Source organism: Pipistrellus kuhlii, unplaced genomic scaffold (assembly GCF_014108245.1).
Source record: "Pipistrellus kuhlii isolate mPipKuh1 unplaced genomic scaffold, mPipKuh1.p scaffold_m20_p_4, whole genome shotgun sequence".
Lineage (NCBI taxonomy): Eukaryota > Metazoa > Chordata > Mammalia > Chiroptera > Vespertilionidae > Pipistrellus > Pipistrellus kuhlii.
The window spans coordinates 27,744,810-28,029,218 of NW_023425540.1; the positions used below are offsets into that span (position 1 = coordinate 27,744,810).

General features: G+C 38.9%; 3 protein-coding genes, 1 long non-coding RNA gene and 2 pseudogenes across 18 annotated transcripts; 3 read left to right on the plus strand and 3 right to left on the minus strand.

Annotated features, from left to right (window-relative positions):
* The first annotated feature begins 10,320 nt into the window (after positions 1-10,320).
* On the plus strand, positions 10,321-10,678 carry LOC118703077 (annotated as a pseudogene).
* A 1,592-nt stretch (positions 10,679-12,270) lies between these two features.
* Positions 12,271-44,760, minus strand: ERCC8 (ERCC excision repair 8, CSA ubiquitin ligase complex subunit). 7 transcript variants are annotated; one of them, XM_036409690.1, is made up of 13 exons: positions 44,646-44,760; positions 44,325-44,609; positions 41,019-41,114; positions 35,054-35,155; positions 30,916-31,039; positions 28,740-28,821; positions 27,596-27,664; positions 25,844-25,910; positions 22,694-22,794; positions 21,331-21,455; positions 18,966-19,163; positions 16,986-17,066; positions 12,271-12,388 (listed from the first exon to the last, which is right to left on the minus strand). In XM_036409690.1, the coding sequence occupies exons 2-13, from the start codon at positions 44,501-44,503 to the stop codon at positions 12,320-12,322; spliced, it is 1,293 nt and encodes a 430-aa protein (XP_036265583.1). In that variant the 5' UTR covers positions 44,504-44,609; positions 44,646-44,760; the 3' UTR covers positions 12,271-12,319. The 7 variants fall into 7 exon arrangements, with proteins under 7 accessions (XP_036265583.1, XP_036265584.1, XP_036265585.1 ...); XM_036409691.1 differs by lacking the exon at positions 41,019-41,114; XM_036409692.1 differs by lacking the exon at positions 18,966-19,163.
* On the plus strand, positions 44,669-138,219 carry NDUFAF2 (NADH:ubiquinone oxidoreductase complex assembly factor 2). Its single transcript, XM_036409703.2, has 4 exons — positions 44,669-44,797; positions 111,471-111,560; positions 120,242-120,282; positions 137,898-138,219. Exons 1-4 carry the CDS (start codon positions 44,671-44,673, stop codon positions 138,147-138,149), a joined length of 510 nt encoding a protein of 169 aa, XP_036265596.1. The 5' UTR covers positions 44,669-44,670; the 3' UTR covers positions 138,150-138,219.
* A 3,646-nt stretch (positions 138,220-141,865) lies between these two features.
* Positions 141,866-147,287, minus strand: SMIM15 (small integral membrane protein 15). Of its 2 annotated transcripts, none has more exons than XM_045571569.1 (4): positions 147,141-147,287; positions 145,580-145,709; positions 142,931-144,679; positions 141,866-142,700 (listed from the first exon to the last, which is right to left on the minus strand). In XM_045571569.1, the coding sequence occupies exon 3, from the start codon at positions 144,650-144,652 to the stop codon at positions 144,428-144,430; it is 225 nt and encodes a 74-aa protein (XP_045427525.1). In that variant the 5' UTR covers positions 144,653-144,679; positions 145,580-145,709; positions 147,141-147,287; the 3' UTR covers positions 141,866-142,700; positions 142,931-144,427. The 2 variants fall into 2 exon arrangements, with proteins under 2 accessions (XP_045427525.1, XP_045427524.1); XM_045571568.1 differs by lacking the exon at positions 147,141-147,287 and adding an exon at positions 146,940-147,129 and having other exon boundaries at positions 145,580-145,718.
* A 126-nt stretch (positions 147,288-147,413) lies between these two features.
* Positions 147,414-198,829, plus strand: LOC123651164. 8 transcript variants are annotated; one of them, XR_006739680.1, is made up of 5 exons: positions 147,414-147,579; positions 148,171-148,315; positions 149,742-149,929; positions 164,841-164,931; positions 196,458-198,829. It is a non-coding gene; the product is annotated as an uncharacterized LOC123651164 (long non-coding RNA). The 8 variants fall into 8 exon arrangements; XR_006739678.1 differs by having other exon boundaries at positions 147,415-147,579; positions 148,174-148,315; XR_006739684.1 differs by lacking the exon at positions 147,414-147,579 and adding an exon at positions 147,617-147,653.
* A 42,573-nt stretch (positions 198,830-241,402) lies between these two features.
* On the minus strand, positions 241,403-242,318 carry LOC118703056 (annotated as a pseudogene).
* Positions 242,319-284,409: the final 42,091 nt, after the last annotated feature.

Genomic DNA, 284,409 nt, shown 5'->3' on the forward strand with positions numbered 1-284,409 from the left:
AATCACGAGGAGGAAGCTAATAGAGGGTATGAGAGTAGGAATATAGAAAGCTCCTAGCTTCTTGATGGTCTTTAAACCAACATACCAACTGAGGACTGCCTTCTGGGCTTTTATTTAAAAAGATGCATTTAGTCTGGCAGATGTGGCTCAGTGATTGAGCACCAGCCTATGCACCAGGAGGGTACGTGCTGGGATTGTGGGCTCGATCCCTAGTAGGGGGCATGCAGAAGGTAGCTGACCAATGGTTCTCTCTCATCACTGATGTTTCTATTTCTCTCTCCCTCTCCCTTCCTCTTTCTGAAACAATAAAAACTTATTTTAAAAAATAAATACATTTATGTTTAAACTATCATGGATTATCAGGTAAACCTAATCCTAATTTATAAAAACTGCTGCCTTTGGACAGGTGTTTCAGGCTCATCATAATTCCCACCATTATTTAATGTCTTCCTTAGTACTGACTGGGCGCTACCAGGTATGGACACATCACACTACTTTTCTTTCCACGAAAAAAAAAAAAACACAACAAAACAAAACAAAACAAAAAATGAATAAATGAAAGCCAGCCAGCCCTGTGTTTCATGAGAAGTGGGAGAGTGCATGTCATTGTGGAAGAAGAGGCTCTTCCTACGTGACTAATACGGCACAGCCACTGCTGGCGCACATCATCCTAAATGTACTTAAGAAGCTGTTATGAAAGTAGCCACAGTAAGAACTATGACCAGAATAGCAAAGACACGAAATGACAAATTAGCTTAATAATAAACTTAATGGACTGAAAATCACAGTTGTGACAATGGTGTAATAAGCACTAAGTAAAAAATTTTTCTTGGCACGAAAACCTGTTGCCAATGATGGGATTACAAAAAGGTTGATTGCGGCATGTACTAGTATTGCTTCCTGAACAGAAACTAACACTTGCAAATCTGAGTTTAGACTGGTAGAACATTTCCTAGCATGTTGAAGCTGTGGTGAAGGGGCTTGTAGTACAAAATTGCATGAAATGGTTAAATTGTTTATATTCTCCCCTCCCCCTGCCAATGAGAGTACAGATATGAAATATATAAACTCCACTCCATTAACCATAGTGATTTGTGATCTCCAAAGGTTTTAACAGTTTGCATAACTTTTGAACATTGTGTGAATAATGGGTTTATCAGGAAATTATTTTTGTGTAATGAGTCAAGTGGGTAAACAGGATTGCAAGAGGTGATCCAGCAAGTCTGAACTGACCCTGGACTTGTTTAATAAAACTTAAATCCATGGTGGCAGTTTGCACAACATCTTTATTTCATAATTAAATGGGAATCATATTTAATTTTAGAAAAAGAGAGTGTCACAAATGCAGTAATTAATACTATGAAACAGATATACTACCATGGTTTGCACCACATCGATGATGTGAGAGACCAAAGAGATTTTTTGGATAGATATAAGAAACTGGTTTTTGTTATCTAAAGAAAGGGTCAGCTGATCCATTAGTGAAGATTTAGTCAAAGATTGGGACTTGGGTTGACATTCTATACACTCCATTTCTCTATAAGTGTGTTCACAACCAGTTAAACAAATTATCCATTTATTCATCACATATCTAATCAAATTGTACCTTTATGAAACTAACTTGACCAGAAAAAATACGGCCTATTTTTTTTCTCACCTGAGGAAATGTTTTCCCATTGATTTCTAGAGAGTGGAAGGGAGAGAAGAAGGGGAGAAATATCAATGTGAGAGAGACACATCAAGTGGGTGCCTCCCACACTTGTCCCTACCTGAGCTGGGGAATCTGCAACTGAGGTATGTGCCCTTGACCAGGAATCAAACCTATGACTCTTCCGTCTATAGGCCAACACTCAAGCCAAGCTAGCCAGGGCTGGCCTATTTTCATATGCAGAAATCATTTTCCAGTAATCTAAGTGATGATTACCCCTTATGGAGCTAAGAGCTGAATTCTAAAAAAAAGTTATTTGATTTCAAATAAACATTTGTAAAATTGAACAAACTTGCCTTTTCTCAGCTAATATTGATAATATGAATAAAGAGTTAATGTAAGTTAGCATACTGTAGTGGAGGTATGAAAACTAACCATGAATTGAATGATATAAACAACTCAGATATGTTAAATATACAAAAAATTTACTGAGAGATCTATATTTTGGAAAAACCATATCTGTGAAAAACTGTTATATTATTCACTTTAATAAAATTAATATTGCTCTCAAATAACAGGAAAAATGTCACATTTCCCTAGTTCAAGATAAAAAAAAATCTAATAAAAGAGTAACATAATTGACCATACTTTCGTGGCACCCACCAGCCAATCAGGAGTGAGTATGCAAATTAATCCAACAAATATGGTAGGTTAATTTGCATATACAGGTGCTGAGCAGCTGGAGATTGTGCAGTATGCAGGCATTCCGCACCACTGCAGCCTCTCTGAGCCTCTGTGCAGCATGAGAAGGTGGAAAGGCTACTCCGGCCAGAGCAAAGGCAATGCCAGCAGCCAGGGGAATGAAGGCCCATTCTTACACAAATCTTCATTTGTACATTGGGCCACTAGTAATAAATAATAACCAAAATACATACTTTTAATTGGGTATTTGATTTTACATCAGAAAATCTAATCTCTATTATCATGTATTTACTATGTTATATGCTGATATCAAAATGTAATAAAAATGAAGGGTATGACTATAATTCTTACATTTGATTCTTGTTATCCCTATTCCTTCACTTATTTACCATGTTCTCCTGCCTTTTGTAAGCATCTGAGATTGTGAGCCCTTATCTTTCCTTTCCTACATTCTTTCTGGGTACAAAGCTACTCAATGTCTTAAAATATATAAAATTTCCAGAACTATCTGTCATATTTCCATGATTTGGCGGGAGGGGGGGAGGGAGAGAGAGAGGGAAAGACACTAGAAAAGAAACTTTAGAGCCTAAGACAATAGAGAAATTCAGAAATTCAGTCCAACCATAATATTACCAGGTAGGAATGGGCTAGTTTGAGAAGACTATATTAAGAAATCTAAACTCAAGGTTTCAAAGTTCCCCTAATTTTGTTTAGCTATTGAGAATCACAAAGCTAGTCTCCAGTATTACAGCAGCCCTCTAAGGATTCAGGGAACATCTATGTTCGTATACAGGTTTGTAGCAGCTTGAGAATAGGACCCTTTGCCATTTTGCAAGAAAAAGGCTACATTATTAAAGTAATACCCAGTTATTAACTAATATTTAATACACTTAAAATGTTACACATAGTAAATTACAAAAATAACACAATTAAGCACTTTATTATTTGCAAATTGTGAGTGGAGTTGCTTTGCAGTTAAGTGCCTGTTAATGGTGTGGTTTCACTGATTAATTCAATAAATAAATACATATTTTTGCATCTGCTATTTTCCAAGCAGTGTTCCAGGTGCTGAAGATAAGCAATAAACAAAACAGACAAAATCTCTGCTCTAAGAGTGTATATTCTAGAAAGGAGAGGAAGACAAAATAAATATGCAGACAATGTGCTGTGGAGTTGAAATTTTAGGAAATCTTGGTAAGAGCTCAGACCACAATAATCCTGAGATTTTTAAATAAAAGTTCTATTAGTTGAACAATTCTTATATGTCAGAACTTTATTTCAACTTTGTAAAGTGTATTTTATTATCTCTCCTCAAATAAATAAAGAAATTAGCTCAGGGAGGCTAAGTAACTTGCTAAATAAAACAGCTTAAATGTGATGGCTCCATAATAACTTAGATGGTAATTTTAAAAGATTTAGTTTAAAAGAGCATGCTCCTTCCATTAGAATTTGAATGGTCATTCAGTGTAATTCATGAAACTTTTATAAAGACACTTCACCTTTGCCTTCAATGAATGTTAATTAATCTTGACTATATGCCTCTATGTATTTCACATAGTGGTTGCCACTTAAAATATGCTTTCTAAATATTTCAATGTGTGATTCTGGAGCGAAATGAATTTAACAATTTTCTATTCCAGTTTTCCGTCCCCTTCCTTCCTTTTTTAACTAATGAGGAAAAGAAAGTAAAAATACATTATTCAAATTCGTATGTTTACTTGTTGATTTGGTAGTAAAAACTAAGATTAAGGCTCAGGTCTACTGATTTCCAGTCCATTGTTTATTATTTCTTTCTTTGTGAAGCCATTACAGTTACTTTGCATAATGTTACCATCTTCAATGTTCATAGTGATTGTCGCTCAGTTATTTTAAATCTTTTTTCCCACAGTATTTGCTGAAACTGACCAAGGTTTGCATAAATATACTAGTATATTAAAACAATAAAATTGAAATAGATAACTGAACTCTCAAAGACTTATTCAAGAATATTATTTCCTCGTTTTAGCATGACTTAAAACAGTGTATTTATATAGAGACGCACAACAATGGATGGCGCTGGGGTGGCAGAAGCTGGGGAGTGCGAGCCCCTGGAAGCTGCAGCTCTCCTGCTCCTGCGGTTGTTTAAACAGGAAGGTGTTATCAGGCTCTAATTTAGTGCTGCCGCTAATTCCAGCCACAAACAATGAGAAGAACAAAAGAGAAGCCACTTGAGCCAGTCATTTTTTGCCTTCAAGAGTGACCACCACTGCCAAGGAAACAAAGCCACTGGCCAGGCCTACGGTTACAGCCCTATTAAATAACCACTGGCAGAATGCCAAGGCATTAAGAGGAGCTTGGTCTTAAACACTGCCTCACTTGTATTTTTAGTGACAAATAACAAACCAGGTTAGAATCCTAGCATTCATTTCTTTGCAAGCCCCAAGAAAGCATAGCCTGGGAGAGCCACATTAACCGTGGAAAAGTGTGTGAGTACCTGCATGAGTTTAAACAGGAGTGGTTAGTCCGGAGGATACAGGGCATTTGTAGATTCCCTACAGAGAATTAAGAGAGGTCGCAACAGGGTTATTATTTCCTTGTTTGTTTGTTTTTCTATTTTTCAATGAACCACTTAAAAAAAAAGTAGAAAATAAAGAACTGTACTTCCTATATTTGAGATTTTTAATTAATTGTAAAGAACAAGCTTAATAGAAGTTTAGGTTCAATTGGGTCCCCTATTACCAAGATGAGCAGCTATCTGGTCCATGGACAATTTGGTTAATGGATCTCAGGAGAGTATGTGTCCTTTATCTGACCTCCAGCCTTTCTGGGATGTAGAAATGATTAAAAGAATTAAAGATAGGTAAAGAGCCAAAACCAGTTTGGCTCAGCCAATAGTGTCGGCCTGCAGACTGAAAGGTCCCAGGTTCAATTCCAGTCAAGGGCATGTACCTTGGTTGTGGGCACATCCCCCGTGGGGGATGTGCAGGAGGCAGCTGATGGATGTTTCTCTCTCTTCGATGTTTCTAACTCTCTATCCTTTTCCCTTCCTCTCTGTAAAAAAATCAATAAAATAAAAAAGATAGGTGAAGACATTCTATAAAGGGTCTCATATATGTCTATGTATATGAAGGTAATGTGCATTCCCCCTTTTTCCTATTAAGTCCCAAAAATAGCTATTTGGGACTTATTAGGAAAATGAAAGGTCTATGAATACCTTTTCTGAGAGACTAGCATTGTTTATTTTGAGAAGTAAAATGTGTCTTGATAATTTTCAGTCATGTCTGTAACCCCAAAAGTAGTAGAGTGTCCTGGTAAGGCTTTGTATTGTGGCCTTAATACATTGAAGATGTGTGATTTCTTTTATACTTTGGATATCTGGAAGGCAAAGAGTCCCATAGTTGGTCTGGGCATATCTTGGTAATTATCAGTCATGTCTGTAACCCCAAAAGTAGTAGAATGTCCTGGAAGTCTAATTGAAAGGGGCAATTTTAGGCGATGGCCCAATTGTTTATAATAAATATGAAGGTGAGACATGTTTGTTGACCAGGGCATCCAGCACTCAGATAACTGCCTAAAGTTTGGCCAAGTGTGTTTTGTCTAGGTTCCCATCTTTATTAAGAACATCCTGGCTAAGATAAAAATCTGCATTCCACTGAGCTCCATCCTTATGACTGTTAGCTATGCTGTGTGCATAGTCTATGGACTCCCATTGCTATTCATTCAGTGAATCCCAAGTAGCCTTGTAGACTAGGGGTGGCATCCTTTAGTACCATGGCATGTAGCAAGAAACAGAGGACAGGGAAAACCAAGTCCTCATGCTGGTGGAATATGCTAGAGAGCACATGTTTGGCTCCACCCTGTCTTAAAGAAGCTTTAGTAGCTGTGCTGTCTTTCTGATGTGCTGTTCCCATGACCCATAACTAATAGGCAGCTGGTTATGAAAGGTCACAGCAAGAGCCTCTGTTTTCCAGAGAGCCCAGCATGTATTTCATTTGTTGTTTTAACAGATGAACAGAATAGCTAAGAAGGGCAGTTTCTTACATCAGAAGCCCTTGGGTAACTTATAGCCATCCTAAGTTGTTCAGAGATTCCAGGAGGCAACAAGAGGTAGCCAGTCTCTTGAGGGAACTAGCAGGAGTGCTGTTGATTTTAATTTGGAAGTAAAAATTATAAATGTAATATCATCAGAACCCTGAAGTACTAAAAGATGTTGGACCTGTAGATCCTATATGATTGCATTAAAAGAATCTCCTTGGGGACTGGAGGATCCAAGATGGCTGCTCGGGTAGACACCTAACTGCAGCAGCACACAACAATTTCAATGGAATACAACTAAAATGTAGAGTGGACATTGCCCAGAGCTACAGGTAGTCGACTGACTGAAAATTCTACAACAAGAAGGAAAGAGAAAACCAGAAGGAAAATGAGAGGAGCTGAAAAAAAGCCTAAGGTACGGAGACATGCTGCGCGCTCGTACGCACGTGCGCGCAGAGATGTCGCAGCCGGAGAGGAGGAGAGGGCTGGGTGCTGCCTGGCGTTCCCTACAGGAAGGAAATAAAACCCCCAGCCTGGGCTAAACCCCCGAACCAGCAGCACTGACCCCCAGTTATGAGCCAGACCCTGGGGACCCAGGCTCCGGCAGGGGGAGACGGGGCTGGGAGGCGGAATCCCAAGCGAGCAGCGAAAAGCAGGGCTCCCGGAGTCGCGCGCACATTGTGCGCAGAGGACTGAATGTTGACTTTGATGCTGGATTACCCTAACGTGAAGAAACAAAGCCTCCGGCGGCGCTGTGCCTCAGTCCGGACTGCTCTGAACCCCAGTCCTGGACCAGACCCTGGGGACCCAGGTCGGGTAGGGGGAGACGGGACTGTGAGGCAGAATCCCAGGGGAGTGGCGAAAAGCGGAGCCCCCAGAGTCGCGCGCACTGCGCGCAGAGGACAGTCTGTTGACTCTGATCCTGGACTCCCCTAGCGGGAAGGAGAAAAAAAAAAGCTCCAGACTGGAGGAATGCGACAGGGAGCAGGAGCCCCTGCCGGACACCAGCCAGCCGGGCGCCAGCAGGGAGCCGGGCGACGGGGCCTCCAGGGGTGGGGGGTGCCCCTGAGCCATCGACCTCTGAGCACGGGCAACAGAGCCAAAGCCGGGGGCTGCTTCCTGGGCGGCGCCGACCCCAGCAACAGGCTGGAGCAGCGCGGGAGCCCGCGGAGAACAAAGGGGTGCCACAGGCCAACCTGCTGAGCTCCCAGGACAAGAGGAAGAAACCAAAGTTCTCAATGTGAAGACATCAAGTGAGAGCAAAAGATAGTAAAATTACTTAAGAAAGAATACAAAGAAGATCTTGAAAATTCAAAGACTAAGTCAGAACTCAACTCACCAGCCAACATTGCAACATAAATGCGTTTAAAAAAAAAAAAAAAAGGACAGAATGTTGGAACAGCGGCGGCCAGGCCTAGAGTGCCCAGGCACAAAGCAATGGCAACCGGGCCCGGAGCAGCAACGGCCAGGCCCCAGAGCAGCAGCAGCCAGCACTGGAGCAGCCAGACCTGGGGCAGTGGCAGCCAGGCCTGAGGCGGAGGCAGCCAAGCCCAGGGAGGCCAGTCCAGGAACACCCAGACCTGGAGTGGCTGGGCCCTGAGAAGCCGGGCCCAGAGCAGCCGGGTTGGGAGCATCCAGGTCCAGAAGAGCAGTAGCCAAGCCTGGAGCATCCAGGCTGGGAGCGGCCAGACTCGGAGCGGCCGGGCCCGGGGCAGCGGCTGCCTGGCTGGGAGCGGCCAGGCCCGGAGCAGCCGGGTCAGGTGCGGCCAGGCCCGGAGCAGCAGCAGCCAGGTCCAGGGCAACTAGGTAGGGAGCGGCGGTCACCAGACCCGGAGCAGCTGGTTGTGGAACGAACCAGAGCAACGGAGGCCAGGCCCGGAACAGCCAGGCCCGGAACAGCTCGCTCTTCGCCTGCCCCTGCCCCACGGCTGCCTCTCAGACATGGCTGGAAACTTTTGTGGGAATCTGAGGGTCTGCTGAATCAAGTGATGAAGGCTTAGATCTGGATGTGTTGAGTTAGTATAGGGCTGGGGTGTTGATCTGAGTGCCTTGGGTGGGGCCTGGATGAGGCTGGTTGACCTATTTGGAAATGTCTTTTGGGTGAAGTGTATCATTGGGCATGTGGAGGTATTATTGATATGAGAAAATGCTAAGTAACTGATTTACTATCTGAAAAGGGATTTACTATCGGGGAAAGGGAGGGAGGAAGAGACTGAACATAAACTGTGCACCTATGGATGAGGACAATGGGGGAGGGGGAGGGGGCGGAGGGTGGGATGGGAACCTGGTGGAGGGGGGAAGAGATGAGGAACCTTTATAACAATATGAACAATAAAGATTGATTTTAAAAAAAAAAAAAAGAATCTCCTTGGAGGAGAATGCCACCATGTAATGTCACCTGTTTCTGGAAGAAGGTGGATAGAGTGGAGATCCTATCTGCAAAGAACGTGTGCCAAGCTGTTGAAATACCCAATGGGGAGCTTGGTAAAGGTGCATTGTGTCACTTGAGGTGAAGGCAGACTGCAGCCAAGAGGCTATTGAAATAAGCACTGAACAGCCAAATCTACAAGAGCAAAATATGTGCCAGTTGATTGAACAGAATCAGTAATTTTAATAATATTGAATACTGGGTATGAGGGCCACAATGGATATTAACATCATAGTGATCCCTCATAAAGGCCCTTTTTATCTTTTTGTTATGTACATTATTTTGTTTGTTAATCTATAATAATAAAAGTGTAATATGCTAATTAGATCAGGTGTCATTCCGGATGAAGCCAGGGCTGCAAGGGAAGCCGGTGCTGGCAGCCAGGGGAAGGCAGGCCTACTCTTGCACGAATTTCATGCATCGGGTCTTCAGTTTAGTATAAACATTTTGGGGTTTTAATTGGATCAAATTATAAAACTTTGTTATTATTTATGTATTTATTACTTACCTTTTATTTTCTCCCCTTGTATTTTGTTTGTTTTTAAATAAGTAAGTAATCTAGGACTAGAATTATGTTTGCTCAGCTGACATTTGCTTATTGCCTAAGATTTAGTTTCTGTTTTTCTCTTTGGGCTTAGAGCCATCCAAAGTAGCCATCTTTTTTCATTTTCTTCCTTTTTCAGGCTTTTGCTCCTGCAAGTGTAGTACATCTTTACTTTATCTGGCTAAGAGGGGAAGGGGATGTTTCCTTTTGGATGTTTACCTGATAAGCTCCTGGTGGTGCCAAGTGGCCTTTGCTGTGAGCTGTGGCCCCTTCCATAGGGTGTCCCAATCAACCATTGCTAGGAAAGCAATGGTGGCATCAGTTCTATTTGTGCATGAGACCCTTTGCATACTGACAAGCAGCATCTCTCAGGAGAGCCCATGCACACGTGGCAGAAGAAGGAAGGAAGGAGAGGGAGGAGAGAGGTTTCCATGATGATAACATGTTGAACATCCTGTTATGTGTAACAAAGAGATGTTTGTAAGAATGTCACTAAAATGTCAGTGGTGGTTATCTCTGGTAGTATAATTCTGCATGACCATCACGTGTTTTTTGTTGTTGTAAATTTTCTATATTGCATGAATTTTTTTACGATGAACATGTATACAGCATCCCTCGGTATTTGCAGGGAATTGGTTTCAGGACCCTCCATGAAAACTAAAATCTCAGGACGCTCAAGTCCCTTATATAAAATGGTATAGTACACACATCTTCCCATCACTTTAAATCATCTCTAGATTACTTCTAATACTAAATACAATGTAAATAGTTGTTATAATGTATTATTAGGAGATAATGACAAGAAAAAAACTCTGTGTTCAGTACAGACACAGCCATCACGGGCCTAATTAGTAACAATGTTAGTAACAATGTAACTTTTTTGGGAAATATTTTTGATTCACAGTTGGCTGAATCTGCTGATGAAAAAACCCAGAGATGTGGAGAACGGACTGAATTTATATAACTAGGAAGAAGTAATACACTCTCTTAGGTACTGGCCTAGTTTGCAGAGACATTGCTAAATGCATCAAAAAGGTTGGAGTTGTTGGTAAATATGGGACCTGTTATGGTGCCTCCCTCAGGAAAATGGTGGAGAAAATTGAAATCAGCCAGCACACTAAGTACACTTGCTCCTTCTGCGCAAAACCAGAATGAAGAGGTGAGCTGTGGGGATCTGGCATGAGAACAGTAGATGGTAGTGCCTAGACTTATAACACCTTTTCTGCTGGCACAGAGAAGTCTACCATCAGAAGACTGAAGGAATAGAAAGACCAATAGAAGCTGCACAATTTGAAACACTGCTACCCTAAAATAAAAGGGTTAATTTATGTTAAAAAAAAAACAACCAAAAACAATATAGTTATTTGCAATTTAAAGGAAGTTTTATTTTTCCTTAAAAGTAAAAAAAAAATAAAAAAAATTCCAATTTCAATAGCATTCTTTAAAGTCATAAGCATCCTATCCTCACCAAGAGGAGCAGGGAAGTGAGAATAAAATTGTAATAGCTTGAGAAAATCAACAATAAAGTAAATTTATATAAAACATCTGTCCAGAAAGGTCTGATATGAGGTCTAGCACTTACACACTTAAAAATTTGACAACTGTATACTTGATATTCAAGCTCATAAAAATTTCTTTTACACATTTCTTGCTGATAAGAATCAGGAAGAAAGGAAATATAAGATTAGCTTTATGATAATAACTTATGGGTTGACACAAAAAAGAGAAGACAGTAAACTAGAAATTTTATGACATTTCATGTTTAAGGCAGGCTCCCTGTCAGGAAATTTTCTGTCTTGATGAATGAAGTAGAATTTGATCACATCTTAACAAGATTCAGAGAAAGGAAGTTCAAATATGAGTACAAGCTGCCATCTGCTGTGTTAAAATAAAGGCAACATGGGATTTTTCCCAAGTTAAAAAAATTCCTGTGGTGCACTTCTTGAATTCTGGGAAAAACTGAATTAAAAAATATTTAACATAAAGCTAGACAACAGTCAACTAACTGAAATCACTACAAAAACCAAATGCGTGAATAAGAAAAAAACATTTTTATGCTAACTTTTCAACTATTATTTTTGATACGAAAGTGAATGTGAACAGATGGATGGTGTAGCCAGTAGAAAGTCAGTGCTGTTGCCGAAGCTTGTTTGGCTCAGTGGTAGAGCATCGGTCTGCGGACTGAAGGGTCCCAGGTTCGATTCCGGTCAAGGGCATGTACATTGGTTGCAGGCACATCCCCAGTAGGGGGTGTGCAAGAGGCAGCTGGTCGATGTTTCTCTCTCGTCGACGTTTCTAGCTCTCTATCTCTCTCCCTTCCTCTCTATAAAAAATCAATAAAATATATTAAAAAAAAAAAAAAAGTCAGTGCTGTTAACCACCACTTGCTCACCCTCAGAGACAGCATCTTATAGCTCACACAGTTCACTCAAGATCCCACATGGGGTGCCATGACTTATCTCCTTATACTATAGCAATAGCCCGCCCTAGGCCACAGCAATTGGGATCAAGAAATATGTTTTGATTAAATATACTACACAGAAGCCTGTTTTAGGATTTCATGCAAATACCAACCACATTTTTTGGTTGTTGTTAATCCTCATATGAGGATATTTTTTCCATTTAATTTTAGAGAGAGTGGAAGGTAGGGGCAGAGACACAGAGAGAGAAATATCAAAGTGAGAGAGACACATCAATTGGTGGCTTCCTACCCACACCCGGACCAGGGCTGGGGATCAAGCCTGCCACCAAGGTACATGCACCTGACTGGAATTAAACCCAGGATTCTTCAGTCCAAGGGCTGACGTTCTATCTACTGAGCCACACTAGCTAGGACATATTTTAATCACACTTTAAAACATGAGGAGAAAAATCATCCAGATTCAGAGCTAATTTAGCTATCACTGAACAATTTTAAAAAATAATGTAACAGTCCCATTAAAATTTTTTCATTAACAGAGACACAAAGGTACAAAGGTGACATTCATCCTTCCTCATCACTGCTGCTCCAGGCATCTTCAAATGCTGGATTTAAATGTGATCTGGTTGAGGTCTAAAAAGAGAGGGAAAAGAAATATTTGATTAATCTATCTCATGATTTTAGGTTCACAATATAGTTATTAATATATCAGATAAAAACAATTAGGTATTTTGAAAGAAACAATATAATTGTTAATTATAAAACAGGTAATGTGAGAAACACCCCACATACTATATAAGATAATGTAATTTCATTTTAAATAGACATACCAGACTTTATCCAAATTATCTATGTTTCCCACAAAGCAGTTACCTCACAACACATACATACATATGTGTGAGCTCATGAGAGTGTACATGCACATACCATGATGCTATTGCTTAATATATTTCTGCAACTCTTTGGAATTATCTGGAGAAAGTGACAAATTACCATCCTTATAGCTAAGATTGGAGCCAGGTCTACAGTCTGACTAGACAACTTTTTATTGTTTGGATGGACCTGACTTTTATAAATAAGCAAATATCGGAAAATGAAGAATAAGGTATTCATTAACCTAAGTAATACAATTTTTGGTTCAAAAAGTAATTTGGGTTATTAAGTTGTGAGATTTATTTATTTTTTATGGTTGGTAAAGGGGTTCAGAAGCAATGCAAAAATGTGTCAGAAATGGTAACACGTTTGTCATTAGCACTAGGTTTCCCTGGGAGATTTCTTGAAAAGATAACATGCATTTACTGATGTTTATTTAAAACAATAAAAGATCATAGTATTCTTTTTTTTTTCTTTTTTAAAAAAATGTTTTATTGATTTTTTTTTCGCCCCCTCCCTCCCTCCCATACATACCCTCCCTCCCCAGAGTTTTATGTCCATTGGTTGTACTTATATGCATGTATGCAAATCCTTTGGTTGATCTATTATCTCTCCCCGATCTTCCTCCCCTCCCCACTGTAATTTGACAGTCTGCCTATTGCTTTACTTTCTCTATATCTGTCTCTTGGTTCATCAGTTTATAATGTTCTTTATCATCCACAAATGAGTGAGGTCATGTGGTGTTTCTCTTTCATTGATTGGCTTATTTCACTCAGCATAATGTTCTCCAATTCTATCCAGGTTGCTGCAAATGATGAGAATTCCTTCTTTTTTATGGCAGCATAAGGATCATAGTATTCTGATGGCTTTAGAGTTATTCCTAATAAAGGTAATCAGCAACTAGAGGAATTTTAATTATCTGTGGTATTTTAAAGCAACTCACTTTTTTGGGAAATATTTTAAATGGTTACCTTCTTATTCTCTGGCAAATGACTAAAGGGCTTTAAGATGGTCTCATTTTTTTTTGAGTGTCTGGGCATTATAAGTCAGGTTTACTTCTCATTCTGCTGCTTTAACATTTGCTATAAGACTTCAAATTATCACCAAGACTACTCAAATTATCTTACATGTATTGCTTTTACAACGTACAGCAATATGCTTTTACAACATATAGCAACATACAGCAATATTCTCAGATATACACTAGGTAATCCCTAGGATGACATAATTTTATAGTTCAAATAATGATGATGGTAGAACAAGTAGACATCCAGTAAATACCCAAAGTATCAGCCAGGATGGTTGTAAAACAATATATTAATTTAGGTATTCTTTATAGCTGTCCTATAGTCTATTACTAATCTAATGTTGGCTATTGCCACTACCGTGTTTCCCCGAAAATTAAGACATCCTCCGAAAATAAGACCTAGTGCAACTTTGGGAGAAAAAATTAATATAAGACACTGTCTTATTTTCGGGGAAACAGGGTATTACTAAACCTAATGTTGACTATCATCACTTAGTTGTACAACAAAATTCAATTGTACCCCAAATGTCCAGATACCAAACAATTTCCAAATTTCAGCTAACCATTTATTTCTAGCAGCAGTCTATGCATTTGCAAGAGTAGTGTACTAAATTATATTCATTTATTCTTTCATCCAAATGTTTACCGGGTTTATAACTTAACTACTAAGTTATCTAGTGAGAGTTTACTCAAAGATGCATTGTCCTTAGGGCAAGGTGATATTTCTCTTTCCTACTCTATCTTTGGAAGTCTTTAACTTTACCAAAAACATCCCTGGATAAACCATATAATGGTCATGCCTCCAAATTCTACTATGGAAGGCCATTATGTAACTTATTAAATATTTAAATTTCATTTGGAGAGTCAACAGAGAAGTAAAATTATATTTTACTGTATATTATTTTTGAGCAAAGAAACAAAAATCAAGTGAAAATTAAAATGTAGTTGTATATAAATGTTACTGTTTGTAGTAGTAATATACTACTAACATTACTTCTTATACTGTAATGTATTATAGGAAGTATATTTTATTGCTAAAAATCACAAATGAAGCATCATACTTAAATTAGAAGCTGCAGTAAAAATATGTATGGATGTATACACATATTATTGCTTGAGACCCACTGTAGCTACCGACAGTTTTCTCTACAACATCTCCTCCTAGTGGACATCCTTTCTATGCTTGAACATCTGTACCTTACCAGGCTGCCTGTTCTATTGACAGATAATTGCAAAAGTCACGAAAATAGGAAAGCATGAGTTTAGAGGGGATCTAATCCAAGTCCAAAAACTGGGAAAGAAGGACAGAAACAAACATCTACCGCATATACATCTTGATAAATCCTAAATTTCTTAATGGTCATTATTGGAAAGTCTCCATAGGTAGAATATAAAGTAATTATACACTTGCACAAATGATAAATAAAAGTTCTATATTGTGTGACTAAAAAAGAAGTAATATTCTTGATGAGAGGTCAAATTTAGACTGTAATGTAACTGACCTATAGGTCTCAGAAAGGAAAAATTAAGAGCTATATAGGCTTGCTTTGACCACAACTATTTTAGAAAGAGGGGGAAAAGAAGGCAGATTACTGATATAATAAAACAGCCTGTCAATTAAATACCAGGATTTATATTTCAAGACCATAAAATTTGTTCCTACTGCCCAATATCCATCAGTTTCTAATGCAGAACTAAATTCCTCCACTATCTAGGATTTTAGAAAAAACACCCATAATGGATTATATCTTGGTTGATGGGAAAGTAAAGCTCACCTAAGGGTGGATCTGAAAGGGATCCTAAAAACAACTTTTCTTTGATGATATAAACTTAGGGATATAAACTTGTCCCAGACAACTAATAAATGGCAAAATTGGGATTCAAATCCAGTTGCCTACCAGTTTTATTATTACTTAATTTCCTGAAACTAAAGACTGAGTGTGTGTATGTGTGTTTTGTTCTGAACTGTAGGTAGTTGCCTCTCTAGGAAACTGCAGGAGTTTTTTATAGTTGAGATGAAAAACATTTAAATATGAGTTAAAAAGTAATTATAAATGTCAGGAACAGAGTCTTGTATAGATGAACTTCTCCACTGGGTATCTGTAAAATGATCACATTCATGTTGTACCTACATTCACAGAAAACTTTCAAACTAAAGTTTTGTGAAAATAATCTTAGCAGAGACCATTTTATGTTGATACTAGGGGCCCATTGCAGGATGGGCTGCCGCCTCCCGCCCCGCCCATGCTTTCCCTCTGGCAGCTGCCTTGCTTTTCCTTTCCCCCCTCTTCCTTCTATGCTGTCTTCAGTCTTCACTCCTCCCTTCCTCAGCCTATGCAAATTAACCACCATCTTTGTTGGGTTAATTTGCATACTTACTCTGACTGGCTGGGTGTGTAAGGAAGGTATAGTCAATTAGCATTTTTCTCTTTTATTAATGTAGACTAGTAGCCTTGTGCACAAATCCGTGCCCCAGTAGGTTCCTGCTGCCCACACATAGCTTGCTTGCTGCCCTGCCCTGTCCTGTAGCTTTCTGCTGCCCACTTGTAGTTTGATGTCCCACCCTCCTGCAGATCCAGGATCTGTTCTTTATGGCTTTGGTCATAGGCCTCAGGGCTTAACGGGTAATTAGCATATTCCTCTTTTATTGTATAGGACTATTATATAGGATGAGAATTATTGCTATCTTAACCTAAAACAGTATATTTTGAAAGATAAGGATTTATAGCTCTAAAACAAAAATAAAGCTAACTTGTGTAACTCTATTTGATTTTCTCTTCATTCAGGTTAATTTTTCATATACAAAATTTTTTCTAGATGAGGAGTTCAAATTATGACTACATAATAAGGAAATAAATAATCATAATCACATGTTAGCTTTATAAATTAAGCATTTCAGTTTTCTTCTAATGTTCTTTTTCCAAACATATATCATAATAGATTAACTTTTATTTGGTAAATAATTGTTATACTTCCTAACAGGATCTATACTGTTTTAACTTGGATTTAATGTATATAGGGATTCCCAAACAGCAGGACACAGTAATTAAATAATAATGCAAAATAAATGGCTGGATCAAATTACTTCACCACATTAAGCTTTCTACAGAAGAATATTCAGTCACTTAAAGCTGCTGTGTACTAAAACTAATCAGGGCCATAATAAACCAATTAGACATGTGATGAAATCTGGAGGTATTCATACAATGTTTGACCAGCCACTTAAAGATTTGTCAGTGTCTTTTTAAAAAAAAAAAAACATTTTATAAAAAAAAAACATTTTCTTTATGATTTAGAAGTCACTAAAAAATTTGTACAAACAATATTTACCCCATCATCATCAGGCACTGGTTCATTTAAGGATGGTATCCAAGCAAGTATATTGCAGTCTCTGCTACCACTGTAAAGTTCCTATAACACAGAAAGCAAATATGTGAATGAGAGTTAATTAACTTAAAGCTGGTACTAATTTGAAACACTTTCATCACTTATATTCAATATAGTACTGGAAGTCTTAGTCAAGCAATTACATGAGAAGAAAAAAAATAAAAGACATCCAAATTGGAAAAGAAGTAAAACTGTCAATATTTGCAGATGACATGATACTGTAGAGAATCCTAAAAATTCCACCAACTATAGACCTGGTGCACAAAATTCATGCATGGGGTGGGGGAGAGGATCTCCTCAGCCCAGTCCGCACCCTCTCCAATCCAGGACCCCTCAGAGGATGTCTGACTGCTGGGATAGGGCCTAAACTGGCAGTCAAACATCCCTCTCACAGTACTGGACCGCTGGCTCCTGACCGCTCACCTGCCTGCCTGATTCGCCCCTAACTGCCCCTCCCCCGGCCAGCCTGATCACCCCTAACCGCCTCTGCCTGTCAGCCTGATTGCCCCTCACTCCCCCCCCCCCCCCACCAACCTAGTTGTCCCTAACTGCCCCCCTTCCAATATGATCACCCCTAACTGCCTCTGCCTGCCAGCCTGATCGCCACCAACCCCACACCCCCACCCCCACTGGCCTGGTTGCCCACACAGCCTGCTGTTCAGTCGTTTGGTTGTCCCTCACTAATCCCTCTGCCAAGCTTTCCACCTGCCCTGGCCGGCCTAGGCCTCCAGGCTACAAAGTTTCAATTATAAAAGGTACATAAATTCCAACAGAAATGGCTGTGGCCACAGAGGGAGCAGGAGGCTTGCTCCAGGCTACAAAGTTTCAATTATAGAAGACAAATATATCCCAGATACCAGGGCCTCCACTTGGGTGGCCAGGGGGCACGGTGGCCTGTAAACCACCAGAAGCCCCTCGCCTAGGCTGCCCCATGGGCCCAAGGGAACCCCCACCCTGATCTGGGACACCCTTCATGGCAAACCAGCTGGCCCTCACCCATGCACCAGCCTCTATTCTGTCTAATAAAAGAGTAATATGCAGATTGACTATCACTCCAACACACAAGATCAAGATAGCTGCCCCCATGTAGTCAAAGATCCTGCCCCCATGTGGACACAAGATGGCCACCACAAGATGGCCAACAGGGAAGGGCAGTTGGGAGGGACCAGGCCTGCAAGGGAGAGAAGTTGGGGGCGATTAAGCCTGTAGGAGAGAGCAGTTAGGGATGACCAGGCTGGCAGAGGAGGGTAGTTGGGGGTAAACAGGCTGGCAGGGGAGCAGTTAGACATCAATCAGACTGGCATGGGAGTGGTTAGGGGGTGATTAGGCTGGCAGCAGAAGCAGTTAGGGGCAATCAGGAAGGCAGGCAGGTGAGCAGTTGGGAGCCAGCAGTCCTGGATTGTAAGAGGGATCCCAGATTGGACAGGGTGCAGGCTGGGCTGAGGGGAACCCCAGCACCGCCCCCCCACCCTGCGTGAATTTTGTGCACCGGGCCTCTAGTAAGGAATAAACAAAATTTACATAGCTCATACATACTTAAATCAAGATACACAAACTGTATTTTGAGATTAGACACATATATTCTATTTTTCCAAAAAGACTGTTTGCAAGAATTTATTTTAATTTGCCCCAAATTTTCTAATGGAGCCCATATGCAAAAAAAAGTTTATCTCAATGAAGATGTTGAGTATTAAATATTGATTCATATATATTTACATCCTATACTATCTAAAAATATATTCTATATTAGCCTTTATTAATGAACCCAAACTCAAATGTGAATTAAAAATATAATTCCTCATAATTAAGTTATAACTAATTCTGATACACACACACACACACACACACGTGCATATATATATACAACTAGTCTGGCAAACTACCTACCTAAATATTTTAAATTCCCATTGGTATCATTCTTACCTGGAAATTAGACTGAAATACACAGCAGTCAACACTTTTATAATGTCCCTTAAGCATAGTTATCTGTTCTCCTGAGTAAATTGTATAAACAGCAATGGTGCTACCATATGGTACAAAAACAAATTCTGAACTGCAGCCACAGGAGACAGCGAATTTCAATCCTTTTCTACTGTCATTATAAACTTTTCCGTAATTCACCTGCAGGATATAAAAATCAAGAAGTTATTTCTTAAATCTGAATTAAAAAGATAAAGACTAGAAGTATTTACTAAAATATTAGACTATATTATAAAAGGGTTCTTATATATCTAAAGGAAATGACCAATGCTCTAATATAAAGAAGTGCCAATGACATAAATATACATTTCAAAGGAGGAAATACAAATAGTAAAAAATTCCACACACAAAAAAATGTTCAGATTTCAACCTTGATAGAAAGAAAAAAGCAATTAAGGCATCCTTAAAGAATAATTCTCAACCTAGCTGGTTTTGCTCAGTGGATAGAGCATCAGCTTGTGGACTGAAGGTTCCTGGGTTTGATTCTAGTTAAGGGCATGTACCTTGGTTGTAGGCTCCCAGCCCTGGTCAGGAGCATGCGGGAGGCAACCAATCGATTTGTCTCTCTCATGTTGGTGTTTCTCTCTGTCTCTCCCTCTCCCTTCCACTCTCTCTAAAAATCAATGTGAAAAAATATCCTTGTGTGAGGATTAAAAAAAAAGAAGAAGAATTCTCAACAATTTAGCAAACATTTTAAGAAACCATAAAATACTCAATATGGGCATAAGGGAAATAAACATGGAGGCCCTTAATTTGGTCATTTCTTCTAAAGGCCAAAAGGTTTATTATGCAACAAAAATACAAAGATACTGTACTTGGTGGGAAATAACCTTTTATTTTAAAACATTTTCAATTATGGTAAAATATACATAAAATTTGCCATTTTAATCCCATTTAAGTGTGCAGTTCATTGACATTAAGCACATTAACAATTGTACAACCATCACCATCAGTGTTCACAAATCTTTTCATCTTTATTTATTTTATTTTATTTTTTTACTTTATTGATTTTTTACAGAGGAAGAGAGAGAGATAGAGAGTTAGAAACATCGATGAGAGAGAAACATCGATCAGCTGCCTCTTGCACACCCCCTATTGGGGATGTGCCCGCAACAAAGGTACATGCCCTTGACCAGAATTGAACACGGGACCCTTCAGTCCGCAGGCCGATGCTCTATCCACTGAGCCAAACCGGTTTCAGCTCATCTTAAAAAACTGAAACTCTATACCCATTAAACAACAATGATATTCTTATTCCTTGACCTAGTAACTACTAGGAATTTATCTTAGGAAAATAATTTAACAGCAGAAAGCTCTATGTCAAGAGGAATTCAATGCATTAATTCAAATAGCAAAATAACTGAGATTATATGTAAATTTCTAGTAATGTTACATTAATTCTGTAGTTTACATAGAAATTAAAAATGATAACTATGAAAATTATGCAGACAATAGAAATTCATAATTCTCGGCCCTATCCTTTATTTTAACAAGATCCCTATGTGATTTGCCACAGCATAGATGGACCCAGAGGATATTATGCTAAGAGAAATAAGTCAGAGAAAGACAAATACCATGTGATTTTATCTAAAGAACAATATGAATGGATAAATAGAAAGGATATATGCACCCCTATGTTCATAGCACCACAATTTACAATAGCTAAGATTTGGAAAGAGCCTAAGTGCCCATCAGCAAATGAGTGGATAAGAAAACTGTGGTACATCTACACAATGGAATACTACCCTGATATAAAAAAGAAGGAATTCTTACCATTTGCAACAGCATGGATGGAATTGGAAAGCATTATGCTAAGTGAAATAAGCCAGCCAGAGAAAGAAAAATATCACATGATCTCACTCATTTGTGGAATATAATGAACAACATAACTGATGAAAACAAATAGAACCAGAGTCATAGAGGCATCAAACAAACTGTCCAACCTATGAGGGAAGGCAATGGGTGAGGGGGTAAGAGATCAACCAAAGGACTTGTATGCATGCATATGAGCATAAACAATGGGGGGGGGGGGCTGCAGGTGTGGGGGTGAGGGTATGTGTTGGGGGTTGGGGGCAGCCGGGGAGAGGCCAATGCAGAGAAAAAGAGACTTATCTAGTAATACATTAAACAATAAAGGAAAAAAAGCTGATTCAGAGTTAAGAAATAGAGTTAGACAAGAAACGGAGTTAAATCTATACGAAAAAAAAGTCAAATGGTGTATGACACATCCATTTCTTTAATTTATATTCAAAAGGTTTTTAATATAAAAATATTAATTTATATTCAAAAGGTTTTAAAAATTTCTTACTAGTGTGTTTTCTCCATTGGAACTATTCCAGAGCCTCATTCGATTATCAGTACCAATAGTCAGCAGGTGAAGCCCATCGCTTGTAAAACATAAGCCATTAACTTTCCCATTATGAGCAGTGTTTGCTGCAATGAAAAATACAACTCAGTTTATCTGTTCTTGCATTCAGTACATATTTAATGCCTGATGATCTATTTATTTAAACACATTCAAGGACAACTATCTGAATATATAAGTTGATTATATTTAACATTCATCAACCTTTTGATTATTTGAATATGATAATCTATATAAATTAGAACCATTAAACTGAGGAAAACTAAAAAGTCAAAGGAAAAAAATTCTTGCCAAATATATTTGTCTTCAAAGAGTAAGCTGTGTGCCTCGCTGCTGTGGCTTCATGGTTGAGTGTTAACCTATGAACCAGAAGGTCATGGTTGGAGCATGTGCACAGCTTATAGGCTCAATCCCTAGTAGGGGTCGTGAAGGAGGCAGCTGATCAATGATTCTCTCTCATCATAGATGTTTCTTTCTCTCTCTCCTCTTTTCCTCTCTAAAATTAATTTAAAAAAAATACAAAAAGTATTTAAACTGTATTATAAAACTCAAATACATAATCTAACACAAAAAATTTAAACACATTTCAAAATTCTTATATACTATTTCCATTTTTAGTCTAAAAATCATCCCGAGGACTATTAAAAGTCATTAGTAGTAGTATTTCCTATTTTAAAAACATTATCAGAAGATAATGTTCTAGTCTCGCAATCAAAATTCCTATTACTTTCAAAATAAACAACTTTGAGAAAGCATAATTCTCAATAGCCTGATTAAGTAAAAAGATTATTAAAACAATTAAGATTTTTATATAGTTCATCCTAATTATTTCTGATCCAGAATTAATTCTGAATCAGAATTTTAACCTACACAAAAATGAAATTCTATTGTAAAAATGCAATTGAGGTACTTTATCACCTGACACATTTAACACAACTTGCAAATTTTGTTCTGACATAATGGCCACTAACTGTTATTACTTCTTTAATTTAATTAAAACTTCCTAAGTGGCACTGAATTTGTATTAGTTAGTATAATTAGAAAGAAAAAAAAGGTAACATTAATCCAGAAAAGTTTTTACACTTGAAAATTCAGGGACAGAAGAAATGCCATATTAACTTGTATTTTGAAGAAAGACAACAATAATTTATTTTAATTAAGAAATTGACTTAATATGAATGCCTTTTAAAAATAAATCACAAAATTTGCCATTTGTCAATATATATTTAGTATTGGTTTTATTCAAAATTTTCAATATAAGAATGCTATCATTATCATATTTCATATTTAGTGCATTCCCCATTACCTGATTCAGCAGCTTGTGACTTTTCCCCATTATGCTGATCAAGAGTAATCAAACATCCTGATGCTTTCCTCACATCCCATAATTTTACTCTACTGTCAGCACTGAGAAGAGATAAATGTTACAGTGACATAAATAACTAGAATAGTGACTGTACTCTTCACTTATATTTTCAGTATTATGGCGTATTTCTACATTTGGGTTATTGTACTTTTGTCTTATAAGCAAACATTCAATAGTCAACAGGATCACAAAGAAGTAAAAAATAAGAGAAAAAATATTTTTTTTAGATCACAAGGATAGAATTCTGCTACATTTCATTTTTTTATTATTATGTAGTTTTTATTTTCTTTATTTTTTTAATAACAGGAACATCTTTCTCAAGGAGTAGGTAGGCTTAGAGCTTGTTGCTTAAGCAAATTTGTCACTACAGCCTTACTATTGTTTATTATTCAAAATGTTGTCTACACAATCAAGCAGTTAACTAATTTCACTTTGCTTAAGAATTCATTTAGCATGGATTTGGTGGGCTTTTAATTTAATTAATTGATTAATTTTAAATATATTTTTATTGATTTCTGAGAGGAAGGGAGAGGGAGAGAAACATCAATGATGAGAATCATTGATCAGCTGCCTCCTGCAGCCCCCCTAAACGGGGATCGTGCTCGCAACCCAGGCATGTGCCCTTGAACAGAACTGAACCCAGGACTCTTCAGTCTGCAGGCTGACACTCTATCCACTGAGCCAAAGCAGCTAGGGCTGAGCTTTTAATTTTATATGATAAAAATAAGAACAAAATTAATAAGAGCAAAATATTTTTATTTGGTTTCCTATACTCAAATCAATCTTTGCCCAATATACAATAACTAAATTTAATGTCTTCTAGAAATTAGATATTTATTTTTCATTTTACTTCAAGGAAAAGAAAGGCAAAACCATGGTTTATTAATTTCAGTTTTTATTTATTTATTTTTCTCATTAATTTCAGCTTTTAGGTCATGGGTTCCATTCCTGGTCAAGGGCATGTACCTTGGTTGCAAGTTCCCCATTCCAAGAAGGGGCGTGGGGGAGGCAACCAATCGATATGTCCATCTCATCTCACATCAATATTGCTTTCTCTTCCTCTCCCTGTCTTCCCTCCCTTCCACTATCTCTAGAAATCAATGGAAAAAATGTCCTCCAGTGAGGATTAATATATATATATATATATATATATATATATATATATATATAATTATAATTAATTATAATTATATAATTAATATAATATATATATAATCAGTTCAACACCTACTTTCAGTCATCACAAAGATTCAACAATATTCCATTGGGTTTATCCAGGCCATTTTAATTAGAAAGACCACTGCATTGCATTTTATAAATCTGTGACTCATTTCACAGACCACTATCAAACCTAGCCAATCAGAAGTCAGCAAAAAACTAGGTTTCCATTCTCAAGTTGGTTTTATTTCTTTCCAGCTGGAGAAAACATTTGCAATGAGAGAGTGCGAGGATTTAAATCTCTTCAAAAAAACAGATTAGCTTTAGAGATATCTGACATGGATTACTAAATCCATTCTAGTACTGATTCAAATTCCGAGGGTACTCTGAGAACTGATCACCTATTAGCCTCCCTGTTATTTGAGGAAAAGCTAGCATGTACCCACAAAAAGCACCTAGCTCCTCACCTTCACACTTCTTTAGTCACCTTCTTAAGAATTCAACTTCAGAAATTGTAAATTTCAACATTACATTCTGCAAATCAGTAACAAATAGTCTTTTGGGACTAATCTGTGACAGAGAGGGAGGGCTAGCAGCTTTATAAAAATCCAGGCACATATTTTTATAAAAATTATATGAATAGCTTTTGTAATAATTCTTCTGCAAACATTTATTAAAATGTCTATATCAAAATCTTTGACTACTATTTCCTATACTTTCAGTTTTTTGATTTTCTTACTCTGATACACATACTTCTTCTATCTCATTATGTCTTTGATTCACTCCAATAAGCTTTTCTGTGATTTTATTTCCTTCCTTATACGCATGACTTTCACATTTTTTCACACAATTGTTAAATCTGTGTCATTTAATATTTTGATTTCTGTGGCTTAGTAGATCTGTGGTCTAAACATTCAACTAAGCACACAACACTGCCCACCCTGCATTCTTATGTGGCCCGTACCAGACTGCTAGCCCAATTGTTAAAATTGTTAATCTAAATCTTAAAATTGCATCCCCATTCTGGTATTTTCAATGGATGACATGAAGTTCTATTCCACTAAAAAAACACTATGCTCGCTTTCTTGAGCTCTCTGCAAACTCATGTACTTAACTGTATTCCTTCTTCATTTAGTCTCACAGTGCCCTTCATGTGTCAAATTAAGTGTCCTCCTTCTACTTGGACCCTTGATACAGCTCCCTTAAATATCTGTTTAAGGTCTTGATGTAACAACTTTCCCTCCATTTCTTATCTTCACCAATTCCCCTCTACTGGTACTTTCTCTCACCATTTAAATACATTAGACTATTCCCTCCAACAAACAAAACCCCCAAATGCTTTGGTCCACTCAAGTTAAGTGCTTCTGCTATCTTATCCCATATTACACCTCTCAGAGACTTAACTTTATGAAAGCATTTTTTCAGGCTGTAATATAATTGATTTTTCTGTTAGCTTCTTGAGGGGAATATACCTTAGTTGACTCTATATCCCTTACAGAATGCTTGGCACATGGTAGGCAGTCTTTAAATATTAGTAAATTGAATCAATGAATGGATGGATATGTTGAATCAGTCAAAATAAATCTGCATTAAAAAAATGAATAAAAATGCTATTTTTAAATTAACAGCGCTAATACTTTTTTATACAAAAATGACACAACACAGTTGTTTTTCTATATTTCCAGCAGTACTAGATTTGCACTGCTACACTGATTCTCTTTATTTTCTCTTATTTTAAAAGGTGAGCACTTTCAAAATGATTAGACAAGATTAGAGCTTTTATGCAAAGAAAAATTCTTTCGGTGATATGAATTAAAATCTGTAACTAAATAATTTTATTTTTAAGGACCTAATAACTAAACACACATCTTACATAGTCTTCTAGAAATGCTTTTTATTATTAACTTCAAAACCAAATAATTTACAATTTACCTTGCAGTTGCCAAGATATAATCATAACGTGGTGACCAGGAAACTGCCAAAATTTCTTGTCTGTGACCTGCAAATACAAACTGTATGAAAAGTCTTACAAAGTACTTAAAAATCAAAAGATACAGTGCAATTAATTTTGATTCTGAAGAAAGTGAAGACTAAGTATTAAAGGTAAATTGATATAATCATTTTTTCACTTTTTAAATAATGGTTTAAGTATAGGGTGCTCCAAAATATGTATACATACACTTTGAGTAATTATGAAGGCGGCATTAAAATATATTTCATTTTCAAAATTGAGCTATAAGCTGTTATAGTGTATAGATATTTGTGGGGGGACATTCTGTATTAATAGGAAGTCTAAGGGGCATTTCTTACATATGGTATTCTATATAATAAAGAGGTAACTTGCAAATGGTCGTTACGCCATGATGCATAACAGCCAGCAGAGGGCTACAGGAGGGCAGGGCAGTGAGCTACCTGTGGCAGAGAGCTACAGGAGGGCGGGGCGGCCAGCTGAGGCAAACAGCAGAAAGCTACTGCATAGGGCTACTAGTTTTAATATAAAAGGCCTGATTTTGCTTTGGAAAAATAGGCAGAGCAAGTGAGTCTTTCTTTTTAAATACAGGTCTTGGCCTAACAACTCAATCTATCATTTACTTATCTCTATAGGAAAAGCCACTAAAATAACCAAAGATAAACATTCTAAACAATAAAAATATTTTCTAACTTTTTAGGAAGATATAAGACAGGAAAGTAACTTTTAATTCATGATTATGAAAAGACATTTGTATAAAAGTTTTATCCAGAAAGCAAAAGTGGTAAAGTTCATAAGATAAGTGATTTCAGCATTTTAATGCATTTTTACCTAACTGAATTATTCAAATCAGTTATTTTAATCTACTTAGCTTATGTTAAAAAGAAACTAATAGCGCCGAAACCGGTTTGGTTCAATGGATAGAGCGTCGGCTTGGGAACTGAAGGGTCCTGGGTTCGATTCCGGTCAAGGGCATGCACCTTGGTTGCGGGCATATCCCCAGTAGGGGGTGTGCAAGAGGCAGCTGATCGATGACTCTCTCTCATTGATGTTTCTGACTCTCTATCTCTCTCCCTTTCTCTCTGTACAAAATCAATAAAATATATTAAAAAAAGAAAGAAACTAATAATATAAAACAAATGTTATCTATTTCACCAAGTTTTTCTTACATATTTATGTGTTTCTCAGAGATGAATAAAGATGTATATTTCTGAATTACACCCCATATTTTCATTGTTTAAAATTAAATTATATAATGCTGACTTTTAAAAGTAGCAAAAATAATTTCATATACCTGTACCAAAGTATTATGTCAATATCTTTTTCTAACATATTTTTATTGAGGAATTAAAAAAGCACCTAAATTTTAAGAATCTTTACTCAGCCAGAACAATATTAGACTATGTTCATGAGACAAATGTACTCATGTAAGTTTCACAAGCAGTTTATTTTTCCACAGGTAGAAATAGCACAAGGTTTTGAGTTAGACCTTCCATAACCTTTGAGCTCCCCTATGGCCATTGTTCATATAAATGTCTCTTCAATAGTTCAGTTTTATAAGAATAATGCACAGAAGGATCTTTATTTCCCTGTTGACTTTTAACAACTAGCACAAAACACATCAGTCATGTCACTTACAAAGCATACATTGTTAGTAATGTTTCTTTTTATTGAATGGTTTACTCAGAGTAGTAGTTGTTACAAATAAAAAATACCCTGTAGAATGTGGCAACAGGATCCAGACTTCAAGTCACAAAGTTGTACTTTGGGCGCTCTAGTACCAACTGTAAAACAAAAACAGAAATGGTTTAAGATAATTTTCTTATAAATCATCATCAAAAAGAAATAAGAAACTACTATTATGAATTAATGTCATTTTCACTATATCCATACAGAAATATGAAAATGTATATTAAAATATATTTCAAATAATTTTAATGTCTATAATTAGAAAACTTATTTTAATGGTAGTTATATTTTAGTACTAAGACAATTTTATTATTGCATTATTATTTAACATTTAATATAGAAATAATTGTTTTTTTTTCACAAGAAGTTGCAAAGATAGTACAGAGAGGCCCTTGTGTACCCTTCAATCAGGTTCCTCCAATGGTTACATTTCAGGTAACTATAGTACAATATCAAATCCAGGAAATATGTATTGGTACCATGTGGTATATAATTCTATATTATTTTATCACCTCAAATTATTTTAAAAGCTCAGTTTTTTTGTGATAATGAAATATTTCCAAACGCTAGTAATAGATTCCAGAAACTCTGGACTCAGATTGAGTGGACCTCAAACACAAATTAATGCCCAACTCTTCTCTTTAGATGAAGCAGCTAACTGATGTCCAGAGATTCGTGTAGTGCCAGAGAATAATTAAATCACAGGGAACTGACCCCTGATAACAGAAAAACATTTTTTTCTTCCACATACATGGAAATTGTTGTTGCAGGTACTTCCATAAAAATGAATGTTTAATTTGAATCACACAATTTTAGAGAAAAGGAAATAATTTCCTTATTTTCTTGTGTTGAATTGGATAAGTTGCCAAATTTTGCTCATGTACAATCTTTAAAACTTGGTGTTTTAAAAGAAATTCTTTGGGAACATTTAATTAATCTTTGAATCCTACCCACTAGCAGTGCCTGACCTGCACAATATCTGTTAAGCTGAATATAACTAGTAGCATACACCTGTCCTTTTGTGTGTGTGTGTGTGTGTGTGTGTGTATGTGTGTGTTTTAAAGAATTGTAATCTCCATTTGAGTTAAAATGTCTATGTCAAAACTAACTAGAAATGAAAAGAGAGAAAGTTTTCAAAATGTTACAAAATAAATGAGTAAATGTACAAACCTGCTACCAAGCAGTGCTGAGTGGCAACTGGAGACATATGATGACTATAAACTGTTTCTTCAAAATTAAAAATATCTGCAGCCTGATAATCAAAAAACATCTTAAAAGTGTATTCTAATTACAGTCAGAAAAGCAACAAATTCCTTATTTACTTATTTTCACATTGCTAGGAGTTTTTAAACTGACTTATTAATTTATTTGACTTAAATATAGGAATCTTAATACCCTAAAAAACCTGATACTTTTAAATCCTGTTATTTGTAACACTTTTTCCCCCCTTATGTGAGAAACAGCTTTTCTCTCACAAATCCCAGAGATTAAGACTAAAGACAGCCTGGCTCATCATCTTTCTCTCTTCTATCCTGGGGACGTCAGCATCTACACAGATGATCTAGCCAGCACTCTGCTTCTCAGTTCCATGCAAGCATGGCTATCATACTCTCATCACCTAGAACTCCTCCTCCTTTAAAACTATACATTTCAGCCTAGTCAGTGTTGCTCAGTGGTTGAGCGTTGACCCATGAACTGAGAGGTCGCCAGTTCGATTCAAGGTCAGGGTACATGTCCAGGTTTCCGCTAGATCCCTGCTGCTTAGGGATGTTGAACATCTTTTCGTGTGTAAATCCCTAAGCAACAGGGAAATGCAAACCAAGACCACAATGAGGTGTCATCTCATACCTTTTAGATAAACTATTATCAAAAACAAGAAGTAACAATGTTGGCAAGGATGTGGAGAAAAGAGAACCCTTGTACACTTTTAGTGCAGCCATTATGGAACAGTATGGAAGTTCCTCAAAAAGTTAAAAATAGATCAACCATATGATCTGGCAATTCTACTCCTGGATATTCATCTAAAGAAAACAAAAACACCAATTTGAAAAGACATATGCACCCCATGTGTATTGCAGCTTTATTTAATAGACATAGAGAAATATTCAGCCACAAGAAAGAAGGAAAATCTGACATTTGTGACAAGATGGATGGACCTTGAGGGCGTTATGCTAAGTGAAATAAGTCAGAGTAAAAGAAATACCAGTTGATTTCTTTTATATGTGGAACCTAAGAAAGCCAAACCAATAGAAACAGAATAAAATAGTGTTTACCAGGGGTTAGGAAGTGGGAAAAATGGGAAGATGTTGGTCTTAGGGGATAAATTTCCAGTTGTAAGACATGAGAAGTAAAAAGTTGCCTAGGGAAAAGGACTTGAGACAGAGAGTACAACACAGTCAAGATATGATCAGAAGGCAAAAGAAGATCAATTTAGTGGCAGCAAATCATTTATGGAAAAAGAGGTAGAAGCTAAGTTTGAGGGAGTTGGGTGAGGTTACGGAAAATTTAGAATGTCAGGCTGAATTTAAACAATGGGAGACAGTAGTGGGTTTGGGTGAAGACCGGATGACTGTTTTATAATATGATTAATTCTGGGGTAGAACTTACCATAGAAAATGTGGAAAGAAAAATGCAGGGAAACCATTTAGCAGTTTTTAGTAGTAGTCTAGATATACAGTGATGGTAAGGGAAAGAGAAATATGAGAATTAGAAGAAAGATTGCTAAGATTTGAGGACTAAATGGATCTGAGAAGTGATCAGCATGTAACATGTTAAATTTGAGCAGAGGTTCTATAAAGAGGTAGAGAAATTTGGACTAGAGCTCAGGGAAAAGATTAACACTAGAAATATAAATTTGACCAAATATCATAAAAACTATTATCTACTGTTGGACATTTACTAAACTATAATATTAACAGCTTTCTTTTCCTTTACGTTTTTAGGTCAATAAGAGATAAGTCCAATTTCCTTCTTTATACCACAAGACCACAGTAGTTTTAAATAATAAAGATAATAGCTAATGGCTTTTAACCACTTACTATATGTTAGGCACTGATCCAGTTTCTTTACAATATTGACCTATTTAAATTTAATAACCATTCTATAAGTAACAATCATGGTCCACATTAACAGATGAGAAAATGCAACACAAATAGGTTCAGATAATTGTCCAATGTTATATGTCTAGTCACCAACATATGACCTCAGGTAACCTAACTTTCCTTAACCATTATAGTGCTTTCACATCTATTACATGACATCTTAGAAAATAATCACACCAAAAAGGTTTAGAACTAAATTCCTCCTCATCCTACAGATCCATTTGGAAAGATTTTAATTTACTTACTTGTAATGTGTTTGTATCCCATACTTTCAGAGTTTTATCAAATGAGCTGGATGTGAACATGCCAGTGTCATGAGGATACCACTGTACAGTTTCCACACTATATTTGTGAACATCAGGATGGTATCTACAAAACAGCAACCAAAATTTAGAGATAACTGACTTATGTGAGTTTGAATTGATACTACATTAACAAATAGTAGTCTTAGGAAGGATGATATGAATGGCCAAATCTAGGTCACATGACTGTGTCCTAGCTGTCCAGGGAAAGAGTATGTTCAGACATCTCTAGTTTTAGGCTTCCCTAATGTGATATGGAGTCTGCTCCCTACTAAAACTCTTAAAATGAGAGGCTTCCTATATAAGTACTGTAGCCTGGAGGGATCAGCCAGTTACACTGGACCTGTTCATGCAGGGGACGTGATTTTTCCTTACTGAAAGAGATACTTATTCTAGTTTTGGATTTGCTCTTCCCAATATCATTTTATCAGCACTATCATTCTTAGATTGTTGAATTCCTCACATACTTCCAGCATACCCACACAATATTATTTCTGATCAAGGAACTTACTCTATAGCAAAAAATGCAACTGTGATGCCCATGGGATCCACCACTCTTATATAATCCATCACCCATAGAAGCATGGTCAGGCGATGACTCAGTTATGGTATCAGCTACAATACACCTTGTGAGGGTAAAGTGTAGTCCTAAACGATACAGTATATGCTCTGAGGGAGTGCTCAATACAGTATACGAGTCACTTTACTGAATCTTAATTAAAAAAAAAAAAACCTGGGTGTTAAGAAACACAAGATAATGCAGGGACATAAGTCTTTATCTTCTAGAGATATAAATAATTATGAATAAAATTATGACTCGATTTGCTTCAAAACAGTTCTCAGAGTGTGTGGGTGGAGATGAAATAATTAGTTATAATTGACTAGAGGTCTGGTGCACAAAATTCATCTATTGTACTTGGGGGTGGGGTCCTCAAGCCTGGCAGTCCAAGAGCCCTCAGGGGATATCCAACTGCTGGCTTAGACCCATTCCCTGCAGTCAGACATCCTTAGCGCTGCAGCGGAGGCAAGAGAAGCTTCCGCCACTGCTGCTGTGCTTGCCAGCCATGAGCTCTCCCTGTGGGAGCACACTAATCACCAGGGGGCAACTCCTGTGTTGAGCGTCTGCCCCCTAGTGGCCAGTGTGCGACCAGTTGTTCCACTGTTTGGTCTGTTTACAAATTAGCCTTTTATTAAATAGGATAGTTGTTAAGCTGGGCGATGGGTATGCAGCTCATTATATTACTCTCTACTTTTGTATATGTTAGAAAATTTCCATAAGATAAAAGTTAACAGAAAATGAATGCAACTGTGTGAAGAAAGGACCAGCATGAGTTCTGATTCCTTAAGGTGAAGGTTTGGATCGCAATACCAGCTTAAGGATCTTGAACATTTGTGCTGCTACCTGAAGAATGAGAACATGAAGAAAGAAAGTCTCAAATGCCAGTTCTGGCCTTGAGACAGCTACAAAAATAAAAAGGATATAGTGCCTATCCATATTTTCTTTATTTCTATGTCATATGTGGATATACTTATATATGCTTTAATTAATTTCATTTCCCTTCTTTCCTCTCTCTTAACTCCATTAATTTATAGAGGTTAACTACATAATTGATCCCAGAGGTTGCATAATATTGATACAAGATCATGTAAAACAAGTATTGAAAAATAAACATTATCTTGAACTGGAGTTGGATGTGTTAACTAACTAGACTTAGGTCATCACCCTTTTGGGGAAGGGGATGATACATTTTGGTCATATAATGAATATGTGCATTAGGTTAGTCTGGAACTTTTTGTCGCCCTCTCCCAACCCCCCCCCCCCCCAAAAAAAAAAAAAGAAAGGGTAACCATGGGAAGAAAGATGTATATGGATATTAAACAGCCAAATGGGTAGATTGTAATGGGCACGTGCTCTTTTCTTGGCTGCTGTGTATGAGTATGAAACTCCACCTGTTTGGGGGAAATCCCCTTTGTTTTATTGAATGGCAGGACCCTGCCTCTTATTACAGAAAGCAAGGGGCTCCATTCTCGTTTCCTTCCCCTTGGCAGCAGGGGCATGGGCATGTGTCTCAAACTTCATCAATCCTGCCTGGGACTCTAAAACTCTAGCCAGTAATAAACAAATTCCAAGGATAGTGGGCAATTATTCATAGCTGTGGAGTTTAGACTCTGTGTTGGTGACATGTAGCAGAAACTAAATTGTTCCTGTGGAATAGCCTTGATGGTATTCCCTATCCTAGTTTCTCCTGCTTTTGCTCATTTTCTACATTTAATTCTTCCAACTTCCTGCCAAGTATGTAAGAAACTAATTATATTTCCAATAACTTTCTTTTTTAACCAATATCACAATAAATTTCTGCTTAAAATAAGAATTAAGTTCTATTTACTTCTAAGAATCTTGATCTACAAGGAGATATTCTAGTTTTAAACAAATCAAATCTTTAATGTGGTGATCACAAACGCTCATTTATATTTTAAGTAGAAAATGTTTTTAATTTAAAATAGGACAAAATATTATGTTATTCCCTTACTATGTATAATCTGTTATTCTCATTCACATTAATAAGAATATTCGTAGAGAAAAAAAGCCTTTTTGTTGCCCAAGAACAAATACATTAAGTATAGCCCAAATAAATATCAGGAAACCATCTAAGCCACATTAACCCAACAAAAATTTTAACTGAAATTATTTTTTAAAGTTTGTTTATAAAGTCTTTGAATATAAATATGCTAATTTAAATCATTTTGTAAAGATGCTCACTATAAGCCCATGTTATACTTTAAAAGACAGTGAACTCAAAAGTAAAGCAAAAGGCTGATACACTAAGCATTTACCTGACTTTACACACCAGAAATATTATTTTGCTATAACAAATTAAACAATGTTAAATGTTATCTAAGATAAAATAAGATAAAAATGAATTTAATTAATATGACTTTCCTACACTTAAGAATTTAGATTTTATTTTTATTTTTGGTAGTGAAGACTATAAAATGATATAAGTTTTATAAGAAACCACATTTCAGATTATTTTAGATGGTAGCTTGATTTGTACTAAGTTTCCCTATAACTGTATATTACTTTACATTCACATAGTGGCTTTATAGTTTCCAGTGTGCTTTTTGAAAGATAGTATTTCACTTAAATAACATTTCATTTCTCACAGATACCTTGTAAGAACAATCTGAGGCACAGAGAAATATTTCATAAATCTATATTTCCCAAAATGAAGCACCAGAGCCAAGAAACAATCATCAATCTCTTAAACATTTCATGGACTCACACACCTCTTCAAACACCTTGGGAACAAATTTAATACAGAATGGTTGTTATATTAATGTTCATGACTTTTTCTCCTTAAAAACATTTTCTCAACACCTATTCCTTCTGTAAATTTAAAGGTCTTTTCAACATCAGATCAGAAATAAGTGACAAGAAGTGTCCATTATGAACAAATAAAACATTATATTAAAACCACAAAACATTTTGGTAAAGCCTTAAAAATAATTCTCACAAGCCTGAAAAGACAGTAAAGAATAGTCAGAAAATTCAAGACAAAGAGAGGTATGTTTTTACTAGTAAGTTAGGAAGCTTTAAGTAAGTAGAGAGGTAAGAGGGCTGTGTGCACATGTGCATGTCTATCTGGTGAGGGACTGCCAGTATATTCACTGCTTCTAGCCATTTATCTTTTTGTTCTATTAATATCAACTAAAAAAAAATCTAATTTGTGTTTATAATTAGCTGAAAGACTCATAAATGACTCTCACTCTAAGTGGTAGTAAAAGCTAATAGCTCGCTGAGGTGTGCTACATAGTAAGTAGAGAATAAAAAGCACATAATCAAAAATTTTTAAATAAAATCCTTTTGAGAAATGATGTTTTGAGAAAGTCTCATTAAAAACATCTACATCTAAACTTGCTATTATTTTTTAAAGAAAATGTCAAGGAATACCCCAGTAAATACATCATGTGAACAAGTTGATTGAGACATTTAATCATATGACTATTTTCATAGTTTGCATTTAATGCAAAAAAAACACTCAACTTTTTATAAATTAATGAATTCATTTTTAATACACACCTGTCAACAGAACACACTGCTTTACATGTGTAACAAGGTTGTCTGCTGGAGTTCTCAAGATCATAAAGTACAATCACACCATCTGAACCACCTGATAACATGCTAATAATAAAAAAGTTAACATCATTTTATGTATTTCAATTATTTATGTTTATGTATTTCTGAAAATTATGATCTTTAAAAACCCACATATTTTATGCCCACAAATATCAAGTAAAAATTAATCAAGACTTCAATAAACTAAATTTTCTTAATCTATTATTTACAGGATGAATATGAAAAGATTCACTGTGATCATTTAAAATTTACTTTTATGATACCCAAAAAAAGGACAGTAAAACACGATACTTAAAGAAAGGACAGCAGAAAGTAATATATTACAAAGTAATTTTAAATGTCCTAATTATAATTGTGCTAAATAGAAGTGGAATCAGATAGGCTAGCTGATTATTACTGATGCCAGCTAGCTATATGATCCTGGGCAAGTTACTTTACCTGTTTCAGACTTCAAACATTTTAGAAAAGGGAGACAGTTTCATCTAAATCATAAAGTTGATATAAATATAAAAGTAATATGCAAAGTGCCTTATATATTGCCTGGCAAAAAAAATAGTGATCAATAAATATTAGATTCTTTCCATTATGAACATTTTTACTCAATTCATTCAACTTTGAGACCTGTAATATGCTAGGCACTCTGCTAATACAACTGTGAACAAGGTAGGTATGATTCCTGTCTTCGCAGAGTTTAAAATCTAGTAGGGAAGAGATACAGATCTATGAAGTTATAGATCTACATAAAGTATTGCTATTTGCTACTATTATTGTTCACTATCAATCCTCATGTTGCGGACTATTCATTCTGGTTCTCTGATTTTATTCTCTGGTAGATTCCCAAGAGCCATATTCCCTGAATTCTTGCATGTTACTGACAATTTGTCCTTAAAGATCTGACTGGATATAAAATCTTTGACTCATTTTATTTCCTGAATACCTTAGATAAGAAACTTCATTTCTTTGGACAAGTCCAAAATATGTAAATATTTGATATCCCAGTGCACAACATTCATTTACTGGGGGAAGGGAGGAGTCCCTCAGTCTGGCCTGCATCCTCTCATAGTCTGGGACCCTTCAGGGGATGTCTGATCGCTGGCTTAGCCCTGCTTCCCTGACTGCTGGGTATGTTAGAGCAGGCCCAAGCCAGCAGCCGGACATTCCCCAAGGGATCCTTGGCACTGCTGTGGAGGTGGGAGAGGCTCCCACCACTTCTGCTGCATTTGCAAGCCATGAGCCCAGCTTTTAACTGAGTTGTGCTCCCCCTATGGGAGCACACTGACCACCGGGGGCAGCTCCTGCATTGAGCATCTGCCTCATGGTGGTCAGTGCACATCACAATGACAGGTAGTTCCGCCATTAGGTTGATTGGCATATTAGGATTTTATTATTTAGGATTTCTCCTTAGTTTCAACTTCACCTAAGGCATTATATCTTATATGTATTTGCTTGTGTTCCCTATGGTTTAGTCTTCATTTCTGAAACATTTTTATTTCTAATTGTTTCTTGAATCTGATCATCTCATTTCTGAGTTTTTCTAATTACAACTTATGTTATCCTTTCATATCTTTTTAAAATGACTTTTAGTTTTGAAATATTAGGTTAAAGTTCTCATTACTTTATTAGCATATCTTTCTGACACAACTGTGTGATCTATCGGTGCATAACTTTTGCTTATTCTCTTCATTCTTATAATAATTTTGTATGTAATTTGACTTTAATCTGTTCTTTTGCTCATTTTTACATAAAATTAATTTTCTTAAAATTTTTAGAAGGGAGACTTGGTTTAGAATATTTATGTTTTCTACCTCTAGAGCATTTTCTTCTCTTTTGAAAGATGCTCAAACTATGGCAGCTTACTTTCAGAGATTTCCTGGTTATTACCTCTCCCACATTTATCTGGGCCATCTTTTTCCTTTGTTCTAGTGTCACTATATTACTTAATTTGGATTCTATTCCAAGTAGTTCTCCTCAGTATAGGGTTCCGTCCTACAGGGGATCTGTAGTTGATTAGCTAAAGAGATAGAAGAAGCTCTAGCTCCACAGGTCTGTGAACCCCTTGAACATTCAGAATATGCCATCCTCTCCCACTTTCAGCTGCTGTAGTCAAACTAGCTTGCTGAGTTTTCAACTGACTGCTGATTATGTTAGGTATCAGGTCTCTCTGATACCCCAATGCTTTTAATTGCCTTCCCTAGTATACGTGCTGATACCATATAGATCTTGCAGTTACATATCAGTTTATTCCCACTCATTCACACCTTGTGGCTTGTGAGGAAGTATCCTCACTTGTATTTATTATTAAGTGTTATACATTAGTTTTGATCTTGCCATCTTTAATTTCTTTGCTATTTATCTTACTTGTCCATAAAGAGCTTGTGCCAGAAATGAACATTCTTCACTGAGGAAGTCTTGCTACAAAAAAAAATTTCAGCTCATCTAATCTGTGTGCTTAGTGATGTAGTAGATTTACATTCTGGTACAAGCTCCTTATCTTGTGGTGAACTAGTTACAAAGGGTTCATTAATAGCAGCATGTCTTAAGTAGCACCAATTTACAGACTTGTTTTAAGAAAAATTCAATACCAATTTGTAGAACAATTAGGTTAATTTAAAAGCAGTAATTCGAAGTTCTTTGATCAAGGAGTTCTAAAATCCAATTGGTTGTGGGCAATAGTTGTTGTTTTTTTATTCATTAGCTTCATTACATTTGTAGTTTTTACTCTAATCATGTCTATTCAGAAATATTTATAAATTTTAACAACTACAACTTTTAGTTTGGTTGATAAAGTGTTGTAGCTTTTTTGGATACATGTGAGTTACATGTGTTCCACAACCAATTTCAAAAACCTTTATGCTTTATATTTGAGCTTTGTGAAATGCATTTTTTTAAAATCACAGCACTACATGTATTATAACAACAAAAACAAACAAATATTTTTAAAGCTGAACTCTTAAACTAAATTTAAATGGTATTTACAATGCCAAATGTTTCATCTTTGCTAGAATGACTTCTAAAAGCTTGATTCCAGCAACTGGATGAAAAAACCTGAATTATTATTGGAATTGACTGTACTTGAACTACATGATGGCCTGGACATTATTTAACAGTAAGATTATTATTATGTAATAGAGTAAATCCAATAAGAGCTACAGCTTCATGTTTTTATATGGAAAAGATAATCTGGTGTTAAAGAGGAATAAAATTAATTATAAGAATTGAGAAGTTATAAAAGAAAAATTGAGATTTACAGAATGATATGCAAATATATTCTAGGCAGTTGTACCTATTAAAATGTTATTTTCAGGTTAATGTCTTAAAATAACGCCTAACTTTGGAAATATATACTTCTTTACCAGATTTGTATATCCTGGTTTTATCCTAGTTTTCAGTGAATTCACTATAGCTCTCGTGGTGGTTGGTAAATATTAAGTATTTTAGAGCAAGTTTCATGTACATTGGTTTTCTTAAGAAAAAGGATATCAATATTTAATTTTCCAGTAAATATACAATTTGCTTTTTATTTCTCTCTTTGCTGCCAAAGGGTTTGATGCAAAATACAAGTCTTAGCAAACAATGAAATAAATAGTTGTAGATTTTTACCACGCAATGAAGGGAAAAACGATTACAGCGAGAATCCTGACTTCTCTTTATATGCTCTGCAAAAAATTCCTCAGCTTATATTTCTCACACATATAATCTAGAATTTCTTACATTTCTCAATGACTCTGTCAGCTGGTAGCCTACTGGCTCCATGTATTTCACAGATCAAACAACTGATCATTATCCCACATGGCTGACTGGAGAATCTGTACTAAATATTCTTCCGCCAGAATCCAGGACCAAAAGAAATTAGCTGTTCATATTTGCATTATTTTATAAGCAAATGCCCCACAGCTGTCCTTGAATGGGATGTGTTATATTAAGCCTTAAAAAGGTCAGGAAAAAGACAAACGAGTTATTACTGGTCATCTTTCAGATTTAACATGTGCTTAAGTGAGGACTTGTTCACTCTTCATATTTCTCATTTACAGTACTACCATGTGAGGCCAGGACAGAAGATGGAAATAAAAAATAAAATTTTATCAAAACTTTCTTGGCTTATTTTAATGTTAATAATAGTAATAATACTTCATCATATATATGCTACACATAAGACATGATAAACTTTTCTTCAGTTACTTCTACACTTGTTAAATTAACTAGAGGCCCGGTGCATGAATTCATGCACCAGTAGGGTCTCTTGGCCTGGCCTGTGGCATTGGGCTGAAACCAGCTCTCTGACATCCCCTGAGAGGTCCGGGATTGCAAGAGGGTGCAGGCTAGGCCGAGGGACCCCACTGGTGCATGATCAGGGCCAGGCAGGAACACGGGAGGTTGGCCAGCTGGGGAGGGACCGCAGGAGAGCTCCAGGGTGTGTTCAGCCTGTCTCACTCAGTCCTGATCCGCCAGACCCCAACAGCAAGCCAACCAGACTGTCAGCAGCCTGGTGGTCAGTGCACATCATAACTAGTGGTTGAGCAGCCTTAGCATATTATGGTTTCATTGAAACAGATGACCAGACACTTAGCATATTATACTTTTATTATATAGGACAGACTACATGAAGGGTTTTGAACTTTCTTGTAGTCATGTGGGGATCAAGATGAATTTTAAGTAAGGTAATAACATGTTATGATTTGCATTTTTCCAAGCACTTCAGCTGTTGTGTGGGAAATGAACCACACAGTATAATGCTTTGGGTTGATAAGAGTAATGGCAACCATAATGATATGCCAGTTCCTATGCTAATCATTCTATATAATAAAAGCCTAATATGATAAATATCCCGTCAGCCATTCAACCAATTAAAGCATAATATGCTAATGATATGCAAGGCCGCTCAACCACTCAGTATGATGTGCACTGGCCACTAGGGGGCAGAGAGTCAACTGGTTGACCAATAGCTATGACATGCACTGACCACCAGGGGGCAGATGCTCCAACCCATAGGTTAGCTTGCTGCTGGGGTCTGGCCAATCAGAACTGAGCAAGATGGGCCGGACACACCCTGGAACCTTCCCACAGTCCCTCCCTGGCCCCGATCGTACACCAGTGGGGTCACTTGGCTTGGCCTGTACCCTCGTGCAAACTGGGACTCCTCAGGGGATGTCCAAGTGTTGGTTTCAGCCCAATGGCAGAACGACCGGTTGGTATGATACACACTGACTACCAGGGAGCAGATGCTTAATGCAGGAGCTGCCCCATGGTGGTCAGTGCGCTCCCACAGAGGGAGCACTGCTCAGCCAGAAACTGGGCTCATGGCTGGCAAGTACAGCAGCAGTGGTGGGAGCCTCTCCTCGCCCTGAGGGCTCCCAGACTGCAAGAGGGTGCAGGCCAGGCTGAGGAAGCCACCCAAGGGCACGAACTTCGTTGATTGAGTCTCTACTGTTATATATATAATCTCAATGAATCTTCACAATAAACTTGTTGGTATTATTGTTCCCATTGTATAGCTAAGGCTATTAAGAATTAGAAAAGTTAGATAAATTGCTCATGGTCACCCAGCTGACAGGTGGTCACACAGTTAATAAGTGATAAAGCCAAATAAAACTCTGTTTTGCTTAAAACTTAATGTTTTAAAATATACTTTTACTTTTTAATATTTCCCCCCATTAGTCTCTTTGAGAGTAGCGACTATAGTTACATATCCCAACACTTAAATACTTTCTGAGTTAAAAATGAATATATTTATATTAAAGTAGTTAGGAAATGTCTATCTGGCAAAATTTTGTAGGTATGAAGCTCTAGTAATCCCAGATTAAAACTTTACAACTTAAAATTTTTACTAATATTTATAAACCTTTACATAATTAACCTGAAAGCAAGATTTTACTGCTTCTCACTTAGAAAGAAAAATGTATAAACTTACTATCTCCCTTCAATAGGTTCAATGTCCAGGCTGTTAACTCCATTGCTGTGAATCCTTTCAACATCTCTGTCTTTGTTTAACTCCAGTCCCAAAACCCTTTAAAAAAAATTTTAAAATTAAACAAGGTGGGGGGGAGGGGAGATAAAATAAAACAATAAGAAAATAATTCAAACATAAAAAAAAATGTCCTTACTCTTACTAAGATTAGATACAGTACAAAAAGCCCTGGCCAGATGGCTCAGTTGATTGGATCATCCCATATGCCAAAAAGGTTACAGGTTCACTCTGATCAGGGCACATACCTAGGTTGTGGGTTCAATCCAGTGTTTCTCACATACATATTTCTTTCTTTCTCTCTCCCTGTTATCCTATCTCTCTAAAATCAATAAAGACATCTTTGGGGGAAAGGGGGACTTAAAAAATGCAAATAATGTTTAAGTCTCTTTCTTAAGTTTTTATGGATTTTTAAATTTTAAAATTTCAAAATATAAAAATATTAACAATCCTGTAAATAATTTTTCCTGAAGTACTCTCTTAAACTTAATTTATATAGGTTCCAGATGTGGGTTTCTATGTTACAAGAACTGTATATTATACCATGTGCTAATGTCTTAAAATAACTCCTAACTTTGGAAATATATACTTCTTTACCAGATTTGCATATTCTGGTTTTCAGTGAATTTACTATAGCTCTCGTGGTGGTTGGTAAATATCATGTATTTAGAGCAAGTTTCATGTACATTGGTTTTCTTAAGAAAAAGGATATCAATATTTAATTTTACACTAATATACAATTTGCTTTTATTTCTCTTTTTGCTGCCAAAAGGGTTTGATGCAAAATACAAGTCTTAGCAAACAATGAAATAAATAGGTCAAATCTTCTACTGTCACTATATATTAGGACCCCCCTCCCCCTCCCTTAACCCCTAATCCTTTCCCGCTGGCAACCACCACACTACTGTTTGTGTTCATAAGTTTGTTTTATACCCCACATATGAATGAAATCATATGGTTCTTAGCATTTTCTGAATGACTTATTTCACTTAGCAAAAAATTCTCAAGGTCTATCCATGTTGTTGCAAATGATGCTATTTCATCCTTCCTTATGCCTGAGTAGTGGTCCATTGTGCCACATCTTCTTTAGCCAGTCCTTTAAACTTAATTTAAAAAGTGTATTTTATTAATTTTTTATTCAGATATTTAGAGACAAATTTTCATGGAAATTTAAACTGATAAATTCAGCTGAAGACACCTAGTGGACAAAAACTTAAATTACCGTATGTTAAATAAATTCCAGGAGCATTTCCTATGCCTTAGGTGTAAATATAAAATGAGAATGTTTAACTCAACAATTAGGCACATTTAAATAAAGCCAATTAAATATTTATAAATAAATTAATAATATCATAAATTAAGATGAATGAAATTTTTGATATTCCATAGCTGTAAACCATCATTATTCTGGTCAGGCTATTAAAATTAAATGAGCCGAAACCGGCTTGGCTCAGTGGATAGAGCTTCGGCCTGCGGACTGAAAGGTCCCAGGTTCGATTCCAGTCAAGGGCATGTACCTTGGCTGCAGGCACATCCCAGGTAGGGGGTGTGCAAGAGGCAGCTGATCGATGATTCTCTCTCATTGATATTTCTAACTCTTTATCCCTCTCTCTTCCTCTCTGAAAAAATCAATAAAACATATTTAAAAGAAAGACTAAATGAGTTAATACATAAAAAGTGCTCATTACAATGCCTAGACATAGTAAATGCCTAGTGAATGTTAACTATTAAAATTGTCTCAATCTCTAGCATGTTAAAAATAATTTACAATAATTTAACCAGAATGATTTCTAAATTCGTTATTGATGAATGATATTAATTTATATGAAATGTTTACCCCACTAAATTAATCAGTTTAAAAAAAAACAAAAACAATGTAGTGCTAGAAAAGTTTCAAACTGATATTTTTATAGCAGCACTGATAATTTAAACCATTTTGGATATCATTTTAGCACTAGGAAGTTGATATAAAGATATACATGGCCCTTTGTCTTCTGGAAGACAGTTTAGCCTTAGGTTCACTTACTATTTCTCTGACCTTGCCCAACAACAATAACAGTTAATAATAAAAGTCAGCTATTTAATGACATTGTAATCAGTGGTAATAGTAAGCATAATAAGTGGTAATCCTAACTCGTAGAATTCCTAGATAGTAGATTATATTATTAAATGCTTTTCCCGAATTTTAAACTACGGTAAGATATCAGTAATTTGCCCAAGGTCATTCATCTAATAATTAACTGAACTGCATCTGAACTCTGACTTTTTCTTTCTCCAGATCACCATGCTGTCCTGGCATTTCTAAATTTCCACCTAAAAATAGTTTTTTTTCCCACTGAAATTCCATTTCTTCTTAAAATATTTTTTCCATTTAATGATTAGTATTCAAATTATGACAGAAATATGTGTTTCCTGTAACAAGTAAAATATTAAACAATCATATACAAAGGTAATCCATCATCCCTTCCTTGAGTTCTCTTCTAACAATGAGAAACATGGCATTCATTATCATTAATGTATTAATTTATCTGGTCAGTCCCCCTATATATAACTAATCTCCTATCACTACCATCCCCTTCGCCAATAAGGATGCTACTCAGGAGGCTTGAGCTTCGATTTCTGCAACTCCAAACTCCCTTATCACCTTGAGATTGTGAGTTCCCACACTCAGACTACCTCCTCAGGCTCTGAGATATCACTCTGGGCCAACCTAATTCCTGTTTGGAAGCCTACCTCTGCCCAACCTCAAGACTTTAGGACTGAATTGTTTGGGAACTATGAGAAATCAAAATGAAGGGAAAGTGGGAGGGTAATATTGTAAGATAGGGAAACAGGGGTAAGGTGTGTGTGGAAGGAGGCAAAGTGTTAATAGTAAAAAAGAGTTAATATCGCAGGTCTGAAACTGCTACCCTTAGAAAGGCTTACTTGCAAGATTGGCCCTTGCCTGGTTTCTGGGATGAGAATGGCTCACGGGATGAGGATGGTTCACTGTGCCTGAAGTATTTGGAGCAAACAATATGCTTTATGTGGAATGCGTGCTTTCCTTCTGGGAGGCTGGGATTTGTATACATTCTAGCTACGTGCGTGTCCATACACAGAATTTTAATAGATGCTCCAAAAGAGGAGTAGAGCCGAGTTTGGTAAGAGGAAAGTGATAGAGAATAAGGCCAGAAAGTATGAGGCAAGGCCAACATAGCTATTGATCCAATTTTTAACTGGCCTATTAGAAAGAAAGGGTAATGTTTTCTATACCTGCGTGTGGACTCCGCTCTTTGTAGGTGAAGAGGGTCGTCCAATCCGGCTTGTCGCGCCGACAAAAAACCTAGCATCCCGTTCTTGCGCGCAAACAGGTACACTGGCGGCGTCCATGACAGAGCTCGGGGGCGGGGCTCTAACAACGCCACCTCCCATTGGGAGAGCCAGGAAGCCATCTGACCAATGGTGAGCGCCGTTACTGGGAGGGCGCGAGGCCAGTGGGCGTTCCCGGGCTGGTGGGCGGGGCGTGCTTGTTGATGTCGCGGCGGACCCCGCAGCAGCAGCAGCAGCAGCAGCAGCAGCAGCAGCAGCAGCAGCTCACGCTGGGACCCGGGGGGCCGCCATGGGCTGGTCTCAGGCTCTGGTCCGCGCCGTGTGGAGAGCGCTGTCCAAGGAGGTGAAGGAGCTGGTGGGCACGGACCAGTACGGGAACAAATACTACTACATCCCGGCGTACAAGAACTGGAGAGGTGAGGTGCCAGCGGGGGCGCGATCTGTGCACGGGAGGGGACAAGAAGGGCGCCCCGTAAACTAAAGCCACGTGCGACGCGTGTGATGTCACCTAAGGGGACAATCCGAGTTCGTTCGCCCCGCCACTCCTTCACGTTGGTGATTTTCACGGACCGCTTCGTGCCGCGGCTCGGCCCGGCCCGGCCCGGCCCGGCCCGGTGCTGCACCGCAGCCCTTGGTCTGTGCGTCCGGCCCAACCTCCGCGAGCTCGGCACACCCCCATCTCTCCCCGCGCGGGCATCTGACGCCCCAGGGTGGGTCCTTGACTTTGGGCAGCGTAGACGGGGACAAGTCCGCCGAGATCTTATAGCCGAGGTCCTCCGAGGGGCCAAAAAGTTGCCTTTCCTCCTCCCGGGTCCCGCTGGGACCGGCCGGAGTGGTGTAATGGAAGGGGACTATCTTCAGCGCCTCTGCTTTCACCTCCTCTTCGCGCTGACCTTTTTTCCCAGTGGTTCGGGACTGTCTCCAAGCCGCACCTTCCTTCCCATCAAAACCTGTGAGAGTAAGTCAGTGTACCCTAAGCCAGTGGAAAAGTGATCCCCACGAGGCTCCACGTTACCTTTCCTGCCAGTTTTCAGACCAAGGCCCTGTGGAGCTTACTTGACAGTACGTGGCTCTAAATCGTGAGATTTCTATGTAGAATTCGTGCGAAGTACTTAGTGAGATTTGAGGAATGAGGGGCGTTCCTGTCCGCTGAAATCGCATCACCTAGCGGTAGTCGTCAGAACCTCTGTGGGGGCCCCACACCGCGATGCAAAAGGTTTTAGGCTTTGGGGTTAAAAAAAAAAAAAAGGCTTGGTTTAGAATTGTCAACTTTTAAGATCTAAGCGTTGAGGGATCGTGGAGTATTTGTCCTCCATAAGTATCAGCCTCTTCGCTTCAAAGTTAGAAATGATAATAATAATAACCATTATATTAAGAAGCGGTAAAACTTACCCAAAGTTGTGTTCCATTCATTTCTCATAACTCTTGACAAAGGGAACTGCTTTCTCCTTCCTCACACAGCACATACAAAGTGCATTCTGTGATTTATCACTCAAAATTGTTGGCCTAGCCTTTTTCTGTAACTTAGTTTAATATTTTAGATGTTTCCTTAATGAGCTGCTAAACTCTTTCAGGGCAAGGAATAGCTCTTTAAAAAAAAAAAGTCCACGAAGAAGCTAGCATAGGGAATTCTATGGCAGATTTTAAGCAGAGAGAAAGATATTTCTTTTCTATAAGTTATCAGTAACGTTTAAAAATACACAAAACATCAAATTGACTTGTAATTGAAGTGTAATTTACATTCAGTAAATTCTATACTTTTTGGTGTATGGTTTTATGATTCTTGAAAAATGTTTAGAGTCCTGTAACTATCGTTGCCACAATCAGGATACAGAACAGTTCCTTCACCCCACCCCACCCGCACCTGGAGATTCCCTCCTACCCCTTCATGCTTCATTCCCTCACCCCACACCCAGAGCTTGGCAACCGTTGATCTGTTTTATGTCCTCGTGGTTTTGTCTTTTCTAGAATACCATATAAATGGAATTTTATGGGTGTAGTCTTTTGAATCTAGTTTATTTCACATAGCACAATGCAATTGAATTTCATCTTGTGTCAGTTGTTCCTTTTTATTGCTAAATAGTATTCTATTCTTAACTTTTCCTAATACTGAGCTAAAGCTGATGTTCCAAAAATGGAATTGGTTGGCTGGAAAGGCAGAGATAGCAATGGATAGAAGGTAACAGGGATGCTGCTATTTATTTATTTATTTATTTACTTTACATTTTATTTTTTTATCTTCACCTGAGAACATGTTTCCTTGGTTGTCCCATAATGCTGTTATTTATTGATTGATTTGTTTACTTATTGTTGCAGTTTGTATAAATTGAGCTTTACATTTTGATTGCTAATATGTTTTTAAGCCTATTGTAATTTATGGATTCTTTCTTTATGTTGATTCCCTTCCTTGCCCAACACACAAACCTCTGTTTTTTATTAGTGGATGTTGGGAAAAGAGCTACTATTTTAAGGATATTTTAAATATATTTTTATTGATTTCAGAGACGGGGAGAGAGAGATAGAAACATCGATGAGAGAGAATAATGGATTGGCTACCCACCTACCACTGGGGATCAAGCCTGCAACCCAGGCATGTGCTCTTGACCGAAATCGAACTCAGGACCCTTAGTCCCCAGGTTGACTCTATCCACTGAGCCAAACTGGCTAGGGCAAAAGCTATTTCTTTTTTAAAAAAAAGTTTATTGATTGATCTTAGAGAGGAAAGAAAAGAGTGAAACATCAGTTTGATGTTTCACTTATTTATGTATTCATTGCTTAATTCTTATACGTCCCCTGATGGGGGATCTGCAATCTTGGTATATCAGGGATAATGCTCTAACCAACTGAGCTACCAGAATGGGATGCTATTTCTTTTTTTTTTTTTTTTTTTTTTTTAATAATAATAATGCCATTAACCCATTCATATTTGTTGTAATAAGTGGTAAACTTAGTCTTACTTTAGTAATCTTGATTTTTATTTTTTTTGTTAATTATGTTCTCTTATTCTTCAGTACCCTCCTTAGATGTGTTTTGCAGCACAGCCTCCATTTTACTTGAAACTGGCTATTTTTATTAAGTGAGGTCTGAGTGAATGCTACACCCTGTGTCTTCCTACAGGGCACTGATAGAATTTCTCTGGGAAAACTGTACTCAGTACTTAGGATGCCTTCACTTTCAGCCTCTGCAAATGGGAATCTTAAGTGTCAGTATCAAGTCAGAGTTATAGTAGCCTTTGAGAAAGGGGGACAGAGCTCATTGGGATACTCAGCACATGCTGTTGTTAAGAGTCTTTTGTTTTTCTTTTAACTTTTGTGACAGCTTACAAGCAGTTCTTATTAGTGATAGCTAAAACTCCCTGTGGGGGCACTGGTGGCATTTTTAAATTCCTTTGACTTGACTCTTACCACTTGTTTGCCCCTTGCTCTCAGTCCTGCTGCTCTAAGCTTAGGATTTTCTCAATACTTCTTTTTGAGAAACCCATATAGATTCTTTCCAGACTGTAGCCCATATGTCTGTGCTGATTCACAGGCTAGTCAGCACTGCTGTGTTTGCCTTCCATCTCATCCTGTATCATTTATTGTTTTTCTCATGTGACAAATATTTATTTAGCACTGCTTTATGCAAAACATATTCATTTTATGTATTTTAGATTTATTTGCCTCAGTTTCTGACTTATTAGTACCTTTTTATAAAATAAAAAAAAAATCTTTATTGTTCAGATTATTACAATTGTTCCTCTTCTTTTCCCCCCATAGCTCCCCTCCACCTGGATCCCACTCTACCCCATACCCTTACCACTCCCTCCCCACTGTCCTTATCCATAGGTGTACGATTTTTGTCCAGTCTTTTCCAGCACCCCCACACCTTTTCCCCCCAGAGAATTGTCAGTCCACTCTCTTTCTATGCCCCTGATTCTATTATATTCACCAGTTTTTTCTGTTCATCAGATTTTTTATTCACTTGATTTTTAGATTCAATTGTTGATAGATATGTATTTGTTCATAATTTTTATCTTTACCTTTTTCTCCTTTTTCCTCTTCTTAAAGAATACCCTTCAGCATTTCATATAACACTGGTTTGGTGGTGATGAACTCCTTTAGCTTTGTCTTATCTATGAAGCTCTTTGTCTGATCTTCAATCTTGAATGATAGCTTTGCTGGGTAGAGTAATCTTAGTTGTAGGTTCTTGCTATTCATCATTTCGAATATTTCTTGCCACTCCCTTCTGGCCTGCATAGTTTCTGTTGAGAAATCAGTTGACATTCCTATGGCTACTCCCTGATAGGTAACTAACTGTTTTTCTCTTGCTTCTTTTAATATTCTCTCTTTGTCTTTTGCTCTTGGCTCAAGACATATGATGTGTCTTGGTGTGGTCCTCTTTGGATTCCTTTTGTTTGGGGTTCTGTGCACTTCCTGGACTTGTAAGTATATTTCTTTCACCAGGTAGGGGAAGTTTTCTATCATTATTTTTTCAAATAGGTTTTCAGTATTTTGTTTTCTCTCTTCTTCTGGCACCCCCATAATTTGGATGTTGGTATGCTTAAAGTTGTCCCACAGACTCCTTACACTATCTTCATATTTTTGGATTCTATTTTCTTTTCCGGTTGGGTGTTATTTGCTTCTTCGATTTATCAAATCTTTGACTTGATTCTTGTGATCCTCTAGTCTGCTGTTGGATCTCTGTATAGTATTCTTTATTTCAGTCAGTGTATGCTTAATTTCTAGTTGGTCCTTTTTCATATCCTTGAGGGTCTCATTAAATTTATCAGCCTTTTCTAGAAAATTCTTGAAAACCCTTATAACAGTAATTTTGAACTCTATATCCAGTAGTTTGCTTTCCTCCATTTCTGTCATTTGTGACCACATTTTGGCTGCTTCCCTGTGTTGATAGAGTAGCTTTGTGTGCCAGGTGTCCTATAGGGCCCAGTGGTTCAGCCACCCCAGTTACCTGAGGTGGACACTCTTGGCACACCCCTTTGTGGGCTGTGTGCACAATCTTGTTGCAGTTAAGCCTTAATTGTTGTTGGTATCACTGGGAGGAATTGACCTCCAGGCCAATTGGCTGTGAGGATCAGCTGTGTCTACGATGGGACACTTCTGTGCTGGAGCCACCCTTATGAGGCAAGACTTGCTTCAGTGGGGCTTTGGTGCTGAGTCTACCCCCTGAGTGTGTCCCTTATGAATCTGAGGAGTTGAAATCTAGATGATCCTACTCTGACCCCTGGGTAGACTGGCTCTTAGATCTCCAAGGAGGTGCAAATTTAGCCTCTGCCTGAGTCCACCCAGCAGGAGCTAGAGAGAGATCTGCAGATTCCTCTTCTTTGTTTGGGGTTTGGAGGTGCCCAGATGAGGCCCAGCTGTGAAGCAATGTAAGCTGCTGTGGGGCCTTGGGCCTTCTTTTGGATGTTCTGGGTCTCTCTGACTCAGTTGCAGTTTGTTAGGTAATTTTAGATTTCAAAGGATCAGGCCATCATATGCAAAAGCCTCTGTGCACAGCTTGTGTGGGGCGTGGTCATAAGATGGAGCAAACAGCAATGGCTGCCTGTAAGCCCTGCCATTGCTGTAAGAGGCCCCTGGGTCTCAGTGTCCCTTGGTAATCTCTGCAAGCACCTCTAAGAGAAAGCCACCCTCGAGTATTGCCCACTGCCAGACAATCCAGTTTCTCCCCGTATGAGTCTGGGGCCCCAGAGTCTCACCCAGAACGGGAGTTCAGAGAAGTTAGGAGCTTGTGTCTCTCTCCCAATTAAAAAAGACAACCACATCCTCTGTTGCCAGCACCTTTCAGCATGTATATGCATTCGTACCTCTGCACTTTACTTCTGCAGCTTCTCTGAGTCTCAGTGTGCTTTTCTCTTTCCTTCTAGTTGTAGAATTTCCACTCCGCCAGCCTTCCTGTGGTTCTAGATGATGTTTGTTTTGTCTTTTAGTTGTAGTTTTGTGGTTGTGCAAGGCAGCAATTTCAGATGTTTATGCCACCAACTTGGTTTCTCTGACCTATTAGTACCTTTATTTGTTTTACAGTTTGGCTATAATACCCCCTTATATAGTACTAAAGGCCTGGTGCATGGATTTGTGCATTGTTCAGGGCTGTGGCCTGCAGTGATTGGCCCACTGTGGGAGCACCATTCATCACGGTCAGCCAATGTGGGAGTGCACTGAGCACCAGGAGTGCACATCATAGCGACTGGTCATCCTGGTCATTCCGCCATTTGGTCATTGGGCATTTATATATATAGATAGATTCTTTAGTAAACTCAATAAGATTTAGGAAGATAAATAACAAACATCAACCAGTGGCTATTTTAGACTGAAGTTGCGTATTTAATTTGAAACAAATTAGACATATGTTTTCTTCTCCATTTTGTTCTCAAGTTAACATAACGTCTAATCTTTTTAGTAATGCTTACATTAATGAAAGATAGCATACATCTGGTGTGAACTCTGATTGTTTCATTTATCTACAACAACCATATAACTAGTTATTATTGTCCTCATCTTAAACATGGGTGATTGTTTCGTTCTGAATGCTTAAATGAGAGTCATATATACATACCTGGGGACAGAGTAGGTACTCAAAAAACAGCTGTTAAATGAATTGAGATATTTATGGACCCAGAATTATAAAAATAAAAACAAAAATATTTTAAAACCATCGGAAATGATAAAGTTGCTTCAGAAAATCTTAAAACATGTGATTAAGATAAATAGATATTTTAAATTCTTACCTGAGGATGATTATTGCATTTTTTTTTTTTTTTTATAGAGAGAGAGGAAGGCGGGGAGAGAAAGAGAATCATCAATGTGAGAAAGAAACATTGATCGGTTGCCTCCTATGTGTTTCTGGAATGGGAATGGAGCACACAGCCTTGGTATGTGCCCTGACCTGGTATTGAACCACAACCTTTTGGTGTACAGGACCACACTCCAACCAATTGAGCACCTGGCCAAGGCAAGATATATTTTTATTTATAATAAATAGGCCAAATTATTCTTCCGACACTAAAATACTCTCATTAGAAATTAATGTCTTTTCTGTAACTTTTCTAGAGTAGTTCCTGTTTGGACTTAACTTAGTGACCTTCTAAGTTTAGTTTTATTACTAGCATCAAACTTCTGTTAAGATATTCAATCTGGTTTTTTTGTTGTTTTGTATTTTTTTTCTTTTAGGATGAACATATCATCTAATAATTCAAAACCTGTATCATCCACTGTTATATGTACTTATAGAGCTGTTTTTGATTATGTCACCTAAACCTATTTGTTTTTACTATTTAAATATAGTAAAACTTTAATAATTTAATGTTCAATTAAGACATAGTTATTAAGGCCTTAGCTGGTATTACTCAGTGGATAGAGCATTGGCCACAGGCTGAAGGATCCCTGGTTAGATACCTCAGTTGCAGGTTTGATCCCTGGTCCTGGTCCAAGGGTGTGTAGCAAGCAACCAATTGATGTGCCTCTCTCACATCGATGTTTCTATCCCTCTCCCTCCCACTCTCCCTCAAAATCAATGGGAAAATATACTTGGATGAGCAAAAAACAAAAAAAGACATAGTTATTAAGAATTAGACAAATGGGCCGAAACCGGTTTGGCTCAATGGATAGAGCGTCGGTTTGGGGACGGAAAGGTCCTGGGTTCGATTCCGGTCAAGGGCATGTACCTTGGTTGCGGGCATATCCCCAGTAGGGGGTGTTCAAGAGGCAGCTGATCTATGACTCTCTCATCGATGTTTCTAACTCTCTATATTCTCCCTTCCTCTCTGTACAAAATCAATAAAATATATTTAAAAAAAAGAATTAGACAAATGGTAAAAATTATTAAGGTGTGTCTTGTTTCAGGTGTAATTGGAAGATCATGATACAGCTCCATTGAATGTGATAATCTTAACATTTAAGAAATAATGAAGACATACTCGATTTTTCCAGCAGGTGGCAGAATTGTTTAAAAAATGAAGGTTGTCAGATTATTAAATATTGTTCTTTAAGCTGATTTCAGAGAATAATCTTTTTTCTAAAATAATTGGATTTATACATATATATATTTCCTCCAAAATAAACCCTGCATTACTGCTTTATAACCTGCTAAATTTTAAAACAAGAATTTTATTTTATTTTTTATTTTTTATTTTTTTTAAGACAAGAATTTTAAAATGACACTGAATTATTCCTACTAGTCAATAATGCACAATGATGTAAGTGGCAATTGTATTTTGAAGAACTGAACAAAAAATTAAAAAGCATGCATATAATTTTACCAACAGTAAGTAATATATTATCTTAAGCTTTTAGTGAACATATAATCACCACTATGGACATCATCAAATTGATAAATTATCTTAAAATATCTTATTATTTTAGGTAAAACATGCCTTCTATTCAGGGGTATCTAGAAAAAGTTGAACTTGCTTTAAAAATTTGTGCAATTTAAAATAAAAATTATAAAATCTATAAAAAGTTGAACTTGCTTTAAAAAATATATTTTTTATTGATTTCAGAGAGGAACGATGAGGGAAAGAGAGATAAACACATCAATGATGAAAGAGAAGCATTGACCGGCTGCGTCCTATACATTCCACACTGGGGATCGAACCCACAACCCCGGCATGTGCCCTCACCAAGAATTGAACTGTGACCTCCTGGTTCATAGGTTGATGCTCAGTCACTGAATCATGCAGGCTGGGTTAAACTTTTTATATAGATTGTGTCAGGGTTATCAGAAGGTTGTACTTTTTTCTTTTTTTTTTTTTTTTTTTTAATATATTTTATTGATTTTATACAGAGAGGAAGAGAGAGAGATAGAGTCAGAAACATCGATGAGAGAAGTCATCGATCAACTGCCTCTTGTACACCCCCTACTGGGGATATGCCCGCAACCAAGTTGCTTCAGAAAATCTTAAAACATGTGATTAAGATAAATAGATATTTTAAATTCTTGACCGGAATCGTACCTGGGTCCCTTCAGTCCCCAAGCCGATGCTCTATCCATTGAGCCAAACCGGTTTCGGCGGTTGTACTTTTTTCTGATCTTCATTTTAAAAATTACATTTTTTTAAATAGTGTTTTCCTCTGAGACCATTTCGGTTGCTTATTGAATTCCCTTAGATTTTGTGTGTATGCATTGCATGTACTTCAACAGTTGTATTTTGGTGAAGGATAAATACCAACAAATCTCTGGAGTTTTTTATTGTACTCCTATCTCACACTAGTAGAACCACATTTGTGTCATACCTTCAACCAAGAGAAAAACAGAAGGATGAAATGTGTTCACAGTCAAGCATGTCAATTCTTTATACTAGCTTTAAAATGAGTTTAAGGAACCTTAATCTTGAATTCTGCCTTTCCCTATCAAGGAAATATCAAACTTTTAGAGAAGAAATGTAAACTATTAATGAATTGGTGACCAAGCTATGTAATATCTATTTCTAAGTGAGGCTGAAACTACTTTATGTAAGAGAAAAATGGTACTTGTCCTCTTTTACTTTGAGGATTTCATAATTGAGTTACATTGAGAATAGTAATGTCAATGATAATAATTATTATTAAATTCTGTAAATTAGACACCTTTCCTTGGACTTGTCATATTTACTGTATCAGTGGAAGAATTATAACTAATGAGAAAAATAGTTTATCTAGTGTTGGTTTATCAAGGTCATTTAGTGACCTACTCCATTTGTATTATGTTTGCCTATTTGTATTTCTTTGCATGGAACCCAGTTTCTCCCCACAATGTAAATCATGTGAAACTGTTACTCAGCCCTCTTACTTTTCAATGTACTGCTCAGTTCAATTCATTTCTGTTGCCATTTGAAGACTTTTAGTGTTAGTCACGCTGCAAAAATTACAAAATTGGGTTGACATGCTTGCTTTTGAGATTTGACAATTGAATGGCTTAGGTAGAGAATTATCACAGAACCTTATTGCAGACTTCACTGTTTGATTGTTAGAATTCATTTTCAATTTTACAAAATTACTGAGGAATGTACTACTATACATTTTTAAAAAAAAATATATTTTTTGTTGGTTTTGAAGAGGAAGAGAGAGGTAGAAACATCAATGATGAGAGAGGATCATGGACCAGCTGTCTCCTGCACACCCCTTACTGGGGATGAGTCCCCAATCCAGGCATGTGCCCCTGACCAGAATCAAACCTGGGACCCTTCAGTCCGCAGGCCAAAGCTCTATCCACTGAGCCAAACTGAGTAGGGCTTTAAAAAAAAAAAAAATAGTCTTGTAATTTTAATGCTGAAGAAGCTCTTTCCTTTTGTTTTTATTGCCTTCAAGGTCACTGGTGCCTTCATCTTGTGGTCCAAGTGACCAATTGCACTTTTTGCCAGAGATTCTGATTAAGCTTTTCTTTCTCAGCTGAATATATCATATAAAGTTATTTATTTTCTTTTGTTTGTTTATTAAAAAGCATAATTCTTTTTAAAAAATTTTCACCCAAAGATATATTTTTATTAATGTTTTTAGAGAGAGTGAAAGAGAAACATCCATTGGTTGCCGCCCATATGCACCCTGACTGGGGATCAAACCTACAACCTAGGCATGTGCCCAACCAGGAATCAAACCCAAAACCTCTTGTTGTACCAGCGGCACTCCAGCCAACTGAGCCACCCAAACAGGACTAAAAAAACATAACTCTTAATAAACAAAAACTGATCCAGACTTTCTAGCAGGGCTTTGTATGAAAATCATCTTTTGTCTTTTCTATTTATTTTTTATCTTTCCCTCTTTATTGTCTGCTCATTCTCAAAGAACAAAATGTGCTCAAAAGAGACCATTTAAAGTGACCTGTTTAAAGATAAAGTATCTAGAAAAATAGCTAGTTTGATGGTGATAGTGGTGGTGGTAGTAGTAGTGTGTGTGGGTGAGTATGAGAGAGAGGGAGGAGTTTGATTAGCCCTTTATGTTGAAACCTGAAACCTGAGATCTTAAAAAAAGTTATTGTATAATTTCAACTATAAGCTTATTAATAAACTTGAAAATTAAATAATGATCTTTACATGGTTTTTTGACAAAATTATAACACAATATGACATCCTTTATTTCATATTTCTTTCTTTCAGTGGGATTAAGAAAAGTATTCTTTTTGCAAAATTTGAGGGCTCAATCAAATTTCCTAAGGATTTTTATTAATCTTTGCCAAATATTCTATTCATTATCCTTTGAATCTTCTTTCATGTTCTAATCCTTATTGGTCTTATGCTGGCCACCTCAATTAGAAATTATTTTCTTATAAATTTATGTTATTTTCATAGATTTCATGAAACCATATTTTGCAGCATTTGCAACTTCACATTTGTGTTCACTAATGCTACAATATATTTGTAAAATATACCCCCATTGTGTTATAGGCAATTGCTTTTGTAGCTGTTTCTCTAACTGTTCTTCTGGACAATATCTAGATTGAACAGGTGTTTAAGAAAGCTTATCTATTTATCTGACTAATAGTTGTTTAATGCTGGATGTTGGGTGACATTTAACGTCGGTGGGTCTTGATCCAGCATCTAGAAGGGTCCTGGAATCTGGAGAAGGCTGTTTGTAGATTAAGTAAGAGTCCAAAGATGAAAGATAATTTTGAAAGGTATTGGGAGGTCAAAGGAGCTTTAGCTAACAGAGCTAAGTTGTTCTTGTCTCAGGACCCCTTGCTTTTTATTAATACAAATTGTCCTAAGGCAGTGGTCTGCAAACTCCTTAGTCCAGCGTTTTTCAACCGCTGTTCCGCGGCACACTAGTGTTCCGCGAGATGTTGCCTGGTGTGCCGTAGGTGCAGACAAGACAAGAATTTTATAATTTTTCACTATTTTGTTTACCTAATATTTCATAATAAAGTAATTATAAAATACTTTCTTTGTGTTTATTTGATTCCTATTCAAGAGAATTACTTTATATATAGTCAATATAGGCACAGAGTTAAATTTTTTAACATTTTCTAATGGTGGTGCGCCTCGTGATTTTTTTCATGAAACAAGTGTGCCTTTGCCCAAAAAAGGTTGAAAAACACTGCCTTAGTCAACAGAGCCAAGTATCAACAGTACAACGATTGAAATTTCTTTTGAGAATCCAATTTTTTAAACTTCTTCTAACGCCACTTCTTCAAAATAGACTCACCCAGGCCATGGTATTTTGTGGAAGAGCCACACTCAAGAGGCCAAAGAGCCACATGTGGCTCGAGAGCTGCAGTTTGCCAACCATGGTCCTAAGGCAAGGTGGAGATAAACTTCAAAGGGTAGGGTTTCTGTACAGAAGCCTTGTCAGAATGGGGAATAGCCTATAGCTGTTCAGGTGTTTGGCCAACGGGAGACAATAACAGCTCAGATGCCCTGAGTTGTCTGGTAGCAAATGATCAATTTAATGTATCCCTTTCAGGTTTGGGGAAATGTTTTCAGCCCTTTTTGAGTCCCCAAGTTCTGTCCACCTTTTGATGAAACTCTTGGAATTATGACATGCTGGAACTAGCTTCCGGCAGTTGTTGAATACCCACTGTGTGCCAGGTATAGTTCCAGGCGTTACATATACCAATAAATAGAATATGCAAAAACCCATGCCCTTTTTGAGTTTGTATTGAAACTAAGGGAGTCAGATGATAATACACACACACACACACACACATACACACACACACATATAATAAAAAGAAAAGTACATAATTGTCAAAGTATGGTAAATGCTAAGGAAAAAAGAAAATTAAATCAAAGTAAGGAATTCGGAATACTAGAAGTAGGGGCTGAGGTAAAAATTTTAATGGAATGGTTAGGGTAGTTTGGTTTAGATGCTAACATTTTGAACAAACCTAGGGGAAATGAGGAAGTTAGTCAACTGGATATCTGGAGCAAGAGTGCCCCAGTCAAAAGCAGTGCAAGTGAGCATTTACTCTGAATGAAATGGGAATAATCCTGAGCACTTATATTAGTGCCTACCATATACTAGATATTTAGTTAGTGTTTATTAAATTGAAAGAAAGAGACTCCACAGGGGTAGACTTTGGCTTACCTTACCTCATTTCCTTCCTTTCAGTGCTTCTGCTGCTTCTCTCTCTCTTTAAGCAGCAGAAGAAGGAAAAGTAGTCCCTGCAGAATATGAAAGCCTTTGGGGTGGTTTCATATTAAACCTAAAAGATTTCCTTGTAATTTTACCTCTAAAATTTGATTTTCTAAATGTTTCTGAAGCCTTTGAAATGAACTTACATTTAGTGACTGGTCCAACTAGTATCTTTTAAAAAAGCAGATACATTGTTTTATGCCTATGTGTTATCTAAGGAGGCAGTCCACCAAAACTAGGACCATCTTCTGTCATTTTCACTCAACTCTTTAATAGTTCTTGAATATCATATATGTACCAGGCACACAAGAAGTTTGTGCATGTGTATATTTAAGATTATTTTTTAGATATGTCATTTCCACAAATTACTCTCCTTTAGATACTAAGGTCTAGTTTGTAATAAAATATTTCAAGTACTTTAGTAAATACACTTAACCGTATAATTCAGTAAACCATTTTAAAATGGAAAATACTTTTCCTCAAAATTTGGAAACTAGTATATATTATCATTGAAGGTAAAAAAAAATACTTGATCTTCAATACAAGAATATCAAGGCACTCTTGCCCTCAAGACTTCTTTTGACCACTCTACCATCTGTACCAAAGAAAAGTGATTGCTGGTAAGACAGCATCCTCTTTTCTAAATCCATTTTGTTGTTGTTGTTAACCCTCACCTGAGGATATTTTTTCCATTGATTTTTAGACAGTTTGGCTGGGGGGGGGGGCAGAGGGAGGGAGGGAGGAAGGGAGGAAGGAAGGAAAGGAAGGAAGGAAGGAAGGAAGGAAGGAAGGAAGGAAGGAAGGAAGGAAGGAAGGAAGGAAGGAAAAGGAAAGGAGGGAGAGAAAAAGAGAGAAAGGAACATCCATGTGAGAGAGACACATCAATTGGTGGCTTCCTGCACATGCCCAGGGGCCAGGGATTAAACCTGCAATCCAGGTACACACCCTTGATGGGGAATTGAACCCTTAATCCTTTGGTCCAAGGGTCAATGCTCTATGACTGAGCCACACTCTTTAGGCTCTAAATCCATTTTTAATAGAGCCATCTTTTTCCTTCATAATTCTTACAAAGGAATCTTCCCCTTCTGAGTCTTAAATTTACTTGCTTGACCTTTAAGTTTTCCATGTGAGAGCACTGACTTTGCATTTGTAGTTTTCCAATGAGCAACATAATTTATATTGAAAAGTATTCTAATTAAAGTAATTCCTGATTTTTCCTCTTTGTTAAACACTAAAAGTTACTCTGCTAGAAAATTAAAATGTTTTTTCTTTGATTTTTTAAAAATTATATCAGAAACAACATGACCAGCTTGAAGAAGATAAAGAAATCATTAAATCATTTAAATTTTTAACCTCATTTGTCTATGCATATGTACATATATGTGTATCTTTAAGTTATTTTTCTCCCAAATATGAATTATAAATGGAGGGTCTTTTGAATGATTACTTTTTCAATTATGGATGAGACAACTGAGATTGTTACTGCCTCAAATCTCCTAAAAATTCAAAGCTATACTTTCTCAGTTTAGTTTAACAAAAATGATCTTTAAAGTGATTTGTTAGTATGCTACTTTTTATTAGTATGCACTACATAATAAATACCTTGCTCTTCTTTTACACCAATTGAACTTTCTTTAGTACTGTACTAGAGGCCCAGTGCACAACTCGTGTCGGGGAGGGGGTGGTCCTCAGCCCAGCCTGCACACTTTAGCAGTCAGGAGCCCTCAGGGGATGTCGTCAGCCAGGCTTGTGGCTGAGCAGCACTCCCCCTGTGGAAGCACACTTACCACCAATAGGGGGCATCTCCTGCATTGAGCATCTGCCCCCTGGTGGTCAGTGTGCATCATAGCGAGTGGTCATTCCTCCAGTCAATTTGCATATTACCCTTTTATTTATTTATATTTTATTTTATTGAATTTTTACAGGGAGGGTTAGAGTTAGAAACATCGATGAGAGAGAATCATCAATCAGCTGCCTCCTGCACACCCCCCACTAGGGATGTGCCCGCAACCAATGTACATGCCCTTGACCGAAATCGAACCCAGGACCCTTCAGTCCGCAGGCCGACGCTCTATCCACTAAGCCAAACCAGTTTCGGCATACCCTTTTATTATATAGGCCTTCTTTCCCTTCGCTTCTGATACCCAGGACCCAGGCTTTCACTTCGTCTTTGCTGCAGACTCCGGAGTCTGCAGTCTTGTCTTTGCTATGGCACTCCACTCCTGTTGATCCCTTTATGTCCCCCACCCCACCCCGCCATCCCTATCAAAGCAGGCGTCCTGCCCTGCCTGGCCACTTCGTGCCTGGAGCAGCTGGGCGGCTGCCATCTTGGCCTTCGATTTGCACACTCATTCTGATTGGCTGTGAGTGTAGTGGAGGTACGGTCAATTTACATATTTGTCTATTATTAAGATTACTTTATTTAGATATGTCTGCTACATTACAGCTTTGTTTTTCTTTTGAAAGTAATCTTCTATTTGTCAGATTAAATCAAGCTCTATAGCTAGTACACAAAACTAGCAGCAACATTCATAATGGAAGCATTGACACATACCCACAGTAGTATACTTTGTGGCACTCCAAACCCAATAATAACCTAATACTGTGTTATAACTGACACATTTCATCAACACAAAGTTTTGGTGAGTCTCTTTTGAAACTCATAAATAAAAAAAAGTCTGTCTGACCATGTTGTGCAATATTCTTATAATTGTGTATGACTTCACTAAGATGTTTTCATTTAAGCAGGATGTCCAAATGAGGAAAATAACTGAATCAGAAATACTGATTGTCAAAACAATTGGTTAAATTATAAAGAAAGGTAAGTGGATCAAAGCCAATGTCAGAAATTAGTCAGCTGTTTAACCATTTGTATAGTTCAAATTATGGTGAAAAGACTGCTAACATTGGAGTTAAACACTTAATTGAACTCTATTTGGATGACTTACTTTTGAATTATAAATTGGAAGATAACTTTTGTAAACTGTTGGTGACATTACAGTGTAATTAAAAAACTAAAGAATTAAGCACATTATTTACAACTAATAAAATTTCCTTTTTCTTCTTGAATTTTCTTTTTTTAAAATATATTTTATTGATTTTTGTACAGAGAGGAAGGGAGAGAGATAGAGAGTTAGAAACATCGATGAGAGAGAGTCATCGATCAGCTGCCTCTTGCACACCCCCTACTGGGATATGCCTGCAACCAAGGCACATGACCTTGACCAGAATCGAACACGGGACCCTTCAGTCCCCAAGCCGACGCTCTATCCATTGATCCAAACCGATCTTGGCTTGAATTTTCTTAATGTCTATCATTTTACATCCATTAGCAAATAAAATCTTTTAGGATTTCTCTTTCTTTTTTTACTTTTATTGTCCTTGGATTCCCTCCTCTTTATATTTTTAAGTTATACACTGAGCAAGAACAAAAAATTTTAAATATCTAAAACAGAAGCCTCTAAATGAGGTATTAGCATCTTGGAGAACAGCTTATTTATGGGCCACTGTGAAATGTCCTGCTAAATTATAGGCAGCCAAGTACTTAATGTGATTCTCAGCCAATAAGTGATAATCATCTATTTCTTTTTTGGGAATAGAAAATAGTCAAAAGTTTAAATCTGAGAGTCTCAGAAATGAGTCTGGGTCAAGTTTGGATCCAGCAAAATTAAATTTGTAGTAAATGCTTAAATTGTTGAATAGGTAGCAAATTCAGGAACATTTGGGGCAATTATAGTTTTATATGAATGAATAAAAAACCTACAAATCTAAAGCTTTACTTTCAATAAGGACAATTATAATCGTTAACATTTACTGTGTCCTTTAAGAAACTAATACAGCCGAAACCGGTTTGGCTTAATGGATAGAGCGTCGGCTTGGGGACTGAAGGGTCCTGGGTTCGATTCTGGTCAAGGACATGTACCTTGGTTGCTGGCATATCCCCAGTAGGGGGTGTGCAAGAGGCAGCTGATCGATGACTCTCTCTCTCATCGATGTTTCTAACTCTATCTCTCTTCCTTCCTCTCTGTACAAAATCAATAATATATATATATATATTTTTAAAAGAAACTAATACTGAAGGAATAAAAAATGTAATGATCACTTTCTTTTCTTTTTAGAATGTATAATTTGGGAGGATAATTGTTTTATATCTATTTCTGAAAATTATGAAAGAAGATGTGAAAACTCCAAATAAATTGTTTCAGCAATAAGAAATTATTGCTGTTTTGGAACTATAGTTGCTTGACCTTTAAAAAGTGTTCCTTTTGTTTAATAAATATGTGAAATAGACTTATAAAATTTTATTTGCTCTTAAGATGCTGAAAACATATTTTTTCCTATGAATAAGCATGAATGTTGGAATCAGACTTTGCAAAGGCTTTGGCTATTGAGTAAACCATAAAAATATGATGGAGGTTTGAGTCATGTGCTCCCTCCAAAGTGAAAAAATGTTGTTACTTAACCCTAATCTATGTGATCATACTTGCTTTCTGCAAAAATCCAATTTTTCTCTCCTAATAGTATTTCACACAGTAGGTGATACCTTTCTCTGGCTTCCTTCCCATAGTATAACCTAACTGGAAAATTCCTTACCAAACCTTCATAAGCCACTTACCATATTTTTCGGACCATAAGACGCACTTTTTTCCCCCCAGAAGTGGGGGGAAAAAGTCCCTGCGTCTTATGGTCCAAATATAGCCTACACATATACTTTTAAAAAAAAGTTTTTTTACTTGCCCGGCTCTGTGTGGTCTCTGTGTGCTTGCCCGGCTCTAAAATGGTTCTAAATGCTGCTGTTTACTCTACAGCACATGTGTCAAACACAAGGCCCGCGGGCCAAATCCGTCCCGCCAGGCCTTGCAATGTGGCCCGCACCGTGCTGTCATCACTGCACTCCGCTGCGTTTCCATCACAATGACAGTTTATGACTGTTCAGTAAACCATTCGGCCCGCGATTTAGGCTGGATTTTAGATTTTGGCCCCTTCTCTGATTGAGTTCGACACCCCTACTCTACAGGGTTGATTACATGTGTTTATGACTGTGATGTTGGGTTTTAATGCACATAAAATATTTTAGGACACTATTTGTTTCAGAATCTTTTTTTCTTCATTTCCCTTCTCTAAAAACTGGTGCGTCTTATGGTCCGGAGTGTCTTATGGTCCGAAAAATACGGTAATTTTTTGGCTAGATAATTTATTGTTAAATTTAAAAATATATATATTTTATTCATTTTTTACAGGGAGGAAGGGAGAGGAATAGAGTTAGAAACATTGATGAGAGAGAATCATCCATCAGCTGCCTCTTGCACAGCCCCTACTGGGGATGTGCCTGCACCCAAGGTACATGCTCTTGACCGGAATCAAATCCGGGACCTTTCAGTCCACAGGCCAACGCTCTATCCACTTAGCCAAACCGGTTTTGGCTATTGTTAAATTTTTAAGTATAGGGGATTTTTAAGTATAGGAGACCCCTATTGTAGTCAGATTTATGATTTAAAAATTTGAATAATTGAGTGCACTGTATCAACTCATGTTTTCAGCATAAAAGAAATACAAAGCCACTTATCCATGGTAGAGCAAGTAAAAATGAAGGCTTTGAATCTACATGTTTTTAATATAGATCCTTTGTATTTAAAACCCTATCAGACCAATTAAAGTTCAGTGGAATTAATGGCATGTTACCCCAGATGGGTAAGGAGCTGAGAGTCTCAAATTTTTTCTATATAGCAGTTACCCCCTTAGACATTAATGTAGGATGATAATATAATCTTTTAAAATATAAGTGCCCCTTTTGGAGGAGTAAAGCTATCATTAATTCTCCCTCTGGATTGCTTTGACCATTAAGAATAACAAAATCAAATTGGATTAAAGGGCACTTAAGACAGAATAGTTTTAGAAGTTTAAGGAGGGAGAATATCTTCCTCTCTCTTACTTGGGAGGCTTACATCTCTGCATGGAAGACTTTTTAGATATAGAAAGAATGAGGACCAGAAAGTGGGGGAGACATTTGATAAAGGAAGTAGAATGCTCAAGGTAAACTTTGTAGTTTTGTTAGAAGTCCCTAAAAAATCACCTTTCCCTTTGACATATATAATCTGGGCATTCTTGCAGAATCTCTGGCCCCATCTCAGGCCTACTGAGTCAGCATCTTCATTTTTATAAGACCCACAGATTATTCACATGCACGTTAAAGTTTGAGAAGCCCTGCTCCAAGTGGCTGATTTCTGAGTTAAGCAAGTGTGGTTAGTTTAGAAAGCAGCCTTTCCACCCACTCTTCCTCCACTCCCTTCCTCTGTCTCTTTAATTTGATCTTCCTAGTCAGGCTACTCTAAGCTCTTATTTTTCATCTCAGTGTTATATATCCTTGGGAATTCCCTGTGGAGGCAGGGAAAGGAAGAAGAGCAGATGTGCTAAGAAATATACCACCTAAAAGAGGGTGGAGAAATAAGTCAAATGAAGTGACCCTCATCACCTACCTTATGATTTCAGGTAGTAGAAACTTTTCTTATATACAACCCTTCAGTAGATATTCCCTGTAAACTCAGACCTTTCATGTAAGGAAGTGGGATTATTACATGCTGAGGCACTCTAGGGCTGACAGCTTCCTGCCAGGTAAATAATTCTGTTGCTGCTCTTAAGTGTTCTGTTTCTCTGGATGATCTTAGAAAGAAGCAGACTCCTGATTTCTTATGAGTAAATTTCAAGCAGCATCTAATTCTAATGGCATCTTTGGCACCAAAGGCTACATCCTTCTTTCATAAAAGTAAAAATGATAGACATGATCATACCACACTTTAAAAATTTATGGATTCTCTGTCTACCTTTTAATGTCATTGTATTATGAGTTGTAAATAAATCTCTTAACAGTGGTCATTGTTGAAAACAGTGGACTTTATAGATCAAGGCCAACTAGATTATATTCTTTTTTTTTTTAATTTAAAAAATATTTTTATTGACTTCAGAGAGGCAAGGAGAGGAAGAGTTATATAAAAATATCCTTTATGAGAGAGAATAATTGATTGGATGCCTCCTGCACGTCCCTGCTGGGGATTGAGCTCATAACCCCTGTGTGTATCCTTGACTGGAATCTAGCCCTGGACCTTTGGTCCAATGCTCTATTCACTGAGCCAAACCAGCTAGGGCAAGGTTATATTTTTAGATACTAGAAGATGAGTGAGAATGAACTACAAGAAAAAAGAAAGAAAGGAAGAGAGAGAGAGAAAGAAAAGAAAGAAGTAAGGAAGGAAGAAAGGAAGGAAGGAAGGAAGGAAGGAAGGAAGGAAGGAAGGAAGGAAGGAAATTTCCTATATTTTTATAATAGAGATTAAAAGAAAATAATTTCTAAGACTTTTCTTCCTCAAAACTATCTTAAAAATGAACCTTGAAAGTAGCTTCAAAATTTGAGCTAACATAAGATAGTATTTTACCCCTTCACTTTTTTCCAAGAAATGAGTCTGGGTCAAGTTTGGAGCCAGCAAAATTAAACTTGTAGTTTAATTCTTAAGTTGTTGAAAAGGTAGCAAATTCAGGAACATTTTGGGCAATTATAGTTTTATATGAATGAATAAAAAACCTCAAAAATAAAGCTTTACTTTCAATAAGGACAATTATAATCGTTAACATTTACTGTGTCCTTTAAATGTACTGGTGGGGTCCCTCAGCCTGGCCTGCAGGTATCAAGTTGAAACTGGAAGTTCAGCATCCCACAAGGAGTCCCGGATTGCAAAAGGGCACAGGCCAAGCGAAGGGAACAAATCCGTGCACTGGGCCTCTAGTATTAATACAAGAATTATTACAGAATGACAGTAAGATATGTGGCTAATAGAGAATGGGTGATAGAGTGGCTAGAAACCAGAGAGCAACTTCTGTTTAATAAGAGAGAGTGTCAGAATGAGTCAGAAGAATAAAATACAATTTCTGGTTCACATCTTATTCTGTGAATCATTACCATATTATACCGTGTTTTTTTTCTAGCAACAGATTCTGTTTGGGTGTCCAGCCACCACATGATACTATGCGTAAAGATTTTATTCTTATTCTCTTTCTCCACAGAAACACCCCAGGGAGGGAACCAACTCCAGTTCCCTTTCCCAATTACCTTCTAACTATTTCTCCTATCCCATATTCCCAGCTATTCCCCTCAAGGCTTTTCTCTGTATAATAAGTTCAGATGGGCCCAACCTCCTTATACTTTTACTTTTAGGTTATATTTGTCTATTTCTTTTTAATGAGCTCTGTTTCACATTTGCCTGACTTTAAAAATGATTGGGAGAATGCAAAGAATGACTTCCTTGTGCAACTTTATTTCCAAGGGGAATACCATCAGGAAGACTATGCACCAATATAAACTCATAATTCATTGTGCCCATATCAGCTCTCCACTAATATTTTGTAGGGTTGCACTGAACATATTTTTCTCACCCATGCTCTTCTAATAATCCTGGGAGACATAATTCATTTGGTCTTCAAAATAGTGAATCCTTATTAAACACAGTTTGATTGGCAGTCATGTCTGATAAAATGTTATACATATCACATTACATATTGAGTAAAATCTTACTATACTGTGGTGATTGCCTTAAATAAAAAGATAGAATTTCTATTTTTAAACTATAAAAATAGAGACATTATATTTAGAGACATTTTTCCTTTTGACTCTTTCTCAGAATTGATTCTGTTGGCATCCTCAATCATCATCTACATTACCTGATCAGACTTTCTTATATGATCTCCTTATAACATAGGAGTGTTGCTGGCCCAATGGCAACCAAGATTATACCTTAAAAACAAAACAAAATAATAAAACCTGCTTAATCAATGCATTCTTACCAACCCTCTAAAACTGGTATACTCATATTTCCTCTGCAGCTGGACTAAAGTTTTAATAAGTTGGGAAAGAGTGGAAAGGATTGATAAGAGGACTGAGGTGGAAGTGTAGGGTGGTGTAAGCTGCCTGCTTGGATCAGCTCTAGAATGAGCAAGAAGTGCAAAGTATTAACTAGGACAGTGTTGTCAGAAAGTGGAATTAGAACTTCTAAAAGAAGTTCATCTTAAAAATGTTTAACTCATAGGGTCAATTATTAACTTTAAATTATTAAATAGGTCTTCTTTGGTTACTTATTCTGAGTCCAGTCTAATTAAGGAATGTAGTTTTAGTTTGATATATCACTCCTCTTTCAGACTAAGCAAGGAGGGTATTCAATGCTAACTCCTTTAGTCTTAAGTTAGTCACACATTTCTTATTTGTTCTGATTTAAGATTATAAAAATCTTAAAATGTGGTTTTATATTTCAAAATCTACCACATTTAAGTCAATGAATAAGTTCCAGGGCATTGGAGTCAGTATAATTTATAGTTCTTTTTTCCTCTCAGCATGAATAACTTGAAATTCAGTCAGGTGTTGTTTGGCTTTTCTTACCTAAATAGTATACTTATCTGATTCACTTCAATAGTTGCCTATTTTCTCTTTCAGAAATGTCTGTTCTCTCACCAGGAGACTAAAACACTGTGCAGATGTACAGTTGGATACAATGATACCAATATAATATATGCACTCTTCAATAATTTATTTTGTATCTGGAGTGATGCATCTGTTTCCTTCTTATGGGAGGGGGTTTGCGCTTCATTTCAATGTCATTTTAGGTACTGGTCCAATTCTTCCATCAGTTAACCAAAAATGAAAATTTCCATCTGTTCAATTGCCATTCAGAGGAATGTTTTATCTCTAAAGTACATTATGACAACTAAAATTGACGGCATAATCTGTCTGACTTTTTTATTTCCTTTCCAGATTCTCTTGAGCTTTAACAAGAGAGTATTTTTTTTTTTTTGGTATAGCTGCCTAAGATTATAGGATTTACTCTTTCTTCTCTCTAGTAACTATAGACCAATAGAGCATGAATGCTTGTCCACTATTCACTACTCCATTGTGTATTTATTTCTGTCCATTAGTGACCCTACAAGAAACATACTTGTTAGCATGCTATTAACAGGACAATACAAACATAGTAAATGTCTGCCAGTGCTGTTTGGCATTCCATTTAATTCAGACTCTTTCCAATCAAACTTTTTGGAAGGTACAGTTATAGGCTGATTTTTATTGATCATTCTGTACTTTAGAAAATTGGCTGAGGAGGCCTTTGGAATATACTATCTCTAAAGTTTTTATCTCTTTACTTAAAAAACTAAGACTATTGACTCAAATAAGTTTTGTTGCTGAAACAGCAGAAAGATTTCTACTATTAATATTCCAATATACATTAACAAAAAAAACAAACAAACAAGAAAACCTCTTTCTATTTATGGACCAAGTAAAAATTTTGAGTGCAGTGAATTAATCAAGGTCCTGACTTTCAAATGAAGGATTATGTCATTGGAGCAGCACAATCATGTTAAAATAACTAATTTTTGCAATCTGGTATTTGAGGGCTCTGGGATCTCATAATTCTTGAAATACTCTTGTTAAACTGTTACTGGTATCTCAACTTCTTTGGAGATGCTTTAATTTGTCAGTCTTTCCTTACGGACCATTTTCTTGGGGAAATGTAACTAGGTAGCATTTAAGATATAGTCACATCATTTAAAGGATTATAATCATATATTAAAAAGCCTAATATGCTAAGTGTTTTCATCCAGTCAGCTGTTCAACCAATCAGCATAATATGCTAATGAATGCTAAGGTTGCTCAACCATTTGCTATGATATGCGCTGACCACTAGGGGGCAGATGCTCCAACTGGTAGGTTAGCTTGCTGCTGGGTTCTTCTGGCTGATTGGGACTGAGCGAGATAGGCCGGACACACCCTGGAGTCCTCCCATGGTTCCTCCCCAGATGGCCAACCTCCCGTGTCCCTCCTTCGTCCCAGTTGTACACCCATGGAATCCCTTGGCCTGGCCTGCGCCCTCTCACAATATATTGGGTCGGCAAGTAAGTAATTGCGGGTTTCACACATATATGGCTTCAGTTGAATTTTTAGGTTTGCAGACGTAGTAAAAATGTAAAACACATTTTGTTATTTGATAGTTGGCTATTCAGCTGTTAATCAGTAAAAAAAGTTTTTTGATCTGTTTTGTAGTTTTCGTTTGGCGTTCGTTGAAAAATGGAAAATCAAAAGGAACATTTTCGTCATATTTTGATTTTTTATTTCCACAAAGGGAAAAAGCATCGCAAGCTCATAAAAAGTTATGTGCTGTTTATGGTGACGAAGCCTTAAAAGAACGGCAGTGTCAAAATTGGTTTGCCAAATTTCGTTCTGGTGATTTTTCACTCAAAGATGAAAAACGCTCTGGTTGTCCAGTTGAAGTTGATGACGCCCTAATCAAAGCAATAATCAATTCGGACTGTCACAGTACAACACGTGAGATTGCAGAGAAGCTTCATGTATCACATACATGCATTGAAAATCACTTAAAACAACTTGGCTATGTTCAAAAACTCGATACATGGGTTCCTCACGAACTGAAAGAATCACAGTTAACGCAACGCATTAGCAGCTGCGATTTGCTAAAGAAACGTAATGAAAATGATCCATTTTTAAAACGACTGATAACTGGCGATGAAAAATGGGTTGTTTACAACAATATCAAGCGGAAAAGATCGTGGAGCAGGCCAGGTGAACCAACTCAAACAACATCAAAAGCTGATATTCATCAAAAGAAGGTTTTGTTATCAGTTTGGTGGGATTACAAAGGAATTGTCTACTTTGAACTCTTACCACCCAACCGAACGATCAATTCTGATGTCTACATTGAACAACTAATGAAATTAAACAATGCAGTTGAAGAAAAGCGGCCCAAATTGACAAATCGAAAAGGTGTTGTATTCCATCATGACAATGCAAGGCCACACACATCTTTGGTCACTCGGCAAAAATTAATGGAGCTTGGTTGGGATGTTTTGCCACATCCACCATATAGTCCTGACCTTGCACCATCTGATTACTTTTTGTTTCGATCTTTACAAAACTCCTTGAATGGTAAAAATTTCAATAATGATGATGATGTCAAATCGTACCTGATTCAGTTTTTTGCTAATAAATACCAGAAGTTTTTTGAACGTGGGATTATGATGCTGCCTGAAAGATGGTAAAAGGTCATTGATCAAAATGGGCAATACATTACAGAATAAAGTTATTTAGTTCCATGAAAAAATTGTCTTTGATTTTCTTTAAAAAATCCGCAATTACTTACCTGCCGACCCAATAGTACCCCTTGGGGGATGTTGGAGAGCTGGTTTCTGCCCTATGGCAGTATGACTGGTCGCAATGACACACACTGACCACCAGGGGCAGACGCTGCTCAGCCAGAAGCGGGGCTTACTGCTCTTGATAATTATTTATATTGGTGGGGAATCACTGGAAAAATCCAGTGGACACTTTTCACTCTTAATTCGATTAACTTCTTTAAAAGTTTGATTACACTATTTTTTCCTGGTTCTCATTTTACCCTTTTGACTATTTTCTTTCAGGTTCTGAGGCTATTCCTCATTATCTGCTAGCTCTTATGTCTTAGTGTTCCCCCAGAAGTCTTCATTCAGCTCACCCACTCCTATGACATCAGGATTTATATATGATGATGACTCCTAAATGTTATCTTCCACCCAGGCTTCTCTCTTGAGCTTCAAACCACTGTATCCAACTACCTATTCAATATCTCCAGAGATCTGGACATCCTACAAACCTCTCAAACTCAGTATGTCCAATATGTCTAAAATTAAACAAGTTTTGTTGTCCCTCCCCAGCAGATAGATATTGTAGATATGGCTATTATCTAAATCATTTGCTTAATCTGAGTCTCAGAAGATTAGCTAAAATTGTTAATATACATGTGTAAATTCAGTTAAAATTTACCCACAGATATTTTTTTTTACTTTAGTACTTTCTATTTTTCTAATCTTGTACAATTAAGACTTTATAATTTCCAAACTTCTGTTTTGCAGCAGGACCTTGCTATTGAATTAGGCATGAATAATAATACGTATTAGTATTTCATATTGACCTAAATTGTAGAACATATTGGCATTTATCTATATTTATTTACTTTAAGAAATAATTTTAATTACATTTTAAATAATTTTAATTTAACACTGTTGTTTAATGGTAACTTACTTTTCAGAAAAATATGACATAAAACAAAGAAAATGGGACATAGTAATTGAAAAGATAGTCAAAGTAAGTCACATTTATTTCTCACATAAAAATTTCACCTATAATCTTACTTATTCACTTTGGAATTTTCAGTTAAGAATTTTGAAAATTATAGCAATAATTTTTTTAACAAAATTTATATCTTGCCTGAATTCTCTAAGTAGCAATCATGTAGGTAGTATGATAGGACAATTTCAGTTAGAAACCTCTTTAATAGTTTGGTTTTCAACAGTGTCTATGTTGGGGATTTATTAAACCACATAAACAAATAAAAATTGGTTGTTAATATTCCAAACATTTAAACTGAAACATTGAGAAAATTATTGAAATTTTCAGAGTAGTATTTATTTTATCACCCCCAGGAAACAGCTGATGCATAAAAATATGTTACTGCAATTTTGTTCATTTGAAATCCTTAAGTTTAATTAGATTTTTTTAAAACACTTAATTTATTAAAGTTTCTTTTGGATTTTAATTTTGTTTAATGTCTTTTGTTCAAAGGCACATAAAAAGAAATGTTTCCCTTTATAATAATTTCTTCCAACTCTCTTAAAATAAGGTATTTTAAAGTTCCCTTTGTTGATCTACTGATCTACTGATAATGCTTTATGCCTTGTATACTGGCTTATAGTAAAGCTAATGGATTTATTTCAACTAGCTATTCTTTTCTGTTAGAATGTACTTGAATGTTTGAAGATTCTGAATAAAGCCAGTTTTTAAAGTCATTGCTGTGAATCATATGACATGGTCTATACTTACGTAGTCATAAATTCTGTGGACTGTTTTTTGTGCATCACTTGGGCCTAGGCAAAATATCTTTGGTCTTGATTGTTCCCAAGTTTATCTTTTCTTTTTGTAGAGTTAAGAATTCCTGTGAGTAAAATTCAGCATACAAAAGAATAGTTTAGAGAAAACAAAGCTAGAAATTTGAAATGTACTGAGAAGTTTCTGTGACATTTGTATAAGCTATGTCATGTATAATGTATGCAATGTACAAAGCATTTTTAAAGTTATTCTGTTTTATTCTGACCTTGGGACATTTCTTATTGGAAACTGTTAACTTTGATTATAGGCCATCATTATTAATATTCCTACTATTGTTAATTATCCATATAACAGACCTTGGGTTTTATAAGTTTTAGGATAATGTTAAACTCTAACCATCAAGAGAACTTCTTTTTGCACGTTTAATATTTATTGAACACCCATAATATAGACATTTAATAAGAGTGCAGATTCTTTGTTTTTCCTGAAGTTTCTTGTTTGTTATCTATGGAGACCAAATTGAAGTAAAAGAACTACCACAAGCAAAGTTTACTTTTAAAGCTTTTTCTGACTTTGTTCTAAATAGGACTGATTGCTTAGGTATGAACTTCTACAGTAAGTGTGAAAGTATGTCATTATTAATTAAAAGTATTTTCTGTGTGACTAAACTAATATATACACATCTGATACACTATTTTTAATTATTTAAAATGTTAGTTACTCAAGTTCTTGTATTTTCATATTTAGTAGACTAGTCCTAGAAGCAAGATGATTGTTTAACTATTTCTTGGATTTCTCCAGTACTCAAAAATCTTTCCATACTACTGCACAGAAAATTCTATATGTTGGAAATCAATCAGTGGTATAAATTTCCAAGTTCCTATTTAAAGGATGATTTAAATTCTGAAGGAAAGAGCTTAAACAACAATAATCATGCATTATATTTTAATTAAATACATTACTAACAAATTTTAAAAAATTATTCATACAGATGTAAAAATGATTCATCTTTGGGATTCACTAAAGAGCCCTTTTTACATTAAAGCAGAAAAAGACAAAAGGCAGCAGAGGCTGGAAGTGAGATACTATGTAAGTTGGAGAAGCAAAAGGCTGAAATCGCATAACTGTAGGTTGGGGGAAATAGGATTAATTTTAGCAAAGTCCTGTTGATGATTGCTGTGGTTGCATGCATGTTGAAATTTTAATAATAACATTTCTGGTAGGTGGCAGCTAAGTAGCATGAAAGTTGAGAGCAAATAACTATGTAGTGGGGAAACTATGGATTAACTGTCAGGAGGGAATTTGAAGCTTTGTTCTTTTTTGACTCGTTTTGCATTCTACCACTCTAATATATTCTGTCTTAAAGTGGTGCACTTCTGAAGGTGGAGGTAAATGCAGGAGCAGTTACCATGGTTTCTCCTGCTACCATGGTAGAAATCTCTGGGACAATTCTGTCCCCAAAGCAGAGGATTCCAGAACAAATGCTACATTATTTCATAATCACCTAAATGTTGCCTAGAGTGGCTGATGCTTGGAGTTTTAGATATGAACCTGGCTTATGAGTCTAGGTTATAATAAGGGTGTATGAATACAGGGACCGATGCCATGTTGAAAGGCTAAAGAATGACATTAGCTCTAAGCTGTGTGTATCTGAAGGAGTGGTCGGTTGCTTGTGCATTAGTAGCTGTACCTCTCATACACCTCTGATGTATCTGGGATGTCTAGCCTTTGAGTGCCTGGCCAGCCTTGATAAGAGTCAGGACTATCATGAAGAAAGTACTTATTTTCTCCTCTCTGTCCCTCTTTTGTAATTTAGGGATTCAGTGCCTCAGATTATATGTATCTTCTTTTCTCTATTTTTATCTCTTTTTTATTCCTACTCTAATAAGGTGGGATTAGGCATGAGACAGTTTACAATAGTTTTCATAAGAATTAATTCTATTCTAATAAAATTATTTTGGAATTGCACAAATTCATATTAATGTTATGTTGACAAAGTATATTAGAGCAAAATAAAAACCACAAACCCAGGATGTTTAAATATGGGAGTCCTTTCTATATAAACTTATAACCTAAATTAAAAATCTTTGTAGAGCCGAAGCCGGTTTGGCTCAGTGGTAGAGCGTCGATCTGCGGACTGAAAGGTCCCAGGTTCGATTCCGGTCAAGGGCATGTACATTGGTTGCAGGCACATCCCCAGTAGGGGGTGTGCAAGAGGCAGCTGATGGATGTTTCTCTCTCATCGACGTTTCTGGCTCTCTGTCTCTCTCCCTTCCTCTCTGTAAAAAATCAATAAAATATACTTAAAAAAAATTTTTTGTAGAAACTTTGAACTAAAATGTAATCAAATAGATTATTGATTTGGGTTTTCTTTGGGCTTACTGGAAATTCGTCATGAATTGACTTTTGCTAAATCAGATAACTATAGTTTTTTGGACTAAAATTATGTTTTTATGTGCAATTTCAGAAACAGCAATAGTATTTATAGGTTTTTGGAGCCAGTTTGCACTGACTTGTGAAAGCTGATTGGAGTCAACTTGTACTGGCTTGTGAAAGCTGATGGTTAACTTTTCGGAAATTTTGTGTGTTGGTTATTCAATGTAGACATTATTGAAAATTAAATAATATAAACTTAAAATATAAAAAATATATAATAAATATTCAAAATTTAGTACTTTGTAATAAATTGAGTACATTTTATTATTATCCAGGCTCTTGAGGTTATGCCTGTCATATATATATATATATATATATATATGGAAGAAATAGATATAATGGTGGGCTTCTGTGCATCTGTCTCTTCCTAACTCCATGTTCCATGACATCACGTGAGTAGCTTGAAGTTGGCCATCAGTGGAGTATTCATATTATACCAATAGACAAGTGCAAATTGTAAGTGATTTCCTATGATAGCAGGGGAAACCATGGTAACTGCTTCTGCATTTACCTCTTCCTTCAGAAATACACCACTTTAAGCTACAAGTCAGAGCTTGATATGTTGTGTTGATTGTCTACATTTTAAAGTGGTGGAAAGTGTTTACAATACATATTGTATCTACATCTATTATATTACAAATAGCACAAAAATCAAGGAAATATTTAAAACTATAAACTAATCAATATTCATATAATTACACTCAGAGAGCCAGTTTTTGAGCATTTAACAGCATACTGGTTTAAATTTATTAAACTTTATAAATTTTTACTAATAAGTACATCAAATTTAAACTATCCAAATGTTAATAAAATAAATTTTTATTCACCCATTATCAATTACTACCCAGGACATGAGATGTATTTGTGCATCTATATAAATATAAAAGGCTAACTGACCTATCGTCCATCTGTTCAACCCATCCAACTGACCAACTGGACGTTACATATGATGCTCACTGGCAATTTAAAAGTAAATGCTGGCTCACGCATGTGCAATACATATAAAGCTCTGAAGTATTACCAGGATCTGTGAAAGGAGAGGTTGTTCTGATTCCAAGAATTGATCTGACACTGGCCTCCCATTTAAATTATTTCAAAGACAGTTTCCCATGATGCCAGAATTTGTGATGACTGTTAATAAATCACAAAGACAAACTCTAGACAGAGTAAAATATTCCTACTTGAACCTGTTTTTGGACATTGTCAGTTATATGTTGTTTTCTCTGTAATTTGAAGAGCATATGACATTAAAGTTAGAGTTGTAAATACTTCATCACAAGGGAAATTAGTCAAACACTCTGAAAGTGTTTTTACTCTTAATATGGTATACAGGGAGATATTAGAATAAGTTTAATTATCAGTTATTGTTTTTTATCAATGTTTTTATATTATGTTTTTGTTGTTTTTATATCATGTTTTTATTGTTTTTATATCCTGTCTTAGTTTATTTATTAATCAATTTATATATTATTTTCATATACATTTTACTAATTTTCTTTCATCTCTGACACTTCTATTATAGAGAAATGGTAAATAGTGATATTAAAATATTTCTTCTAATTTCCTTTCAATGAGCACAAATTCATGCACTGAGCCACTAGTTTTTTAATAAAAGCTAGCTTATAGTTTTCTTAAATTTTAATATCCTCAATAGTCTTCATATTAGAAGTTCCCTAAGTGACTGACTAGTCTGAGTAACAGAAACTTTAAACAATGACAGCAAAAACATAACTTGTATTCTAGAGATTCTGATCCCATAGTTTTATGGATTGTCTAAGAATCTACATTTACAAACCTCCTCTATTGCTACCAATCATCAGTCAGGTTAGGAATCACTGTACTTCCAAAAATAATTTCCAGTGCCTTTTTGAATATTTGAAGACCTTTACTTGGAACAAGTAAAATAAAAAAGAGGGAACTTCAGCAAGCTCAATGCTGTTCATTTATTGAGTTTAAGGAAACTATTGAATATATTACGTTAGTGCTATTTTACTTTATTTTATTTATTTTTTTTAAATATATTTTATTGATTTTTTACAGAGAGGAAGGAAAAGAGATAGAGAGTTAGAAACATCGATGAGAGTCAGTCATTGATCAGCTGCCTCCTCCACATCTCCTACTGGGGATGTGCCTGCAACCAGTGTACATGCCCTTGACTGGAATCGAACCCGGGACCCTTCAGTCTGCAGGCCGATGCTCTATCCACTGAGCCAAACCGGCTAAAGCTATAGGGATTATTATTATTATTTTTTTTTTAGCAATGTATTATTTTTTAAGAATTTTATCTATTATTTCTGTATGTTTGTAATAGGAAGTCCCTGTTCATCAGGTTAAACTAACATATTAGGAGAATAGAGCATATTTTAAAATAGTGATGGAATTTGATTGAATTTTAATGTCCATATTTTTAAGATGATTGATTACATTAGTAGCTTTTAAAAACATCTATTTTGAGATTTTTTTAACTTTTCAGTTTTCTCCAGTGGGTTTTTTAAAACCTTTTTTTTTTTTTTTTTTTTTTTGCATGTTCCTATGCATAGTGAGTATTCAGTAAATGTTTTCTAAGTGAAAATAAGCTGAATGTGTAGCTTGTGCCAAACAGTGTTCTAGCTGATTATAATTAGATTATCTGCTTTAGTATTCATGTATATTAAAGTTAGACCTAATGAACCTACCAAACTATAAAATAATGATGATGTTGATGATGATAATGATAATAATAATAATAGTAGTTTCAAATACTTAGATGGCACTTCATTCTCATACTAATTCTGCAGTACAAAGTATTATTATTACTGTTTTACTGGTGCGGTAATTGAGACATAGAGAAAGTAACTTGTCCCAAATCACATGGCTAACAAGTGGCAGAACTGAATTTGAACTGAGTCCGTCTTCTGAATCATTATACTTTAAGTTATATTTTCCGTTGAGAGATATTACACCTCTTTGTCTTTTGCATAATGTTTAAATAAAGATTTTAACATGGCACTCATACCTCTTCATGACTTTATTCTAGCTATCTATTGTACCACGTCACTGTCAGTCTTGTTCTTCATCTCCAATTACTGACAATTTTCCAAAGGCACTATGATACTTCATGCTTCCATCTTTTTTATTATATTCTGCCTTCTGGCCGAAATGTGTCCTCTTTACTCACTTGGCTGACTCCCGCATGTCCTTAGAAACTATGACTTTTTCTGAAAGCTTCCATAACTGCTCATGAGATAGTTATCTGTCTCCTCGGTGCTCTCCTAAATTTGTCCTCTCTTAATGTACCCATTTATAGCACTTATTTCACTGAGCTTTAATAAATCATTTCCTCTCTCTCAACTACTCTGCTTTCTTGAAGTAAAGGACTGTGTTTTGCACATCTCTGTGTCCCCATGGCCTGCTAAAAATTACCAGGCACATAGGCGATGTTCCATAAACATTTGTTGAATGAATGATCGTCATTTCTTTACTTGTTTTATAGACCATTCATAAGGTTTTCTTATTGTAGTATCATTTTGAATTTTAAAAAGGGCTATGAATTATTTTGTTAGTAGTATTAATGAAAAGATGTTTGTAAGAACAAGAAGTTACCTTGGAATGCAAATCACCTCATGAGTGTTTCAAGATACCTTTTAAAACATAAATGTTTTTGCATATTTAGTTGCAAAATAACATAGGCCCGATAATAGGGTATTATTAAAAATCAAATCTTTTTAGCTATTCAGTTGAAGATGATTCCTTAGTGAAAAAAATAACACAGTTGTAAGTATGTGTTAAGAAGAATGATTGCTCTAGCTGTTATAATTCTTTGTTTTAATATTTTTACTCAATAATTAAAATATATATCATTAAAATTAAAGTTACTAGTAATTATTTTTTGAATACATATCTTGACATTGTATATAGAAATATTAATTTCATCAAGACTCATAGCAATTTTCGCCACCAAATATAGTAAAAGTAAATAAATAAAGACAGACAACTATATAGAACAACTAAGCCTCTTGGGGGAAAATCTCTTTTTAAAACATATCAAAATATGTTAATGGTTTTTATATCCTCATTTTTTAATAACTGTAATGAAAAATTTAATTATTTAGTTTGAGGGGGAAATATTTTTTTTCCTTAAAAAGAATTTAACTCTTTAAATGGCATGAAAGAATAAGGAGAAAAAATTACTTGTTTCAGCCCGATAGGCAGTGGTTCAGGCTAGCACTATTTTGCTGCAGCTGAAATGCAAACATGAGAAAATTGCAGAAATTTACAATTCAATGTGTGTTTCATCAGAGAGAAATCCACAGATTGTTTTGACACTCAGTTAGAAATTCAGCATGAAGATGGACGTCTCATGAAATTTGCAGCTGCTGATTGAATTTATATTTCCATAAAGGCCATCAACAGTAGCAGCCTGCAGGGGAAGAGGGGGGAGAAATGACAAAAATTGTGAGGCTAGCATTTTTCCTCAGCGTTATAGTGGCAAATTACTGGTAATAAGGGTTTACACTGACCAGGATTAAAGAAAAATATAGACAGCCAGAAGCGAAGGACTTCTCAGTTTAATTGATTTTAACTAAATTTGTCTACATTTGATATCTAAATATGTGTTTAGTCATATGTAGAAAAGGTAATATGTACCTAAAGGTCAGTTTATTCGTCTTTAGTATTTACAGAGGAAAAAAATAAGGTAGTTCTTTTAAGTTATAGGAGGCTTTATTATATAGGTTATTTTCTTAAGAGCATTTCAGTATAGAAGATGAGTATTGTACACAGTACAAGCTTGTTTTTTTATGAGATTGAAAAATCATTTCATGTTCTTACAAGTAACCTACAATTCACTTAAAAAACTTTAATTTTTTTAATTGCTGACAGTATTACAGATATCTCCCATTTCCCCTCCCCACACACCCAGCCCCTTACAATTCACTTTTTGAGACTACCAACTCATTTTAAATATTAAGATTTTTTTTTAATTGACAGCCAACAGATAACAGCTATAACAAGTTGTCTTTTCAAAGACTTTATTTCATTCTTATTTTAAAGTTAATTTTTAGCAAAATTGATTAAACGTTATTTCTTTTGTTTAATGCTTGTCTTGTAGAGATTTCATTTTGTACATGACTTTAAAATATTCATGGATTGTCCATGAACTACAGGAATTAAGAATGTTTGTTGTTCCTGTAGAGTTCTTTGTCTCTGTGAAAATGTGTGTTTTTTTAACCATAAAAGGATATACTCAGGTGGGTTTATTTGAAAATTAGTATTTGCACAACTATATGTAAAAAATGGTATCCTTCCTGAGAAAACAAAATTCATTTTGTTTAAAATTATATACTCTAAATATAGAAAGACATGTAGAACTACTGTAGTTCTAACTACTGTATCCAGAAAACATACATGATTGTTAGCCTTTATTTTTTAATGTACTAGATTATTTAAGAGAATAAAAACATAGAAACTGATTTCATTAGTTTTTTATTTAGTATATCTAATATGTCTATATTGTAAACTGTTTTAATTGACATCAGTACACATTTCTGGTATTTGTACTTAAAATATATGTGGACATTTTTCAGAGTTTCAGAATTTGCTTTTGTTGTTAAATAAGCATCTTCAGCTTAGATGACAAGGGTGTGCTTATTCTGTTGGGAGTCTATGAAGGCTTGCTTTTTTCAACATCACTTATTATTTTACTCTCTGTATTAATCCTGGAATCTACCATTTAGATTTGTTTTTATTTATTGTGTATTAGTTTTTATACCAAAGCAAAACTGTCTTATGAGAGAAGTGCCATGTGTTCATTGTATACAGTTTAAAGGTATTTGGACAAACTTTTCTCATGTGTGCTTTTTCTTCATAGCGTTACTCAGGCATGCACATTTAGTGTCATTCATTCATCTAGGCTTCCCCTCTTTCTTTCTACTTCTCTCTTCCTGCCTACCCCATTCGAGGATTTACTATTTTCCAAAGTCTATTAGCTTAACTAATTTAATTTACTGCATGTTAAGAGTCACCTTTTTCTTTGTTTTAAGTTGCTATCAGTTGAACCACCTAATCACATTAATATCTTTATTTGCTATTTTGGTTCCTGTCCCTGCCCATGTGCATTTTTAGTTTTGTTACATGAGATATAATTCATTCTTTATTCAACAAATATTTATTTACTGATGTTTATGTATCAGAGACATATATCATAAATAATAAATAATTGAATAGGTAATATAATGTTATGTAGAAATATGAAAAACAAAAGCATGGTAAAGGGGCTAAAATGTGACAGAATGGGGATTCGGTAACTATTTATGAAGAAAGTTCCAAAAGAATCTTTGAGGATATGCGATTGAAAAAGAAACCCAGGTGAAGTGAAGGAGTGTACAGTAGTTCTACATATTCCCCTTGGTTTTATACAGTATGATCATTTCCCCCTGATTTTGCTGAGTGTCTGCTTCCACTTATCCCCATCCTCTAGTCACATTCAATATTAGTAGTCTAGAATTGTGCTTTCACAGCTCCAATAGCTTTTGCAGGTTAATATAATTTGTATATTTATGTACAAATACACACAAATACCATTTTTGGAGGTGGTATTGTTTACTTATTTATTTATTTATTTTTTACCAAAAAATGGAATTATATTTACCTTTCCTTGGCACTTGAGGTTCTTACTCAGCAACAAATCATGACCATCACTTCTGTCAGAAGATACAGACCTAAAGCAATTATTTTAATAGCTGCATATATTTTCATAATAAGGATATACCACAGTTTATTTAACCTTTGATTAATACATTAATGGACATTTGAGTTGCAACCTTTTTGCTACTAAAAATGGTCCGGTAAATGTCCTGTACAAATAGCTTTTTATACTCATGCTTTTACAACTGTAAGATAAATTCCCAGAAATGGCATTGCCATGTCAAAGGATATGTGCATGTTTCATTAATAAATGTTACCTGAGTATTTTCCAAAAAGGACTTAGCAATTCATATTCTAGCCAGCAGTGTCGGTGAGTGTCCTTTTCTCTGCAACCTTACTAGCACTAAGTAACTTTTTATTATGTTTTGTGACTCTCTTTAACCCATCTGTTACATCTCTATCAGGTGCTCAGTTTATGTGTACTCTACCTATGTATTTAGAACAATGGGACAATGTGCCTTTAAAGAACTCTACAGCCCACTTTCTAGCAATCTTACTATGTTGTATTTTAATACATGTTTAGTATATTTGTTCACCAGCTCTGAACCCTGACACTTTTAGTAACACGTGGCTGGGCACACTATACAAGAATGGTCTGGGTCAATGCTTATTTCAAAACTAAATGTGTAAGATTTTTTTGTTGCCAAGTCTGTTAGATTATCTGTGCTGTTGATTTCTCTTTGTCAATGCAGGGAGGAATTCACTAAAAGTGTTTCTCTTTCTTTCTTTCCCTTCCTTCCTTCCTTCCTTCCTTCCTTCCTTCCTTCCTTCCTTCCTTCCTTCCTTCCTTCCTTCCTTCCTTTCTTTCTTTCTTTCTTTCGACACTTTCTTTTTGAGGTTTAATCAAGCATTTTTCTTACATTGCACATTGCTGTGATCAGGACACAACTATTATATTTGTCAGATTGTTGCTGGCTACTAATACAGTTTTTTTTCTGGGTCTGAAATCACATGCATATTCTAGGTTAGTCTTCTCAATATTTTTGAATATTGTATACAGTTTACTGGGTGTCTTCACCCCAGTATGTGATATATACCAATTAACAGAGGTCAGACAAAGGGAAAAGCTGTTTATCATTTCTAAGCTGTTTGTTATAACCAGATAAAAGTATATTCCCATTTCAGATTTAAAGTGTAAGTAAAGTTCATCCCTAGTAGCAAACCAGTCTCTTCATTTTAGAATCTTAATGTTGAAATGTCCCTATGCTGTTAGTTAGCCCAACCCCCTTTTCATAGGCACTTATTCCAGAAGGTTATGGTTCTAGTGTATTTTAATTTCTGCCTTTATTTATTCTTCATGAGAACTGAGAGCTATAGTGACCCAGCAAGAGCCTGAGTGACCAATGAAGTAGTCTGTATTAGTATTGAAATACCTCGACTCTAGAGAAAAGGGAAAATGTGATTCCGATTACACGCTGGTTGACAGATCATGCCTTTAAATGGTGGGCATCAAAGATTATTCAGCCTTCACAAGTGTAAAGACCAGATGGTATTTCAAGCTTTTACTGTAAGAGGAGTGTGAGAGTCTTTGAAGTTAGTTTTAGTAATATGTCACATATAGAAATCTTAGGGAATCTTCCATACCATCTTATATAGACAGGGCGGGCATTTTGGTTAATCCAAGAGACTACTAACAAATATAGTGTTGAGAATATAGGCCGAATGGGCATGACAAGGAGGGAAACATATCATCTCTTCAGACTGCTTCTGGAGTTGCATTATACAGAGTAGCCAATTCTATTTTGCCTTCCCTTTTCTTGTTTTCCCATTCCATGACTTATTCATTCTTATCATTTTGATGTGATCGAGCATATATTTCTCTTCTACTATGTATTAGAAATTCATGGGATAATTCAGACACTGAAACTTAGAATAATATTCTTCTAAGCTCTGACATCAACAGCAGACCTCAGCTCTTAGATCCTTTCTTGAATCTTACTATTTAGTTTGGACCACTTTTTATTTTTTTTGAGGCAGCAACTTTTTAATCTAGATTTTTTTCATGTATAAAATCATTGATTATTTTTTCTAATTCTTTTTTTTTTTTTGCATTAAGTAGCCCAATCTTCTTTTTTGCCTTAACTGTTTTTTCTTTCTTAGCATTTTTAAAAATGTGAAGTGTTTTTTTAAAATCTATTTTATTAAAAGTACAACAAAGTACAGAAGAAATAGGTAAGTACAAAAGTAAGAGATGATGGTACCTAGATAATTAAACAGTTATTTCCTCTTCTTTCTTTCCATTCTCTTTTCATTTTTCCTTCAGTATTTATAAGCATATTTGAAGATTTCTTCTAATTCTCTGCATAACTAATGAGGTCTCTTGTAATAAAAGACCAAGCAGTTTATACAGAACTAGTTGTATTATTTTAAATGCTAAATTGTTATAAGTAGGGGTCAGTAGGACTATATTAGGTAAATCTGTCTATATAAAAGCCTAAGTGACGACCAACTGACTGAATGGCTGTGACGCACAATGACCACCAGGTGGCAGATGCTCAACACAGGAGTGGAAACCACAAGCATGGAAACATGGAACAAATTGATGAATCTTAAGAGGGAAGGGGATTATAATATATTCATAGCCAACTCAACTATCTATTGATTAGTCATACCTGTACATTTAAGGGTTTTGTTAAACCCAAAAAAACAATTTTGGCACAGAACCGTTTAGAGTAAGAACCAAATGTGAGCCAAATATATCTTGTTTATTTGGCATTCTATTAACAGTAATAACCTAAGAACATTGCAGATTTTCATAGCATGTTTCTTAACACCTTTCAAACCAAAATCATGTTAGGAACAGCTGCTGGCCTAAAGTTTGTAGAGCCACATATTAAAAGAAACATGTTGGACAAAGAGAGAAATATTGTATTATATAGGTCTTTTAAAAAATATTTGGTAGTAAGTCATAATCATTCAAAAAGGGGGAAAACCAGAAACAACTCTGTAATATCAATTTTGGGAGTCATAGTTCTTAATTGATGCTCTCTTTGTAGCTGTTTTTCTTTTCATTTCATAGCCTGCTGTCATTTGCCTATTTCTTCTGTGCATGAATGCTTTTTTTTTTTTTTTTAATCTTTCTTATATTGTGCTTTTATTTATAGAAGACAAAGTACAATGTGATGTTTCTTATTACTTGGTAAATTTCTTGTTTATGTGCTAAATTCTTTATTTTAATGTAGTTTTGGGATAAATTTACTGAAAATATTCAGTGCTTATATTTTCAGTTTTGAATTTATTCATATTGTGACAGTAATTGGTAGAAAACTGTTTCTCACAGCTGACAGGGAAAAAAAAAGGCTTGGGGGACAAAGCTACCACATGCCAGAGTGCTGAGGACCCATCAGATATTTAAAGAAGTGGCATTTGTACTTGCATTATTTAAGCTACTGTTGAAAAGAGAGATGGGAACAGACTATATTTGTAGCATGCATTTTATAGAATTTATTTTCTAAAGAGTCATGCTTTTGAAGAAGGTAAAACATCTATCAGACATTTTTGTAAAGCACACAAAGCCAATAGATAATAGTTCTTCTAAAAAAGAACTGCAAACCATTAAATGCTTTCACATAAATCTTTTTTATAAATCCAAAAACTCAAACATATTTATCTCCTAGAAAATAGTAATTAAAAGCAAATTTCAAACCAAATGTTAATGAATAATTTTATTATCTTCTACCATAGAAATACTATTTGGTAAATAGTATAATGAAAGATATAATGTATTTAACCTGTTTTGCCAATTAACTTTGATCATTAATTGTCAAAGTGTGATTAGATGGACCTCTGGTGTCTTTAAGAATCCCTCAACTGATGGGATAGTTAGCCAATCTTTTTGTTTTATTGATTATGGCTGTATTTCTGTTCTTTCTGGCAAGTATGAATAACTATATTTAATAAAAATTAAACAGTATGTTATTGATGTCTCATCAAAAAGAAAACCAACCTTACTCTTAATTCTGATAAGATATGCTCTGTAAGCAGGAATGGATGAAACAGTAATGACATTTATTTTGTTCTTTTTAATAGTATATAGGTGAAATTTTGAAGAGCCTTTGAAATACATCAAGACACAATAGCTCTTTTGGACTTTGAAGATATTCTATTAAATCATCTCAGATCCAGTGTTGAAATGAACATGTGTACAATCCCTAACTTAATAATTTAAGAACTTTTAAGAAGTTGCTAAGTTGTCCTCTTTCTCTGACTTTAACCATGATACACAAAGTATAGAACACTTTAACCTTAAGAGAGGGTATTTTGTGTGTTGTGAGTGTGTGTGTGTGTGTGTGTGTGTGTGTGTGTGTGTGTGTGTGTTTTAAACTCAAGTTTTTATAGTCTGATAAATTTGTTTGTTTTGCTTTTTTCCTTCATATGTAGTCAGTGTAGTGAGTTGAATAGTGTCCCCCAAAAGTTTGTGTTTTCCTGAAATCTCAAAATGTAGCCTTTTGCTCAGTGGATAGAGCGTCAGCCTGCAGACTGAAAGGTCCCAGATTCGATTTCGGTCAAGGGCATGTACCTTGGTCGCAGGCACATCCCTAATAGGAGTGTGCAGGAGGCAGCTAATCAATGTTTCTCTCTCGTTGTTTCTAACTATCTCTGTTCCTTCCCCCTCTAAAAAAATAATATATATATCATATTAAGAATGTAGCCTTTTGGAAATAGGATTTTGCATATGTAATTCATTAAAATGGGGGTCCCAGCCAAAACTGGTTTGGCTCAGTGGATAGAACATTGGCCTGTGGACTTAAAGGTTCCAGGTTCGATTCCAGTCAAGGGCATGTACCTTGGTTGCAGGGACATCCCCAGTGGAGGGTGTGCAGGAGTCAGCTGATTGATGTTTCTCTCTCATCGATGTTTCTAACTCTCTATCCCTCTGTCCTCTCTGTAAAAAAATAAATAAATAAAATAAAAAAATGGGGGTCCCATTGGATTAGAGTAGACCCTATATTCAATGACTAGTGTCTTTGTAGGAGTGTGCACGCAGAAACAAACACAAGGATGAAGACCAGGTAAAGATGGAGGCAGAGAGTGGGGTGATACAGCCACAAGCCAAGGAATGCCAGTACTATTAGAAGAAGCAATAATAGAGTCCCCTGTGGAGTTTTCAGAGGGAGCCATGATCCCATCTGCACCTGATTTCAGATTTCTAGCCTACAGTGAGATAATAAATTTCTATTGTTTAAAGCTACCAAGTTTGAGGTCTTTGTTATGGCAACCCAGGAAACCAAGGCAGTCATTATTCTTAAGCATTCTCCTATATGCCTGCATTTTACAGCTCATCCTATATAATAAAACCCTAATATGCAAATCGACTGAACAGTGGAACAAGTGGCAGAACTACTGATTGCTATGATTTGCACTGACCACCAGAGGACAGATGTTCCATGCAGGAGCTGCCCCCTGGTGGTCAGTGTGCTCTCACAGGGGGAGCACTGCTCAGCCAGAAGCCAGGCTCATGGCTGGTGAGCACAGCAGCGGTGGCAGGAGCCTCTGCTGCAGGCGGGTGGTAAGGAGCCCAGGGTCCCAGACTGCAAGAGCCATGGGGGATTGGGCCTAAGCCAGCTGGCGGACATCCTCCGAGTGGTCCCAGACTGCAAGAGGATGCAGGCCAGGCTGAGGGAACTCTCCCCCGCCCCCCTTACACCCAGTGCATGAATTACATATTTGTTTTATCCTAGTAAATGATAAAGTCCTTGAGGACAAGACAGTGAGGACTCGTTCATAGAAGACACATATAATTCAGATCACCCCAAATATTTATTATTATACTAGAGGCCCAGTGGATGAAATTTGTGCACTGGGAGGGGGGTGCTCCCTCAGCCTTGCCTGCATCCTCGCACAGTCTGGGACCCCTCACTCCTTATTGCTCGCTGCTGCTCCTTACCACTTCACTCACTGCTCCTTAGCACTGCCTCAGAGGCAGGAGATGTTCCTGCCACCACTGTTGTGCTCGCCAACTGTAAGCCCAGCTTCTGGCTGAGTGGCACACCCTCTGTGGGAGCACACGGACCACCAGGGGGCAGCTCTTGTATTGAGCGCCTGCCTCCTGGTGATCAGCGCGCATCATAGCAATTGGTCATTCTGCCTCAATGGTCGCATAGGCCATTATATAGATAACTATGTGTACGCTCTTTTTTCTTTTTTCCCCCTACACTTCCCAAATGTATTCTTCATGAATAACCGTGTTAATTTTTATTATATTTGCATATTTGGGGAAGACTAGCATATAAATAATTATAAGAAAATGGTTATAGATAGTTATCAGGCTTAGGTTCCTATAGTTAGCAAAGATATGCTATTATCACTTTTATATCCCATTCATATGAAAGATAAGATCTGAAGTGAGTTCTAAAGTAAGTGAAATTTCTAAAGGGCTTTTAATCTAAATTTCCCAAGAATATTCATTTTGTTACAATTTTGCTCTAACATGATAGAACACAGCTGAAAATAAACAATTGCTTAACTATCAAAATTCTACCCGAAGCACAGATCATTTATTCACAAAGATTAATGTTTTAGTTTAAAAAAAAAAAAAAGCACTAGAAAATGTAATTGAAAGTAATATTTTATTGAGAGCTGATATAAAAAATAACATCTAAATAGATATGTAAATATTTAATTTTTTTAATCTTAAGGGATTGGTTTATAGTCTAAATTTCTAAGATTTTAAAAATGGTTATTAAATAATATTATGTCTGAATTTGGACATACTCTACATATACTAGTCTCATTTTTATCTCTCTTTATTTAGAAGTAGGTTTAAATTGTCTCTTTGAGTATTTTTAGCCAAGAGTTGAAATATTGCCAGTAAAAACACTAATGACTATTTGAGGTGGTTGTAGATTATTTTCACTATTCCCAATTTTTTAATGAAGTTTAATATATAAAGACTCTCAGTTTTTGTTTATCAAATTCTCACTCTTCTTAGAGACTGTAAGAAATATTGCTTAACTCATTACAGGGAAAGGACCAGTACTGGAATAAGAATGCCAAGTTTAAAGCTTGGAAAAGACTTAAGTGTATGTTTCCTTTAGTTACATAAATTAATGAATTATATGTAGAGCTTAGTTTATCCAACTAGGGGAATAAATATCACTTGTAATGGTTAAATCTTTATATATCCATTGGCAAACACAAATTATCTCCTAATAAGGAGGAAAGAGTCATTGTTTTTAGTTAGTAGAGGAGATTCTGTGCAGACATTTGTTCACCAGGTTTCCTAGAGGAAAGTGACGGTCTTTAAGGGCCACTTGGTAATTATTTTCTTTCTGCTTTTCAATGATACTTTCATGTGTCATGAATCAAAATAAAAATCCCTGTGGCAGCCATGGGCAAACCAGATATGCTTCTTGAAGCCTGACAGTTTCCCTGGCATATCATATGAGGGAATCATATGGGTAAAATTATTCATAATAAACTCTAATTAAAAACCCAGCATGAGCTAGTATATTTGTAACTAATATAATGGAGTATTTTTTAGAAATATTTTTGGACTTAGAACTGTTCTTCTGTATATCCAGATGAGCCCAGTAACCTTGATAGCACTGTTTTAGCCATAGGGGATTTTTTAATCTTTTGTTTCAACTTTGTAGATTCTTTATAAACAAATAATTCTATGATTGTAATTTAAATTTTTCTTAAACCCAAGTGCTTATTATTAGATCAGTTGCATAAATTATGGCTCACATACACAATAGATGCAGCTGCAAAAACAATGAGGTTATGTTTTATGTATTAATATGGAAAAAATTTCCAATATATATTGCTAAGTAAAAAGGGAAAGTGCAAAAAACTTGATAGAGCAAGTCATTTGTAGAAAATCTAAAAGGGGGAAATTATGTATATATGTTAGGCAACATGGTGGTCTTCTCCATTTTGTTTTGTACTTTACTACTAATTGTACTCCAGATAAGGAAGAAACTTCACATCTAGGGAAGATAATAATGCTGGCAAAGATGCTTAGCCCTAAATTGCATTTGTTTACCGCTTCCTTCTTCCACAATTTTTTCCCCTTTGACCTTTCTACAAACTTTTCTGAGATGCTCTTTGATCCTCAAGTCAATATAGAGCTTTCCGGGCATAAGTATAACTGCCCTACAGGATGCCAGGCTAGTCTGAACTTGAAGAATATCAGAACTTCCCCTAGCCCATCCCTCCCCTTCAGCAGCAAAACTGCTGGTTTAAACATCATCTAACACTCCATGGTCAAAGCTTGACTTATGATGGCCCTTCTCCTCCCACCAGCCCCACAGCACCATAGAGAGAGCACTGTTAAAAATGTCTGTTGCTTTTGTTTTGATGCCTCATGTGATATTTGATTGTTATTTAAGTTCAATATTAAAAAAAAAAAAAACCACACACACAAAACTTTTGTTTAGTTTGTAGTGTGACTTTTAAATTGTAACAACCAACAGAATGATTTATATCATAGTAATAGCTAATACCCATACTAGTGCCAGGCATTATTCTTACCACTTTATATATTATAGAACAACTAATTTTTTTATTATGATCATGTTTTATCTTATTGTTCCTATTTTATAGATAAGGGAACTAGGGAAAAGGGAAGTTAAATAACACTAAAGAATATAAACTGGTGCCCTAACTGGTTTAGCTCAGTGGATAGAGCGTCGGCCTGCGGACTAAGGGGTCCCAGGTTCAATTCCGATAGGGGCATGTACCTTGGTGTGGGCACATCCCCAGTGGGGGCTGGGCAGGAGCCAGATGATTGATGTTTCTCTCTCATCGATGTTTCTAACTCTCCCTCTCCCTTCTTTTCTGTAAAAAATCAATAGAATATATAGTATATACTTTTTAAAAGACTAGAAACTGGTAAATATTAGAACCAGGTAGTCTGGCTCCAGAGTCAGTGTTCTTAACTAGTTGCCTATGCATTAGGGCAAAAAATAAAAATAAAAATCTAAGTTTATTCAGCTTTTGTTTTCTCATCTTAGTTGATGTCAAGACATTCCAGAATAATCTTAGTTACTTGTAGAAACCTATGAAGTAAACACTTCCATAACTGTGATGAGGTTTGACCTCAGAAATTTCTGAACCAACTCCTGGTTCTCCTCTACTAACTAGGTATATACTACCTGTGTTGTAACAATCTTTTCCTCTCTTCTCTCTGATTTTTCATGTTCTTTAAACTGTGGTGAGAATCTTATCTTTGTCAGGTAGGATTATAACCTGGCATAGAGCCCACAACCTTAAAAAAGAATCAACCCAACTATTCCCAGAATAATATCTTACCCTGGAAAAGTTTCTTGAGATATTAAAGTCAGGAAAAGTAAAAGGTATAAAATGGAGTCTTTGATGATGCTGGGATGCCTAGAGTTAGCTTAAATGGCATGATGTTTAAACCAGCAGTTTTGCTGCTGAAGGGGAGGGATGGGCTAGGGGAAGTTCTGATATTCTTCAAGTTCAGACTAGCCTGGCATCCTGTAGGGCAGTTATACTTATGCCCGGAAAGCTCTATATTGACTTGAGGATCAAAGAGCAAGTGTCTACTGACACTGAAAGGAAAGCCTTTTTTTTTTTTTTTTTTAATATATTTTATTGATTTTCCACAGAGAGGAAGGGAGAGAGAGAGAGAGCTAGAAACGTCGATGAGAGAGAAACATCAACCAGCTGCCTCCTGCACACCCCCCACCGAGGATGTGCCCGCAATCAATGTACATGTCCCTGACCGGAATTGAACCCGGGACCTTTCAGTCCGCAGACCGACGCTCTACCACTGAGCCAAACCGGTTCCGGCAAAGCCTTCTTTTTAAAAATGATTTTCTAGTCCTCATTTCATGGTGTTGGAAGCTGCCCATTGCCTTCACTAGCATAAAGGGTGGACAAGGGGTTCAGAAGGCTGGTCACTGTCTGGTTGAGACTAAGGGAGCTGAAGCAACTTCCACCTTTTAGTCTTATGTCAATCCTTGCTGCTAGGCTATCACTGTACTATTACTGGAATTGCCTGCCTAAGGACTATGGGTGTATCCCAAAACCTGAATAAAAGGGATGGCAAGGCCAGAGCAAAACAGAGTCCTCCCTTGGGCTTCCACCTGGCCCCAATTCCCAAATTAGCATTTCTTGTCTCTTTCATTTGTGTGTGACCTCCTCCAGAACCCAAACCCTGAACCTGAACCCTGAACCATGCAAGACATGTGACACTCGCATCATGGCAGATGGAATGAAAGAGCAAAGAAAGTTTACTTTCAAAGCAATTTATTAAACATGAAGTGAAAAAAATTCTAGACTTGTTTCTTTTCATATTTTCCCCTTCAAAATTGGTTTATTATTGACAAATGAATTCATTTCTCTTTCAGATCATAAATTTAAATGTCTCTGAATAAGAGCCTGTGTCTAATATTTTTTAAAGTTCTAAAATGTTCAGGATCTAAGTTTAAAAATTGATTTCCTTCATTGTTTCTTCCCTTTACAATTGGGAGAGTTTTGAAATTACGTTTGGATGGCTTTTACTGAGGAGCTATGTTTGCTTGTTTATCCATTTTAAATCAAGAATAAGCATAAATATTTATATCATTTCTTGCCAAATAACTCAGTTTTCAAATTGTTTTTGTAACTTAGTGCTTACTCAGTTAAACTTTTTGAAAAGGAGATTGAGTTTAAAATGTGAGGGTTTTTTTTTTTTAATCAGATAGGATACCTTGCATTGTTTCAAAGGCATGGACAGTTTGTTTATATATGAAGTGAAGAATTAAGCATTGGGTTATAAAATTAAGATTCCTGTTGGATAGCACATTTGCCTAGGAATATTGGGTAATGGAAATGTTTAATAATTAGCATAGAGAGTTTAGTGTTGTCCAAAGCTATCTCCCAGGCAACTCTCTTCAAGCTGGCATACCTGGGCTAGTCATTTTATTTCCCAATCTCAGCAAAGATGATGTTAATCCTAACACTTGAATAAGAATTCTTCCTATAATTCTTGTGTTTTTTTCTTCAGGTATAGTAGAGAAGTGTCAACTCATTTTTCTTTGCAATTTAGATGTTTCTCATCCCTTTTCTAGCAGTCAAGCAGTGCAAAGTATCATCTTTGAGGCAGTGAGAACACCAAAGTTCTGACCAATGGATTAAAATGAGTGATTTGAGAGAAGAGAGGTGACTGGAGAACATTCACAATTGGGTTCACCTTTCCAGGATATGTGGTTGTGTCTTGAGTTTCTTTTACTCAACATGCAAGGTAAAACAATGCATCCTTATGATCTCTCTGTAGGAGCCACAGCATATTAAAAAACCAATATATATTAATCTCTAAAATTAAGCACTTTGAATTTATATCAGAGTTCTGTATTTTTTTGGTAATATATAGAATGTGTTTTAATTTGGCAATTTTAAAGATCAAATATATCCCTTTGCATTACTGCTTCTAATTATATACTACTTGAGTTAATATATTCTGTAACCTTTTATTTAAAATGATATAAATAGATCACAAGAGAACGTAGTAATATTTTATAAGTTCAGTCTTAATTGGTGCAAAGAGTATCTTTTATTAGATTTTTAAAAATCACTTCCAGGTAAAAGTTGTTTTTAGTTCATGTAATTTAGGATCTCTAAAAAGTTATTTAAGGAATGAGACCTGGATTTTTATCCTCTCTCAGGGCTAACTGTGCTGTTGACAAAAATATTCAATATTCCCAAACTTACATTTTTTTGTTATATAAAGCAATTTAACTATTTTGGTTGATACCACAGTAGAAGAAAGTGTAGATACATTCACATTTTCTCTAACAACTAATTGTATGACCTTGACCCAAATTTATTTTTATCTATAAAATGGGAATGATATAAAGTTGCAAAAGTGAGATTAAAAGAAATAGCTTAAGAAAAGCACCTATACTATTCTTTATACTCTATATCCAATTGATCCCAGTGTTTAACCTATTCTACCTTCTAAACTTCTCTCTAGAATATTGTGATAGTTTAGTATTCTAATCCTGTCTCTTCTAAATGTCCTCATTGAAGCTACCAAAGTGATTCTTTTTCTTTTTTCTTTATTGATTAAGGTATTACATATGTTTCCTTATCCTGCCATTGCTCTTCCTCTCCCCACCCACTCACTGGAGCCCTCATGCTCCTGTGTCTGTGTGCATTGGGAAACAAAAAAATTCATGTAACTAGCTTTATTATGATATTTGCTTTATTGCAGTGGTCTGGAACTGAAACTGCACTATCTTTGAGGTATTCCTCTATAGTGGCATTTAGTACATTCGCATCATTGTGCAACCATCACCTCATTCTACTTCCACATTTTATGAGGACTTTTTAAAATTAATGTATAGTCACTTTGAATAGAGTTTCCATCCCTTGGTTTTTTAAAAGCCTTTACAAATGGCTTGATGGCTAACTATTTTACTATGATCTCCCAAGTTTTTTTTCTGTTCTGATATTCTTATTTTAATGTTTTATATGGGTTACATGTAAATATGGTAACATGCTACCTAAATATTCTCATGTCATCAAAAATTAATTGCTTTCTGTTTGTGTAGTATAGAATATTATCTAAAACAAGCAGAAGACACTGTGTTTATGTATAAAGAGTTTGTAATTCACTTGGAGAACAAGATATAGATAAAATATACAGAATAACACATTTATTTTAACTTTCTGTGGTAAGCTCTAGGACATTTAAATGTCCACCCGTGCCAGGCTGTAATGGCTCAGGGCTTGAACGTGCACCTGTGAACCAGGAACTCACAGTTTCAGGTTCCATCCCCAGTAGGGGCCGTGAATGAGGCAACCAATCAATGACTCTCTCATCATTGATGTTTCTCTTTCTCTCTCTCTCTCTCTCTCTCTCTCTCTCTCTCTCTCTCTCTCTCCTTTTCTCGCTTCTTCCCTTCCTCCCTCCCTCTCTCCCTTCCTCCCTCTCTTCTTCTTTGATATCAATAAAAAAAAAAATTTTTAAACTGCAGATAGAAAAATAAGAGATATAATATAAATAAAATAATTTTTAAAATAAAAGGCAATGTTCACTCCCTTAGAGGAGGCTGCTCGCTAATTACCAAAAGTTGAAAAATCTGTACATTATATATATACATATATGTGAGTGTGTGTGTGGTAAAGTACACTTCACAAAAAATTTACCAGTTGAGCCATTTTAAACATTCTCATTATTGTTCAATGTCCAAACATCTTTTCATCTTAGAAAACTGAAACTCTAATTATGCAACAACTCTCCATTTCCCTTCTCTCCCCTCACCCCCTGGCAACACCATTCTGTTTTCTATTTCCATGAATTTGACTTCTATAGGTACATCATATAAGTGGAAATCATACAATATTTGTTCTTTGATGATTGGCTTATTTTACTTAAAATGTCATCAAAATTCTTTCATGTTGCAGCATGTGTTAGAATTGCCTTTTTTTTTTAAGGTCAAATAATATTCTTTTGTATCTATATATCACATATTATTTATCCATTAATCTGTTGGGCTATTTCTACTTTTTTATTGCAGTGAGTAATGCTACTATGAACATGGGTATAAAATAGCTCTTCAAGGCCCTGCTTTCAATTGTTTTGAATATACATATATATATAATTCCAGAAGTGGAGTTGCTGTATCATATGATAATTCTGTTTTTTTTTTTGTTTTTTTTTGAGGATCATCCTACTGCAGTTTTACCATTTTATATTCCCACTAACAGTATACAAGGGTTACAGTTTCTTTATATCCTTGTCAATACTTGTTATTTTCTGCTTATTTGGGAGGGATAGGAGAGTTCAATTGTAGCTATCCTAGTAAATATGTGGTATAGCAGTAAATTTTAAATCAATTTTTAATAGAGAAAATTATGATGGAATGCACAATCTCATTTAAAGATTATAGCAAAAGTCTAAGTTTGAATACTGTGCCAACTGACCCTTTTCTATTCCAGTACTCCAAATGACAGTCATTGTGTGAGGCTTATGACACCTTGATAGATTTGATGCAGTCTTTTTCTTTTTTTTCTGGAGCATTACTTTATAAATGCGCTGTAAAGACAGCTTTTCTGGGGGGTGAGCAATGTGATATGGTTTGATATTCAGGCTCTTGGTTGATTTGGATACATCCAAGAATATATTTGTAGACCAGTAGCTTTCCACCAAAATCCATGTTCTTCACCACTTAGCTAGACCACATTTACCAGCTTTCTTTGAAATTAGGTGTGGTTATATGACTAAGTTTTCTCTAGTGCATTGTAAGTAGAAGTGATTTGAGTCACTTCCTGGCATATCCAATAAAAACCTCCATATGTGTTTTCAGTGCTTTTGCTTTTTCCTGGCTGAATGAAATGGCAGTGTTCAAGGAAACCTTGGCAGGTTTGAAGATGGCTGAACAGCCATCAGCTTGGATCCTTAAATGACTGTGTGGAAAGAGCTGGCCTGCCTGAACATCCATTCATCCAGGACTGTTACATAAGAAATAAATATATATTTTTAAAAAATCATTTTTAGCCAAAACTGGTTTGGCTCAGAGTAGAGCGTCGGTCTGCGGACTGAAAGGTCCCAGGTTCGATTCCGGTCAAGGGCATGTACGTTGGTTGCGGGCACATCCCAGGTAGGGGGTGTGCAGGAGGCAGCTGGTCAATGTTTCCCTCTCATCGACGTTTCTAGCTCTCTATCTCTCTCCTTTCCTCTCTGTAAAAAATCAATAAAATATATTTAAAAAAATCATTTTTAGAGTCTATTTGCTACTACAGCTTAGTCCACATACACTGATACAACATTTTAGGAAATACAACTGAACAGAAATTGAACTATTATAGATTCAAGTGTTTAATATCATCATGATATCTTCTTCCAATGGCATGACTCTACTTTCCTCCAAATTGGTTTCATCATAGGCAGGTTTTCTCCAGAGGGTAGGATAGATGGCCCCAGCAGTTCTAGGTTTATATGGTCTTTCTAGCTCATGATCACAGCGGTTAAGAGTCTTGGAAAATGTATTAACTCTACAGGTTATTATAGGAGAGATGAAGGAGAAGAAAAGAGAGTATTACTTATAATAGCATTGAAATATTGGGACCGTTGAACCAGATGTGAGCAACATGAGCCTTCTTTCTCATTCTCCCATATATATTATGGTTTTTTTACCCAGGGCACACTGAATATGTGTGTGTATATATATTTATATAAATAATGTATTGTATATGACAGTTTAACATTTATATTTGCATATATTTTTAAGTGAATAAACACTAAGGTAAAGAAATTTTTCTCTTTAAGAAAAATATTTGCCTTGTAGGATGTTACAGTTTGTATAGGAAGAGTGATAGAGTTTATGATACAATAAAACTACCGTATTTTTCGGACCATAAGACGCTCCGGACCATAAGACGCACCAGTTTTTAGAGAAGGGAAATGAAGAAAAAAAGATTCTGAAACAAATAGTGTCCTAAAATATTTTATGTGCATTAAAACCCAACATCCCAGTCATAAACACATGTAATCAACCCTATAAAGTAAACAGCAGCATTTAGAACCATTTTAGAGCTGGGCAAGCACACAGAGACCACACAGAGCCGGGCAAGAAAAAAACTTTTTTTTTTAAAGTATATGTGTACGCTATATTTGGACCATAAGACGCAGGGACTTTTCCCCCCCACTTCTGGGGGGAAAAAAGTGCGTCTTATGGTCCGAAAATTACAGTATGTTATAAGGTCATTCTCTTCCTTCTTCCAGAAGAAACATGAGATTGATGTCTAAAAGATAGAGGTATATTCTGTGGAAGGGGAAAGTAAATCAAAGTGAGAGATATGTGGAGCCAGATATGAGGCTCTATTATAAACTCTAATTATTATACCTGACCACTTTCTAAGAGTGGGCCACAAATGCAACTCTTATCAAGATTTTAGCATTCAGTTTAAAAAGGACAACCTTCTTATCAGAGATTCACAATGGCTATGTTATCAATTATCTAAACAACTGTTTTGGAGGAGTAAGACTAATTGCTTACAAAAATAAAAATACCCTCTTTTATTTTTTGCTTTTATTCTTAAAGCAGATGTTTTTCTTTTTTTTATATATACTTTTTAAAAAAAAATATATATACATATATATATATTTCATTTATTTTTTACAGAGAGGAAAAGAGAGATATAGACAGCTAGAAACATCGATAAGAGAAACATCGATCAGCTGTCCCCTGCATGCCCCCACTGTGGACATGCCTGCAATCAAGGCACATGCCCTTGACTGGAATCGAACCTGGGACTTTTCAGTTCACAGGCTGACGCTCTATCCACTGAGCCAAACCGGTTTTGGTAGATGTTTTTATTTTTTTTTAAATCAACCAATAAAGAAAATATAAAATCTCATGTAATTAACCCACTAGACTCTTGCGACTAGAGGCGACTTGTGGCCACACTCCCTATTTTTTTGGTAGTCCAGAAAAAGAAACAGATGGTTTTATAATTTATACTGTCTAATTTACATTCCCAACAGTATAACAGCCTGTTAATTTTCATGCATCCTCAATAACACTGTTATTGTTGTTTAATCTTTCCTAGTCATATATAAGAAAATTGATATTTGCTATTTTTCTATTACCCTTAATACTGATATCTGACATGACTTTCTCCCACTGTTAGTATAAGCAGACATTATACAATCTAATAAACAAGTATCTTTGACAAAATCTTTTGATAGAGCAACCAGTCATTGTGATACACACTGACCACCAGGGGGCAGATACTCAACGCAGGAAGCAGGCAGGCAGGCAGTAAGGAATGAGGGCTCCAGCGAGAGGGATGTCTGCCAAAGGCTCCTGGACTATGAGAGGATACAGGTGAGTTGAGGGACCCTCCCTCAGTGCATGAATTTCATGCACTGGGCCTCTAATCTAGATATATTGATATAAGAGGATAAGCAACCGAATGACCAACTGGCTGATACATATGATGTGCACTGGCAATTTAAAAATAAACGTTGACTTGTGCATGTACAATACATATAAAGCTCTCACTGGCACCAATCACATGCATGTGTTTCAATCTCTCATTGTCAATTTTGAATTTGGTTGACACTTCTATTATAGAGAAAGGACAAATAGTGATATTAAAATATTTCTTCTAATTAATTTTCTTTCCATGTGCATGAATCTGTGCACCGGACCACTAGTTACTTATAATAGCACTGAAATATGGATAATGGTATTTCACTAGATTTTTAGTTCGGTAAAAATAGTTTTTCCTGGGGGAGGGGGGAGTGGGCAATGTGATATAGTCCTGTACTCACGTTCTTTGTTGATTTGGATATATTCAGTGATATATTTGTAGATCAGAAGCTTTCCACCAAAATCTTCCTGGATCCATAGGTAAACCATATTTACTAGCTTTTTTTTGAAAATAGATGTGGTTACTAAGTTTTCTCTAGTGCATTGTAAGAGGAAGTGGATTTAACTCAGCTGAAAATATTTTCAAGTGGGTTTAATAAAGGCAGAAGAAAAGAAGTGTCCAAATGATGTATTAGTCTTCTTGATCAGAAAGGAAGTATGTGCTAATATTTTGGATAACTTGATTCCCTTTGCCAGCCAATAGGTGGTGCTATTGCAACACAATAGTTAGGTTGCTTAATGGTGCTAAGCAAAAGGAAGGTGGAAATATATGCAAAGTGGTTTTAAAATGGGTTGTTAGAGGCAAAAAAAAAAAAAAAAGTTGTGGGAGTCCATGCATAACTGATTATATGTGGATGATTTAGCACATCAGGTTTTGTAGCTTAGGAGGTGACTGCTAGAACATTTTCTTAAATTTCTATGTGAAAATACAAAATACAGGTGATATATTATAGAATTGTATACTACCTGAATCCTATATAATTTTATTAACCAATGTCACAACAATAAATTCAATTTAAAAATAAATAAATACATAAAAATAAAACTTATTTTGAGGGAGAAAAACACATTTACTTTGCTTAAAAGTAATTAAATTTGTTAGTTATACTTATGCAAAAGTAACAGCTAAATCACACAGTAGATGTGTAGAAAACACTTTTACAACATAATAAACTTTTTCAGAAAAGAAAATTAGATATACTGTATTTTTCGGACCATAAGACGCACTTTTTCCCCCCAGAAGTGGGGGGAAAAAGTCCCTGCATCTTATGGTCCAAATATAGCCTACACATATACTTAAAAAAAAGTTTTTTTACTTGCCCGGCTCTGTGTGGTCTCTGTGTGCTTGCCCGGCTCTAAAATGGTTCTAAATGCTGCTGTTTACTTTACAGGGTTGATTACATGTGTTTATGACTGTGATGTTGGGTTTTAATGCACATAAAATATTTTAGGACATTATTTGTTTCAGAATCTTTTTTTCTTCATTTCCCTTCCCTAAAAACTGGTGCGTCTTATGGTCCGGAGTGTCTTATGGTCTGAAAAATACGGTAATTCAAAGCACACTTTTCCACATCTATAACATTTTCTTTGAGCTTTAGTTTACTCTCTTATAAAGATGAAGATTGTTGTGAGAATTAAACAAGAAAATAAAAATAAAAGTGCCTAGTAAGTACCATATACATAATTGTTGCTTAATAATATGATTCTGCTCATCTTCAAAATAGATCAGATAACATTGATTAGTAAACTATATTAACATAATTGATATGTTGCTAAATTGGACTAAATGATGATCTCTGGAACCTTAACCTTTATCGTTTATTACTAAGAAAAAGTGATTTTTTTAAAGTCTATTTATTAGATTCTTTTATAGGTAAACTAGAGGCCCAGTGCATGAATTTGTGCATTTTGTGCATGGGTGGGGTCTCTAGGCTGGGCTGGTGATCAGGGCCGATCAGGGCAGTCTCGTCCAGTCCCAATCGGGGCCAGGCCAATTGGCCAATCGGGGACTGCTGGCTGGGAGGGGGGGCACAGGGAGACTGATTATGGGAAGTGGGCAGCCTGGGGGAGGGAACACGGGAAGTTGGCTGGCCAGGGTGAGGTTGGTTGAGGGAGTGCACTGACCACAAGGGGCAGATCCTGTATTGAGCGTCTGCCCCCTGGTGGTCAGTGCACATCATAGTGACTGATCAACTGGTCATTCAGTTGTTCTGTCATGACAGTTACTTAGGCTTTCATATATATATAGATATCCTGATATGCATTATCAATACACCCGTGAGTACAGGCCATTTTCACTTGTATGTGTGTGGTATTTCTGGAGACATCCATTTTAAAGTAATACCATTTTACAGATCTTTACTATTTATAACTATGGTCTTTACCTTTTTCAACATCAATGGAAAACAAGGAATAAATAGATAAAATTAGCAAGAAGAATGATCTTTATTGCAACCTTGACAAGCAAAATGGGAACAGCCTTTCCCTTTCATGCCTTCCTTTTGGTGAACTCACAATTTATTAGCATGTCTTTCTATCAGTGAACTGGGATAGAGAGTGAAAAGAAAATTTATGTCATCCAATTTTATTAATTATTAGCCAAAGTAAAGTTTTGTCATAAGGAAAGTTTAAATTAATGACTAAAATAATGGGAAGCTATCAATAAATTGCTCTTGCTAGAATTTTCTTTTTTATCTTTTTTTCACTGTTGGTGTTGGCCTTAGGCTACCTCAATCTATTCCCCTTCAAGGGAGCCTCCAGGTCTAGTGAAGGCTTGCTTCCTTGAAGACCTGAAGTTTTTCCTCTTTGTTATTCCTAAGGACTTCTTGTTTCAGAGAGATAATGATTTCTAACTGAACTCATCCTTTCTAAACACTGTAAGCAAAGCCTTAAGTCAGATTCCAGCCTTAAACCATAGCTCCACAATTGAAACAGGACTTATAACTCTTAGGGGTATGGAACTGCAGGAAAAATCCTATATTATTTTATACCGTATTACTCAGAAGTTTGTGACAATTACTTGATTAACTACATGAAAGGTAAGGTAGGGAAAGAAGTAAATGTAAGATGGTCTTTATGCTATTCACAAGATCTCAGTTTTCTCTGAGAAACAGTATATGTTCATGAATGGATTTTTTTTTGCCTCAGAAGTGCAGTAACTGGTCTGAATTAATGATTTTCATAGGCCTTCTTAGAGCTCTAGGAGTGTGAGGAAGTTAGCTCTAAGAGGAAGGGAGAAAAGGTGAGTGGTACTATGGACCCCTCTGCCTCCACCAGATAATCTCTGCTTTAAACACTTTCATAAATTCAACCTGTTGAAGATATTTTGAAAGAAAAGAGCTTGAAAATTATTGATGACTCAACTTCTTACCAACTGAGCTCAAGTTTTATATTCAGGAATCTGGTCCACAAATACAAGTTGATGTTTAATTGTTGATGTGATATTGATGAATATCACATTTCATTAGATGATTATGTAGTCTCTATATCAGAATAGATTTCTGTTCATTAATGATAAGTAGTGCCTGATGTAACTAAATTAGGTAGATTAATGAAGGATATTAGTAATTTCATGGTTTAATCAATAATATATATTTAAAAATTAAGACTAATATGCCACAAAATGTACTCTATTTTCATTATTTATATTTGAAATATATATTCTGTAAATTAGTAACTGTAACTAATAGTGCAGTCCTTGACTTTTATTTTATGATCTTTGATAAATGACCAGGTATTAACTTGATTTCTATGAAACTATTTGTATCTAGAAGGCAATCAAATAATTAGCCATATCTTCTTCATTTCAAGTTTGAAAATAAAATTTGGGCTAGGCCCATGCTTTACAGGTAGCATAATTTTACCATCCTCTAAATTCTAGTAACAGTTGTTTTTTAAATGAATTCCTTCAGTTTCACTCTTTACCTCTCTATTTGCAACACCAGTGTTCAAGTTAAAATCTCAAAGTGAAAATCAAATATTTAATTGGTTTATACCAGTCTGAGTGTGTGCTAATTTTGACAGTAGGAAACATGATTCCTTTTTATATTAAGGGTGTACCTGATTAGAATTTGCTTGCTTTAGTTAGCAACTATGACTATAAAATGAAGATTTTTCCATCAGTCATAAATATCCTCATTGTAAAACAGTCTTTTTAAAACCTGAAATTTCCATATGGTATATCTTAAAACCTTTGATTTAGCTAAAAAGAATTTTACACCCCCCACCCCCCTTTACTAGTATGTCTTTCCATTTTTATTTGTATTTAAAGACATTTTAACTCATCTGTCATGATTTAGACATAGTCATACTAGAATCACTTAATGTCAGTTTCTTGTGTTATTTTTGTCAAATGCTCAAATTCTCTATTTTAGATGCATTTTTTAAATTGGAGAGAATTTAGTTTATAAAGAATTGTATAATGTTTCTGATTTTAACATTGGACTAAAGGTCTGTGTTTATTTATTTATTTATTTATTTTTAGTTTATTTTTACTGATTTCAGAGAGGAAAGAAGAAAAGGAGAGAGAGAGAGAGAAAAACACCTCCTGCACACCCCTACACTGGAGATCAAGCCCACAACCCAGGCATGGGCCCTGACTGGAAAACATACAATGACCTCCAAAGTCATAGGTCTCTGCTCAACCTCTGAGCAACACTGGCCAGAGAAATTCTGTGTTTTATTATTAAAGAAAGATTTGTAGAATAATTTAGATGAGTAAAATATTTCTAAATATAGATTTCCTACACATCAAAACGTGAAATGCTGCTTCTCTTTCAGTCTGTCAGAGTGAACACATTATTAGGTGGACTAAATAGTCATGAATTCGTCCCAGCCTGTTTGGCTCAGAGGATAGAGTGTTGACTGCAGACTAAAGGTCTGGGGTTTGATTCCTGTCAGAGGCACATGCCTGCATTGCAAGCTCAGTCCCTAGTAGGGAGCATGCAGGAGGCAGCCAATCAATGATTTTATCATTGATGTTTCTATTTCTCTCTTTCTCTCCCTTCCTCTCTGAAATCAATAAAAATATATTTTAAAAATAGTCATGAATTCATCATTTGAATTTTTCCTTTTAATGTTTACCCCTTTTGAGGAAAGGGGACAAGTATACATATCCCAATGGGAAAAAAAAAAAATTCCTAGTAGTTTGGAAAAGAAATGATTTTTTAACATAACAGTCAAATGTTTTTTTCTTTATATTACAAAATATAACTATTTTCACTGTTTTCTTTCCACAGCAATGGAGAGGAAGTAAATAAAGTAAAATACTAGATACTTCAAAGAATTATGTGTTTTATTTTGGAATGCAATAAGAAAACCTATTTAACTTTTGATTATAAATCTTCCTAGATTAATGCAAAAGACTATTCAATATATACTTATTGGTTGAATAACATTTTTAGAACTTAAAATTTTTGTTTATATATAATATTACTATGAAAGTTGAAATATACAGAGTAAGAGTTGACTATGCATATAGAAAACAGACAAGTTTGCAATAGGTTCATCGTTTTTTCTTAAATTGTGATAGTATTCATATGTAAATTTCAGACTAAAATTTTACAAATTTTATTTATGGCTCATAATAAATTAATGAAATCAGTTTTAACAAACAAAAAAATTGATGTGCTATTAACTTGACAAAACATTTACACTAATATAGGAAACAGGTCCCTCTGAATTTTTCTGCTGTCGTTCTGTGTATAGTTTAAGACCTCACAGCTTTTGAGTCCTGAAAGGCAAAACCATATAATTTAAGGCATTTCAGAATGACCAAGCATTTTGATATAATTTTGGATGTTCTAAGTTGGAAGAAGCTGAGATCCCTTATGGGAAACATATAAGGTTGGAAAGCTAATAAGATTTTAGGTAATCCATTGAACTACCCTGTTTCCCCGAAAATAAGACAGTGTCTTATTAATTTTTGCTCCTAAAAATGCGCTAGGCCTTATTTTCAGGGATGTCTTATTTTTCCATGAAGAAGAATACGGTACACATTTATTATTAAATGAAAATAAAGGAAATTTATTACCTGTATACGGTATGGCAGTTCAGTAGTTCTCAACACAAACCAGACAAACTGTGAATCCTACAGTATCAAGAATTTACTCGTTTATTCAATGACAATCATGTCATTATCTTCTGGAACATCATCATAACAATCCAATTCCTGAATTTCCTGGTGAATTTCTTGTGACTCCATTTCTTTCAGAATCAGTGGACCAAATCTCTCATGTTTAGCAATAGCATTCTGAGACAGAGCCTAGGGGGACCTTATTTTCGGGGGGGTGCTTTATATTTCACTCAGAAGGAAACCTGTAAGTAGGTCTTATTTTCGGGGAAACATGGTAGTTTCTGTTGTGAAATCAGCTGACAATCTTATGGGTGCTCACTTATAGGTAACTAATTGTTTTTCTCTTGCTGCTTTTAATATTTTCTCTTTGTCTTTTGCCGTATGCCTTGGTGTGGTCCTCTTTGGATTCCTTCTGTGTGTTTCCTGGACTTGTAAGTCTATTTCTTTCACCAGATGGAGGAAGTTTTCTGGCATTATTTCTTCAAATAGGTTTTCAATATCTTGCTCTCTCTCTTCTTCTGGCACCCCCATAATTCAGATGTTGGTATGCTTGAAGTTGTCCCAGGGGCTCCTTACACTATCTTCATATTTTTGGTTTCTTTTTGCTTTACCAGTTGGGTGTTTTTTGCTTCTTTGTATTTCAAATCTTTGACTTGATTCTTGCGATCCTCTAGTCTGCTGTTGGATCTCTGTATATTATATACACAGTCAGTGTATGTTTAATTTCTAATTGGTCCTTTTTCATATCCTTCAAAGTCTCACTAAATTTATCAGCCTTTTCTAGAAAATTTTTGAAAAACCTTATAACAGTGGTTTTGAATTCTATATCCAGTCTATATCCAGTCTATATCCAGTAGTTTGCTTTCCTTCATTTCTATCATTTGTAACCTGTTTCTTTGTCTCCGCATTTTGGCTGCTTCCCTATGTTGATAGAGTGGCTTTGTGTGCTAGGTGTCCTATAGGGCCCAGTGGTTCAGCCACCCCAGTTACCTGAGGTGGACACTCTTGGCGCACCCCTTTGTGGGCTGTGTGCACTGTCTTGTTGTAGTTAAGTCTTGATTGTTGTTCATATCACTGGGAGGAATTGACCCCCAGGCCAATTGGCTGTGACGATCAGCTGTGTCTATGATGGGAGAATTTCTGTGTTTGAGACACCCTTATGAGGCAAGACTTGCTTCAGTGGGGCTTTGGTGCTCACTGAGACTACCCCCTGAGTGTGTTCCTTATGAAACTGAGGAGTTGTAATCTGGATGATCCTACTCTGACCCCTGGGTAGACTGGCTCTTAGATCTCCAAGGAGGTGCAAATTTAGCCTCTGCCTGAGTCCACCCAGCAGGAGCTAGGGAGAGATCTGCAGATACCTCTTCTTTGTTTGGGGTTTGGAGGTGCCCAGATGAGGCCCAGCTGTGAAGCAATGTAAGCTGCTGTGGGGCCTTGGGCCTTCTTTTGGATGTTCTGGGTCTCTCTGACTCAGCTGCAGTTTGTTAGGTAAGTTTAGATTTCAAAGGACAAGGCCATTCATATGCAAATGCCTCTGCACACAGTTTGGGTGGAGCTGAGTCTTAGGGCAGAGCAAACAGCAATGGCTTCCCATCAGCCCTGCCTTAAGAGTGGAGCTTGTGGGAGCTTTTGTCTCCCTCCTGATTGAGAAAGCCAGAATCATATTCAGTTGCCAGACTTCTCCGCATGCACATCTCCATACTTCCGCAGTCCCCTGAGTCTCAGTGTGCTTTTCTCTTCCCTTCTAGTAGTAGAATTTCCACTCAGCCAGCCTTCTTATGGTTTTGGATGATGTCTGTTTTGTCTTTTAGTTGTAGTTTTGAAATGGTTGTGCGAGGCAGCAAGTTCAGGTGTTTACCTATGCTGCCATCTTGGCTCCTCCTGTATGTAAACTTTTTTTATGCTAATTTTAAAATCTCAAATGGAAAATGTTTACAATTGGAAGTCATAAAAACACTAAGTTCAAATGCTGGCTAGTTTAATTAGTAATCATCCTATGCCTCTTTTTTTATCATTTGTTAAAGATTCTTTTAAAGATAAGAGATAATATATTGAAGGCACCTAAACATCATCAGGTATATAGCAGGCTCTTGATAAGTAGATGCTACATCTTAATAACTTCAGTCAAATTATATGAAAAGTTTTATGTGAAAATGTCTTTCAGTGTAAGAACTCTTATTTTTTATTCTTAATTTATTTATTTTTAAATTTACAATGCTTCAGAACAACAAGGTTTGAAGTCCCCAAATCTGTTACATACAGTGTGATTCTTGGCTTTCAGTAGTCTTCACTTTCTTATATTATGCATTGACACTTCTAAGCCTCCTTTTACATGCAAAATTCTGTCTTTTGTACATCACCAGACAACTGATTTGGGATTATCACTTGGTTGCACCAATTGCTGCCATTAGGTTAAAGGGCCAGACATCAGTCAGACAGAAATTGTCATACCTTGACCATACTACTCACTTCACCTTTACTCTAAGCCAGGGGCTCCTCCTGTCAGCCATCAAGGGCCAGAATCTTGCTTTTATTTACAAGAGAATAGTTATCGAAGGATGTATTACCTCACTTGACCCAACCTGTCTTTCCAACCCAAAGTCACCTCCAATTTCATTCAGCTTTCCCACAAGTGGGAACTATTGGTCTGGAATTAGACAGCTGGTTGAAACCCTAACCAAGGGTTTTTGGGTCACAACCAATATAGGCTTCCACCTTTGATTTGGTACTTGTGGAAGAAAATTCCTCCTGCACTGTGATAGACGTCTTGTGAGTTCTGAAGCTCCAAACTTTAAAGATTAAAGGCTGCCCAAATATCTGTGCTTTCCTGCATGGATGGATTAGGGAAGGAGCCTGGACCCTGGGAAAGAAATAATTGATTTTTAATCTTCTGGGAAATGGCATTTCCTTGTCCTTTTAGCTTGGCACTTTTATTTACTAACTGAAATGTGGTGTTTACAGAGGTAGCATTTGTAGATGTCTAAAATCTGGCAGCATAGCATAATGGCTAAGTATCTAGGGTAAGGAGATAGAAGGCCTGTGTTTAAATCCTGTTTCCTGTTGCTTATATGTGACTTGAAGTAAATGTCAAGTTCTCTTAAGTCTCAGTCTCTTTATAAAGTGAAGTAATAATAGTACCTCATAGAATTATCAAGTTCAAATAAAATTACCCATTCAAAGTTAAAACTTAGTCTATCGATAGTATCTGGCATATGGTGAACATGCCATAAATTTTAGCTTTTTCCCTCCCTTCTGGTCACCCTGGAATTCTAGGATCTCTGCTCTCTTCTTTCAAACCTTACACAAAATTATTGTATATAACACAGGATTTTATAAAAATGAAGGGTATACATAATCCAGGCAAGATTTTGATATTCATATCTGATTACAAAGAGTATATTCAGCCATTTCTCATCCACAGGAATTTCTTACTGCTGTTTTGGTTTTTATGCTCTGTATCATCATGTTGTGTGGCTGGGCCTGTCTGTATAGGACCAGTGTGGTTTCTGAAGTGTGGTCTGCATGATGACTTCATGGGTTACAAAGACAACCTCTTAAATCTTTAAGATATGTCTATTTTATGTGTTTAACACAAAATACAACTAGTATATTCAGTAAGTGATTTAATGGATATTTTTAGGGTAAGGTAAAAGTGACTATTAAAGAAAAAAACAAGCCAAATTAAAGAAAAATGTTAAGGATAGAATGCTAAACTAATGTGACAACAAAACTGCTTAGCTGGTACTTCAGTGACTGAAGTTTAGAACTCTCTCCTTTAGATCCTCTTTCCCATATCTGTGTCCAGGGTTCCAAAACTCTATCCCAGAAGCCCAATAAAACAGGTGAAATCTTTTTTTTTTAAAAAAAAATCTTTATTGTTGAAAGAATTACAGATGTTCCTTTTGTTCCCCCATTGACCCCCACCACCCTACTCCCACCCGTCCCCAAGCCATCAGCAAACAGATGAAATCTTTTACTTAAACCTGTCATCTACCCAATACTCAGGATCACTCCTTATGGGCTCCAGATTTTTTTAAACAAAGGAATAGGAACTCTCTTATCCTAGGACAATAAGCTCAGTGGCAGCTAGCTTTAAAATTTTTTAAATTTTGGAAATAATATTGTTTCTTATATTATAATTTTTAAATCCATGTACCTTGATTCATTATAATCTATCAGAATTCAAACTTTTATTTTGTCTGTCTTAAATTAAATATTGTTTAATATTAAGTTAAACAACTATATATTGTTTTACTTAATATTATTGAGTTCAGTTGTTTGTACTTTTCTTAGAAAATGTTTTTATTGATTTGAGAGAGAAAAAGAAGGGAAAAGAGAGAAAGAGAAACATCAATGTAAGAGAGAGAGGAAACGAGAGAGAGAGAGATTTGTTGTTTCAATTTGTTTCACTTATTTATGCATACATTGATTAACTCTTGTGTGTGCCCTGACCAGGAATTGAACCCACAAACCCTTAGAGACAACGTTCCAACCAACTGAGCCACCTGGGTAGGGCTAAGTTAATTTTGTAAAATCATTTTTTAAACTGGGGGGGGGGGGGGGGGGAGAGGGGGAGGAGCGGGCAGGCATCAATCTGTTGCCTTCCACATGCTCCCTAATCAGGGATTGAACTCGCCACCTTTTAGTATACAGGACAGTGCTCCAACCAACCAAGCCACAATAGCCAGGGATTCGGTGCTTCCTGTATTTGTATGTGTATTTACTTCTCAGGTGAGGGAAGTTTTCTGTTATTATTTCTTCAAATAGGTTTTCAATATCTTGCTCTCTCTCTTCTTCTTCTTCTTCTGGCACTCCCATGATGCAAATGTTGGTACACTTGAAGTTTTCCCAAAAGCTCCTTACTCTGTCCTCATTTTTAAAATTCCTTTTTCTTTTTGCTTTTCTGATAAGGTATTTTTGCTTCCTTATATTCTAACTCAGTCTTTTTGATTCTCTGCTTCATCTTCTCTAATGAGGTATCCCTGTAAAGTGTTCTTCATTTCAGTTAATATATTCTTCATTTCTGACTGGTTCTTTTTTATGGTTTCCATGTCATTTTTAAGCTGTTCAGGTTCCCTTAAGTTCATCTACTCTTCCCCTAAGTTTGTTGAGAGTTTTTATAACCAGTGTTTTGAACTCTGCATCTAATAGATTGCTTATCTCCATTTTGTTTAGTTCTTTTTCAGGAGTTTTGTTCTGTTCTTTCATGTGGGACATGTTTGTATCCTCATTTTGGTGGCCTCCCTGTGTTTGTATATATTTGTTAGAGATACTATGTCTCCCAAGCTTGGTGGAGTGTCCTTAATGTTGTGTGTGTCCTTTAGGGTCCAATGGCATAGCCTCCCCTTTCAACTGAGTTGGACACTCTAGGTGTGCCTTTATATACACCCTCTATTGTAGTTGAGCCCTGATTGTTGTTGGCAGGGCAATGTAAGGAATTTAGCCCTAGATGGATTGTCTGTGACCACTATGGAATATCAGCTGTGCAAGGGTTGACCCCATGGAGCGGGACTTTCTTCAGTGGGGCTCTGGTAATTGCTGAGTCCACCCCTTCAGTGTGTCGCTTGTGGAAGTAGTTGAATGGTTTGTCTCCTCACTGAAGCTTTCCACTGGGTGCACTGACTCTGGGGCCTCCCAGGAGGTGCAGGCCACTGTCAACTACTGCCTGGGGCTACCCAGCATAAGCTATAAAGAGATCTGCAGGTGGCTGCTGCTTTTGATGGGCCTGGAAGTGCCTAAGAGAGGCCAAGCTGTGAATCAGTGCCAGTTGCCACTAGTGCTATAATGGGCCACATAGCCAGAGGTATGGGGCATGGTGAGGCCAGAGCTGCTTGTTTGAGAGATTTTAGGTAAGTCTGAAGCATGAGCCAAGACAGATCATTCCTATAAAAAAAAACCACTGGAAATAGCTTGGGTGAGGGCACAAGTTGGTGTGGTAGAATCTCAGGGAATCACCAGAGTGGGGCAAACGTGACTCCAGGGGTAAGACTCAGAAAAGGGGCACATCTGTCTTGGACAAAACTGCCCCTGCCCTCATCCTGATGACAAGACATTTCAGTTCCTCCTTGTATGTCCCCGGTACCTTTTGAGCTGCTGCCCCAGCACTAAAACTGAGTGAGTCTGAGTAAATAAGTGTGTGGGTCCTTTAAGAAGAACTGCTTGGAACTCCAGGAGCCCTCCGTCTCACTCAGCCACAATCCCTGCTGATTTTTACGGCCAGAACTTGTGGGAACTTTTCTTGCCAACTCTGAAACCCTGGGCTGGTGGGCCTAGAGTGGGGCTGGGACCTCTCACTCCTCAGGGTAGAACTCCTCAGAAAGATATCCCTCCTAATTTTTATCCACCACACATGGGTATAGGACTAGCCCATTCCGCCATCTCCACCCCTCCTACCAGTCTCTGTATGTGGCTTCTTTATATTCTTAGATGTGGGATGTCCACTTAAGTGGCTCTGAATAATGGTTGTTCTGTAGGTTAGTTGTATTTTTGATATGGTTGTGGGGAGATGCAAATAACACATTTACTGCCACCACCATCTTGACCTGAAACCTTAAGTTAATTTTCAAATGTATATTAGATCCTAAAATTTTGACACTTGAGCGGGTACTTAAATTTGCTGTGTTTATTGGAATTTTTTTTCTGTGATAAGTAGAATTGTCTTTACAACTATTGTATGAAAGCATGTTAGTATGAGTACATGTACAGTTTGTGCATAATTTGTTACTTTGTGAGAGGCATAAATTTCATTCCTAATTAATGAAAATTATACAAGTAGGATTGATCCAAAGAATTAAGTAGTTCTAAAATAATTTTTTGGGGGGAATAATCTTATATCTTATTATGAAGAGTTTATTTAATAAACTAAGGGCTTTATTTTATATTTTTAAAAGATGTGTACATCATTTTTAAAAATCTTTGATGTCATCTATTTGTGAAAAAAGTTTTCTTCAGTGATTATCAAGGAATTAAACACATGAATTAATCTTTTTCTTTATACATGCACAGAAATAGGTATGGCCTCTGATTTTTAAAAAATCTTAGGAAACCTTAAATGAAGTGTATAGACCCATGGACAGGAATTAAAAGTTAATTTTTGTGTTAATCTAAATGGCTATATAGATATGTTTGTAATATATATGCATTTAGTGGTGCTACTGGAAATGATAGGCCCTTCTCCTCACGTGCTATATTTTATTGATGTACATTCTGAAAGTGTATAGAACACACTTTCAGAAGCCTATTTGTCAATATTTTGTACTTTTTACAACAGTTTTTCTTTCTACACTTGCTGTTGCTAAGATGACATACATCCTAGTATTTAGATAAGGACTAAATGAAGAAATCAGTATCTTGGCTCTTTCAACATTTTGAAAATTGTCATGTAAACATTTTAGTATGTGTTAAATTTATGGTAACTCTGGTTACTATAATATGTTTATGTAGGTGAGTATAAATAGCATTTTAGTAAAAATATGTGTACATATATTGAGCCTCTGCTCTAAGAATAATACAGCTGTCATTTTTATAGACCTTTTACTCTGACCTTTGTTCCTACAACCTAAGGGCCACAGAGTACAAACCATCACTCGATTCCTTCGTTTGCCAATGTATTATGAGGATAGGGTGGCAATAGAGTTTTGTGGTTGGTTAAGACTTATAGGGTCCCTAAGTATTAATTCCCTGGGCAGAAGCACCTCTAATGTATTTATTCTTGTAGAGTTTAGGGGAATGGAACACTGTCAATTATTAAAATGTTTTTATTGTCCATTAGTGCCCTACAGATTAATTGATTGCTTTTTTTCTGTACACAGTAAGTATGTGTGTGTGTGTGTGTGTATACATGTGTGTGTGTGTGAGGATATATATATATATATATTTCACCAAAATTAATTTTACATCTTACGGTAGGACATTAAAGTTTTTGCAGTCAGATAGAAATTGCCTGATTTTAAATGAAATCTATTTTTTCCCTGTTAATTCTTTTATCATATGAGAAGGTATACATTATCAAAGAGAATATTAGTTATAACTATTGTATCCTGTATTATAATAACAATATTAGTTATTATAACTACTGTATCATTTAAAAATGTAACAATCACTTTTGTCTTATAGGACAAATTATTCGAGAGAAAAGAATTGTAGAAGCAGTAAATAAAAGCGAAGTAGACTATGAAGTAGGGAATATCCCAACAGAATGGGAAGGTAAGTTTCTGCTTTTAGTGGTATCTTCTGGAAGGCAAATTGTTTAACTACATTCAAATTAGATAAGAGAATATATAATTACATGTTCTGTTTTTGCAAAAACTCTTACAATCTAAGTCCATGAAACTTTTTTTAAACGTTTCATTTCTTTGAAAATTGTGGAGGTGTACGATTATTTCCTTAATAATAAGGATAAGGAAATAATAAGGAAACGTATGTATCATGGAAATAATAAGGGACGTATGTATCATGAAAAGATCTGTTAAACATTAGCAGAGCTGGGACTAGTGTGAGTGAAGCTCCAAAGATAAAAATTGAAGGTGGCGCTCACTTGCATGTGCTGGCACTACATTTGCCCAACCCCAGGGGTTGAATCCTATTTCTGGCACTCACTATACACATGAACTTGGGAAAGTAACTCAAACTTCTCAGCCATACCTTTCACTTTATAAATTGTGGATAACTTGCTGTAGGAAGCATCTGAAGTATTTGTTCAATATTCCATGACCATGTTAGCTGACTTCCTGTTCAGTTAAGGATGGATGCTCGTTTCCTATTAAACGTTGGGATTAAGGTAAAAGATCAAAGAGAGATAAAGGAGTAGGAACAGTCTCTCAGTATGGCTGGAACAGTAACATTTGAACTCGTAGCTTCAATCCACTATTTAAGCTTTGTTGCAGAAAAAGCTCATCTATTTAGAAGAAAATAGAAACCAGTCTGCCAAGAGAAATATATAGCGAGACACAGACTATTTCCTAGGTTTCCAGCTGCTTTCCAGTTCCCAGTTTCATTTCTGAATGAAGTTCACCTGCAAGCCTACCTTTGAGTTCTAAGTACCACCCAACACCCTTGTTATAAATTTTCCCTTTTTCCTTACCAGTTCTTAGCCTAGTGCCTGGCACATAGGGAGGCACATAGTAAATGCTCGGTAAATATATATTGACTATATGAAATCAGGCTTAAGTTGGCTTTTATTTAGCAACTAAAAGAACTTTTTCTAAAATGCTAATACCTAATTTAAATGTCACTTAATAGTTATCAAGTGTTTACGTATATACCTGGTATTGTGCCATTACTTTTAAAATTTGTGATATAGTTTAATCATCATAACAATCCTAGGGTAGACACTGTAATTATATTCATGTAATAGGGAACCTAAGGTCAAGAAAAATTAGATAAATTGCCTAGGTTCTACAGCTACACACTCTAAGCAGTAGAACCATTGCTTCCTGGAGGTGCATGATACCTAATATATGGTAGTTATAGGTATTAAGTTACTTTTATGCCAGCATGTGAGTGTAAATATTTCCCTGGAAATATATTTTTCCATTTCTTCTTATTAGCTATGAAAATACTAATCTATGAAAAAGAACATTAAAATGGGTAGATACCATAGACTTTTTGAAGAAATACTGCATATAAACTGGCAACTTCTAGGAGGAGTAAATTGAGCTTTCTTATTTTAACAGACTTTCCAATGTTGTAAGCTACATTTGCAATTCTCAAATAATGCCTGTGCCTTCTTATAATGAGCCTATTTTTCATTTTCCTCAATAATAGTATAGAATTAAAATGTGTATAGAAATAAATTAAGTTATAAATAAACAAATAGGTAATGACATTTTTTTAGCCTTTGCAACTTTCAGAGAATTAGAATAAGCTCTAATGCTTTTTATGGCTCTGTCCTAATCTAGTAATTCAACATAACTGTCCCGTAGGGCATACCCTAAAAACAAATGTATCTTCCACACACTGAAACTAAAATTATTTCTATAGTGTTATATATCAATTAAATGTAAAAACCAAGAAGTTCATACCATGAAAAAGTAAATTGAAGTCTAAATAAACACACAAAACACTATATACAGGAAAGGAAAGAGAAAAAGATCTTTTAAAGTAAATAGTATCAACACCAAATGAATCTAAACTACTTTTAGGTCCAGATGAATATTTGTCAATTACTAGTAGCAAAGTACAGGTACCTACAAGCTGCATTTACTGCCACAATAATGTATAGACAGTGTGCCCTTTTCATTTATCTAGTAAATATCTATTGAGGGCCTGTGCATTCACGGACTTTCCATTCTGGAGCGGGAGAGTGGGAGGGAGAAGACAATAAACTAGACAAATAACTATATAGTATGTTAAAGAAAATAAAGCAGGGAAAAGGAATAGAGAGTGTTGGAGAAGGCGTTGCAATTTTAAGAAGTGTAAGGAAAAGGATTTGCTGAGGTAGATGACTTGAATAAAGGCAGAAGAGGAGTTGGCCATGCAGGTAAACAGCAGAGGAGCATTCCTGGAGAGTAAATGCACAAGCCCTGAGGCAGGAGCATGCTCAGTGTTTAAGGAACAACGTCAAGGAAGCAGAGTGTCTGGAATAGAGCCAGAAGGAAAGTAATAGATATGGTTAAGAAAGTAACAGGATGCCCAGTCTCGAAGGGTGTTATAGGCCAGTTTGAAAAGAGTAGGCCGAAGCTCTGAGTTGTATTTAACAGGATCACTCTGGCTGCTGCATTGCAAAGAGATTAAGGGGGTCATAGGCAAAACATGGAGACAGAAAGCTCTTGTAATAATTTGGGCAAGGGATAATTGTGATTTGCACCGCAGTAAGAGTGAACATTGAAAGAAGTAGGTGGATTCCGTATCTATTGTAAAAGTAGAGCTGATGGGATTTGCTGACAAATTGGATGTGGAATGTGAAAGAGAAAAGTCAGTGATGATCTTAAACTTTTGAGCCTTACCTGGGAAAATGGAGTTGTTGACTGAGAGAGGCAGGACTGTGGGAGGAGCAAATTTTGGGAAAATGGGATCAATTTTGGAAATGTTAATTTTGATAAGCCTATTATACATCTAAGTAGAGATAGTGAGTTGTATATAAGCCAAGAATTTAGTGGAAAAGTTTGGGTTGCAGATAAAATTTGGGAGTTGACAGCAAATAAATGATAATTAAAGCCAGGAGACTGGATGAGATCACAAAGGGGATGAGTGTAAATAGAAAATGAGAAGTTGAAAGACTGCGTCCCCCACCACCACCACCCTTCACCTACTCCCAATGTTAAGAGACCAGACAAAAAAAGGAACAGCTAGAAAAGTAGAAGAAAAAAAAGAAAAGTGTCATGTGCTAGAAGCCAAATGTCAAGGAGAAAGAAGTGATCGACTATGTCAAATGAAGACTGAGGACTGAGCTTCTTAGACCTGTGGATTTATAGTTCCCATCCAATTTAGAAAAAAAAATTGCCATAATTTCTTCAAAATATTTTCTATGTCCTTTTCTGTCCCCTATTTTGATAATTTTAAGTTGCTTTAAGTTTTCTCACAGCTCACAGATGTGCTGTTCATTTGTGGAGACATTGGGTTTTATTTTGTATAATTTCTCTTGCTGTATCTTCAAGTCCCTATTTAATCTTTTTTTTTTTTTTTTTTTTTTTTTTTTTTTTTTTTTTTTTTTTTACAATCTCAAATTACTATTAATCCATCTGGGGTAATTTTCATTTTAAAGATTGCATTTTTCATCTCCACAATTTTGATATGGGTCTCTTTTATATCTTCCAGATCTCTACTTAATATGTTTTACCTTTCCTCTAGCTTTTTTAACATATGGAATGCAATAATAACTTTTAATATTCTTGTCTGCTAATTCCACCACCTGTGTCTGTTTTCAGTTGGTTTTGGTTAGTTAATTCTTTTCTCCTCAATATGGGAAGTGTTTTTCTGTTTATTTGCTCAGAAATTTCTTTTCTTTTTCTTTTTCTTTTTCTTTATATATATATATATATATATATATATATATATATATATTATTGATTTTTCAGAGAGGAAGAGAGAGGGATAGAGAGTTAGAAACATCGATGAGAGAGAATCATTGATCAGCTGTCTCTTGCACACCCCCTACTGGGGATGTGCCCGCAACCAAGGTACATGCCCTTGTCCGGAATTGAACCCGGGACCTTTCAGTCCGCAGGCCGACGCTCTATCCACTGAGCCAAACCGGTCCCGGCTGCTCAGAAATTTCTGATTAGATATCAGACATTTCAAATTTTTGCTTAGTTGGATACTGGATTTTTTTTTCTTCATTTTTGTTCTTGAGCTTTATTCTCTGACAGTTAAGTTACTGGGAAACAGTTTGATCCTTTCAGGGCTTGTTTTTAATATTTGTCAGGTGGACTGGAACAGTATTTAATCTAAGTCAAATTATTGTGAACTGTTGATGCAAGTAGTCAATGCCATATTTTCATACTTAGAAATAAGTCACAGGTTCTGCCTTTATTCAAGGGGAAGAGATCACACAAAGGCATGGATACTATGAGGTGGGGGTTGTAGAGGCAACCTCAAGAGTCTGTTCTTTATACACAGTAACAGTAACATGAATGACCTTACGAACAACACATTGAGTAAAATAAGCTAGATGTAAGAGTACATACTGTAAGATTCCACCTATAATAAATTGTAGATAAGCCCTAACCTGTTTGGCTCAGTGGGTCCCAGGTTCAATTCCCGTCAAGGGCATGTACCTTGGTTGTGGGCCCTCCCCAGTAGGGGGTGTCAGGAGGCAGATGATTGATGTTTCTCTCTCATCAATGTTTCTAATGCTCTCTCCTTCTCCCTTCCTCTCTGTAAAAAAAAAAAAATCAATAAAATATATATTTTTAAAGAAAGAAATTATAGATAAGAAAAAACTAATCAATGATGACAAAGTATGTCAGTCACTAGGGGCTGTAGGTGGATTAGGGTGCTTACACATAGTCAGACACTAGAGGACTTTTGGGGATGATAGAAATGTTCTGTATACTGATCATGGTCACAAGGTTGTATACATTTGCCAGAACTAATGGAATTGCATATTTAAAATGGTTTCACTATATTGTATATAAATTGTATCTCAATAAAGTTGATAAAGAAAAAATAACAGTAATAGCTGTGAGCATCACAAAATTTCTAAATGAAATATGCCAATTAAATCTAGTAATATCTTAAGGGTCATAGTCAGAAAATGACTCATTTTGCCCTACCCAATTTGACTCAGTGAATAGAACATCAGCCTTCAGACCCAACAGTCCTGGTTCAATTCCAGCCAAAGGCACACACCTCAGTTGCAGGCTTTATCTCTGGCCCAGGTTGGAAGGCAACCATATCTCTGGCACAGGCTGGAACCGTGTGGGAGGCAACCATTCGATGTGTCTCTCTCAGATCCATGTTCCTCTCCCTCATCCCCCAACCCCCTTTCCATGCTCTCTAAAAATCAATGGAAAAATATTCTTGGGTGAAGTTTAACAAAAAACAAACAGAAAATAACTCATTTCATATTTCATTTGAAGAGTTTTCATAGTTTAAAAATGTAGGTTTTTATATTTATAGTTCTTTATGATGTGTCAACACTCAGAACTGGCAAAGATCATTTTTTAAAAGGTGAAGCTTTATTATGGTGTCTTTCCTTAAGTAAAATAAACAACACATATTTCTGTAATATCTTTTATATGCAAACTATTAGTGACCTTTCTATAATTTTAGTTCCGAATGGTCTATTGAATCTGGTGATGAATGTCTCATTTACCTTAACCCCTGTTGCCAGTGCTTCTAAAAGTATATTAGCTATTTTCGGTGTCTGTGGAGATTTGTAGAATGTATGCTTCATGAAGTATTTTCGTGCCTGCTTCTTCTAGGCCCTTTTGGTTATTAATAGGAGTTTTAATTCGTATGCTCACTTTCATGCTCATTATAGTGAGTTATATTCCAATAAGAATATTAAAGTTCAATGAAAATCTTATGCATACTGATGAGAATGCAAAGGAACATTGATGAAAGAATGCTAGGATCTTAAGGCATAAACTGTCCAGTGGTCTTGCTAAATTCTATTCAAACAATGGTTACATTTCAATGAGGGCTGATACAGAACCCACCTTACAGATATAATTATCAATGGTAAAATCATTATATAATTTATAATTGGATACGGGTTCAGTTCCGGGTTATTCTGAGGTGAAAAGAAAAACAAAAGTAGTCATTTGATACTAATGCTTATTTTTATTCCTTCTCCTAAATTTTGTCAACCTTCAACAGGACATTTCCTTTTTTGTACATAGTGAATGGGAAACTGGGGATGATTATATAATTGAGGAGTCACATTGAAAATGTCCAGTTGTAAACCTTTCTTGGATGCATAACAAAAAATAGCCATCAACCATCATCTCGAGGAGACATTTCAAGTATCTGGTTATTGTAGAATTATAAATATAAAAATTTATTTTAGCAATTACTGTTATGTAGATTAAAGGTTTTTTTTCCCGTCAGCCATTTGAAATGAAGCCAAAGGAAGCCCTTGTATCTTTTCTTGGAGATTAGTGTCCCATGAGAGTGAATAGTCTAGGTGGAACTTAATATATTATCTGAACTATAACCAGTAAGCTTTAGAAAACACATATCTGACTTTCCTCAACCTATTAATGTACCTTGGAATTAAAAAATATATATTTGGATTCTATTGAAATAATGTTGTTTTTCTAATCATTAAGGAAAATTGAAAATGTTATTTATCTCATGCTGATAATAACTATGCATTGTGTCATTATACTTTTTGGCATGATCTAATGCTAACAGTGTGTGTTCACAGACTCTAGAATACATGATAATCATTAGTATAAAGTATAATAGTAAGTAATATGAATGTGGTTTTTTTTTAAAATATATTTTAATGATTTTTTACAAAGTGGAAGGGAGAGGGACAGAGAGCTAGAAAGATCGGTCAGCTGCCTCCCACCCCCCTCCCACCCCCCTCCACTGGGGATGTGCCCGCAACCAAGGCACAAATAAATATCTGTGTTATGCATGAATGAATAAATTGTTTGTGCAAGTTACAGGACCCTTCAGTCCTCAGGCCAATGCTTTATCCACTGAGCCAAACTGGTTTCGGCAATATTCAAGTGTTTTGCACCAACATATACAGTTGTTGCTAAAAGAATTATATTTAACTAGAGGCCCGGTGCATGAATCCATGCACCAATGGGGTCCCTGGGCCTGGCCTGCAGGATTGAGCCAAACCAGTTCTCCGACATTCCCCAGGGGGTCCCAAGATTGTGAAAGGGCACAGGCCAGGCCAAGGGACCCCTCAGGTGCATAATAGGGGCCAGGGTGGGATGCAAGAGGTTGGCCAGCCGGGGAGGGACCATGGGAGGGCTTCAGGGTGTGTCCGGCCCATCTCGCTCAGTCCGATCAGCTGGACCCCAGCAGCAAGCTAACCTGGTTGGAGCGTCTGCCCACTGGTGGTCAGTGCATGTTATAGTGAGCAGCCTTAGCATATCATTAGCATATTACGCTTTGATTTGTTGAACGGATGACCGGATGCTTAGCATATGAAGCTTTTATTATATAGGATATTATATAGGATGGTAGCACTGGCACAGGGGTTGATAATTGTTTTCATTTAAGTGCCAAACAGTGATTATTTTAGGCTTTGTGGGCCATGCGGTTTGTTACAACTACTCAATTTTGCTGTCGTAGCACAAAAATAGCCATAGACAACATGTAAACAAGTGTGGCTGTGTTCCAATAAAACCCTTTTTAAGACAGATATATTTTTTTATTCATTTCAGAGAGGGAAAGTGATATAAACATCAATGATGAGAATCATCGGCTACCTCCTGCCTGACCCCCACTGGGGATCAGCCTGCAACCCAGGCATGTGCCCTGACTGGGAATGGAACTGTCACCTCTTGGTTCATAGGTCGACACTCAACCACTGAGCCATGCTGGCAGGGCAAAACCTTTTTTTAATGGATACTGAATTTGAGTTCTATGTAATTTTCATGTGTCATGAAATATTGTTCTTCATTAGCTATATATGGCTTGCAAGCTATAGTTTGCCAACCCTTGCCCTACCAGTTGATTTTCCTGAATTAAGTTTTAATCTAGATTAAAATTGAAGATTTATTGCTTAATACATTAAGCACCCAGTCACTGGTGACTGACACTATACTTTCCATCCAAAAGACAAAACAGGTTGGGCATTTAACATGTTAAAAAGAGTTATACATCTCATGTTGAATTATTTTAAAAGAAGCCTCTTTTATAGAAAAAAAAATGCCTATAAGTATAGTTAAGTCAATTTTATTTTTACTTCAAAGAGGCATTTGAAAAATTTCATAAACCACTTCTTTCCTTGATTACACAGAGGAATCTTACTGCTTAACCTGGATTTTCTAATACAGGTTAAAATTTCATTAAGACAATTTTTTAGTGGAAGTATTCATTCAACAGCTGTATTGAACACCAACTCTTTCACCGTAGCTGGTTTGGTTTAGTGGATCAATTGTCAGCATGCGGACCAAAGGGTCCTGGGTTCGATTCTGGTCAAGGGCACGTATGCCGTACTTAGACTAATTCAGAATATTGTATGAGGTATGATTTTAGATATGAAAATGTCCTCTGTTTACCCTCCCAACTGTTGCATTTTTTTCATTACACAAATCACCTTCTGATATAATATGTTTGTGTGTTTCTTTTCTATACTCCCTTCACTAGTACATATACTACGGAGAGAGGGAATTTATGTTTGGTTCCCTGTTGTATTTCCAGTGCCTAAAACAATGTATAACAGTTTCTCAATAAATATCTGTGTTATGCATGAATGAATAAAATGTTTGTGCAAGTTACAGGAAACTTACATTTAAATTTTTTTTTTTTCCTAGCGTGGATTAGAAAAACAAGAAAAACTCCACCAACAATGGAGGTAAGAATACATAAGGATAATATTCAAAGAGCATGTGTTTATAATGCTGTGTTTCTCAATTGGGAATTTTTACTCCTAGGGATACAGGAAGCCTCATAATAAACATGATACATCTTGCCAAAGTGTTCCTTTTACTCCATAGAAAATAATCTAAAACACTTTTATAATAAAAATAAATGTGCAGTTATGGAATATAACAAAATTAGTATAAAATTTTAAATGAAATAATAAAATTTAAAACAAAATGAAAACACTTTTTAGAAACTTTGGACTTATAGTAGCTTGGGTCAGGACATTTCCTCTGGCCCCTGAGAGTTCTCTGTTCTGATATAGATCCTTTGAGGGAAAAGTTTAGGAAACACTAAATATCTTGGGCCTATCCAAATCAGGTTCTGCTTATTTGCCCTTATTTTATATGAGACTTAAAATTTCATGATTTTGTGTAAGTTTAATTCTATCAAGTATCCAAAGAAACTTTGAAATATTCAATAAGATTATAACATGTAGCGCTTAGTAATTACTATTTGAGTTGTCTTTTTATTTAAAACTTTAAAACAACGGTCACCAACCACTGGTGGTCCGTGAGGTCTGAAAGGTTGGTGACCACTCCTTTAAAAACATAGTTTTGGTAGTATGCAGAATAAATAGCATAGCAATGCTGTGGCACATGTGTTTGTAAAACATGTTCATTTTGTAATTTTTATTTTAAAACAATAGCATAAAGTGTTATAAAATTTTATTGTAAGAAATAAATGTATTTCATAAAAGGAAAATTTCCAAATTCACTAGTGTACTGCCTATTCTTTTTCTCCTACTACTTAGGACTTCCCTCCTCTTTTATTTCCCCTATTCCCTCACTACTACAAACTCTTATGACAACGTACCATATTTTTCAGACCATAAGACGCTCCGGACCATAAGACGCACCAGTTTTTAGAGAAGGGAAATGAAGAAAAAAAGATTCTGAAATAAATAGTGTCCTAAAATATTTTATGTGCATTAAAACCCAACATCACAGTCATAAACACATGTAATCAACCCTGTAAAGTAAACAGCAGCATTTAGAACCATTTTAGAGCCGGGCAAGCACACAGAGACCACACAGAGCCGGGCAAGTAAAAAAACTTTTTTTTTTTTAAAGTATATGTGTAGGCTATATTTGGACCATAAGACTCAGGGACTTTTCCCCCCCACTTCTGGGGGGAAAAAAGTGAGTCTTATGGTCCGAAAAATACGGTAAGTTAGCTCCAACACTCAGGCCCCACTTGTTGGGAGTTGTGGTATTCCAGGGAAGAACTCATAATGACCAGAAGTTGGAATACCTGTCTTTACCTGTTCCGTTCCTCTTACACTGACCACATCATTGTTTGTGTGGCCAAGGTCTGAGTGATCACATCTAAGCCCATCTCTAGCTTTGTATGTTGCTCCCACCTTGCCCTGTTCTACTCTTCGTTGACCCTTCTTTCTAATATCAGTGGAGCTTGGAATAAAAAGGGGAAAAAGTCATTGTGATCCAAGACTAGAAGTATCACCAGCGGTTTACATTGGTAGGGTGGATTCCGAGGCCTTGGATTCACCTTCTCTTGGTCATAAGAGGTACTGTTCTTAAAGCAAAGGCATTTCTTCTATTATCAGAACTTTGAAAGCCTTCTTCTATGGAAACATTGATATGAAAAGTGAGTAGATGGAGGCTACTGCAATAATCTGATTGAGTCTCAATGTGCCCCTTAAGACAGGGAAGCCAAGCCATCCAGCTGCCATCAGGCCTGCCTGCAGTACCTGCTGGGTTAGGTGAATTCCTACCTGCAGTGGCTCCACATGGGCTACACCCTAGGCTTTAATGCCCATCCGAGCAGCCCTCCTGCTCTTAGTGTCTTAGAGTGCGTGGGGGTTCTGCAGCGATGCGAGGCGCCCTCTTTGCTCCCCTTCCACTCTGACCAACTGCCAGCTATGGCAGGGTCTGGGCCTCATGCTCCAGCACTACCCATTTTCAGGGCTACCAAGCAAGATACCAGGCTTTCTCCATGGTACTCTTATTGGCTTTAAATCTTGAGAGTCCACACAGGACTCTTTAAAACATGACACTCCAGTCAGAGTTTTCAGTCAATAAGACCACCATTGGAAACCAGTCATTGAATTTATGCAAAGAAATGCATTGCCGTGATTCATTCATTAAGAATTGCCAAATTTTGGAGGAATAATACAGGGAAAAAAGTACACTAACCTGCTTTAAGATCTTTTGATTTTCCTTGCCAGTCCTTCCCATGGACTCTTCAGAAGTTGTAATATTTTTCCAAATGCATCATAACAAAACAGTGTAACTGTCTCCAAATGACAAGAAGAAATTACATATGACATGGTAATGGATTTCATTATTATGCAGATGACATGGAATGTTGTCCTTTCTGTAAAACCCAACATTCTATAATATCAATTCACTATTTCTTCAAATAACTGACCTTTAAAGGAGTTCTCTCTAGCTAGTATTATTATGTTCATTTTATAAGTTATAGAATTGAAATGTCTTAAAATTGACAATTTGCATACTTAATTCTACTTCTCTGTGGACTTAAATTGGAGTGTATATCTGTTTGGAAAATTAGATGCCTACCCTCAACCTCGATTATCACTTTGGAGAATGGAAATGGATAAGAAAACTGTGGCAGATTCACACACTGGGTTACAGCATGAATGAAGTAGAGCTTCATGTTTCAATATGGATAAATCTCAGAAATGTGATATTGAGCAAAAAAAGCAAGTTGAATAAGATTTCACACAATATGATGCTATATATATATATATATATATATATATATATATATAGGTTTAAAAGCAGGGAAAAGATAATGGACTATCAAGTAAAGTTAGTGAGAACAAATGAGTTTACTTTCTCTTCAAACCTAATGAAAATAACAATGAAGGAATTTATATTAAAAAGCATAAACCTAAATTGAACAGTGCTTCAGAAGTTAGAAAACAGATGAACAACTGGTAACAGATTTAGCAAAACTGAGAATAATTCCTCTGGCAGAGGAGAAAGCCCAGCAGTAACCCAATTTAAATTGTAAAACCCCAAAATGCTTAGTAATTGGCAGTGCCAGGAAACTCTGAAAGTGGACTTGAGGCTTATACTGAAAATCTGTTTAGGAATAGTTGGAAACTAATAAATAAATGTAGAAGTAATAGAGTTGAAAAACCAGCATTTATTAACTGTTACTAATTCAGGGGAAAACCATTAGTGGATACTAAAACCATTGGGTCAAATTGGGGAACAGAAAGTTTACATGGCATCCAGGTAGCCTCCTGAAGATTACTTATTAAATACAATGTAAAAATACATCTTTGGTGGGCAAGTCTGGAGGATACCACCTTAACCAAGTGGTCAAAGTTATGCCAGGTAAAGCAGATTTGACCTCATATTTGCCTTCTTGTATGATGCACTGAGAATAAGACATTATTTATATAGTGCTTATTAATCTAATCACAAAGAAACAACCAGAAAACCTAAATTGGGACACATTTCATAAAACACCAGTCTGGTCATGTCATTGTCATGAACAACAGAGAAAGATTGATGAATATAACAATAAAATATAGCACTTGATCCTGGATTAGGGGGAAAACAACTCTAAAGGACAGTATTGGGATAATTGGTGAAGTTTGAACATGAACCGTACATTTAGAATAGCATTGTATCAAAGCTAAATCTGAAGAAAAAGAAAAGGATGCTGTTAAATTCCCTTTGTAAAAATCGGAAACCTAGGCAACTTCTCTACCCAGTTGAAAACTATAATTTTATTCACAGGAAAGCGAAAACAGAGGAATGAAGTGAACACATACATACTGAACATATCAAGTGAGGTTCAATTATAAATAAGCAAATAAAAAATAAACAGAATTCATGTATTAGCTCCAAGAAAAACAGAACTTGAGTAGCAAATAAAAAATAACTCAAGTATACTAGATAACTCCCTTGTTCATAGTGCTTACTTATAATATAAATGTTGAATATTGATCTACAACTATATTGAGAGTATTAGGCCACAAGACTGATGGGAAAAGTCTTCATTTTTAATAATAAGTTAATGTACAATATTTAAAACTAAAAAGTAAAGAATTAATAATATGAGGGTGTTATTTAGATATTACGGGGTGGTCAGTCTGCTTTATAGCTGTCAAACACATTTGTGGCTCCCTGATTTATATGTACTATAATCATAGACATTAGCTAAAAGAATATAAAATAGTTTCTTCTGAGGAGAGGAAATACTATTTTTTTAAAAAGGCTTTTAGAATGATCTGGTCCTACAAACTATGTGAGTATATAACTTTGATTTAAAAATATAATTTTTTAAAAACACATACACAATGTTATAGATGAAGGGTAGGAAAGTTTTTTTTTTTTTTAAGCGCCAATAGCCTGGCTGGTGTGGCTCCGTGTTGAGCATCAAGCTAGGAAACAGGTCACGGTTCGATTCATGGTCAGGGCACATTCCCAGGTTGCAGGCTTCATCCCCAGTGGGAAGCATGCAGAAGGCAGCCAGTCAATGATTCTCTATCATTGATATTTCTCTCTCTCTCTCTCTCTCTCTCTCTCTCCCCCCCGCCGTCTCCTTTTCTTTCTGAAATCAGTAAAAACATTTTTAAAAAGACGCCAAATAGTAAATATTTCTGACACTGTGATTTATTTCCATATTCTCTCTTTCCATATGTCGTCTTCCCTAAAAATGATCTGCATAAGAACTTCCTTCTTGTGTTCCAGTTTTCCTTTCTGACTTATTTCATAATCATCTCACTTTTCAAAAAGAAAACCTTACTCCTTGTCCATATTAAATCTTACGCTAGTGCATTGCCTTGGGGTTTAAAAATCTCCAGGGCACCAAAATGAAGAGACTATTGGAGCGTGAATCTCTCCCTCAGGAGAGTCCTGTGAGAGCAAAGCAGAGAAAACTTCAATAAAAATTATTGAAGGGACAACACTTTATTTCATCCAGGCAACAAACTCATACAAGGCTCCATACCTTATAGTTTCTCTTGCTAGCTAGCTAGCTAGCTAGCTAGCTGTCCATTTATGTATGTTAAAATTAAAATTCACAAGTGAGAAAGTTGTCATGGGGACACATAATAAAACATTTATTTGAATTTTAAAAGTATAGTTAGACTTTCTTTGACACAGTAAGTTAGATTTGGCTGATTGGGTTTGAAAATGAGGACAGGCTTTGCCAATTAAGTTATATGGTTATATTTTCCATAAGTTGAATAAGCTAAACCGAGGCTTCATGTTTAAAGCATGCATTCAATATGCAATAAACTGGAAAATACATCCTTTGCCATTATTTAAATGTCAACTTAAATGTGCAAGGTAGTAAATAGTTTTCAAAAGTTTTAGGAGATAAGTGTGCAAAAAAATTCAGAAAACTACTGCTACTATTGTTTATGAATATATAAAGATGTAGTGAAAGTATAAAATATGCCTGAAATACTTACAATTCTAAAATATCAACATCATTTAAGGAATTATCATAGTAATGTGCATAAGAAACAATCTTTTTGGTGGCCCAATGTTTGGCATTCCTTTTTAAAGCCTTGATGGGTTTTTTAATTCATTTGGTTAATTCTTCAGCACTTGAGATGTGCTTAAAAACCAACATAACTTCTTTGTAGACTTCTGTTGTACATACCACCCTTCCTAGATATCATAATTGTTAAATTACATTTAGATTCTATTTTTAGTATCAATTTTTCCTCTGTGGAACTGAATTAGTTGGTTTCTTTAAGGCAGCAAGGAAAACACATTCACATAATGCCTTCAGAAATTGGATCTTATTGCAAGGTCACACAGGAGCATTATGTCTTCAGTGGTACAGCCATTCTGGAATCTGGTTTCTAATACTAGAAAGGATATATCCTGAGCTTGACCAAAGTCCTATTCTTTGTTTTCCTCCTCATATATTTACAAAGAGGTGGTTGAATGGGTTTATTGCCATGCACAATGAAAGGTCCCTGTTGGCCAGATTTTTATGCCAGTCTTTTGACCTCTCTCATGCCTAACCATTTGTGCCTGCCTTTGACCAGGCAAAGGAACAGGCTTGTCTCCCCTTAGGAGTGCCTGAAACTCTACAATTTAAACCTACCTGCCAGTGTAATTGTGGGGCATTTTTGTGACTCTTTGGCTTGACGACTACCATGACTTAACTTGATTTTTTCCCTTTATTTTATTAAAACATTAATATAACAACAATTTTTAAAAATAGAAATAATAGGGAGAGTAATGGGGGGGTAAGGACACATATGTAACACCTTAATCAATAAAGAAATTTAAAAAAATAGAAATAATGAATTACCTCAAATCCTGTGGCTGGCTAAATAACCTTTAACATTAACAAGTGAGTTTACCCATGCATACATAGGTACATAACTGTAATTTTGATATACTTATTATTTTATATTGATCCTGTAGTCCTAACTATCATAATGAATAAAAGCAAACACTTGAAACAATAATGTAACACTTAGAGATGCCTTTCTGTGAGCTTCTTTGATATTGACCTCTAGCTTTGTAAAAACGAAAATATAAAATTTGTCATGCTTAGAAAACTGTAGTAAGAAATGAAAGTATGTCATTTGAGTGTTTTGAGCTCCTCATGCACTTTTAACCATAAGCTAGTGTGCTTCTCTAACTGTAGGTTTTTACTTATATATCATGCAAGAAAATTTTATGCCAATTTGTGTTGTAAATTTTTTTGGTTTTCAAAACATCAATTTTAGAATACTAAAAAGTAGTATCTCAAATTTCAGGCATCCACATGTCCCACTCTAGAAGGATTGCTTCCTGTATAGTCTATGCAAAGCTGAGGTCTGAATTTGAGCTTAGCACATTTTTCCTTCTCTTTTGACCTTTATCTGACTTTTAAGGAGCAGAACAGAAAAGATGGTGTTGTTTTTAAGTGTAATAAAGTTCTATTATTTATTATTTTTAGATATACTTGAACTCAGTTCTTCTGAGATTTCATTATAACTTACTAGGTGCATATTTAAAAGTATACAGAATTATAATAGTTCTGAGTAGTTCACCTTCATATATCTTCAGTTACTAAGACAAGTCTTATTTCGGTTTTAGAACTAGGCTTACATCCGGAGTGAAAAAGGTTAAGGGCGTTAAATGAGGTTAGGGTTGTTGTTTTCTAACTCACTTCTTTTTCCCCAGTTATCTCACCAAAATAGTTTCTTGTGATTTTCTTCTCATTCTTTTTATGCTGGAGAAGTAATGATTTTCCTTATAATTTAAAAATAAAAATAAATAAATTGCTGCTGACCACTTTTATCAGATATAATTTGATTTCTTTAAATGGGAGAATGGGATAATGGTGTTTAGGAAAATTATATTGATTTCTTTGGTGATGTACCCTCTAGGACACCAAGCCACAGTTGATTGCTTCTGATTTTATTATATCTTTAGGCATGCCAGATTTTATTCTCAAATGCATATTATGACCATGATAAAATACTGTACTCATTTGCTAACTATATGATGTTGCTATGGTAACAGGAATTAGGCATTTTTATATATTTTTTCAGATATTTATGTGTCCATTTCATTCAAATATACTTAATTTCCTTCTCGGATATCACATTCTGGTGTCACTGTGATGCATTTCTTTGCCAGTATTCCAAAACATGAGTAAATGGATATGTCATCCATAGCAGGGTTTTTCAACTTATGGGATACATTAGTAGATTGTGAAATCAATTTAGTGGGTTATAAGTATTTTTTCTTTTTAATGAAGTAGAAAAAATATGGGATAGAAAATACCAGCATATAAAACCTTACTAAGAGTAAGTATTACTTTCTGAAATTCTTGTTTCAGATACACACTATAAATATATATATGCGTACCAAGTTGTGGTGTAAAATGTATTTCTTACTGTGATGGTTAATTGTTATGTGTCAACTTGGCCAGGCCACACTCTCAAGTATTCGGTCAAAAACATTAGTCTAGGTTTTGCTGTGAAGGTGTGGGTGTGTGTTGTTGTTTTTTCCAGATGAGATTAACATTTAAATCAATAGATTTTGAGTAAACCAGATTACCCTCCATAGTGTAGATAGACATCATCCAATCAGTTGAAACCTAAGAGAAAAGAGACTGACATCCTCTGAGGAAGAGGGGATTCTGCCCGCCTGTAGACTGCTTTTGGACTTGAGCTGCAGCATCACCTCTAACCTGGGTCTCCAGCCTGTCAGCCTACTAGGAAGATTTGGACTTACCAGCCTCCACAATTATGTGAACCAATTCCTTAAAATCAATCAATCTCTCACCTCCCCCTGTACATTTTCTCACACACACACACACACACACACACACACACACACACACACACACACATATTCCTACACATTCATACATGTATATGTGATATTGAGTACCTGTTATGTGTAGGCATTGTTCTAGGTATCTGATGAAAATATGCATCTGGCATAATTCACAGGGCTCATAATTCACAGGAACTAAAAGTTTGATACAAGATATTTGGATATTTTTAAAGTATCTCAATCTGGTAGGTCTAAAATGAAACTCCTCTTTTCTCCTATTTCCCACCATAGTCAGTGACATTATCTGTCATCACTCATCAGAAACTTGGAGGTTGTCCTGATTTTGTTCACTTCCACAAACTTGGTGACCAAGACTTTCTTTTGAATATCTTAACAATCTGTCTTTTCTTCTCCATCTTACTCCAATTGCCTTGGGTTCTGCCCTAATGATTTCTACCTTGCATTTCTGCAGTAGCATTCTAACTGATCTAACTGATGCCTCCAATCCAATTTCTACAGTTGCCAGAATCATTTTTTTTTTTAACATGGTATAGACATTTAAATCTTTCTGCTATGATTGCCAGATTTCTCAAATAAAAATACAGGGAACCTACTTAAATTTAGCTTTTAAACAAATAATGAATAATAATAAATGTAAGTATGTCCCATGCAATATTTAGGATATACTTATACTAAAAAATGATCTGTTGTTTATCTGAAATTCAAATTAAATATTTTATTCTTTTACCTGGAAACCTACTCTTGCTTCAAAGTCAAAATATGTTCCAGGGTTTCAGGATAAAACCTCAATGTCCTAACATTGCATGTCATATGAACCACTGACCGGGTCCTGAGTTTGCAGTGCTTCTTTACTCTTCCATTCCTGCAAACATGTACTTTATATCTTCCCAGAATGCCCCTGCTTGTCTCAGTTCTCTGGTTAATTTAAGACTCAGGTATCACCTTCTCTAGGAAGTCATTTCTAACTCCCTAGTCCCTACCATGTAGACCATAATAGGAACACAAGCTTTCTGTTTCTCATATCATTCTTTGCTTAATATCACAAAATTAATCATATTGTAATTTAATTAATATTTCTACCTATCTCTCTTCTCTGGATTGTGAATTCCTTAAGGACAAGTTAAAATTTGTGTCTTTTCACTCTGTGTCCTTGGCACATATAGTGGACTCTCAATATATAAATGTACCAATAAATGAATGAGACAGAAGTCAAGAACCCATGCACATTAACCACGTAATTGGCCATCGGTGCTTACCCAGATATTCCCCACCTTGACTCCTGGGTAAGTCTGTGTCGCAGCAAGTCGCCTCCTTGGCCTGTCCTCCTCCTGGCTCCCAAGGAATCTCCATAAGAATATCTCCAAGGCTTTGAATTGTAGGTGCTCAGGATACATTGGTTTAGTAAAAGAAAGAATGAATAATGCATGAATGAATGAGTGTATCTTGGAGGACAACCTTCAGCAGGACATTTTTTATTCTGTAGGGCTGACTGTAAACTGAAGCCCCAACTTCTCTAACTATTATATATCTCACCTCTTCTTGCCCAACTCCTCTCTTCCCTTCCTTAACCTAGGAGATAAGTGTTTTCTCTCTGCAGCAGCTGGCGCATTACAGCTCAACAAATGTTAGCAATCATTCGCAGATGGAACCTCCTCTTTCCTCCAGGGCTCCAGTGCTCTGCCACTTATTTCCCACTCAGGAGCCCAAGCCTGGAAAGCCACGGGGACCTGACATTGCTTTCTCTCCCAGGGATTGTGGTCTTCCCTTCTCACACAAGGGAGCAAGGTATCCTTTGTCTCCCACCAGGGCAATTCAATTAAGTAAGACTAAACGATTATATTTATTTTTTTAATTAATGTTTAATAGCTAAATTTCTTTTTCAATTAAATAATTGTATCTTTATTGCCAAAGTCTCTTTTTCATATATATAGATGTACATTTATATAAAAGGAAATACCACCTACAAAACTATTAATGACTTAGGCTCTGTGATTAGTTCGTTTTAATGACATTTTTGAGGTTTAATAATCTGGCTCATGTTCAAAGAAAGAAAACTCAATGCCAGAAATTCCTAGCCAGCAAGGAATATAAACAAATCTTACAATTGTCTCCTCAAATAACAAGAACAATTGAGATCAACTTCTTGCAATTAGAAATGTTTTGAAAAAAGTGCAGGGGAAAAGTTCAAGAAAGCATGTCAAAACAACAAAACTCATTCTAATGCTCATTATTGTAACAGATCAAAGTCTGTTTGCAGTATATTTGAATGTTAATAAATTAAATGTGACATTGATTTGGCAGAGGCACACTAGTAATTGGCAAAAACACATAGCAGGAGCAGCTTCTGCTAAAGCAGAACTTGCTTGGTTGTTGGTTCATTCTCATAGATTTCTTAGCAACCCAGTGCTGTCATACTAACCTGTCATTTATTTACCCTTTTGGTTTCTACTCCCATCCAGGCAAGATTAAATTCATTTTTTATTACTAACCTAGCACGTGTTGCCTCTGGTCTGAACACAGAGTACCTTTCGGTGACCTTGTACCTCTCCCGTTTTTCTCTTCTTTCTTTCACATATTAAAAATGGGTGATCTAATAACTTATTATTATATCCTGTCAGTTCAACTTGTAGAACTAAAAATGTAGTTTAATTAAACAGTTTGGCAGTATTTTTAAGCTTAGGCATTCTATTGCATTTTCTAGGCCTGAATTATTTCATGGTATGTTATAAAATTGACGCTGTAAAAAAATATTCAGCTTACAACATTTTGAAATAGTTGTTCCCCAAATTCCCATTGTAATTATGTTGATTGTGGGGCAGGGATGCATAATATATTCTAGGAGGCCATTTTCTAAATAAAACCCTTCTACAGTAACCGACATCTATGGTTAGGGACCTAGAACATACTTTATGCCAAATAGTCACATACCATCTATTTACTAAACCTTTTTGTATTCTTCAAAAAAAATTTTTTTCTTAAATTGACTCAAAGTCAGTGTACTCATATTTAAATTTTTTAAATGTACATTAACACAAAATTATTCGATATATATAGTTTAAATTATAGAAAGAAATTAACGCAGATATCAAAATCAAATATATTTATACTAGAAGCCCAATGTATGAAATTTGTGCAAGGGGCTCGACTCTCACCACTATAGCGGCTTGCCTTGCCTTTCACAGCCCCAGCTTCATCCGGAAGGTCGTCCAGAAGGACGTCTGGCTGTCCAGTCTAATTAGCATTTTATGTTTTTATTTTTATAGATTACAAATTATAGCAGTTACCCAGCAATAGTTGCAAAAGATATAGATTAGGAAGAATAGAATATATTTAGTAATTTAAATATTTTAGAAAGTTGATCTTTTTATAAAAATAAAACTGTTATTGTGTCTTGCTCTTATGTATTTGAATATGTAAACTTTAATAATAAAGCACTGTTGAATTTACTTTAAACTGTAGTTAGATTTTATCTTGGTATATATTTTGTACTTAAGTTTGGACATAGTTATTCATGGCATACCTTAATTCACAAGTACATGAAGCCAAATGGAGACCATTTATAAATACTAAAGAGGAATGTGGAGCCAGAACATCAAAGAATGGGTTATAGTATGTATAGTAGTATATATATTCTGCCCGCCTTTTTTCCTAGCTATATTCATAGCATTTTTTAAAGCCAGTTACTATTCCCTAAGATCATTTATTAGTTCTTTTTTCATTTCTAGGTATATCTATATTTAAATTGTCAAATAATTTTGAAGGTTTTTATTACGGAACTAGTAGCCCTGAGCATGAATCCGTGTGCCAGTAGCTTTCTGTGGGGCATGGCCGCTCTGCGCCTGCTGCCCAGAGGCCCAACCGTGGCTGGGCATGTTTCATCCCCACGGCAAGGAAGCAAGCATTTCACCAGGCCACTCATGCTGTCCCCCGCCCTCCCCAGGACTGGGGGCCTCCAGTGGGGCTGGGCACCGCCATCTTATGGCTATGGGCACTGCCATCTTTGTGACAGAGTGATGGTTAATTTGCATATTACCCTTTTATTAGATAGGGTTTTATATTTAGCATGAATATAACACCATCCACATCATATACAATATATGTATATAGAAAATATTACTGAAATACTCCATGATAGAAGAATTCTCAGATGACTAGGTTGAAACTTGTAAGAAATAGGGTTAGGAGATTGAGGTCTTGAATTATATTATGAAAACCATTATTTACTTTTATTTTTACGTACATATGGCAAAAATGTGTAAGCACACTAAATTAAGAAATACTACTGACATTTTACATTTCTTAAATAAATGAATAATTTATTATTTATAGTTACTGTCTGTTATTTACTAGGTAATATTTCTAAAATGTTTTCTGTGTATACTTAGAACTGCATCCAAATATTCAATTCCACTTAATAGTATAGATTCATAGTTGTTCACTCCCACACCTCTGGTCCAAGTGTGGCCCCTGAGATGCAGAATGGCTTGGAAACATGAGACAGAAGAATCTTTGTGTAACCTTTTAACTCATTCAGATATATTTCCCAACCTTTCCCTTTCCCTGATACTCATCAAGTAAACTAAACTTTCTTCCAGTTATTAATACTATAACTCCAACAGAGAGCACTTGTGGTCAGCTCTCTCTCTTCTCAGATACTAGGGTGCAGTTCAAAGTCCAGCTTTCCAATGTTTCAGTTTCCTTTATCTCTCCCAAGGCATCATCACTGAGACTTTTGTTCTAGTCTGCCATTTGTTTTACCTCTTTTTTGTAGTTCTAGTATCCAAGTCTGTTATCTAATATCTCCCACAGCTATAACTATATATTAGAGCTGATTTTTTTTTCACCATCTTGGAAAATTCCTGTGTACTGGAATATCACATAAGGGACTGTTTGATTGGAGTGGGATTATATCGTGCCTAAGGTCTATGCATAAGTTGTAAGTCAACATGTTAGTAGATTGCATTTTCAAGCTTTGTTTTTATCTGTATTTTATTAATAAATAAATAAATAAAAACTTTAAAAGCTTTTTATCATTACCATATATAGCAATTTGCAGCATTGAATACAATAGTACAGCTAGCATTAGGGCTCTTAAGCAAGGCTGTTAGCAAAGAATTGGCATTGGAAAGGACTTAAGCTACAACCTTTTGTATGCTTGAGTTCACAACACTGAATTAGTGAATAGTATGCAATAAATAATCATTACTTGGACTATTCTACAAAAACAGGGATGAGCTTGTTAAAGACATCCAGAGCTTTTTCTTTTTTTGGAAAATTTTTTTAGTGTAATCCTTCACAAACAATGGTAATTTATAATGTGACATAAAGAAACTATGTAGACTCAAATACTTAATACATAATACTTTTACAGCTGAGTGTCTGTTTACCCAATACTATCAAGCATAAGCGAATTTGCTCCAACTGAACATTCCTACTGTCTGTTGAAAGGAGAAAAGTTGTCACAGAACAATAATCATTCGTAGAGGATGCATTTAAGGATAGGTTTGAAATAACAGATTAGATACAGCTCATGCTTTTTCTATTGTCATTATGGTTCCTTTCTCTTCTTCCCTGAGACTGGTATCCTTCAATACTTCATTCCCAGAGACTCTTTGATGTGACCTTCTGAGAATGGAGTTGACCTCATGCATGACTTCCTAATTGTTAACTCCACTGCACTCGGCTTCAGATGGAGAAGTTCCATTGTTGACATACTCTTCTAAGTCCCAGGCAGGGAAGCCAAGGCCAATGGTGTAACACATGGGAGAGTTAGTTGGTGGGCAGAAGCTGTTTGTCAGATGGGAACAGGGAGGGAATGAGGCATTGTCCTCCCTCTCAAATAGGTGCTATTAATTTGAGGGCTGCATATGATTACTACAGTCCTCTTGCCTTTCAGGCTGCACTTCTCAACTTAGTGGTAACTGATATCTTTGCAAAGCTTGAAAAGTCCTGTTGGTGGGGATACAGTCATGATATGCCTCAAAACGCACAGCAGTAGTTTCAGTGGACAGTATGAAGGATTTGTTGGGGGATTTTAGAGGAGGTGTATATAAAGTTAAGGGCATTGAGTACCTAGTAGAATGTCCAAAGAAGGATCCCAGGTTCAATTCCAGTCAAGGGCATTTACTCGGTTGCAGGTCCATACGGAGGCAAACAATGGATGTGAGAGTCATCATATTGATGTCTCTCTGTGAACTTCTCCCTCCCTTTCACTTTCTCTAGAAATCAATGAAAATATATACTCAAGTGAGGATTAATAATCACACAAAAGAAGATAGTATTGTTTTCTCCATTTTATCTATGAGGAAACAGAGACACAGGAAGGATAAACAACATTGACAGGGTCACCCAGCTCATAAGTGGCAAAACTGGGATTTGTATGCAGGAAGTCCCTAACCACTATTAAGAAACTTCCAGAAAACCTAACAATGTGAACAGTATACACATCCATATTTAACATGTAAACATTTATACATGCACTGTCACTTTATTCTCATTTTCAGATAAGGAAACTGAGACTGAGCCCTAGAAGTCAGTCTGCAGACTGAAGGGTCCCAGGTTCGATTCTGGTCAGGTTGCAGGCTTGATCCCCAGTAGGGGGCATGCAGGAGGCAGCCGATTGATGATTCACTCTCATCATGGATATTTCTCTCTCTCTTCCTCTCCCTTCCCCTCTGAAATCAATAATATATATATATATATACACACACACACACACACACACACACACACACACACACACACACATATATATATATATATATATATATATATATATATTTTTTTTTTTTTTTTTTTTTTTTTTAAAGAAACTGAGACTGAAAAAAGTTAAGTGGCTTTCTTGGTGTCACCACTTAACTGAGAAGTGAAATACTGGGAACAACAATGAGGTATTTCTTAGATAAATCATGCCACAATGCAAATGATAAAATATCACAGAGCCACCTTTTTTTCTAAAATGTTAAAGAATATTTACTAACAGGGAGTAAAGCAGTTTGTAAAAGACTAAATACTTATTTTGAATATATGAACATTCACGTAAAGGAAGGGCCACTTACTCTTGGTTTATCCCTATACAAACATTGAAAGAAACATACTGTTTTTTTTTACTGATAAACATGACTTAAGATGATATTGTTCCAAGAAAATGTAAGGAAAATTCATACTTTATGGCAGTTCCTACTGTAAAATAGGCTCTTTTACAAAATGACATGTTTATCTGTAAGTCTAGAAATTCCTATTTTTCTACCTACTTTCATTTTATCTATTCCAAATATTTACAAAACTAGATTTCCCTTCATAAATGATTTATGTTCTGTTTAACTTTAATGGAAGCTGTTAGCAAGGTTCTGATAACAATTAGTTTGTTTAAAAAGACAAAAAGGGAAATACTTTTTAAGGAAAAATTAGTCTCTATGTTTTTCAATTCTGAAATCTTTATTACATCTTCATATGTTAAATTAATTAACATATTTTGATTGGCTCTCCAGTTGCCTAAATAGTTGTTATAAGAAACTGAGTGGTCAGAATAATGTTAAGTAAAGAGAAGTTATGTGAAAGCAGGAAAAAAGAACAGCTCTTTGCCGTCCATTTCCTTTCATGCAGAAGGCAGAGGCTTGCACCAGTATAACTGAAGCAAATAAGTAGGTACAGGCAGCTTCAAGCTATGTGGCTGATCCTCATACAAAAGCCAGGCAAGCTGCAAACCAGTATCTCAGTAGGCTCTTGCTATTACCCATGTTGGGTTACTAGTGCAAATTCAATTCAGTCTTGAACCTTTCATTCTGCTGAAGAGAAGGACCTCCCATGAAAACACAGTTTATAGAAGAACTTGAAGAGTATGGAAGCATGGAAAAGTATTTTCTTATACTTCCACTATCCCAGTATCATACTGAGGGAGATCCTTACCTAACCTGAGAATTTTACAATGTATGAGAGGCAAAGAGTATCCTCACTCTCATTCACAGCAACTGTCCCCAGCTCACAGTTACTATGGTTATTAAAGTAAACTATTTGTGGGGAATTGTCTGTTTTGTGGGAATTACAGGAATATTTATATTCTTTCCCTCAAATGTTCGCTTTGAGAAGGATTCATTTGATGGACCCTTTGTATCTAAAACTAAAAATCTGTAACACTATAACCCCCAAAAGCTTTTTCCCTTTAAGTACAAAACACTATCTTAACTATTGGTGCTTGTTTTTAAAGGACTATTGTTACTTGAAATTCATTTGAGAAACCAAGATTGTATCATATATATATATGCATATATATATATATACACACACACACACACACACACACACACACACACACACACACACTGGGAGTTTAAGTGTCACTGGGAGTATTTGGTTTTGTCAGTGTTGCCAGATACGTTACATTAACAAGTTTTTCTTTATATGTTCTTTTTAAAAAATTAAAAAATAACATAGTAAAGAAAACATTAAATGGCCACCCATTTAGAATTGATCATGAAAACAGAAGAGAAAGAAGTAATCAACAAAAAGATATGACTGAATTTCATGTTTTTAGATGCACATCTTTTCAAATTTTTAGCTGTGAAGGTGTAGTAATTGCTTTCTAGTGGTGCAAACAACAATGGTGCTTTTTAATTTGATGGCCTTGTATTTAATAAAGACAGTGATAAATTCCTTGTAATTTGGGATATAGATCTATACAGAGAGAATAGCAGGCTGCATTGCACGAATTGCTTGTACTGGTTTGAGGAAACATTTCCATTTGCAAAGTGCTCTCTGGAACTGATGAGTAGAGCATGCTGAACTCTGGTTCCATTCCTCTGCCTGGCTGCCACTCCAGAGCAGAAAGAGTAGATGGGGCTTGGTTCTGGCAAGATAGAGGGGCATCATTCTGAGGCCATCTTTCCTTCAGTTCATCTCCAGTAAAAAGTATGAATACTGATGATTAATTTTGAGCCAGAATATAGCTGTTAAGCTTAGAGAATCTTTAATAGAATGACTGTTAGGCTGTATAATATTTCATGTTAGTTTGTTTCACTTGTTGAGTAAATATTTCTACGTTATGGTTCTTCACATCTTTTTGTTATAGTACATGAGAACAGAACTATTTCATTAAAGTGACTCTGGTATGTAATATAGTTTTTTCAAACATATCTTGTACATATCTATGTATTATTTGAATAAAAAGCAAGTATTATGTGTATATATACTTTATTTTTCACTAACTATTTTTTAAATAAATCCTATAGGTTGGGTTTTCTTCTAACTAGAAACTTAAGTTTCTTCCATCTATACATTCATACAGGAAATATTAAAGAATGAAAAGTATAGAGAAGACATTAAAATAAAAAGCAAAGAATTTTATGAAAAAGAAAAACTCCTTAGTAAAGAAAGCAATGAACTCTTGGCTCCACCAGTTGAAACTCAGATTAAAGGGCATGCTTCTGCCCCATACTTTGGAAAAGATGAACCATCAGAGGATCCCACGAGCACTGGTAAAACCTTCCAACCAGGATCCTGGATGCCACAAGACAGCAAGAAGAAGCACAATCAATGAGTGCCCTGTGGTAAAAAGTTGTTTCATTTATATGTATGTGACTATTTTAACAAATAAAAGTAAAAAATTACTTTGTGATTTTATGACTATACAGTAGTTCTCTATTCCATTAAGTTTAAGAATTCGTATTTTTAGTATGCACAAGAAATGTGAGGAATGTGCTTAGTTTTTCCCTCCTTCGACTGTTCCCATAAAAAGTATAATGTAGCTGGAAATGCTCAGGAATTTGGATCCTTAATATTTAAGGACCCTCCAAGATATATCTTGGTAGAAATCATAAGGATAGTGACCTCTCCTAAATTATTAAATATAAAAGAAAAAAATGAGAAGACTACTATTTCTGAAGAGGCATTCTATAAAATTCTAAGGATTAATCAAGAATATAAAATTGGAGCCCAGCCAGTGTTGCTCAATGGTTCAACGTTGACCCATGAACCAGAAGGTCATGGTTCAATTCCCAGGCAGGGCACATGCTAGGGTTGCAGGCTCAATCCTCAATAAGCGGGCATGCAGGAGGTAGCCAATTGGTGATTCTCTCTTATTGTTGATGTTTCTATCTTGCTCTCACTCTCTCCCCTTCATCTCTGATATCAGTAAAAACAAACAAACATAAAATTGGATAAAACACTTTTTTAAATATATTTTATTGATTTTTTTACAGAGAGGAAGGAGAGGGATAGAGAGTTAGAAAGATCGATGAGAGAGAATCATCGATCAACTGCCTCTTGCACACTCCTACTGGGGATGTGCCCGCAACTCAGGTACATGCCCTTGACTGGAATCGAACCTGGGACCTTTCAGTCCGCAGGCCGACGCTCTATCCACTGAGCCAAACCGGTTTCAGCGGATTAAACATTTTTAGGCCAAGAAAACTTAATTGATAAATGGGGAAAAACAAAACAGAAAAACCATATGCCTTGATGAGTAGATGGGACAAAAGCTTAGCTTATGGATTGAGGCTGGAATTGAGGACAAGAAGTTAGGGCCATTACAAGCAGACTATCCATTACAAAAGTCTGAGAGAAGAGGAAAGAGAAATAGTACAATTACTAGAATTCCATGAGATTAAAAATTACTTTGAAAAAATGGAAAATAGGAGAGGGTTCTAAGAGAGTGATTCCACTGGTAGATTCCAGTGACTTGTATATTGAAGAAAAATGTAGACAGATAACATTAAAACACTGATTTTATACAAAAGCATTTTTGAAGGGTCATACATTTTTCTGAAGTGTACAACAACCTAGTTTTGTTGCAAGTCTTCCAATTTTAATACAGAGTTCCTTTCACAGTGTTTGGCCTTTAAATAGGCAATCAATAAATATGTACTGAATAAATGACCCAAATGTTGATGCTTTGAACAAAATAAAGAAATCCTTGGGTAGGTGTTAACAATGAACTCCTAAAACATAGGTTAAGATTTTACTTAATAGATAGTAAAAAATTTTTATTGCTTAATAAACCACAGAAAAATACTTTATAAAATATTGTGCTAAAACAATCAAATCTAATCACTGTAACATACTTATTTAATGGCAAAGCTGCTAGATGATAATATTAATATTCCAGCAGCCCTATTATTATCTCCCATTTTGAACAATTGGCTTTTCAACCTGACAATTCTTTCATGCTGATAGCTATATGATCAGTCAGAAGTCTCTCAGGCAACAAAGGGATATGTTAAAATCTCAGGATATTGTGCTGTGAATATTTTCATGGTGTGGTTTTTTGGTTTTTGGTTTTGTTTTTTGCTTTTGTTGCTGCTTATTTTCATTTTTACTATGCATTTCCTTTTTGTTAAATTTATATTCCATTCTCTTCTTGTTTTTAAAGTGTTTATTTATAGATTAAACAGTACATTAGACATGTGCTGTATATAAGAAAGGTTAAAACAGGGAATCATTTGGATGTCTGGAATGGTAATTCAATTTACATTATTTCTAGTGGGAAAAAATGATTTGGTTTTCAAACAGCTGTCTGGAACAAATTAAGTTCGAGAAACGAGGTTCCACTGTAGAAAGTATTAGTACATATTACTATAGAGGCAAAAAAGGAAATAGGCAACATAAAAACAGGTAAAATGTGTAGTATAATTGATTGTAAATTAAGATGAAGATATTCTTGAATTCTGGATTACAAGGAAAATTGTAAATATTCTAACATGCTAGAATATTCCTATTGCCAAATTCGTATTAGCTTAATGTATCTCTTGTAGTACTAGTAAATGTTTGCCATATATATAGCCTGTTTATAGACATCTGCAGGTATGACAAAATTTACATTGTTTTTAATTTTTATAGTTTCCAATTAAAATATATTACATAAGCAGAAAAATATATATTTATTTTAATTTCCAGCTGAGTTCTTATGGGAAAATACCATGTTACAATAAGATGGTACTGGCTCACCATCATTAGAATATGCACTTTCAAAATGATTTTGACAGGTGAGGAAGTTTGTAGTAACCCATCCACACTCCTTTCCTCAAGGCTAGTAACATTTTTACGATGACTGTTAGGTGGTATCAGAATAGAGTTAAATGTCCTACATAAAAACTGATCTATAATCTTGACCTAATTAACAGTCTTTTCATTATACTTGGCTTTTAGGCCAGGTACATGCAAAGCAGAATGAAAGCATTAAATAACAGATTAGTCTACAATATTTCATATTTTAAATTGTTATAATTTGGACATTTACAATTATTTTAAAGAAAATGTTTTTTATCCCTTTAAGGCAGACATCAAACCTATGTAGTTTTTAAAAATTTTTAAGTACTTTCTCAGAGGTAAATCCTTTCTGATTTCTTATACCTCTACAATACTTGCTTATCTATATGTAGATAGATAGATATGAAATATGCAAATTATTCTGGATACCGGAACAGTCATGACTGGCTCAGGAGACTGCAAATGCAAATGGGCCCAGAGCGGAGACACAACACACAAGGGGGCCCGCCCTAGACAGCAGGCCAGCAGTCCCACCTGTGTGAGCTGCAGAGGAAATACCTTTTCTTACAGCACATTGTTTAAAATAAAACCTGAATTTATTTAGCCAAAGCTTTTTCAAACTATGTGTTCTTTGAAGAAAAAAATTAGAGGTGAGGAGAGTCTATTGATAGTCAAATTAAGTTTAAAAAGATTCCAACATAGATGCAGGAATGAATCCTAAGAATTACCTTGTTTCTAAAACTTTTAGTATTTGAACATGGAATCCCTTTAAATGTTTCAGAGATACAGAATTTGTCCAGATAGGATATCAACCAGAGTGATATTATAACAAACTGTAAACATAAAAGCAATCCTAAATAGGAACCAAACTTTAAGTGAAAAGCTTATGAGGTGTAAAGTGCCCCAGGCCACTTTCCCTTACTTCATCTGTAAGGAAAGATGGAATAGAAAAGAAGCTGTTAATTGTAATTTACTAGAAAATTCATGCACTCTGGGAGGGGGTTGCCCTTCAGCCCAGCTTGTGCCCTTTTGCAGTCCAGGAGCCCTCAGGACTCCCTCTGCAAGAGGTAACCAGGCAGGCTGATCAGGGGACAGTGCCTGCTGGCCCTTACACCCCCCACAAATCACCCCTCTATCACTGCTGGTCGCTGCCGCCCCCCAACTGCTGTCCCCTCCCCCTGCCCAATGGCACATGCCTTGCTGGCCCTGCCCTGCGCCACCACCCCGCCCCAACCCCCCTCTTCGTGGACCAATCATTCTGCCATTCAGTCAATTTGCTTATTATACTTTTATTATATAGGATTTCAACATTGGGTTTCCAGCTTATAACTTTCTAAGCTTATTTCCAGTTTGATTACTATAATTTCAAGAAATAAAAAGTTAGAAATGCCCTTGCACATTTGATACAGTAATAATACCATGCTGAAGTTTATCACATGGACACTAAGGATTAAATTTTCACACAAAAACTTTGCAGAGAGGGGATTTTAAATGTTTGCTAGAGGCAACTATCTTTATTTCCCCAAAACCAGCCAAAAAAAAAGGGGAGAGGGGTAACTGATTGTATTACTTCTCAGAACTTCAAATAATATAAGTAGGTAATTTTAAAGTGTTCTAGATAATAGTAAATGTGACTCTTAACTATAGTACTATTTGTTTCAATGAGAAAAGATTAATATTTCTAAAAAATCCAAATCTCATAGTAGGCTCTATTTTGAATTCCCACCCCCATACACACACACACACACACACACACACTGTAAAACCTATTGACCTTTTATGTATAAAAAGGCTTCCTAAGTGTTGGGAAAAGCTAAAGTAACAACAAATGCCATATGCCAAACAAATATAAAACTGGCATGTGTTTAAGACTTTAAAAGAAATTATAGGAAAAAAATATTTCAGTTAAATTAATATCTTTAAATTACCACAGCAGAACAATGAATCCACAGCTTTAATAGATAACTGAGAATTAAGAGGAATATTTCTTTTGCGGTAGTATTTTTACTCTAAAATGTGGCCATAAGTGAGACCTATGTATATAAATTCCTTTTCTGAACAACTTGATGGCAGAAACCCAAAAGCCCTTTAGACATATCTTAACCTAGTTTTTTAAAAAATATATATTTTATTGATTTTATACAGAGAGGAAGGGAGAGAGAGAGCGAGTTAGAAACATTGATAAGAGAGAGTCATCGATCAGCTGCCTCTTGCACACCCCCCACTGGGGATATGCCCACAACCAAGGTATGTGCCCTTGACCAGAATCGAACCCGGGACCTTTCAGTCCCCAAGCTGACGCTCTATCCATTGAGCCAAACCGGTCCCGGCAACCTAGTTTTTTCTTAAACTGGATTCTGCAGACACACCAGGGTCAGTAGTTATACCTAAGCATTTTTTTAAGTATTGTTTTCATTTCAATAATACAAAAAGCATATCTTGATCACCTGAAATTATATCTCATAACTAAACACTGGATTATTTCAGTACCTAGGATTGCAATGTAATGTTTACAATGGCATCAAGTAGAAACTGACAACCTAAAATAGTGGTAGTATTATTCATACCAGTCCATAAACATTCTTGGGGCCCTTAGGTTGTCATTTGAGAAACATCAGCCTCAACTTTTACAAATGAAATTCATCATCTTTTGAAAAGTCTAACTTTTATAACATTACTAACTTAAATTATTTAATACCCTTTCCCCCCCCAAAAAAATCTAAAACCTCAGGACCTCCTTATAAAAAAGTATCAATTTTATTTCAATATCTACTTTCATTTTTAAATTAAAGCTGTTGGATAATTTCTGTAATTTAGAATTCATTATTAGGATGAGGAAAATATTAATGAGCTATTAAATACTGATAGCAAATAAAATTATTGGACCATGAATTTAACTTATGAAATATGACTTACTCTTAGAGTTTCTTGAAAACAAAATTGAAATTTTAATTTTCACTGTGAACTTGTTTGATCAAAAATTATAGAACATTACTACATGAGTTCAAAAATTGGAAAAGTTAAAAGTGGTATACATATAATCAGCAAATTATCGTATAAGACATTTTAATTACTTCACATTTCTTCTTAGAACAAGAATAAACTGGTTCCAAAGTACTACAAGGGTTGGCATTTTACTGCAAGCTTTAAAATGTTACTCTAGTCAACAAGTTATCTCTAAGTAAATGGCAGCATTCATACGTATAAAATTATTATTAGTAGGTGGTACTTTATACAATCAAGATGAATTTTTCATAAAATTAGATTTTAAAAAAGGCAGAATGTCTGATAATTACCAGTCTCTCAAAGGCTAGAATGAGAAAAATGTAGAAAATGAAGTACTCACTGATTAATAATATTTTGCTTTGAGAAAGCCAGAAATGATACTAAGATATAAGCAATAATGACAAAAGATTTGATTAATATGCGGTATCACTTTTTAAGCCAAAACTTATCTTTCACCTCAGGAAAGTTCTCATTTTTACATTCTTAGTTTCCTTTGTCCAGAACAAGGCCCTTTTTGAGCCAGTATTTGAAGAGTTCATAATCTAAAGTCATTTTTTCTCCACAGGATGTATTAGGCCGCAAAACGGCAAATGACTAAGTCGGTTATGAAGCATTTTTGGCATAATAAATAACTGTCAACAGACTTCTACACAGAAGCCTAAAAGTTGCTACAGTAGCGGTCAGAACTAACACGATTCTTCCATATGCTCAGGCTTCGTTTATTAAATGCCATCATAAATCCAGAAAAGAAACCTTACAGGGTCCTTCCAAAGCTGCCTCATTTCCCGAATGAGTTTCCTCTGGTCCCAGAGCCTGTTCATGCCTTCAATCCTTTTTCAGTCGTTTAGCTTTTGCAATATTTTCTTGGCGCTTTTGTTTTTTCTTTTGCTCCTTTTCCTTGGCCTCAATCATCTTGGCCAGTTTCCAGGACAGTACAGCACTTGCTAGAAACAATGGTGTAAGGGCCAAAATAACTGTTGTGAGGAAGCCATATGGATCCTTTGCAGCCCATTCCACAACATACTCAGCCCAAGCCTTTACGTCAAACATCTCTGTAGCAGTGTGAGGGAAAGGAGACTGGAAGGAGAGAATAAGAGAAAAGAATATGTAATTAATCAAATTTTTGAACAAGTTACATTATACAATCTGTTAACTCAGAATTCCATTATCACTCATTAGTTGTTTTTTAAAAGTACTAATTAGTACTATTTTAATAGACTAGTATCTCCAGTTAAGAAAGAATAATTCAACTAGGACAACAAGAAAATTGACACTTAAAAGATGTGAAGGTATAGAAGATAAAAGTAAAATCCATGTGGAATCTGTCATAAAGGCTATGCATTCTCACATGCTGCCTATATTCAAGATAAACTTTATTTAGCTGCAAAGTTTTGAGTTTTATATACTCATTCCAGGAAACAGATAAGTCCCATTTATTTTGGGGTGTTTTTTTTGTTGTTTGTTTGTTTTTTACATAGCCTTAGTACTATTAAGTGTTAATTAACAAAAATACAAATCATCAACTTTGGTGTTTGAAAAAGACAAGTCAGGGTACAAAAAATGCTTGGAGTAGGAGAAGTAATGGATGGCCATTTCCAGGAGTAAAAAGAAGCTGCAATACTATCCATTCATATGCAAAGAGATATAAGCAAAATGTGACGTGCTATTTTATGCCCTCTTTCAGCTGTAAGGACTCCTACTTGAAGACATAATTTAATCAATGATAATACATTTAATAATGGGAAAATTAACCATGACAGGTGCCATGGATTTTGTTCCCTTTTGAGTTGATAAGGGAAGACCATCTGGCAAATGAGGAAAGTGTGGATTTGAGTGTCATTTTTTATTTTGCCCTAGAGGCTTTTCTACCTTTCACATTTGTGTCAACCTCTATTCAAAGTAGAGAATTAGAATTCCTTGGTAAGAATGGGTTTATGTACATTCGCTTACAATGTCAGTTGGAATTTAAAAAATTACCTTATGCTTGAGTTGTGATCTCTAACTTTGTCCTGGATTAGTGAGCCAATTACAGTTTCAGATGGATGACCCCTGGTTGGCTGTCGTCGTCTTTAGCTCTACTACTGAGAGAAGGTTTAAATTCTATATGCTGGGTGGGCTAAAAAGAATAAAAAACAAAGTTTAAATCACAATTTTCAGGATAATTATAATACAATTTTAAATAAAAAATTTCTCTGCCCTGACCAGTTTGGCTCAGTGGATAGAGCATCAGTCTGCGGACTGAAAGGTCCCAGGTTCCATTCCAGTCAAGGGCATGTACATTGGTTGCGGGCACATCCCCGGTGGGAGGTGTGCAGGAGGCAGCTGATAGATATTTCTAACTCTCTCTTCTCTGTAAAATATCAATAAAATATAATTTTTAAATGAAAAATTTCTAAATACTAAATATGCAACCTATAAATGACACCTAAAATTGCCTGGCACATTATAGACATCTAATATCGATTTCTTCCTAATTAAAAAGAATCACAACTGTAAATGCCTTAGGAGAAAATCCTAATTACTGGAGCCATTTTACTAAATAGCTTATTTCAACAATGCAATTATGAATTTTATAATTCAGTGACATAAAAAGATGTTAGCTCGCTGATGTTATAGCGTATCCATTCCTACATCTGAACTTTTTACACTATGTCGTCGACTACTTATTTATAGGATTAGGTACATTAATTACAAAATCAAATATCTCTCCTTAAGCTTTAAAGTTTTTTTTCTCTCTCCCTATTACACGATTCGTATCCTCCCTAGAAGGATCAAAGATAACCAAAACAAGACATAAATCACCCACAGTCCCATCACCTCAAAAAAAACTATTGCGACTGGTTTTAACTACAGCCTACGATTTCTTCATATTTTGAACTGGACACACAGTAAAGTGCCTAAGACTGGTTAAATATCAGGCTCACCTTCCCACCCCGCAGTTCGGACGCCCCACCCACAGCGGGAACTACTAGATATCCGCCCGTTTCCACTTCAGCCCAGCAACGACCTCATCAATGCAACACTCAGAGATAAGAGAGGCAGTGTGCCATAAGGAATAAAGCCGGCGTGAAGGGCCGGGCTCAGGGCAAAGTTCTCCACTGACACAAAAGGAGTTACCGCGCACAGCCCGCACACCTCCGGGAGCTCCCACACTTGCAGGAACAATGTTACTTGGCGCTTCCGTTAGGGCTCCACCGAGCTGCTCTCCGGCCGGAGCCGCGCCCCGCGCCCCGCGCCGCCGCCGCCGCCGCCGCCCTCCCGCCTCCTCCCGGGGGTTCCCTCCCGCTCCGTCTTCCCTCGTCCCCCGACCCGGCCCCGGGGCCCCCATTCACCCGACCTTTCCCGGCCCCGGCTAGTGCGGGCCCCGCGGGGCTCCGGAGCGGCCGTCCGGGGGCGCAGGGGGAGCCCCCGCCACCCCTCGCGCGCTCGGGCCGCGGCAGCCTCCGCCCGGCGCCGGGGCCGAACCACCGCGAGCAGCCCCGAGCATCCCCCCCATCGCGCCCCGGGCCTTGGACTCGGACCCCAACTCCTAACTCACCGCCAGGCCGGAAGCAGGAAGGCGGAAGCCCCGCTTCCCCGCCCCGCCCACACGTCGGCCGGGTCCAGATCCGGCCTGGGGAAGCCAACGGGCCAGTTTCCGGCTGCGCGGCCGCCGCGTGCAGCCCGGGACCGCGGCTTCCAGGGCGGGGCTTCCAGGGCGCGGGGCGGGGCTTGCGGGGCGGGGGCGGGGCTTCCAGGGCAAGGCGAGGGGGCGGGGCTTCCGGGGCGGCAGGTGAGGCCGCGGGGGCGGGGCTGGCCCTCGGGAGCGGGTAGGGACCTCAGTGCCTCTACCTTGGCCCCGAGGCCGCCAACAGCTCCGTCCCTGCTGGAGCCCGTGGGGAAGGGTTGGGGTTGGGGTTGGGGTGGGGGCGGTCTGGGGCCCCTGGAAACTCCGACCTCAGAGCGGCGGCGAGGAAGGCGTAGGTCCCCAAGTCAAGGTGAGGGTCACACCACGACTCCGTTAGCCGTAGCTTTAGCCGCACGTAGAGGAGACAGAAAAAGTTGGACCCTAGTGGATGCACTCTTGTTACTAAGGGGCAATGCAGCCATGCTGAGTGAGGACTTTCTGCTGTTTGTTTTTAATAAGTACCTAGCTCTCATGTCACAAAAGAATGATCGATAGTTGTCCAAAGCAAACGATAAATAATTAAACGGCATGGAGTTCCCGCAGAGGCTGTTGTTCTTTCAGTACACAAAGGGATGCAGAAGTCAACAAGCAGGAGTGAGTGAATAGTGTCTTCTAATCTGCAGGAACGGAGAGGTTGGCTCTGGGTTGGTTGGTGACCAAATTTTGTGATTGCTTGCACAAGTGTTGCAAGACCTCTCACTGTTGTATGACAAATAAAGCAGGTTTTTATTCCTGAAAGACTATAGAATGTACTCTTTGAGGAGCAAGCTGAAACATGTATAACTCGTTTAGGTATAACAACAGTAACTATTATTTACCAGGGAACAGGCTCTTGGCAAATAATCTGATGATCTAAAACAGTGTTCGTTGGGTATATGTTAATGTTTGTATGTTTTATTAGCAGCAGTTGCTTTCTTATTCTTGTTTGAAAACTTGGATGATGGTTTCAAAGCTACTCTGACCGAGCCTGTACCTGTTGTGGCCAGAAAAAGCAGCGTCAGTCCCTGGAGTGACTGAAAGTGTTTACTGAAAACTACTTGCTGGAGGTAACTTTATGCGGATTTTTAAAACTTGTCCAAGCAGTAATTCCGGGAGGGGGTCAGACTTTATTTTAATAACCTTCATTCCAGAGGCCAAGGTGGAGAGACAGTGTTCCTAGTTACTGCTTCCCCAATAGTTTGCTCTGCTGCAAACCTTGTTAAACACATAGGAGTCCTGGGCCGGGGGAAAAGTTCATGAGAGCCCTAGCTGGTTTTGCTCAGTGCATAGAGCGTTGACCTGCGGACTGATGGGTCCCAGGTTTGATTCCGGCCAAGGGCACATGTCTGGGTTGTGGGCTCGATCTCCAATAGGGGGCGTGCAGGAGGAGGCAGCCAATCAATGATTCTCTGTCATCATTGATATTTCTATCTCTCTCTTCCTCTCTAAATCAATAAAGAAATATATATATTTAAAAAAAAAAAAAGAAAGAAAAGTGCATGAGAAAGCCTCTGTAGCTCTTTGGCTCTAGTGTTCCACCATGCCTTCCCAGTTTAATGTTACTGAGCTAGCTTCCAGGTCCAGGGCAGGCTGCAAGCCCAGGTAGGGTATAGAGTTGCCACTGCTGAGCTCCTGTTGCAACCTGCATTGCCTGAATGAGAGGCGGTGTCAAGATTGGTTCTTTCTGTAGTGAGAGTCAGTTTGTGATTCACTTGTCTCTGCTGATCATGTGTACTCTAAGTCGCTCTGAGCCCCTTTCCCCTTCTATTTGTGTAGTATACTACTTAGCACTGGTATGCTTTCCACTTTCAAATTCTATCAGTTGAACTGGATTTGGCCATTTTTCTGACTTATGTTTCATAAGCAATGCAGAGTAAGGAAGTTAGGGGGAAACATCATAGCCAGTTTTGTTAAGGTCTTGTTCTTTATTTGAAAAAGCCCTTAAATGGGTTTTAATTCTCTCTCAAATGTCTTCCAGAATACCAGCTTAGAATAACAAGGAAATGAGGTCTGCCTGTATTTATTTTTAAGAACTAAAACTGTATCCATGTAACTTACCAAATTAACTAAACCTTACACTTTTAATTAAGTAGAGTTTGTCTTTGCATAGGAATTGATTTGAGAGAGAGAAGAAGAAAGAGAGAGAGAAAGCGAAAGAAACATCCATTTTTGTTGTTCCACTTACTGTTGTTCCACAGCCTTGGTATATCGGGGCAATGTTCCAGCCAACTGAGCTACCTGGTGATTTCAAATAGTGTGCCACAAGAATTTTTAAAACATGCAATACCTGACTGCAGTCAGGGGCACTTACCTCTTTCCCCTTAGATTGCCAAATAAAAAAAATGACAACAGCCAACACAACAATAGCTGTATGGTGTGAACGAGTCAAAATTTTTTAAATTTTGTCAGATGAGCAAAAACATATTTTTTATTGTGCTGCAGAATTTTAGTAATCCTATATAATAAATGCCTAATATGCAAATTGCCTCTCAGGCAGTCGTTCAATTGGGAGTTCAACCAGAAGTTCAACTGCTCATTATGACGTGCACTGACCACCAGAGGACGGCACGGAATATGGCAGGCATCGGCAGACACATTTGCTAGCAGCAGGCGACAGTGGAGGTGCTGCCAGCCCCGATGGGCCCCGACAAGAATGGGACCCCCGTGGGATGGTGGAGCAGGTGAGCAGGCAGCACCAGCCAAGGGGGGTGTGAGCGGGCCAGATTGAGTGGCAGCAGCAGGAGCTGAGGGAGCCAGGTGTGGGGGGCTGATCTCCACAGGCCACCCCAATGGATCCCACCCGTGCACGAATTCATGCACTGGGTCTCTAGTTAGTTGATGTGTGTCATGAGATGAAAAAAGCTGAAAATCACTGCTTTATTGCAATTGTATATTTGAAAATGGAATCTTACAAAATTGTAACAGTTTTGTTTTGTTTTTTTTTCTCTTAAAAAGTTAATTCCTAGTCATTGTCATGTGTTTGTTTATAAGTATTTTCTTTGAATGGTACAAAGTTATATTTTACCCTGACTTGTGTCAAAACTGTGAATGAGTGAAACCTGAATAAGATTCACTTGTAATCTAGACCTGACTAAACATTTTGAGAGTTTCTTACATGTTCAACATTTTGTGCTTATTTCCCTGCAGCAACACTTTACATATTTGACTTACTTTGATGGAATTGGTTTCTTCCCTAAGTCTTTTTTTATATTGTGAGTTTTTTCTTCCATAGATACACAATGTAAATACATTTCTTTATAGTCATATTTCTGTGATTAAGAAAAGTAATAATCAAGTTTTAGTGCTATTTGGAAAATCATACTAAAGAAGAATAATTTTTAAAGCTATTTATTGAGTTGTTACTGTGTGCCAGGTACTGAGCTAGATGCTTCACATCTATTATCACTAATTCTGAGACTAAACAACCCCCCTCTACAGTAATCTTATATCCATTTTACAGATAAGGAACCAGAGACTTTAAAAGTGCAGCAGGGCCCGACTGATGTGGTTCAATGGTTGAGTGTCGACCCATGACCAGGAGGTCTCCAGTTCAATTCCCAGTGAGGGCACATACCATGTTGCGGGCTTGATCCCCAGTAGGGGTGAACAGCAGATCAATATCTCTCTCTAATGAGGGTTTCAATCTCTCTATTCTCCCCCCCTTCTAAAAAAAAAAAAAAAAAAAAAAAAAGTACAGCAGGATTCTAAACACATCTGCCTAAATCTCTGCCTTTTTTTTTTTTTTATGTCCAAAGACTTGGCAAAAAAATATAATTTTATAAAATGAAAATTGTGCGTTTTGACTCTATAATTAACTGATAATCACAACTAAAATCTTCCTATACTTCAAAATTGCCTACTGCCCAGGTGGTGGCAGCATCTCAAAGAGCTGTAGAGGTGCAGAAGATTCTCCATCCTTGACAGTTGATTTGCTGCTTCATCTCACATATGTGACCTGTCTGCCAACCTCTAACTTCTGTATTGGGTCTTTCACTGTTAGAGCAGCTGATCAGTGATTCTGTCACCTCTGTCTTGTCTTCTGAATGGGTCCTACTCTGCCAGTTTGCTTTCAGCCTGTTTTGCTTATAAAGCGTCACCAAGTTACTGTTTTCTAGAAAGGTCCTTTAGGTCTATCCAGTAACACAAATAATTTTTTTTTCCCAATGTTACTTTTCATCCATTGTTAAATGTAATTTTAATAATTAGCTAATATTATGAAATATTGTTTAAATTACAAGGCATTCTTGAAAACTTATGGGATATACCAGTTAGGGAGATAATGAAATACTTTTAAAAGATAGAATTAGTTTTCTATCTTTTAGATCTAGACCTGACTAAACATTTTGAGAGCTTTCTTACATGTTCAACATGTTGAACATGTAAGAATGAGAAGATTCAGCAGGGAGCAGTGCAATGTTATCTAATTCAGAAGGAATGCTTACACATATATAGCAGGATAACTAGTTAGACCTACTTTAGCCCAAAAATTGCTTATAACATTAGTTTCATATTTTTGCATGGCTACTGCCTTCCTTCCTCTTCACAAACGCCCTCTCTACCCCTATTTATTTTTTTCTTTTTTCTTTTTTTCACAATACCTCATTTTGACATCTATTTTGTTTACTGATTTAATGTATTTTTCCTACTAGATTGTAAGTTATATGAGATCAGTTAACCTAGATCCAAGAATATTGTTTTGAATAATTGATTCCAAATTATAGCATTACTACTTAAAAATGAAATTGTTGCCGAAACCAGTTTGGCTCAGTGGTAGAGCATCGGTCTTCGGACTGAAGGGTCCCAGGTTCGATTCCGGTCAGGGGCATGTGCATTGGTTGCGGGTACATCCCCATTAGGGGGTGTGCAAGAGGCAGCTGGTCCATGTTTCTCTCTCATCGATGTTTCTAGCTCTCTATCTCTCTCCCTTCCTCTCTGTGAAAAGTCAATAAAATATATTTTTTTAAAAATGAAACTGTTAGTGTTTGAACGAATCATGAAATAATCTAAACCCTGGGGAGTTGTGAAGCTCATATGAAAGTACCAAACTGTTGCAACAGGTTTGGAAAGTAATAAGGGATGCCTCAGTAAAAAGGGTCTCAAGGTTAGCAAATAAGATGTGTGGGGGGAGGTAAAAAGAATTGTGATTATCTTGTTAATGAAAGAAGACTAGTTGCTTAAAGATTTCTAAGAATGTAAAAGTGTGCACTAGGAATGTAGCGATTCATCATCTTCATTGATAAGATAAAGGTAATTTGTCCTAGACTGTAGGTGCTGAGAAATAAGATACAAACAAGCTATACTGGAGATCTAAACAGAGATCTTTGAAAATGGACGGTGATTATATATGCAGGCTAGATGACCTGTGTAGATATTTCCAGCTTTATGATTCCAAATGTGGATTGCAGAAGAAATACTGGAATTAGATAGCAGATGCTGCTCTGGCTGATTATTCCTTTCTCTCCCTGGCCATTTCCACACACTTTAGAAACACTTCAGTGTTTTTGTGCACAGTCAATATAGGTGGTTTATGTGACACTGCTTTTAGTTTACAGAATTGTTTTCACTTAATACCAAAAATTGGGTGTTTTTGCTTTTTTTCCCCCCCCAATATATTTTATTGATTTTGTACAGAGAGGAAGGGAGAGAGATAGAGAGTTAGAAACATCGATGAGAGAGAGTTATTTATCAGCTGCCTCTTGCACACCCCCTACTGGGGATATGCCCGCAACCAAGGTGCATGCCCTTGACCAGAATCGAACCCGGGACCTTTCAGTCCCCAAGCCGACGCTCTATCCATTGAGCCAAACCGGTTTCTGCCGTTTCTGCTTTTTAATACTGAAACTGTTTACCTTTACAATTCTGTATCTCCAGAATGTAATATATATGCATTTGCAGCAAACTAATTCCCTGTAGAGAAAAGGCTACCCTTTTGAGGGGATAAATTTTTTAGCAAATACATCTGAAGCTTTGGTTTGCAATTCTATTAAAGTTCTGAGAAACACTAAGCTTTCCTGCTGAGTCTAGAGGTTCAATTATTAGGCCTACCTCTAAATGATGTAATTATACTAGCTGTGTCAAGTCATCTGTTATTTCTGTTCCAAGGTCTCCTAAAGACTAAATAAGAACTATTGTCCAATTGGAAAAACTAATCCATATGGTATAAGAATTCTTTCATGTAAAAGCAATATGTATTGCAAAAACAGCCCAAGCAATATCGCCTTCACTAAGTAGCATTTTAATTTGACAACTTTGATCTTCACCTAAGCAAACTATTGGAAGTAACCATATAAAACATGTTAATCATATTTGCTGTATTTTCAAAAACATTGTCCTTTCTGTCATGGTACCCTTTATATAAAATCCCATTTAAGATAGGCTGTTATTCTAAAAAAGTTCTGGAAGCCACTTTAAAATTGTTTTCATTTAACTTGTAAATGTATATTTCAATTAGAATTGACATACAATATTATATTAATTTCTGGTGTACAATATAATGATTAGACATTTATATACCTTACAAAGTGACCATCCCAAATCTAGTACTCTTCTGACACCCTATATAGTTATTACAATATTATTGACTAGATTCCCTATGCTCTTTATATTGTTGATTATATTCCCTATATACTTTATATCCCTATGACTATTTTTACAACTGGCAGTTTGTACTTCTTAATCTCTTTTACATTTTTCACCCATTCCTCTAACCTTGCTCCATCTGACAACCATCAATTTGTTCTCTCTATCTGTAAGTTGGTTTCTGTTTTCATTGTTTATGTGAAATCATATAGTATTTGTCTTTTTGTTAGTTTGATTTACTTTACTCAGCATAATACCCTCTGAGTCCATCCATGTTGTTGCACATGGCAAGTTTTCACTCATGGCCAACTAATATTCCATTATGTAAATGTACCACAGCTTTTTTATCCGCTCATCTACTAATGCACACTTAAGTTGTCTCTATAGCTTGGCTATCCTATCTAATAAAAGAATAATATGCAAATTAACCATCACTCTGCTACACCCACCAGCCAATCAAGAGCAAGTATGTAAATTAACCCAACCAATATGGCTGCAGCCACAGAGTGAGCAGGAGGCTTGGGTTTCCCCAGTAATGGAGGAAGCCAAGCTTTCACTCAAGGCTACAAAGTTTCAATTATAGAAGATAAATAAATCCCAACAAAAATGGTAGCAGCCACAGAACTGGATAGAGCAGGAGGCTTGAGTTTCCCCCAGTAATGGAGGAAGCCAAGCTTTCTGCATACCCTGCCAACCTACTGGGATCGGGCCTACACAGGTAGTCAGACACCCCTTGAAGGGTCCCAGATTGGAGAGGGTGCAGGCTGGGTTGAGGAACCCCCACTCCCACCCTCATGCATGAATTTCGTGCACCGGGCCTCAAGTTTTAAATAATGGTGCAGCGAACATAGAAGTCCATATATATTTATATTTACAAATTAGTATTTTAGGTTTCTTCATATAAATACCCAGAATTGGGATTGCTGTATTATGTAGTAGTTCTATTTTTTATTTTTTCAATAACTTTCATACTGTTTTCCATAGTGGCTGCACCTATTTTCAATTCCACCAAACAGTATTGAGGGTTCGCTTTTCTTCACATCCTTGCCAACACTTGTTTTTTGTTGACTTATTGATGATAGCCATTCTGACAGGTGGAAGGTGATATCTCATTGAGGTTTTAATTTTGCATTTATCTGATGATTAATGGTGCTGAGCATACTTTCATATGTCTATTAGCCATCTGTATGTCTTTGGATAACTGTCTAATCAGGTCCTCTGCCAATTTTTTAATCAGGTTGTTAGTTTTTTTGGTGTTAAGTTATATGAGTTTTTTTATTTTAATTATTAACCCCTTATCAGATGTTTTATTGGCAACTATCTTATCTTCTCCCATCCGGTACATTGTCTTTTCATTATGTTGATGGTTTCTTACACTGCAATAACTTTTTAGCTTGATGTAGTCCCATTTGTTTATTTTTTTTTTCCTTTATTTCCCTTTGTCCAAGGAGAGCTATAAAAAAAATAAGAGCAATATCAGCAATAAAAGAGAGTTTTCTTCTAGGACTTTCATGGTTTCAAGTATGGAAGCCACTTTTTGATAAGAGTCTTGCCTCTCTTTGATTTATTGTGAGGAAGCTCAAGAACCAAATTTGAAATTCATGTTTAGCATCCATGCTGACCTGCATGCTTACATTGCTTCTTAAGCATATTTTTCTTATGTTAGGCCTCTTTTGCTTCCGGAGGCAACACATTCTATAACTAGGAATAACGCTCTCACTTACTTGCCAAGTGACTTTGAAGGATGCCAGTTTTGAATGGGGCCCAGAGCAGGAACGGGCTCTGCAGCAGTTCCAGGCCTTAGGGCGAATATCCCTGACTGACACTTGGACCATATGATCCAGCACACTGTAGTGTCAGTGGTGGGAATTTATGGCAAGTCCAGAGGGAGAATCACAATGCAGGTCCCTGGGGTTCTAGAACAAGGTCATGCATCCGCAGCAGATACTTATAAGCCCATTGAAAAACAGCTCTTGGAATGTAACTGGGTCTTGTAGGGCCTAAATGCTTCACCACAAGATCCTTAAACATGTCCCTCCTCCCTGTTCCTATCCAAGTGAGTGGCCAATTTTCTAACTCCATCAGTCTACCTATGTATATATTTTTATATTATCTTGATCTTTATAATTCTTTCTTATATGTTTTTATTGATTTTCAGAGAAAGGGAAAGGAGAGGGATAAAGAGATAGAAACATCGATTATAGAAAAACATCATCGACCAGCTGGCTCCTATACACCCACTCCCGCATTGGGGATTGAGCCCCTAACCCAGGCATGTGCCTTAACCAGGAATCAAACCAGTGACCTCTTGATCCTTCAGTTAATACTCAAACCTCTTAGCCACACTAGCTGGACTCTACCAATATATTTTAGTTGGCATTCCAATAAATGTGTTTTCCTTTTTCCCACGTTTATTTATTGATTGATTAAATAACAGATGGACTTATGGATTCCTAGCATTAAAATCCATTACTATTATTGTTTATTTAGATGTTCTATTTCTCCCAGATTTGACGAAGAGAGTCCCAGAATGTGTCCTGTATGTGTCAAGAGCCCCACTGTGTCATTTCCTCATCATTCTTTATTTTAATCTTCACCTGAGGATATATTTCTATTGATTTTAGAGGAAGTGAGAGGGACAGAAAGAAACATCGATGTGAGAAAAAATGAATCAGTTGCCTCCTGAACATGACTCAATCAGTGATTAAACTTGCAAACTTTTGGTTTACGGGACAACGCTCCAACCAACTGAGCCACTAAAAATGATGTCCTCATCATTCTTTGAGTCCTTTCTTACTTTGTGGTACAGCCACATGTTCTAAATTCATCTTGTATTTTCCCTGCCTCAGCCCTCAAAGCAGCCATTTCCCCCCCCAAGGTGTCCTGCTTTCTTTTTGTGGAGAATGGAATTCAAGAACCAAAAGCTGAATGCTAAGTTTTCTCATTGCTACTGGTGTGTCATTGCTTGTAGTCCCTCTCAGCAGGCAGGCATATATACAGATATCTATATTTACTTCTATACCTGTTGAAAACAACAAGTTTATACTGATAACTTCAATTCCAATCTGTCACTACTTTCTTGTTTTTCATCTTGGTAATTCCCTCAACAGAAGGAAACCTGATTGCCATTATCCTCAGTATATTTACTCATTTGATCAAGGCTGGAATACATGCGAGGTTGTTTTAGATTGCTAACTCATTACTGTGAAAGGAAAACCTACCAGATTTTTAGGTGTCCCGTCTGTTTTCAACCCGTCTCTCAAGTTGGCAGCCAACTGAGCTATCTTTTACGCTGGTTTCATAAATTCAGACTTAAACCCCAAATAAGCATGTCTAGACTATTGAAACTGGGTGGCTCAGAGAATGAATGTTTAAAAGGTTATAGAGCTTCAACAGTCCAGATCAGCGTTAGTTCCCACGTTTGCAGTAACTCATAGTGGCTGACACAGGATTGCCTTTGTTGGGTAGCACTAGCCAATCATGGCTTTGTCTTCCAGGTCTTAGTGAGTATAATCATGTCACTAAGAATTGCCACCTCAGCTGAAGGAAAGGGCAGGTTTCCCCTCAAAGGTGCTGTTTAATCATTTTAAAAGCAAATTACAATAGATTGTTCATAAGTCACTTATGCCCGTGCATAAAGTACTGAAAGCACAATTTCTCAGTTACTAGTACATCTTTTATAACGTTGCATTATGGTCATATCCTTTTGAAAATCACATCAGGCTTTAGGAGCTACTAGTATTTTTGAACAATTATTTAGGAAATGGTTCCAGGAAAAACATGCTATCAAAGGCAGTATTGTATCTGGAAGGCTAGCACTTTCTTTCTGTACCAAAACTAATTAATTTCGGAGAGATGGCATTTTGTAGCTTGAGTAGAAAAGTTCAGGGTTTTGTGTAAATATGCTGTTAACATCTTGTTTAAGGATGCAAGTTATTTGTGCCTTAACAAGGATTTCTTTTTGCTTTTAATACTTTGTGTAGTTTGCTAAATATTTTTAAGCAAGTTCAACTTGCCATCTTAGCATTAAATGATAAGTTGTCCAAAAATGAATGAATCCTTTTGTATTGATAGGCTTAAATTCTGGTTAGTGAGATCAATATTCAGTGTTGTTCAATACATTGGCTTCTCCCTCCAAAATGAGAGGTAAACTTAGAATTGTTTACTCTCATTAGCATAAAGTCAGTACTTGCCTATTTTTTTTAAATATTGTACCTTTATGTTTACCTGCCCTTTACTAAAAATAAATTATATGTTAAATCCTTAAACTGGCCTGTTTTCTGTGAACTTGTATAATTGAAAAAATGTTTGGGAAAAGAAAGAGGAGCACTTTTAATCTGAAAAGCACATTGACCTAATTCATAAGGCCATGTGAAGGCTAGAATTATGCAAGCTGACCTGCTTTGATATTATCTTGTCCAAACGCCTTAAATGAATGCATCTAAAGTTAGATGAAACAAAATAAAAATTTATTATTAGAAAGTACATCTGTCAGTTTACTTCTAGTTCATCTCTGCTAAAGCAGGTTGGATCAGTTTTACAATGCTAAGACAGTCTGGTTGAGATTCTCAACTTTAAGGTAGGTTAATTTTTTAGCCAAGTATCATTAAATGTCTGTGGTAGGCTGCTTCTAAAATGGCTCCCAATGATACCCACTTCCCAGGTCCATGCCCTTGTATCATTTCCTCCCATTGAGTTTGGGCGAGCATGCTTTTGATGAATAGAATATGGCAAAAGTGATGGGATGTCACTTCCAAGATTAAGTTACAGAAAGAATCTGGCTTCCATCTTGCTCACCTTCTCTCACACTTTAGTGGAAGCCAGTTGCTGTGCTGTAAGCTGCCCTCCAGACAGGCAGGGGAACTGGGGAGAGCTTCTAGACACAGTCAGTGAGAACGAATTCTCCATAACCGTATGAGTGGGTGTGGCTGCAAGCTCTTCTTCCTTGTCCATCCGTGGACACCAGGAATACAGGCTTGTGAAAAACCCTGGGCCCTGCTGTGCCCAGATTCCTGACCAAGATTGACTGTGAGTCTATCAGTGTTGGTTGTTTTAAGCTGCTAAATTCAGGGGTAATTTATTACTCAGCCATAGATAACTAATACAGTGTCCTTTCTTTAAAAAAAAAAAAAAAAAAAAAAAAAGACATAAAAGACTCACACTTCTCTGGGGGGTGGAGGATACAGTAGAGGGTAGCATTTCCAGACAGTGATTTAGCACAGTGGGTTTCTGCCGCTAACAATATTCAAATCAATAGAGAGTTTTCAAGAAATGCCTGAGCTTTGCCTCCAGAAATTCAGTTTAAGTTGGTCTGGAATGAGGTCCAGGCCTCTTAATTTTTCAAAGTTCCTCTTTTTTTCTTTTTTTTTTTTTTTTTTCCAATTCCCATCAGTAGATGAAGAATTACTGATTTAGCATAAATTTATTAAGCCCCTTCTGTGCGCCAGGGGTAGAGAGCTCACCCTTTATCTCCAGATTAGGAGAATAGACAAGTAAGTCAACACACTGACCACAATGTGACAGATGTTTGAGGAGTCACACACATGATAGAAGAAGCACAGAAGAGGAAACACCTAATGCAGCTTGGTAAAGTAAGAAAAGGTTTGACAGGAGATGTCAGGCCAAGTCTGAAGCTGGAAGTAAAAGCTAGTCAACTAGAACATGGGGCGGAGGTAAAGGGGTGGGAATAAGCATTATAGGCAAAGGAATTAACCAGCAAAGATACAAAGTGTTAGAGAATAATCAGGGGAATATATGTCCATATTTGAGTAATAGGGAAGGAATAAACTCTGGAAGGGTAGGGTGAGTATTAAGGGAACACAGGATGAGGGTCCAGCGACCCTCCTCTTCGGAGGAGGACGTGCCCTGTGGTGGTGGCGGGAGGGATGAGGAGAGGGAGGATTCATTTGCTGTTGGGGACATACAGGACCGGGAGGTAGCCCTGAAATGCAAAGGGAGGAGCCCACGTTGGCTGCAGGTTCAGGCTTGGCAATTGCATGGGTGTTAGACTGTCACTTTGGCAGCAACCGTGGGGGCAGCAAAAACAGGAGACAGAGGGAAATGAACAGTTCGGTTTCAGATCTAAAATCCCAACCCTCAGAAGAAACAACTGGTTGCTGTTGGTACTGGAACCGAAAACCAAATTGACATGTCACTTGCCACAGGAGCACATCCTTGTGGAAGATTCTGTGTATTTGGAAGTAATCACGAACATAGCTTCTGTTTGGTCTCCCTGTGTTTCGGTGATTTGCAGTCAGCTTTCAGGAAGACGGGGAGATCCTGAGAATTAGCGATATTGCCTTTTAGAAAGCATTCTGTTTCACTTGACCAAGGAAACCTTCAAAGTTGAACCGCATAGGCTGCTTTTCACTATTATTTCCACTCATCACGTGCTTCTCCTTGGACACCTTTGCCTCTCTTCCCATTTCGGTGAGTAATGCCTTGGTTTGCCCAGCTATTGGTAGAATTTTGAACTGACGTCAGATTACATTGTGTCATGAGGTGGGAAGGGTTCAGATGGTGACATCCACATATCCTCTTTATGATCTGGTCATTGTTTTAATTTCAAAGGAGCAACACACTCAGCACAGTACTTCGGTCTATTTAGAGCATGTTAACTGGTGCATCCGAGCAAAGTTACACATTCTTATTATGAATCCCTGACACTGACATGAGCTTTCTAGTTTCCGTCTGTCCATGTATTGTTGGTGCTTTTTTATTTTAAGAAACAAAGATATGTAGTATTCCCATTGTTTGCTTTTTATAAAAATTTTTTTTTTATTTCAGAGAGGAAGGGAGAGGGAGAGGAAGATAGAAACACCAGAGAGAATCATTGATCGACTGCTTCCTGTACTCCCTACACTGGGAATCCAGCCTGCAACCTGGGCATGTGCCCTGACCGAGAATCCATTTTTGACCTCCTACTTCATAGGTCAGTGCTCAACCACTGCACCACACCAGCCAGGCCCCATTATATGCTTTTGATAAACTGACACTTTTGAACCTTTAAAACTATTTTCTTGCTTTCCACCACAGGGAAATACAACTGACTCTTACTGTGAAAGGAGGATTGCACTGTCTCATCATCAAGCCCACCTTGAGGCTGGTGTAAAAAAAATAAAAATGCTGATGCCTGCATAACATGTATCTCTTAAGTAAATCAAACCTGTAATTCTACTTGGCTGCCTCTAAGTCATTTTGATTCCTGCCAACAAGAACATTAATGAACCTAGTATCTCCACAGCCTTATTTGTGTGTAAGACTCCATTCCTTATGCCTCGTTCCAGCAGCTGCCCTGCTCCATCTGATAAAGTGGAAAGCTGGAGCAGGTCACACAAATCCAGAGCATTGCTTAAACCCAGATTATTGCAGGCAGCATTCTCTAATTCTTCCATCTGCTTTTAGGATGGCAAATAATAGGTTTCTGGGGCATGGATTTGAAAAACCATCCATACACTAGTAATCTTGTCATGAAGAAGCATTTTATGAAATTCAAATTATTCATGCCCTTATTCTTCCTACTTTTATTCTTTTGACAATAATAAATAATTGTATTATACTTCTTGCTTTGGGATCTTGGTTTACCTCCATGGATTTATAGTTGTGGGAATATTCCAGAATAAGTAGTACTTCCAATGATGGACTATAACAAATCCCAAAATAGCATGAGAAAGATATAGGAAGTATGGTAAAATGGATGTAAAAATATAAAAGAATACTAGTATAGCCCTCGCTGGTTTGGCTCAATGGATAGAGCATTGGCCCTCAGACTAAAGGGTCCTGGGTTCAATTCCAGTTAAGGCATGTACCTCGGTTACAGACTTGAACCCCAGCCCTGGCCCTGGGCCCAGGTGTGTGCAGGAGGCAATCAATCGATGTGTCTTTCTCATATCAATGTTTTTTTCTCTCCCCCACCTCCCTTATACTTTCTCTAAAAATCAATGGAAAAATATCCTCAGATGAGAATTAACAGCAACAACAGCAAAATTGTTTCTAAATTTCTCTACACTAGAAACACCTGGAAATCTCTTTAAAATTCCAAAGCCCAGACCAATTGAATCACACTTTCTTGGGGTGGGACATGAGTATTTTGACTCCTCAGGTGATCCCAATGTGCAGACAAGCTTGGAAACCACTGATTTAGACAACTACTTCATGATTGCAAGAGAGCACAGCTCTGGCTTCTCATGGACTCCTGCCTGCCCTTGGCAGAAGGTTCTCTGCTGTCCAGATTCATCAATTTTGCCAACTTTGAGCCTAAGCAGGGCACAGAATGAGAGGGAATTTAATCTCAGACAGACAGCAGTTAAGCATCAAAACTACAGGTGGTTATTACATAGTTGATTAGCAAATTTTTTTAAGTAATTTTTATTTGTAATTTTTATTGACAACAAAAACTGCATCTCAGATTTGATTTTTTTTTTTTCTTCTATTTCAGTCTCAGATACTAGAAGTTTATGCTGTTAGCTTTATCAGACTACTCCACCGGGGTAACATTTTTGTCATGCTTTGGGTGATTGTTTTAGAATTCCTTCTTTGAGTTAGTCATCTTTAAAATACCTAACTCAGAACGAGCAGTGTCCATTCACCTTTTTAAAGAAACAGTTTGACACTGAGACATGCATTTAAAATTTTATCTTCCTTATATATACAGCTCATTGCTTATTTATAGGCAATCATTGTCTGCCCACAAACTGAAGGAAGCTTGATTTTAGATGTAACAATTGTTTACTCAAAGGGACCGAATATACGTAGCTGATACCTTTTATCATAATTAGCATTTTTACAAATAACCACCATTCTGGCCTGTAAAATTTTAAAGCTAATAGTGTAACCCAATAAAACAATGATTTTGCTATATCCTAAAGAATGAAAGGCTAATATGGGAACAATGGAATGACCAGTCGCTATGATGCGCACTGACCACTAGGAGGCAGGTGCTTAATGTAGGAGCTGCCCCCTGGTGGGCAATATGCTCCCCCTGTGGGAGCACTGCTCAGTCAGAAGCTGGACTCATAGCTGGCGCGCACAGCGGCAGTGGCGAGAGCCTCTCCCACGACCACAGCAGCGCTAAGGATGTCCCACTGATGGCTTAAGCAAGGGCTCCCAGTCTGTGAGAGGGCTCAGGTCAAGCTGAGGGAACACCCTTCCCCGCCGCCCCCCGCCACCCCCTTCCCCCGTACATGAATTTTGTGCACTATATATATATTAGAGGCCCAGTGCACAAAATTGTGTGTGTGTGTGTGTGTGTGTGTGTGTGTATGGGAAAGAGAGAGAGAGAGAGAGAGAGAGAGAGAAAGAGAGAGAGAGAGAGAGAGAGATTGATTAACGGAAATAAAATTGCAAGTGAAGCCCTGGCTGGTTTGGCTTAGTGCAGTGGTTGGCAAACTCATTAGTCAACAGAGCCAAATATCAACAGTACAATGATTGAAATTTCTTTTGAGGGCCAATTTTTTTAAACTTAAACTATATAGGTAGGTACATTGTTATTAACTTAATTAGGGTCCTTCTAAGCTGGCCTTTGCTAAAAACTCAAGGAACCAAAGAGGCGCATGTGGCTCCTGAACCACGGTTTGCCAACCACTGGCTTAGTGGACAGAGAATCGACTCTGAAAGGTTGCGTGTTCAATTCCTGTCAAGGGCACTACCTTGTTCCTTAGTTGCAGACTCGATCCATGGCCCTGGTCAAGGCATTTGCAGGAGGCAACCAGTCAGTCAATGTATCTCTCACAGCTATATTTCTCTTTCTCTGTTTCTCCCCGTCTTTTCTACCCTCTCTAAAAATCAATGGAAAAATATCCCTGGGTAAGGATTAACAAACAAACAAACAAAACAAAAAAAATGTAAGTGAAGCTGCTTGATGTTTGAAATTATCTGAATATCTTTAAAGAATTAACAATTAAGCTTCTTGCTATAAGTATTTAATTAATTTTAAACCCTATTTGATTTAGAAACCATTTACACTGAATTTCTGGTTCAGTGTTCATTTAAAACCATCTATACTATTCTGTTCAAGCTCTGGATCCTAATCTTGCTTTGGTTACCTCCCTCTGGTCACTTGACTGCTGCTGAAGTGTAAGAAAAGAAGGCATATGACTGCAATCTAATTCCTTATATTTGTTAAAGGAAAATCTTCAGGAAAAATGTTTACTTAGAAAATGCCTGTGGTAATTAAATATGGAACTGCCCTTTAACCCAGTGATCTCACTTTGAGGAATATTTCCTAAGAAACCCGAAGCACCAGTCAGAAAGGATATATGCACCCCTGTGTTCATAGCAGCACAATTTACAATGGCTAAGATCTGCAAACAGCCCAAGTGCCCATCAGTAGATGAGTGGATATAGAAGCTATGATATTTATACCGTGGAATACTATAATATGTAGCTGTAAAAATGAAGGATCTCTTATCCTTTGAGACAGCACGGAGGGACCTGGAGAGTATTATGCTAAGTGAAATAAGCCAGTCAGAGAAAGACAAATATCACATGATCTCGCTCATGTGGAATCTAAAGAACAAAAGAAACTGATGAACAAAACATGGAACAGACTGATGAATCTCAGAGGGATGGGTGGATGGGTGGGAAGAGATTAACCAAAGAATTTGTAAGCATAAACCATGGAGACAGACAATAGTGTGGTGAAGGCCTGGGAAGACGGGGGTGGGGGTGGGGGGTGGGGAAGAACAGGCTAGAAGGAGTCAATGAGGGGGAGAAGGAGAACATTTGTAATGCTTTCAACAACAAAGATAAATATAAAAAAAGAAAATGCCTGGTGATTACATGGGCCATGGGGCTGGGTGGCAGTGGAAGAGTTAGGTATAAAGGGCTAAATGAAGATGGAAAAAAATAATGGTATACCTGTGTATTTTTTTTACTCAAAACTTATTTTACACATCATCATTGGGGCAAAGTGGTAGAAGTAAATGAGAATGCATGTATGTCTTATTAAAGCCAAAAGAAGAGATGGTGCAGTTTCTTACTAAAATTACTCTTTTTTTCATATGAAATTTTAAGGAAACCAAGGACAGTTGTGGTGTGTTGAAAGCACAGGAGCCATGCAATTGGAAGGCCTGAGGTTTAAATTCGAGTTAATCACAGTTGTAAGGTGGTGTTATTTTTAGCCCTTCTCTGTTACAATGCTTTTTTAATATGTGAAGTTTACATTTTGTCCTAGAACACATTTGCTTCTGCTCTATTAAAGAAACAAAAAAGTTATGTAATGAATGTCACTCTTTTATTTCATTATAAGTGAGGCAACCCTGGTATATATAAACCAAATGGTAACTAATCCCAATGAAATGAAATTTGATTTTGAAATAGTCTTAGAATTTGTATTTGAATGAAAGTGATATTTTGGCCAAAACCAGTTTGGCTCAGTGGATAGAGCATCAGCCTGCGTACTGAAAGGTCCTGGGTTTGATTCTGGTCAAGGCATGTACCTGAGTTGCAGGTACATCCCCAGTAGGTGGGGCGGGGGAGGTGGTGCAGGGGGCAGCTGATCGATGTTTCTAGCTTACTATCCCTCTCCCTTCCTCTCTGTAAAAAATCAATAAAACATTTTTTTAAAAAAGAAAGTGATATTTTGGTAAATTATAATTCACTGTCATCCTGTTTATAACAGTATTGCTGGGGAACAAAATTGTAGTCTAAAATTCTGTTATCTCATGTTCTTAAGCATATGTAGTTATAGAATTTGGGAAAATACCCTTTGAGTCAAAACATGGATATTACTTAGGTAGAATAATGCAACTTCATTATAGGATTGTTCTATATATCTATCTTTTTCCTTCCCCCCATTCAGATTTTGTCCCTAGTCACCCTTTTTTAGAAGCAACAATTAGAGGAAGTATTAGCTCAGGATGAAATAAAGCACCACCCTAAAAAGAGGTGCCCATTTTCTCTCAGTGTTTATCTTTGCCAAGATGAAGAGGGGCAAATCAAAATGTTGCCTTTAGGCCTTGATTCTGGGTGTTAGATGAAATGGACAGAATGCTGACCACATGTGACCTGAGCCGTGTTGGTGGTTATTTTATCTAGCTTCAGATCAAGGTTTGCTTGAAATAAGCTGTGCCGTGGCTAAACCTTAGAAAGACCCAGGAGTGAACTATGTTGCCCTCTACATTCTTCCCACCAGAGCATTACTTTGTGGTATTGATTTTGAAAAATGAAATTTAACTTCCAAGAGCACAGATCAGATTCAGGTATTCTTAAATATGAAATTGATTTTGACCTACCCAGGAGCTATAGAATAATGACAATCGCAGAGGTAAGAATAAAGTCATTGTACAGATTTTTCTATGCTCCTTTTAGTAAATCTATTCTGGAGTATAGAGGTGGGCAGTTGGTAAACCCCGTTTCTTTATTGTGTGATGCATCAGTTTGATACTGTCAGTCTGTTACCAGGGTTTGTATTGGGATCATTGCTGTGAAAGAGGCTCTGAGAATATTGTATCACCAGTTTTTAGATGTTGTTATAGGTTTCATCCAGAGCAGATGGAAGGGTAACACAGTAACCCAGTACCCAATTCAGGAGCCTGGAGAAAAATAGGCTGATGAAGGCTTAACTCAAGTCAGATAATTTATATTATAGGTGGGCATGGCTGGGTTAGATAAGGGTTATGTTTTTTCAAATAAGCAGATTTTTTCCCCTAAGATTAGAATTAACTTTACTGGTGGGAGCAGGAAACTTAGGGGCAGAACATTAGGTAGAAGATTGAGGGACAGCTGCTTCTGTGTCAAGGACAGGAAGGTACCCATGTTTCTCAAGTGCTGCTTTTGCATAGTTACATCAACAACATGTGTCAATAGGTAAAGGAGAGACTAAGAATATGTACCATGCCATTCCACCATCAGCCAAAAGCCACATAATGTTCATCATAGGGAATAGTACATTTTGGTGTATTTTTGAACCCTTATTTCTTCCATTTAAAAAAAAAATACATTTGAACTCTTACTATGTGCTCAACAGAAGAGTAGGGAAACATGATTCTAATATAGCGTCACTCTTCTCTTTTTTTCCTTGAAGTCAATAGGGTTTAGTGTGTGTATTACACACACACATATGTGTATGTATGCATTTAATAACATATAATAAAAGGGTAATATGCAAATTGACTGAACGGCAGAATGACCAGTCTCTATGACACACACTGACCACCAGGAGGCAGACACTCAATGCAGGAGCTGCCCCCTGGTGGTCAGTGCGCTCCCACAAGGGGAGTGCCTCTCAGCCAGAAGCCAGCTCATGGCTGTCAAGCCCAGCAGCAGTGGCAGGAGCCTCTCCCACCCCCGCAGCAGCGGGAGCAGGCCTAAGCCATCAGTTGGACGTCCCCTGAGGGTTCCTGGATTGCTAGAGGGTGCAGGCTGGGCTGAGGGACCCCCTGAGTGCATGAATTTCGTGCGCTGGGCCTCTACTATAGTATAGTAACCTTGGGTTTTTAGATGTGTTTTACTTTTACTTATAATGTGCTTATTTTAAAAGGGATAACATAACATACATTTTATAAATGATTGTAAGAGTAAACACCCCTTCTAACTGCCACCCACATTAAACAAACAAACAAACAAACAAAAAAGACTTTGGCCAACGTGTCAGAAGCCTAGTGGATCTCCTCCCAAATACACCCCACTTGCCCCCATTCCCTGAGTATGCTCTAGCCTCACTCTTTAGGCATTCATTTCCCTGCTTTTCATCTTACCACTTAAGCGTGTACCTTATGCACCAGAAGCATCCATATATTGTAGTTCAGGGTTGTCTGTTTGGCAACTATATAAATGGAATCATAATTGCCCCCTTTTTTAGTCCTGTTTCTTCCATTTGTTATCCACATTGTGGAATGTAGCTGCGGTTTGCTCAGTTTCATAGCTCTAGTATTCTGTTGTATGAATCTACCACAATTTATTCATCATGCTGCTGTGTTGGACATCTGGACATCAGTTTGCACCTACTACATGTACTGTTGCTATGACTATTCTTAGGCTATCTTTTGGTGCACATGATGTGACAGCAGGCATGGAACTATCTTTTCCTTCACGCACATTAGTGAGCCAGTAATCTAAAGGAAAGCAAACACTGTTTGGGTTATTCAAAGGTGGTAGATGCTGTCTAGACATCGAGATGACCATTTCCATCCAGGTGAATAAAAAATAGAATGTCCAGGATTGTAACTTTAAGAGACATGTCTACAGTTATTTTTTTTTTTTAATCAGGAAAACAAAATACTTTTGTTTTTAAACTACCTATGGTGCTACTTTTTAGAATTCTAAAATTATCAGAATGAAATGTCCTTAGAGGGTGGATAGTGTATTTTACATTTCTTTTACGTTCTTCATGAAGGCCATGGCAATGCTGGAAAGATGTTAAGTCCCCACTAAACATGCATTCCCTCAATAAGTATACTCTGGAGTGAAGTTATTTATGCAAAAAGGGTCTGATTTCCAAGAGCAGGTTCTTAAAAGGGGGCAGGAGTGATTAGCTTATTTTTCTGTTTTGAAAGCCTCTTTCCTGACAGAAAATACTAGCTTGGATGGACCAATGTAATAATCTGCCTTCCCCATAACTTTTTTTTTTTTTTTTTTTTACCATATTCTTACATGTCCTAAGTATAGCTTATTTGTGTATCCCTAAGGTCTTTTCAAGTTATAATTTGGGCCTTTTGTTTGCCTTTTGAAATGAAAGACAAAATAGAAAATACACTATGAGGCAAGTTTATCACTTCTGGAAGCCTTATACTTTAAAGCATCTGCATTTTAAGGCTGGACCAGGTAGGGCCAGATCATGGTATATTGATTCAGTATCATCCTGTTCATCTGAGCTTCATTCTGAAACTTGAGCAAAATAAAAATGTTTGTCACAGTATTCTGGGTTATCTGAAGTCTTGTTCCTGTTTACACAAAATGACCATTGGCCTAATGGAGTTAACAAGAACACTTGACAGCTCACTCAAGAACTATTTCAAGTGCTGAGCAAAAGGCATTTTAATTGAACAATTACTTATCCAGAATCAGGCTGGCCAAGAATGCTGCTTCTTGTGAATTCAGCACACTACCCATACACAATTGGTTTTGCTCCTTTGGTGTAACGAATGTCTTTGAATTCTTTTCTGCAATGAAAAGATTCATATGGTTTGTCTTCCTTGGGGATTGTAACTTTCAAAAGATGCCCTTAAATATATTACTACCTCATTTAAACTGTTTGCTTCCAAGACGTGCAGTACTTTGTACAAAGAATAAGTTATGATCCCTTGGACTCACTGGAGGGAAATGCTCTGCTGGGTTTCCAACTGTTGTTCTGTGGTCAGTTTATGACCTGATGCCCAGCTTCTTTATAGACTCACCACTCACAGGATAGTTCCCTTTCATGTTTTTTCCATGCTTATAGAAAGAAACACTATGTTTGGTTTGTGTCTTCGTCTGTTTGGGCTGCTATAAAAAATTGCCATAATCTGGGTGGTTCAAAACAGCAGAAATTTATTTCTTACAGTTCTGGAGACTAAGAAGTCCAAGATCAAGGCTCTGGCAGATTCAGTGCCTAGTGACGACCTGCTTCCTGGTTCATAGACAGCTTTCTTTCTGCTCTAATCTCCCGTGGCGGAGAGCTATCTCTCCCATGGGCATTAATCCCATTCGTGAGGCTCCACCCTCCTGACCTAATTACCTCCCCAAAGCTTCACCTCCTAATGACATTACCTGAGGGGTTAAGACTTCAAACTATGGCCTTAGCTGATTTGACTCAGTGGCCAGAACCTTGGCCTACAGGCCAAAGGGTCCCGGGTTTGATTCTGGTCAAGGGGTCAAGGGCATGTACCTTGGTTGTAGGCCCTGGTCAGGGCATGTGCAGGAGGCAACCAATCTATGTATTTCTCTCATGTGGATATTACTCTGTCTTTCCCTCTCTCTTTCACTCTCTCTTAAAAAATAAATAAATGGAAAAATAGCTTCAGGTGAGAATTAAAAAAGATTTCAAACTATGAATTTTTTTTGGGGGGGGCGGGGGTAGGCATGAGGGAGGGAGGCACACAACATTCAGACCATAGCAGCTAGCAAACACCAGTAGAAATTTCTTTTTCCTGCACAGCTTTCTCTTGGTATTTGGAGAGAAACCCCCTTAAAGCGTTTCTATGAGTCCAGTGAAAGAATCTTTTCAACTGATATCTTTGAGATTTTGAAATATTTTTTTGACAGCTCAGTTTTTATAAATCTTGGGGGAAAACATTTTAGATTCTGTTATGAAGTTAAAATTTAGATATTAAAGAAGTGGAATAATAGCTAAGAAAATGTGCCAGTTTCCATGTTGGTGGTAGAGAGCTGGCATGTATAGGAAGGTATTCAAGCAAAGGAGTGGCATAATAAAAGTGGTGTTTAAAGGAGACTACCAGCAGTGACCCAGAGTCAAAACAGCTACCCTTCCATGAGGTTGCCCCAGGCTGCTCTACCCATGCTGCTTTCTGAACCCCTATAAATATTATTCAATATGTAAGCAATAATAGATGGGTGGGTCAAAATAAAATGTTTTAGTAGCAAATATAGATTAATTTACCCTGATAGGACAGCTATGATTAAAATTCACATGGAAGATAAAATCTTGGGTATGTTTTTCCTCCTGGAGTTAGAACTTTTAATATGTTAGTGCTCATCTTGAGGATACAAGAGGAGCCTTATATTTTGAAGGATGCTTATATTTAATGAACAGAGTTTGTGAAACACTGAGTTAAACTTAAACTATAACATATGTATTTATATAAGAGGTAATTGAAAGTGAGAATGTACGATAAAGCAGCAGGAAGCAAGAATGGCCCTGGAGTCCCACCTCCGTGTGTCTTCAAGAATAGAAGTTATTCCTTCTAAAACTGTGATTTTCAACAGGGGCCTCCCTTGACAACATAGTAGCAGAATCTCAGTTGGATCTTGTCAAATGTCTTTTCTGCATCTGTTGAGATGATTATGTGTTTATTTGTTTTTTAGTTTGTTTACATGATGAATTTCATTGATTGATTTTCTAATGTAAGGCAACTCTCCCTGCCTGTATTTCTGGGATAAATCCCACTTGGTTATGATGGCTATCCTTTTAGTATATTGTTGGTTTGATTTGCTAAAGTTTTGTTTAGAATTTTTGCATCTATGTACATGAAATGTATTAGTTTATAATTTTCTCTTGTTATAATATCTTTGTCTGATTTTTGTTACTGCTGTAGTACTAGCCTCATAAGATGAGTTGGGGAGTATTTCCTCTATCTTTTGAAAGAGTTTGAATAGAATTGTCATTATTTTTCCATTAAATGTTTGGAAAATTTTACTCTGAAGCTATCGGCTAGGAATTTTTCTTATGGGTAGGTTATAAACTACTATTTCTTGAACAGATATACAGTTTGTTCCTCAATTCTAATCCAATACCATGAAGTCAATTTTAGTTTTCTTCTTTTCCATATTTGTAATTCCCTTCTCTGACAATGAGAAATCTCTCTCCCATTATCTTAAATATTTACTTATTTGATTAATTCCCCTGTATGTAATAACCAACCTCCCTTTTCCATTCTGCCCCGTTCCACATGCAAATGCCCTCTTTATCCCACTTGGACTCTGACATCCTGCCCAGGACTGCAGCTGCCCCTTGTCTTCCAGGCCCAACCTCCATGGATGCCCTCCTCATCCACCCAGGCTTTGACACCTGCGCCAGACTGCTCTATTGCGTGGACACCTCCCACTTTCTCCTCTCATTCGTTTGTGAAATTGTTCCTGTCAACTGGGTCCATTTTATTCTACTTGAACTCCATGTTGTCTTGGAGATAATTGGCAATTAATAAATTCTTAATAAGACTAAAAATAGCCACATTTTAAAGTGGACATATGCTATATGACACTCTACAAAAAGGTGTTAGTATTATCAGAATTGCCAGCATTTGCATTTCAGTTCTGCCATTAACTAATTCTGCAGCCATGGACAAATTAAATGAATTTCTTTGAACTTTTATTTCCTAATCTGTTAAATAGGATGAGGATGTAAATAATTATAAGAATGATAATAAATAGCACATGATGCCTACTATGCACCCAGTGCTATGCTAAAGACAACATATATTGTCATCTAATATTTAAAATGTTTTTTTGGAGGAGATAATATATTTATTTTGCAGAAGAAAAAAAATGTAATTTGAAGGAGGTGCTATTATATGGCTCTTTTTTTACAGATGAGAAAATGAAGCACAAGAAAGTAATTCATATAAAGACATGTAGCTAATAACTGGTGGAGTTGAAATTCAGACATTATGCCGCCAGAAAGCAATACTGCCCAACACAAATAAAAATTCTTAGTATGTGGTGAGCTGTGGAGCTGTAGTAAATAATAACCTTTTAAATATATTAAGTGATTAACTGTAGTAGCTCTGAGTCACTATTACCAGGTCTGTGACACGGGAAGAGTCTGCACAGCCCAATAGCGGGAAGATGAGCCATTTTTAGCCAGGATACTAATTGGAGGTAGTTTTTCTTACTAGACAGAGTTTAAAATCATCTTTATTCATTCCACATTGGTAAAGAAGACATTTTTATGTGGAAAGAATACACAGACGCAGAAATATGTTATGCACTTGAATCTAAAAGGAAATTTAAGATGAGAAAAGATATTTTCAGTCAGTAGAAGATGAAGAAAAGAGTTAATGGTACCCCTAGAAAGAAAAGAATAAACAAGGAACCTCAGAGCTGGAGAAAGTAGCCCAGTGGTAACCAGGAAAATAATAAAGACTTGAAAAGCATCTAGCATTCCAGTTCAGCATTTAATAAAACCCAAAGCTCACCAATCTATTAATGTTGGGATGGATCTGTGAACTTGGCACATGATAGTGCTCAATACATGCTTTGCTTGTTAAATTTATTTGGCAATCCTTTAAAAAAAAAAAAAAGCTTAAGTCAAGTTTCTAGTTAAAGGTACAAACCTAAAACAAAAGAGAGAAGAAGGAGGACAGTAGTCTCAAAAATTTGGAAGATGAAAAACATATAGGAACTGACTGAACAGACTAGAAAAAAAGCAATCCTAAATTGTCATTGAGGAGAACTCATGGGAACTCAATTTACATTGCAAACCCCTCCAAGACACAGGTGTCTCTGGAAGGTGAAGGTGAAGATAGGGGTTAAGGCTTCACCAACCGTGTGTTAATGAAGCCATTATTCTTTGTTCCTTTCCCACTTGACACTGCAACAGCCCCTTCCTTTGTCAGCTCCCAGACTGTTGGCTGTCAACAAGCAGGCACCTGGCAGAAAAATAGAACTCTTCTCTGAGAGAAGATTTTGACATTGGGAATCTCCCAAGGAACAGGCCCAGCTAAATGGCCCTGCAATGAAGACCACAGTCAACAAGCCACAAGAACATGTGGTTTCTAATCAGCTTTCAGTGGACAACTTGTGGTTTGAGCAAACAGCCAGTACAACCGAGATATTCAGAAAATGAGAGGTGCTTTTACATTCATAAAAGAAGACCATGGTGCTATGTTAAAAATAAAACATTCAGAGAGCAAAGAAACAAACTTTTGGAAATGAAAGTTATGATAACAGGCATGAAGGGTGTTTAGATGAATCAGAAGATAGATAACAGAAGGTTGAATTTAGGAATTAAATAAAAAATGAAGATAAAGTAAGGGGAAAAAATGTAAAATTAGAATACCAATCCAGAAAACTGGATTTACCTAAGTGACAGATGGGTAAAATGTCTGGATAAATTTTAGTAATTTTATCATAAGTGGAAAAAGTAAATCTCAAATATATACAGCACGATGTACTTTATATGAAATTTATTTTCTCTAGTATTTCAATTTGTTTTTAGTGAAAGGGTTGGTCCTAATTACAAAGTTTGTCATTAAAATGAACTCCCAAAATTTACTTTTTTAAAAAATATATATTTTATTGATTTTTTTTTTTTTCAGAGAGGAAGGGAGAAGAATAGAGAGTTACAAACACCATTCAGCTGCCTCTTGCACATCCCGCAAGCCAGGCACATTCCCTTGATTGGAATCGAACCCAGGACCCCTCAGTCCACAGGTCGACACTATCCACTGAGCCAAACTGGTTTCGGCCCAAAATTTACTTTTTATCTACTGGCTCTGTTTATATGTAAGAATACATATAGATGCAATGAAGTTATATAAAAGTGAAAGTAAAGGAATGACAAACACAAGATTCAGGACTATGGTTAAATCAGGTAAATGGTAGCTGAAAGGTGAAGGAGAAGATGATTAAGGTAGGTTATTTTTAAGGCTCTAGCTTTCAAGTGTCATCAGTTCAAGGGTGCTAATTGCACTGTTAAAAACAGCTAATTAAGTAAATAAAAGAGAGCCATGCACAGACAGTGATGAGTACCTGTCGTGAATTATAATTCATATTTGTGTACCTCAGGTTCAATTTTAAGAAAATAATTTAGGTAGGAAAGGAAGTAAAATCATGTATATTATGTGGTACAGACAGGATAGCATTTAATTTGGGGATGAAAAGTGTGTATATGTGTGGAGGAGCAGGAAGTAAAAGATACCGTAACTAAACCCTCCTCTTCTAATCTGGGAAATTTATAGGTAATGCCTACTATTAAATAGTCTTAAATAATCATATTCCTTAAAACTAACAAAGTAAACAGAATCTGCTACATGAATTCAAAATGGTTGCTTGGAAGTATGGTGGTGGTGTTGGAAGTGACAAATTAAGTTGATATTTGTTACAAGTTTTTAAAGCTGTTTTATTCTTTAAACAGTTGATAAAATTTGCAACTAATAAAAAATAAAGTTTAAAAAAATAAGGAGTTATCAGGGCTAATTAAAAAAAAAAAAAAAAGCACTGAAACCGGTTAGAGCGTGGATAGAACGTCAGTCTGCAGACTGGAAGGTCCCGGGTTCGATTCCGGTCAAGGGCATGTACCTTGGTTGTAGGCACATCCCCAGTAGGGGGTGTGCAAGAGGCAGCTGACCAATGCATCGATCTTTCTAACTCCCTATCCCTCTCTCTTCCTCTCTGTAAAAAATCAATAAAATATATTAAAAAAAAAAAAAAAAAAAAAGCATAAGAGAAAATAATGGAAACTCATTCCTGAAAGATATTTTGCCAGGAAATTATCCTATAAGTTGATCTATTATATCAATTGATTTTCAGCCAATTCTTTGCCATTTCCACATTGCAAAGACATGCTGTGCCTGCTTTTAATTTTCTTCAGAAAGCTAAAAAACAAACAAACAAACAAAAAACATGTGCTGTTCATGTGCATAGATTCTCATTACATCAATGGCTATAGTGCTCAGCCCTAAAATTCTGGAAAGAAGTTAGACTTTTATTTGGGAACTGAGGCCCATTGCACAAAGATTTGTGCAATAGGCCTTCCTTGCCTTGGCTGCTGGCCCTGGTTTTCCTCTGACATCCAGGACCCAGGCCTTCTCTCCAGTTGCAGCAGAGAAGTTAGCCTCTTCAGTCTTCAGTCTTCAGTTGTTGTCTTCAGTCTTTGCTCCTGCACCTGTGTATGTAAATTAACCCGCCATCTTTGTTGGGTTAATTTGCATAGCCACTTCTGATTGGCTGGTGGGTATCACGGAGGTATAGTCAATTTGCATATTTCTCTTTTGTTAGTGTTGATGATGAGCTTAAAAAAAGCAACACAAAATAGCCAAGGTATCGTTCTGATTAAAAGGAAAACGTTCCATACAAATAATTGAAAACTTATTATTTGATAAACAGAAAGCTAGAAAAATTGTTGTTAAAATGGGGTGACATTGTTAGATACTGAAAAAAAGGATTACTGTAAAACAGCAAAGAAAAAATTCCTGTTCTACAGTTCTGATGGAAACTATACTTTTGTTCAGGCATGTTTAGTAGTTACCTAGGCTGAATTTTTGGCAGTGTGTCTGTTAGCCACAGACAGTGTATTTTATCTTCTAGTTACTGTATTTCAGGCTTGGCATTCAAATACAATTGTCGAGATTCTAGATGTGAGGATAAGGCACCATTTAGAAGCTGTCTTCTTTGGCCACTGAAACAAAAAGTATTTATAGCCACAGTAAAAGCTGAGTTTGCACAGAACTTTTAATCATTCTGTATTTTGTTTTTGCCAATGCTAAAATGGAAATAATCATTCTAAGGTACTCATTAGAGTTATTCCAAAAAGCAATTAAGATGAATGTCAATGACAATCACCTTAAAAAACGGACTGTTTGATTGTTACATATTGTGATAAGTACAAAGGAAAAGTGAAGTTGAGTTTCATATCAAGGTAGGAAAGGATTGTTTCAGCTTTCTAGAGTAGAGTCTTAAAAGAAGGTGTAATTTAACTAAAAGGAATGAACCATGCTTATTATATAAATAAGCACATATATACTTTTAAGTCTTGTGATATTTAATAGATACTTGTTATCTGCTAACTCTGTGTAAAATACAAAATATGAGTATGTTTTTGTGTTGACATATCCACAAAGCCCTAATTTAGGATTTTAGGTAGAGCCAACGAACCAGCTATATTTAGCATCCACTAAGTGAATATGGAACATACTCATAAGCAATGAGTTGACAGGCCCCAGGACATTTTTTGGTTACATGTTTTGAGTGACCACATTTTGAGTTACAAGGCTTACCAACCTCATGGCCATAAAAAGTTCTAGTGCTCCCACCCCATTAGATATTGCATTTGTATCTAGTTTGTTCATTTCTGCCTCTACATTGGGTAACTAGGGAAACAATGATGTCACTGCTCAGCGTGGTACTTATTAACTTCTCAATTTAGGCTCATGGTCTTGGAAGCCTACAGCTATTTAATAAGTCTCACCTCCACCTCTGTAATAAATTCATGCAACTTTTTTTTCAGGGGAAAATCAAGGAAACAGTATCATTCTGTTTAATGCATTGTTTGGAGGAAAATGTATATTCTAAAGTGTTGTGATTCTGAAAAATCATCTGTGCATTTGCAGTAGTAGTTTTTTGATGGACGGTGACAACCTTGAGCCAGTTGTGTGACCCAAATTAAATATTCCCCTTGGACATGCTCTCCTTGGAGCAGTCGTCCTTCGGCCAGCCTTCACTGCCACTGGCCTTCACTGCCCCCTTGCTTTTGATATCAGAGGCTAGATCTCTATCTTGTGCTTTTGCCTTTTAATCTTCTTTTCAACTCCATCAAGTTGGCAAAAAAAAAAAAAAATTAGTTTTTAGAAATAAACTGTAGCCAGGTATAACCCTGGACCTCAAAAAACCATCTGCCCAGAAAATAGGATAGAAATGAGTTAGCAATCTTTCCAGTGAAATAAATAAATGGGCATTCAGTACAACTCAGCAATCACTTGTCTAATATGTTTGTGTTCTTAGTTTCCAAAATTATTTCACTTTTTTCTCAAACCTGCTCTCCTCAGCTTTTGACCTGGCAATATAATTCACTGAGAAAATAAACCAGCAAGATATGAATTGCCTTATTTCTCCACCATAAATGATCAAACCTACCCACCTCCATTCCTATCTGTACTCTGCCTTCCTTCTGCTTCTAGGAATGAAAGGCCAACCTTGACGCTTGAGGTCTTGCCCCCTCTCATTCTCAACTTTCTCCTCTCTCTTGCATGAGTTTTTCCTTCTCTGCTGGACATTTTCTTTATCCCATGGGCTACTGCTGCCTTGTTTTAAAAAAGCCTTTCTTGACTCTTCATACCACTCTAGCTACTGGCACTTTTCTCTTCTCCCCAGTCATTGGCAAAAAGAAGAGAGTAGTCAACTGTGTTGATGCTGCTGAGAGGTCAAGGATCCACAGAGAAGGCACCTACAGTTCACTGTCTCCTACCTCTTCGATCGATCTTCTGCCCAATCACTCCTCTGAAACTGCTCTTGTCAGGGTCCCCAGGAATCCCATCTGCAGCAAACCTATGGGCCCTCAACCTCTTGGCAGAATTCAACACAATTGAATCCTTTCTCCTTCTTGAATACTGATTCTCCCAAAAGCAGAGCCTGAGACAAATACTTGTAGATCTTTTATTTAGGGAAAGACTCCAGGGAGGTAAAGTGAGAGATCACAGAAGGAGAGAAAGCCAACACAGATTGTGTTGTGAAGTTGGCCATGGCTATAGGCAACTGGTGGGGCCAATGCTTGATTCACAAGACCTGGTTTATAAGACCCTGCAGAGTCTTATAAAATGTGCCTCAGAACTGTCTGTCTGGGGGACAAAAAGGGAAGCTGTATCCATCAGATCTCATGTCCCTCAGCTCAGGGGTGGGGCCCCACAAGTGTTGTCTTCCCTGTCCCAGCTCATGCAGAAGTGCCGAGTAGGTTCCTTAGGTAAAATCCTGCCAGTTTTAGCTGCCATCTTCTAATTGGCCTGCTATGCTTTCAGTGAATTCTGGTAGGCAATTTTGAGATTTATTCTCATCTGGCAAATACCCTGTAGCTTCTCTGTGCTCCCCAGAGCAGATTTTATGGTTGTTGTTGGTTTGTTCCCACCCATTTATATTTTGGGGTCCATAAGAGATAACTTGTCACCAAGTTTGGGTATAAATGTAGTCCACAGAATTGCGGTTTTGCTGTCTACTTGCTCTGTTTTTATGAAGGGATTTAGTTTTCATCACCATTCCATCCTCCTGTAGCATTCTCAAGGAACTAGTAATTTTAGGCAATAAATCAGCCAAATCCCTCTTTGAGCCAACTATCTGGTTATTTTATTTGAAATGATAAAACTACTTTGGGTGTACTGACATGATCAAATTTTACTTTTGTATGGCTGCTTTCTGATAAATCAAATTTCTGGCTCTTTTCTTGGATCCCTATCAAAAATGACATCACAGAGCAGTGTATATTGCTCCTAATTTAACACTTTTTGGATGATTAGATCATAAAATGTTAGAGAAGTGATTCATATCTTTGTAAATCATTGTGTTAAAATATATGATTTCATTTAGTGCATTAATATTGCAAGTGCAGTTCAGTTTCTGACTTCATACACAAGTGCAAATGAATAGGCACATTTACCTCCTGATTAAATAAAAATAGTGTTCCACATTGATGATTGAACAAACCAGGGCTTTAGAGAATTATTACTTAAACCTTTACCTGGCATTCTGTTCAACTTTCCATGCAATTTATTTCATGATTGAATTACCCATGACTTTAAAGCAATATTTACCCAGAACCTGTGGTTTTTAAGATAATTTAAGATTCCTTTGCCAGATCACTCTGTCAAGTACAGCTTCTTAAGACTATAATAGATTATGCTTCTAATAGTTTTATTATTGAGTAGATGATATGTGGTAGTTTATTTTCACTTAGACTTTTTTTGTTCTAAATAAAAATATAACATGTCTTTCAAAAGTAATTACAATGCCATCATAGATTGAAGATGGGTTGACAGAGGAATAGATAGATGTATAAATAAATGATGTCGCAAAAATAGAAAAATGTTAATTGTAAAATCTAGAGTATAGGTAGAGAGATGTCTTTCAACTTTGCTGTATGCTTAAAATGTTTATAATGTATTATTAGGGAAAATAACATTATAAACATTACAACTTAGAAAGAGAAATGGAAGACCCTTGGATTTTATTCTAGAATTCCTCAGTGAAAACTGAACAAACTTTGCAAAACCTGAAGAATTATACTTTGAAAGTGTCTTCTATATATATTTAAGCACAAATAACTTTTTTGAAAGAAGTTTTTTAATTTCTAAGAGTATCTTTATCTCTACTTTCTTTTCTGATAAAATAATTTTTATATTCAATATTATATTAGTTTCAGGTGTACAACATAGTAGTTTGACATTTATATAATTTATAAAGTGATACCCCCATTAATTCTCATACTCACCTGTCACCATACATAGTTATTACAATATTGTTTACTGTATTCCCTATGCTGAACTTTACATCTCCATGACTATTTTGTAACTACCAATTTGTACTTATTAATCCCTTCACTTTTCTCACCCAGTCCCCCAAGCCTCCTCCCATCTGGCAGCTTTCAGTATGTTCTCTGCAACTATGAGTCTGATTCTGTTTTGTTTATATTGTTCTTTAAGTTCCACATATAAGTGAAATCATGTGTTATTTGTATTTATCTAACTTATTTCACTTAGCCTAATACCCTAGGTTCACCCATATTCTCCTGATTAGGAAGATTTCAATGAAAGAAGAATTTCTTAAAAACAGTTTATATCACTTCTTTACAGAAGGTCTCTATCCAAAATAGTTTCAGGAAGTAAGTTTCCTTGTTACAGGCTTAAAATACAATAAAAGCTAAATAAAACACACACACACACACATACACACAACAAAACAAAACAAAACAAAACAAAACAAAACAAAACACATTTGAACCGGATGCCAGAGATGCTAGTGTAAACTGTACTCCCTCCCTGCACACTCCTGCCCACCCCAGAGCCTTGCCTATTAGCCAGAACAGTAAGGATATATTTGGTTAGGGGCATAAGGCTGCAAGATTTTAAAGGGATGATGTCAGCTTCACCAATCAGCTTTGCCACCTGCCCTTAGAAATGAGCTTAATCTCTCAGGATTAGAAAAATAAAGGCCAGAAATCAGAACGCCTGAATCTTTGAGCACAAGCAGAGCTGCTGTGGGGCCTACAAGTCCCAATGCCCAGAAAGTGAAGGTGGAGGCCATTCTACCAACTTGGCTGAAGGCCAGGAGAGCTGTGGCACCTTGAGGACTAGCAGTTTGATGAACAGCCAAGAACAGCATCCTTGGCATAGACATTGTTGACTCAGCGTGAGAGCCTTCAGCAGTGGTTCATTCAGGCCAGTTTCCTGACCAGTGGTGAGGACCTCTGCCTGGAAGAGGAGAAGGTGGTGGACACCATGGGAGACTCCATGGCCGATTTCCTAGCAGACTCTGGGGGTTCCCTTTGCTGGCTCACAGAACCAAATGAGAAATGCATTGCATGGTTTATTGTTTGAGAATAAGTTCCCTAAAAGCAGAGCCTGAGGTGGGAATTGTTCAAGTGATTGATTTGAGAACTGTTCTCGGGAAGGGCAAGAAGGAAGCAGAGCCAAAACCGGTTTGGCTCAGTGGATAGAGCGTCAGCCTGCGACTGAAAGGTCCCAGGTCAAGGGCATGTACTTGGTTGCAGGCACATCCCCAGTGTGGGGGGCGTGCAAGAGGCAGCTGATCGATGTTTCTCTCTATCCCTGACTTCCTCTCTGTAAAAAAAAACTATAAAGCATATATTAAAAAAAAAAAAAAAAAAAAAGCAGATAGGGCAGGGCAGGTAGACAGCTACCTAAGAATGAGTTCTCAGCAGGCAGTTGGCTTCAATTCAACCTCACACAAAAGCTCTAGCACCTCACAATTGGTCCCACCTGGAAGCAAGGGACTGGTTTTTAGGGTCTGTGATTCAGCCAGTCACAAAAGTGTGGAGGGTTGGAGCAGCCTTCCTAAAAGCAATTCTTTGGGGGAAGGGGAAGCTGTGTCTTGTTAAAACCCAAAACACAGTAGCAGAGCCCAGTGTAAAAGGAAGCTGGCCAGAGCATCAGTTAAGTCAATACCTGGCACTGATGCAGTGGGATCGAGCCTAAATGGGCAGTCAGACATCCCTTGAAAGGTCCCAGATTGGAGAGGGTGCAGGCTGGGCAGAGGAACACACCCACACCCACACCCATGCATGAATTTCGTGCACAGGTATCAAATAAGCATCAAGAGTGTAAAAAAGAACATATGACTCAGTTAGCTTACAGGGAGTTCAACCTTGTTTCTACCAATTTTGTGGCTTCAGCTTTAAACCTCCTTAGGCTTTTGTTAGATAAGGGACAATTGACATTTGCTACACCCTTATTATTATTTTGCTTATTATATTTATGAGGTTATAGGGAGCCATTGAAAGCCTCGAGCAGAGGCCAACATTTCTAAGATATCTTTGAGAAAAGTGAACCCCAGTAACCCCATGCGTGCTGCCCAGAGGAGTGAGAATCAGGGAGAGATACTAAAAGGCTGGCACAGTAATTCAGGCTTGAAGTAGCAAGCCTTCCCTGCCTCCTCCCCCAGCTGGGCTATATTTCTTAAAAACAGTTTGTATCTCTTCTTCCCTGCAGAGCCCTCCCTGAGAACCTTGTCATTACATGTCTAGTGTTCATTTTACCCACTAGGCATAAGGCAGGAACCATGCCTATTTCGTCATCATCGCATACCCAGAGCTAGACACTGTCTGGAGAGGTTTGAATAAAATAAAGTCTAATTCAATTGATAGTGGTCAAGTAAAAAAAAAAAAAAAAAAAAAAAGACAAGTCTTGCTATCTGATGAAGGGAAGGAGTCACAGGTAACTTTAAAACTTGAAACCTGAGAGGACAATAGTGAGGAAGTTGGGAGGTTCGAGTATTGGTTTTCTATTGCTGCAAAAACAGATTACCACAACATTGTATTAAAGCAACACACAACTCCTATGGGTGAGGCTTCTGGGCACAGCTTAGCTGGGTCCTCTGCTCAGGCTCCCACCTGCTGCAGTCAAGGTGTCACTAGGCTGATGCTCTCATCTGGAGCCTGAGTCCCCTTCCAAGTCCATCCAGATTGTTGGCTGATTTGGTTCTTTGTGATTGCAGGCCTGAAGCCTCAGCTGTCCTTTCCCGAAGCAGTTCACAGCGGAATCACCTGCTTCTTGAAGGTCAACAAGAGAGTGTCTTTCTTGCTTAGAGGCTTTTCTTTCAGGTGAGGCCTGTGCCCCCTTTTAAAGATCTCCCCTGATTAGGTGAGGCCCAATGAGGATGTTTTCCCTCTTGATTAACTCAGTCACATAATTGGGGACCTTGGTAATATCTGCTCAATTCCTTCACCTTTGCCATATTCTGTTGGCTAGAAGCAAGTCACAGATTCTGCCCACACTGAAGGGGAGTGGATGGCACAAAGGTACCAAGGACACGAATCACAGGGAGCCATCTTGGAATTTGCCAACCACAGCACAGTCCTCGTTAGTTTGGAGTGTTAGTGGGAGATAAGAAGCTGATGATGGGTGGAAAGTCAGAGTTGGACTTGTCGTTTTGACACAGTTGATGCTCTCGGAGAGGAGAGCGAAGCACCAAAGACTCTTGGTTTGGGGAAGATGTTTACTATATGGGGAAGTAAAAGTAAGTACCTAGCAAAGTAGAATGTAGGAGAGGAACAAATGATGAAATGTCACATAAGCAGGAAGGAATTTCAAGAACTGGGTGATTAATAGAGTTGAATGTAGCAATCCTCAAGGAAAATGTTGGTAAAGCCACTCATTTGACTATGCAGTGACCTTAGAAAAAGCTTGCGGTGAAGTGGTGATGTCAGAGTAGAGGTTGCAGAGAATGAATGGGGCAGTGGATGTTAAGAGGGGTTTTCCGTCCAAACCTGTGACAACTCCCACATCAGTCAAGGGCAGGGCTGGGCCCTGAGTCATTGCTTCTAGATGAGAATGAGCTTTCCCAGGCCTTTTTCAGTCTAGCTTAGCTTCCATGGCCCTCAGTTAACTTTTCTTCTGGGATGTGTGAGGTAGCACCACAGTTTGCATGCTATTTTGGGACTCTTCTGGACAAGACAAAAATGAGACTTGAGTAGAAAATACGAGTCATCTACCAACCGAGGGAAATCTGAGGTAGGGAGCCTTTCTTCTCTCTGAATAATTAAAAGTGAGATCTTCCATATTAGTTCTGGAAGTTGAATTTTTAATGATAGTAAAAAAATCTTTGCTTGGTTTCTTTTTGGCCAGGCCTCATCTCTTTCAAAACAGGATCCCCGCTGCCCTAGCTGTTTTGCAGAAACCAAGTAGAATTCTAAGGAAATGAAATAGTAGGAAGGATTATGCAAGTTTTGGGTCCAAGACAGATATTTTGAGGTTCTTGAAATAACCAGCATTGAAAAGGGTTATCATTAATCAAATGCAGGGTTTCTGTATAGAAGCTAAATTTAATTCTAATGTAACAAATCCATAAATAAAACTATTTCTCTTTATGATGTCCCAGGATTGTGTTCCACCTTCTCTCCTTTCATTCAAAAGATCAACCTGAAATAATTTTGTCTTATTATGAGACCTATATAGCTAACAAAGGCTAACATAGTATCATCTGATTTGACCCATATAGCAATAATATTGTCCGACTTTCTTATATCTTACTTTCATTATTATTGACAAATAATCACTTCCATCACAAAGCAATTTGTATAAGTATTTTGCCACCTATTTTTACTTTATCATTTTTCCCATGTTTAAAATTCCTGCATAGGAAAATAGGATTCAAATGGACAGCTCTAAGAGTTTATAATAATCTCTGCAGCCTATGGTATGTTCATCTGACATTTTAAATAGATTTTCCCATCATTTTAAGCCAATGAAGTAAGTGCTGTGCACATTGTTGTAAAGTGTATTTCATGGCTCACTGAGCTTTTCTGTCTTTAACTTTTCAATATATAAGATTAGGTTAAAAATTTGGCTGGTCAGGATAAGGAGAAATACTAGAGGGAAACGGCTCTTAACAGAATCTCCAGTGTGCCTGGGATCATAATTGAAATAGAAATGAACATCTTTCTCTGTAGGAAGTTCAAGAAAGGCTTTGTTCCATTTTTACATTGGAGATCATCTGTTATTGTAACCTAGACACCTAAACCCACTCCAGATTCAAAATGCGCCATTTATAAACATGCATGCCAAGTTTCAGGTGCCCTTTTTGAATGTTTGCATATAATTTGAACTTGCAGTGCCACAGTAGCACACAGTTTCCATTGTATGGCCTCACCCACACCACCCGGGAGCTGCCTCTTTTCTCTGACATCGCCTGAATAGACGAAACATACTCCAACTTCGTTCAGAAAGAGGAACGTGTCTCGGCTCAACTGAAATGATTGCTAGGTATAAGCTGCCAACTCCATTTTCCTTCTGCAGAAATGTACATTTCTCCCTATTATAAAATGTGCTCATAATAGAAATGAGACAGTTCCCAAGAGTGTGGTTATCCAAAGGTAATCTCAGCCCAATTTGATTAGAGGCAAGTGGCTCATGCCTCAAAATGCTCCAGGGTATGATTATTTTATGATAACCATACTCTGTATCATGTCTTATTGATTAACTAATAAAGCATCAGGCTTTGCTATTTAGAAGAAATGCTGAGAAACCAAGGGGAATAACTGGTTTTAGAAAGGAAGTTAATTCTTTCAAAACACCCCAACTACCTCTTCTGTCACCTTTTTACAACTTAGGGTGGATGTGAAAGGTCATTGGTGGCCTGTGTTAGTATCTCTTCAGTGTTAAGATCACTCACTTTCTAATCCTGATGCACTTATGTGCATTCAAATGTACCCTAAACTGTTAACTCCCTGTGCCGTGAGAGCAGGATGACATTTCTTTAAGGAATGCTGTATTTTGTTCCCATCATCCAGATGACTTCAGGGAAATATAGATAGAACCTGAAAAATATAGCAACCAGCTTGCCTATGGAAGCCATATGCTGGTAACATCACCTAGCATTGGAGTGAGACAAGCATATGACTAGCAGGCAAGTGTTTTATACCCAGAATAGCTTTTGGACTATCACTAGGAATGTGTCCCTTAGCACATAAGTCCAACATGCAGGCACCCATAAAATCCTTATCGCTCCCAAAGGCTATGACTACACATCTATAAAAAAGGTGGAGTGGGGCAATTGAAGCAATTACCATCGGTGATTCAATTTAACAACCTCTTTTGTCACAATTACTTTATGTTTTCATTGTAAATATAAGCTTATGGCCTAAATTACCAAATCATTGCCTCAGTATTTCATTTCCTCTTACTATATAGACACAGCTAATATATTCAAATTAAAATGTTCCACAAGAAATGATGTCCAGCTCTGGTGCTTGTTGATGTATCTTTTTTATTCAATTTATCTCTCCAAGAAATATAATCGTCACTTCTATAATAACTGGTCCAGAGTCACTGGGTGCTGGGGTCCAGAGATGTCTTTCCCTCCTCAGTCCATTTCCTTGGCTATGCATTTTTGATGTGGTCTGAATAGAACACCACTTTGAAACGATATACATAAAATTTATACATGTCTGCTTTAAGTAACCCACTATTCAATTTATACATGTCTGCTTTAAGTAACCCACTATTCACAGAACCTGTAGTATTTTTATCTTCAAAATTCAAGTATTCTAGAATGGGATTTCTGTATATTTCCTAAAGAGCATTTTATTAGAGCCTCTATCTTTCAGATCTGTTTAGAGTTTGCCACAGAAACCATCCAAACTGTTTTCAAAAAGACCTTAAAACTGATCATTTAACACAACTTCCTATTTACATGATGTTGTTTTGCTCCCTTTTAAAAGCAGGGTTTTAATGCTCATCTTTTTTTTCCTCCTATGATAGTACATTTTTAAAATCAGACTTTTGTTGGTAGTGTTTCTTTCTTCTGGGTATATGCATTCCTTCTAAATTTTCTCTGACGATCTTGCTCAGCAGGATGTGAGGACTGCCCTCTATGCTCCCTGAGTTAAAGCCAGATGGGAATTCCAAAGACTGATTATGATATTTGTCCTCAGGAAAGTTGTACAAGAAGAGCTTCCCCCACTTTTCCTCCCAGAGAGTAAAGAACCAGCCACTTCACTGGTTCTGCCTCTCGGACATTAGTGGGTTCTGGGATCCTCATGCTTTTCAACCATAGATGGTTGAAGTTCTCATGCTTTTTCTCTTCTTGTTGTCCTTACTTAAGGCTTTTATTGTTTCATTCACTTGTGTCCTTTTTTATAATGAGGAGTGGAAATAATTTAGGTATATGAAAACATGTAAGAGGTTATATATTCTATCTTCTTCTCATGTCTGTGTATCTGGTTGTTTCCTTTGGCTATATAGTTTAGTAATTCCCTGTTTAAGCCAGCATGGATAAGTTATGCTGCTGTAACAAGCAACTGTGAAGTTGTGTCTTCAAATAACAAGATTCATAGTGAAATCATGGGTCAGCAAGATAGACTCTGCCCCACATAACCTCATGCTAGGACCCAGGCTACTTACCAGGAGCATTGCTGGGCACTAGAGCAGAGAGAAAGAGAGCTCTGGGATGTCTTGCATTGATCAACAGCTCTGGCCCAGAAGTCATACACATTACCGACATAAAGCACATAGTTCATTCAACAAGGACCGCACCAAGGGGACAGACAGTGCAGAATATGTCAGGGGTCTAGAGCGAGGGAGTGATGGAAACACTTGGTGAACTGCAGGAATGACTATCACATGTCCTCAACTAAAACAATAGAGACATTTATGAAGGAGCTCATTAGTTTCTTCTCCCACATTACCTAATAAATCCTTACCACACCTCAAAACCTCAGATTAGGGATGTTGTCATTGAACTTGAAAGCCAAGGAAAGATTTATTAGTTTTCTACTGCTACACAAACTTGGTTGCTTAAAACAACATATATTTATTATCTCATACTTTCCATGGATCGGAAATCTGGGTATGGGTTAGCTGGGTGTTCTGCCGAGGCTCTCATTGGGTTGAATTCAAGCTGTCAGCAAGGGCTCAGTCCCCTCTGAGACTTAGGTTCTTCTTCCACTCTCACTGGTTGTTGGCAGAGTTTTCTTCCGAGGCAGTTGATGAAGTCCCAGCTTCTTGCTGGCTGTTGGTCAGGGACACTCTGGTCACCCTCAGGTCCTTGCCACATGGCCTCTTCTACAAGCAGCCCACAGCATGGTTGTTTGCTTCTTCAAGGCCAGCAGGAGAATCACCACAGATCTCTCTGCTCTCTCACATGAGTGCTTCTGATTAGGTCAGACCTGCCCAGGATCAACTCTCTTTCATTAATTTAAAGTCACCTAATTAGATATTTTGATTACATCTGTTAACCCCTTTGTCTTATAACATACTTATGGAAGTGATGTCCCATAATATATACAAGTTCCTCTCACACTCAAGGGGAGGGTTTTATACAGGATTTATGCACCAGGAGCAGGAGTCTTGTTGGCCATCTTGGAATTCTGCTGACATAGACGCAGATGAGCCACATCTGCATTTAGAAGCAAGTCTTAGGGCTGGTAGCATTTAAGGTCATCTTAACTGGCTTCACAGAAAAAAATTGGTTGAATTGTTCAGTGAATCATCATTTAAAACAAAAAGGAGAAGGGGGAGGTAAGAAAGAGAAGAAGGAAACTGATGTGAAATGACTTCAGATAGAGAGGGCCACAAGGCAGCGATGGAGCCCTGTGTATCAGATTAGCCTCCCAAATGCCATGCTCTACACTTTCTCCCAAGTGTTGCACTGTCCCTTCAATAGAGAGAAGCATGGCATTCTTAGATGGCCCTTATGGTGTCTCACGTTGTATCTCTTTTTGAGGAGATAACATTTCTTTCAAAGGTTTACTTTAAAGGAAATCACTGCATTATTCTTTTCTAAGGAGAAGACCATTGGTTGGTCTGCTTCTTACTCAACTGCCTAGGATGGCTCATTATTTTATAATATGTGCAGTATTGCCCAGAAGTAATTTTCCTATTATTTTTGCCCACAAGGTGGAAAATTAAGGTTGAAATACAACTTTATTTTTGCTTTTCCCAGAAGAGGTGACAGTGTAGTTTTTCCTACCTGTTTTCAACAAGCAGTGAAATATTATTTTGGCTACAACTATTGACTCCTTCATCCCATATTGGCAAAAGTTTTATGTAGAGAGCCTCCAGCTCTTGTTTGTGCCCCAGAGGCCATCCTAGGATCTTGTGGGATGGAGAGATATTTCTCCCCAGAGCCTTTGTGACCTGGCCTTTCTACCTGTCACCATTCTCAGACATGGGCCTCTGCGCATTTTTCCTCTTTTTCTAATTGGAAAAGGTTATTCCAAATTTCTCCATGACATTTCTGCCCAGGAAGATGTAGAAAAGCTCTAACAAAAACTTGAGCCTCAATGGTTTTTATTTTTCTTTGGTCCTGAATAAATACATTGGCCAAGGGGTACTATACATTTTAAGAGACTTCCTCTTCATTTCATTGTTTTCTGTCTTCTGTTGGCTTTTATGATCTATTCCAATGTGATGAAGAATTTGTAGAACTTCAATAATAAAAACTATTAGGATTATCTGTTAGGTTCACTTTTATAGATCTTTCCTTCTGCAATTTTGTGATCAATACCTATGATGAACTAATTAGATAGAAAAGGTGGGCTGTTTTTTTCTAGCTAAATAACCTTAAAGAATCTATAGGTTCCTAAAGCATCATTTCATTATTTATTCAACACAAATTCCTAAGTGGGTACTATGAGCATAGTATTACCCTGAGCATTTGAGACATAGAAGAAACATATGCTTTCTGCCTGCAATGAGACTAGCAGGTAGAAAGAACATAAGTTTAAAATTATACAGACCCAAGTTTGGATCCCATTCTACTACCTGCTAGGTATAAACCTTCTGCATATAACATTTTTCTCTAAGAATTACTTTCTTATCTATAAAATGGGTATGATAAAACATATCCCCTTAGGTTGTGAATATTCATTGCTTTAACATGCTGGCCCTGCCTACCTAAAATCATGGTTATATCTAACACTCCATCTACCCTATCCCTACATCTGTGCAAGTGAATGTGGCTGGAATAAAATAACACAATATGCTGGCTCACTTGACTTTAAATTCAGGATTGCTAATCTCAACTGGGCCTACTGCTGCCCTGAAATGCGATTTATTTGCTCCATTCTTGCTCCCATTCTCCTAGATCTCTGTCTTCAAAATGCAAACATGAACATAGAATTAGCGTGTAATCCAGCAATTCCACTTCTGGGTATTTACTCAAAAGAATTAAAAGCAGAGACTGATGTACAATAATGTAAATGTACTTAATGCCATTAATTGTACCACTTAAAGTAGTTAAAATGGTAAATATGTTATATATATTTTGTCACAATTTTTATTTAAAAATGACATATGAATACTTCCCAAGAAACATGTAGACAAGGGAGTCACTTGGCAGATATACTCTTTCCTGAAATTAATTGGCCTGAGAATATCTGAGATTCCTGGGTCCCCTTTCACACTTGTCCTTCTCTTCTTTATGAAAATCAAATTTTTTAAAGATGCATTTCATCTATTACTATGAATCTCACTATGGTGCATGGCTCCAGTGTGTAAGAAACCAGATAAATAAACCATTTTAAACATTAGTACGTGTTGAGAAAATGAATGATCCATTATTGGCTAATACTTATTATAGCTTAGTTATTTCCCAATTCTTTGTTTCTAATTAATTGAACAACGACTAATGAGTTGTCAGCTCACAGATCATCAAATATAATTTTTATAATATAAAATATTTATAAAAATTAATTCAATAATCTTTGAGATTTTGGCAAATAACTCACAAATTTTAAAAATTCCATAATGTTGCTTCAACAAAATTCTTCTCAACTAGTTTTACAAATGAATTTATATCCTTTACAGTGATTTAAATTTATGATAAGAAAAAATTTTAGTTGTCACCTTAAGAGGTATGAAGACATATTTTCAAAATTATTTAGGAAGTATGCAAGCAAGACAAATTTTGATGATTGCTAAGTTAGTTGACTACTTGTATTTTTTCCTGTTTGCAAAATGCCAGCTTCTCCCAGATTCTATCAGCTGATGACCCTGATTTCTGCTGCATTGAGCAAATTGAAGCAATCAAAAGACATCCTCCACAAACTTCCTCCCCATCTGTACACCTGCTAGCACCTGCACTCACACACTATACACCCTTCCCGCTCCTATAGATGAACTCCCCAAGCTTTTAAATATATCCAGGTTCTCTCTGTATGCCCCAGACCCCATCCCTTTGCCTATTCCAGGGTATTGTTTCAGCAGTTCACCTCTTTCTTTATTCACAATTGTTTCCCCTTTACACTGGATCATTCCTATTAAGTATACAGATAGGCTAATAGTTCCTCTCATCTTAAATAACAGACAAAAAAAATCTATCTTGATCCACTTTCCCTTTCAGCTGCCACTCATTTCCCTCAGCCCCTTTATGTATAATTTTATAATTGACAGCAAAATTCCTTGAAAGAGTTATCTATTCTCTATTCTTTGATTTCTCTCTTGCCATTTCCTTTTAAACCCACTTCAGTGCAGTCCCCTTCCCACTGCATTGCTCTTGTCAAGGCCAGCAGTGGCTCTGCCTTGCCATGTCCAGTGAGCAGTTCTCAGCTTCATCTTACTGGACCCATGGGCAGCACGCGACACTCCCTCCTTGAAACGGCTTCTTCACTTGTCTTCTCAGACCCCTGCTGTCCTAGAGTTCCTTTCTGGTGGCTCCTTCTCAGTCCCCTTTGGGAGTCCTCCTTATGGATCCAGCTTTTCAGAACTGGAATATTCCAGAGTTCAGTCCTTGAACCTCTTTTCTGTCTACAGACCTTCTCTAGTCATCTCAACCAGTTTCGTGGCTTTAAATTAAGGTGACCAGACATCCTGCTTTTGGCGGGACAGTCCCGATTTTTAACAATTTGTCCCACGTCCAGTGGTGTTTTAAAAAAGTCCCCATCTTTGGAGTTTTAAAAAAGTCCCGATCTTTGGAGTGAGTCCCTGTGTCCTTTGTGACCTCATCTCCTACAACACCTGCTTCTGCTGCCTGTACTCCAACCATCCCAGATTCTTAGATGAAACTGCCTAAACTTGATATCCCTCTGCCTTCAGATAGACAAATGGTCAGTTTCCTTGCTTCCTTCTGAGCTTTCTTTCACTTATTTTTTTAAACCTATTTTATTTATTTTATTTATTTATACCAGAATGTATTTTTTGTTAGGACAAGAGTTTTTTTTCCCCTTGAAGTAGTGTCTGGCACAATTGAATTCTGAGTGAATGAAAACATTAAAAGATACCTAAATAAATGAGGACACACTATTTTTATGGATAAGAAAATATTATGAAGATATCAATTTTTCTCAAATTGATCTGTAAACTCAATGCAATTCCAATAAAAATCCCAACAGAGGTTTTTAAAGACCTTGACAAATCGATCCTAAATGTATATTGATGAGCACAGGCTAAGAATAGCACTATTAAAGAGGAAGAAGGTGGGAGAATTAGCTCTTCCATATAGCAACACTTTTTTTAATAAAGTTACTAGAGGCCCTGTGCACAAATTTATACACAATGGGGTCTGGCCAGCCCGGTCCCAATTGGGACGGATCAGGGCTGGGCCTTTCGGGAGGAGGAGATGGCAGGAGGTTGGCCGGCCAGCTTGCCCCTATTGGGGCTGATCAGGGCCAGGCCAGCTGGGGGAAAGGGTTACAGGCGATTGGTTGTTAGGGGACTTATTGGGGTTGGGACTGTGGGCAATGGACCAATCAGCCCTACCTCTGAATGGGATGGGGAGTGCCAATCAGGGGCCAGCAGCCTGGGGTAGGGGCCATGGGTGGTTTGCTGGATGGCCCTGCCCCTGATTGGGGTGTGGGGGCTCATCTGGGGTGAGGCTGGCCAGGGGAAGGGCTGCAGGCCTATAGTGGTGGGGTGGGCTGATCGGGGGTGGAACTGGACAGAGGGGAAGAGAAGGGACATTCGGCTAGCTTGCTCTGCTCTTGATTGGGTTGGAAGAGTCCGATCAGGTGCAGGCTGGCAAGGGAGAGGGACCTTGAAGTTGGCCAATTGGCCCCATGCCCTGATCTGGCCAATTAGTAGGCCTCTTTGGGCATCATAGCGACCAATTGTTATGACCGTATGGTCGCTGGTTTTTTATATATAAAGATGGTAATTAATACAAGGTGGTATTGGCTCAGGACTAAACAAATTGATAATAGAATAAAATAGAAAACCCAGCAGCAGACCTGTGCACATGGAAACTTAATATATGACAGAGTTAGCATTATAATCATTGAAGAAAGGAAGGATAATTCAGTAAATTGTCCTGGGTCAGCTAGTGATCTATACAGGAAAAAAAATGGAATTCCTATCTCATACCATACACATAATTAATCCTAGGTGAATTGAACTTAAAGGAGTATGGCAAAACTTTAACATTTTAATTTTTTTATTTATATATTTTTAATATATTTTATTTTTTACAGAGAGGAAGGTAGAGAGATAGAGAGTTAGAAACATCAGTAAGAGAGAGACATTGATCAGCTGCCTCCTGCGCACCCCCCACTGGGGATGTGCCAGCAACCAAGGTACATGCCCTTGACCGGAATCGAACCTGGGACGTTTCAATCTGAAGGCGGACGCTCTATCCACTGAGCCAAACCGGTTTCAGCAAAACTTTAACATTTTTAGCAGAAAGTAGAAGGTCATATCTTTATGACTGTGAAGCAGAGAAGGACTTACTAAAAAAGTACTAACCATGAAAAAAGTTGATAAATCTGCATACATAAAAATGAGGACAATATGTTCATTAAGACACACTATAAAATAAGTGAAAATGGAAGAGGATATTTGGAACAAATATAACTGGCAAATGATTATTATTCAGGATATATAAATAACTCCTAAAAAATAAGCTAGAAAAATACAAATATCTCAAAATGAAAATGGGCAAAAGGCTTGAACAAGCTTTCACAGAAGCAAAAACATAAATGACCAATATTCATGATAATATTTCTTATCAGTAATCAGAAAAATTCAAAATCAAATTTGCATAGGAAATTACTAGTTTTTTTTTTTTTAATTAAACAGTGTAAAACCAAATGTGCATGATGATACAGAGTGCATCCAATATTTGTGCACTGCTCATGGGAATGTCAGTTGGTGCCATAATGGGGAAAGCAATTGGGTATTATCCTCTAAAAGTGAACGTTTGCCTATATTACCAGGAGATCTGTTTAGAAATTTGTAACAGCCTTGTTTATAATAACAAAAATTAAACAACTTCCCTCAAAGGAACACAATATTAAGAGACTAGAAACCATCCAATGGCCATTTACTGTATGAATAAATACATTGTGGCATATTTCTACAATGCAATATTTTAGAATAGCGAGAATGACTGAACTGCAACTACACACTGGCTTTCTTATGGTCTCTTTGGCCTGTGTTGCTCCTGTCCCAGCAGGCCATGCAGCCCAGCTCCAGGGTGGGAAAGCCAGTCCTTGCAGTGACATCATGGACTTTGAGTGCAGGCCCTTCTCCCTTCCTCATAATATCAGCTTTCATACTATCCTCATAATATCAGCCTGCACCCTACCCTCAAAGCGCTCCCCCACCCCTCTCTATCTGTGTGTGTGTGTGTGTTCATGGTGTGTAGTGTGTGTGTGTGTGTGTGTGTGTGTGTGTGTGTGTGTGTGTAGTGTTTAGGGGAGGTGAAGGGCAGTCTTGGAACAGGTTTGGGATTCTGCTAGGAGGAGGAGGAAGGGACTGGGCAGCCGCTACCCATTATTCTGTCTCTCCTGCATGCTGCAAACTCCTAGAGAGAAGGGACTATGTTATAATCATCTCTGCATTCCCTGAGCACATCTCAAGTATTCAAAAAATATTGAACAAAAGATCAGCCTAAGTAAGACCTAACTGGTCAGACACACTGAAAGAGAAATTAGGTCAAGAGCCTCTTGCCATAACCAACACACTCACTGGGAATGCTGGCATCTACCGATAAGGAAATGGTGGGTGACAAGTTAGGAAGTGGAGGTGTTTTAAGGGCTCTCTTTGACTAGCAGAACAAAAGCTTACTGGTCAGGGGCTCTGGCCTCCCGGGGCCTGGCGAGGCGTGCAGAACACTGTTGCTTTTTGGTGCAAGTGTCCTGAAATCTCCAGAGGTAGCTCTGCAGAGAGGTGTTTTTCTGATGGTGGAAGGAGCACAGCAGAAGCTTTTGTCCTCCAGTTGCCAGGGCGGGGAGCATGGCTTACCATTCAACTGGAACAATATTCTTGGCAGCAGTGCCTTTCAGTAGCTTTTCTCAGCTCGTCCCCTGCACAAGCCAGCCACTTACCACAATGGGTAGGCACCAGGGCCCCTGGGCCCACCCACTTGCCCCTGGTTTTCCAATTAGCCCAGCGTTAAGATTTCCTATCTTTCTGATGATGCCTAATGTGCCACCCCTGTGTCTCAGGAGGTACAGAGAGACCCCTAATTGTCCTGACTTATAGTAAAAAAAAAAAGTCAAGTGTATTGAAACATTTCAGCCAAAAAGCCCTCATTGCTGCCTCCACACCGGTCACCTTGTGTGGTTATGTACTTTGAACTTTGCACAAAGGGTTCTGCTGAGGGCCCCGAGAGGCTGAATCCAGGCTGCACTCTGCTCCCTAAACCTGGGGTGGGGTTGAATCCTGAGTCTGCCTGGAGGATGGGGTCCTTTCTCCTCAGATAGGCCCCCGCGGCATGCCTGAGGGGCACCTTTGTCTGACTGGCACAGAGGCCTGGCATTCTCTTCCCATACTGTCATGAGGTCAGACCCAGAAGCCCTAGGCTGATTTGCAATTGCTTCCTGTCCCAGCTCTTGCTGGGAATGAGACCAAGGGTGACCCTGGCCTATCTTCCCAGCCCTGCTCCTGTGAGCTCTCTGGCTCCCTGATCTCTGCTTGTCTGCAGAGCATCCTCCAGACCCAGAAGCGCCCTGCAGCAGGGTCACAGCTGCCCAGCCTCCTCTGCCCGCCCTCTGGCTCCTCGCCTGACTGATGCCTGGCTCCCAGCTTGGCTCAGGGTTTCCATGTGTGCCCAGGCACCTCCCGGTTGTGACGCCATCCCTGGATGCTGCTTTCCTTTCTGACCCTGGGATTCAAAATGTCAGGGCTTAGCCCTGAAGCAGCCCCTGGGTGGGACAAGGAGGGATTGTTTCCCAGGGGGTGGAATGTGTCATTCCAAACCAATAAGACATCTCGGAGCATCCAGATTTGACCATTGGGACGTCCTACACATGCCTCTCTTTATGAGAGCCTCTTGAGCCTTTTGTTCCAGCACCCCTCCCTCCTACCCTATTTTGGTTTGCAACCACAGAGTTCAGACCACTGTTATCTCGTCAGTGCATCTCCAGATTACAGAAGCTCTTTATCAGTATCGATTTTAGCAATGTGCTCAGACTCAATAACATCCTTCACAGCTGGACCCAACTCTGAGATCCTCCCAACCCTATGTCTCCCTGCGGAGTCAACCCTTACGAGAGAGAGAGAGAGAGAGAGAGAGAGAGAGAGAGAGAGAGAGAGAGAGAGAGAGAGAGAGAGAGCGTGTGTGCCTGCCTTGGGAGTGAGACCCAGAGATGATTTGGTTGTGAAACCATATGCAGGATGAGTCAGAAACCAGCACTGAAAGTGCACGTTGTTACTGGGAAAACTGGCCCATTCTGTAGCTGAGCTGCATGACCTGCTGGAATAGGAGCAACAAGGCAAATAGGGCCAGAAAGAAAGCAAGATTGGGGAGGAATAAAAGATGAGGGGAAATGATCCTGTCAAAGTCAGGGAGAAAAGATCATAATGAAAACTGCTTGGGAGCCCCCATGCCTCCTGCTCCCTTGCTCTCCCCCTCCCCCATTTCAGGGTGGAAACTACAGAGTCCTACTCCCTTTCCCTCATAATTCATTCTGGTTACCTACTCATTCCAACATACCTTTTCATAAATTCCTTTACCTCAGCTCCAGGTGCTTTCCTCAGTCACCATGGGTACTCGAGCCCACATTGTAATGCACCTTGCTCCCCACCTTGCTCTCTCCTGTGGGGGGATCCCAGCCTTCAGGCTCCACCCCTACACCTAGCCCTTCCATGCCTATCTCCAGTCAAGTATGAGCTCCTTTTGAGCTGGGAACTTTTCTTAATGCTCCTTTTCTACTCTCCACAGCACCTAACATGATCAGCCAGAGTTTCTGGGAGTGCAGCTGGCGTTTCCATTGCAGTGGACGAAAGATGGCCACACTGTCTGACATTTCTCCCACCAGGAGGTGGGGTCTGCTTCTTTTGCCCTTGAAATTGGCCCATGGCTACTCTGAAGATTGAAGTGATACTTTGTCAGATCCCTGAAGTGATACTTGGCTCAGAACCTTGTACCTCATGGAGAAACCCTAAAACTACATGGAGAGGGAGAAGAGCCCAGCCAAGCCAACTTGATAGTCATCCCCTCTAATTTTCCAGACATGACTTGGACTCTCCACATGAGACCAGGTACCAGCTGAAAAGCACATGAGGGTGTCCTCAGTCACATGGAGCAGAAGAACCACCCAGCTGAGCCCTGCCAGAATTCCTGATCCACAGCATCATAAAATAATGTTACTTATGCCTCTCTAAGTTTGGTGATCCAGATAACAAGGATATACAGATGTAACAAATTCTCCAGGTTATTCTTGTGAGTCCTAGAATTTGAGTCATGTAAAGGGAGCTGACATTTCATGAGTAGTTTTTTTATTAAGGAGTAGAACATATAAACTCATTTTCTACCTTGTCTGCATATCCTAAGAGAAGGAAGATAAGGTAAAATAAAATCTCATCACTTATATTGTTGAACTCATTTTGTTTTTGGACAATAGGCCAGTTCTGTTTCTGGCACAAACAAGAGGGGGCCTCCAGCTCTCCTGGACTTTTCTAGACGATCCAGTGCCACAGACAGTGTTAATGAACAATGTAACCTCAACGGAATGAAGTTCAGCTCTGGATTTAAAACACAGTGAGTCCTGACAACATTTGGTTTGGACGTATTTTCTTCCACTATGGTTCCAGACCAAAACTGAGATTTTCTTTTTCTTTTTTTGTTTTTCTCATGGGAGTATATTTTAAGACTGAAGCCTGTGGGTTTCTTTCAGGTTTCATAATGAAACCTTTAGGCTTGTAAGTCACATGACCGACCCCTGCTTTGCCATAGTTTTGGACAAAAACCACAGGACCCTGCAAACCCCATTGGGATTGGTGGTTTTTGTTTTTGTTTCTCAACAAAGCAGTTTGGGCAAGTCTGAGAAATTTTTTTGCAGACTCAGCAGAGATGGGTGTGAAACTCAGCATCTCCTTTGGATGCTTCAGCTCAGCGTCAGTGGGTTTGGACAAGCCTTGTGCTTAAAAATGGAACTCTAAAAGCATAAAACCACAGAAGCCAGAAGTATTTTCCAAAATGAGTTGAACCAAGCTGAAGCTGCCGGGATTCGCGCCCTCTCTGTGCAGACAAGTAGATGTGCCCCTTCCAACTCGATGCCCCACCAGCCTTCAGCTCACCCGGTCTGCTATGTCACATGCTGGGCAGAGCTGACTCTTTAGAACAGAACTCTGGCCTCTTCTGGTGCTCTTCAGAGGTGGCCCTCTGTCTCCACAAACTCAGTAATTCAAAGTCTGGCAAGGAATCGATCTCACCATTTATTTTATTTCGTTCATCTGAAAAACAAAACATCCATATGGTGGCATCACTTGAGGACAGCTGACAAGTAAATACCATCCTTGAAGCCCGAGGCTCCCAAGCAGCCTAGGGCATGGCAAGGCTGCATCATCATGGCTCCAAGTGCTGATTAAAATACAGATCCCCAGGCGGCCCTCCAAACCATCTTTATTTTAATGAGCGGCCCGAGCGATTGTATACCTCCAACGCTAGGAACCACTTCTGTGTTTAAAAAATATGGTGCTTCTGCCTCTGGCCCAGATGGAGTAGCAGGGATCAGATGTATCCTCCTGCCTGAAACACCTGGAAAACGGGCCAGGTTTATGCAGGAATGGACTTCAGGTAGCACAGGGTATGACTGCGAGAAGGGGACCAGTGGGTTTTTAGATGCCAGAAAGGGGGAGTTGGGCAACACTTGGGATGTGACCAATATGTTTCTAAAAGGGGGTTACCAGGCGGTGATTTTGTTTTATTACACAAAGGACTCTCACTCACTGCCAAGGAGAGTCTGCCACAGTGAGGGCCGCTGAGTGGCCCAAGGTCCTTCCTTCTGGGGGAGGGAAGGAGGTATCGGCAGCAGGGGCATACCTGAGCAGCTGCAGGCTGAGCGAGGCTGAGGCAAGAACAGGTTACAGCGTGCTCTGGTTTGTGTTTTTAAATGGAGATATTTACACACTACAACATGCAGGCTCTTCCTGTAGGAAGCATGAGAAATGGTGTGTCTGGTTGTGTCTGCAGCACTGGGCTGGCAAGCGGGAAAGGAGGTTTGTTTCACTGGACACTTTTTGCACTGTTCAAATACCTTACAACGGTCGCGTAGTTTGTTTTCAATAAATAAAAAAAGCTAGCTAAAAAATTAAAAACTAAAGATAAATGTTTTCTCTTAAAGATTTTTAAAAATATTTAATCAAATTCGATTGCATTTCTACACACTACCTATAATCTTAGAAAACATCAAACATTAACCACTCAAGTGATGGTTATAACGTGCGCCTATGCGATAATTCTGTGCCATTCAAAATTTAGTTTATCTTTTACTCACCTGGCATATAATACAACAGACTGCATCATTATTGTGTTTCAACTTGTTTGAAAGACAGGTTGTTGTCATTGTTGCCTATTCATTTCCAAAATATGAGTTTGAAATTAGTTAATTGTCCTTGGGGGTCTGGCACCGTCCCTGACAACGCCCAGTATCAATTATATGGTTACATACAAATTCCTATAGTTGTTTATAAAATCTACAAAGTTATTCTTTTGTAGGTGCCTAAGTCAGAAGAGTAAGATGTTTCTAAGGTCCTTGTTTGCTCTGTGCAGGTAAAAGGAAGAAAAGCTTCTGGGTCGGAATAAAAGCTCTTTCCTCAGGCAATGGCCACCATCCATCCCCCTGGATGTCCATGATCAGACCTCTGGGTGGGTGAGCCCTTCTTAAGGGGATCCTGCATTATACTCAGTACTGTACTTTTTTGTTCTTAAGGATGTGGCATATACACATTTTGTTGTTAAGCAAGAGAGATGAGCTGTATGAATCATTTAAAACTTTGCTTGTGCGGATAAGAATTTTGGGTATTTAATGAAGATGCCCAGAGAATAGCTTTAACCAAAGAACTAATGTCAAAGAATGTGATTCCGGCAGTCTAAATAACTAATTATAATTCTTCTAAGCTTCTCATACTCCACTATGCCTTCTCTACTCATGTGGTGCCACCACTGGCAAGGCCAGTTTCTTCTCTCTTAAATGCTTTCTCAAAAACGTGGAAAATGTAGTAGAATGTGGATATTTGTGTTTGCTTGAATTGGCATAAACACTGAGAACATATGCAAGGGACTAACAGTACACTTACCTCTAAGGAAAGAGGAGAGAGGGACAGAGTAGATTGGAACAGACCTCTCTGGATAGATAGATAGATAGATCTCACATTTTTGTATTGTTTTCATACTGGACCATGTGAATGTATCACTGATTTTTTAATTTAAAATTAAAGAATATTACTTGAAGTTTAATAATAAAAGCATAATATTCTAATTAGACCAGACAACCAAATGACCTTCTGGATAAAGCCTGGAATTCGAGGGCCAACCCCCTTGCACGAATTTCGTGCATTGGGCCTCTAGTCATTTAATAAAAGCTTTATATAACATGCTTAAAACTGGGTCCAATGGGTTAAAATTGCATAAACTGAGTAAAAATAACAGGAAACTGAAACTCAACCCCCACCTCCCTCCTCTTCTTATCAATTGAGATGAAAAAAGGGCATAAGGATTGTATCAATGATTTCCTCTGGCTGCCATTTTCCATGACTTCCATCCATTGAGTCTATGGGTTCTTAGAAAATTTTGAAAAACAAGAGACAAAATTTGACTTTGTGTAATTTTTCCTTTTGGAGACATTTCGGGCACCTCACTCTAGAATGACCTGTGTACATGTTAGGATAATAGAGGCAAACACAACAAAGAGAATCCTGGGAAGAAAAAGATTGTGTGTGCAAGTGTGTGCATGCATATATATGCAGGGGGCTGGAGAAGATGGCAGAGAAGGACTTAGAAGTATTTCCCAGTGTAAACATTAAAGGTTTAACTTTTGCAAAGCAGCTTTTCTGGTGAAATATTGCTGACTGTATTTGGAAGTTGATAATATAATTCAGCTCTCCTCTGGGCATTGTGGGTATACTATGATTTTCTTGGTTGAAATGCCTCCCTTCCCATCCCAGAATAGTAGAAAGACTGAATAATTTCATATTGGACACTTTCCCTTCCAGGGAATAATTTAAGTGCTACCATATGTCTTCTTATTTTGTCCTTCTACTGTCTCTCACAAACCACTGGGCTTTGAAAAATGGAAAGACAACAGGAACACAGAGGAACACACTGGTGGGGCATGTGTGTGTGCTTGTGCGTGTGTGTGCATGTGTGTGTGTGTGCATGATTGTGTGTGTGTGTGTGTGTGTGTGTGTGTGTGGTTTGAAATCACTCTGTGGTGATTGCCCAATCACTGGGCCACGGTGATGATCCAGGAAGGTGTGTGTAGATATGTTCCACTGACGGGGACTGATAACAACCTTCAGAAACTGTTTAATCCCCAGGAACTAAAATGGGTCGATGGCGGCTGCACAGGGCTGGAAGGAATAATCGCTGAAATTAGACCTGACGAGGAAGCATGCTCACTCCTAGTGCCTGATGTCAGAGCAGCTCAGGTCCAGGTGCTCTGCCTTTTACCGAGATGAATTCCTGAGGCTTTCCCCTGGTCAGCTCGCTCCTGGGCACTCCAGGTGGGTCAGTGTCTCTCCTACACGCTGTGTGGCATTGCTGACCTAGGGCCACAGGGCACTGCCAGGTTCCCAGGAGCAGAGCCTGGGTCTGAAGCCACGGTCCGCCTGGAAACAGCAGCCTGGCCATCTGCGTGCCCAGGGCTCCTGCCTTTTCCCCGCACTCAGCGAACTGGGCTCAGGCCCGAGGTGAGCTCTGTGACCCGAGTCCAAGTCCTTTACTTGAAAAACCCGGAGATTCTGTAAGTACATTCCGTCACCTGCATCCAGCAGATTATTCAGGAAGCCTCTTATCTCAGAAAAGCTGCTCAACCTGTGTAAATTATCAAGAGATTTATTTCAAAGATCCTGCGAAACAGAAGAGCGTTCTTACTGGCCTGTAGCACTTTTTAAGCTTCACCCCAACATTCTTGAACATCCTGCCATCAAGAATGGGGTCCCGCCCTTTTCCTAACTCCCGGCTGGTTGGTGACCGCTGGTTGGTGACTGCCTTGACCAAGGCAGCACGGCAGCCAGGCCGCGAGCTGGGGAAGGGCCAGGCCGCTGGTGCTCTTGCTCTGGGGGTGCTTGTTCTGGCAGAAGCCACTCCACCCAAGGAAAAAGTCAGCCCGAAGGGCCTGGTCCCAGCCCTGCAGAGCCCCCAGCAGCAGTGGCACCACCGCCCGCCATGCAGAGGGGCCGTCACCGAGCCTCCAGGTGGCTGCAGTCCCCGCCAACAGCCCACTGCAGCCTCGTGAAGAGCCCCAGGTGCCAGGAAAACTGCCAAGCCTTCCTGAGGTCACACCCCACAAAACCATTAGAGTTTGTTGTTGTTGCTTTGTTTTTGTTTGTGTTTTTTTAACAAAGTAGTGTTTCAGCCAAAACCAGTTTGGCTCAGTGGATAGAGCATTAGTCTGCGGACTGAAAGGTCCCAGTTTTGATTCTGGTCAAGGGCATGTGCCTTGGTTGCGGGCACATCCCCAGTAGGAGTTGTGCAGGAGGCAGCTGATCGATGTTTCTCTCTCATCAGTGTTTCTAACTCTCTATCTCTCTTCCTCTGTAAAAAAATATATATATTTAAAATCTGGGCCTGTAGCACATATTTAAAACATATATATTTTTAAATATATATTTTAAAAAGTAGTGTTTCATGCACACTGCTAAGTTAAAGTGTCACCTGCTCCACCGTGCCAATGGGGAGACACGTGTCCGTAACACACCACCTCATTCCAGCTGCTACTTCCACTTGGGAGCGTTCACACGTGGTTGCTTTAATCCGTTTTCCTTTGGGTTTATCTTTTCACACCCTGCAAAGACGCGCGCGCACACACACAGCCACCCGGGCACTGCAACCCACATACACAAAATCGATTCGGTGAGTTCCATCAAGTGAGTCTGAGCCCCAGATCGCCTGGCCCAGCGTTCTTCTTCAGCTGAGAAAACGCAGGCCCGATGGGATTGAGTTTCTTGCTGGAGGTCATATGGCTAAGGAGTGTCCCAGCTGGAAGTAAGCCCTGGTCTCCGACAACCAGTCTAGTTCTTTCCCCCACTAATTAATTTCTCACCCACCTCATAAAATAAAATGGGTCGTTCCTTTCCTAGTCCAGAGGCCATAAACTGAAGGTCCCTGGGCGCAGTATCTCACTGGCCTCCTGCGGGGGTGATCAGTGCATGCTGCCTAAGGCCGGACTGCCCGATGGCCTGGCCTACCCACCTTCTTCCTCCTTCCTCCTCGTCCTGCTCTGAAGTCCACATGCTAATTACGGTCAGAGTGCAGGCGGGATTCCCGAATGTGCTGGAAGGACGCCAATTCCCTCCCCCCTGGAGCTTCTGTTAGACCCTCCTTACAAAAACAGAAGTGTTTTCAGTGGTGTGTTGCATATTTCTGAGTCCAGCTAACAAAGAGGAGTGGCTGGGACAGAAGACTGGGAAAGTCGCTGTTGGGACTGGAGCTGGTTAAATGGGAGGAGTGTGTTTTATCTGCCACTCAGGGCCCAGGCAGGCTATTATTAATACGCTGTCAGCCACCCACTGCCCCAGCGTTGCCCCAATTTTTCTAAGCCCTGCAGCATTGCCATTTCATTCGTCTGGCGAGGGAATTAGAGCCAGTGACTAAGAAGGCCGCCACCCCGCGGTAATGATACATTTCCAGTCCCTTCGGGGATCTTGCCAACCACCAGATCTCCCTCCTCCACCCCCAACTACCACCATTCCCCGGCCCAAAGAGTAAAGGATGATTAAAAGTCTTTGACATGAGGTGTGGTTTAGTTCAATATGTACTGTTGGTTCTGCAAATAAGCTGGTGGGAGGTTGACTCTGCATGTTATGTGCCACATGCCACTCTGTGGCTGGCATGCAGTGGGACGCCGAAAGGCAGGGGAGGGGACCTGCATTTTCTTTCTACTTTGGAAACCCAGGCTTGAAAGCAAAACAAAACGAGTTTTAGAGGAAAAAAATATCACATAATTACAGTTTTGTTAATCCTTCCTGGATCCCTTATACTGTATACTGTTTGCCTCTCAAAAAAAAGCAGCAGCAGATTCGATCGACCACAGATTCATAAAATCATCTTCAGATAAAAGTAACTCACTTCGTGTGCTTTATACAGTCTGGGAAAGTTTAGGTGTAAGTTGAATTTTTGCAAACTTGGTCATATTTCAAATATTCTCAATTTAAATCGGTCCCATTTTGTAAAGCAAATAATGATTTTGTATTGCAAATTGTCACTCCCTTATTTGTTTTGTAAGATTAGGCTATTGTGCTTGCCTTTTTTTCTAAATGCAAGATACATCTATAGGTAAAGGCAGGGAGTAAGACTTAAAAGTACTAAAACAAAAATTTTAAATATAAATAAAAATATTTTTAGTTTTAGAAATTTAATCTAGGAATTTAGATGTTTTATTTAAAATTTTTTTTAAAAATAAGCATGTGCCTACCTCATAGTACCATATTAGCAAAATACTGAATTTATCCTTAAGATATACGAAAAACAATTGTGTAAAGATGTATAGACCAAAAAAGTTGACTGTGGCATTGTTTATAATAACAACAACAACAAACAAACAAAATGGAAAGGAACCTAAAATACCATCAATGGAGAAGTTATTGAAATAAAAACAGATTATTATGTTAGCGGGCAATGATATTTGTGTTGCTTTCAAAAAGGACAAAAGAACCATGATGTGATATCATTTTCCTGGGCAACAATTTGAGTCAACCTCCTGTGGGTGAGTGTGGGGTAAGGAGGAGATCAGAAGTGGTATGACAAGTACCTGAAACACTTCCTCACTGGGAGTGTCGAGAGGTTTGAGTACCATCGGTCCACAAATACTTAGGAGACTGAGACGCTATCATCAGTGTGACATGTACTTGAATTATTTACTTAAAAAAACACTAGAGAGCTATTTTTATATATTTAAGAGATTCATAAAATATTTTAAAGAATTATACTACTTAATGAGCAAGTATTCAAGTTTAATTTTCCTAAGATACTTTCACTGGAAACTTCACTTTTTATTTTTAAAGGGACAAATATGTATTTGGCTTTCAGAACAAGTCCTAGAGAAGATCATTTGATGTACTGAGGTTGGGTAGTGGTTTTGCTATATTTACCAATACTCAGTGTTACCCACTTCTTTGGTCTTTTTGAGGGGGAGGTATACTTGCTCTCTAAACTTATTTGACTAGAATAAGTTGAGAATTATTTAGCAATTTATGGAAATGAACTGTCATTTAAGACTAGAGGCCTGGTGCATGAATTCATGCATGGGTGGGGTCCCTCAGCCTGGCTGGCGATCCAGTCCTATCAGGGGTCCAGCCAGCCAGGGAGGGAGGGGCCTGTGAGGTTGGCTAGCCAGCCACCCCAAATGGGGCCAACAGGGGGTGGGGCTGGCCAGGGTGAGGAGCCACAGGAGGTTGGCTGTAAGCATCTGCCCCCTGGTGGTCAATGCACATCATAGTGACTGGTCAACCGGTTATTCTGGCTGTTCTAGTCATTGGGCCATAACAGTCGCTTAGGGTTTTATACATGTAGATGCTATCCTAAAGACTTTCATTTGGTACCAACTTTCTTTTTGGTGTGTGTGTACTATAGAAAAATGAGGATAGGGAATACTCATTAATAATCTCACCATCCTAACTTAAAACTTTTTTAAAAAATTTCTTCCAGGAATTTTTCTTAGAATATTTATTTTTTTAAAAATACAAAACACTACAAACACACAGAAAAATACAATTAATAATATAATAGAACTCCTGTGTGCTTTTTATAGCAAATTAGCTACTCTGAACATCCCTTCAATTTTCACCACTCCTCCCTGAAAGCCAAGTGACAGAAAGCAAAACGGTCTCTTGAACTAAAGACGTAAAATTTTGCACCTTTCAGGGCTAAATTTATGATTATTTATTCGGTTGAAGATCCACACTGACTTTTGTAAACTACAACTGTTCCCACTTTGAAATACACCTCTTTTCTTAAGCACATGAAAACACACAAACAACTAAAAATGCAAAATAAAATACCAGAATTAAAAATTATTTCTAAATGCATCTCTGAGCTGGTAGAAGAGGAAGAAATATTTAGTGACCGATAAAGTAAAAGCAGGAATCCTGAAAATTATGAATGCTCTGAACTTCTTTTTCTCTATAGGGGCATCTGTAGAGCCCTGCGGCATTAAACTTGGGTCTTGGGATGGCGGAGGCCAAGGCCATGGCCCAAAGTCTAATTGAAGAGCCTCTCATAAAGCTATGACTCCACAACTGCGGTACATGCATGTACTAGCCATAGAGTTGGCAGTAATAAGGAAACTCGTTTATGCTTTTTACTGGATGAAGGAAAAAAAATCTCCCTTGAAAATTCATAAAAAAAAAAAAAAAAAAAAAAAAAAAAGCAAAAGCTCACAAGGGTTTGTGGTATGCTGCATATTTTTGAATACATAATTTCCATTATCTGTGAGAACCAAAAACCCCAACTCAAGCGAAAATTTAATTTTAAAGCACTTTCAGGCTTTAGTTGCTTCCGGGCACAAAGCAATATTCTATGGAGGAGCCCACCCTCAAATCAGGCCTCCAAATATCCTTATGATGAAACATGAGAATCTGGCCTGACCGTCAAAACTCACAAAACACACAAGTAATCCAGACATCATAGGGACTATTCCCAGACACATAATAGAAGAATCAGGCCACAAATGATTCCGAATAACAAAATTATCAGTCATACGTAAAATGGGTGTATGTTTAATTGGCAAACAGTAAAAATAAGGGGGGGGTTAAAATATATATGGAAAAAAGAGAACAAAAATAATGATCCTGAAAATTTGCAAAGGAAATACAATTTCTAAAAATAAAAAATAATATATATTATCATTAAGATTAAAAGTCCAGTGAGCTCTGCTAGTATGGCTCAGTGTTGACCTATGAACCAGGAGGTCATGGTTCGATTCCCAGTTGGGGCACATGCCTGGGTTTCAAGCCCTGTCCCCAGTAGGAGGCATGCAGTAGGCAGTTGATCAGTGATTCTCTCTCATTGTTTATATTTCTATTTCTCCCTTTCCCTTGTTCGCTGAAATCAATAAAAACACATATTAAACAAACAAACAAAAAAAGTCCAAATGAATTGGTTAAACGGGAGATAGGACACAAAGATATTATTCATAATATAAAACAGAAAAAGATAGAAGTATGAAAAGGTAGCTAATAGACTTAGAGAGTAGATAAGCTCTTATAAAAATCTAATAAGAATTTCTAATAAGAGAAAAGACTCCAATAGTAATCAGGCAAATGCAAAGTGAAACAACAATGAGATGTCATTTTACCTGTCTTATCTTGGCAAATTTTATAATACCTCGTTCTGGAAAGGATATGAACAAACAGGAACTAGTATGCATTGCTAGTGGGGTATAAATTGGCATACCATTTTGGAAAGCCATTTGACAATATCTAGAAAAGCTGAGGATGTATCTAGGTGCCGACCCAAGATCCATTCTCATTCGTGTGCCCAAGAAAATCCAGGCAAGGATGTTTATCATCACACTGCCTGTGCTAGCCAAGGTGTGAAAAGGCCTAATTATTCCTTTTTTTTTTTTTTTTTTCAAATCCCTGCATAACCCCATTCTGCAGGAAAGGATCACATAATAAGAATCAATTCATTTACAGAGGCTGGGGACACGTTCTGCCTTTTTCACTTCAGCAGGGGGCAAGGGCACCTGGGAAGAGAGTGAAAGTTGGGACTGAGGAAGTTCTGAGGATCATCTTGGTCATTCATTTATTCATTCATTCATTCAACAGATAATGCCTAGAAGCCTGTTCTGTAGCAGGTCCTAATCATTTGAACGGCCCATCCATCCAATCTCAAGCCAATTCTAACTTTTTGGGGTGCGATGAGCCTGGACCTGTGCATCCTTAAACCTGCTATCTCTCCCTCTGAATCTCAACCTGCTGGGGTTTCACTGCACATTAGCTTTCCTCCAAGAGATAGGATTAATGAAAGGAGAGCACAGTTCCTTCTGCCTTTTTTGTTAGGAAGGAAACGTGGAAAAGGCCAAAATTCTTCCCTCTCCATCCTTCAAGGCCCTGCTCAGTACTGGTGCTTGACTACAGCCACTTGTCTTTCTCAGTTCCCAGGCCTCATTTCCCATAGCAGCCGCTTGGCTATCAATAATATACTTGCAATGACATTCCTTGCAGTGGTGTTTAAATTAGAGGTAAATTTCTTATTGCCTGAGCGTGAGTTTTAGTTGTTTGATGGCCAGAATAACTCTCTACATTTTCTCACAGCACACATAGAATGTACTGGACACTGTCAGTTTGCATAAGGGTGTTTAAAAAAAATGAATACATAAGTGAATGGATAACTTAAGCAAAAATTGAAAATTACTTTTTAAATTTACTTACTAGTATAGTTCCTTGTCCCTGTTGTAGGACCCTAACTCTGTAGTCAGGTTTGGGATTTTTTTTAAAGATTTTTCTTTTATAGAAAGAGGAAGAGAAAGGGAGAAACATCAGTGTGAGAGCAGAACATCGATCACCCACTTCCCGCATGCCCCCTTGCCAGGGATCCAGCAGGCTGGTTTGTCAGTCAGCAGCATGTGCCGGGACTGGGAATTGAACTGGCAACCTTAGGTATGTTAAACAACGCTCAACCTGCTGAGCCACGCCAGCCAGGGAGGAGGTCATTTTTTATGTGACAAATACCTCTAACTGGAAATCCTTATGTGGATCAAAATATATCGTCTTGCATGTTGCCGAAACCGGTTTGGCTCAGTAGATAGAGTGTCAGCCTGCAGACTGAAGGGTCCCGGGTTCAATTCCGGTCGGGGGCATGCACATTGGTTGCGGGCACATCCCCAGTAGGAGGTGTGCAAGAGGCAGCTGATCGATGACTCTCATCAATGTTTCTAGCTCTCTGTCCCTCTCCCTTCCTCTCTGTAAAAAAGTCAATAAAGCCGGGACCGGTTTGGCTCAATGGATAGAGCGTCGGCTTGGGGACTGAAGGGTCCCGGGTTCGATTCCAGTCAAGGGCATGTACCTTGGTTTCGGGCATATCCCCAGTAGGGGGTGTGCAAGAGGCAGCTGATTGATGACTATCATCGATGTTTCTAACTCTCTATCTCTCTCCCTTCCTCTCTGTACAAAATCAATAAAATATATTTTAAAAAGTCAATAAAATATATATATATATATATATATATATATATATATGTGTGTGTGTGTGTGTGTGTGTGTGTATGTGTGTGTGTGTGTGTGTGTGTGTGTGTGTGTGTAGCTGAAGCCTAGGTAGAGGTTTGGGGAAGCATTTTATCCTACAGCTATGAAATTTAATATTTATCTTCTTTATGATCCCATAGAATTAGCTGCATCTAGTAAAACAAGACAGTATCTCCTAAACCAATGTTTCCATACACTTGAATACACTCTTAGTAGGCCCATTCAAAGCATCTTTAAAACCTTAATTTTCCAATATCAGATCCTTATTTTTAATTAAGGCTTAACTTCCACTCTCCCTTGCATCTCCACCGAAGGATTAGGCCAGGCCACATCACATCTGGCTGGTCCTGCGACGTCTTGGGGATTTATGAATGACAAGCTATATTAGAACTGGGGTCGTGTGCAGTCATCCTGAAATCAGAAGCTGAATGCTCCTTTCCCTGCAGCATGCGGTCTGGGTAAACAGGATCCAAGGCAGCACCAGCACCAGCTCTGTTCTCTCTCTCTCTCTCTCTCTCTCTCTCTCTCTCTCTCTCTCTCTCTCTCTCTCTCTCTCTCTCTCTCTCTCTCTCTCTCTCTCTCTCTCTCTCTCTCCAGCACCGTGTGCTTCATGAAAATGCACAATCAGAATCCCTGGCATTCTCTAATGAGGGAGCTGTCATTGAAGCAAAGCTATTTCTTCCTTAGTGTTGGTTATGAGAGGGCGGGGGAAGGAGGAGGCTGGAGTAGGTGTGAGGCAGAATCAGGAGGAGCCGGGAGGCACTGTGAGTTCAGCGGCACGCAAGACTGCCCTTCCTGCCCTTCCTGGGAGGCCAAGGTCATGGGCCTTGTCTCTCGGAGTCCCCACGCATCAGCTGAAAAATATGCAAACGCGTGAGTTCACCCAGAAGTTCAGACATTCTTGGGGCATGACAGGGAATTATTTTGAAAACACACAATAAGCTTCTTGAGGGGCTGGTTTGTCCATCGGCAGCAGCCGAGTCTCTGGGAACCGGGGAGCCTTCCCTGAGGCCGCTGTGACCGCAGGTCAGGGCGAGATGCTTGTGCCCCGTGAACAGGGCTGCCTGTGTCTGGTCCATGGGACCCGCCGGGCGGCTGGGAGCTCTCTTCCTCTCCTGGTGACCACTGCCACCCAGGCCCAGCCGGCGGGACTCCCGGGGTCACGCCCTGGCTCCTTGGAGCCCTGGGCTTCTGCCTCTTCCAGGGCGAAGCACCGGAAAACAGTGAGAGGAAAGTAGAGATCCCCAAAGATGTATCTGGGAGAGACGGGCCTCTAGATGACACCGAACACCACCCTGAGATAAAACATGTAAAAGGGTTTTTGAAAAATTCTAGTGCTACCTACATAAAAGATAATACTATTCCTATCTAACCGCTTGGCTTAGTGGATCCACAAACTACGGGCGCCGAGCCGTGGATAAGCTGGCCTTTAAAAGCAGAACCAGTCCGCCTTCCCTTCCCAGAGCTCCTCATCCCTCACGCAGCCTTCTGGAAACTCGGCCGGACTTGGTGATGGAGGGCAGCTGGCAGCCCGCAGGTCAAGGCAGAGACCTTTCCCTCTGACCCCTGGTCGTGGTCAGATAAGAGAGGAGAGAATAGAAAGTGGCATCTGAGAGTTCGCATGCCAGTGCATCACGCTATGATTGTCAAGGCACTTTCGCTTTGTGGCCCGAGAACCCCGTGGGACAGGTGGGGATTATTCTCTCTGTTTCCCAAGCAAGGACACCGAGGCTCAGAGAGGGGGCCTGCCTCCCCCCCACCCCCCCAGGCCCCTGGACGGTGAGAGGTCCCCCGTGGCTGTGCACTCAGCGGTCTCCAGGAAGCGGGGCAGAAACCTGGCAGGATCTCCTTGCAAACCCAGAGAGGGGAACAGGCGAGCTGCCGCCCGCAGAGGCCCGAGGCCTTTCCCTGCTGGTGGCTCCCAACAGCTCGGCCTCGGGGGCCTGGCCGGGAGGGCTTAGCTGGCTTCGTTCACACAGAGGTGCCTGCTGCACCCCGGCTCTCAGAGCTGCACGCTCTTGAATAATCTGGACAAAGGAGTGCTTGCTCAAGTATCAGGGTAATTGCAACATGCTAATATCGGGCACACTCAGCACTTTCCACCCAGATGTTATCTCATTAACCTTCCCGCGTCCCAGCGAGGCGTGTGCTGCATGCCACGGTGCCGCAGCCGCCACTGCTTTAGGAAAACAGTCCTCCCTTCGCCCCGCATGATCCTTGGGCCCTGCAGCTGTGGTGCTGGGGTCGTGGGCCCCGAGGCGGGATTTATCTTGAAAGGAAATGACTGAAGTGCAAGTGGCAAGACTCTATCTATTGCTATGTTCTGAGCACAGGTATTTAGAAGTCTCTTTTTGCTGCGAAAGGGGGCATTTGCTTCTCTGCGGTGACGCTGAATAATCAACGTTTTAATAAAAACGTCTGTTACTTAATTCTTACATTGTTGGAAGCAGACATTATCCTCGCTGTATAGGAAACTGAGGTGGCGGAGTAGGGGGTGTGCCCAGGTCTGGAAGATTCTCCGAAGCCAAGCTGCCCCAGGCCAGGGTCCCGTGAAAGAGGTGGTTCCCTACTTTGTGCTCAAGAGAGTGAGGACCCAGCAGCACAGTCTAGTTGCCACCAACTGCATTTGCAGCCTCCCCTCCGTGCACCGCCGACATCAGGGCGAGAAGAGGTAAAGGGTGGGGCCCAGGGCAGCCGCTCAGCAGCTCACCTGAAGGACTTTCCAGCCCCACGGGCTGTTTCCAGGGCTCCCAGGTGGGGGGAGTGCGTGCTCCCGTTTGGAGGAGAAGCTGGCAGGGTGTGAAGGGAGACTCACCAACGCAGATAAAGGGAGAGCAGAGAAACTGGAAAAGCCGGGCAAAGGAAGAGGAGAAGGGGGGCTGGGAAGGGAACACACATTTGCTGCCCATGCCTGCGTCAGCTCAGGCTCTAGCAGTCAAAGCCTGGGTAGAAACAGGTGTGGGAAGACCCAACAAGTCCTGGCTGATTTGTGTCAGAATGAGCTTCAGGCTGAAACCGGTTTGGCTCAGTGGATAGAGCGTTGGCCTTCGGACTGAAAGGTCCCAAGTTCGATTCCGGTCAAGGGCATGTACCTTGGTTGCTGGCACATCCCCAGTAGGGGGTGTGCAAGAGGCAGCTGGTCGATGATTCTCTCTCATTGATGTTTCTAACTCTCTATCCCTCTCTGTAAAAAATCAATTATATATATATATATATATATATATATATATATATATATATATATATATATATATATATTTATTTATTTTATTTATTTATTTTTTTAAAGAATGAGCTTCGGCACACAGAACCTGCATTTTCGGATCTGTCCTGCCAAGCCTAGAAGGGAAAGAAATGCCTCATCAGCAGGCTCCGTAAAAGGAGATGGTGATGTGCCTGTGATGAAATCAATAAGAGCAAACCTTTAAACACTGGTTTTGATAGACCTTTATTGTTTTTACATTAGCTCCTGGGGTTAACATGAGAGTCTTGCTAATAGTTTTCATAGAACATTGATTGTAAGAGGAGAGGTAGTTTATTGTCCTGGACTCATTAGGACCCACGCCCTGATTTCACAGCTTGTAAATGAACTCGCTCTGCCGCTCTGCCGTTTGTTTGAGTAGCTCCTGGAGCCCCCCCGCCTCGGCCTTGGAATCAGGAAGCGGGGAGGGGAGCCTTTGCTGTGCTGCCCCGCGCCTGGCTGCCAGGTGACTTGAATGCCGTGTGTACTTTGGAGTGTTGACATGGTGGAGAGACTCACCAACTCCACTGCGCATTTTCACATTCTTCCATGGAAAAGTGGGCTCAGATTGGGATCCGCCCTGGCCATAAACACCCCGGAAACAATCAGCCACCTTCCCCGAGGCTACATGTCTCATGAAGGTCCTGGTTGTGGGCATGTGACTAATTGCAAAGCTCTGATAAGCAGTGTGTGTGTTCAACGTAAATTAAAAACTGGATGTTGGGCTGACATTTCGCCTGATAGCGCTAAAGCAGGTATTTCCAGCTTTGTCAGATCAAACGTTATAGCCCTGCAATTCTCAGCCCGTGTGCCTCAAGACTTTTTAAAACACGTAGTACCTGACTATTTAGTCAGGGGCACTGACCTCTTTTCCCTTAGATTGTCAAATCAAAAAATGACAACAGCCAACAGCCATGTGGTGTGAATGAATCAAAATTATGTTCGTTTTTTTTTAGTCATATCTGGAAAAATGAATTTTTATTTATTTATTTATTTTAGTAATTAGTTTATGTGTACCATGAGGTTGAAAATCGCTGTTATAGCCAAATGAATACTTTTTGGAGGTCTGTAGTTGATTTCTCATCTATTTACATTTCAATAGCTTCTCTAATCTAAATTGGCATAAAATGGCAGGCTTCAGGTAGGGTTGTGTTTATGCTCATTGCCATAAGTAGGTGGTAATACACTGCACGGAGACCAGTGGCTTCTGTTCCTGTCCTTTTCCTAAAGGACACATTCTCATCCTCAGGGGCCCCTGACCGCGCTTATCATCCCTAAAGGCAAATTCTCGCTTAAATCCTGCCAGTCTCTCCTGCTTTAGTTCAATTTCCTCTTCCAGTTACGTCTTCACAAGTCATGGACAACTGACATTTCACCCATAAAACCTTCTATGAACTTGAAAACAGCAACCAGGTGTATCCACAGGCTTCTCTACCATAAGATAAAACCTGATGCCTTTTAACTTTTAATTTTGACTCCATTTCCCCCAAGAGAGGGCTCCTAAAGCCCCTTTAACTTCTCCCCATTTTTATTAAGTGTGCTGAGGAGCAGTTGGGGTACATTCAGGGATTAATGGTTCAGTGAGATCTGCAGGCAGGGCCCAACTGTGGAGGATGCCTCCGCCTTCATTAGCAGGTTGCGATGTCCTCATGCTGCAAGATGTCTGCAGCAATTCCAGATATCCTGTGCAATGCTATAATGCCCAGTAAAAGGCGGGGTCTCCTCCCATGAGCTTCTCTGTACTATAGGAAAAGCCTTTTCCAAAGCTCCCAGATGACTTACTCTCAGGTCTCATTGGCCAGGATTGCACCACAGGCCTTGGGAGGGGGTCGACTAAGTTGCCTGGACCCAGCCCAGCAAGAGGACTCATTTCCTGAGCACGTAGCTTTGTGGTAAAATGGATCCTCAAACAAAAGCAAGGTTCTGCCAGCAAGGGACAGTGATGGCGGTTTGGTGGGCAATCAGCTGTTTGTCACAGGTGAGCAAACAAATGGGAGCAAACATGGTTCCGAGTATTAGTAACATAATGGAACAGCTAATTACTGAGAACCCAGTAAGTATCAGGTGCTGTGAGGGGGCAGGCACACAAAGATGAACATCACCTGGCCCTTGACCTGTGAAACTGGCCATCACGATGGGGAGAAGACACCGTCCAGGTAACTTCAAAGCTGGGCAGTAAGTGATAGGAGAGAAGTATGCACAGTGTGTTCTAGGAGCTCAGAGAAGGAACCCTGAGCTCAACTGAAGGCTGTGATGCGGGGGTCAGGCCAAGTGGATGGGCTGCACTGGGCTAAGAAAATGAGACGTGGGAGGAACTATGAGGTATGCGACTCCTGATTTTCTAGTCTTTGTATAATATTTTATGTTTTATTATTGTGGCTCATCTGAAGTTGATGAAATAGAAAATCCTTTCAAGCCCTGAGGGTGGTGTGGATTTCAAGGGTCATTTCCCATGAGTTCATTTTTTCATATTTTGTATCTGGATGAAATCCATTTTATGATCAGTGAATTCCATATTTAAACAAGGAAACCACTCATCCAGTAGGAAAATGTGTGAGGGAGTGAAAATGAATGCAGTACTGATCGTTATGATGTCACTGGCTCTGTAAATGGGCTTGTTTTTAAGTATTATAAGAAAACTTCAGTAATTCGGACCGAGGGAAAGTCTGTCGCTTAGAATTGTTTTGTTACTAATGTGTATCTTAAGATAGGGGAGCAAGCAGCTGCTTTTGAGGGGTGTGTGTAAAACAGATAAGGATCTCCTTAGCACATTCATTGTCTCCCTAAATGTGTTTCTCCAATGGCCATAGACATTAGAAAACAAGCTGTTTTTCCCTCCTGCATTTTTTAAACATGTTTTACACTTTTTAAAAAATTGCTTTAAAAGATGTAAACTTTAGCCTGTTCTCTGTTGAGTATATTAGAAAATTATGTATATGTAAAGAATATGTGCTTTTTAAAATCTTCTCGATCCATTTTTGGAGTTCTATCTGCATGTTTTCATCTGAAATATAATTCTCCTCTTACAAATCATTAAAAAGAAGATAAACATTTCAGTAACACCGAGGCAAAAGTCACGAACAGGCAATTCAGGGCAATAAATCATATAAAATAGGATTGGATTCCTAACTAAACAAAGGAATGAATGTTAAAGCAACATATCACCAATCAAATTGGGGGGTGAACATGGGCTCCCAGGCAGTCCTGAAACTGGCCCGTGCTACAATGCTGGGCTCACCAATCAAATTGGCAAAAATTTTTGTAAAAAGATAAACCAATCAATAAAGTGTCCATGGCCAGTGACAGTGTAAAGAAATGAGCACCAATATGTTATTCTGTACCCCAAATCTTAAAACAACTTAAATGTCCATTAATAGAAAACTGATCAATGAAATAATGGTATATTCATGCCATGGATTATGAGTATATCTGTATATACTGATTCTTTAAAATTTGCCGGGACCGGTTTGGCTCAGTGGATAGAGCATCGGCCTTCAGACTGAAAGGTCCTGGGTTCGATTCCGGTCAAGGGCATGTACCTTGGTTGCGGGCACATCCCCAGTGGTGGGTGTGCAAAAGGCAGCTGATCGATGATTCTCTCTCATTGATGTTTCTAACTCTCTGTACCTCTCAATTCCTCTCTGTGTAAAATCAATAAAATATATTTTTTTAAAAATAAATAAATAAAATTTGAAGATATATTAGTACACAAAGCAAGTTATAGAACAGAATAAAAGTTACCTATATGTAGATATATGGAAATATTAATAATTATATTTTCTGGAAGGATGTATGGGTACAGTGTAGTTATAATTGTTATATTTGGGGAAAAGGACTAGAGATAAAGATGGAAGACTTTTACTTTTCACTTTGTACCATCTGTATAGTTTGAATCTGTGTAAGAATTTCTATATTTTAAACATGAAATGTGCTTATGTTTTAAAAAGATAGACTATAGCCCTAGCTGGTTTGACCTGTGGGCTGAAGGGTCCTGGGTTTGATTCCGGTCAAGGACACATGTGGGGCGGTGGGCTGGATCCCTAGTGTGGGATGTGCAGGAGGCAGCTGATCAATGATCCTCTCTCATCATTGATGTTTCTATCTTTCTCTCCCTCTCCCTTCCTCTCTGAAATCAATAAAAATATTTTAGGGAAAAAAATAAAAAGATTGCATTTTCATGGTTTGATATGAAAGACATCTGTACTTTAAGAAGAGAAAGAGCAGGTACAAAATACTCAGAATGAAAAGGCCTGTTAATGATTCTATTTAGATAGAGATCTAGGTGTAGACCTATGTAGTGTTTGTATTTAAAAGTCTGGAAGGAAATACCCTGAACTATGGTCAGTGTGGCCGCCTTAGACAATGCAGGGTGTTTATATGACAGAACCCTTCACTTTCCCGGTATTCTTTAATTTTTGTAGTGCTCATGAATTATCAGAAAGAAAACTATACAGTTTTCCAACTGGGGAAAATGTAACAGAAAGGAAAGAATGTCCACTCCTCTCACTCCCATTTACACGAATCACTCCTGTCTGCTCTAGGCCCAGACAAAGTTCTGGCTGGGTCTCTGACATGGCTCTTCTAAGCTTGCTCTCACCTATTTCCCTTTTAAATTTCACCTGCAAGGGAAGCCTTTATGGTCTGAGTGGGATAGGTGAGAAATCTCTCTTCTAATCCAACTTATCTAGTCTTGCCCAACTAGAAAAACTGGAAAACCAAAATAAAAAACAGAAGTCCAAACAAGACACTGAAAACTAGCCCAACCTGTCAAGGAAACCAACATGTTTTAGCGTACCACCAGTGTGTGTGAGGAGCTGGCAGCCAGCTGAAGGGAAAGGAGCCAGAGGCTGGGACCCAGGCCCCAGTGCTCCCAGAGACCACCTGGAGGGTCTCCCCACAACTTGAATCTCCTCATTTTTCCTTCCCGATTCACTGTATCTATTGCCCTAATGTAGGAGACTGATATGAGGACGTGGTGGGACAGCAAGAATGCTATGGAAATGAAAGGTGATCAACCACACCAATGTGCAAGCAAGCCCCGAGGTTTGATTATGAATACTGCTGAGAAAATGAGAAGAACCCAAGATGTTCATTAACCCAAATATACTCTGACTTTATGGAGAAAATGCTGTGACAACCAGTCTCTACAATGGCTCTTTTCAAGTACTTTTCATTAAGAACTTAAATACCAATTTCAATATTGCCAACTGACTGTCATTGGGGTCAATTCTTTGGTGTCAATTCAACACCAACCAGAATCCCCAATTAAGGGGCGGTGAAGAAGGAAACTTTATTCAGTGTAAGACAGCACAATTGTGATACAGCACAGTTCTAGAACAGCTCTGAGGCCAGGCAGCCCTGGGACCAGGCCCCTCTCTGGCTAGACAGTTCTTTGACACGGTCTGCTTCAATCTGCTCTAGTGAGACATCTTTAGTGTTTCTGCTCAGCCAGGGAGATGCAGCCTTCCTTCTCCCATGGAAAGGAAAACTACTCCCTGAGCCAGAGGGAAGCTGGCTTTTATGGACAGGAGATCTTGCCCCTGTTCCCTGATTGGTCCATCCTCAGCCAAATGAGGATGCCAGATCCTCCCACTTTGGTTGGTCCAAAGGACACTGTACTGATTGGTCAGAATAGAGCCCCTCTGATTGGTCAGCGCTGCATGGCTCTGATTGGATGGGGAGAGCCTCAATCCCGCTGGTTGAAACAGTACTGCAGGACACCTTTACAAGGGCTGGCTCAGATGGCAGAAAACACAGTGAAGGCAGGCAGTTCAGTGCAGGCTTCTCTGTGAAGTATAGTTTGCATGAGAGGTCCCCAAGCAGAAATGGCTGCTAGGCTCTGGGTTTTTTTTGGTTTTTTTTTCTTGTTGTTATTTTTGTTGTTGTTGTTTCTAGCAGTTAGCCACATGCCCTTATTATTGGTGTTTTCTTTTCTCAGGGTTCATAGTCTTATAATGTGACTGCACACTAATGGTGTGAACTACTATTGGGCAAAGAATAGCACCTTGTGCTGACACATTTTCAATGCCCCCCCTTTCTTTTCCCCCCACCCCTGCATCAATACGTTTTTTATTACTTGCGAGAGCCACTATTACAGAAAGGAAAAGCAACTTAAATGTGTCCCAACCCTGGAGGAGAGCTTTGAAAAGGGAAACCTCGGCTGAAAGTACAAATCAGATTCCCACTTCATTCAGGGAACCGGAAGAGGAGATTGAGCGTGGCCACACAAGGGGAAGTGGCCAAGCAGAGGCTTCCAAAGCCAAGGCCACTGGTTAACCTACAGAGCAGCTCTTCTTGGCCATTTGCTTGAATCTAGTTATTACAGAATATTACACACACGCCGGCCCATGTTTTCTTGTAAATTGAAGGCCTCAGAATTTGGCCTTATTTGGAGATAAGGTATGTGCAGATCTAATCAAGTTAAAATAAAGACTTTGGAGTGGGCTTTTATCTCATATGACTATTGTCCTTATAAAACGGGGACATTTGGATACAGAGACAGACACAGAGAGGAGATTTGCAGACACAGGGAGAACAGTGATGCACCCACTAGCCAAGGAGCATCGAGGCTACCAGGGGCCTGGGGAGAGGCTGGGACAGACCCCTCCCCAGAGCCTACGGAGGGAGCTGGCCCTGCCCACCCCTCCATTTGGGACTTGGGAACCGTGAGAGAATGAGCTTCTATTTATGAAATAGATATCCACCCAGTTTGTGACACTTTGTTATGGTGGAAACAAATCTACCTGCTCAAGTCACACATCCATCCTTAAGCAAGGTCAGAAAAACGAAGGGCGAAATCTCAGCCTCTTCCTGCGTAGCATGTTTGTATGACAAAAACGTCACGGGAGTTCATGGCTTTTCTTTAAAAAAAAAAATATATATATATATATTTTATTGATTTTTCAGAGAGGAAGGGAGAGGGATAGAGAGTCAGAAACATTGATCAGCTGCCTCCTGCACACCTCCCACTGGGGACGTGCCCGCAACCAAGGTGCATGCCCTTGACCGGAATCGAACCCGGGACCGTTCAGTCCCCAAGCCAATGCTCTACCCACTGAGCCAAACCAGCTTTGGAGGCTTTTCCATTGTGGTGGTGGGTTTTTCTGGCAGCACTCAGCCCGGAGTCCTCTTCCCACGGAGAGCAGAGAGCCAGCAGAGCCCTCCCTCTGTGGCCGTACGGGGAGGGGAGGTGCGGGCCCAGCCTCGCAGGCGGCCCTCGCTCAGACCGTTGCTCGGCTCCGTGGAAGAGCTAGCACAGTGTACACAGCTGCTTTAAGCCCAGCCTTCAGCCAGATGAAGACAACGGCAGCGATAGGGCTCCCCAAAGGGGACAAAAGCCCTGAGGCCAGGGAGTGACCCTTCTCGTGCCTGCCAGGGCCCAGGAATCGGGGGCAGGAGGGCTCACCCACAAAACTGAACCGAAAAAATCCCAAGAACATCGGGAACTGGCCCCTCTCTGGCCAATCCTTGTTCTTGTTTCATTTTTGCTTCTTGTTTCTTTGTATTTTAAAACTTCCTTAGAGGGGAAAATATAGCACTAAAATTGGAACCCCAGTACATCATTTGGATATGTATATTTGTGAGAATATAACTGATTCCGCTGTGTATGGTTCTATTATATGGGTTTCGTTCTCAGCTCATCCATTTGTTATCTTTTTTGAAGCCAGGGGATAAAAACAGAAAACCTCAGGTGTTATTAAAAAGAGGGCCCTTCCCGAAACCCGTTTGGCTCGGTGGATAGAACATCGGCCTGTGGACTGAAAGGACCCAGGTTCAATTCTGGTCAGGGGCATGTACCTTGGTTGCGGGCACATCCCCAGTAGAGGATGTGCAAGAGGCAGCTAATCGATGTTTCTCTATCATCGATGTTTCTAACTCTCTATCCCTCTCTCTTCTTCTCTGTAAAAAATCAATAATATCTATTTTTTTTAAAAGAGAGAGAAAGAGGGCCCTGGACCAAAAGATTCCCCCATGAGGGCAGGGAATTCCCTCTTTCCCTTTCCCCACGTGGGTGGGGTGCCCTCCAGCCTGAAGCTGCCTCACCAAGAAGGACTCCTTCTGCTCAGACCTCCTCGCAGTCAGACCTCTGCTGGGTCAGGCCTCTGCAGCCCTGAGCCTTCACTTTCCTTCCTCCGAAGACCCAGCTCTGTAGTCTGAAGAGTGGGCCAGGGGGAGAGGACAGAGAGGACTAACATGGCAGAGGATCCTAGCAAGTAATGTTACAAATTTAGGGCACCATCCCCTATTTACCTCACCCTTTAAAAAAGAAAGAAAAAAAAAAAAGTTCTGTCAAAATAAAAAAGCATGTGAAAAGTGCAGAGTTTGTTGTTGTTTTGAAGAATTTGAACAGCAAGGTGTTTTCCCTGGGACTCGGTTTCAAAACCAACACACTGACACCTGCCTGAGAAAGGAAAAACGGAGTCAGCTCTGTCATCAGCCTGCCTGGGCAGCAGCGTCCGCAGGGAATGGCGGGCGGCTCTCTCCTGGTCCCCGCTGTCCCACACTCCTGCCGGCACAATGCCCCGGGGGTGAAGGTGAGGGAGGGAAAAGGTCAAATTGTTTGTACATCTGGCTGTCTTGCTGCTACTGGGCTCTTGGGGCTGTTTTCTGAGAGCTCGTTCCTCTGGCTGTGAAATGCGCGCTGCTTTACTTCTTCCCCCCCACACCCCAAGGCTGGGAGAGAAGCAAACTTTCCACCCTGCGAGATGTCACGGGTTTTTCCTCCCCTTTACAATGGAGTGGCGGCGAGACGGCTCTGAAAGGCGTGATTTATTTATAAACATATCTGGAAATATTCTTAAAATAAAAGATGCCAAGGGTGGGGCTGGGGCCCAGCCAAGTCCCGAGAAGGGAGCTGTTTATCCTGGAGGTCAGCATTAGCACCCTCCCACAGGTAGTTCTAAAGCAACTCAGGGTCAAGTGGAAACATTCTGATCATCCTGCAACCTTCCGTTTCAGATTCCTGAGGCCAAGGGTGCTGGCGGGGCCCACATGCAGCTGAGCTGATCCGAGTGGCTCTGCGCTTTAAATACAATCCGGTGTTCGTTCGTTCTTTCTTTCTTTCTTTCTTTCTTTCTTTCTTTCTTTCTTTCTTTCTTTCTTTCTTTCTTTCTTTCTTTTCTCTCTCTCTCTCTCTCTCTCTCTCTCTCTCTCTCTCTCTCTCTCTCTCTCTCTCTCTCCCCCTCCCTCCCTACTTCCCTCCCTTCCTTTTTCTTTTTTTAAAATATATTTTATTGATTTTTTACAGAGAGGAAGAGAGAGGGATAGAGAGTTAGAAACATCGACCAGCTGCCTCCTTTACACCCCCTACTGGGGATGTGCCCGCAACCAATGTACATGCCCTTGACCGGGGTAGAACCTTTCAGTCAGCAGACTGACACTCTATCCACTGAGCCAAACCAGTTTCAGTCGGTGTTGTCCTTTCTGAGACCAAAGCTGACCTGGCTGGGTATTTACACACAGCCCCGGTGGCTGTCCCTGAGGCCTCACCCTCCCTTCCCCCTGCTTCCTTCCCCTTGTGTCTGCCTGGTTCTCAGGCTGGACTCAGGCAGGCCTGGAAGAGACTGGGAACAGAGGATGGGAAGTTAGTGACGTGACTCACCACGCCCTTCGCAGGTCCAGCTGGCCACCTTTCTGTTCTCTCTGTCCGGTCCTTCTTGCTGCATTCTAGTGTCCAACTGCTCTATGTAGGGGAGTGCCAAGAGGATGTCTGGTCAAAGGGCATCGCGATGGAAACTGGAGAATCAGGGAGAGGAAACAGGGGCAGGCGACAAAGAAATAAAAGCTGGGAGAAGAGAAATAAATAGAAACAGGGATGATGAATAATCCGAGGTGCACCCAGACAGGGAGCAAAGTGGGAAAAGAGTGAGACGTGGAGATTGTTTCCTGCAGAGAGAAACAATTCAGAAATAGAAAAATGCGAGAAACCTTGAACACAAACAAACTCAGAGGCCCCTACAGGAAAGGAAAGAACCAAATGGAAGTAAGAAATAGAACCCCAAACAGGAAGGACGTCTGAATGAGAAATGCCATTGAGGGAAGGAACAGAGGAACCTTTGTGTCCTGTTTGTAGATTAGAGGGGAGCGACCGAACAGAGGGCGTCCAGGGTGTTTATTCCTTGCACCTGGCAAACAAAAAAATCATTATTTTTTAATCCTGGAAGAAATACCTCTAAGAGCTCTGGGCCTTTCATGCTACGGGCCCATCTCTCACTCATCTTAATCCCTTAGGACTCTTTTAAAAGCGTCAGGAAACCCAGCATGAGGGAAACCACATTTCCACCCAGATGACTTTTACATCAAGTTTACTTTAGAGAGATAAGTTCTCATAGCCCATAGAGTTCACACTGGGTTACCTGTCCTCGGGGGAGGATTGATCTTGAGCTTTTTAGGCCCTGTAATCCCCGGGTAAATGACAAAAACATCTTGGTTCCTTAAAAAATATGGATAAAGAAGTGAAATAATTATTTGCATGACTCCCATTTCAGGAGGCTGCTTTGCTATTAATAAGTTCGAGGTTGCCTTGTAAGTTTAAATAATTTAACAAATGGAGTCATAAAAAAAATGTAAGTAAAGCACAAACGGGTAAACACAACACAAACCCAGGAGAAGTAAAGATTAGTTATTTCATTACTGCAAATTGCTGTCACTAAACATTATGATAAATTACCAAAAAAGATGCCTCTCCACCACTTCTATAATGTCAGGTTATTAATTTTATTCATATACCAGAAATTATTTTCTTGTATGGCTCTCTTGCCCTCTTTTTCTAATGAGGAAATGGGGGGGAGTTGGGTGGGAGGGGAAGGAAGGCAGTGGATAAAATACTCAAGCTGGGGCTGAAGTGAATGAAAAAAGATAGAAACAAATAGCATTATAAGCCTTTAGCCCCATAATAGGTTCTTATTTATTTAGACCCTATTAATTTGGAATTTATAATAACTTGATTGGGATCTGGGCAGAAATTTCCCTTCATTTCCTTCTTGCTAAGTAGTGCAGAAGAATGATGTAAATGTGATTACAAGGGGAACAGTTGAAATACATCTTTGAGCACTTCGGGCAATCTCTTATATATGAATAATTAATATAAGAATCCATATCTTTCTTATCCAATAATTATCAGGAAGAATTTGTTAGGTCGCCCTGCAGAGTAGGGAGGTGCGGGTTACCACTAAATGGCAAGGCACGGAGCTTGCCCAGCCCTTATTTTTCTTACCTGTGAAATTAGTTCAATAATTCCAACTCCGCCTGATTCAAGGGGTTTTTGTGAACATGAAATGAGAGAATGAGTGGGAATCCATTTTGAAATTCATAAGTTATAAATTAAATCTATCTTACTCAAAATGAATTAAAATTCATACTTTTTACTAATTCAGTGTGATCTTCTATCCAATATCCCATATCAGGGAGGTTTTTATGTTTTATACAACTTCAATGAAAGGAGATTCCCTAATGAATTGTAGTGTGTGTGTGTGTGTGTGTGTGTGTGTGTGAGAGAGAGAGAGAGAGAGAGACAGAGAGAGACAGAGAAAGAGAGAGAGATATGTATATATGCACACAATATAGATAGAGGTGTGGGCAAAAGTAGGTTTACAGTTGTGAGTACAAGAAACAGAATTTATTGTATTATTGTTTACTTATTATTGTATTTATTATTATTACTAACTTACTTTTTCCCACCGCTGAATAAACATCTTTACTGTTGATGTTTATTTTACTTATTCTATTATCTTGAAGAGATATTTGCACTGGAGAAAAATACTCAAAATCCTCACTTCAAATCTCTGGCTCCTATTGCAACTTAGCTCCCAAAATATAAAGCCAAATAGAAGAGTCATAATCACAGTGTCCTGGACATTTCCCCTCCACACATAGATAACCTATATTGCTTTTGATGAAATGTATGCTGCAAAGTTTTAAAGTAATGTTTTCTCTGTTCTAAGACCCCTACTTTTTCACATTTGAATGTTTTGGAAAAATCAGAATAAGCTTTACTTATTGCCAAAATAAACATGTCAACTGCTAGGTAGAGGCGTTGCTAAGAGCAATTGTCATTTGCTTGTAAGTCTTTCAGAATAAAGAATTTTCAAAGCCAGGAGATGTTGGTGTTTATGCTTCACTCAGATGCAAAACATCTGTCTGTCAAACACTTTCAAGAGAAGCTGTTGAACTTCCCACAAGATGTAATAGATTAAAAAAAAAAAAGAAGAAAAAGAAAAAGAAAGAAAGAAATTAAGATTCTAAATCAGGGTTTCTAAAAAGGTCAAACTCACAGGCACTTTTATGAAAGTGTCACCTTGGCTTGGCAACAGCTGCCAGTGCTGTAGCGAATCCAATGAATCTTTAGAATGTGAGTTAAAGTGTGGGTAATTATATGGGAGAAATATGCTGCTTTTTGGTTAAAACTGTATATGTTGGATGTACATTTCCTTTTTTTCTCTCTCAATAAAATTACCTTTTAATTAGAAGAATTAATCTTCTTTCTTCTAACTGACAGATTCAGCAGAAAAAGCTTCTAGCCTTTAGAGTCACCTCAAAACAAGGTTAAATATAATTAAATTTACACTTAAGATCTCTGCACTTTACTGCATGTATAATTCAATAAAACCCTTAAAAATTACAGATAGATGTGCCTGTGTATTTAGGTTGAATAACTGAAGATTTATCAAAATATAACCAGTTACAGCTTTTGAACTAGAGAGGGTAATCATTTATAGAACACACCTTCTCAGCTAAGTCCTAGAATATTACACATGTTATTTAATGTGCATAGGTAGGGTCCCTACGCCTGGCCAGCAAACAGGGATGATCAGGGCCTTTCGGCTGCGGGCAGGGGCCTTCCTTCATTCCATGCCACCCCCTGGTGGTCAGTGCACATCATCAGTGAGTGATGGAACTCCTGGTCTCCCCATTGAGCTCCCGAGGAGACACTTTGCATATTAGCCTTTTATATAGATAGATAACAATGATAAATAATAATAACTAGCACTTATTAAGCATTTACTGTGTGCCAAACACTTGCAAAGGGTGTACCAGCTATCTCATCTAATTTTTAAAAGACCTTATAAGGTGGGTATTATTATCCCTAACCATAAGTGGTAGGTATTATTTTCAAAAATGAGGAAACTTGTATACAGTAGTCCCTCCCTTGTTCAGAGTACAGAGGATGCTATGTTCCAAGATTCCTTGTGGATGCCTGAAACCTTAGATAGCACTGAATCCTATCTAAACAACATTTTTTCCCCTACACATTGTCAACTGGCAGTCTTTGGCACCAATTTAATGCCAACAGGAATCCCCAATTTAGTGTGCAGTGAAAAAGGAAATTTTATTCCATTGTGATACAGAACGGCAGCCCTGGGGCCAGGCCCCTCTCCAGCTAGACTGCTCTGCCCTGTGTGGTCTGCTCCCCTCTCTCCCTGCTCAACTGGGAAATGTAGTCTTAAGTGGGAAGAGAGAGTATGCTCCAAATCGATCAGGAGTCCCCACCCCTGGTTCTGTCCTCATGCAAATGAGGGCTCTAAATCCTCACAGTGTGATGAGTTCTAAAGGCACGGCCCTGGTTGGTCAGAATAGAGCTGCTCTGATTGGCTGAGCTGTGTGGTTCCGGGAAAGCCTCAGTCCCATTGGTTGAAATAGGATTCCAGGATCTCTTTCATAAGGGCCGGCTCAGATGGCAGAAACAGTGCCAGCAGACTGTTCAATTGCAGGCTTCTCCATGAAGTGCAGTTTGTGTGAGAGGCCCTGTGTAGAAATGGCTGCTAGGCTCTGGTTGTTTTTTGTTGTTGTTGTTTTTCATTTTAGTCCAGTTAGCCACCGGGAGCCCTTTTTAGTCAGTATCCTCTTTCTCGGGCTTCCCAACATACATACCTATGATAAAGTTGAAGTTATAAGTTAGGCAATCTCTCAGATATAGAAGTTTGCTCTTCCTGTAGATCTTAGAACTCCAGCATAATTTTTTTTTCTCTCCTGATTAAGGCCTGGACCTTGACCTTTTTACTTAAAGGAAGCACAGTTTCTCTTGACTCTGGCACTTTGGGGCCATTATTAAGTACAATAAGGGTTGCTTGAACACGAGCACTGCCATACCACCACAGTGCATCTGATCACTGAGATGGCTGCTCCGGGACTAGCAGGCAGGGGCACATACAGCATGGATATGCTGGGCAAAGACATGATTCACGTCCCTGGCAGGACGGAGCGTGACACTGCGAGCTTCATCATGCTACTCAGGATGACTAGCTGTTTAAAACCTGTGAATTGTTTATTTCGGGAATTTTCTCTCTAATATTTTTAGACCGCTGGTGACAGTGGGTAAATGAAACCACAGAAAGTGAAGCCATGGATCAGGAGAGTATAAGGCACAGACAAGTGAGTTATTCCCATGAGGTTCCACAGCTGGAAGAGATCAGGGAGAAACGAGAATCTAGGCAGTGTGGCTCCAAAGGCTTGTATCTCTGTACTTCTTTACGGTTCCTCTCAGAAACACACGCTGTTGGTTTCATTGTCCTTGTTTTACCGATGATCACCTTAAAGCTTAGAGCGGTTGCATAACGGACTGTATCACGCAGGTTCCTCTGTAACAGACAGTGTAATGCCTTTCTTGAAGAAGACATGTTCTTCAGACGTGGTTTTCTTAACATCTCATTATAATATAGTCTAAGAGGGAGGCTAGGGGTGGGGGAGAGTGGGGAAAGAGAGAACCGAAGAGTACCTCTTAGAACTTCAAGGGAGTTGTCATTGCTCTCTAACCCTGGCGCTCCACAAAATGGAATTTTTCTCTGGAAGTGACTTTCTTTAGTTGCGCTGGTTGTGGGTGCAGTTGCCAGTGAACTTTATTTGATAGCCACTGGGATATTACACCATGACGTTTCTCTAACTTGGAAATGTATTTTCCTTCCTCCTCATCCTCTTCCTAGTTTGCCCCTATACACCTACCCCCCTTTAAGGAAGGAAGGAAGGAAGGAAGGAAGGGAGGGAGGGAGGGAGAGAAGGAGGGAGGGAGGAAGGAAGGAAGGAAGGAAGGAAGGAAGGAAGGAAGGAAGGGAGGGAAGGGGGGAGAGAAAGGAAGAAAGACATTAGGAAGTATATCCCTCAAACTTAGGAACCATTCATGGGCAGTCACTGATGTTTTACTCAAAGAGGGACCGACCAGGGGTGCCACTCTGTGCTCCTCAGTGCCAGCATGGAAGGCTAGGCCTCTCTTAGCTTCCTCTATGACTTCCATTTGTAAATTAGTGCTCACCCCTTCAGATTCCAACTATACCAATTCAAGAAGCTGGCTTCAACACTTTATTTGGGGCCATTGGCTGTACTTTTTTGTATTAGGATCTAAACATTCTGATAGTGGTCGCCTCCTCTGCCTCAGACAAAAGGGGCCACTTCTCTCTGCCCCAAAGGCCTTCACGGTAATGACCGAGGAACTGACTGTAGAGAAAGAGTATTGAATATCAAAGTACTATTTTGGCACTTTTTGCATCTCAAAAGCCATGTACAACTTGTAGTTTGAGATTTTTTTTTTTTAAATTCTCTAATAAATAAATAAATAAATAATAAATAAATAAAAATAAAAATTCTCTAAATGTTGGGTTCTAGAGACAAAAGGAAAACCGGTTTTTGAAAAAAATTACCAAATATTGTTTATTTTTTGGATAATTTAACAGACTGTAGTAATTTCTACCCATAGAAGCATGTCCTCATCTCCATGAGGTTCTCTCCCTGAAAATGCCCCTGCTGTGAGTGTGTGTTAAACAGAAAGGTAGTACTTTTAGGTCAGCATTGACCTAAGCAATAAATTTAAAGGTTTTTTTTTATCTATTTTTTTTTATTTCATTGAGACCTCTCATTAATAACTTTTACAAAATAAAAATAAAAAAAAGTTGTTTTTTTTTTAAAAGCCTTCCACGGTCCACATGATTTGAATGTCTGTGTTTTTACATAGTGGGTTATGGGGTGTGTCACTTTTTTCTTTGTGTTCAATTTCCTTTTCAGCTGTTATAGAGTGACATGGTTAGCACCTTCAGCCATCAAGAGAGTTGAAGAAAGAAATAACCGGCCCCTGTGGATTCTGGTTCTGGGTCTGTGCCCAGCACCTGTTAACTCAAAGTCAGAGCTCCTGGACGCCAGGCTTCCAAGATAAACTCTACCGGCAGGCGAAGGGCTCAGGTAGGGGGTGGGGACGAGAAAGATTTTTTAGTGAAAGGTGTGGAACCTAAAAGATATGGTTATGAACGTTTAGCTGCAGAATGCTAGATGGACCAATGCATTTGCATATTAGGAGTCGTAATGTGGAGGCCCCTTTTTCACAAATAGTTCAGCAGCTTAAGCGACAGTCCATGCAGCATAAGACCTTCCTCTAGTCGCTGGACTGAGGCTCAACTGCACTCAAATACAGTGTCTGTTTAACAAGGAGGGTCTGTTTGTGACAACCTGTGATGAGTCTAAGTGTCCTGGGGCAGAACTAGGCAGGCATCTTCTTTAGGAAAGAGGAATCTGAAGAGCATTGAGAAATCAGAAGTACTTGCAAATCAGTGAGGGCCTCCCTGGCCACAACTACAGTGGTAGTGCGGGGAGGGGGGGGGAGGAGGAGAGTACAGAGAAGTTGTCTAATGCTGTGTTTACAATAAATGTCTGCATTACACGTCGCTACGTTCGAATGCCTGCCTTGCCACTGGCCCTAGGACTTTAGGGACAATTATTTAACTGCCCTCAGACTCACTTTTCGTTGCTTCCATATAGGGCTGTTGTAAGAGCTAAAGCATGGAAAGCCTTCAGCTGAGCGCCTGGCACATCACATGCGCTGAAAAATGATTGAAATGTGTGATGGAGTTCAGGGCAGGCTGCCCCAAGATGTGCCACTCCGACATGCAGATTCTTTTGAGCTGAAAGCGAGTGTTTTTACTACTTCAGTCACTTTAAACTGTGTGATGTGTGTGTTGTGATAAGACAGTTTACAAAACACACACACCACTCTGAGGTTTCATGGGTAGCAGGCAGCTCCAAGTTCTGCCCTGGGAAAAGGTACTTTCTTGGCTGCCCACTGAGGAGTTCAGGGGATAACTTGGCCTCCCGCACCATCCAGGCCCTGCACCTCATCCATCTGTGGGACTCAAGGAAACGCAAATGGGCGGGAGGGAACCAGCTGCCTGCTATGAGGATAGGAACCCCCAGCCCCCACGCTGCATCTTCAGCCTCCTCCGCCGCCTGCCCTCTGGCTCTCAGGCCTGGGACTGTGTGTGGACCAGGAGGGCGGCTGGCAGCTGTGGTGCCAGGCTGTGGGGGAAGGCACCCAGCTGCGGGTGGGCAGCATCAGGAGCTGTCTCCGGAAGGATGGCTGACATGGGTTGGTCACTCCAGGTCTGGAAGACCACACCCTTTTGCTCAAGTACAGGAACTGGTGCCCAGAGTAAATACCGAGACCCAGCACAGAGGCCCCCGAGTCCCTTCCCGGGGCTGACTCAGGGATTCAGGCGGCTTCTCCCCACACCCACTCGCAGGCCACAATGGGAACTCAAAGAATGGGGCCTTCCTTCCTTCCTTCCTTCCCCAACTGCAGACTGGATGGTCAGCAGTGGCCTCAGGGAATTATAAACCTTTTGGAGAAAGGACTCACAGGCCAGGGCTGCAAACAGACGATTCAGGAAAAATCTATTCCATTCAAGGAATGTCTCCTGCTACAGAGACAAAGCCTGGTGGCTTCCCTGCCACCAGCCCTCTTCAGCCCTTTTCTCTCTTCCATGAAGCCCACTTCAACCCTTCTCCACTAAAGATCAATGGGGGAAAGGCCAACAACCCCACAGAACAATGGACAAGGACACTGTGTGGGTTGTGGTTCTCTAGAGAAACCGAACCGATAGGATATGTAGGGGTACATAGAAAGAGATTCATTTTGAGGTATTGACTCACATGATCATGGAGACTGGGAAGTGACTAGATCTGTCATCTGCACGTTGGAGATCTAGGGAAGCTGGTGATGTAACTCAGTACAAATCTGATGGCTTAGGAACATGGTATAAATCTCAGAAGATGAGGTGAGGTGTCTCAGATCAAGCAGTGAAGCAAGAAAAAGGCGAATTCCTTCTTCCCCTGCCTTTTGTTCTAGTCAAGCCCTCAGTGAATTAAAGGATCCCCACCTGCCTGGGGGAAGCCATCTACTTGACTGAGTCCACCGATTCAAAGGCTAGTCTCATCTAGAAACATCCTCACAGAGACACCCAGAATAATACTTAATCTGTACACCTGTGGCCAGTCAAGCTGATCCATAAAATGAACCGTCACAGACATGAACAGGCAATTCACAGGAAAAGAGACGAGACTGGCTTTTAAATATATGAAACAAGTCTCTTCCTCACAATTTGAAAAGTCCACAGTAAACAAACGATTTCATTTTTTGCTGATCAGGTTGGCAAAATTTCTCTGTGTCCTTACATTAGCTTCTCCTCAATCAATTCTCCGTACTCCCTTTCAATGGCTTCCCCCTACCCCCAGGGTAAATTCCAAATTCCTTACCATGGTAACAAGACCCTTCTTGATCCTGTCTATTCGCCAACCACCCCTTGCATTCTAAAAGCCAGCCCTACCAAACTTGCAGTTTCTAACGCCCTATGTTCTTGCTCATGTCTGAGTCATTAAAGATGCTACTCCCTCTGCCTGGAACTCTCTTTTCTTCTTCTCTTCTCCTGGATAACTTCTACTCGTCCTTCACATTTCAGCTTTATACTCTCTTGCTCCAGAAACTCTGTCATATACTTGCTTCTTTAGTTCTGATTCCTTCCCCAGGCTGATAGTTAAGATGGAGCTTATGCCCTCCGAGAACATCACTGTGCCCCTTGCCACAGCCTCTGGCACAGAGTAAGGGCCAAATAGTCATGGCACAATTTGGTGAAGGCATAGCCAAGCCCCATTTCAAAATGCATTTGATAAAGAGGCGTAAGTGGAGTCTTTGCTGCTTTTGTGGGATCATTAGGGGGAAATAGCTTAGCTGAAGAACTCTACAGAGTTAGAACTCATCTCTGAAGCCAAGCCTATACTCTTTCCTGCTACTACACCCATCCTGTTCACTATCTTCTTTTAAAAAAAAATATATTCTATTGATTTTTTACATAGAGGAGGGAAAGGGAAAGAGAGTAAGAAACATCTATGAGAGAGAAACATTGATCAACTGCCTCCTGCACCCCCCCCCCTCCCCCACTGGGGATGTGCTCACAATCAAGGTACATGCCCTTGACCGGAATCAAACCTGGCACCCTTGAGTCCACAGGCCAACGCTCTATCCACTGAGCCAAACCAGTTAGGGCTCACTATCTTCTGATTAATAAGTTAGAGCTGTTTCTCAGGTGATATGCTTTAGAATTTAAGTAAATTTTTAAGTAGTACATGCCTTCATCTTTCTTTTAAAAATTGTTTTTTTTTGTGTGTGTGTGTGTTTTTTTTTTTGTGTGTGTGTGTGTGTGTGTGTGTGTGTGTGTAAATACACAAATGAGTGGGTCAAAGAACAGCTCTGCCAGATTGGTCTTTGAAGTTCAGTGGTTTGAACTAGAAATTTGTGAGAAGATTGCTCTTCTGCAAGTTTTCCAAAAACTATTTTGAGGCAAGAATGTAGTAACTGTGTATTTAAAAATGTATTTTAGTGGCTGCTATAGACAAGTACAATCTGTATTGCTTAAGAAATTTTAACATGGAGATACCGAAAGTGCACAGTTGAAATAAAGCGGTATATACTTTCCAAGGCTCAAAGCTGACCAGTGTCAGAATTAAGAATGTCAGTTGTTGGCAGATGACAAAGTGTTTGAAAGCTGGAAAGCTATTTGCTCAGATTACTGAGAAGGGGGGGAAAATCAATGAGCATGTGAGTCCAAGCAACCTTCAGACAGAATTTCTAGGAATGCAGTCACAGTGAAAGTAAAACTTTAAGAAACTAAAGAATAAAACATCAAGTTGTATAAATAAATAAAGCAGGAAAAGAAGTAGCACAGGTCTAGTTTTTAAAAGAATAGAACTGAAGTGGTTAGTTTTTTTATTTTTTCCATCTTGTCTTCTAGCTCACTGATGCGATCCTCTGCTTCATCTAGTCTACTCTTGATGCTTTCTATTGAGTTCTTCATGGTAGCGATGTCATTTTTCATTTCTTCTTGGTTCTTCTTCAATTCCTCTTGGTTCTTCTTCAATTCCTCATGGTTTTTCCTCATTCTTCTTGGTTATTGTCAAATTTCTCTTCCATTCTTTTTAGTCATCCTATGATCATTACTTTGAATTCTTGCTCTGGTAGGTTGCTTGCCTCTAATTCGTTTACTTCCTTTTCTGGTGATGCCTGCTTTTCTTTCATGTGCAGGCTATTTCTTTGTCTTCCCATGGTCTCTCTTTTCAGGATGTCTGGTTATGTGGTGTTTCTTCTCCTGCGTTGATTTAAAGGCACAAAATACAACACTACCAGGTACAACACAAGAGGCACTTAACAGGAATGTATTTACGATATTAATAACCTCTAATAAAGGTGACCACTTTCTGTGGGTGATCAAAGAACTCCCTTGAATCCACGTGTTTGTGCCGATTGGGGTGTCACAGCTCTGTGTTTTAGCTCTTTTGTCCACTCTTCTCTCCCACATCCATTTCAAGACTATGACCTCACAGATCCCAATTTCACAGTTGACTCTCCAGCCCTGGCATCATTCTCTGTTGTAAACCCATGGTGGAGACCAACATAAACCAGTTTATTTCTTTTCCAAATTGATCTGAATGATTGTTAGTTGAAAATCAGTACCATCCAAGATAAGACTTTTCAAATCAGATGTCAAAGCTGTTTCCAACTTGGCAGGACAAGAACTAATATTTTAAATTAAAAGTTCTCCCCTTTACTCAGACAACAGTCCAATCGATTGCTGCTTCCATTATCCCAAGAATCTGCATTTCATCTTGAAGTGGTTAGTTCTTAGCAGATCTCATAGAATTCCCAGAAAGAAGAAAAGAAAGCAAAAAGAAAAAAAAGAAAAAAAAAGAAGAGTGCTCACACTGGATTATCAAAGCTATTTTCTTTTCCTTAGATCCAGAGCTGTAAAGAAGTACCCACAACCAAACTGTGCTCTCCACCACAAACCTGACCCTCCCTCCCTCCAGCATCCTGAGCTGCACTCCCTCCCAGCTTCTTGCCCACGCAGAAACCTGGCACTCTCCCACACCCCAGCTGCTGGTCCAACGCTTGTCACTTCTTACTTGTCAGGCCTGTCCACAGCCGTTTGCTGGAGCAAGTCCCTTCCCTGTCTCCTGCCTGGCCACGGGCAGGAAGAAGCCTCTGTGCTGTAAGCAGAGGGCTCTAGAGATGGACCGTCCAGCTCACAGCCTGGTCCCAGCACTTATTGGCCAACCCATGTTGGCCCAGATATTCTGTGCAAAGAGGAGGACAATAGTGTTTTGGCCCATCGAACTGTGTAAGGATCAAATGAGATGAAGTTCACAGAACAATATTTGGTCCACAGTAATGTAAACATGAGCTATCATTATTTCTTATTATTTCCTTTCTTTCTTGCCTCATTTAAGTCCATCTTTCTGGAATGTTCATTTTCATTAAACCCTGAGCCTTCCCCTTCCTGATGAAAATACTTGTTGAAGTTCTCTGTGGTGTTAGGAGAAGCCTAAATGCTTACACAGGCCTGTAGTGCCAGGTTTGATCTGGGTTCTTCTTCATCTCCACCCCCATCTTTCTCCCTCCCCCCTTATTCTCAGGGCTCCAGACACCCTGACCTTCTTTCACTTCTTCAAACCCAAAGAGCTTCCTCTCACCTCAGGGCTTTTACACAAGCTGCTTCCTCTGCCGGGAACGCCAACTCATCCTTTCCGTCTGGGCCCTGAGCCTCATCACTTCCTCAGGGAGACCTTGCCCAGCCTCCCTAACTAGGTCAAGCTTCTCTGTGGCACCATACACTCTTCTCGGAGTCCTAGTCTCGGTGGTCCTTAGAATAACATCTCTCTTATGGCTGCATGAAGTGAGAAGCTCTATGAAGGCAGAGGTAATGCCTGTTTTTTTCATTTTTATTTATTCCACCCCTTAGAGCCTAGTATAGTTCCTGATATATAACATGATTGATACTCAATTAATATATATATATATATATATTTTTTTTAATATATATTTTTATTGAGTTCAGAAAGGAAGGGAGAGGAAGAGAGAGATAGAAACATCAATGATGAGAGGGAATCATTGATTGGCTGCCTCCTGCATGCCCCCTATTGGGGATCAAGCCTGCAACCCAGGCATGTGCCCTTGACCAGAATCGCACCTGGGACCTTTTAGTCCACAGGCTCTATGCACTGAACCAAGCTGACTAGGGCTCAATTAATATCTTTGAAAGAAGGAAGGGAGAGAAAGAAGGTGGAAGGAAAGAAAAATTTATGCCAGGGTGTCCTTGCCTGTTCTGGAGGCCACGCTGCCATAAGTGTTTGTGATCACCAAGAACCATCTCAGACAACAAGCCTTGTGTGCTCTCCCAGCCCCAACTGCCTTTGATTCATTACGGTGTTTAATTCGCAACTCAATCCCAGTGTTAATTCTTAGAAAAAATGGTTCTTACATTGGTATTATAGTGTAACCTCTGAATGCAATTTGTGGCATATTTTTCCTTGTACAGACATTTTGTGGTCCCAAGATAGGTGTGATGTTGCAAATGGAAAATTCCAGCCAGAACCAAATGGGATTCCTTGTGCAGTGTGCCTGCTTCTCCCTGGTACTTACGCCCCCTACTGAAGAGTGAGCTGTATAAGAAGCTCCAGTACAAGCAAAAGACAATGGGAATAGGGTAGAGAAAAGTCTTCCCGCATCCACCATTTTCAACCTTCTAGCAGTGGTTGGCAAACTCATTAGTCAACAGAGCCACATATCAACAGTACAACGATTGACATTTCTTTTGAGAGCCAAATTTTTAAACTTAAACTTCTTCTAATGTCACGTCTTCAAAATAGACTCACCCAGGCTGTGGTATTTTGTGGAAGAGCCACACTCAAGGAGCCAAAGAGCCGCATGTGGCTCACGAGCCACAGTTTGCCGACCACGAGAAAGCACTAGGAAATGAAAGTAAACCTAAAGGAGCCATTCCTCTGAACTGCAGGCAGTGGGGAAAGGGCCATCTTCTTGCTGTATTTGAGTGAGTGTAGATGAATTGCTGAAGAACCAGAGCAGAAAGAATGTCAAAGGGATGTTTTATCCTTCATCTAATTTCCTTCTTGTATGAATGAGGCAACTGAGGACCAGAGAAGTGAAAGGGTTTGCCAAGGTCGTACAGAGGCCTGACTGCAGAGAAGAAAACAGAGGTTGATTGACTAGCACTTTGAGCTCCTACCCATAGTTTAGGTACTTTGCCCATATTAAGTCCTCACATAACTACATGAAGCAGGTTTCATTACCCCTCTTTTACAGATAAAAACACTGAGGTTCAGGCAGGCCTGGTGCAAAGATGAAAGCTGTGCAATGGAAACATTCTGAGGCTGACACTGCAAGGTGTCCTTGATCTTGTGCAAGCTAGCTGTCACTCTGCACCTGAGCACCCTTATCTGCAGGGTAAAACCACAGGCTCCAGTTCGCCTGAGTCACTCCTGGCTTACACCTGTTGTCCCAGTGTCATTAGTAATAGCACCTCTTTCTCTTTCAGGAGTGCCCCAGTTGAGGAGAATCACTCTTCTCTCTACAAAATGAAAATATTAGTATTACCTGCTCATGGTGTGGTTGCAAGGAATCAATGGGATTTTGCACATACAATGTATGGCATCTGGCACACATAAATAAGCACTCAATAGACGTTAGCTGTTGTTATTATTATTATTATAATTAGGAGGCAGTGAAGCTAAGCGTTCCTATTTGACATTCCCATCACGGTCTCTGTGGATGACACTGCCTGGAGTTGTGCAGAGCCCGCTTATTGGCTTTGAACTGACCCTGTGGGAGCAGCACCAGCCACTGGGGAACAGAGGCCCTGTGGAAGCACAGGCTTGCCTTTTCCAGCTCTGAGCCAACCAGAGTCACTGCCTTCTTGGGTCACATTTTTGAGATGCAATTTTTTTTTCCCCTCTTCTTTTTCACTCTAAAGTCTAAAGCCCGGGTTTCTTAAAGAGTAGTGTCCAAGAGGGAATCCTACAGAGTATCCCTCCTCCAGTCCCAGCCCATGCTAATTAAGTGAGTGGCTTAAGGGACTGACCTCCTCTTTAAGATTAAAGAGTGGGTGTGAATATTTTTCTCTGTACCCCCCCTAAATGTTCTTGATTACAGTAATAAAAATGTTAAGCTCCATTGCTTCTCATTGGAGTGAAGGCAGCTGAAAACTCCTCCTTCCCTGAAGAACCTACTTGTTGATTCTCGTGCCTCTAAACAGGTGTTCTTTAGATTGCTTTTTCTAATGGCTTTTCACTGGAAAGATCAGTTTAAATGTTGCTTTGAGCTAATCAGCGATTGCTTCTGTATTCATCTAAATGTGTGTCCTTGATTCTGTGTGCTAGATGAGACATTACCTTCAAAGTCTATAAACTTAAATAAGGTAGGTGATTTTTAATTAAGCTCTTTGTCTTCTTCTGTCTGCCATATTTTATGCAATATATATATATATATATTTTTTTTGAAGGCTATTTTAAATCTATATTTGAACTTCCAGAGTCATCTTTGGATGTCTTATAGCACCACGAATGGTGTGTCCTACAGAATGGTTATTCAGTAGGTATTTGTGGAAAAGATATTTAAATACCTTAATTTGGATCACAAACAAATTGGATTTGTTTTCTCTAGGTGTTTGGGTTTAGGACTTCTTTAAATATTGTGTGAATTATCTTGTATTTGGTTATGTTTATTCTATCCTCTCTCCTAGAGTTTCCTCCACTTCATCTCTCTTTGGAAAGCTTATATTCACTCAAAGTTCTCATCAAATGCCAATTGTTCCATGAAACCCAGCTTGCAGTCTCCAACCAGATATGGAGTCAGAGTCTTAGCACAAAGGATCTGCAAAGGATCATATCTGGTTTCCCAAACCCCACCGTACTCTGGGCCTGCACTATCTTATCTGGTGGGCATTTGTGCCTTGACTTTACTCATCTGTTTTGAGCATGCGAACTTCTTAAGATGAGACTAGCTATAGTCTGCTAAACCAAGCATTTGTAGTAAAAGATAGCAATTGCTTGATGAATGGTAAATTTATAGTTTGATAGAATGACTTTTAAATGTGGGGTATACTTGGACATATATTAAATGATTAATGTTGCTCTTCAATCGAGTCCCTAAAACGTGGAGCTTTAGAATTCAGAGGCCATCAATTCAGACTCTTTTTCCCAAGGGAAGAATGTCAGGCTCAGAGAGTCTTAGTGTCCTATGTAGGGTAATCTGGCTGAGGAAGACCAGAGTTCAGCCAGCAGATCTCCTGAGGACTCCTGCAGACATTTCTTCAGGCATAATTTAACACGTATCAGTTTATCCTTGAGTATAAAGTACACTTCAACATTGAATGTGGTAACTGGCTAACTATTCATAGTTCCCTCTCTCCCTCCTTTTTAGTGCCTGTTTCTAAGCAGCAAAGTTGTGGTTCAGTGACTTCTGTCTGGATAATATGAAAACAGGGCGCCTAGCCAATTTTGATGAGCTAACTATTTCCCTAAATTATCATGCCCAAGCAAGGGGCCCTAAACCTGCTGTTCAGCACTTATCATCGGATCTGGGGGATGGGCCATACGCAGGCACATCATCAGATAGCTGGAATTTTATATTTAAGATTGTCAAGCAGTGAAAATTGTCATCCTTAGGAATGACTGACAGTTCCTCTGCCTCATTTCTGCAACATTGAGTTAGGTAAAATAAAATTAAAAATCGACTTAAGTCTTTTTTTACAGATTTCCTGCTGGAGACACATGTGACAGGACTATAAATTTTCACCAAAAATTGATGGGAGAATGGGCACTGCAAAGTGCCTGAAAGACTTTGCAAAAGGTCCCAATTAACAGAATGCAGCTAACACCTCAAAAAAAAAAAAAATAATAAAATGAATGCTGCAGTGGGAATGAATCTTGCTCCGAGTGCTGGGTTGTTGGCTGATTGCCTGGGGAGAGTGGTGCCCAGGGCTTGCCAGCTGGCTGATCCACACGCCTATAAAGGATGTGGTCAGCTTACACCTTGGCAAACTATGATTTTGATGGAAATCTTAGAGGTCGGCAGACGTTCTCCCTAGTAAAATACGTGAGATCAGGTCATTGCTTTTATTTAAATGAAAAAAAAAAAATACCTTGATGGCCAGAATTAATAGGACCCAGTCGGTATTCTGCTCCAAATGAGAGTTCATTACTGGGTGATAACAGATAAATATCCTGAAGGAGACACAGGATGTAAGTGAAGGTGGCACATTCAGCTAATCCCCAAATTAAAGCAGTCATGCCACTGAAACCGACAGCAGGCTCATCAACCTCTGCACCTCTCCCCACAAGTTCCACTGGATAACCATTTTTTCAGACTCAGAACCCAGAAGCTGCTGTTACCCCATCCTCTTACATTCACTCACATTCAACTGTGTATAGTTGTTTGTTTGATATAGATGTGAAGATAGGGGTCAGTGTAAATATCCTAGGAGCCCCACAATGGCTAGCTAGCTTCATGCTTTCACATGGAGGCACTCAATGAATGAAAGAACTGCAGAGAGCACCTATATTCCAGAAACCACACTGAAAATCACAGCCATTTACAAACTGTCTGAAAAATTGACAAAATTCATATCAATCTTCAAAATGGATAAGGGGGGTACTATTGTAGGTTTTTTTTTTTTTTTTCACCTACTGTTATTGTCCTTCACGTCCCATTTCAAATATATGGATGAGGGAAAATGAATGGGGATATGAAAGGTAATGTGTAAGTATATGAAAAAAAGAAAAACCCTGCAGAGTACCCCTTATCTGCTGTTCCCCGTTCCTCGGCTTCGTTTACTTGCAGTCAACCTCAGTCTGAAAGTATTAAATGGGAAACTCCAGGAAAAAAAACACACAATTTATTCATTTTAAATTGCTTGCCATTCTGAGTAGTATGATGAAATCTCGGGAGTCCCGCTCGGTCCCATCCGGGACGTGAATCACGTCCGGCATATGCATTAAAACAAAGATTCTTTCTTTAAACTTCTTTATACAGTAGTCCCCCTTATCCTTGGGGGGTACCTTCAATGAAAGGACCTTAGCAATGACCTGATCTCACGTATTTTACTAGGGAGAACGTCTGCCGGTCTCCATGTTGTATGTACTCCCTGCCTGTTTGTCACTTAGAAACCACCTTGGTTATCAGATTGACTGTTGTGGTGTTTCGGAGCTTGTGTTCAGGAACCCTTATTTTACTTAATAACAGCGCCAAAGCATAGGAATAGTGATGCGGGCAATTTGGATATGTCAAAGAGAAGCCCAAGTGCTTGTTACCTATTGTCTGAAAGTCAGTAGTGGCCTAACGCTAGGTCAAATAATTAGCCTAGTGCTAATGTCACCTTGTCATAGAAGAAGAAGGGTGAGTATAGTGCAATCATACACTGATTTTGAGACCACATTTGCCTTTTATTTCAGAATATTGTTATTATTGTTCCTTTTTTATCATTATTGTTATTAATCTCTTAGTGTGCCTAATTTATAAATTAAACTTTATCATAGGTATGTATGCACGTACAGGAAAACAACATTATATATTTCAGGTTTGGTGCTATCTGTGGTTTCAGGCATCCACTGGGGGTCTTAGAAGGTACCCCCCCAAGGATAAGGGGGACTACTGTATAAAGAAGTTTAAAGAAAGAATCTTTGTTTTAATGCATAGAAAATTAGTTGGGGGAGAATAACTTTAAATTACTAAAGTTTAATACAGTAAATCAAATTGGTATTAGTACTTGTGAGTACGTGCTTGTAAAACATTGGACTTAATGACTAGCTGTCTTTGTAAGACTATTGGTAATAGAATCAATTATGGTTCATTATTAACTATATTAACAGAAAATTAGCCTTTGCCAGCTTCTAAAAACATGAGGTTATTATAATAGACTGTGGTCCCTTATCAACATGTGAAAAACTTGAAGGCATATAAAACACCTCTCTTTCCAGACTAAAGTAAATTAGATGATCAATTAATGGCTAAAATGTTATTATGTCTCTTTTAAATATTTCTTGTCAAAGATTTAAATATTCTTGATTCCAAATTGTGTTTCTATTTGAGCAATATAATTTGATTATAATTGGTTTCATTTTGATTGTCTTTACATTTTGGGTACTTATTATCTTTTCTCTGATCTACTGGGAATGCCGAGTACCAATTTTTTTTGCTACTTAGCAAGTCAGTGAGGAGCTTCCCACTGAGTGCCTTAATTATTGTTAATTGAATATTGTAAATGGTTTTTCAGGATAACCATCTTGGCAATTCATCTAGCATTCTCCTCCGTTAGCAAAGTTAAAAGCACCAAGAATCCCTCCTACCCTTTTCTCTAGTCATCAAATCAAATATTGGCAGTAACTGGTTCCTATTAAAGCTAGTCTCTTCCTTTTTAAATGTCACATCACATGCATACTTCATATGGCACTTAGAACATGGTGGCTGCTCGATGAATATCAAATGACAGCTGTCCTTTTAAATAGAATGATTCCCAGTTCCAGTCTAAGAGAGAACCTCCTATTTAGCTTCCAGAGCTCCCATGGTGCAACTCATCTAGCTTGGCAGGCCCAGTACTCTAGGGTAGAGCTTTTCCATTGTCATGCACCAGCACCAAGCTTTCTAGGACTTCTTTGCTATTCTCCAAGTAAAAGAAGAAAAAATAGTTAAATAAAAAGTCCTAGAAGATCTGAGATTGTTAGAAGTAGTACAGGCAGAAAAACTGGGGAGTGGGAAAATCATTGAGCAAGCCTTCCTATATATTTCTTGCCTTATGCACAATAAAATAAAATAAAAAAGAAATGAGAAATGTATGATTTTTTTTTCAGCTTTAAATTATGTCTCCAATTTTAAGGGGACTAGGGCTAAGGCTTGAAAGGAATGAAGTGATATTGGAGGTTGGTTGCAGCTACATAAAATCTTGCCTTCTTACTTATTTCTCTTGCTTAATCAATGAAATCTCAACCATTGTTATGAAATCAGGACCAGAAGAAACCTTAAGACATAATCCAGAGCTTCCTTTCTCATCAAGGTGATCCATCAATTATTTTTGTTAGCTGACTGGTCAAGTTTATAATTGTCTTTATTTGAAAAAAATCTTCCTAGAAAATTGTGGCTTGGTTTATAAACTCCCAGTAGTCCATTTCTGAGCTCTGAGGAAGCTTGCCTTCTGAGCTATCTGACCTTTTTTCTGGGGAAGAGATATTTTGGGATGGTTCCACCTCTTGTTTTTAATTTCTTTCTTAGACCTCTTATAGACTAAATTCTCTCATATAGTAGCATGAGCTCTCTTGTACATCCCCTCGATCATGTCTAGAGTTACATTGCTTTTTATGTATTGAGGAAATTGTGTCTTGTGTCATCTTGTTCCAGTAGGTAATGCACATGACCTGCAACGTTCTGACCCAGGATGTACTTCCATTGTACTTCTGCCTTGAATTCCTTGCTTTTTGAATATCACTAGAGAATAGTTTGGTACTTGAAGGGTAGACAAGTCTGTCCACAGCTCCCTTCAAGACCCCAAAAGTTTTACTGCCAGTAGTAGTTCTGGCAAACCCTGCAACCAAATAGCAGGTAAAGGCACCAGGTTGACTATCAATGCTTTCCACATTGTATTCATCTCAGTCACCTCCACTTGGCCTTCATTCACCTTGTCCGTGCCAAATCTGTTTAGAAACCTGCGGGCCAGCAGCAGGCCAGCACAATGTGCTGCAGCGTAATTCGTCAGACCAACCTGCACCCCATACTTTGGGTTCATGAGCATACACTACACAAACTATTTTATCAACTTCTAGATGAGCAAAAAGAATCTGAAAAATGCTATTTTGTTGGTTACACAAACTATCATCCTGTATTTGGGCGTGTTGTATGTATTTTTACCCTGGATTACCATGCGTTTCTGGGCATAATAATCAATTTTACCCGCTCATCATTTTCTACATTTTACTTGGTATCTCTTGAAGTAGGCTTTATTCTTGAGAACTTTAACAAACTCCATTCTGAAGAAGAGAGACCCATGTCCATGAATAGCCATAGACCCACAGGGCCAGCATAACTCTGGGGTCAGGGAGCAAGGTGGTCCTGAAATTATTTTTTAAAAAAGGAAGATAATCTGTTCATTGGGAGGTATGGGCTTCCACATGCTTCACTAGTAACATTTTCTGGCATCTAGCCACTTGCTATTAAGTTTGGCACAGGTTTCAGATTTAGAGACAAATTCAAGGCCCACCTTTAGCAGTTTTCCAGTGTTGAGTGTTATATACTACATGGCGATTTGCCTGCTTTTTTTTCAACTATTTGATCCTTGTATATTGGATATAGATTGTAAGATATCTCAAATATTTTGTGACATAGGCCAGAATGAGTAAATGATTGAGTAAATAAAAAAATAAAGCATGTCCTTAAGCTACAGCTTAAGGACACTTCGGCTGGTTCTGAAGAACAGCTGGTTAGCGTTACATTTTAATAGAGACGACAGAGCCTGGCCATGCTTCAGCTCTTTCTGATGAGAAATGCCAGATCACACCCTTTTTCCTACCACCCTCATTTGCTCTAAGGAATTGACCAGTGGCAGGCATCTGACCATTGCACTGGCCAGATGATGGTCTATAATGTGACCCAGCACCAACAGGTGATCTGGGCCAATCAGATTTAGTCTCCTGAGAAACTAAAGTGCAATTAGAGTGTGCTAGTTAGTATGAGGAAGCTGAAACTGAAGAATCTTGATCAGAGAGGAGCCCGAGAGACCATAAGGCCGAGCTAGGTATGAGGGAGCGGAAACTATGCTGAAGACAAGAAACTGGGCGGGAGAGAGAAGAGAATGAGTCAGGATGGCCCACAGACACAGCTGGGAGAACAGCTGGACCCAGAGCTGCCGCTCTTCCTAGAAGTTTCCGCATCTGCTTCCAGTCCACATGCATTCTCCTGGTAAACCTCCCAATTTCCAAGAAAACTTGACCGAGCCTTTGTTGTTTACAGCCAAGAGTCTCGACATGTGTCAAAGCATTTCTTTTCTTCCTGTTTTCGCGCAGTTACAGAGTTTATACTTGATTGCTTTGAGCTTTTCCATTTTCTCAGTAAGATTTAAAAATTATTGTCTCATAGATGGATCTCTGAGAGCAGAACTTTAACAGAAACAAAACAGAAAGAGCTATTTAGACCCATTTACTTATCTTCAAATAAATACTGTATTTAAAAATCCTAAATATTTATGGAAGAAGATTCCCTAACTTCCTCCAATGGCTTGCTCAATTTTCTCATAAATAGTAGACAGAACTCATCTGCCAAGAGGCCCCACTATCTGATATTTGCACACACTGGAGTTTTCTCCTCTTTTGCTAGTTGTTCTGGGTAGAATATCTGACTTTTTGACTTGACTTCTCTCATACGTATTTTTTGGCTCCATTTAACCCATCCTTGGGCGACTTGTTTCCTTCCCTATGGCCCAGTTCCTTATACCTATATGGGGTGAATGGGAGTAGTCTATCAGAAGCTGAACCTTTTTAAACTTTAAACACAGTCAAACTTATATACTGTACTATAGAAAGATCCAGAACTTTTTATCACTCCACCTCCTACAAGGGAAGATTGGTGATTAGCTTGATGGAAATATAGATCTTATAGGGGTTCTGCCATGTTAGTCATTGTCCTTCATTTATCAGAGTCACCTCAAACTTTAAGAAATAGGCAGATACTTAAGCCACTAGAAATACGTAATGTTCCTCATTTTCATTCCTTCTGTGTTATCTGGGCCAAGTACCTGCCACATACAGCCCTTATTTAAATAATTCATGAATTTTTGGATGTCTGGTTTCTTTTGGAGTCATCTTAATTACAACATTGACTGTACAGAAAATCATACAAGTTGTGTGCATAATCCAATTTGCTCATTAGCTGAAAATATCAGAACTTTTCAACCTGAATATGCAAGGATTCTGGATAGTCCAAGAAGGATAATTCTGAGCCACAGTCTGATACACGTTCTATGGTTGATTTCCAGTTAATGGTGGCTGGATTTGCCACATCATCTTTCATTGCATGGCTTGCTCATTCTTAATTTTATGCGCTTTTAACACCTCTTCTATTGAGAAGCTTGCATTGTAAACATTTCACTTACTTTCTATGGGAGAACCTTAGCTGCTTAATGGTACTCATGCATAGTCACTTCCCCACCCCTTCCCAGACATTCATGCCTTTGTGTCCCATTATGTTCTTGTCCTATGAGCTGAATGTTCTCCTTTCCTTGTCCAGCTCCCAAGATTAGTCCCCCTTTTCTCTGAATTCTTCTGACTTTTCCAGTTCTATCTGGTCCCCAGTTCTTCTGAATCTTTACAGCCTTAGCCACTCTTACCAACTTAACTTTTAGCATAAACTGTAATGGATTGCTTCCTGCTGTTCAGGTCAGCCCCTGAACCAAGTCACAAACTTTGAAATGAAACTGGGATCATGGCCTTTACTATGACTTTATGCTGCATGCATCTTGCCTGGGCATTCATCCTGATACCACAAAAATATGTTTTGGTTGATCCACTTCAACTCTATTTCCTTTGCACGTGGAAAAGCAATATGAAGCATAGTCACCACCACTTCTTCAGCAGGAAAAGCTAGGGGGCACAAACCTTAGAATTATTCTGGAAAAGAACTTATATTTCCCCAGGAATTATCATTGCAGAAGAGAAGGCTGAAGAGAGAGGACAGCTACCCAGTTCTTCATAAACTGCTTGATTGGGATGTTCTAAGAGGATGCTCAAATGCCCATATTAAAGCATACGTATAAAATCCCATTCAAAAGTGAAGCTTAAATGATAGTTTAAATTATCCTTCTGAGCATAGACAATTGAGCACTCATCACAGTAGAATTAACCATTGTCAGTACCATGGTGTCATCATTACTCCCCTCCTCCCTATATCACAGGGAGAAAATAGATGCCCCAATTAAAAACTGGATTATAAATATTTGAGTTGAACTGTTACTAGAAGACCTTATTATTCTCAATTTTTACATATTCTGGGTGTCCAAGATGCAAAATTACTTTTACCATGCGCTTCAATGGCTCCACGATTTTTGACAATTAACATTACTCTGGCATTTGCTCACGATCAGTAGGCCTGAGCTTGGAAAGCAAGTCCTATAAATCCTGGCTAATTTCCCCTAAGCCCCAGGACTAGAAATTAGGTTGTTGCCACCAGGGTTTTCACATGACCTGACTCCTCTCCAAGCTCTGCTGAAGCAAAGCATTTAGCGCACAAACCAGTCAATACCTTCAAATAAGAGTATGAATGTGAATGGGCTTTGTAAGCGTCCCCTTCCCAGTGGGGGCTTGGGTCTAATAACCGTGATCAGAGAGTAAAACAGACAGTTGCTGTCACTGAGACAGTCCATTGGACTCTAGGACAAAGAACATTCCAAAGCTTCAGCATCTTACTGGGGAAAAGGAGACAGACAGTGCCCTTCTATATTACTGCCTCCTTTCTACCTGGGGGTCCTGGAGGCAGTGCAGAAGGTCTGGGTAAAACACCTAAAAACCAGCTGCAGGATGAGCAGAAGGAAGGGCAGAGAAGTAGCCACATTCAAGTGGGGAGCAGAGCAAATGCTAAAGACCCAGAGGTGGGAAGCATGAGGTCTGCACTGGGTTGGCCATGGCAGCTGTGCTCTGGGGGAATCTCTTTTGCAAGCCTGTAGCACCACTGGTCCTGGAGCACATCTGCCAGAAAGTTGTCCAGAAAGTTCAATTCAGAATGGATTGTTTCCTACCGAACTTCTGAAACAGAAAAAATACGATGAACTTAAAGATTGGAATCAGAAGTCTTGAATTCGTGTTCAATGTAGTGAGGTGCTGAAGTTGACTCATGAGAACCAATATATATATTTTTCTCTTTCTGACTCCATGTTCAGTGAGTCAGGCTGATGCCTTGAAATGGGCTATTATTGGAATGTTAACACCACAGAAATTGGCAAACTAAAAGTCAGTGTTGTAGGATAACCTTATCCACCCTCCACAGAAAGTCACCACTGCCTAGCTGTCACATCGATCATTTGAACCTGGGTAAAATTTGTAACTTCTCCAAATCTTGAGTGGTACCTATTTCACAAGGGATATTGGTGTAAATGAAACAATTACTTGGAAGTTCTCCGTAAATTCAAGTTTCTACAAGAGAGCAATTCATTATTTGAAGTAAAATGTTAAGTACAAAGTTTTAACATTTGTTAAAATTAAAGCATATTATGATCACCCTTTTTAGCTTAAAATATAATCTAGGACAAGATTTCAGAAAGCACAATATATAAGAAGCAGCATATTAGGCTCAGTTAAAACTATTATGTTCATGTTACAGAACTCTAACTCAAATTGGCTTCAACAATGAAGTTCATTGTCACCTAGGCTAAAAAGGCCAAAGAGAAGGCCGCTTAATTTAGCTAGCTCAATCCAGAGACCAGGCTTAACCAGCAGCCCACATGATGTCATCATAGAGCAGGATGACCATATGTCCCTGTTTACCCAGGAGAGTCCAGTTTATTCATCCTGTCTGGTTTGGCATTCATCTTGCCTCATTTCATTCTCAAAGTTGTCCTAGTTTACAAGATAAATGATATGTTCACTTAACCAAGGTTTGCTCTCTCTACTCAGTTTCTGTGTTGTAGAATTCACCCTCTAGTATCACATGATACATTTCCCCCCTCCCACCTACCCACTACCTGTAGTGCCAGCTTCTTCCATGTGGGTAGCAAATTACCTCTAGCAGCTGCAGACCTTACACCTGAAACCCTTTGATTTAGTGGGACAAAAAGTCGCTTCTAACAGCACCTAGACAAATGCCAGGATGCACTGTCTCTCCCTGGTCTGATTTAGGTCACGTGGCCATTCCTGAGCATCCATTCAGGAGCTTGGGTTTACTGATGGACTTAGCCAGTCATGTTCACACCTAGAGTATAGAATAAGATAATTCCACACAAATCATGCAACCAAGAATGAGGATGGGTGAATTTTCTCAAGGAACAGCAGTGGCTGTGGGCAGCAGAAGAGGTGAGTAGATCCTGGAGAGGTAACAAGAACAGTACAAGTGCAGGAGCAGGGGTCGGCTGACCCAGCTCATAGCTTTTCCACGAAGTAGTGTTGGGATGATGGGTCAGCCCGTGTGTGTCTTGGACCTCAGTTTCCTGTGATTGCTAGGTAAAGTGAGAAGGTAGGACTAAGAGTACTTCAAAGATTCTGTTTCACTGTATGTGTTTAAGTTATGGCTATATTTTCTCATCAGATTTCAGAATGATCAATTCCTGATAATTATCAATACCTGATTTTTCTCACAGGGGTTCCATAGACCTCACCTTGGCTTTAGTCTTAAAGCTAGAAGCCTTCCAACTCTGGTGGAGATCTGAAAGGTTCCATTGCTCCTATTAAGTCAGTCATATTCTTTAACTAGCTAACTATCCCTACAGTTTACAACTTGTGTCAGAGTCCAGGAAGATTTGCTTTTAGTTTTTTTCCCAGTGAACCAAACAAGTCATAAAAACAGATTTATATCATGGTTTCCTTACAGCTGCATTTCATCCTAGGTTTCTTAAATCAAGAAATTGACTATCCTAATGGCTGAATGAATAAAACACGGCAGCAATGAGGGGCTGCCTTTAGCAAACGGAGAGGGAGGCTTATTATTTAAATGTTCCTGGTTGCATTAAGTGGAGCAAAAAGCCTTAGAATCGAAAGTAAGAGAAATAGGCAGCCCCGTCAAAAACGCCACCACGCTGTAAATAAAATATGAAACTGGCTCAGAAAGGGAGCATTTACATCCAAGTCAAACACTGATATATAGTCCCTAATTGTGAGACGTTTGTAAAAGGTGACATGACACCTGTCAGTTACCCACAGCAGCCAGGAAATGTAGATTACATGAATAATTCACGATCTAGTGCCCTTTGTTGCTAAGCCGTCTAAGCCCAGTCCATAAAATAACTGCTGATACGCGAGAAGGAAAATATGTGTAAGTTGCAAGAGCCTTATGTTTCACATGGAAATGTTCTAAAGGCAGTTTCATTATGGAACTGCGTTCCAGGGAGCACCGGGGGCTAAATAATTAACGTGTGAGCCTTCGGCAGGTGTAACAAAGGAGGGGGCTTGGGCTCTGGAAACGTTATACGCTCCCCTAGGGAAGGCCCATCAGAGGATCTTCAGTATCAGAAACATATCATCACGGCCCATTAACGTTCTCACCCTCCCAAACAGCAGGCAGACCGTTAAAAAGGCCAAGCCTGACTTTTGTTTTGGAATTGTGGAATTACAGAATATTACATTTGGGGAGTCACTTAGAGATAGCCTATCTCATTGGTTCTTAGAAGCAACAGAAACCCTTTTTTTCAAAGTCTTATGTGAGCCGAAACCGGTTTGGCTCAGTGGATAGAGCGTCAGCCTGCAGACTGATGAGTCCTGGGTTCAATTCCTATCTGTCAAGGGCATGTACCTGGGTTGCAGGCACATCCCCAGTAGAAGGTGTGCAAGAGGCAGCTGATCAATGATTCTCTCTCATTGAGGTTTCTAACTCTCTATTCCTCTACTTTTCTCTCTGTAAAAAATCAATAAAATATATTTAAAAAACAAAACAAGTCGAAGCCGGTTTGGCTCAGTGGTAGAGTGTCGGTCTGCAGACTGAAAGGTCCCAGGTTCAATTCCGGTCAAAGGCATGTACATTGGTTGCGGGCACATCCCCGGTAGGGGTTGTGCAAGAGGCAGCTGGTCGATGTTTCTCTCTCATCGATGTTTCTAGCTCTCTATCTCTCTCCCTTCCTCTCTGTAAAAAATAAATAAAATATATTAAAACAAAACAAAACAAAAAACAAAACAAAGTCTTATGCGAGAATACACAATGCAAGACATAAAAATGGAACTATTGTGAGGAGGATTATAAAATGGTCAGGAACTACCTACTCAGAAGCCCCCTGCCCCACCCCGCACCCCCCACCCCAGCCCAAGCACCTGCAGGGATCCAACTGTCCTGTATCCCAGATAAGGAAACGGAGACTCCTGGGAGACAAAGGGGCTCACTGAAGTCCCAGAGCCAGACGGTGGCAGACCTGGGACTGAGAGCCAGACGGCTGCCTCCTGTGCAACACACATACACATGTACAACTGTAAGTACAGCTTGTCGACACAGCCACGTGAGGAGCCAGGGTTTGGAGAAATACCAGTTCTGCAGCTCCCGGGACCTCACAAGTGAGCATGAGGAATAAAAAAACAACAACTGACTCTTTCATCTGTGGTCTGGGCCCAGGCAGCCTGATACCTACAAGCCCCACCTCCCCCATTCGAGTGTTGGCCACAAGGCCAGGGTTAGAGGTCACGAGCCAGGTGGAAGGTGGGGCCTTGGAATGCCCAAGGGACTGGGCAGGCAGCCATAGGTAACCGGAGCCAGCCATCCAATCCTTCTGCGTCCCTGGGCTGCTGCGAGAAAAGGGATCATTGGAGAGAGAGCCACAGCGGTGGCTGATTCCAGCAGAGAATCCAAGTAACGCTGAGGAGGAAGATTTTCTCACCTCGACAAGGTGGTTCCTTCCTTGTAGCTTCCTTCCTTCATGATGAAGATTCCAGCAGACAAAGGGAAATAAAAAGAGGCTGTGTTTCATAGAGTTAATGAAAGAAAAAGACCTTTTTCATTTTAGGCTTATTTGCTGCCACAATTTGACTTTTTTTTTTTTTTTTAAGTTTGCAAGGAGATTTCATTCCTGTGTAAACCTACTGTGTGCAAATGTTTTGGCACGGGGTTTTCTCTAATGTTTGCTTTTGTCTCAGTTGATTTACCTAAAAGCTTTTTAGGAGGTTAACCTGTAGGAAAATGGTACTGGGGAAGGGAACCAAGTTTTTGATTCCCAGTGGGTCAAAAGTAAATATAATTTAAGTAAATATAATTTCAAGACTTTCTGAGTGTGTTTCTTTGCAATCAGTAATCACTTTTATAAATGAACACATAATAATTTGTTTACAAAACAATAATGTGCTGTCGGTTTCCCCGGAAATGCTGAAGATGAAATGCTTTCATGTTGACCATCCAAGCCAGCCTGAAGTAGGGGAAACTGGGCATCTTGATGCTATAGCTGCTTTGCGGCTGATTCTCTCAGTGCATATATCACTGTGCCCGCTTGACTATGTGAAGGTGGGAGAATTTCTTCCAACGAAGGGAGGTTATTATTAAATGAGTCAATGATTATCCAAACCAATTACTGCTTGTTCCAATAAAGCTTCAATGTCTCTCAAGGACAGCCTGGGGAACTCGTCTCTAGTTTGAGGCTGGTGGGGGCCAGAGCAGCAGAGTGTGAGACCAGCAAATGGGTAGGCCTCCCGCCAGCCTCAGTTTCCTTGTTTGTGATTCAAGTGCCTGCCTCACAGGATGGCTGCGAGCATTATGGCTACCACATCGGCCTGGCAAAATCCTCACCTAATGGGGTTGTCATCTGGGTTTGCAGAATCTGGGGCTGAGACAAAGGCTTCCACGCACGTTCTTTATTGCGCATGTGACTCCAGGGAGCTGGATGAGAGATGGAAGTGCCACTCACCACCGGGGGGGGGGGGGGGGGGGGGGGGGGGGGGGGGGGGGGGGGGAAGCAGGGGAGGAGCGGAGGGGAGCAGGCATTGTCAAGGCGGCTACTGCTTAGCGTTGTTATTTTTAGCAGATCAAAATACAAAACACCCAGCTAATGTTGTATTTCAAATAAACAGCAAAGGCTTGGTTTGTTGTTGTTGTTGTTGTTGTTGTTTTGTTTTTTTGGTGGTTTTTTTTTTTTTACTATAAGTGCATACCATGTAATAATAATAGTTGGGACATACTTAGAGTAAAAAATTCTTTGTTGTTTACCTGGAATTCAAAGTTAACTGGGAGTCCTGTGTTTTATCTGCAACTAGAGGCTTGACCCTCTAGGACTGAGAAGTCCTGTGAAGTCTGTGTTGGCCTTGAGCCATTCGTCCCCTTCCCCCACGGGTCCAAGTTAATGACCCCCATAGGCCAGAACCCTCGGAGCTCTTCTGTGCTGCTCATGTAGGGCTGAGTGTGTTCGCATTAGCGTCCACAGTGTCAGGCCCGAGCCGAAGGTGAGGTGCCGAGTGGGTCCTGTGTGAAGCTGACCTGAGGCTGCAGTGGCTAGACACGTGACAGCGAAAGGTGTGCAAGAGGTGCCCGTTACAGAGGGCGAGGTGTAGTGATGGAGGGCACACATCTTGGAGCCAAAGGCCTGTGTTGGAATCTCAGTTCTGCCGCTTACTAAGGCAGGTGATATAAAGTTTCCAAGTCTTGGTTTCTTCATCTTAAAATGGCAATAATAATGCAGAGTAGGATTGTTGTGAAGATTAAAAACAAATATATAAAGTTCTCAGAATGGTCCTTGGGACATCCTATGTATTTGCTGTTATCCTGAGAGTGGTAGATTTCAACCTCTGTAACTTTGCAGCTAGGAAAACTTGCAACTAACTATGTTGCCAAATTTTGATCCATGTCCAAAACAATATTTTTTTTTTTTTCACAAGTGAGGCTAAATGTTATCACCACCTGGTCCATGTGGTTGTTGTTCAGCACTGAGGAGAATTATCATCTGCCTGGGTGATGGTCTTTTAGAGAATCCAGAGGGAAAGGTTTTTTGTGCCTCATTGAACCTGTGGTCTTCCTGTGGAACCAGCCACATGCCCTGAGCTTCCCACCCCTCACTCTCAGCCAGTTGGGTCCCCTCCATCCAGCACCACGGGACCTGCTCAGCTGGGCACCGTTTGCTAACCCTGGGGTAACTAGATGTAGCCATGGTTATAGCAGACATAAATCGCGCATATTGATCAGAACAGAAAAGTGTGTGTCTCTCCATATGCTGAGATTAATAGTCAGTTTTTTTCTGTTCTCTGAAACTTGCTTCTTTGTCCCAGCGTTCACTTCTCAATACCTTACGTGACCTGCCAGAAATTCTAACTTGTGAACCTGGGCCTCAAACACAAAATTGCTGAAAAAAATGCTGGCTTAAAGAGTCACTCAAGTAGTGCTTCCTCCACAAAACCATCCCACGCTCTCCCTGCCCTTAGAAGCTGGCCCCTAGGAGCTCTTGTGGGGCCGCTGGCAGTCCTCAGCCTCCGCCCTGAAGGCAGAGCATCCTAATGGCTTGTTTGCAGGTCTGTTTTCCTGAGACTGTTGAACTCTGTAGGGCAGAGCCACATATATTCACCTCTGTGTCTCTAACCTGCCGCCCACTTCTGGCACAGGGTGGGAGCAGGCCTGATTTATCCAGTAGGCACAGTACACACCATCCCCAGGACCTACAATATTTTTTTTTAAATTAAATTTCCCTTAAAATCAGAAGAAAAAATGGAACTGTTAAAGTAGAAATAAATTTTAAAAATTTTCCCTCATATCAGAAAAAAAAAAAAAGGTAACTTTTAGGGCCCTAAAATCTACTCAATTGCCTTAATGTTTCTTTGTTTTTTAATGGATAAATGGCCCCAAAAAAGACAAAAGTGCCAAGGGCCCACAAAAGCCATAATGTGGTCCTGGTGTTGAAAGATGAAGTAAACAAGTGAGTAAATATGCAAGGACTGTTTAAAAATGCTTTACAAATGACACAGGGCCATGAAAATGTAGCTTTTTACTAAAAGCTGACAGTTTTATTGCTGCTGTAAAGTCCTCCTGCCCTTTAGGACATTAGCCTCTAAGGAGTTTAAATTATTTTTCCAAATTGAAGGCTTTCTTAAATCATATTCATATTCTTTCTTCCTATGAAAGAAAAGCTTTAAGTGGCTCCTTATGAAGAATTTGTAGTGGCCTGGCTGGCATGGCTCAGTGGTTGAGCGTCAACCTATCAACCAAGGGGTCATGGTTCCATTCCCAGTCGGGGCACATGCCTGGGTTGCTGACTCGATCCCCAGTGTGGGGCATGCAGGAGGCAGCCGATCATTGATTCTCTTTCATCATTGGTGTTTCTATCTCTCTCTCCCTCTCCCTTCCTCTCTGAAATCAATAAAAAACATTTTTAAAAAGAATATTGTAGTGTGGACAGGGAGGGGGCAATACAGGCACAGAACAGAAAGGCTCCACTAGTCACAAGAGCTGTTCAGGTCTGCTTCCCACTTACATACCCAGTACATAATCCACACCAAGTGAGCACTGGACGAAAAGCGGAACTCCTAAAGAAAGGGAACCAAAGTGGATGTTATTTTTACAAAAAAGAAATCCATGAGCCTCACCTTCATGCAGTGAAAACTCACTACCCCACCATCACGGCTCACCGCTGAGAAGAGTGAACTCCAGTACTTCTGGAGCGACCAGCTGCTCTATTCTACCCTGTGAGTTGGTTGATGGAAATGAATCCTATCATTCTCTCTCTTGGAAAATATAAACTCAGGGGACACTGATGCACAGAATATCTTCCAAGGTCAGAATATGTTCTGACCCAGCGATCACGCTACTCTGGGCTGCCACACGTACTGAGGCGCATCTGGACACGTCCGTTTCTTGCAATCTTGAAGAGCCAAACTAACATAAGAAACTTTACTTTATGAAATTATTCTCAGGAGAATTCCTTTAAAATATGAGGTCCTGTGGTGCATTAAAATATAAGAGTACAAAATGACCATAGGTGGTGAACTTAAGAAAAGGGTTCTTTTTTTCCCTTTTTATTCTAAGACTTTTTTTTTTTTTTAACATAATGCAGCTTTATTAGTCTTACAAAAATAAAACAAACAAGAGTTACAATTTGCCCTGACTGGTTTTGCTTAGTGATAGAGCGTCGGCCTGCAGACTGAAGGGTCCTGGATTTGATTCCAATCAAGGGCATGTACCTTGGTTGCAGGCACATCCCCAGTAGAGGGGTGTGCAGGAGGCAGCTGATCTATGTTTCTCTTTCATCGATGTTTCTAATTCTCTATTCCTCTCCCTTCCTCTCTGTAAAAAAAGTCAATAACATATAAAAAAATTTTTAAAAGAGTTACAATTTATGGAGACCCAAGCCCTGACCTAAGCTCTTTATACACATTTTTTTTATTCAAGGGGAAAAAAATTTAAATATGATGTGTTTTGCAAAAGTTGTTTTGCAGAACTATTGAGAAGGACATTGTTTCACCTATACAAGCAGCACAAAAGCAAAAATCAACTATAATTAAAGAGCTACCATATTATTATCTTCCTGTTTGGTTCCTGAGTTGTATGTTCATAGGCTGGGCTTCCCCTGGCTTGGTTTGGACTTGATGCAGAGGTCAGAGAAGAGTTCTGATGAGAACAGGCTCCGGGGAGAATGGTCATGGTAGGGTTCCCAGGAGCAGAGAGCAAAAAAAGGAACAAAGATGTCTAACAAATGGACAACTACCACCTCCTGCGTGTCTCCAGCTGTTCCAGGCAGCCATTCCAGGCATCTGACATCCATGAACAAATGTCTCATGATGGACAGGCTCTTGTGTGCCAGGCACCAACCACGCCAGTGTCTTGTGTTTATTAACTAACCTTCCCAATACATCCACAAGGCAGGTCCCCCTATCATCGGTGTCCTCTTATAAGCAAGGACACGGAGGCAAAGAAAGCTCAGTGCCAAGATCACCCAACCAGTAAGGGAGATTGCCCTGAGACCCAAACGTGAAGCGACAGAGCCTAAAGTAAAGCTCAAGACCATTCCCAGAAGTAGGGATTGTCATTACCCCTACTTGACCTGCAGAGAACATGAGATTTAGAGAGGCCAGGAGACTTCCTAGAGTTTACCTAGTTAGTAATTAGCAGCGATGAGAAGTTTATCCAAGCAAACCAGGCCCCTGAGCCAACACACTGAGATCACTTCAGCACGTGCAGTGTCCATGTTCAGGACGGCGCTCCAGTCTGTTGGCTGAGAAGGGATTTCACGGTGATAGAGAGGCTGATGCGCAGAGAAAGGAGGCAGGGGAGGGGCACAGAAGAGGCTCTGGGGAGTATGGCCGAAAGAGAAAGGGGACCAGCTCTGTGCTTGGCAGAACAGTAGTGGAAGTAGTGCAGCTTTCCGGGACACAAGAAAAAAAAGAAACACATCAGAAAATGGATAAGGCGGAGAGATTTCTTAGAAGCACGGGGGCATAGAGAAAGGGGACACTAAAGGTGTAAAGAAAGAGCAGAAGTGAACGAAGTATAAAGAAGGCCATAGAATAAATGTCCTGGAAAGGTCAGAGCCATCAGCTCCTGGAGGTGAAGGGACAGCTCACGGCACACCAGCCTCCCGTGGCTCCACAGGCAGCACCGGGCAGGCCCCTCCTCCTTCAGGTGGCACACACCCGGGGATCGTCAGCAAGGCCCTCGGAGCTTCCTCCACAATAAAACATTGTATGGGCCTTGCACCTATGACTCAGTGTGCATTGTATGTCTGATCGAAAGGAAGATTGGCTTTACCTGCAAGTGCTAACGTGTTGGCTGGGTTGAAATGAGTGCACAATTACATAAGAAATGAAAATACCTGGGGAGCAAGCAGTTTACCACCAGGCATGGGACATGCAGAGTCCTGAGAGGAGAGGTGCCAGGCAGCGCCTTTGCCAGCGGGGAGAATAGCTGTGGTTGGACGGGTGTTTTGTTTAGCTTTTACCCTGGTGTTTGGCACGGAGTCCTGGACGCTGAATGGGGCCCCTGAACCCTGCCTGACACTGAATTGCTTTCTCTAATGTCATTCCTGCTTTGCTTTGAGAAGGACTGGGTAGCAACAAAGGGGAAAGGACAGAGTAATTAAAATTTGTTTCATGTGAAAACTGTACGTGCTGAGCCTGCAAGAAATAGAGTGTAATGTTTAAAAGAAGGGCCTTTGGCCCTAGCCAGTATGGCTCAGTTGGTTGGAGTGTCATCTGGTACAGCAAAAGGTCAGGAGTTCGATTCCTGGTCAGAGCACATATCCAATTGTGGATTCAATTGGGAGATAATTGATAGATGTTTCTTTTTTAAAAAATATATTTTATTGATTTTTTTACAGAGAGAGATAGAGAGTTAGAAACATCGATGAGAGAGAATCATTGATCAGCTGCCTCTTACACACCCCTACTGGAGATGTGCCCACAACTAAGGTACATGCCCTTGACCAGAATCGAACCTGGGACCTTTTAGTCCGCAGGCCAACGCTCTATCCAATGAGCCAAACCGGTTTCGGCTGTATGTTTTTTATTTTATTTTATTATTATTGATTGATTAAGATATTACATATGTGTCCTTATTCCCCCATTACTCCCCACCTCCCATTCATGCCTCCACCCTCCTGTTGTCTGTGTCCATTGATTAGGCTTATATGCATTTATATAAGTCCTTTGGTTGATTTCTCCCTCTTACCCCCACTGTCTCCTACCTTCCCTGAGGTTTGATGTTCTGATTGATGTTTCTCTCTCAGACATTGATGTTTCTCTCTGTCTCCCTCTCCCTTCCTCTCTCTCTAAAATCAATAAAAACATATCCTTGAGTAAGGATAAAAAAAAAGAAGAAGGAACTCTGGGACTAGACATAAAGAAGTTCAAGCTTTGGCTCCATTATGTCTTAGCTGTAGGACCGAAACAAGTTACTCAATCTCTCTAAGCCTTAATGTTTTTCATCTGTGCAATGGGCATAATTATAGGATCAACCTCAGAGGGTCCACGTGGGAATGGGGTATGAGATAATGCAGGCAAACAGCTTAGTTTAGAACCTGGCACTTAAGTGCCTAGCAAATGTTAGCTGGTATTGCCATCTGTAAAATGGGACGGATAACCTCTCCAGCTCCCTCAAGGAATGCTAAGGCCGAAACAAAAGGTTAGCAAGAAGAGAGCTCTTTGAAAAGCACCGTCAATTTCCCATTATGCAATGCAGTGTATTAAGACCAAGGGTGGACATGGAGTTAGAAGACTTGGATCCTGGTCTATGAACCTTCATCTGTTTATCCCCTAAGGGGTGGATTGGTTAAGTCCCCTTTGACCTCCCCTTTAGCTCTGGGACCCCAGGGCCCCTTCACTCTCCTGCTGTCCGTGGCAGGGACCCTCCCTCAGGCAGGTTTGTGGCTGTAACACCCATTTCCTGCTGGCCTGCCAGGGCCCTATTTGATCAACTTAAAAAAGGAAGAAAAAAAATTACTCACACACACATATCAGGGAAGATGTGCCAGATAGTTTAAGCAAAAAAAAAAAAAAAAAAAAAAAGGCAAATGGAAGAACGGTGTGTGATTCTATTGCATAAACAATCTAGAATAATTTTTAAAATATAGATTTTTGTATTGCAGGGATTATCTCTTGAGCAATTTAAGGAAACTTTCACTTTAGGCTTTACACATTTCCGAACCTTATACTGTGAGCATGTTTTATTTGATAATGGAAGTCATTGTAGTCAAGATGTAAATGAAATTCCAAATATGTTTGCGGTAGAGAGTTTTGGGGGAAAATAAGAAAATCACTTATTACTTAGACCAACCTAGAAAGATTGCTTTAACATTTTAATTTATATTCTTTCAGTCTTTTTTTCTATCTGTGTGTATCACAGAGAAATGCATGTATTTATTTACAAAACATAACCCTGCTGTCTTATAATTAGCCTCACTTAACAATATATTGCTTATGTTTCCCTGTCATTAAAGTCTCTGCTACAATCTACAGCACGATTTCAATGAGTGCTTACTTTTCCATATTGTCTGTGGCCAACCTTCTCTTGCTGCCCATTCTGGCTGTCCTTGGTTTTCCCATTGACAGTCTTCTGTAGCATAATGAAACGCTGATATGTTTGGCTTGCTTTCTCTCTTTGGGTAGAGCTGGCTGCTCTGCCTTTTCTTCCTCCTCTTTGTATCCTTTAGCTTTTGGGTGGAGGCCCAGAGAGCTCCACAAGGGGTGGTGTGTGTTTAAGAAACTCAGCTAAAGAAACAAACTGATCTCAAAGAGCTCTAAACCCAGAGTGTCGGGAAAATGCTGAGCGTTGTAATTGGCCTAATGCTGCTCCCGTGAGAGATGCCATCTCCCTCGGCCGCCAGAGTTCTGGCAGGGAGCTTCTCTCTTCTCATCCAGCTGATGACAGATAAATATTCCTCACTTCAACAGTTACGTGCGGCCCCCAAAATGTTTCCCTCGGTCTGTCAAACACGCATTGGGAATGCCTACCAGCTCCTCTTTGGAGATGGGGAAAAAACATGCGTGGTGACATCCGCAAACCCAGACTGTGAGCTCTGGGTTTCATAAAAAAGATAGCCTCTTGGGCCACGCTGGCCCCTGCCCCCCGAGCCCGGCTGTTGGTCCAGAGATGGTGACTCAGGAGGGAATGCCAGTGACGAGCGACAGGCATGCCAGGGAATTACTCAGCACATGCCAACAAGTAACCTCATACGGTAATCAAACGCCGGCCAATCTGCGAACACTTTGCGTAACAGCATATTTGGATTCGGGGCTTAGCTCTCCGAGCTTGAGTTTCACGTTTGCCCGAGCCTAGCCCCAGCTTCCCAGGGCCCCTCCTCTGGGCCCTGTCTCTGCTTGCAAGTGTGGAGAGGAGTTCTTCCAACAGCCAGAACTTGGCTCTCCCTTCGAGGTAAATGCCGAACTCCGCCAGGGATCAGCTGTCTCATCTGTCTGCACTCCTCGTTCGGGCCAGCGCTGCTTCTCCACCCGCCCCGTTCCTTACCAGGAGGCCAGCAGTGTGGGTGATGAATGCCTCCTTTGCTGTTGGGATACTTAGCAGTCATTCCTGGTATTGTCATGGTTTCTGAGGCACCCTACCAACAACGAGGGAGAGGTCTGCTGACTGACAATTGCTGATAGAACAGCATTCTATCCAGTCCTGGCTGTAATAGCTGCCAAAGTATTCCTGCACCATCAGGCATCTGGGCTGTCCAGAAGCCTCAGGAAGGGCAGAGAAGCTTACAGATTCCAAGGCCTCTCACTTCTGGATCCGGTCTTTCTGCGGATATCTTGAAAACTGAGAGTGTGATGGGTTTAATTGAGGACCCACATGATAGGATATCCTCTCTGCTTTCCCACACAAACGTGCTCTAGACTGGCAGCCGCTCTCTGGGGTCCCTTTAAGCTGAAGGCCAAGGCCAAATGAGCCAACTGGCCCACACACCTCATCGGTACTGCCTCCAGGTGTGTCAGCGTTTCCTCACGGCCTGGGTATTTGTACTCAAGGTGATATTGAACTTGAAGTGTTTAAATAGCAATACCTTGGGTCAGAGACAAAGAGTAATCAATGCTTGTGTCCATAATTCTTCCAATGAAGGAACCATTTATATTCAAACTCCAAGCAAGAAGAAATTGTTCCTATGAGGTAGGGCTTTTAAAATGCCCCTGCTCTGGCCACAGTGCCCTGAGAGCCAGGTGGCACCCGGAGAATGTGGTTGCAGACAGATGCAACCACATTAGAGAGACTAAGAGCTGCAGTCACGCAGTCACAGCTGTATTAGAGACCAAAGCCTTCCCCAGGAGGAAATTGATGAGGACTCAGTATTTAAACACAGCACTTTGAAAAATAACTGAATCCGTTATCAAAGATCCTGAAGAAAGAAGCTGACATCCCAACACAGACCTAATAATAAAACCTCATGGATGTTCACCAGCTCTCCGGAGTAGGTGTGAACAGATAGATTTCCCTTCCCCCATCCGTTAAGGGTCACCACCAGCTCATTTACTTTTTTTTTTTAATTTTATTTATTCATTTTTATAATTTATGTTGTTTTTATTTTTTAGTTACAGTCAATAAACAACATTATTAGTTTCAGATGTACAATATAGTGATTAGACATTCATATAACTTATGAAGTGATCACCCCAGTAAGTCTAGTGCCCATCTGACACCATACAGAATTATAATATTATTGACTATATTCCCTATGCTGCACTTGACATCCCCATGACTGTCTATAACTGGCAATCTGCACATCTTAATAAGGAGAAACTGAAGGTTGAGACCTGAACCCATTATAAAATGTGCTTATTACCAAGTACGGGTTCTATCATTCCCAAAAACAATCATTTCCTTCAGAATGAAAGAAAACCACTCTAACTTTTAACTGTAGGTATGTTTGGGCTGGGTAGAATCCTTACCGTGTCTCTAATTTTAACTGTGGATGATAAAAAGGAGAAGATGCCCAACCTAAGCAGCTATTAATACTTTTTTTGTGGCACTAGATATATACATGTGAGCCAAGAGCAATATGAAAGTAAAATCTCTTTCAAAGTAGAAAATAGACTGCTTGTCTTTAAAAAGCAAGAGTCAAGCACAGTAATTATTATTTTTAAAAATATATTTTTATTGACTTCAGAGAGGAAGAGAGAGGGAAAGAGAGTAGAAATATCAATGATGAGAATCATTGATCGGCTGCCTCCTGCACACCCCATACTGGGGATCAATCCAGCAACCTGGGTATGTACCCTTAGCTGGAATTGAACCTGAGACCTTTCAGTCTGCAGGCCAACCCTCATGGAGCCAAACTGGCTAGGGCTAGCACAGTAATTATTAATGCTTTATTGATAGTTATTAGTCCCCCAAAATCTCAAAAAAGTTGAACCTATACTACCTATGTTCTTGGAAGAACATGAAATGGGGCCTCCAGTGACAATAGTGAAAGGAAAGAATAAATTTGGGAAATTCTCTGCATAGTTCATCATAGAAATTAATCAACCCAGAGCCTTCAAATGTTAAAGACAATTTCTGAAGGTTTAAGAGCTGTTCTTCAAAGAGCTATTTCTTTCACATGAACTATGTGAAGATCATTTTAAAGTTTTAAAGTCACACAATATGTAGAACACAAGAAAGGTTGTAGCGTTTAGAGAAAAAGCCCAGATGTTTGGCCTCTGTTACTGACTTCAGATGTTGGCGGGTCAGGAGCCAGTCACAGGAGGGACCCTAGGAGCAATGCTGCCCTTGTAGGCCCCTAAGGATAGAGCGGCTCCTGAAGTACTGGCTTCCCCTGCAGGCGGGGCTGTTCCTGGAGTTCCTCCCTTCAGGTAGGCAGGAACGTGGGTGTCATGTTGCCCTATGAGCAGCACTGGGATGGTTTCCTCAAAGCAGTTCAATTTCCATCCCCATGCCCTTCCTTTACTAAAACTCGACAAACCATAAGAACCTATTGGGAACAAAGTGTGGCGCCATCCTACCTTCCACTCTACTAATTATCTGCTTTTTTCTTTCAGTTGGTCTCCTTCTAGTTACTGGACCATCGCCTCCAATTCCAGAAGCCAATGCCTGTTTTATTTTTCCAATCTAAAGATGAGTAAGGAGTTTATTTTCTCTTGTCCAATGCCCACGATGAACTTTCTCAACCCATCCTCCGAAAGGAAAAGAAGTTGTCGACCGAGAACCATTGTGAGTTTATGCACATCTTACCAACAGCATACACATACACAGGCGCGGTGTCCTTTCTTCTCTCAGGGACTCTATGCTCCACGAATGTGCGTTAAGTGATGTAAAGGTTGCGATGGTTATCATCTCTGTTTCATTGATAGTGCAGAGGGAGAAAAGAACCCCAAATGGGCATATTGCAATTTAGAAGAATCTCTGGGTACTTTTAAAGCATTGGACCACAAAGCACATTTTTAAAAGTGTCACCAATGACAGCATATTGGTCGTTTCTTAGAAAACAGTCATGTACTAGGAATCGTTTCTGCTTCTTAGATGCCTATTTGTTTCCCACCTTCAGGATGCACTCTGATTATCTAAGGTAAGTCACCTGGCAGGGGTGACAGGAGGATGAAAATCATGGGGTGAATGTCGGAAAGGGATGAAGAAGGCAAGCTTAATAGTTTAAAAATGTTGATCATTCTTACTCGTCTCCTGGACCTGCCAGCCTCTGCTGTGCAACTTTTGGACCCTCTGTGCCTCAGCTTCCCCAACTGTAAAACTGGGATAATAATAGAGTCTAACTGCAAGTTGTGAGGTATAATGGGTTACCATTTGCTAAGCATTTAGAGCACTGTCTGGCACGTAAGAGCTCGCTACGTGTCCCCATCTGTATTCATATTCTAGCCTATATGTGAGCAGTCTGGGCTGGGCCTTTGGAAGGAGAATAATCAACACCACCATCGCACATTCTTGGAAAGAGTGTGTTGTGAATCAGCCAACTGACACACAAGCTTCCCCTCCCACGTTTCCCATGATAGTTCCTCCTCCCTTCCCCAGGCTCAGTATCTTTCCCTCATCTACCTTAAAACCACAGATAACTTACTGCTTCCAGGGGAATTCATGTTTTCACAAGGATCGAGTAAGTGAAAAGGTGCGACCTGGTGGAACTGCAGGAGGTGAGGGTGAAAGGATGCTTCTAAAACCCTCAGACACACCCCAGAGGTGGTTACTTCATCCATCTACCTGTGAAGCTGACTCTGGCAGAGGGAGGCGCTTGCACTTGGCTAATTGAGGTCCTGCCCTCCAAATCTTGCAATCTAAAAGAGAGAACTTTAATCCAGAGTGATAATAAACAGGTTACCTAAGTAATCCAAGCCTGGTGATGTGGACTAACTCCCTGTCACAGGTATTGGCATGGAGGTGCAGGGCACACTCAGGTGGAACAAGACCTGGTGTTTGGCTTCAATAACGTCACGGTTTATTGGAAGGGACAGAACGCAGCGGACGGTGATAAGGGAATGTTTGCGAGTAAAAGGGAAAGAGGTGTGTTGACAGAAGACAGACCGAGCAGTTTAGAGAACAGAAACTTGAAAGCATTGGAGGTCTTTTGAAAGGGAGGCTTGGGTATGAACTGGAAAGGGATGTAGCCCAGCCCTTTCCCGCTGGATGATTAGTGCCCAGCACAGGGATCTTCACTAGAGAGAAATGGGAGCCTGAGTACCAATGACTTATTCTCATCCACTTGACATCATCTTCAGATTTTCATTTACTTTTTCCCTTCCACATCAGACACCCCTAATTCTTGGGTGGTCTGCCACTCTACTTCCTGCCAAGTCCCACTACTTTACTCTAGGTGGAGGGCTGAGGGTACTGGATCCTATTTCAAAAGGAGAGGGGAAATTGAAACCAGAAAGGCTTTGGGATGAACTTTAAGAGATTTTTTTTCTCCAGCACAGGTTCCCCAAGGCTGGTATCTTTAGTTGAAAGCTTTTGTGTGTGTGTGTGAGAGAGTCAACCATTCAAAATGGAAGTCCTTTTATAATTGGATCTGCTTATGCAAACATAGCCCATTGATGTAATCAAATAGGGTCCAGATGCAAACAACCCACTCAAGTATAACTCAGAATAACTCCCAGGAGCTCAAGCAAACTATCTCTCTCCTTACCACCCTTTTACCTCATAAGAAATCCTTCCATTTGGAAATGAGCAACAGGAAAAGCAACAAAAAAAAGGACTATTACGGTGTCTCAAATGGTCTTAAAATGACAGCAGTAACTATCGAATAGTAAGAGTTGTTGGGATCACACAAAATTGCCATGCAAACAACTAAAGTAATTTCAGAGTTATGTGGGATTAGGCATGCATCCTTAAGAAAGGTTAGGCATCCCCATTTAATGAAAGATAAATCAATCACAACGGGAAGGCAGATTCCAAACAGAGGTCACTAAGACAGTGACTCACAGATGGGCGCCCATAGAAGACTGGGTTCACTGCAATTTGTTTAACAGGGCGTCACATCCCCTGGGGCCCTGGGTGTTTTAACTGTTCTGGATAGACAGCTACCAGTTGTTGGGTGAGGCCTAATACAGGGAACCCTAGAATGGTAATGGTGCTGCCATTTTCTGCACAAAAGAAAGTTTCAGTTGAGTAAAAGGAGGTAGGTAACACATAGAGCTGACTACCACAGCAGCCTGATTTTCCCAGAATGCCATTGTCTTTGTGAGTACCTGTTTGGTCAAGAGGCCAAAGTCTTCACTAGTGTAGTGGGTCAGATTTTCTACTTTCAGAATAATTCTTAATTTTTAAAGGTCTTTTTTTTGTGTGTGTGTGAGGAGGGGAGGGGGAAAGGAGGGGGCAGGCTTCAGGACTACTACGGACTATGTGAACCTTCATAGGTAGCTGTGAAAATGATGAAAAGTTTGGGGGGTGGGGATGTGTGTGAGAGAGATAAAGAACATAAAACAGTACTTTAAGTTAGGAAAACCAAAGACTAGAAAAGTATTAGTAAAGTTGTTTTACTCAATCTTCCTGAGTTAACTCTTAGACAGAACTAGACACTAACCAAGCAATCCCCAGAAGGTGCCCAGTGAATGTTGGTAGAATGAATGTTGACTAAAACCCTAAAGCTTTTCCTATGAGATTCTCCTTCACATCAGGTGTTATCAACAGGAAGTTCTTTCTTTCTTCTTCTTTTTTTTTAAATATATATTTTATTGATTTTACACAGAGAGGAATTGAGAGGGACAGAGAGTTAGAAATGTCGATAAGAGAGAAACATCGACCAGTTGCCTCTTGCACGCCCCCCACTGGGGATGTGCCCGCAACCAACGTACATGCCCTTGACCGGAATCGAACCCGGGACCTTTCAGTCTGCAGTCCGACGCTCTATCCACTGAGCCAAACCGGTCCCAGAAGGAAGTTCTTTCTAAGGTCAACCCCCAAATCCCATCTCCAGCAACTTCAGCTCATTCTCTCCCTTCCTGCTCTGAGGAGACCCAGGAGAGACACTGACAGTGCAATTCTTCCATCTCTATTAAATTTGTACATCTTAAACTTGCCTTTACCCTTCCATTTTTATGGGCTAAATGTCAAGTTTGTAAGCTTTTCCTTCAAAAATGTCACAAACACTTCCATGTACCAAACTTGCAAATCACAACTGTTGAGAAATAACTTCCATATTACCATATGGACATAGCCACACGGAGATAAATAATGTGCTTTGTTCATAAGGATGCTGCTCCTGTTGAAATCCCTGCACCCCGGGCAGTTGGTGGCAGCACTGTAGGCTTCTATCTTCTCTCTTGAGCCTGGAAGGAGGTGATAGCGGATGAGCTAGACTAATGAGCTGCAGGTTTGCACTGATTAAATGCCCATTTGGGGGTGGGGGTGGAGGAGGATGGCTGACAGGAGCAGGAGAAAGCTGCGAGGAAGCTGGTAGCAATTCCCCCAATCTACATCTACCGGTGAGCTTTGTGTGCTTAGAGCTATTATTAACAAAACAATGGCTGGAAAATGTACCAGGGAGAAAAATTAAGAAATGACAGACTTGTTTTTTAAAAGTAAGAGAAAAGCTTGTTTGTTAAGTTTCTCTAAGCAGAAAGCCTCACGTTAGCAAGGAGATACATCATCCATCCAAGGTGCCCGGGTCAGGAGAGTGAATAGGTAGTATGAGCTCTGGTTACCTTCGAGCAGGCTCTGATCGCAGGGGCTACTGCTCAGGTGGGAACATTGGCTCAGGACTCTCCGAGGGAGGATAAGCAGAGTATGTGCCTCAAAATCCTAAAGCTCCCTGTGAACCAGGGTATAGATGCTGATGGGGTGGAGGGGAGGCACAGGCATGTGGTGGTGAAGGAGAGAGTTGTCATTTTTAAAGAGTAACAGAAAAATCTCTGGCGAGGGCTCTACTGTCCAACACATGTGGCTACTGAGCCCTGGCAATATGGCCGGTCCGACTGAGACGCGCTGTAAGTGTAAAATATGCACCAAAAGCCATAGCCGGTTTGGCTCAGTGGATAGAGCGTCAGCCTGCAGATTGAAGGGTCCCAGGTTCGATTCCGGTCAAGGGCATGTACCTTAGTTGTGGGCACATCCACAATAGGGTGTGTGCAGGAGGCAGCTGATCGATGTTTCTAACTCTCTATCCATCTCCCTTCCTTTCTGTTAAAAAAAAAAAAAATCAATAAAATATATGTTTAAAAAAAAACAAAACTCACCAAAGGCTACAGAGTTAGTATAAAAAAAATGCAGACATTATTAATCATTGTTAAGATCAACTACATGTTGAAATGATACTATTTTGAATGAATTGGGCTAAACAAAATAAATGCTACAACATAGGTGTACCTTGAAAACACTATGCTGAGTGAAAGAATCCAGACACAGAAGGCCACACGTTGCATGATTCCACTTATACGAAATAGCCAAGAGGCAGAGCCTAGAGACAGAAGGTGGATGAGTTGCTTAGGGATAGGGGGTTGGGGAGGGAAACGGGAAGTGAGTGCTAATGGGTATGGCGTTTCTTTATGGGCTGATGAAAATGTTCTAAAATTGATTGTGGTACCGGTTACACAACTCTGTGAGTATACTCCATTGTACATTTTATTTATTTATTTTGAAACATATTTTTATTGATTTCAGAGAGGAAGAGAGAAAGAGAGAGAGAGAGAGAGAGAAACATCAATGATGAAAGAGAATCATTGATCAGCTGCCTCGTGCAGACCCCCTACTGGAGATCAAGCCTGCAACTCAGGCATGTGCCCTGACCGGGAATAGAACCATACCTCCTGGTTCATAGGTCAGTGCTCACTACTGAGCCATGCCAGGTGGGTTCAACTGTACACTTTAAATGGGTGAATTACGTATTAATAAAGCTGTTTAAAATAAATACATCTGAATACAAAATAATTTAATCTGTTTATTTTAAACTTTTAGAAATGTGGCTACTAGAAGATTTTATATTACCTAAGTGGCTCCCACTATATTCTGTTGGTGTGCTGGGCTAAGGGGACTGAGAATGAGGGTAAAACTCCAGGGCTGGGACAGGCCTCTGCACCAAGCACCAGCTCATGGGCCTGATGACAGACCCGTATTTATGGCTTCTAGATACACTGGGACTCTGTCTTTGGTCATCTTTCCAGAAGTCTCTTACCAGCCCAGCCACGGGCAGAGCAGACTTGCTTTTCACAGCAGCTGTCCCAGCTGCCTCCAGTCCTGACCTGCTACCTCTGGGGCTAAGAGGATCCACATCTTGACTCACTTGTAACACTTTTGTATACCTGAAATCCATGCTTGGTAAGCTGTAGCAGGCAGACCAGGGCTCTCTGGGCTTGTCCTAGGGTAGTGGTTGGCAAACTCATTAGTCAACAGAGCCAAATATCAACAGTACAACGATTGAAATGTCTTTTGAGAGCCAAATTTTTTAAACTTAAACTTCTTCTAATGCCACTTCTTCAAAATAGACTCGTCCAGGCCGTGGTATTTTGTGGAAGAACCACACTCAAGGGGCCAAAGAGCCGCATGTGGCTCTCGCGCCTCAGTCTGCCGACCACAATCCTAGGGGATGAAAACTTCTGGCCAAGGGAGCTTGTCTGGTCTGTTTATGAAATACCATAAACAAACCCTAGTGTTAATTAGAGGCTTTGTGGGATGCAGCCCAAAGCGATGCCTAGGGTGCCTTCTCGACATCTTCTCCTCAACCCAGGTTTCTTTCCAATTCAGTTCCCTTCCCAAAAAAGCCCAACAGTTTTTGAAAGGACTCAGCTCAGTGGAATTTGGATAAAGCAGCTAGCTATACATGGGCCTCCCAAAAGACAGGATTCCATGACTTGTCTCTGGGCACGGAAAGATGATTGGACTGAGGGTGAACTGAGTTGAATTAACCAGGTGAATTGTAACCTCAAAGTTCTGGATGAGGGGAGGGAAAAGCAAACACACTGTGCTTGGCAGTGGTTCAGTTTTAGGCATGCAGTCTGAGTATTTGACACCATTCTGTGTCTTGTCTGAGTTATGTCCTGATATTTGCTTGCACTGCAATAAACTATTAGTTTTTCTCATGACTGTGTATTAGGTCTCAATGGACAGGGTGGGTGGCAAGCAAAGAAATGGAGTAGGCGAAGTTCATGAATCTAGAGGTATTATCTGGGCAAAGTAAGCACTCCTGCTTTCTTTCCCTGATGAAGCAACAACAGACAGTTAACTGTGTTCAATGTAGGCATAGGAGACACAGGTGAGTACATCTTCTGTATAATTAGTAGCTCCTGATGGGTAAAGATTATATAAATTATTCATGCCCGAATCTCCACATTAGGGCCTAGCACATGGTATATACTCAAGGAATATTTGTAGCATGGATGGGTGGGTGGGTGGATGGATGGATGGATGGGTGGGTGGATGGATGGATGGGTGGGTGGATGGATGGATGGGTGGATGGAAGAATATGACACCTCTCCCCAAAAGAAAAAAATATGAGCCAGTAGATAATTAACATTCATGTTATGTAATGATTTGGTATTTTGGGTGGTAGATGAGGAGGAGGAAGGATGTGAAAGAATTCATTTATGTGATAGGGAAATAAATTCTGACAGCGTTAAAATAAAACAAATATGACAGCGTTTTTAATTTTGTCATTGATCTAGCTTTTTCCAAACAGTGCTTAGATGTGTTGAATAAGACCGAGGGTGGAAAGGGGAAACACATGCCTAGAGTTACAGCTCATGGGCCTCTCTCTCTCTGGATCTTGTAAAATGCAAACTACTTAGGAGTGGGCGAATGACTTAATGATGATGTTGTCAGGGCCCTCGGAATAAATATTTCCTTTTCCAGACCCACTGCTGGTACTACACAGTGCAGCTGGCATATCATTAAGAGGCTGAGATCTCCTCATTCTTACCTTCTGAGTCAGGCAGCACAAGATGGTGAAAAACTTCCTCAAAGAGCATTTGGATCATTCATCCCTTTTCCCTGCAAGGCGAGGCAGTCCTTTTTGACCGAGCGTCTTGTCCTGTAGGTGAGTTGACTTTGTGGCAGTTAGCAATCTATAGTTTAAGTCAAGGTATGTAAGAGTCAGAGTACAGAAAGAGTTTCTGTCTCCTGATGGTTCTAAGATAGAGCTCGGAATGCCCATCTGGAATATTAGAGGGCCTTGAACTTTAAAAAAAGCAAAACCAAGTGTTATTTTCAGATTGAACTTAGAGGGCTCAGAATTCTGTGAAACTCTCTTCTGTGGGCCCATGACACGCCAGTAATGGAGGTGGATGGGACCCTGGCAGGTGAGCTACTAAAGCCGGGTTCTTTTAAGAAAACATTCTGTGATATCATGACAGGGATGTGCAGGTGCAGCTGGGTGGGAGCCCTTGGGATGGGTCCAAATCCCTGGCACCCATGTTTCCCGACTCCAGTCACTTCTGCTCATGAACTTAGGCTCTGACTCACAAGCAGCCAGCAGCAGCTGAGAGGAAATGATGTGGCAACTGAGTCCGAAGACGATGGTTAAACGTTGGAAACAGAAGAGAAAATTCATTTAAAAACCTGCCATTGTGTTTTACAAAAGGCCGTGGAAGATTTCAAAAGCATGCTTAGCATGCCGAGTATTTTCCCTTCTGTGTCTTTAGAGACTGGCTCTGAGAGTGAGTTTTTTTGTTTGTTTTGTTTACTTAACATTAAATCAAAAGAGATTTGGACCCTGCCAGCCTTTGAACAACTGCTTCTGCAGCGCTGCCTCCGTGCGTTTAGTTCTGGGAGAGAAACTTCACCCATATGGAGAATTTGATGTCTGTAATATGTACTAAAAGATCAGCTGGTCTAACTTTACAGCGCTAATAAAAGGGAAGAATTTTCCTGTGCTCAGGTCTTTTATGAATTATAAATAACCATTCACTTTGGAAGATTGCACATCGTAAAAATCTTTTTCACAAATATGCACAAATCCACTTTAAAAATCCAAGGAAAAGGATGCTCTGAAGTCTCAGATGTACTCAGTTTTTATTTTGTGGGGGAAACATTTTCTTTCACCATATGGATGCTTTTAAGGGGGCCTTCAGCTGAGGCTTCATAATGACACCCCAGTGGCTAAATAAGGGATTTCTTTCCTTCTAACATTATTTCTCTGTTATTAAAGGTGGAAAAACCTTCCACAAATAGCATACTATTAGAGTGCTTCAGGGGGTATCCTGGGAATCAAGGTTATGTGTCTGCTCCAGAAATACTGTCTGTAATTATCATTCCTCCGTGGTTCTGAGGATGATGCAGCGTCGGTGTTTTCATTAATTTCTTGATTCTACAAGTCTGGCGTGCCTGCCTGCTCTTGATATTCAATATTTTACAGTAGGAGGCTTTTGTGTTTTAAGGGTCACCACTCTCTCCCCCTCCCTTCATCTCATAATAACCATTTCCTGCCTTCTTTTGTTTGCTAAAATAAAAAGGTATGAAAGACTAGACATGAAAAGAAAAAGAAGTCAGATATGAGATTCTCCCAAATCCAAGCCTTCATCTTTCCCTTTTATAATCTAATATGAATATTAAAAAGGACATTCAGATCTAACAACTGAGAAGGGTCCACAGGCCAGACTATCACATTGCTTTTCCCCTAGTACTTTATTTTGAGTGTTTCCAACTATACACAAAGTTAAAAGAATCTCACAGTGAACAAACATCTTGTAGATTCTATCTTTAACATTTTACTATTCTTGCTGTATCACATACTATATCTACACATCCCACCTTCATTAATCCATCTTTTTTCATGCCTTTAAAAGTAAATTGTAGGCATCAATTTACTTCAGTTCAATACTTTCTTTTTGTGTGAAATTTATATACAGTGAAATATAAAAACTTTGGTGTATATTTTCTGAGTTTACCTGTGTATGTGAATGCCTATAAAGAAATAGAAAATTGCTAAAAATCGATTTGGCTCAGTGGATAGAGCATCGATCTGCGAACTACAAGGTCTCAGGTTCGATTCCGGTCAAGGGCATGTACATTGGTTGTGGGCATATCCCCAGTAGGGGTGTGCAGGAGGCAACTGGTCGATGTTTCTCTCTCATCGATGTTTCTAGCTCTCTATCGCTCTCCCTTCCTCCCTGTAAAAAATCCATAAAATATATTTTTAAAAAAGAAATAGAATATTACCATCACCCCAGAAAGTTCCCCTAGGCCACTTTCCTGTCAATTATTGGCCCTCCTCTTTCCAGAGGCAACCACTGTGTTGTTGTTGTTGTTGTTGTTTTTAAAACAGATTCGTTTTGCTTATTTTGAATTTCATATAAATGGAATCAAATAGAAATAACTCTTTTATATAAGATTTCTTTCATGCTGCATACAGTTTTTGAGGAGTAGTAATGTTAGTGTGTGATAGTAGTTCATGCCTTTGTATTGCTGAATAGTACTCCATTGCATGACTAAGTCACAGTTTCATATAGTCACCTGTGCATGGCCACCTGGGCTGCATCCATTTTCTGGCTATTATGAATAAAGCTGTTGGGAACATTGGTATACAGTCTTTTTATAGACATACTAGGGGCCCAGTGCATGATGTGTGCACCTTGAAAGGAACTGTGGGCTTTTCAAGGTGCACACATTTTTCCAGTGGTGGGCACAGGGGTGGGTCTTAGCTCATCCTCCTCACCCCTCTGCCCCTCCCACCATTGCCCCCAGTTCCCTGTCTGCTGGCAGCCCCTGCTCCCTCAGCCACCGCTTCCTACCCGCTGACAACACTGGCCCTGCTCACACGCACTGATGGCACAGAGCAATTAGGCCAGCGCCAGCAGCGGGCCCAAGCGGGGCCAATGCCATCAGCTGGTGCGGGCAGCAGCTGCCAGCTTGAATTGGCCCTCAGGAGCAGGGGGAGGTGGAGAAGCCCTCAAGGGTGGTCAGGGCTGGCAGCCACCACTTGCACCCACTGACGGTTCCAAGTGATCAGGGCCAACGCCGGGTGCCGGCAGCAGGTGCAAATGGCAGGCAGAATCACAGCGTGCGGGAGCCAAGGATTTTCAGTAACCAGCAGAGGCTTGCCCCAATTACAGCGACCAGTGCCCCACCTTGATCTGGCGCCCTGCTCACCTGCTCCACCATCGCGCTGCTGTCAACGCCCACCATGTTCTGCGTGCGCTCCCTGGTGGTCAGTGCACGTCACGTTGGCAGTTGTTCCGCCATTCATGTTAGCCTTTTATTATATAGGATATTTTCATTTCCCTTGGGAAATGGCCTACTTGTATCATTGCTAATCACAGGCTAGATGTGTGTTTAGTTTGTAAAGAAACTGCTATTCCTGTTTCTAAAGTGGGCACTCCATTTCACATTCCTACCAACAATGTGTAAGAGTTCCAGTAGCTCCACATCCTTGATGACATTGTAGTTGTCAGCCCTTTTATTTTAAGCCATCCTGATGGAGGGATATCTCATTGTGGTTTTAATTTGCATTTTTCTAGTGACTAAGGACATTGGACATGTTGTCATATGCTTATTTGCATTTCCTATATCTTCTTTTATGATCTGTCTATTTAAGTCTTCTGTCTATTAAAAAATATTTTTTCTTCTTATTAGTAAGAGTGCATGATAGATGTGTTTGTCTAAAGAAAAAAAAATGTATGTGCTTATTGGAAACAACTGAGGAAAACCTGGCAACCTGTAAACACTCACTCTCAAGAGCGTCCCAGAGAATGAAGCAAGTCCTAGACCTCCCTTCCACTTTGCTTTATAATAACAAGCCTTTTGTTTGTGGGAAGAGTCGCCACTAGTAAAATCACCTGGTCATGGTCTGGTTATAATATCAAGTCAGCTCTTCCTATGGTCAACATAAATAAGATTTTACAAATCAATCATACATTACTGAGAAATCATATTTTAAATGGTTTGATGTGAATGAATGGAAAGTCTTTCCCATAAAGACTTTAAATTTTTAAACTAAAAGAAATAAATTCACAGAGAGACCTAGCTTCAGTGATGGCAAGGGGCAAAATTAAGAGCAGATTGAAAAGGGGAATAGTTAGCAATGAGGAAAGCAGGACCTGGACAAACAGAGACTGGTTCAAGGGACATCATGATTCTTCCAACTTGTTTTTGGGCTGCACGTGGACACTTTCCCTAAGATTTTACCCCAGACTCTTTGCCAACTGTTCTGCTTGTCAGTGAAGCTGTTCGGTTTCTCCCTTTGTTTCTTGTTTGAACCAAAGGGACACTCAATACGGACATGACATTTTGAAGACTAAACTCACGTCTTTTTCACCCTAACTTCATTGTTAGTCTGGCCTACTTTCTCTCAGACACTTTCTTGAGGGTGCAGACTGAATGCGTCTTTCACACTTTCATGCAAACTCCCTTGTCTTTCCCTCTCAGATCCCATCTCCTGTGATTCTTCATGGCCTGCAACTGCTAATTTAGTTGTGGGTTATCCGAGGCCTTTTCTTCTTCAGTTCTCTACTTTTTATTATCAAATTTTCTTTCTTCTTTATTAGAGGCTGTGATTCAGGAAATAAAAAGGGTGATATTGAAATGGGTGACCTTTACTGTTTGATTGCAGGCTGAAATTAGCAGTTGAATTTTTGTTTTTGCATTGATCCAGTAGGTTTTATAACCTACTATTTTGGTTACTGACTGTATGATTCTCATTGGAAATTATCTTGAAATATGAACTATGGAGAGAGAGCACCAATTTGAAGAGCTCTGGACAGTTCTAACCCTGAGAATACTCACCAATGACTTCGTGGGTGTGCCTGCTGGGCTGGGAAAGGATCTAGGATAACGATGAGTTTCCTAAGCCACCAGTCCTCATCCAAGTGCTTGAGTACAGAGATGAGATGTGGGTGACAAGTTTTCCTGGCCTCCTGGATCTGATCCTGAAGAGAGCAGATAAGGTCAGGATGAGAGAAAACTAGATTCTGTGTTTGAAAAATTAAGTCAGACTTCAGAGCCTCTGAAATAAAAATATGCCCTAACTAATCAATACACAAACATAATTAATCAGAAGGGAGAAGTGAATGGGGTTCAAATCATAGGACCACATGGTAAGTTATGTCTGGCTCTGCAAGTGGGTTCAATCGCTTTCTAAGACATTGCCCACAGCACAAATACCTGCATTTAGCATCACATGCAACAGAAAGTGAACCAAGAATACTTTCCCAAGTTTCTTTCCCTTCAGAATAGTGATTCCTGCTAGTATAGTGTCTCCACTAGGTGCTCAAGGATCTTTAGGCAAAGTCTGAGCCAGGTGGGTCGCACCTGTCTGCAGCTGGCAGAGTTCCGTGAGTATTGCACTTGAATGTGCTGCCAAAGGTCGTGGAGCAACTCGCAAGGCCGTCCGTCCTGTTACCAAACCTCCTCAGATCATTTTCTGCTCCTGCGTATTCTTTATTTATACGATAGAAGTGGGAGGTGAAATTGTCTGAAGTTCAGTCTTGGAATATTTTATCCTTGTTTTCCCTCATTTTGAGATACTTCAAAGTGTATATAAATTAAATGCAAAACCCTGAAACTCCATTTCAGCCTGAAACTAAGCTCAAGCGATTTGGCTCGATTGTGGGGTTTGTCAGGAGTGGAATCGTCTGGTGTGGATAGGGGACATGGACAATAGGGGAGGGGACCCAAGAGAAACAAGCATTGATGCATGTTCCTTCCTTCCTCCATCAGTATTTTTGGGTGGCAGCTCCATCTTCTAAGGAACAGGTCTGGGAGCAAAGGCAGGAGACATGGCAAGAAGACTACAGAATGCTTTCTAGTGACTGCACAAACACTGACAATAAAAATATCAAAGTTTGGTGATTATGCTGATAACTAAATGTGAAATCAGTACTGCACAAACGTCTCACTTGTTTTTTAAGCAGCACAATGCTGCTGGCTGTGTACATTACCAGAATTTCATAGGAACATCTGGCTGACTGGCAGTTATGTTCTTTAAAGGGTGAGTTCAGCTCTTGCTACAGGAATGTTAGTTAGAACTTCCCTTCACCCTAAGGTTTATCTGAATCTCAGCATATCTATGAGTCTGCAAGATCCAAATTTCCCTTTGAGCTAATGTTTCTCTTTCATTTGCTTCCTAATTAGCCTGCAGGTTTTCGCCCAGAAGAGCACTGCCAGAGGCATAGCGTCTCCCTTGGTGGTGACCCTCCTCAGCATCCTTCTAAAGCGAATTCTCAGGACTGACTGCTTTTTTTGATTTTCCGCTTCGCTTTGTGGTAAGCGGTCTGTGACTGTTTAGTTGACAATACGTGTGTGCCGCTCTCATTTCCTGTTTTTTAAGGACTGTGCTTAATTTATTTGAAAGGGTGGGATATTTTAAATGACAATTCAGCAGTTTTACTAAGGAAGGCTGTAAAACACAATGAGCAAGGAGTTTTACTTCCTCCTTCCAATGGCTATCCCCCTGTTTTGAAATCTTGATATCCTCCCATCTGCGGGAATGACTTTAACTTAGGCTGTCACGCTTTGAACAGCAACCATGCCATGGCTGGAGCTGGAGAAGGGCATTGGATTCCTGCACACTATAATTCCATCTTTCCAGACGCCTCATTAGTACCCGGAATGTGTCTGCCTGTGCTCGATACTGTTCTATCATGTTGGGCCCCTCCTCCCCCAGGCACAGCATTTGGATTCGTTATAGAATACAGCTGCTCAGCCAACCAAATGCAACGTCTCCCTTGCAACCCTGGAAACACCTGACAGTGGTCATGCACAAATGTGAAGAGAAAACCCCTGATAAATTCCACCAGCTATGAACATGGTCCTGGGAAGGGCAATGGGGCTAGTCCTGCCCACAGAGCCCTTTGCGTGGCCTGAGGTGTTACTGGTGTGTGTCACCTGAAAAAAACGAAACCTGCACGTGGATGCCTAGGCTTGTGCCCAGGGCATTGCCCCAATCTGCTGCCACTTTGGATAAGCTTTTATTAATCAACATCAGGGTTGGAGCTAGACATCTGTGGGGTGGGGGACGGAGTTCGCATCTTCTCCCACACCAACCAGATCTCCATACCCGCCAGAGTATTTCCAGTGTCAGGAGATGGAGTCTCCATAAGACTTTGGCTCCAGAGTCACATTGCTGTCTCTGGTGCTATTTTTTTCCGTAGGCAAGAGGAGCATTTTCTGAGGGTGGCAAGATGCCTGGCTGTGTCCCCAGTGAAACCTTTCCAAACCTTCTGGCTATATATTACCTCCCAGCCTGGCTGTGAACCCCGGGGTGCAGCTGGCCTGTCTGCCTCACCTTGGTACACCCCTCAGGATGCTGCTAGAATGAGAGGAACTCGCACCTCTCTCTGGGAGGTTTCTTGACTGAGGCCTCTGTAGGCAGACCTGGCAGAAACTGGGGTCAGGGTGGGGCTGGGGTAGGAATGGAGTGTCAGAAAGGGGACTTGCCAAAAACATGCACAGACAATTCAGAGGCAAACTCGTGTTTTCACAAAGACATAATAGCTGTGTGTATATGATACCCTCCCGAAGTCCCCTGACTTGATCATTCCAGTTAGTCTAGCCACCTCGAAGGCATTATTCCAAACCCTGGTTGAGTAATCCATTGTGTAGTGATTAGCTGTTAATGAAGCTGAAAATACCCAAATCATCCAGCAAGGTGTCTGAATTAATTTTTTTATGATTACACTGCTAGACCAGTCAGTGTCTGGACAAGGAAAGACTTGGGATATATATACAGGTATTTGCACACACAGATATAATGCACACACACAGTCACACACACACACACACACACACACACACACATAGATAAACCTAGGCCGGAGGAATGAAGGTGGAACAAGGTGGGGGGAAAAGAGAGAATGTCACAGACAGCCCTATGAATTCAAGATAATGAAACCCAAGATCACATTGTGAAATGAGAGCAGCTTCTTCAGTGTCCCCCCCACCCCCACCCCCTCCCATGCATCCTTCTCCCTATTAGTGCCACCCTGCAGGGCCTGCCTTGGATTTGATTTTCCATGGGGGGTGATGGAGCAGTTGGCTCTCAGACAGTTTAATCCCATGGGATAATGAATTGATAATGACTTCAAATTTTAGCCCTTTAGGGGATATTGATATTTTTTTCAAAGGGGACTCATGAAGGTCCAAAAAGAACAAAATCTCTAATGGTTGAATTATAAATTGAGAGAAATATCTTTAGTCTAGAGATTGACCTTGCTCAAACACACTTTTTAAAAAATATATATTTTTTATTGATTTTTTTTTTTTTTTTTTTTTACAGAGAGGAAGGGAGAGGGATAGAGTGTTAGAAACACCGATGAGAGAGAAACATCGATTAGCTGCCTTCTGCACACTCCCTACTGGGGATGTGAGAGCAACCAAGGTGCATGCCCTTGACTGGAATTGAACCTGGGACCCTTCAGTGCCCAGGCTGACGCTGTCTACCCACTGAGCCAAACCGTTAGGGCAAAAACACACTTTTAATGTAGAAGCCTCCTCTGAATATTCATAAAGCCAGAATTACAGGCAAGAAGAAGTGGGCGTGGGTAAGGAAGTGCAGTGGGGAGCAGTCCATCAGTATCTCCAATGCCTCACACAGAGAGAGAGAGAGAGAGGCAGCAGGCTGGACTCCATGCAGAAACGAACCAGCAGCTGGTGTTAGAATCTTCCATATCTGTCCTTCAGGGACTTGGAAACTTTCTGGTGACATGAGATGTGGAAAATTACCATTCAGGATATTATATAATGTGTTAAAAACCAAGTCTTACATAACCATACACAGGCACATAGGTTCTAAAATTGAGGTTCTGAAACTGTGGACATTTGCTCATTAAGGAGACAAGTAAACTGTGCTTTTTTGTTTTGTTTTGTTTTGTTTTCCTTTTTTTTCCTTTTCTAGTTTTTAAAAAAATGTTTAGTCATTACTGGTCAAGTTTTCTGTGGGTATGAACAACAATTAATTATTAAGTCTATGGAACAACAACAACAACAAAAAGCAAGATAAAATGTTTCTTGCTCTGAAAGTTGACTTTTTAAAACCTATCATTGAAATAGAGAAAGAAAAAATAAAATTGACAATATATAAATATTGTAGGGTTCTTTGAAACCCAAGTTTCTAGCTGTATAAAATATCTGAAGTATTATGAAGGTGCCTAGTTGATGCTTCACAATTTGAACTTAAGGTGAGACTGAGAACCTGCAAGTAGGAGGGGTATGTTTATCTTTAATGTAGTAATTTGGAGGTGAAGGTATTCCTGGCATAGAACAATGCCTGACTCATTGTAGGCACAAAAATAAATATTTACTGATGACACAGATTTCAGATACTATCAAAGGAGGAAAACTCTAAAATCCTAATATAGTGTCTATTTACCCTTCTTAATTGCTATAATATCATCTCTTCCTATTTCCATAGTAACAAGACTCAAAATTGCCAAAACTTGAGAGACACTTGATACGAAAGCCAGGAAAAAAAAGCAAAAGACAAATGTTACAGGAAGCATGTATAACAGTGTGGCGAAGCTTTTTAAATTTGCGAAGATTTTCTTCTTATTTCTTTGCTTGGCATAATGCAATGATTTACAGAATAAAGCAGTAATAGCTTCCCAACACACTACTGAATGTTCAGTGAGTCAATTTTATTCTTTTCTTGAAAGGAAAGGAGAGACCCACGGGCCTTGGAAGCAATCAAAGGAAGGTAAGACGTTAGAAATTGCTCTCCTGGCAAGCCTGGATGTTAACTACAATGTTCTCAAAAGCCCTTGCTCCCTCCCTTCCATGAAGGCGACTAATATTTATTGAGCACCTACTATTTTCTAATCTAGGTGATCTGTTCTACATTCATCTAAATGAAAAATCACAACTTTGAAAAGGACTCCTACAAGATGTACATACAACTACTAGCATGTGTAACAGGCAGAACTGACTGGTCAGAGCAGCCAGTCCTTCCTAAGGAAGTATGTTTAAGCTGAGTAGTAGGAAATTAGGCAGTGATCGCAGGGCCCAGGGAGGGTGAACATTCCAGGCAGCGGGAACTCTTGGACAAAGGCCCTCGGGAGGAAGTGTTCCAGTGTTGAAGCAACTGAGAGCAGGCCTGAGCAGCTTGCATGGCCTAACCCCAGAGAATCTTACAGGGTTGGTTTATTAAGGATTTTGGTCTCTATTTCTCCTCACTCAAGAATGAACTGAAGCTACTAGTCTAATAGGAATGCATGACTGACCCTTCTTGTGTGTGACCTGGAAATGGCAGCTTCTGTTCTGTCTCAAATCCCTCAGAATATTGCCATAAATTCCAGAGGGGAACCATCAAATTTCAAAGGATTATAATTGTATGAAATGCTCTAAATCAAATTCAAGATATATTATTTCATGTAGGATGATTCAGCAGGCAACTCAGAGTCATCGTCATGAATTTGACTGTCAGAGTTTGACCGTCTAATAATCCTCTCTTTATCTGGGACCTAGCTGGGATGCAGAAAGTCTGCACGAAATCAAAATAAATGTGACGAAGACTATGCAAATTTTAAACAAATGGGTCCCTCTGGAGTGGCTCCGTGGTTGAGCATCTACCTAAGAACCAGGAGTTGCCTTTTGAGTCCCACTTAGGGTGAGGCATGCAGGAGGCAGCCAATCAATGATTCTCTCTCATCATTGATGTTTCTATTTCTCTTCTCTCTTTCTCTCTGAAATCAAGAAAAATACATAAAAATTTTTTTTTTAACCAGATGGGAGTTCCTCATTAGACACTTACCGTAGTTGATTTTTTTATCTTACTCACAATTTTGACAGGTGTGTTTTCAGCAGAAGGGGAGCAATAATTCAGAAAGGGAGAAGAGGTGGGTGGTGTATGACAATAATTAAAAGTAATAAGGACAGGCACAATGTAGAAGAGACCAAAATACAAAACTAAAAGAACATTTAAAAAAAAAAAAAAACTACATAAAAAATAAAGGAAGAAAAGAATGAAAACAATCTGGGACTTTTAGTTATAGACAGGCATCTTACATGTCTCAGCACATCTTCAGGGCATTGTTTTGTCTATAAAGAGACCTTATGCTTAAGAAGTTGACTAAGTTGTCATGTTTTGGAAAGATTTTTAAGCTTTTTAAAAGGGGTTTGGTGGTTAAAAAGTAGATCAGTTTTCTGGGGAAAAGTATCTATTCAGGATGGTTCTTACAAAGTTTCTGCATAATCATAGTTTCATTGTAGTATGGCTCTATGGAGGTGTTAATATAGATTTTCAAGTTGAAAAAATATCTGACACATCAGATTTTGCTGAGACTGCTTCATTTTCACAAGTTATCTAATTCTGGATTTGAATGAAGTCATTGGAAGTGACACTTTCATATCTGAATTGCCATAATGCTATTCTTTTTTTTTTTTTTGAATTGCCATAATGTTATTCTTGATAAGGAATGAGTTTTTAAATATTTAAAAATATAGGTGATAAAAAAGGACCTTAATAAATACATTTTAGAGTTTGGCTTTCACATTTTTTGTTGTTATTTGTTAATCCTCACTTGAGGATATTTTTCCATTGATTTTTAGAGAGAGTGAAAAGGAGGGGGAGAGATAGACACAAAGAGGTAGAGAGAGAGACAGAGCGCGTGAGAGATAAGTGAGAGACACATCAATTGGTTGCCTCCTGTACACATCCTGACCCTGCAACTGAGGTACATGCCCTTGACTGGAATTGAACATGAGACCCTTGAGTCCACAGGCTGATGCTCTAACCACTGAGTCAAACTGGCTAGGGCTCACATTTTTAACTTTAATTTTCATGCCTGTCTCTTAAATGCAAGTAAAGCTCATGTAGGATAAGGTGCCCTTAAAGTTATGTGGTTGTATAACTTGTAAATCTTTTTTTTAAAAAATATATTTTATTGATTTTTAACAGAGAGAAAGGGAGAGAGATAGAGAGCTAGAAACATCGATTAGAGAGAAACATCGACCAGCTGCCTCCTGCACATCCCCCACCGGGGATGTGCCCACAACCAACGTACATGCCCTTGACCGGAATCGAACCCGGGACTTTTCAGTCCGCAGACAGACGCTCTACCACTGAGCCAAACCGGCTTCAGCTAACTTGTAAATCTTTACACCTGCCTGATGGGGATGAGAATAGGCAATTATTGTTTGATCCACTTTGAAAATTCTCGTGCTATGTTTTTATGAAATGATTTGAGGGATGACATTTTCTGCAAATGTGTCCTGCATACATGTCAGAGCATCTTTTGTCTCCCTAGAGAATAAGTTTATACTCTAATATTTAATGTATTAATTGTGTTTTTCATATGCCATCTCACCTATCAGAGATAATCTGCAAGAGTGGTGCTATTTTGAGAAAATCATTAATTTTCTAAATAATGATTCTTCCACGGTGCTTACCTGTTCAGTGTTTAAAAGTGGGAGTTTTTCCCTCCCAGTTGTTGGAGGTAAATAAAATGGAAATAAATATTACCTAATATTTAACAAAAGCAAACACCTTTTGCTTCTCCAAATTACAAAATTGGAAGCAAATTGCCAACCTGTTTTTTTAAAAAAAATATTTATTGTTGAAAGTATTACATATGTCCCCTAACCCCCCGCCCCCATTGACCCCTTATAGGTACACTTTAAAAAAATTTTTTTTATTGATTTTGTACAGAGAAGAAGGGAGAGAGATAGTTAGAAACATCGATGAGAGAGTCAACGATCAGCTGCCTCTTGCACACCCCTACTGGGGATATGCCCGCAACCAAGGTACATGCCCTTGACCAGAATTGAACCTGGGACCTTTCAGTCCCCAAGCCAAAGCCCTATCCATTGAGCCAAACCAGTTTCGGCTGATTTTTTTTAATATGTGTTAAGATATAATGATTTATTTTTCAAAATTCTAGAGTGTAACTTTTAAGGCTTTCATCTTAACAGAATACACCTTTCTTAGAAGTAAGAAGGAAAGGATTGGTTGGTTGATCGGTAGCTGAATACACGTATTATAATTACAGCAAATTCTAGAAGGGTATGTCTTAAAGAATAAAACAGTGTGTTAGTGATAATGTGGCCTTGAACTGTGATGTTTCCTAGTTTTGCCTATTCTGAAGCCGTCTGCAGAGGAGAGAGAAAATAATCTATACATTTTAACAAGTACTCAGGGCAATTTTTCTGATCCGGCAGGTTTTGGAAAGAATGGATAATGGAGAAAATTCTGCCTTTATTGTCAGACTAAACTTGAACTCCTGGTTGGCCAGATTAGAGCTGAAAAATCCTTGGCAAATTTCTCTGAGTCTCAGTTTATTTGTTTTCTTATGGGGGGTTACTGGGATACCAAATGAGTTATTGTTTATAAAGGACCTGGCACTGTCTGCACCTACTCTAAAAAATACTAATACTAAAATACTAACGGTTTAACTTTCTAGAATTTAGCAAAGTTGAAACCAATAAAAAATTTTTCCCCTAGTCAAGATGGAGCACTTTAACTCAATCAATTCTAGGTTGATCATTCCCTGTCCACTTTTTATTTTGTCCAAGAATCTATTTGGAGGGAATGATTGACCACAAATATTTTCATGGCACTTTTTACTGTTTTTGGACACTTTACTTTGATGAAGCATCATTTATAATTTTCACTTGTTTTAGCCACACAGAATAGAATTCTCTGTCATTCTACAGGAGGGGAGAATAATGTCTCCTTAAGTTCTTGCCACCAAAGCGTACTTTTCAAACTTGATTGTACAGGAGATTCATGTGGGGAGTGAGTATCAATTTCTGTTTCCCAGTTCCAAAATTGTGTGCATTGTGATCTGGGAGACTCTAAGAGTTTCTCTTTGAAAAACTCCTGCTCCAGGAATTGGGTAATATCTATTGAATTTAATTCATATTTTTCACTTTTAAATTAAAGGCAAGTAGAGGAGTCACAATAGTTCTCTGAGTAGGATTCTCAAATAAATTCCTTTTCCTGCCATCCATCCATCCATCCATCCATCTGTCCATCCAACTGTAACGGGCCAGGTACTGGGGGAGAAGTAAATATCTCTTTTCCTGGGCACCATTAGTTTATGGAGTCCTGGACGTCTTGTTTATGAAGTGTGCCTGAGAGCCTAGCTCTTGACCACACTGGCTAATGTGGTGTGATATGATGAGTCACTGCATTTGGGAAGCTGTAGATTTTCTGTACTTTGATTTCCTACCACTGCCCAATGGTAAAAATGGGAGCATAACCAGAGGCCTTTAGCCCTGATTTGGTCCCTGGGGTAGAGGTCTGTTTGAAAAGAGCAATTACAAGTAATTTAGTAATGATTTCTATGAACACCAGAAAAAACAACAACACTGTAAATACCCCAAAAGTGAGAGATGGTACAAGTACCAGCCAACGATGACATACTGTTACTTATTTCTCCCTTGGCTCATGGGCGAAGCTGACCTCTGGGGAGACAGAAGCCTTATAGTGCAGTGAGGAGTACTTGGGACTCCAAAGATGGCTGAGGCATAATCCCAACCTTCAGAGAATATCTAACCAGGAGAGAGAGAATGGCTCAGGCGAGGGTAAACAAAACTGTGATGCTAGGCAGAATGGTACAAATGTCACAAGAAAGATCCAAAGTGTTAGAGGGGCTTGAGAAGAGAGACATCACACACCCAGGTGGGTTTTCTCAGAGGAAGTGGCATTTGAGTAAGTCCTTGAAGGAAGGGTAGGAATTTGACAAGTTGCAAGGCAGCGGGGATATCTGGAGCACATGTGCAGAAAGGGAAAGTGGGAATGACTCCCGGGGTAGCAGGAGAAGTCTTGTTGGGACTAACAAAATTCCTGTGGGGAAACGAAGTTCTGTTGGGTTTTAGTGGGAGATGAGGCTGGAGAACTGGGTTTGGTCAAGATTGTATTTAAGTGTGGACTTTTCCCGGTAGGCAGCAGGGAGCCATTTAAAGAGTGACAGCATCACACTTTGGAAGCAAAGCAGCTGGGTGGAGGAGGATATGGAAGCAGGAAGGTTACGCAGACATATTAGTGAGGAGGCTCTGAGAGTGAGGAGGAGGAGGAATAATAAAGCAGTGAGAAGGCCTGGGATAGGCAATAAACTGATATGGCAAGAGTAATAACCATCTGAGGGAAGGAAGAGAACCTGGTTTCCGGGGGATGGTGGTCCTTTGGGTTGGAGGTGGCCAGGAGAACCCTTCAGGCAACAGGAAAGGAAGCTGGCCATCAGGAAGAAAGAAGGGAGCTGAAGCAGAGACTACGGTTTCGAGTTGAAAATGGGGGAAACCCTGCAAGGGGTGGGTCACCAAAATTTGAGAAGAGATCCTGATAGGTTGTAGCACAGGGTGAGCATGAGACAGTTTGGAGGAAGAGAAACCCCAAAACAAGGCAGAGAGAGAAGAGGTGGAGACGTTGGAAGGATAGAAGTGGAGGGGAAAACAGGAAGAGTACAGTTCAAAAGGGAGAGAGTGGTCTCAGTGTGAGAAGCTGCAGAGAGGGAAAACTGGGTCAGGCTGAGCTGGTGGCTCTGGATTTGTCTTCAAATTAGAGTGAAACAAAATCCCTCCAAATGTAGGACAATATCTTACTTAAATCTCGTCTCTGGTTCGTTACAAAATCAGGGTCTCTTAAAAGTTAGGCACTTCCAAAGGTGCCTATTTTCCTGTTCAGTATGAATTAATTTCTTCCACTAACACCTCCTATGACCGAGAATGAGTCACCTTGTCTGGGGGCACCAGTCTTGTCATCTTTAAATTTCCAGTTCAGCGATTCTG

Bases quoted from the DNA above. Each gene is read 5' to 3' on its own strand.
- NDUFAF2 (XM_036409703.2), top strand. From the start codon at position 44,671: ATGGGCTGGTCTCAGGCTCTGGTCCGCGCCGTGTGGAGAGCGCTGTCC. The intron at 111,561-120,241 runs GTAAGTTTCTGC...TTTTTTTCCTAG, and splicing joins TATCCCAACAGAATGGGAAG to CGTGGATTAGAAAAACAAGA. The intron at 120,283-137,897 runs GTAAGAATACAT...ACATTCATACAG, and splicing joins AAACTCCACCAACAATGGAG to GAAATATTAAAGAATGAAAA.
- ERCC8 (XM_036409690.1), bottom strand. From the start codon at position 44,503: ATGGCTTCCTGGCTCTCCCAATGGGAGGTGGCGTTGTTAGAGCCCCGC. The intron at 21,456-22,693 runs GTAATGGGGAAT...TTTTCATTGCAG, and splicing joins GTCACAAGCTGCTGAATCAG to CAAACACTGCTCATAATGGG. The intron at 17,067-18,965 runs GTAAGAATGATA...TCTGTGTTATAG, and splicing joins TATTTCAGTCTAATTTCCAG to GAACTTTACAGTGGTAGCAG.
- SMIM15 (XM_045571569.1), bottom strand. From the start codon at position 144,652: ATGTTTGACGTAAAGGCTTGGGCTGAGTATGTTGTGGAATGGGCTGCA.